Here is a 288,358-nt window from a genome sequence, read left to right as displayed (position 1 = left end):
AATATATTATTAGTATTTCTTCATTTATTTATATTACTAGTGCTAACATTTGTAATATAAAATATCACACAACTAAATACATTTGTGTTGTGTATTACTGAAATAAAACTAAAAAGGAAAAACAGGACTACCTAATTTTACTCTTTACTACTATTTCGAATCCTAATCAAATAAATTGCAAATTGTAATGTAATTTGTTAGCCGTCGTTGCTGTGAATACTACAATTTCACTTTCTCACTAGTTTTTACTGATAAAACTTAGAGATTAATTTTATAAGTAGAATCGTTTTATACCTAAAAATCTAATAAAACATTGTTTATCCTTCTACTGAAATTTTGAACATGTTAAACATATATACAAATCATTTAAAAATCCTAATAGTAAATGCAAAATCTTTCTCTATTTCCATGCGTGTATGTTCAATACAGTCATAGCGGCCTCTATAAACATTCACTGCAAATACGCTATTTTAAAAGTTTGGTTCTCAATAAATTATATGAAATAATTTTTTCTTCATACATTTTGAGCATAGTCGTTCTTAAACAGAAGTCCTCAAACTTCTATTTTTGCCTCTACTTCATTTTCTAAGTGTTAAATATATTCCTTTTTAAGATAAATACCCTAAAAATTTAAGCGTGACGATTCCGATCTTAAGTTAGCTGGTAAATTATAGTCATGTGGCATTGAGTATCATTTGTACCATTAGTGTTGATTGTTAAAAATGTATAACAACAAATTAATTCCAAATTATATTTCTTTGTTTGCTCATTTGTTTATTTGCAGTTAAACACAAAAGTACATTACAAGCTATCTGAGCTGTGTCTATCACAGGTATCAAAACCTAGATTTCACAGTATAGAATTATTACTGAGCCACTGCGGAGGGGGATGTGTTATTTTAATAATTAGTTTAATTTAAAACAACAGACTTCGAACAGCGTTAATTTTAAATATGTCAATAAAGAATATATAGTTCATTCCAGTAAACACTGTCATGCAGTCGCGATTCATATTAAAATTGTAGCCTAAACTCTTGAATAAGTTATGTATTTAGAAGTAAGTTTGTCGAGAATCAGTGAAGAATCAAAGTAAATACTGATTTGTTTTAATGTTTGATAACAATTGAAAACACTAGAGTTCCTATATAATTTATTAAGCCAAGTTACCTTCAGATACTCCCAACGATTGGAGTAAATTAATGATGAGATTGATGAACCAGAGGAAAATCAGGTCGGTTTCAATAGAAACATTCTTATAAATTTATAGAAAAACGTATTCGTATTAGCCAGATACTTAAGAATATGGTTGCTAGTATGTAACTATTACGAATATAAAATAATTAGCACATGTTTACAAACTTGTGACATTCGGTGAAATCGAATATGAGTAACTAAATGCATAAACTGGATTGGAGTTCAAAACATTAATTTGAACATACACAAATAAAGGTATGATCTGTACCACTTGTAGGAAAGTAAAATTAGTAACTATTAGCCACAACAAACGTAATATATATAAATGAAAAATTGACAATAAAGAAAGATAAGACGATAAAAAAGATAATTTACTTAAAAATTAATCAGATGTTGAAAATAAAATTTTATCGAATAAATACAAAATCTAACACAGTATATTAGGCTCTAAGACAACTATTAATCCAATTAAATCAGGGGTTTCCCTTGTGTAAAGTTGATCACAAGTTATGCACCTGTAAAAACATTTGTGCAGTTGAAAATTTATCTTTATAAATAAGTTGAAGTATATATATATATATATTAAAAACGATACTTGAGAGTATAACAATTCATTCCAAGAATGTTTTTCAACTGCACATTTGTATTTTAACCTCCATCATTTTAATATATATATATATATATACACACACTGCTGGCCAAAATCTTAAGGCCAATGAACATAAAGAAAAATATATGCATTTTGCGTTGTTAGAGTCAACCGCTTATTGGAGTAGAGCTTCGAAAGATGAAAATAAGAAAAGGGAAAATAAAAATAAAAAAAAATTTTAGCATTTAATAGAGAAAATGTGAACACTGTGAAATTAGCCTAAATACTAGATGGTCAAAAGTTTAAGACCATACTGAAACGAAGCGTTAATCGGTAAACACTCACGAAATTTAGTCATTTGTGTTCAAGCATTAGCGTTGTCAACATCTCCCACTGATATATCCTGTGTTACATTGGGTAAAAACATGGCAAAGGCTAAAAAGTTGACAGATTTTGAAAGTGGCAGAATTGACGAGCTGCAAAAGCAAGGTCTCTCTCAACGTGCCATCGCTGGTAAGATTGAGCGCAATAAGACTGTTGTTGCAAATTTCTTAAAAGACCCTGAGGGATATGGAACGAGAACTTGAAATGGTCGACCCAAGAAAATTTCTCCGGCGTTGAGCAGGAGGATTTGACGGGTTGTCCGTCAAGACACCAGCCAATCGTTGAACGAGATTAAGGCCCTTAGGGACACAGAATACAACTAAGGAACAAGAAGACGGCATCCACGAGAGAAAGGCTTCAAAACCGTAAACGTTTTTAAAGGCCACGCCTTCTTCCACACCACGAAACAGCTCGGTTAAACTTTGCTGAGAAGCACCAAACATAGGACATAGAAAAGTGGATGAAGGTTTTGTTCTCTGATGAGAAAAAATTTAACCTGAATGGTTCAGATGGCTTCCAATGTTACTGGCACGATAAGGATATCCCACCGGAAACATTTTCTACACGACACAGTGGAGGAGGTTCCATCATGATCTGGGTGCTTTCTTCTTCCATGAAACAATGGAGCTTCAGGTTATACAGGGGCGTCAAACAGCAGCTGGCTACATTGGCATGTTGGAGAAAGCATCCTTATGGACGGTAGGCCCTCGCTTGTGTTGAAATGTCTGGATCTTTCAGCAGGACAACGCTGCAATCCACAATGCCAGCAGGATAAAGGACTTTTTCATGGCGAATAACGTGATTCTTTTGGACCATCCAGCGTGTTTGCCAGAACTGAACCCCATTAAAAATGCTTGGGGTGGATGGCAAGGAAAGTCTATAGAAATGAACGTCAATTCCAAACAGTGCATGATCTTCGTGAAGCCATCTTCACCACTTGGAATAACATTCCAGCCAGCCTTCTGCAAACGCTTATATCGACCATGCCAAAGCGAATGTTTGAAGTTATTCGCAATGACGGCATGCAACTTACTACTGAGACCTCTTGTTGGGCATTTCCTACCCTGTTTAGGACTTCTTTTTGGTATGGTTTTAAACTTTTGACCAGCTAATATTTAGGCTAATTTCATAGTGTTCACATTTTCCTATTAAATGCTTTTTTTTCCCCTTTTCTTATTTTCATCTTTTGAAGCTCGACTCAAATAAGCGGTTGAGTCTAAAAACGCAGAAAAACATATCGGCTTTAAGATTTTGGCCAGCAGTGTATAGGCCTAATAACAAATGATCCAAAAATTGAAAAATATTCTAGTAAACATGTTTACTTATCAACTTTGTGATGGAATTTTATAATCTTAAGTATGTTGTTTTTTGTTTATTATCCACTAGAGCTTACTTATACAGATGAATTTACAACTGCATAAATACTTTTACTGATGCACAGTTTGAAATCAACTAGACACTATTGAAACCTCTGAAAAGAACGACAACATAATAACAAAATGTTAGTTTGTTTGTAGTTAACAGAAAAAGCTATACAACGGACTATCTGTGCTCTGCCACCCACGAGTATCGAAATCTAGTTTCTAGAGTTGTGAGTTCACAGACATACCTCTGTGCCATTGTTGAGTGTCATAAGATGTAATCATTAACTTTAAGCAGAATAATGGAACAACAAAGAAAAAATATTGTTAAATGTTTAAAAACTAATTAAGATATGATGCACTGTAAGATAACTGTTGCTCAACAGAATATATATAATTGCACTGGTAAAAGGAAATTTAAGGGATACAAAAAAATCTGACAATAAACATTTTTATGAACACGGTAGATACATATTATAGTAAAGTTGTTATTTTTTGAATTGAGCACAAAGCTACACAATGGGTTATCTGTGCTCTGCCCACCACGGGTATTGAAACCCGGATTTTAGCGTCGTAAGTCGGCGGAGATACTGCTGAGCCACTGGGGGGTTATACTAAAGGTATCAATATTACGACTATGAAACACTAATAAACATATGGAGTAGATTAATTACAAATGTTTAAATTATCACTTTTGCAGACAACCAGAAAAAATCCCTTCAGCTCTTTATAATCCTAATTAGTTTAAGAGTTGTCCTACAATGGTTCAGTGGTAAGTTTGCACCAGACTTCAACGTCTAAATCCGCTTTCTTGGAATCACCAGTGAAACTTTACTTTTAAAGTTAGCAAAACAAAACTATTGTTTTTGATTCAACATACCATATAATTTATGACCGCTTTCTGCTTTATATTCAAATTTAAAGCGTACCCATGTAAATATAGGTTTACTGAAGTGAATGAAAGACAACTGAAAATACTATAGACATAATGTATACTTTAGCACTATAAAAACTTATTGTTATTTCCATTTTAGATTTTCTTGCCCTAGTACAGCGGTAAGTCTACGGATTTACAACGCTAAAATCAGCTGTTCGATGCCCCTCGGTGTACTCAACAGATAACCCGAAGTGGCTTTGCTATAAGAAAACACACACACATTTTAGATTTGCCCTTGTCCATGGTTACTTATTAGGGACTGAATTCCTCTAATCAGAAATTACTAATCCATTGAAAATTTAAAATATGGTAAAAGGAGAAGAATTCTCAACTATTGAAAAGTTCTCGAGTTTCTGAATGTTTTGAAATACAGAATTCTATACACGTATTTGGACAAGATAACATTTTGTCATTCTTTCCATTTTATGAAGCTAATCCTTCCATGTCATTACAAAATGAAAATTTAAACACTGATTCGTGTTGATAACTGAATGAGCCAGGGTGAGTTGTTGTTGTTTTGAATTACGCACAAAGCTACACAATGAGCTATCTGTGCTCTGCCCACCACGGGTATTGAAACCCGGATTTTAGCGTCGTAAGTCGGCGGAGATACTGCTGAGCCACTGGGGGGTTATACCAAAGGTATCAATATTACGACTATGAAACACTAATAAACATATGGAGTAGATTAATTACAAATGTTTAAATTATCACTTTTGCAGACAACCAGAAAAAATCCCTTCAGCTCTTTATAATCCTAATTAGTTTAAGAGTTGTCCTACAATGGTTCAGTGGTAAGTTTGCACCAGACTTCAACGTCTAAATCCGCTTTCTTGGAATCACCAGTGAAACTTTACTTTTAAAGTTAGCAAAACAAAACTATTGTTTTGATTCAACATACCATATAATTTATGACCGCTTTCTGCTTTATATTCAAATTTAAAGCGTACCCATGTAAATATAGGTTTACTGAAGTGAATGAAAGACAACTGAAAATACTATAGACATAATGTATACTTTAGCACTATAAAAACTTATTGTTATTTCCATTTTAGATTTTCTTGCCCTAGTACAGCGGTAAGTCTACGGATTTACAACGCTAAAATCAGCGGTTCGATGCCCCTCGGTGTACTCAACAGATAACCCGAAGTGGCTTTGCTATAAGAAAACACACACACATTTTAGATTTGCCCCTTGTCCATGGTTACTTATTAGGGACTGAATTCCTCTAATCAGAAATTACTAATCCATTGAAAATTTAAAATATGGTAAAAGGAGAAGAATTCTCAACTATTGAAAAGTTCTCGAGTTTCTGAATGTTTTGAAATACAGAATTCTATACACGTATTTGGACAAGATAACATTTTGTCATTCTTTCCATTTTATGAAGCTAATCCTTCCATGTCATTACAAAATGAAAATTTAAACACTGATTCGTGTTGATAACTGAATGAGCCAGGGTGAGTTGTTGTTGTTTTGAATTAAGCACAAAGCTACACAATGAGCTATCTACTCACCACGGGGATCGAAACCCGGTTTTCAGTGTTGTAAGTTTGCAGACATGTCGCTGAGCCACTGAGGAGGCTCCAGACAGAGAATAATTATCATTCTTTAGGATTTCCCTATACTTATACAAAGTGCATGTTATAATGATTCTGCTTGAATGAATATACTAATCAAATTTAAGGTCTGAAATATCTGTCATTAAACCTCAAGCAGTGTGTTAACTATATAGAAAGAAGCTAAGAAGGAGTTTGCATACGGTAATGACATATGATAGAAGAAATCACTTTAATGGCACTCCACAAATAAACCTTGATTAAAATAGTATTTAACACTATATATTAAGTTTTGTTGTCATGCGACGATCCCAAAAGTGTAGAGAATTGTCAGTAGAACAGAGAGTTTACATAAAAGCTTTACGTGATATTGGTTGGACTATCTAACAAATTATTGCAGGCTTAATATGCTCCCTAAACACTGTCAAGTACACCCTAGATCGCAAAACTGAAACAGGCAAATTTGAAAATAGGAAAGAAAGAGGCAGAACACCTAAACGCAACAATAATGATGTTAAGTACCTTTGTTTATGCAGCTTTTGGACAGAAGACAGACTGTCGCAGAACTCAAGCATGTGATAAGCAACCATCTACCAAAAGTGTCCAGATGTGCTGTTTGAAGAAGATTTAATGGTAATGGAATAGTTGGTCGTATAACAATTAGAAAACCTTTATTTCGATTCCTAACTATTTTTAAGAGATTGAAATTTGCTGAAAAGTACAGAATCTGGACGGATGAATTTAAGTTTGAAATGTTTGGTTAAAAGCGTAGGTTCGTACGTCTGGCAAAAGCAAAGTGAAATATGCTTACATCAATGAACAGAGTTACCATAAAACATGAAGAAAACAGTGTTACGGTTTTGGTGGTGTTTATTTTCTGCTGAGGCGACAGAAGATATTTGTAAAATAGACGAACCAGTGAAAATACCATCAGATATTAATCCATTAAGGTATACCCAGTGGTTTGCCTATTATTAGTAGAGGATTCTACTACCAAGAAAATAATGACTACAAACACTAATCCAACCTATGCAGAAATTACTCAGCTAAGAAAGAAGCTGTTAAAGTCATTCAAATGATGAAATGGCCTCAATAGATCTCCAATCTCAACCCAAATGAGTAGATTTGGGATTTGATAAATATGTACTTGACAAATCAACAGTTGCTTCAAAAGAAACTTGATGCGAGTGTATTAGAGACATTTGAAGTAAAATTCAAATGAACACTTTAATTAAATATGTTGCAACAGTTACTGAAACTGTCCGTAGTTATTAAAGCAAAAAGGTTATACACAAAATATATACTGTTTGCTTAACTCGAGCACTTCCGCTGAGTTTCTGTTGTACTAAATATGAATATTAATAACATTTCGATGTTCCGCTAGTGATTTACTTTTCATTGTTCTTTGAAATTAGCCTGAAATCTAAATTTTGAGTTTGTCCTAACACTTTTACACAGTACTGTATTTTGAAATAGAAAGTAACTCAAATAAATAGTTAATTTTGCTTTATAATGTGCCTGAAACTAAATAAAAGTGAAATTGATTATTGAGTGACGAAATAAATGCTTGTAGTTTATTAAGTAGTCGTCTTCATGGCACCCAGTAAAGTACGTTCTTGTTTGTAGGTGGCAGAGTAATATCTTAAGTTTGGCGCCGGGAAATGCATAAGAACGTAAAAAAATGATGTTACAGGTGAAGTAACGTACAAGTGAGGTAGAAGTTTGTGGTACTAAGTATATACATCTTATTTTGATATTATATACTGATGCATATTGCCAACACAGTTTATAAAATAATTATATTTGCATGATATATATATACTATCGAGAAGATTAAAGAAATTTCAAGCAACATAAAATGTCTGGAGGTTCACAAACCAATCTTCCATGGTAATATTTTATTATTAATATATTCTAGTACTGTTTGTAATAGAAAGTGTCAAAATTTAACGATATATAGAGATTTGGTATTTCAAATAACGTTTTAAAACTAAGGATTTAGGTTTTTCTAAAAAGAATACCGGAGAGGTTTATATAATAGAGCAAGATTGATATGACACAGGTAAAAAGTATCCCTTAAAAAATATTTCAATTTCACGTTATGGTATTGATCAGTTGCATAGTGGATGATTTATAATTTTCACGAGTAAAAAAAGGCAATTTTAAAATTGAAAATCTATTCACTTTATCATTAAAAGTGAGACCTTGTGAAATTGAGAAGTGTTAATTAGTCTTATTGATTAGTTAATCAAAGTAAAACAAAAGGAGTAGAATGATAAAATGTGTCATAAATTAGATGAAATATACCTTTTCTTTGGAGACGGTTTTTAGGTTTTAATGCTGATACAACAAGTATTTCTACCATTTACAGTGGAATAACACAGTTCTCTTCTTTTTTTGCTCTGATTGATTAATTTCACACTTCATTATATTGGGTGTTAAAGTGTAATGAGTGTTAGAAAAGGCAGTAATTTGATTCTTTAAGGTTTATGATTAACTAATATAAGGTTTGCTGTACATTTTACAAAAGCTAATAAAAGTTTCATTTTGCTATCTGGTTATCATTTTTAATTAAAATAAGTAACTCGTTAAGATCAAAGTGAGGAAATGTGTGAACCATAGATAAATTATTAATTTCTAACAAACACTATTGTTCTAATCTGTACTTCATAAAGAATAGGAGATAATTACATGGGATTTATCCAGTTAATGCTACAGAAGACCTATGACCTTTAAGTACATTAACTAATGTTACACAAAATAATATATTAATTTCAAACTCTTTCAGTTTCACAGCTTTTACCACACCCAAAGACCAGCTATTCTATAGGTCAACCACTCTATTACAAAAGTAACACTATCTTAACTGGACACATGGCTGAGTTTTCTGTACCTTTAACTTGTATTTTCTGGTCTTACTGCCTGTAGATTTTTTTATGAAAACCTTGTCTGAATTTATGGATTAAATGGGCTAATATTTCTTCATATAAAACCTATCTCTTCTTTGAATGAACTGTTTCATTCACCTTATTAATATTTTCTGTAATAGTCTGATTCAACAGAAAATATTTTGAATGTAAAACAACTTGTATTTCAGTTTTTTTCATAGTTGACAAAATAAATTTCATTCTGTGATGAAACCTACTTTAAGAATGTTAACACAATTAACAATAGCCATTGTGGATCAGTACTTGTTGGAGTTATTTACTGAGACTTTTTTTGGTATCTTTCAGGAATGTTTAGGTGATGCCATGAGTAGTGAATAAGGTATATTAGATAAGTTAGTGTTTTTATGAAATCATTGAACTGTTTGTATTCAGCCCAATATTTTGTAGCATAGCAAGTAGACCTATAACAGAATTTCAAAGTTTAATACAACCTGTGTAGTTAAGATTAAATCTTTTATCATGTCTCTGCTTATTTCAGTAACTGTGAACTCTGTTTAATCAGCTGACATCTGACATTTTAAACTGTTATTCTTAATTTAGGGTTGAGAAGTACAGACCAAAAGAACTTGAAGAACTTGTTGCACATGAAGACATTCTATCCACCAGTAAGTCATTTTTTTTAAAATTAGATGTTACTAGAATAGATGTTTCTGGATCAAAATAGCTCAGTAAAGCACCTCCACATTTGTCAAAGAGTTTTTAAAAATTAAATGTCATATCATTAGAACATTAATCATAGATGGTTCCTTTTGTTTATTCTTTATATGACCTACTTTTTATTGCAAAAAATAAATTCAAAATTTCTTTATGATTTTTTTATGAAATTACCTTAGTGGTGTAAATAACATGCATAATACATATGGACAACAAGGGACCTGTTGGTCCATCTAGGCTATCTCTTCCCCTAAACCTATTAAAGACATAAACCTCAAAGCCAAATACTTTACTCCATTATTCATATAGTTATTATTCATTCTCTCAAACTTGTTTAAAAATTTACTACCTCCACAAAATCTGAGGGCACCTCATTCGAAAGGCCAACCACCCTCTTAGAAAAATAAAACTGTTTTAGCTGAAGATGATTCACATTAAAATATAAAATTAAATATCAAAAGGATGATACATCAATATTTTAAATTCCCTCTATAATTTTAAACACCTCAATTAGATCCCCTATAATTTTTATTTTTTCAAGAGAAAACACTTTGAGAGGTTTCAGCCTCTCCTCTTATGACAACCTCTCCATCCCAGACACCATTGTAGTGAACCTTCTCTGAACCCTATCCAACAATTCAATGTTTATTTTAAAGTAAGGAGCCCAAGACTGAACATAATATTCCAAATGTGGCTTAACCAGTGACTAGTATAATGAAATTATAACCTCTTTAGACTTGTATTCAGTTTTCTGTAGATATAACTTAAAATTCTATTTATCTTACCATCAGCAATAGTACGTGGCTTTAGAAACTGATCAACCATCACACAAAGATTCTTCTTTTTATAATGCTGATAAGGTGATTTTCATTCAAATTATGATAACCCACAGTAGTAACTTTCATTTGTTAAGCCATAGTATTAACTTACATTTGTTAACCCACAGTAGTAACTTACATTTGTTATAATTGTCATTTTTTCACTCACTAAATGATCTAAATCCTTTTTGTAAATCAACAACTTCTTCACAACTAGAAACATCATCTGTAAACATCCAGTTTTTTTTATGATGTGATACTTATGTTTCTCTTGTGGACAACTTCTTATTTGTACTTATCTACAAAACTTCCTCCAAATAAAGTGTATTATTTTATGTTGTTTGTTTAACTGGTGGTGGTAAGAGATAGTGTTGTCTGTTGTCTTGCATGTTATTACAGTCAAGTGATAAATACAGATGATAATTACCCATTATCCATAATTGATGTTTTCTTTCCCTCATTTTGCCTGAAGGATAATAGGTAGCATTTACAAACCAAACAAGATACAAAAGAAGGTACAGGGTTTTTACTATATGTGCAAAACATTTACTTGATATGTGTTGTTTAAGTTTTAATATAAAATGACTAGAAGTATGGGAACAGTAATTGTAGAAATGGTGATAAATTCCAGTCATGATTATTGGAACAACATTAGAGTTTTCTCAAACTATAGTAATACTTTGAAAATTTCATCTTTATCAGATATAATTTGTTTACACAAGTTGTTAAATATGTAAGTACATGTGTGTGTGTGAACATTATAGAGAATTTTACCAAGTGATGTCCCTGATTAACTTATCTTTGGTACTACGTTAACTACACACATTAGTCAATAATAAAGTAAGCTTGAAGATGACAAACATAAGTACCACTGCTATCATTCTGTGAGATACAATAGATGAGAAACTTAGGTACCACTGCTATCATTCTGTGAGATACAATAGATGAGACTCTTGAGTACCACTGCTATCATTCTGTGAGATACAATAGATGAGAAACTTAGGTACCACTGCTATCATTCTGTGAGATACAAGAGATGAGAAACTTAAGTACCACTGCTATCATTCTGTGAGATACAATAGATGAGAAACTTAGGTACCACTGCTATCATTCTGTAAGATACAATAGATGAGAAACTTAGGTACCACTGCTATCATTCTGTGAGATACAATAGCATTTAAGTTGAAAATTATACATATTTTGATACTTCTATTAGGTATCTCTGTAGTGCTTGAAAACAAAATTATTAAACAATGAGTTGATACAAGGATGATTTGTTTGTCAAAAAGGTTAGTTATTGCTAACACACATATATGCACATACACCAGGACCTGACAACATTTGCCATCTTCATATGATTTAATGTAAGTGGCTCATACAAATGAGGTTTGCCTGAAAGTTTAATTTCTTATATGTTCTTTGCACTGTTAACAGAAAACAAGGATGTAATATATAATTTGATGTTCACTTTGCATTCTATAGTCTGTATAAGCAAGACAACACAGAGATGTTGATTTCTAGTTAATGCTAATGTAATATGCCACTACATCTGGGATACAGTTTCAAGAAATTATGGTATCTATGCAGAAAATTACAATATTGGTGTCCAAACGTTCATTTTGTTTACATCTTATTAAGTTAAAATGTTGGAAATAGTTTCATTTATATTTGGTATGTTTTATAAAAAATGAAAATAATTTTACTTAGGATGTATAATTAACAGAAACTTTAGAACAGTCAATAACAGTGTTATGTGAGTCACTTTATGGTATATTTGTATGTTTACTGTTAACTGACATTGTATTGATATGACAGAATTTCAAATAAAAGCAGTGAAAACTGGTATAGCCCAAAGTAATAAAGATTGTCTAATCAAACTAATATATGTACATTCTGAAGAACAGAATTATTAAACATTAATGTTTTATGAGGTAGAACTATTTTGTAAGTTTTCCAACTAAAACAGGAAAATTTTAGTTCGTAGGTTTATTCAGGAAGATCGTCTGCCACATCTCCTATTGTATGGACCACCAGGTACAGGAAAAACCTCGACTATCTTAGCTTGTGCTCGTCAGATGTATTCACAGAAAGAACTTAACTCAATGGTGTTAGAGGTATGTTACTGATTTTATTGTTTTTTATGAATAGTTGTTACCATTTTAATGTTATATGCTAGCGTATACATATAGTTTAAAATTATATTTGTGAAATGTGTCCTAAGTTTGCCAAATTCCATAAAAAACTCTAATCTTTTAAATGAAAAAAATGTATTACATTAAGAGTCAGTGAAAGCCCTAACTTTTTATGTATAAATTAAATAATTTTGATACATGTAATTTTATTTTTGAAAGTTGTTTATACATGATTACAGTTGAATGCATCAGATGATCGTGGTATTGGAATAGTTCGAGGACAGATTCTCAGCTTTGCTAGTACAAAGACAATATTTAAGTAAGTACTTTATTTGCTATAATTACATATTTAGTAGGAAGTAATAAAATCTTTTTGTATGTGTGAAGAAGTTGTACAGTGTTATAAAACTTTCTCTTGTTTTTTGTTTCTTATACCACAAACAGATCACTATTCACTTAACCCCTCAGTGTGGATTCCTGTACGTGGTGAGGGGACCTCCCAGGGAAGGTTCTGTTCTATCTGGTTACCTTCTCTGGGATCTAAACATCCACCCACGTGTTTGCCGTGCGTGGCGACCCGTGAAGAGGAGGAGAGGATCCTGGTGGTTGAGGGGTCCAACCCTAACACACCACTTTGGCCTCGAATTCCTGTAGACGGGCGGCCTTTGGGTGGCCCCCCTAAGGTCAATCGGCTGGTCCACTTGGGCTAGAGTCAACCAAGTACCAGTGTTGGAAGTTCTCAACGGGTGTTGTGGACATTGTGCCTGATGCTGGTGTTTGGGTATAGTGCTCACGAAACCCTGGCGTTACAGCATTGTCCTTGTGTGACTTTGTAGTGCGTCCCCTTGTAGGGCTCCATGGTGGGTGGGGTCAGTGGGTACCGAAATTTTTCTTTTCCTATGGATCCTCCAAAAAATAAAATTGTAAAAAAACAAATGGGTAAACAACGTCTTCAATATCAGAACAGCAATCAATATCAGTAACACACGCACCTCATTTTCTTATATTACATTCTCTTTGGAAAAACCTTTATGGCAAATGTCCCCTTTTTTTATTCAAAAGGGACTAGAGGGACTTGCTGGCTCTTCAAAGTCAGTAAAGAAACTTCGATCTGGTGACATATTGGTTGAAACATCCACATCCCAACACAGTGAACTCCTCTTGAATTCAAAGGCAATTGGGGATATACCTATTGATGTTACACCCCATGCTATCTTGAATTCTTCACGAGGAGTTATTGTTGAAAGGGATTTGAAGAACGTTCCCGAGTCAGAGATTCTTGCTGGTCTCTCCACTCAAGGAGTTTCTGCAGTGAGGTGCATCTCCACTCGCAAAGATGGAGTTACACTGCCAACAAATACCCTCGTTTTAACATTTACTTCACCACGTGCACCTGCCACCATCAAGGCAGGTTATCTCATTTGCAGGGTTCGGCCATACATACCAAACCCTCTTCGATGTTTCCAATGTCAGAGATTCAGCCACTCAAAGACATCTTGTCGTGGTTCCCTGACATGTGCTCGTTGTGGAGGCAAGGACCACGATGCCTGTGACTGTGACATGAACCCACATTGTGTAAACTGCAATGGTTCTCACCCCTCTTACTTTCATTCTTGCCCAAAATGGTTGGAGGAAAAAGAGGTGCAGCGTTTGAAAACAACACATAACATTAGTTATCCTGAGGCTCAGAAATTGCTGTCCACAACACCATCTCGGACATATGCTGCTGCACTTCATTCCACAACTACAGTGGGAGTGCAGACAGATCTCTCTGTGCCTCCAAGAGAATCGTTTTCAAAACAAATGAAAACCCTTTTGACCTCCGTGGTTAAAAAAGATTGATGAATCGACTTCCACACCCACCTCTATTCCTCCCATACCTTCCAACAAACCTCAAGATCCACGTCCTTCAGTTTCAAATACAGGCATTTCTTCTGATACATTTTTTTCTCCCACCACGAGAGAAAAAACAATTATTCGTTCACGTCCTCAGTCACTGGATTCCCCTTTCAATAACAAAAACCTGCCCATCTGACCCAGAGCAGGATCCATGGAGGTTGATAGACCTCCTCCGACTAAAGACAGTAAAGAAAAAAGACGTGGTCGTAAACAGAAGGGTTCTCCAGCCACTTCACCTACCCGTTCTTAAAAATGGCCACCTTGATAGAATGGAACTGTCGAGGTTTATGTTCTAATCTGGATGATATCAAAATGCTGATTGCTCCTACCATCCTGTTTGTCTTTCTTTACAAGAAACATTTCTCAAAACTGCTGACACTGTCTCCATTCGGCAGTTTTCTCTGTACAGAAATGACAGGTTGTGTGATGGTCGAGTACATGGAGGGGTGGCACTGTTGGTTGATCAACACGTGCCCACCCTGTCTTTGTCACTCAACACACCCTTGGAGGCTGTAGCCATCCGTGTTTCCTTTGGTCATACCATCACTGTTTGTTCTCTGTACCTGTCCCCTGGAGAGACATATGATCAATCAGATCTTGATGCTCTCGTTGAACAGTTGCCATCTCCATTTCTAATCCTAGGGGATTTTAATGGACATCATCCCTCTGGGAAGTGCTATTATTGATGGGAGGGGCCGATCTGTAGAGCGGATGCTCTCTGATCACAATCTTTCTCTTTTCAATACTGGTTCTTCCACTTACTTTCATGCACCTAGTCAGTCCTTTACCGCTATTGATCTCTCAGTTTGCTCCCCTTCATTATTCTCCCATTTTTCATGGAGGGTTGACAGTAATCCACTAGGCAGTGATCATTTTCCGATCCTTTTGAGAGAGACTAGCCGTGGTCGATGCCACCCTACCCGCGTGCCCCTGTGGAAGCTGGATCAGGCAGACTGGTCCACTTTCACTGCTCTCGCAGAACTTGATCCTGCCATCGTAAATCAGCCATCAATAGACGACTGTGTAGCAGCGGTAACTGACTGTATTACACATGCAGCTGCTCTGTGTATTCCTAAAACCTCGACATGTTTTCCACGATATTCTCATCCGTGGTGGAATTCTGCTTGCCACTTAGCACAGAAGGCTCAAAAGTGGGCCTGGGATACTTTTCGTAGATATCCCACACTTTCAAACCGGGTTGCTTTCCAACGGGCCCGTGCACATGCTAGGTGGGTAAGACGTCAAAGCCAGAAGGAATCTTGGATTAAGTTCACAACCAGCATATCTTCTACCACCAGTTCCAAGATCATATGGAACAGGATTCGAAAGGTTAATGAGCACTACAATTCTGTCTCCCTCTCGATCTTACTCTTTGATGGTCAGAAGGTGACTGATTGTCGGAACATCGCTAACCCTCTAGGTGAAAGCTTTGGCCGGGTATCTAGCACTTCTGCTTGTTCCTCCACCTTCCTGGCCATCAAGACTCGGGCAGAGCGATCACCTCTTTCCTTTCGAACTGACTGTTTCTTTGACTATAATTGTCCCTTTACCCTGGTGGAACTAAAAATGGCCCTTCATCGGTCTGCCAGTACGTCTGTTGGACCTGATGATATTCATTATGACATGCTGCACCATCTATCTCCTGCTTCTCTTGATGTCCTTCTGATTGTTTTCAACTGGATCTGGCAGGAGAATGTTTTTCCTGATGCCTGGCACCAGGCTATTATTTTACCTTTCTCTAAGCCAGGGAGAGATCCCAAGATTCCTTCAAACTACCGTCCAATTGCTTTGACGAGCTGTCTCTGTAAGACATTAAAAAGGATGGTTTATGCTCGTCTTGTTTGGTTCCTTGAATCAAACAACCTCCTCTCGCCCACCCAGTGTGGGTTCCGTCGACAGCACTCCACCAGAGACCACCTAATTCGTCTTGAAACATCTATCAGAGAAGCCTTTCTCAACCTCCAACATCTTGTATCAATATTCTTTGACATAGAGAAGGCTTACGACACAACATGGAGGTATGGCGTTTTGTGAGACATCCATACATATGGGTTACGTGGCCATCTACCCATGTTTATTAAAAAATTTTTAATGGACAGGAGATTCCAAGTTCGTGTGGGTTTGACACTTTCCCGTTCTTTTGTACAGGAACTTGGAGTCCCTCAAGGCTGTGTATTGAGTGTTACATTCTTCAGTATAAAGATAAATGCCATCACTGAACAACTCCCTCTCACTGTTGCGAATGGGCTGTATGTTGACGACTTTCACATCTCATGTCAGTCGTCAAACATGAGATGTATTGAGCGGCAACTACAAACCGCCCCTCAATTGTGTACGGAAGTGGACTCTGGCGAACGGCTTTAATTTCTCTTTCTCCAAAACTGTATGCATGCACTTTTGCCGTCGACAGGGTATTCACCCTGATCCTGAACTTCATATCAGTGAAGTTTTGCTGCCAGTGGTCCCGGAGACCAAGTTCTTGGGGCTTATCTTTGATCCTAAACTGACCTTTATACCACACTTAAAGCAGCTTTGGGTCAAATGCACAAGAGCACTGAACATCCTCCGTGTTCTCTCTTCTACCAGTTGGGGGGCAGATCGCTGTTCAATGTTAAAGGTATATCGTGCTCTTATTAGATCGAAACTCGATTATGGATCAATGGTCTATGGCTCTGCCAGACTCTCGGCCTTAAAGATGCCGGACCCCATTCATCACCAAGGACTTCGACTCTGCACTGGGGCTTTCCGTACCTCTCCAGTTCAAAGTATATACATTGAATCTCGTAAACCTTCTCTACACCTTCGCCGTTTGCAACTATCTTTACAATATACTTCGAAACTTCATTCCTCACCAAAGCATCCCACCTGGAAATGTGTTTTCCTTCCTCGGTGGGCAGTACTTTTTCAGAACAGACGATCTGTCATTGCTCCGTTTGGCCTTCGCATCTGGGCGCGCAATTGGATGAATTGGGTCTGTCCTTGGATAACATTGCAGATTCCACAGGTCGGCCCATCCCACCATGGCTTATTACAGCCCCCAAATGTGACCTTTCTTTCAGTCACCTAAAAAAGGTAGACACTCCAGATTGGAAGTACCGTCTTTTATTCAATAAATATCTTTCAAACAATCATTCAGTTCCCATTTATACAGATGGTTCCAAATCAGGTAATTCAGTGGGCTCTACTATGGTTTGCTATGGGTCAGTAGTTGCGCGCAGAATCCCTTCTACAGCTTCTGTGTTCACTGCTGAACTGTATGCCATATCTCTTGCCCTAGATCATATTGCAGCTGAGCAGTACTCCAACTGCACTATTTATACTAATTCGCTTAGTTCTATACTTGTCTTGGAATTGCTACACGTTAGCTCACATCCTATTCTCGCTGATATTCGAAACCGACTTGCCCATTTCTCATTAGCAGCTACTTCAATCCAGTTTTTCTGGATACCAGGCCATGTTGGTATTCGCGGGAATGAGCTTGCAGACATGGCAGCTAAATGTCTGCTTCAGCACCATCACTCCTATGCCTATTCCACACATGGACTATGGTGTTGTCTTCAAGGCTCGGCTCCGTGCCAGCTGGCAGTCCACTTGGAGTGAGCAACACGACAAGAAACTTTTTCAAATCAAACCCAAAATTGGACTTTGGCCATCTAGTTTCCATAAAGTTCGGAAGGAGGAAGTTGTTCTCACTAGGCTACGCTTTGGTCACATTTTTTAACTCATCATTTTCTTTTATCTGGAACTGATGCACCAATGTGTAGTTTGTGTAACACTCAAATCACTATCAGCCACGTTTTACTTTCTTGCCATCATTACAATTCTCAACGACGGCAATATTTTAAACATATTTTTTCCCAGGGTCAGTCTGTAACATTGGACAGAGTTATTGGTGATGGTGACTCTGTCCACCTTGATAATGTTTTTAATTTTTTAATGGCCATTAATCTTTTTAATCTCATTTAAGTGTTGCATATTTATTCTTTACACCTTTTTAATTGTGGTTCCTTTTTTACAGTTTTAATCTTTCTCCTTCAATTTGACATTGGACAATAGCCAGAACATTAAATAACTCGACACCAGGACTGGAAAGGCCAACTTCAGGTGACTAACGCTACTGTTTGAACTATCCGTTTGAACTACTCGTTAGTCGTCCTGGCGTTGTTATTATACTTTGCTGCATATCATTTCACACTTTTACTACTTAACTTTTTAGTACTGGCCATATTGACTCATAACCCAGAACCAGGACTGGAAAGACCAACTTCAGGTGACTGATGGTGGTTTTTATACTTACCTGTTAGTCTTCCTGGCAGGTTATGATCATTACCATTCTGCTACAGGTAGTTCTTTACAACTTTGTTGACTGAATGTCAACATTGGTTTTTACGCCATTTTCTGTTTTAATTGCCATTTTGCTTTTATCTTCAATTACTTTTACAAATTTTACTCCATTTACTTGACTTTTATCTTTTTACTGGACATTTGGCTACTCATTATTACGATTTTGCGGAGTGTCTTTTAAAACTTTTATTCTTTTACATTTTGATAATAGCTGCTATTACACATAACCCGGAACCAGGACTGGAAAGATCAACTTCAGGTGATTGACGGTGGTTCTTGAACTTACCTGTTAGTCTTCCTGGCGGGTTATGATCATTACCATTTTGCTAGAGTAAATATTTTACAACTTTGTTGACTGGATGTCAACATTGGTTTTTACGCCATTTTCTGTTTTAATTGCTGTTTTGTTTTTACCTTCATTTACTTTTACAAATTTTACTCCATTTACTTGACTTTATCTTTTTACTGGACATTTGGCTACTCATTATTACAATTTTGCTATATGTCTTTTAAAACTTCTATTCTTTTACATTTTGATAATAGCTGCTATGACACATAACCCAGAACCAGGACTGGAAAGACCAACTTCAGGTGATTGAAGGTGGTTCTTGAACTTACCTGTTAATCTTCCTGGCGGGTTATAATCATTACCTTTTTGCTAGAGTAAATACCTTACAACTTCTTATACTCTGCCTTCTATCTTAACATTGTAGACTAGGTGTCAACATTGGTTTTATACTTTTTTGTTTTACCTTCATTTCCATTTATGTCTATTACTACATTTATTTATTTATTTTTTTACATTTTTACCGAATGTCTGGCGCAGATAGCCTCGCTGCTTTGTGCCATAAAACACTAAATCAAACAAACAAACAAACTATTCACTTAAGGATTAGATTATTGGTTAAGTTACTTGTTTCAATAATGATGGAACATTACTAACTTGTTTAAGTGTTATAGTCTGGGATATTCTTGGGGGTATTTAAAGCTATTCAAATGGTGAAAGCAGATACTGTGGAAAGTAATGGATCAATTTATTTTATTGTTAAAAGTAGTAGTAAATGAATAGGTGGTACCTAAGCTAAAGGTTAAACTAGCTGTGGTTAATAAAAAGGCACAATAAATAACTATATTAATATAATGCTTGTGTAACTCAACATAATGTAAATTATTTTAACTATGATCTTTAAGGCCTTACATTTCCAGTTTTTTCCAGCAAACTTATGATTGTGTTTTAAGATGTAAAGAAATGTAACAAAGAAATAAATGCCATTTTCGTAGATAAATCATAGATAACCTATAAAGATTTACATTTCTCTCCAAGTTCAAGGTTGTGTTGAGAAGAATTTTCTAGGTGTTTTTTTTATTAGGGTTTGGCTAACTATGCTACTAATTCATATTATAGTACAACTTATTTTAAGTGTTCTCTGTAATCTCTTAAAAAATCAATAAAAAATACATGGCTTCTCTTGTAACTTACAAACTTAATATTTAAATGGATTGAATAAGAAAATATATGTTATTAAGAAAATATATTAAATAATTAATTTTCTAAAACAACTAATGCTAGATAAATTCAAATTACATTAAAATTTGTTTTGAAAATTATCTTTATTTTCTCTTTTTGACTAAAACTAATAGCAGAAGTTTCTGTAAGTTATTATTAGGACAGTAATTGTTTCATTTGTTATTGGGCTAGTCTGGACTAATTGCTGGAATGATGGACTGTTGTTGGTCATAATGTCCAATGTATGTGCTGTCATACACCACTGAATACATTGCACTTTCAGCTACAGTAGTTGTAAACGTAACAATCTGTCTTGTTCTTCAGTTCAAAGTTGGCTTAGATGGTGAATGCTGCTTTTGATGTGGTTGTGTTTTTTACATGTATTGATATATATTTTCAAGTTGAAAATACAAAATACCATTTTCTGTTATAGAAAAACAGTTGTTTATTATTAAAACAACAATTTGTTTTGTTTATTAGAACAACATTTATTAGTTCATTTATTATTGAAACGTTATTTGTTTGAACAACATTTTGTTATTAGAACAACAATTGTTAGTTCATTTATTACTTCACTTATTACTTATGAACAACAGTTGTTTGTTCATTTATTATTGAAACAACAATGTTTTACTTATTAGAAGAATTGTTAATTCTCATAAATAAAACGTTTTTTTAACAATAAATGAACAAGTCTTTAGTTCATTTCATACTGAAACATGTTTTATTTATTACTAATGAACAACAGCTGTTTATTTCATACTAGAACAACATGTTTTATTTATTACTAATGAACGACAGTCGTTAGTTCATTTCATACTGAAAAATGTTTTATTTATTACTAATGAACAACAGCTGTTCATTTCATACTGAAACGTTTTATTTATTACTAATGAATGACGGTCGTTAGTTCATTTCATACTGAAACGTTTTATTTATTACTAATGAACAACAGTTGTTTATTTCATACTAGAACAACGTTTTATTTATTACTAATGAACAACAGTTGTTTATTTCATACTAGAACAACGTTTTATTTATTACTAATGAACAACAGTTGTTTATTTCATACTAGAACAACATGTTTTATTTATTACTAATGAACAACAGCTGTTTATTTCATACTAGAACAACATGTTTTATTTATTACTAATGAACAACAGCTGTTTATTTATTACTAATGAACAACAGCTGTTTTTTTCATACTAGAACATGTTTTATTTATTACTAATGAACGACAGTCGTTAGTTCATTTCATACTAGAACATGTTTTATTTATTACTAATGAATGACAGTCGTTAGTTCATTTCATACTGAAACATGTTTTATTTATTACTAATGAACAACAGCTGTATTTCATACTAGAACAACATGTTTTATTTATTACTAATGAATGACGGTCGTTAGTTCATTTCATACTGAAACATGTTTTATTTATTACTAATGAACGACAGTCGTTAGTTCATTTCATACTGAAACAACAATATGCTTCATTTACTACTAATGAACAATAGTTGTTAGTTCATTTGTTGCTAAATAACAATTTTTTGTTTATTAAGACAACAGTTGTATTTTGGTTAGTTATTAAAACAACAGTCATTGTTTCCTTTATTGTTATTATCATTCTTAGAAGAACAGTCTGAGTTATTTCTCAGACAAATTTGACAATCTGGCTTAACCAGTACAAAATTCAAGTTTTTTTCTTCATGGCTTTTTCTCTTTTAACACAGGTCAGGATTCAAACTAGTTATCTTAGATGAAGCAGATGCCATGACAAATGATGCGCAGAATGCTCTGAGACGAGGTAAGAATTTTGGCTAATAATGATATTTTCTGAACTGTTCCATGCTTAATTACAATAAGTCTTGTAGTTCCCCAGTGATATAGTGGTCAGTGGACATAGAATACTGAAATATGGGATTTTGATTCCATGTGCTGGACACACTGCTGCTCTTCTCTAAAATGCAAACAAATCTTGTGCACCATTAACATTGTTCCCTCTTGAGTGTCACTGTTGACAAGTGTATTCCATTTCATTTTTTTATTCTAAGACCCAATGCTTTAAAATTTCCATCAATTACAGATTTAGTATTCTTATCTTGGTAGTGGATATAGTGATACCGTACGACAGTTTTCTTTAGCATTTGAATAATAATCTTTATAACACTACTTATAATGGTAATGTGAAATGAAATATTAATACAAATATAAAAAATAGTGTATAAAAAATATTAACTTATTCTCTATTTTACTTATTCTTTCTAGTCATAGAGAAGTTTACAGAAAACACGAGGTTTTGTCTCATCTGTAATTATTTGTCAAAGATCATTCCTGCACTGCAATCTAGATGTACTCGGTTTCGGTTTGCTCCCTTGAGCTCCAAGCAAATGCTTCCTCGCCTTGAGCATGTTGTACAATGTGAAGGGTAAATATCAGTGTACTAAAGATTTGTAAATTTAAATTAACATTCTAATAAAAATAGTGGAAATTGACAGGAAAACCTCAACATGTTTACTTTAATTCAAACCTAACACTGGCATTTTCTGATATTGCTAGTGAATGTAATGTTTTAAAACTGAAGAAAATTTTTCATAAAATGAAAATATTAATTTCAATGAGATGTATGATATCATGTGTAATGTGTAACATGTTCTTACTTAAGTTGAAACATGATGGATAAAGGTGAACTGGTTTGTTAATAAGTTATAGTGATCTTTCACAGCCATTTTGAATCTTTATTTGATGCTTAAATTCTAAGATTTCTGTAAATCAATCTGCATATCTTGTTTATTGTACACCATGTTTTTAATTATTTGACAGTATTATTATTCAGTGAGTAAAATTATTAATTAGTTGAAAAATAATAATTATAGTTTATTTGATTTGCAACTGATAAAATATAATCATAAGTGGTTGTGTGTTAAAACTTTACATAATTAATATTTTAATATAGAAAAAGCAAAAAATAATATTTTAAACAAATAGCTTATGGAGACAGATATTCAAAGAAAAAGAGGAAAGCAGACAAAACTATGTGGGTTATTTCAATGTATTCTATTCGAGATGGCACTTTTTAAGGAATGTGTTTTATGTTTCTGTTTATTGTCAACAAAAATTATGATGTGTTTTAATGGATTATATTATTAGTGTGAAGGTCACTGAAGATGGGAAGAAGGCATTATTAGATTTGGCTCAAGGAGACATGAGAAAAGTCTTAAACATCCTGCAGGTATTTTATATACTGAATTTTTTTTGTTTAAAAGTATAACCAGAAACATACTTCTGTTAAACTATGTCACATTTGGCTAGTGTATAACCTGTGATAATCATCATAAACTACTGTGAAAAAGTGTTAGGACAAAGTCAAAAATTAGACTTTATTAATGTTCATGTTTAGTTCAACAGAAACTCAGTGGATGTATTGGAGTTTAGCAAATAATATTTTTTCCCTTTTTGCTTTAATAACTACAGACAGTGTTTCATACATTGTTGTAACGTATTTAATCAAAGTGTCCTTTGGGATTTTACTCTGCATGTCTCTAATACACTTCCATAAAACTTCTTTAGAATTAACTTTTTATGTTTTTGTTCTATCATATCCCAGATCTGCTCGGTGGGCTGAGAATGTTGGAAATGGTAAATCACCTTTAAGATTATCTAGTTTTCTATTTTTGTGGCGCCCTCTGGAGTAAATAGTTTTCTTTTAATCCAGAAACAAATTAATTTGAATGAAACCTTTTGCCAGTTATTGGAATGTTCAACATATTTGCAAATTAAATAAAGCAATCAATTTGCTTTCAAAACCATACTTATTGCTACAGAGATATTTTAACTTGTAATAAAATTATTATTGTGCTAATAATAGTCTGAAATGGGATAATAACAGAAACATTAGAATTGGTGAAAAACTTTCAATGGTAATCATTAATAAACCTTTGGTTTCTCAGAAATTAGGGCTCACACAACAATGAATAGTGGACTGTAAATATTTGTTTAAAACATTATATCTAATGGTAACATTATGTAAGTATTCACTTAAACCATTGCAACTAATGGTTACTTCTACTTACAGAGCACTGCTATGGCATTCGAGGAAGTTAACGAGAACACTGTGTACATGTGTGTTGGCCATCCTCTGAAGTCAGACATAGCAGATATTGTTGATTGGCTTTTGAATCATGATTTTGTGAACACATATACTCGTATCCTTGTTCTTGTTTCTTACTTTTAGGTTCATTAAACTTGATTCTTTCATACAAATATAAAATGACCTATTCAATAAGATAAAGTGTTTGCATTAAAATTTCAAAGAATGAATAATTTTGTATTCTTTATGGTTCCTGTTGTTGGTAAAACATTATCCATTTTCTTTTAAAACTGTGTTAGATTTTTTTCTTTGAATGTACAGAGCTTTACCTAAGAGGGCTTGGTTGTTTGTAAAATCAGAAAAGAAAATTAATGTTGTTTTTTTTTCAGATTCAAGTGATGAAAATAATATTCCTCAGTGACGATTTGGTTTATTTTACTGAAAATAAAAACGTGTTTTAAAGCATTTTGAACTTGAAAGTAATTTGGAATCACACAACTCATAAAGAAAATATTGCAAATTTTTTTTAGTCTGAGAAGTCATGGTTTTATTAAACAATTTAATTTTAAGAGTTATTGACTAGTGTAAGTTTTCCTCAGTCAATGAAAGATGTGAGTGACTTGAAAGTGACAAAAGGTCTTGCCCTTGAAGACATTCTTACACAAGTTCACCTCTACGTGCACAGGAGTAAGTATCTGATATTTTACTAGACAAAACAGCATACTGCAACAACACTGTATATAAAACATACTGGAACAATACTGTGCATAAAACTGCAACAAAATTGTACATAAAACATACCACAATAACATTATATATAAAATATACTGCAACCAACAGTTCTATAGACAAAACACACTACAAAAACATTGAACATAAAACACACTGCAGCAACACTGTACATTCCAAATTTCAAAAACAAAATTTGAAGGGATGCAACAAGAATTACTTGCTGTGAATTGAGCAGCTGAGTTATTTAAAGACACTGAGCAAATGTGGAAAATGGTTCAATATTTAAAACAAGTATATTCCTTGCAAAAAGAAAAGGGTAAAGAAACAGGTTAGCTTACAAAAGTTAGAAAGAAAAGCATCACAAATGTAAGAAGTTTAAATTGACTAATTATAAATTTAAATTATTTAAAAATTTAAAATATTATAAGAGATCAAGAAAGTTGGTCAAACAAGAAATAAGGACATCCAAAAGGATAAATATTTAACATAAAAACAAACAGAAATGAGTTTTTAAATACAAGGGTAAACAATGATAGGGTTACAATAGGACCCATGAAGGATGTTAAGTGAAGGCTTGTATCTAATGATTATGAAATGGCTAGGTTATTGAATTCTGCGATTGGACATGAAGGTTGGTAAGTGAAGGCTTGTATCTGATGATTATGAAATGGCTAGGTTATTGAATTCTGCGATAGGACATGAAGGTTGGTAAGTGAAGGCTTGTATCTGATGATTATGAAATGGCTAGGTTATTGAATTCTGCAATAAGACATGAAAGTTGGTAAGTGAAGGCTTGTATCTGATGATTATGAAATGGCTAGGTTATTGAATTCTGCGATAGGACATGAAGGTTGGTAAGTGAAGGCTTGTATCTGATGATTATGAAATGGCTAGGTTATTGAATTCTCGCGATAGGACATGAAGGTTGGTAAGTGAAGGCTTGTATCTGATGATTATGAAATGGCTAGGTTATTGAATTCTGCGATAGGACATGAAGGTTGGTAAGAGAAGGGTTGTATCTGATGGTTATGAAGCGACTAGGTTATTGAATTCTGCGATAGGACATGAAGGTTGGTAAGTGAAGGCTTGTATCTGATGATTATGAAATGGCTAGGTTATTGAATTCTGCGATAGGACATGAAGGTTGGTAAGTGAAGGCTTGTATCTGATGATTATGAAATGGCTAGGTTATTGAATTCTGCGATAGGACATGAAGGTTGGTAAGAGAAGGGTTGTATCTGATGGTTATGAAGCGACTAGGTTATTGAATTCTGCGATAGGACATGAAGGCTGGTAAGTGAAGGCTTGTATCTGATGATTATGAAATGGCTAGGTTATTGAATTCTGCATTTTTTTTCAATTTTTACTAATGAATATTTACGCAGTAATCATCATCTTGAACAACTGACAGATGAAAACAAAGTTGAACAAGACAGTTGTATAAATTCTGATCTTGTTTAAATAAAATTGGGAGATTTAAAGAATGATAAGGCTTTTAGGAGAGATAATATTTCCTCTAGGGTTTTAAAGGAGGTCAAGGATTGGATATGTGAGCCACTTTCTACAATTTAAGTTTTTTAACAGTGGACAAGTACCAATAAATTGGAAATTAGCTAAAATTACTTCTTATATTTGAGAGAGGTAATAGAAGTTGTCCCAGTAATTAGAAGTGTATTAGTCTTACATCAGTTTTGAAAAATCTTAAAATATACTTTTCAAAGTCATTTAACAAAGTTTAGAATTTTATTGGACAGTTAACATGGTTTCACTAAAGAGAAAATATTCCCCTATCAATTTTTTGACATGTTTGAAAATGTTACTGCATATGTAGGTTAGGGTAAGGGTGTAGATTTGGTGTATTTGGATTTTCAGAAAACCTATGACAAAGTGCCACATAAAAGGCTTATAAAGTAATTTATCTCTGTAGGTGTGTATTATAAGTTAACTAATTGGATAGAATGGTATGATGGAAGAAAACAGAGTTGTTATAAATATAATTCAGTGAAACTCTTACAAGTGATGTACCTCAAGGCTCAGTCTTAGGACCCTTGTAACCCTTTTGGGTTACAATAATGACATAGATGAAGGAATGATCAATAAGCTACTTAAATTTGATTGTGATGTTAAACTCATGGGTGTTGCTAGCTGTGAAAAGGATGCTACTGATGTACGAAAGAATTTTGATCATTTATTGAGTTGGGCAAATAAATGGGAGATGAGTTTTAGTTATATGGTGTAATGGTTGACCAGTCTCAAAGCCATCTAAACAATATGCAGTTGCTAGTGGTCAGGTAAATAGAAATTTAGGTTATATCTACAAAAATATTGAATACAAAGTCTGAAGAGGTTAAAATATCATTGTACAGGTTACCTTTTATGTCACATTTAGAATATTGTATAGGGTTTCTTACCTTAATGGAAAACATTGAATTATTGGAAAGAGTTACTAATGTGGTACTTGAGTTGGAGAGGTTAATCATATGAGCAGATTAATAACTCTGAAATTGTTTTCTCTAGAAAATGAAGAGTTAGATGGTGTTGCATTGGGATGTTTAAGTTGCAAAGAGAATTGATAATGTTGATGCAACATGTTTCATATGTAACAGTGAGGGTTATAGAACTAGGGGATATAAATACAGATTTAGGCAAGATAGAAGTTGTCTTCAGCTAAGACAGTTTTATTTTTCAAATAGGGTAGTTGGCCCCTTGAATGGGTTGCTTTTGGATGTTGTTGGGTTAGCCAAGATAGACCAACAGGTCCATTTTTGCCCTTTAACATTGTTATTTTATAAAACATCACAACAACACTGAACATGAAGCACATGAAAACAGTTCTAAAGACAAAGCATATTACAACAAGTACCCTGTATTACGCATGCAACAACAGTCCTACACGCCATGCATACCACGACAGTACTATAGATAAACCATATCACAACAACAGTGCTACAGATAAACATTTTTTGTAATGGTACTAGGTAACACCTCTGGAGAAAAATCAAGTGGTGGGTTTGAGCCATGATGGAGGTTTGGTAGTTTTAAATCTTGTATGTCTTGTACTTCTAGGTTCTTTTTCTGTAATCTTGAAAAACATTTTACTGTGCAAAAAGATGTATTTCATAAAGTAAAATTTGTAATAATTACTGTTATACTTGGCTCAGATACAAGATTAGTTTCATGGAGAAATTGACTGTGATTTGTTAGCAGTAGTTCTACAACTTGTAGCATCTAACTGTTCACATTGCTAAGCTTTAAACATAGAGCTTGAAAATATTTGTAAGGTAGAGGTTAGAGGTTTGATTTCATGGCATAATGTTCCAAGTATTAAAAGTTTGTGAATTTAGATGTACAAGTGATTCTGGACTCAAAATGTAATACTTCATGAAATGAAAATAGTGAAACTGAAAAATAAAAATATTGCGGAGAAGAAAACTTAAAGTATAAATCAGAAAGAAATTGTAGTTTGAGAAGGAATATCCAACTTGTATAACATGATGTTCAATATCCAACCTGTAAAACACGATGTTTAATATCAAACCCGTGTAACACAATGGTTAATATCCAACCTGTGTAACACAATGGTTAATATCCAACCTATGTAACACAATGCTTAATATCCAGCCCATGTAATAACACAATGGTTAATATCCAACCTGTATAACACGACGTTTGATATACAACCTGTATAACACAACGTTTGATATACAACCCGTATAACACGACGTTTGATATACAACCTGTATAACACGACGTTTGATATCCAACCTGTATAACACGACGTTTGATATCCAACCTGTATAAAACGACGTTTGATATCCAACCTGTATAACACGACGTTTGATATCCAACCTGTATAACACGACGTTTAATATCCAACCTGTATAACACGACGTTTAATATCCAACCTGTATAACACGACGTTTAATATCCAACCTGTATAACACGACGTTTAATATCCAACTTGTATAACACGACGTTTAATATCCAACTTGTATAACACGACGTTTAATATCCAACTTGTATAACACGACGTTTGATATCCAACTTGTATAACACGACGTTTAATATCCAACCCTTATAACACGACGTTTAATATCCAACTTGTATAACACGACGTTTAATATCCAACTTGTATAAGATGACGTTTAATATCCAACTTGTATAACATGACGTTTAATATCCAACTTGTATAACATGACGTTTAATATCCAACCCTTATAACATGACGTTTAATATCCAACTTGTATAACATGACGTTTAATATCCAACTTGTATAACATGACGTTTAATATCCAACTTGTATAACATGACGTTTTATATCCAACCCTTATAACATGACGTTTAATATCAACCCTTATAACATGACGTTTAATATCCAACTTGTATAACATGACGTTTAATATCCAACTTGTATAACATGACGTTTTATATCCAACCCTTATAACATGACATTTAATATCCAACCCTTATAACATGACATTTAATATCCAACTTGTATAACATGACGTTTAATATCCAACTTGTATAACATGACGTTTAATATCCAACTTGTATAACATGACGTTTAATATCCAACTTGTATAACATGACGTTTAATATCCAACTTGTATAACATGACGTTTAATATCCAACTTGTATAACATGACGTTTAATATCCAACTTGTATAACATGACGTTTAATATCCAACTTGTATAACATGACGTTTAATATCCAACTTGTATAACATGACGTTTAATATCCAACCCTTATAACATGACGTTTAATATCCAACCCTTATAACATGACGTTTAATATCCAACTTGTATAACATGACGTTTAATATCCAACTTGTATAACATGACGTTTAATATCCAACTTGTATAACATGACGTTTAATATCCAACTTGTATAACATGACGTTTAATATCCAACTTGTATAACATGACGCTTAATATCCAACTTGTATAACATGACGTTTAATATCCAACCTGTATAACATGACGTTTAATATCCAACCCTTATAACATGACCTTTAATATCCAACTTGTATAACATGACGTTTAATATCCAACTTGTATAACATGACGTTTAATATCCAACTTGTATAACATGACGTTTAATATCCAACTTGTATAACATGACGTTTAATATCCAACTTGTATAACATGACGTTTAATATCCAACTTGTATAACACGATGTTTAATATCCAACTTGTATAACACGATGTTTTATATCCAACTTGTATAACACGACGTTTAATATTCAACCCTTATAACACGACGTTTGATATCCAACTTGAATAACACGACGTTTGATATCCAACTTGTATAACACGACGTTTGATATCCAACTTGTATAACACGACGTTTGATATCCAACTTGTATAACACGACGTTTAATATTCAACCCTTATAACACGACGTTTGATATCCAACTTGAATAACACGACGTTTGATATCCAACTTGTATAACACGACGTTTGATATCCAACCTGTATAAAACGACGTTTGATATCCAACCTGTATAACACGACGTTTGATATACAACCCGTATAACACGACGTTTGATATACAACCTGTATAACACGACGTTTGATATCCAACCTGTATAACACGACGTTTGATATCCAACCTGTATAAAACGACGTTTGATATCCAACCTGTATAACACGACGTTTGATATCCAACCTGTATAACACGACGTTTAATATCCAACCTGTATAACACGACGTTTAATATCCAACCTGTATAACACGACGTTTAATATCCAACCTGTATAACACGACGTTTAATATCCAACCTGTATAACACGACGTTTAATATCCAACTTGTATAACACGACGTTTAATATCCAACTTGTATAACACGACGTTTAATATCCAACTTGTATAACACGACGTTTAATATCCAACCCTTATAACACGACGTTTAATATCCAACTTGTATAACACGACGTTTAATATCCAACTTGTATAAGATGACGTTTAATATCCAACTTGTATAACATGACGCTTAATATCCAACTTGTATAACATGACGCTTAATATCCAACCCTTATAACATGACGCTTAATATCCAACTTGTATAACATGACGTTTAATATCCAACTTGTATAACATGACGTTTAATATCCAACTTGTATAACATGACGTTTTATATCCAACCCTTATAACATGACGTTTAATATCCAACCCTTATAACATGACGTTTAATATCCAACTTGTATAACATGACGTTTAATATCCAACTTGTATAACATGACGTTTATATCCAACCCTTATAACATGACGCTTTTATATCCAACCCTTATAACATGACATTTAATATCCAACTTGTATAACATGACGCTTAATATCCAACTTGTATAACATGACGCTTAATATCCAACTTGTATAACATGACGTTTAATATCCAACTTGTATAACATGACGCTTAATATCCAACTTGTATAACATGACGTTTAATATCCAACTTGTATAACATGACGCTTAATATCCAACTTGTATAACATGACGTTTAATATCCAACTTGTATAACATGACGTTTAATATCCAACTTGTATAACATGACGTTTAATATCCAACTTGTATAACATGACGTTTAATATCCAACTTGTATAACATGACGTTTAATATCCAACCCTTATAACATGACGTTTAATATCCAACCCTTATAACATGACGCTTAATATCCAACTTGTATAACATGACGTTTAATATCCAACTTGTATAACATGACGTTTAATATCCAACTTGTATAACATGACGTTTAATATCCAACTTGTATAACATGACGCTTTAATATCCAACTTGTATAACATGACGCTTTAATATCCAACTTGTATAACATGACGCTTAATATCCAACCTGTATAACATGACGCTTAATATCCAACCCTTATAACATGACCTTTAATATCCAACTTGTATAACATGACGCTTAATATCCAACTTGTATAACATGACGTTTAATATCCAACTTGTATAACATGACGTTTAATATCCAACTTGTATAACATGACGCTTAATATCCAACTTGTATAACATGACGCTTAATATCCAACTTGTATAACATGACGCTTAATATCCAACTTGTATAACATGACGCTTAATATCCAACTTGTATAACATGACGTTTAATATCCAACTTGTATAACATGACGTTTAATATCCAACTTGTATAACATGACGTTTAATATCCAACTTGTATAACATGACGTTTAATATCCAACTTGTATAACATGACGTTTAATATCCAACTTGTATAACATGACGTTTAATATCCAACTTGTATAACACGATGTTTAATATCCAACTTGTATAACACGATGTTTTATATTCAACTTGTATAACACGATGTTTAATATCCAACTTGTATAACATGATGTTTTATATCCAACTTGTATAACACGACGTTTAATATTCAACCCTTATAACACGACGTTTGATATCCAACTTGAATAACACGACGTTTGATATCCAACTTGTATAACACGACGTTTGATATCCAACTTGTATAACACGACGTTTGATATCCAACTTGTATAACACGACGTTTGATATCCAACCTGTATAACACGACGTTTGATATCCAACCTGTATAACACGACGTTTGATATCCAACCTGTATAACACGACGTTTGATATCCAACCTGTATAACATGATGTTTAATATCCAACTTGTATAACAGGACGTTTAATATCCAACTTGTATAACACGATGTTTAATATCCAACTTGTATAACACGACGTTTAATATCCAACTTGTATAACACGACGTTTAATATCCAACTTGTATAACACGACGTTTAATATCCAACTTGTATAACACGACGTTTAATATCCAACTTGTATAACACGACGTTTAATATCCAACTTGTATAACATGACGTTTAATATCCAACTTGTATAACATGACGTTTTATATCCAACTTGTATAACATGACGTTTTATATCCAACTTGTATAACATGACGTTTTATATCAAACTTGTATAACATGACGTTTTATATCCAACTTGTATAACATGACGTTTTATATCCAACTTGTATAACATGACGTTTTATATCCAACTTGTATAACATGACGTTTAATATCCAACTTGTATAACATGACGTTTTATATCCAACTTGTATAACATGACGTTTTATATCCAACTTGTATAACATGACGTTTAATATCCAACTTGTATAACATGACGTTTAATATCCAACTTGTATAACATGACGTTTTATATCCAACTTGTATAACACGACGTTTTATATCCAACTTGTATAACACGACGTTGTATATCCAACTTGTATAACACGACGTTCTATATCCAACTTGTATAACACGACGTTCAATATCCAACTTGTATAACACGACGTTCAATATCCAACTTGTATAACACGACGTTCAATATCCAACTTGTATAACACGACGTTCAATATCCAACTTGTATAACACGACGTTCAATATCCAACTTGTATAACACGACGTTCAATATCCAACTTGTATAACACGACGCTCAATATCCAACTTGTATAACACGACGTTCAATATCCAACTTGTATAACACGACGTTCAATATCCAACTTGTATAACACGACGTTCAATATCCAACTTGTATAACACGACGTTCAATATCCAACTTGTATAACACGACGTTCAATATCCAACTTGTATAACACGATGTTTAATATCCAACTTTTATAACATGATGTTTATATTAGATGTAATTCTATGTTTCACGTACTGTCAGTGGATTTCTTTAGTTGTGATAAATTAATTATATAAATTTCTTGTTTTGTAGTTGAGTTCCCAGTTCAAGTAAAGTTACAGTTACTGGAAAAACTGGCAGATATTGAGTGAGTTTTTATTAGTGTTTTTCTTGTTTGCTTTCGCAGAAATTCTGTGATATCTTGTGTTAGAGATTTTATTAATACACCCATAAAGTAAGTATAGTGATTTAGTCATACAGGAATGAAAATTTGTTATCGCTCTATTTAAATTAATAATTAAAGCTACACAAAGAGCAAACCTGAATTCTTAAACTGTTATATTAGGTGCTATGTGTATCAGTATATGTGTGATATAAAACATTCCGTGCAAGTCCAGGTTATTCCATTTCTAACTTGCACATAGTGCCGATTGTTTCTGTATCCAAGATAGGTATCGTTCATCCCGTTCGATACAGTTAACCCAAAATGTTCCAGCTGTACACCACTATGGTAGAGTGTTTAATGTACAATTAGACTAGTTATTTCAGCATCTCACATCAGAAATTAAATCTTTGAACTGTAATATATCATTCTACAGTCCTTCACTTTATATCCTACACTGTTCTCAATTTTTTTACAATATCTTCTGGGCTTGACATTAAATAGAAGTAGAAATTTCTTAGTTTGAAATGTACATATAGACATATTGGATTCTTAATATTTTAACACTATTATAATGCACATTTTGAACTGTTATATATTTTATCTGATTGATTAACACATTTTTATCTGTTATTGTATTGTACATCGTTACAGCAAGATTATATATGTTCATAGATATTTCTGTACAAATAATAAGAAACAATAGTTGTACTTCAGAAATTTTGTAAAGATGAAATATTTCAATTAATGTTAAAATGTGTTTTCCAAGTTATCAACAAGCTACCTTTCACAACTGTTTTTTTAATATTTTCTCCCTATATATTCCAAGTGGGTCACTTGTAACTTTTGCAGTTCTTTAACAGTAGTAGGTCAAGCTAAGTGCCTCATCAGTAGACTTTTTTTAAATTACTTTGGTGAATGTTGGCATTATTTAAGCATTATGACTTTAACAGTAGTAACTGAGAGGAGATATGTTGGTTAAGTAAAATTTAGTTTTATTTTGACAACTGTACACATTATTAGGTCATTTTGTAAAGGATATTATTAAAATTTAAATTTTGTTTCCAAAATGGCTTTAATGGCTTTTGCCATTAAACCTGTACATTTAAACTTAATAAATTAATACTAGTTGTTTTAGTTAAGGTTGTGGACTCTTATGAGGATAAAAATGTCCAAATAAACCTCAGATGTTTGAAGATAAATTACTTCCCTTTAGAACTTATGAAGTTATGATGGTTAACTTACACAATCTTCATGTAAAGACACATTGAATGGACCTAATTTTTTAGTCTTATTAAATAACTGTTGTCATCATTTTAATGAAATCTTTTCTTCACCTTTTGTTTATTGACCTAAAGAAAGAATTTTGTGCCCACGATGATCATTTGGAAAATAACTTCTGTAATGTTGTAGTTGTTATCTAAGAAAGTAATGTTTGTTAACCTGAAGATGATTTAAGAAGGTTGAAATGTTGTTCTTGTGCTTCAATTAAAATTTTATTACCAACACCAGCCATCTTTACAATACAAAGGAAATGTTTCTTACAGCCATCCACAGCAAATTTTGTTAAGAGATTTAGTAGGCTAGACATACTTTAGTGATTAGTGTGCTGGATCATAGATTGAAAGGTTTAGTCATTAGTGTGTTGAGCTGAAGGTTGAAAGGCCAATTGATTAGTGTGTTGGGCCATAGATTGAAAGGTCTAGTCATTAGTGTGCTGAGTTGTAGGTTGAAAGGCCAAGTGATTAGTGTGCTGGGTCATAAATTGAAAAGTTAGTTATCAGTGTGGTCAGTAGTAGGTTGGAAGGCCTAATGATTAGTGTGTGGGTTGTAGGCCAAAAGGTCTAGTAATTAATGTGCTGGGTCATAGGTTGAAAGACTTAAGCTGCTTAAGACATCCTGCACTTTGAATCCCACTATTTATTTAATAGTCATGGGCTGAAGTTACTTTTATTCTTTTCAGAAGATCTAAATTAAACAGGTTTGTGTCTGAGCCTTATGGATCTCTGACCTGGATGTTTACCCCATGTGTCATTTAAGGTGCCATTTGGGTTGAAAATACCTTTGGAGATTATAAGGAACGACAGAACCTTCATGTTACTGCTGTTGATCTTTGGAGAAGCTTGTTCATGTTACAGAATTTTTCAAACCAGCTACATGGTATTATAACTGGAGTTTGAAAACCAAGTTTTTACGTTAAGCTGTATTATTAATAGCCATTTTTGAGATTATGTATTATTTAAAATTTAGTGCTTTATTTTCCTCTTGGAACTGTAAAATGTATTTATTATTTTTAATTATCAGATATCGGCTGGCTTCAGGGACAAGTGAAAAGATACAGCTAAGTTCACTGATTTCAGCCTTCCAGGTTGCAAGAGATCTTGTGACACAGGCAACGTAATAAAATCTGAATCATTGTAATTAAGATGAAGACAAGATAGCATTTACTGTATAAAAAAATAAATAAAGACATTTTGAATATATTTTGTGTAGAATAAATGATTTAAGACAAATGTTGATTGATGTTTTGACTCACTGTAATAAAAACGTTTTCATGTAGAAGCTAATTTTAGTATGGTAAGCTAGTTTTGTATGGTATAAATTACCCGATATGTTGTAGCTGTTAAATGTTTTGTCATTTTAAAGAGTTAATGATTCTTTATTTTAAAAAGTTCTGATAAACCTAGTGAAGTATCTAGGAAAATTATCCTTCTTTCAGTTTTTATACTGTTAATTGTTCATCCTCTCATGCCACACGCAAATTATTTTATTACTACTTCTAGTTTACATGGCTTGTTTTTAGTCCTTCAGAATAACTGGATGTTCTGACAACATTTTAGTTTTATCACATTAGTCTCTCTGGTTTAGCTAACACTACTTAAGGTACAATTGAAGATAAGAGTCAAGGAAGGATAACCTTGCATTTGTGTTTAACTTTTTTTACAGAAGAAATTTTAAAATAACAGTTACAAATATGTTTTACCAATACAGTACTTAACTCTACTCATAAGATCAGGTGTACTCATTCAGTGACCCCTATGTGCAAACTTTTTCTGTATGCATGCCACAAGCCTTGTGTGATTGGAAGATTCCAACGCGTCCCTCATGCGTAATCTCTTAACCAATAGGAGCATGACATATTCACGTGACTCCCTCTATACACCTCTACTAAACTATCACTTCAAATTTGGCAGCATTTGAGATTCCTACTGTAATTGCTGAGCCTTTGTTGGCTGACAAAGTCTTTGACTGGTTTTTTGTTTTGCCTCCAGGGATGGTAATCTTTTCCATTTCCTAGCTGGGGAGTCTCCTGGGTCAAATTCAGGTTTTATGTCTCAAATCTGTGGTTGTTTTTTGCTCTATTGCTTATTTCTTATTATATTAACAATCTTCCCAACCTTTGCTTTTCCTCACTTCCCAGGTTCTTGATGATACATCAATCTTACAGCTACGTGAGGGGATTGGTATGTTGTCCCCCAAGGATGTCTGATTGTGTCACTTTTCCTGACATTGTGGTATTCAGTTTTAGAATGACAAGTATTAGGTTACTTTATATTTGGAGGCTCACTCCCAAATTGTATTTCTATCTTCCACATGCCCAATATCCTTCTTTGTTTCTCACCCATACCATCTTACTCATCTCAAGTAAATTTTATCACCTTGCCAGTCTTCTCATTTATCTGGATCATTCCTTTCTCTCAAAGACCTCAGCAGCTTGAGAGCGCCATGCCTTCTACCATCCATTTCTCATCTTTGCCCTCAACTGGATCCAGGTTTACTTCTGTGTTTAATTAGGGATCTTCATTTTTCTATATAGCCTGTATTTCTCCCTTACAGGATATGGAAGGGTTTGAGGTGAAGACAGTATGATCCTCATCATATTTTTACGTGAATGTTGGTGCACTACAAGAAGGTTTTGGAAGTAGTTAACTTACCCATAAAGTTCAGTGTGTCCTAGCCACTCTACATCTAAGGGGTGAATACCTTCCCATCGTGGAAGTGAATTATGGTATGTTTCTATGGTTCTTACCACATTCTCTTCCATTTAGACATGCTTCCTCATTTAGGAAAAAGAGTACTCCTGGTCAGAAATGGTGTGGTTCTCCTCTTTTGATCTGAGTCTTCTTTTCAGGGGTATCCTTTGGATGCTTTTAAGGATCATGCTTTGATTCTTTCACACCTGTCCCTCTTTCTTCTCAGTGTTGTATTCTAGCTAATCTTGTGAATATATAGGTAAATGCTATATCAGAAGTTATTAATGATGTTCTAAAAACACACAGGTCCAGAAGTCTTGATAAAAATGAAATAATAACCCTATATCCACCTTCCGATTATAGAGTTTCTATTTCGTTTATATCAGAAGTTATAATATTCTTATATTGAATATGCATTTGCAATTTAGTCTTCCTATATTCATCTGGTGCTGGCATCTTTTGCTAAATTCAAAGTGATAGTTCAGTAGAGGGAGCCACATGTGTCACATGAGAATGCCATGCTCCTATTGATTAAGAGGTGATGCATAATAATTTGCATGAGTGACATGTTAGAATCTTCCAATTCAACAGGGTGAGCAGAAGGCTTGTGGTATGTGTAAACAAAATGTTCACATATGAAGGGCTCCACCAAATGAGAATAGCTAATCTTATGAGGGAGATAAACACTTGTCAGAAATATATTTTCACATTATGAAACTTATTACTTTCATAATAAGATAATTTGAATTTACAGTATGATCAGCCAGGTTATACACAATTATATACAGAAAGAGCCATTGCTAATTTTAGGTTATTGGCCAAAGCAAAAGCATGTACTAAGCAATAGGTATCACTACAAGGGCTTTGCAGATTTTTGTGTTTGTGTAAATTTCTCTGTAGTACTTTAAAACATGAATTCTTATCACATCTGACAGGCTTCTTTTAGATTTTGTAGAGTTAGTGTGTCAGGCATAGCACAAACAGCCGTAAAGTTTAAATCTACAGCTGCTGCGGTTATAGTGGCAGGTTATTTATCACAACTTGGTATAGCCCCAGTAACTTAACCACCCAAAAGAAAGCTTTTACTAGCTGAATAACTGACTTTTGTAACATTTATACACAATGACAGTAATAGACAACTAGAGATCCTTTAGATATAATTTATAAAAGTTGTGTTCTCCCCTCTTTTTAACATTTTGTTTAAATTTTCTCAGAAAAATGTATTACTTTAGCTAAATGCACTACAGAGCTAACTCATAAAAGAAATGTTAAATTTCATTAGCACTTGTGTAAAACTCACTTTTCAATAAAACAGTTTTAGCATAACTTCAAAATTTGTTAATATGAATTTAATGTGAATCCAAAATCAAATATGAAAGAATTAAGTTTAAAATAGTGACTAAGGATGATGGAAACAGCTGGCATGACAACATGTAAACTATAGTGTAATGGTTTTGTAAGGATATAAGTGATGATGCAGTAAATTTGTTAAAACGTGGTAAGTGAGTAAGACTGGAAACAGTCTTGTCAGTGTTCATCACATGTATTAAGTTTAGTATTTTACTGTAACTTTTAGAAATGTCTACAAAAAATTATTAATTTATTAAAAAGCAGGTTTTAAATCAGAAAGGAACTGAATCAGCTTCATCATATGATCAGTATGCTTAAATTTTGCTTTACTTTTAAGATGAGAAGACATGGTGAGAGATAATCTTTACTAATAATAATTTCTGTTTATCAGAATATTTTTTCTTCATGATCTGTATTGTATTTTATCTTTCTTCTTGCTAGTAGCTGAAAATGAGTGCAAATATCTGTTGTAAAGCTAGTGTGCACCAAAATATCATTGTGCAATTACATGCATTATTTCAAATAGAAAAGCTAGAATCTTTTAACAATCATATACATTGTAAATCTCAACAACAGTTGTTTTATGTAATTAATCAGTACAAGGACTAGTACACCCAACCATCAAATTAAACGCACGTTTTTAATTTGAAAAGTTTTATTTGCAATCTCTCAAACAGATTAGTAATGCATGGTAAGAAATAAATATTTTAATACTAGTACATGTTGAAAAACAAATTGCACACATTAAATCTTAAAGCACCTTAATATATAATGAACCATTTTGTCACATTTTACATACTAACTAAGCTATAAAAACGTTTTTATTTATTAAAACAAAAGCTTTTATGATTTTTGTCATACTCTTATCACACTAGTATACAAGTAAACTGATATATATATTTTTTTTGCTTCCATATATCAAACTATATATTTTCATTTAAACAGTTAGGCTTTCATACAGAAACTTTGGGAAGTCAAAAACAGTTAACAATTATATCAAATATTTTCATATACATGTATATTTTATCGAATTTCATATTTTTCAATTATTACCCAAATCACTTTTTTAACAAAAAAAATTTCCCTAAAACTAATTAATTTAATGAATGTCACCTTTTATTACCTGAAACGTTTTGTTTGACTTCTGTTGATATTCAGATTCTTAATTTAATTTTAGCATAGAAAACAGCTTTAAATTTGATCTCAAGTTAAGACTAGGTGTGTTCAGAAAATTTATCAACCAGTTACTAGGTAAATCTTTTGAGTAATAATCAATACATTTCAGTGTATCTGTGATAACTTTCAAATGTACTTATAATACTCAGATGATATTCTAAGTCAGATACGTTCTTGAATCACTAAGTTAGCCTTAGTTTATTAATTTTTCTATCCGTCCACTGTTTCCATCAAGCTGGACCATCTCTCCAGAAACAAAAAAACTTGTAGCTCCATGAAGTCCCACCACACAGGGAAGTCCATACTCTCGTGCAACAACAGCACCATGAGAAATCAGTCCACCCAGTTCAGTAGCCACTCCAGACAAAAGAGGGAAATATGGACTCCATCCAATGTCAGTACTATATGTAACCAGGATATCTCCTGGTTGTATTTCATCAGTTTTTTCTAAACAAGTCACCACTCTAACTGGACCTTGAGTAACTCCTCTGCTAACTGGGGTACCTACAATATAAGTATTTGAAGTGTTTTGTTTTTTTGTCTCTGTCTTATTTACTGGTTTAATTATTCCTCTGGTTATTTCAGGAAACTGTAGAGCATCCAACTGAGGGTGGATCCTCTGCCGACGAACTGCCTTACTTATGAGTTTTGCTGATCGGGTCTGAAGTAGCTGTCCAATTTCTTCATGACTCAAGAAGAAGAGGAGACGAGCATCCGGTAAATATCCTTCTTTCACCATCAGTGACGCAAGATGACTGTAAGCTCTGCGTACAGCATCGTACGTTTTAATTAAAAGAGATTTAGAGGATTCTCTGAACCGAACACCAGATCTTACTTGAGGTAAAAAAAACGATAACACCCATTTCTGCCACCAAGATAAAGATACCTGAAGGTTAGAAATTGTTTTTTCTATACTGTCTTCTTTCTTCTCTACAAAATCATCATTGATAGTTTCAATAAGAATTTGTAGAGACTTGATAACAGGTGTTGGATCAACCCCCCAGGGAATAGAGCATACGTCAAACTCCTTCACACAACGATGTCCATGATTCCGAAGGAATTCTCGAAAAGCCTCTCCAGCTCTAGATTGACTGATACGTAACCACCTCAAAGCACTTTCTGGTGTCATGTTTAGAAACTCGTCTTTGTCGATTTCTTTTCTAATATCTAGCACCAATTTCTCTAATGCTGATGGAACGTCAGCACTCTCTACATTCGTGCACGTGGATAGAAGGTACCCGAAATCCGAAAACACTTTGGTATTCCACTCTTTTTCTGCTGATACAAGTAAGTTTAAAACAAATGCATTCCATACCATAGAGTTCACACTGCAATACATGTGGCACAAAATTGGTTTATTGGTGATACTAAGAAGATTTTGACCAATGAACTTGTACATGACATCTGCCTCTTTGTGGTTCAGAGGAAGTTCACAACCAGCATATTGTTTTTGCAAAGTAGTAAGATTTTTCTTCCCTAATAGTAGATTTTTACCAATTATAAAGGCCTGTCTTAACTTCACTGGTTGACTCAGATCTGTCATGCTATGTCTGTCGTTAATACGATCTGTTAGTTCTTTATCACGTAATGGTGAACCAAACAATGCCACCTCATAACCAGCAGCCATATTACTTTCACCACCAAGGTATGGATCACTGACCATATCATAGAAGGTATGGTTGTATTTATATGAAACATTTAGGGCAGAATAGGGCGATACCATTTCAGGTGGGAATCCAAGTTCTAACAATGCCTGCTTAATAGCTGTTTCAAAACTATACATGTTAACTATAAGCCCAAGTGTACTCAAAGCTCCAGGCATAACCTCACCAACATTAGCTTTGCTGAAAAATTCGTCTTCACTTTTCAAAGGTAAATCCATTTCATGAGTAATCTCAAATTCTGTCTCTGTATTAGCTGAAGTCACAGGACGGGCTTGTAGTAGATAAATGCTTTGGTTAATAATAGCCCATTCAATGTCTCTGAGGCTAGTAAAATATTCTTCAACCAAGATGCCAACCTTTCCTAGTGCTAAAGCCATAGACTCTGCAAGACAGGGTTGTGAAGAATCACCAATATCTGCTACTTTTATTATTTCACCATCATGTTCTACAACAGTACAGGTTTTTTTTTGAACCGATACTGACTGACCGGTATGCTATTTTGTTGGTGTAATCCCTGTCTAAAAATATAGTGTCTGGTTCAACGGCAGCAGAAACAACAGTTTCTCCAAGCCCATAGTTTGCCGTAATAGTGATAACTGATGGGTTAGCAGTCACTGGATCACAGGTAAACATAACTCCTGCAACTTCAGCAGGAACCATCTCCTGAATAACTACTGCCATAGGAGAGTTTAGCAACTGACCATTGCGTCGCTTATACTCAACAGCAACATAAGAAAACTGAGAAGCCCAACATTTGGAAACAGTATCTATGACCTGTGACAATCCTCTTACCCCCAAGAAGGTTTCGTTCTGTCCAGCTGCTGACATTTCATCTAAGTCTTCTCCTGATGCTGAAGACCTGACAGCAAATCTGAGGTGATCCAGATTTCCCTCAAACATCAAGTGCATTTTATTCTTAATAGCTTCAGATACTTCTGCTGGAAGCTTAGTTTTACTAACATTCTTGACCACGTGTTCACAACTTTCCTTCAAGTTCCCCTGTAACGTGACACCATGCCACTTCTTCCAGGGTCATTATTACTTCATGTAGATTACCTTTTCTGATGAATTCATTATAAGCTGAAGTTGTCACGACAATACCTTTTGGGACAACAAAAGAATTTGTATAGCGAGAAATTTTGGTTAACTTGCTCAGAGAAGAACCTTTTCCTCCAGCAAGCCTTGTAAGCTGACAGTTAGGATGATCAAAATCTAACACAAGTTGGTTTATGATGGGTAATTCTTTACCATGAAAAATGTCTAATGGAGAGGGAGCAGATGTAATAGAAGGTTTAGTTATCCCATATACAAACACAGATATTCCAGATCCTTGATAGCCATTTAAATTAATGGAAGAATATTTGAAATGTTGTAAAGTACTTCTGTTGATAAAATCACACAAGTGTGTATCAAATTTTATGCTACAATGAAAGTCTTTGTGACCAGCTTTAAAGGTAAACCTTACAAAACGAGGTATTTGTTTATTTTCTGCTGCTAGATGAAGTTTGAAGTTACATGATCTTATATGGAAAATCATTGCATTAGAATGTATGTAATGCCCATATATTAAATTGGTTACAATTCCAGGAAATGACAGAGCACCCACATGGAAAAAATTACCATTCTTTGTAAAACCAAAAAAATCAACACACCTATGTAATTGAACTGTTGGTCTTAGAGAACGTTTCCGTGTTCCCCACAAGATAAACTCTTCTTCTGTTCCTTCCACAGTAACACTTCCAAGAAGTTGTCCTTGTTGTTCATACATATCTAAAACCTTTTGTAAACTGTTTACATCTGGCAAGTAACCAGACCATGGCTCTCTGGCTACTGCCTCAGCTAATTCGCTTAAGTTTATGTCATGAGCTAAGTCATAAACACATGACATTGCTTGCCAAATGAAACTGAACTTGATGTGTAACACTTTGGATTCACTGATGCCTGGACGAGTTTCTCTTAAAAGACCATTAAAAGAAATTCTCCATTTTCTCATAGCACTTGTACATTTCAATTCTAACCCTCCACCAACAAATTCTTTAATATCTCCAGTGTATATTTCTTTTACTGGTCCTTCAGGATAGCTGTAATGTCTACCATCAGCTGTCTTTATTAACACCATGACCTCTGCAAACTTATTTGGTAGTCTGGACATCTTAACCACCAGACATTCCCCTGTGGACTTGACACCATAAAAAAAGATCTCATCGCAGTTGGTTGCTACATGGTCTGCAGTCTGAGGTGCCTCTAATGCTGTCTCTTCTATTGTAGGTATACATCCACTCGTTACTAAATCTGTCATGTCATATAAGTCATATTGATTAAATCTTTTTTTGACAATCAATCCCCTGATTTTCAGGTAGAGAAGACTCACAAACTTCTTTAACCAGAAATATCTACCTGGTAGGTTATACACACCATGAAAAGGTGCCAATGGCTTCGTCGTTAGAAGATGGTAGAAGAAAAATCCAAAAATAACTGCAAGAATGGTCCACATTTCGAGAGAAAAGCTTGAAAAATTCAATGATTATTTACTTGTACACAAAGTTATTTTTAAAAAATAGTATCTACTTCCACAGATGTAACCACTGCCAACCAAACAAGTCAAACAATTGAAGTATTCGTTGATAAACGTCACAAGGTTTCTCGTTATCACAAGACGTACTTGGGGAGGAAACGTTTAATTATCACGAATTCTGCTTGATAAGGTCTTCCTTTTTACACACGAACTTGTAGCAAACTATTAGTGTTATGTATCACCGTGAAAACTTATCATAAATAACTCACGTTATACCAACTCGATGATGTTTTCATGTCATTTTTATCTTAGACTTAAGCTTCATCTTTGTACTTTGCCAATATCTCAAGATTCACTGTCCTTGACAAAAAAAAAAAAAAAAGAAACCTGCACAAATTGGAGAGCATACGTAAAAACAATTTGAAAAAAAGAAATATGAAAGTAAATCTCATGCTATTCGTTTGTCAGCAATGGCCATGACTTCGACATTAGTTTACATTTCCCGTCTGGTAAGAAGTTCCTAAGATGTATCACCATTTGTAATTTCAAGTATCACACACTGTTTATAGGTTTAGTTGAAGTTTACGTTAGCACGCTGCTTTGCGTATAAACATAATGTGTGATGGATGAAACCAAATATGGTTAATACTTTTGCTGTTGTTTTCATCGGAGAATCTCCAATTACGTAAAATTAAAAGAAATATAATATTAAATATTTTGATAAACACTTATTTGTTAGTTTTTCAGAATCATCGCCAACGGCCCTCTTGTTTTCTGTTGCAGAAGCCGGAAAAGAAAATATTTTTCTTACCATATCTGAACTTGTTCTCTTCTGTAACTCAAGGTTGTATCGTTTTCTAACCATAGGGCCTCATGATTTACGTCAGAAAGTTGTAAACTTGCAATTGGTTCAAAACAAAATTTTAAATTAGTTGCCAATTAGGTGACCTGTAGTGTTTTCCCTGTGAGAGCCATACACAAACAGTAGTAAAACATATTCATTCGTTTTGGTTTAGTTTCCTGCAAAGCTACACGAAGATTATACATGTTGGGTGCCCCAGATTTTGAACTGATAATTTAGAAGGAAGGCAGCTGGTCGATAATAACCCAATGTCAGCTTTTGTCACCCCAAATAGGGAGACTAGATCCTTTGTATTGTAACATCCTCATAACCCCAGATCTACAGTCTGGCTCCCTAACTAATGGGCCACGTTTGCTCCAGTAGTGAAACAAAAAATAGTTAAATCACAATTAATGGAAAATAAAAAGTAAAGAGTATACACAGTTTTGAAGTAGAAAATATTAAAATGACTAACTTTAATGAACTTTTTAAAAGAAACATGTTTGTATTAATTACTTTTGTGAGTTCCAACCACGAGGAGGACGTGATGGTAGGAACAAGATCCTGTTAGTATTTTGTGATTATTTCAACCAACACATCTGTCTGTTTGAGAGAATTAAATAAGAGACTATGTAAGTCAACTATAGAAATCAATAACTGAATTTTTTATACTGTTAATAAATATACAACTGCAACACAGAAGTTAATGGGCGCGATTCATCAATAGTTGCATCGTGGGATTTTGATTATTACCAGTTTATTTATAGAAAAGAAAATATTAATATTTATTACGCTAGAACTACAATAAAATATCGTGTTATTTAAATATTTTCATCACAAATGTTTATTCGTCGTTTAATATTCTTTGTGTTAAGAAGTATTGGGTGGATTAATCTTTGTCTCTTCCGGTAGGGGATCCCTCCCTGGTCTATGAAAATTTTATATAAATACATAACGGTTTTAATGGAATTTAGTTGGATGCAACATAGAATTATTTTTAATTTTGACTCTAAGGAGTACGACAAGGTTTATTCTCTTCAGTGAGCGAGTCCAGATTTTTCACGTAAAACGTTTATGATATAAAAAAATATTTCACTGATTCATAACTGTATATGAAATAATTATAGGAAAATAGATATAAACCTGTGTTAGGTTCGTATAATTAGGTTGGATGAGGATAAAACAGCCCGCTAGTCGTCTGACCACATCACTACAACTAGGGTTGTCAGTTAATAAAAATCGCGAAGTAGGATTTGTATCAGCTTATAATTTTGCTACAGTGTTTATTAAATTTTGTTCATTTTTTTAACTCTGGTCGCTTAAACCATGACATAAGTGCACGGTTAATTAAATATTACTTATTCAACAAAGCCAAAGCTTTATTTCCATTCCGTGGTTTCAATTTGATTAACAGATTAACTGTACTTTATAAGATAATGACTTTTTATTTTCACACTAGGACCAATTAGGTGGGAACGTGAGATGCGAGCCAGTTTGACCACTATTTAATTTGCAAATTTCGTCCAATCTGTTTATCAATAATTAATTGGTTGTGACGTGTGCAAACTCCAAGACAAAATTTGCTTTTCATTTTCGATGAGGGTACATATTCTGTGAAAACCTAAATATTTACTTAGAGCTAGCTGCCCCATAAACTTGACTTGATCGAATCACTAACCCAGAAACTAAAAAGTGTAAATAAGCCATAATAAAACATTCTCTTAGTAATAATTAGCTTTCAGGGAAATTTAGGCTTAAAATGTATTATAAGTATCGCTGTGAATTTATGGTTATACATTTCTAACTTTTAACGAGTTTTATTTCACAGTTTCATTATTTAATTATTCAAAATTTAATACGATGCAACTAAATTTCTGTCACGTGAAACATGGTGAAACTTGTACTTTTTTTCGTGGTGGAAACCTACAAACCTTGACCATAGAATAGTATGGTGACCTTGTTTTCACTCAGGACTGTATTATCCATTTATATACAATAAGTTTAGAAACAATACTGACTCTTATACGCGGTCTAAAAAGGAATATTTTGTTGACGAGCCACGCCGAGCAAATTAATTCTGAGTTGATATAGTTGCATCTCGTTTAAGCTAGCTAGTTCAGTCGTCCTTACATTGGTTACAACCTTACTTCTTACCGAGGAAGTCATTTAATGCCGACGTCAAAATAACTTTCGAAATAATTCACTGAGGTTGAACAGTTTGTAATCTTCGAAATCTACAAACGTTCCTAGTCTAGTTCTGTAATTTTCCGAACAATAGACGTTAATTATAGTTATAGCTTCCAAGACCTATACTTCTATGGTTGTAGCTGACCAACAATAGTAAGTTTCTCTCTTAGCGCATTGCTTTTATACAAATCGCGCGGAAGCTCACTTGCCAACAATACTTTAAACACTGGTATTACAAACCCACCTAGTACATTGTTGATTCGTACGAAAAAGGACGTTCTACAAAATGCGAGAACAGGCGAGACTTGCACAACGCACAGTCAAGAATATACGTCATATGCAAAAAAAACAAAAAACTATACAGCAACAAGCGTAGGCACCTGTATCTGTCTGTGTCTATATATATATTTATGTACGATAGGTTTCACTGCAAATAAATTTTCGAATACGAGTCCTGTGGTAACAAAAACATTGAGAACCCATGATTTATAGTTTTCGATAAAGCTGTGATATCCTATCGTGTAAATATTTTTGTACATATTTTTTACTTGTTTTTAATATATTATTTCAAAACATGTGTATTCTGTGCTGTTCATTTATTTTTCAAATTTATCGAAAATAAGTCACGGACAATTATTGCAAACGAGCTCACAACCCCCACACACAAAATCTCCACAGAATTATACAATGGTAAATAGCAGCAGGAGAACACGTGAACGACAGCAAAAGTACGTCTCTATACGCACAGCTATAGAGGCGACAAAAAAACTAATATTTACAACCACGCTATGTAAAATATTTTGATAAATGGATAGAAATAGGTAGGCATCTACGAGTTTCTTATACAGTAATAATATCAAGAGAGGAAAGAGCACAGAAGAAGAAAAGAAGAGACTGGAAACAGATAGAATAAATCAATTTATTATCAGACGACAAAAAGGTATACAAAGCAAAATTAATTTAGTATCAGATGACGAAAAAGGTACACTCATGCTAAATCAATTTAGTATCAGATGACAGGCAAGATACACCCATGCTAAATAAATTATCTGATGAGAGGCAAGGTACACTCACGCGAAATAAATTTAGTATCACATGACAGGAAAGGTACATTCATTATTGCGAGATAAAATCAAGAAACACACACGCTAACTCAATTTAGTATGAGATCACACGCAAGGAACACTCATGCTAATTCAATTTATTATCTGATGACAGACAAGGTACACACATGCTCAATCAAATTAGTTTCAGATGACATGCAAGGTACACTCATGATAAATCACTTTAGTATCAGATGACAGGCAAGGTACATCCATGCTGAATCAATTTATTATAAGATGACAGGAAAGGTACACTCATGCTAAATCAATTTAGTATCAGATGACAGGCAAGGTACACTCATGCTAAATCAATTTAGTATCAAGATGACAGGCAAGGTACACTCATGCTAAATCAATTTAGTATCAAATGACAGGCAAGGTACACCCATGCTAAATCAATTTATTGCAGATGACAGACAAGATACACCCATGCTAAATCAATTTAGTATCAAATGACAGAAAATACACCCATGCAAAATCAATTTATTATCAGATGACAGGCAGGGTACACCCATGCTAAATCAATTATATATTAGATGACAGGCAAGGTACACTCATACTCAATCAATTTATTATAAGATGACAGGAAAGGTACAACCATGCTAAATCAATTTAGTATCAGATGAGAGGAAAGGTAAACCCATGATAAATCAATTTAGTATCAGATGAGGGGATAGGTACACGCATGCTTAATCAATTTGGTATCAGATGACAGACAAGGTACCCCCCCATGCTAAATCAAATCATTATCAGATGACAGGAAAGGTACACTCATGCTAAATAAATTTATTATCAGATGACAGGCAAGGTACAATGATGCTAAATTAATTTATTATTAGATGACAGACAAGGTACCCCCCCCCATGCTAAATCAAATCATTATCAGATGACAGGAAAGGTACACTCATGCTAAATAAATTTATTATCAGATGACAGGCAAGGTACAATGATGCTAAATTAATTTATTATTAGATGACATGCAAGATACACTCATGCAAAATAAATTTAGTATCAGATGACAGGCAAGGTACACCCATGATAAATCAAATTATTATCTTATGACAAGCATGGTACACCGATGCAAAATCAATTTAGTATCACATGACAAGCAAGGAACAGTCATGCTAAATCAATTTAGTATCAGATGACAGAATGGTACACCCTTGCTAAATAAACACAGCATGAGATAACAGGCAAGGTACACTCATCCGAAATCAAGTTATTTTCTGATGACAGGCAACGTACATTCATGCTAAATCAATTTATTATAAGATGACAGGAAAAGTACACCCGTGCTAAATCAAGTTATTATCAAATGACAGGCAAGGTACAGTCATGCTCAATCAATTTATTATAATATGACAGGCAAGGTACATTCATACTAAATCAATTTACTATCAGATGAGAAGAAAGGAACACTCATGCTAAATCAATTTAGAATGACAGGAAAGGTACACTCATCCTAAATCAATTTATTTATTAAATGACAGAAGAAGTCCAGTCATGCAAAATCAATTGATTGTAAGACGACAGGCAAGGTACACCCATGCTAAATCAATTTATTATCAAATGACAGGAAAGGTACACACATGCTCAATCAAATTAGTTTCAGATGACATGCAAGGTACACTCATGCTAAATCAATTTAGTATCAGATGACAGACAAGGTACACCAATGCTAAATCAATGTATTATTAGAGGACAGGAAAGGTACACCCATGCTAAATCAATTTAGTATCAAATGAAGGGAAATGTACACCATAATTTATAGATGGTGGCTGTAGTTGTTGATAAGCAATTTTAATGGATTCAAGTTCTATAAAAAATTGGATAACTTCCCATAAAAAATATACACCTGCTTTGCTTTATATCCCCATCAGTTATGACATCTATAAACTGGTCAAGTGCAAATGAATTCATCACTTCACATGTGTTGAGTCAATCATTTCAAGTTTTCTGCAAGTGTGCATGAGGTCTCCTTTTCTCTTTGTTCTCCTAATTTGTAGGAGAAACATGTCTTTGGTAACTTTGACAATCCATCAGTGAAATGCCCATAGCTTTAAAATAATCAAATGAATTAAGTTAATATTTAGATTTTACCCAAAAATCAAAGAATAATTCAGTGATAGTTATTTACAGAGGGCAGTACAAATCAATATTGTTCATGATGGAACATTTTTTATCATCTAAACAACTGACTTGTGTATGTTTACCAAATTAACATCCTGTACATTTTAATATGTAAAATTATACTTTTTGTTTTCACATATTTGGAACAAGCTCCTAAATGACTATCTAAACTAGCCTTTTCTTATTTGAATTGCCAAATTAGAGGGAAGGCAACTTGAAAACAGTACCAACCACCTCCACCTTCTTTAGCCTGACCAAAGGAAGATTTGACTGGCACTGTTATAATAAACCTACAACCTAATAAACCTATCTAAACTAGCCTTTTCTTATTTGAATTGCCAAATTAGAGGGAAGGCAACTTGAAAACAGTACCAACCACCCCCACCTTCTTTAGCCTGACCAAAGGAAGATTTGACTGGCACTGTTATAATAAACCTACAACCTTGACGTGTAAAGTTTATTTTTTCTCTAAAAGAATATAAACCAGACCAACCAAGCAAGTTTGTAGCTAGGAGGGTGGGGTGAGGGTGCACAAACAAAACAACCTTCCTCCTGCTGGAGTTCTGTTCATCTATTAATATTCATTTTTTCCTTTCATTCTTAATTAGTTTTGTAACATTGTGGATATGTATACAATAGTATTTTCATACTTGGGTATGTATAGAATAGTATTTTCATACTTGTCACAGAAAAGTTTCTAAAAACGTTTATCATAATTAGTTTTGTAACACTTTGGGTATGTATAGAATAGTATTTTCATACTAATTAAATACTATAGAATAGTATTTTCATACTAATTAAATACTATAGAATAGTATTTTCATACTTGTCACAGAAAAGTTTCTAAAAACAGTTTATCATAATTAGTTTTGTAACACTCTGGATATGTATAGAATAGTATTTTCATACTAATTAAATACTATAGAATAGTATTTTCATACTTCTCAAGGAAAGTTTCTAGAAACATTTATCATGATTAGTTTTGTAACACTTTGAATAGTATTTTCATGTATAAATAGTATGTTTTGTAACACTTTGGATATGTATAGAATAGTATTTTCATACTAATTAAATACTATAGAATAGTATTTTCATACTTGTCACAGGAAAGTTTCTAGAAATGTTCATCATAATTAGTTTTGTAACACTTTGGATATGTATAAATAGTATTTTCATACTAATTAAATACTATAGAATAGTATTTTCATACTTCTCAAGGAAAGTTTCTAGAAACATTTATCATGATTAGTTTTGTAACACTTTGGATATGTATAAATAGTATGTTTTGTAACACTTTGGATATGTATAGAATAGTATTTTCATACTTGTCACAGGAAAGTTTCTAGAAACATTTATCATAATTAGTTTTGTAACACTTTGGATATGTATAGAATAGTATTTTCATACTTGTCACAGAAAAGTTTCTAGAAATGTTCATCATAATTAGTTTTGTAACACTTTGGATATGTATAGAATAGTATTTTCATACTTCTCAAGGAAAGTTTCTAGAAACATTTATCATAATTAGTTTTGTAACACTTTGGATATGTGTCTGTTTATTTGTAGTAATAATAAAGGAAACTTTTTTTTCATTTAATCCCTCGGCTACGAACAAAACAATTTCCACTTTGTACAAAAAAAAACAACCCACCCCACTTGCAGACCTGTCTACAGACTTGTGTCCAGCAGACCTACAGTGTATCACTGGGCAACACTTGACCTCAAATACAATGAATACTGTTATATGTTCTCCACTGTACTGTAGCTTTCACGACAGTTTCAGTAGAACAGTTAAACATGAAAATAACAGTCCTGTTATTTATATGTGTAGAATATTATTTCTTAACAATGGAGTTAAATATTCAAACATACTATATAATAGAACTTCAGTAGACTGTGTGCTCATAGTTGACTTGACTGTAATTAAATTTCCTAGATGTAACTCTTTCACAAATGGTATGAAGACTAAATATCTTCTTACATCATCCCTGTCATCAGCTATAACTCATTCAATAAAGTATAAAACTTTCACACACAGATGAAAATTAACACATTACACTGCTTTAATTCATATGACATAATTTTATCTTTCAAACATGTGGGTTCATTTTCTCGTTGTATGGGTGTAACTGATTTGATAAAGTTTATATATTTTACATACATATATAGCAATAAATTAGCTGCTAATTGCAGAAATTGCTAATAGCTCCCTTTCTTTAAATATAATTTATTTACTTTAAGTAGAACCCCATAACAACAAAAGAAAACAACACTAAAGACTTTCATATAAGACTTTTCCATCAGTTAATCTGATCAAAATGACTATTTTCTTCTGCATATTCCATCACATATTCTATATTTTATGGTTGAAACTTCAAGAGCTTTTTAACCATGCAATTTTATTCATGCTAAGAGAATCTCCAATGATAGATTTTTATCTTTATCTAAGAAGACTTGTAATGCTTTAAAGTATACATATGCACCAAGAATTCACACAATTATAAGTTTTACTCTATCAGTTGTCTAAACATGATATATCTGTTTTGTTGTTCCAGCTATGACACAAGAGTAGGATACAACAAAATGTTCAAACCTTATAAGAATGTATATAAAAATATTTTTTTATTAATTCAATTTTCTTTGACTTTTTCTTCAATCCTGTATATTACATAAATTATTATATATTAAGGCTTTTATTCAGTCTGCACATTAGAAGACAACTAGGGAATCGCGATCATGTTTCAGCAGTTGAGACTACGATAAAATGCAAGAATCTGTTCCACTTTTATAAAGCTACTTACAAAATCATCATTGGTAAGTCCGTATTGATTGTAATGATGAAGGTAGGCCTTAGCTGTGTACAAGGTCCAGGCTTTATTGACAGTAGCATCAAGAACAGGAATGCAGCCCATCCCATTACTGCACAATAAGGCTGACTTATCTCTATCTTGGATGGGTTTTTGGTTATACCACACCTTAAGATTAGCAGCTGAAGGAATCCATGAAGCATATTCCATCTGGGGCTCCTGGAATAAACTTATATCTGCAGAAACAGCTTCCTTTCCTCGAAGAACTAGCAGGTTGGACAAGAACTTAACTTTTCTATGACTTTCCTGACTAAATTGGTCAATACCTATGATAAAATTACAACAACAATTATTGGCAAAGAATGCTCAATCCATGACTACACGTTTTCTAAGAATGCTCTATCCATGACTGCATGTTTTCTAAGAGTGATTTTTTTTTTAAGTTCATAATCTAAAATTTAACAAGGGCTGGATAAAAATTCCTTGGGAAATTTTAATGATGGATTTCATTGTTTTAGCATAAAGCTACATATTGAGCTATTTATACTCTATATACAATACACAATATACACAATACATGTGTATTGTGTGATTAAAATGTATAAGAAACAAATACTATATGTAACATCAATAAACTCATATGAATGGCAGATAAGAAAAATAAGAAACAAGAAGTTTTAAATTTATGTACTTATGTGAAAAAAAATTCCAGGGTAAAAATTTTACTAAATATGGTTCTTTAAATAAGGTGTGAAACTGAAACAATGATAAATAAAACCAGCATGAAGCAAGTCCCGTTGATGTTTGTCATGTAATGCAACAACAAGCAGCTTTATTAAAGCATCACAGGGCCAGTAAATATTTATGAATGAAGACATATGATGGCTAACATCTCTTAGGTAAAATGTTTTGTTGAAAGTTGCTTGACAAAGGAAGAATGAAAACGTGTAAGTGGATGTAGCCAACTGTTGAACTTTAACCTTTTGAAAATGTCCTCCTCTAATAATGTACATACAAATGTGGGAATTTAAAGATTTTTGAAACTCCCACATGCAGAAGTAAAAACTGAAATCGCTCATGTACCAAAAGGTTATTCTACCAACTAATGTTAACCCTCTAAAAACTGGCAGTAATATGACTGTTATAAAATAAATAATGTGATTTATTGAGTTGATCAACTACGATCATGCGTAACTTAGTACTGTTATAGCTGTGTAGGCTACATGAGAAAACATACTTAAGATTTAAAAATTGCATCAAAACACACATACCTTCGTTAGTGGGGTCCTTAAAGACTACGGTCCGCCGCAAACTTCGAAACAATGCAGGCCACGTGTTACTACAGAAAGGTAAAGAAGGTATTGGCTCTTCAGGGACACTGCTGAGCTGACAAAGTTTGTACTGTGGATGTCCTGCTAAATGAGCCAGAAGATCTGCTGTGAATTGAAATGAAAGAAACAGGAATCTAAATCACAAAAAGTACTTCAAAAATGAAACTGTATTGCATAAAGAAACAATATAGTATACTTAATGGATTCTAAATTGGATCTTTTGAACTGATATGGTAACTCACAGACCTGTTGAGAAGAACAATATGGATCTTTGAAACTGATATGGTAACTCACAGACCTGTTGGAAAGAACAATATGGATCTTTGGAACTGATATGGTAACTCACAGACCTGTTGAGAAGAACAATATGGATCTTTGGAACTGATATGGTAACTCACAGACTTGTTGAGAAGAACAATATGGATCTTTGGAACTGATATGGTAACTCACAGACTTGTTGAGAAGAACAATATGGATCTTTGGAACTGATATGGTAACTCACAGACTTGTTGAGAAGAACAATATGGATCTTTGGAACTGATATGGTAACTCACAGACTTGTTGAGAAGAACAATATGGATCTTTGGAACTGATATGGTAACTCACAGACTTGTTGAGAAGAACAATATGGATCTTTGGAACTGATATGGTAACTCACAGACTTGTTGAGAAGAACAATATGGATCTTTGGAACTGATATGGTAACTCACAGACCTGTTGAGAAGAACAATATGGATCTTTGGAACTGATATGGTAACTCACAGACCTGTTGAGAAGAACAATATGGATCTTTGGAACTGATATGGTAACTCACAGACCTGTTGAGAAGAACAATATGGATCTTTGGAACTGATATGGTAACTCACAGACCTGTTTGAAAGAACAATATGGATCTTTGGAACTGATATGGTAACTCACAGACTTGTTGAGAAGAACAATATGGATCTTTGGAACTGATATGGTAACTCACAGACCTGTTGAGAAGAACAATATGGATCTTTGGAACTGATATGGTAACTCACAGACTTGTTTGAAAGAACAATATGGATCTTTGGAACTGATATGGTAACTCACAGACTTGTTGAGAAGAACAATATGGATCTTTGGAACTGATATGGTAACTCACAGACTTGTTGAGAAGAACAATATGGATCTTTGGAACTGATATGGTAACTCACAGACTTGTTGAGAAGAACAATATGACTTAAACATAATTTAACTGTAATGCAGCTCTTGTTATCTTTACATTGCAGAATATGTTTTATGTAACTTCACTGTTTATTGGGAACTAAGACAAGTAAGTTGTCTCAAAATAATTACAAGTATAGCTATACAAAATTTCATCAGCTACATTAATTTATATATCACGGTCAACCCTTATTGGTCTGTGTATAAACAATCCAGATGGTTTGTCTTGTAAACAAATCTTCAAAATGGCAAAATTAATTATTTATCCATATACATGCATTATGAATGTGAACACCTATTCTTTAAACAAATCCATATTTCCTGTCATTGTGTGATACTGTAATCTGTTCATATGCTACAAGTCATGTGAGCATTAATCAGAAGAGGAAATGATGTAATAACTACCAACATTGCAAAACACCTGCACTTGTAACTGGTACCAGGTTATGACACAAAACACCTGCACTTGTAACTGGTACCAGGTTATGACACAAAACACCTGCACTTGTAACTGGTACCAGGTTATGGCACAAAACACCTGCACTTGCAACTGGTACCAGGTTATGACACAAAACACCTGCACTTGCAACTGGTACCAGGTTATGACACAAAACACCTGCACTTGTAACTGGTACCAGGTTATGACACAAAACACCTGCACTTGTAACTGGTACCAGGTTATGGCACAAAACACCTGCACTTTATGTAACTGGTACCAGGTTATGGCACAAAACACCTGCACTTGCACCTGCACTGGTACCAGGTTATGACACAAAACACCTGCACTTGCAACTGGTACCAGGTTATGACACAAAACACCTGCACTTGTAACTGGTACCAGGTTATGGCACAAAACACCTGCACTTGCAACTGGTACCAGGTTATGGCACAAAACACCTGCACTTGCAACTGGTACCAGGTTATGGCACAAAAACCTGCACTTGTAACACCTGCACTTGCAACTGGTACCAGGTTATGGCACAAAACACCTGCACTTGCAACTGGTACCAGGTTATGGCACAAAACACCTGCACTTGCAACTGGTACCAGGTTATGGCACAAAACACCTGCACTTGCAACTGGTACCAGGTTATGACACAAAACACCTGCACTTGTAACTGGTACCAGGTTATTTCAAATTATTCCGAAAATGGCTTTCACAGTAGAACTCTAAACAGAAATTACAGCAGATAGAAGTTATTTATGTTATAGTCACTTCAAATTACAGGGCTCCAAAATGAAGACAGATTTTCCAGCATCATTAAATGCAAAGCTTGTTTATACAAGGAAACAATGCAATTATTAGTATTTTTATATTGTTTAAATCAGTAGTTTGAACAAAAGTATTTATGTGAAGATAATCACATAATATGTATAATAACTGATGACACATCAAACAATAAACTACCAAGTTTATTGTACATATGGTTCGTTTGTGTTTTCCAAGTACATTCTCAACGTTACAGAGTTGTGTCTTTAAACTTATAGATTGATATTATGTGGTATTAAAACAAAGTTCATCATATTCAAAGTGACTGGTTGGGCTATCCAGATGACTCGATAATCCAGAATTGCTTACCAGTCTGTTAAGATGAATAAGATATCACTTATTTGTACTTTTACTATAACAGGAACTAACTCAACGAACAACATACTGTATGAATGCTGGCACAATATTCAAGTTATTATAAACTGATCTGACGTGTTACTGCTAGCTAAGAAAGAAACATATGATTTAAAACTTCCTGGAACAGATCTTCTAGATCTAAAGAGAGTTAGTGGAAATATACCTCAAGTGACCATAGTTCTAATGAAAGGCAAAACATCCAGCATTAGAAATAAGTATATATACAGTGAATTTTGTGATTTTATAAAACATTATTTTCATCATGTGTTACAAATTGTATCTAGTCTGTTTTATTTCTTTGCTCAAAATCAATTATCTTTAGCTACATCAATTACCACTTCATAATTCATTCAGCTAGTCCCCTTCCATATTATCTGACCTATGTAATACTCTGAAAACCACATCTATTCTCTACATTTTAAGTATATTTGGTTACAATTCAGTTCAGCATGTTAATTTCAAAGTTGTTTGTTTATAATATCAGAACTAACACTATTCAGCTTACATTAAAATGTGTTTGTCTGAAATTTAGGAACAATTTCAGACCAAATGATTTCTTTCTGATAATGTAGTTGTTCATTAAAAATAAAAACACTGAAGTTCTAAACAGTGATTTATTACAGTTATGAGAATATGCACATTCTGATACTCAAGATTTATTAATATGCACATTCTGATACTCAAGATTTATTAAACTTCATGTAAAAGTATTAAGACAGTCAGTAGTGTAGAAACATACTACCAAAAAAAAAACTACTTACAAAAAGCTTTGTGAAGCAGAAATACTTAATTATTAACAAATAAACCTTGTTGGTATATTAAGACTTGTTAAAAATTTCACATGGTTTATTTGTGTCAATACATTTAAATAAAAGTTGCTTCTATTCCTGGTTTTTGTTTTATAGCAGTTTTAAAGTATAATTTAATTAAACCTGTATGAGTAAATATTATGTTACTAATATTACATTAGTAATTAACATTACATGATATACCACTGAAGAAGACATATCTGGTAATTTAGAATATTCCAATCAGAAAAATGCTGTTTTGAGATTACCTCCAATATGAAAAATGTAATTAAACTAACCTAAATTTGTTTCTGTTCCTTCGAATGTTTCGGATGATTGCATCAAGTACAGCATCTGACGAGCTGCAACAGCATTGATGTCACTGAAAGAAACATTCTTAATAGCCATTTGTCTGTTACAGATTCTGTGAAGTACGTCATTTTCAAAAGTAACAACAAGATCAGATGCATCAACAAGGTGTGAAAGACTGAGAATGGAGTTGTAGCTCTGTATTGTTACTTCTCCATCTGAGAAGGGCCACATGACCTATGTTTGACACAATAAGAGAGTAAATGAGAACCATTCTATTTGTGAACACATCAAGTTATAGAACGTCCATCAGATAACCTCAAACTCTTCAGTTTTACCTGAAAATTACTCTTATAATAGACAAAATAAAACAAACGTGAAGTGTTAATGAAATAAGAGGCTTTATTGTGAATTAACACCACACTTTAGGTACAAAGTTTAATGATATTTTATTTATTAATATTTCAGTGTTAAGTAGTCCTTGAAATTGTACCTTTCTTGATGTGACAAAGCTAAATTGTTAGACACAAAAAAAATATTTAAATAATTACTATGTAACATATGTTACTCTACATTGGGAAATGTGGATGCATTCAAGAAGTAAAGACTGAATTTTTTTTTCCCCACCAGGAAATTACCTGAGGTATTATGGGGGTACGGGGATACAAGTCACGAATTGCTACTACAACTCGAGTGCCCAGACCACTTCCTGTTCCACCAGCTAGGGACATTATTGGTACCAATCCTGTCAACCAGTCACACCTTTCCACTTCTTTTCTGATCAAACTGAGAATCATCTCTGTGGCTTCCTCTCCATGTTTTAAATAACCCTTTGCCCAATTATTGGCTGCTCCTTCTTGTCTCATAAATGTTGAACTGTCAGGGTACTTCCATGTCCCTCCTTTACTTGATCTCCTCTGAATTTCTCGAATAACCTAGAAGTCAATTCACTTTGTAAATAACACATAGTAACAGAAGATACATAATATACAATATTCTAGCTTAGTGACTTTGGGAAAGTTATTTTATAACCAGCTTCACAAGAAGCTAAACTGCACGTTGTTTTATATTAACAGTTATCCAATATAATCTAGAAAGACTCCAAATTTAGGTAACAAAAAAGTTCAGTAGGTAGACTATGAGACAAGTTATATATCTTATAACAACCAGCATTAATACCATAAATACATAAAACTAAATCACTGTTATGATAAAGTGAAATACTGAGGTAATTATTTTACAGTTAGTTTGCATTATAAACAGTATTTTAACATCTGTTTATCCTTATAGGACAAAGCAATCTGACTTTATTTATATACCTCATTATCCCTTAATCAAATAAATCTTTACATCAGCTGTGTTATAACATTTGAGTAACCATTAACCATGAAACTAATAATATCCTAGAAGTAACGTCTGTATATTATTAAAATTTGAATGTCAGCTTGCATATAATAAAGGTTGGATTCACAAAGAAATAAACAATTACACAACTTCATACTACTAAAATAATATCCTAGATGTAACGTCTGTATATTATTAAAATTTGAAAGCCAGCTTGCATATAATAAAGGTTGGATTCACAAAGAAATAAACAATTACACAACTTCATACTACTAAAATATATTAAAGACTAAAGATGTTTTACTATCCAATCAGAAACACGGACTATTTTTACAATATTCCAGGAAATATATTCCTTAACATCAGATTATTCATTATTTTTCTCTAATTTTTAAATTATTTTCAATAAACCAAACACTACAAATTGTATTGGGTTGAGGAATAATTCGTGAGCGTTTTTTCAAGTTAAAAAATATATTCATAAATGAAACGCTTTCTCAAAATATTTCATGTCATTTGGTAGATAATTTTTTGCTCTAATAGATGGTGTGTTTGATTTTCATGTCTTTCATTTTTGCTTTCATTTTCAGCTCATTAAATGGAATGTCAAGTGGACAAAATCAAGCATTTTCGACACCATCTGCTTTTCGCATTTAATTTCTTGCAATTTCGTTTCAAACAATGCATACTATATATCTAGGTATTACATGAAATAAAGTATCATAATAAATGTTTTGGGTGTAATGTGTTCATGCATTGAAGTATTGTATAGTCTTGCATGTAATGCTTGAATGAAATTATTTAAAACCGCTCACGAATTATTCCTCAACCTAATAGTTTCAAGGTTCAAACTGATGAAAAAATACTAGCATATGAAATATATGCATAACATCACCCTAAGTGCATGAAATAACATGTATGTATATATATATATATATATATATATTTATTTACTTTTGATTTCTATTTATTTCTTTTACAAATAAATAAATATTTAATAAAAGCTAGTGATAGCATACAAGTATTCTATAGGAAATAAATTTCAGTGTTTATACAGAGTGTTCAGAAAGTCATTGTGTCCTTTTATGTTTATATGATCACAAAACTGCACAATGACTTTCTGAACACCCTGTAGTTCAAGTCAGTATTTCGCTCTGGAACAGTCACACCAAACAAGATTTTAAAAGAGAAATGTTGGTTATAAAGCCAGCAGTGTATTTTGTATTAGTTTAGCTCTGGTCAGTGTTGTTTGGTTCTATTGGTCATAAAATATTTTTTATCAACACAATTACACATGCACACACAAAATTCTAAGGCCTGTTAAAACTATATTTTATGGTCTGGATCACTTATAATTATCCTTTTATTCTTATTTTAAGAAAATTTATATGTGCACTTTTGTATTGAAATAAAAAAAAACGAACAAACTTGACACAAGATCATGTTTTCTGTAGAGAGGAAATTTGTTTTAGTTTTCATTTCTAAGGGCTCACATGGAGTTCAAATCTTTCCAGCTAATGAATATTAACTTCTTAAGCTATTTATAAAATGAAATTATTCCAACTGATAATCCAGACTTAAGTAGAAATCTACTTTAATTCATGTGACAGACAGAACTGGGTGAAGCATGTAACAAGTTCACTGAAATCATCTCTACGGATTAAACAACCAGTGTTTCCTCCTAATTCCATCTTTCTGAACATTTCAATGTACATGACACTTACCTTTGGTTCCATATCTACCATTACTGCTCTGGCCACAGGTAACTTCCCTTCATTGTCATCATGAAAAAACCTTACCCAAAGATAAAATACACAAATTATATCATAATTCAATATTAGGAAAACTTTTGAATTAGTTTCAGTGATAAGTTCTCTTTTTCTTAAATAAGAATATTCTTTACAATTAAACAGGTGCAGGACCTAAGATTTAAAACAATATCCATTAATTCTTTTTGTAGAATAGAATAGCATCTGAGCTTTGAGGTAACTGAGAAATAACTTGTATAACTACTAGAAAACATCTACATTTACACTGAACCTTATCACTCTGTCATCTATGAAACTAAATGTATGTACGAATTTTGTATCTCAAGCCAAATTTTAACTAAGCACTTTAAAACTAAAATAATATACATATTCTCAAATAAATGAAAATTCAAATTTGATGACAAGTTTTTAGTTTTTTTGAAATAAAGTTTGTTGATGTCTTGAATAAGTCATGAAGAAAACTTTATGTAATCTTGTAAAAACGTAAATTTATATACATATATAACCCATTCAAGCAATCACCAAACTTTAAATAGTCATTCTATTGGCCATAATATGATTATTTACAGGTAAATATTTTAACACTAATAACACTAATATTAATAATAAAATTTAATTGCGAGTAAAACGTAACCCATATCATAATACTTACAAGTTACTGAAATATTAATAACTTACTCACCTGTAACTTGACTTGTAAAGGTTCCTTCTAATCCTACTACTGCAAATAGTTGGACTATTCTTATGGCTAATATCATAATAAATATTATTGAAAAATTCACACCCAAGCTGGTTGCCACATTGGCCAAACTGACAAACCACAACAGACATCTCTACACAATATCACTCCATATACTGTGGTGAGTATGTTGTTTTAAACAACAATTATACTTAGCAAGTTTCCTACTAGTAGTAGTACTACTTGACCAGTACAGAAAATGGTGCTGCGACGACTTAAAGAATTTACATTACTTGTCACTCAGTCAATATAGCTAACAATCATAAAATCAGTCTGCTGTGATTGTGTCGCCAAAGCATTTTTTTTTTTTTTTAATTTATAGTTCAGGACAAAACTAACTACACACTGAATTATAGATACTCTAACCACTATAGATAACAATCCCTTGACTTAGTATTCTAACTTATAAGCCTTCAGATTTGCCGCTGTGCTACTGGGGGCCGGTGCCAAAGCTACTTTGACATATGTACAAATAAAATCAAATTCGTGTCAGGAAAAACGTTTATAAATCTTTCAAGCCTCAAAGGAGAATTTGGCGCCTGAAAAATAATCTGAAGTAATAATAAACTTTGTTTTTCTTCGCGTATATATTTAGGGAAAATGTATGTGTTTTTCGTTTAGTATTGTTTGTTTTGAATTTCGCGCAAAACTACTCAAGGACTGGCTATCTGCACTAGTCGTCCTTAATTTAGCCGTGTAAGATTAGAGGGAAGGCAGTTAGTCATCACCACCCACCACCAACTCTTGAGCTACTCTTTTACCAACGAAGAGTGGGATTAACCGCACATTATAGCGCCTCCACGGCTAAAAGGGCAGGCATGTTTGGTGCGACAGGGAGTCGAAAGCCTTAATCCACCTGGCCATGCCGGGCTCGTATAGTAAAGCAACATTAGAGTATCTGCTACCTTCACCGAGGGTAATCGAACCTGTGGTTTTAGCATTGTAAATATGTAGACTTACCTCTATCTCAGCGGAAGGCATTTAATAAAAATTAGCTCATTTGTTAATTATATTAGATTTTGTTTTCTTTCCAAATTAACAAATTGAAAATTATTATCGTATAACTACTTCTACGTACGTTAATGTATGTAATTTGTTTTAGAACAAAACCACATTGGTCTATTTGCTGTGTCCACTACTGGGAATCAAGTCCCAAATTTTAGCGTTGAAAGTACGTAAACTTAATGCTGTTCAAATATTACATTTTAATGGGACACAAGTACCAGACCTATCATGGTTTCATTACTCCTTTCTTTATTAATTTCCTTAGGATTAAAAAAAGAGAGTATATAGTAGTATTTCAACCCCACAATGTCTGACATATCCATTGCAGACTGAATATAAGTCTGATGAGTTATATAATGATCGAAACGTGTCAACATCAATGAACATGACGGACATAATATGGTTGAAATATTTTTATATAATTCTTTTTTATACTTATGTTACTGGACTCACAAAAAAATAATAATTTCCAAATTTCTCAGAATATGTAACCCCACTCTTGTCTAACTAATTTGCAAATTAGTTTTCCTAATATATATTTTGAGCTTGTCTGTTTATATTAATTTCCAATTTTGGTTTTGTTTTGTTTGTTTTGGATTTCGCGCAAAAGTACATGAAGGCTACGTGCGCTCTCTTTCTAGGTGTTTGGGTATATAAATTTGTATACCCAGGAGGGTCAGGTACACTAGACCTTTTCCTCCTTCCTTTTCATTGTTAGAATGGACTTATTAATATATTTAAAGTAAATACACAAGAGCCAGAGTGATGAGTATAACTCAGGCCCTTTTCAGAGCAATGTTCATGCATATTGTTCTTTTAGATTTTCTTAAGTCTAGAACATAGGTGGCCTGTTTTATTTTAGCACTAGTATTTTTGATATTGCTTTTATTATTATTTTCATTGTTTTTATTACTTAATTTTAACTTAATGATCTAATGTACAAATTTATCCGGGAGAGGTGTTTAGGACTGACTCTCTTCATCATATATGCAATACCTGTCTCGTTCGCATGACAGCTCATTTTTTCTCTAATTTGTACTATGTAGAAGTCCATCTGGTATTGTTTGTGTATTAGGGAATTTGTGCATGATCTTTAAGGAAGTGGTTTTGGGTACTATGTATGCTGTTGGAATTAAAGTATTATGTAATGTTTGGAGTTTGGTTTGCAGTTGTTTTTTACTTATGTTAATCCATGCTGGAGCTGCATAGTCTACTACTGGTCTTGTATATGTTTTGTATATTTTAAGGATGTTTTCACGTGTTGTTCCATAGTTTTTACCAGTTAGACTCCTAGCATAGTTTATTCTTCGCCAAATTTTGGTTTTTATGTTATTTACATGTTTTATCCAGGTAAGTTTGGAATCATATGTTAGTCCTAAATATTTTGTAGATGTAGCAGTCTGGAGAAACGCTCCATTCATGTAAATCTGGGGTTGTACTTTTTGATGTTTCATTTATTTTGAAAATATTACTAATTGTGTCTTTGCTGTGTTTATTTTTGGCAGTATTCACTTATTGTGCGCTCCAATTTTGGTAGGTTTGTTTTGAATTTCGCGAAAAGCTACTCGAGGGCTATCTGCGCTAGCCATACCTAATTCAGTAGTGTCAGACTAGAAGGAAGGCAGTTAGTCATCACCACCCACCGCCAACTCTTGAGCTACTCTTTTACCAATGAATAGTGGGATTGACCATTATATTATAACGCCCCCACAGCTAGAAGGGCGAGCATGTTTGGTGTGACAGGGGTTTCGAACCCACGACCCTCGGATTGCGAGTCGAGTGCCTTAACTACCTGGCCATGCCGGGCCTAGTTTAGTAGAAGTAGCGACTTTTATACAACGCAGCAAAAGAAACATCTCTCGGGATATTCTGTCTTATCAATTTTGTAAATACAATGGAAACATCCAAGCAATGTTTCCATAGATGGTGCTTCGTGGCTTGAGCACTCTTAATGGTTTGATATATTAGGTATAAATGCCAGAAGCTTGAGAAGTTATTATAAACCAATAAGTCTAAACTTTTTGATAAAAATCGCGTAAGCTTTTGTTTTATGTGATTTATACAGCATAGTGTAGACCTGTTTAATTTATTGGTCTTATTCTAGTATTATTTGAGTTTTTGTTTATATATTTGCACACAGATAGTCCATTATGTAGCTAACGATTAACAACAACCTTACAATACTAACTTCAATAGCTCTTTATCGGCATAACGGTTTGAAATAACGATAGTATTATAATTAAAGTTAGGAAAATCATGTTCTTTTTATTATAAAAAGAGTAATCCAAGAGTTGATGTTGACTAGTTGTCTTCTCCCTAGTCGTACACTACTAAATTAGGGATGGCTAGTGCAGATAACCCTGGTGTACCTTTACGCGAAGCCCGGCATGGCCAGGTAAGTTAATTCGTTCGACTCGTATTCTGAGGGTCGCGGGTTCGAATCCCAGTCGCGTTATAATGTAATGGTCAATCCCACTATTCGTTGGTAAAAAAGTGGCCCAAGAGTTGGCGGTGGGTGGTGATGACTAGCTGTCTTCCCTCTAGTCTTACACTGCTAAATTAGGGACGGCTAGCGCAGATAGCCCTCGAGTAGCTTTGCGCGAAATTACAAAAACACACACCTTTACGCGAAATTAAAAACAAAAACAATAAAAACATTCATGCTCTTTTACGCTTTCCTTCCATTAAATATTAAGCTTTAACACAATTTGTTGAATTTGTACGAACAGCACCAATCAGAATTCAGGTGTCAACTGTCATTGGCAAAATATTTTCATGAAACATTGCTCCCCGCAGTGAATTTACAACACTGCAGTCATGTTTATATCACCCATGGTGAACGCAGCAGATAATCCTATGTGGCACTGTCCAAGAAACAAGCAAACGTGGAAAGTTGCAGTGGACTATTTGTGGCCTTCTCACCATGGGTATCGAAACCTAGTTTCTAGTGTTGTAAGTGAGCAGACATATTGCCGTGCCACGAGTGGGCAACTATTAAATTGCTTTGAATTTCGCACAAAGCTACTCGAGGGCTATCTGCGTTAGACATCCCTGATTTTCCAGTGTAAGACTAGATGGAAGACAGCTAGTCATCACCACTCACCGCCAACTCTTGGGCTACTCTTTTACCAACGAATAGTGGGATTGACCGTTACATTTTAACGCGAATGGGATTCGAACCCGCTACCCTCAGGTTACGAATCGAGTGCCTTAATCACCTAGCCATGCTGGGCCCAGTTGCAAGATAAATGTTTTATTTAGATACTATATTTCTATTCGAGATTATAAAATTAAACCTCATAAGTTTAATTTGGAACATAACAAACTAAATAATAAGAATTTACTTAGTTTTTCTCTGGTCTTGGACATACCATTACATTGATCAGGTACTAATAGTACCATGAACATACCATTACATTGATCAGGTACTAATAGTACCATAGATATACTATTACACTGATCAGGTACTAAGAGTACCATGGGTACACCATTACATTGATCAGGTACTAATAGTACCATGGATACACCATTACATTGATCAAGTACTAATAGTACCATGGATATACTGTTACACTGATCAGGTACTAATGGTACCATGGATACACCATTACATTGATCAGGTACTTATAGTACCATGGATATACTATTACACTGATCAGGTACTAAGAGTACCATGGATATACTATTACACTGATCAGGTACTAAGAGTACCATGGATATACTATTACACTGATCAGGTACTAAGAGTACCATGGATATACTATTACATTGATCATGTACTGTTAGTATTTGTTGTGGATCAGTTACCCTTTTCAAACATTACTTTTTAAATGAATATTACAAATTTTCAGTCTAATCAACATCATGATGCTAAGATAACCATTTCACAACTTTTATATAGCAACTCTTTCCATTTCTTCCAAATGCCTTGTATACAGCAGAACGTGTTTTATTTATTACTTATAACGTAGGAAATAAAAGCGAAGACCAATTAAAAATCGCCAACAGCATCTATGTCAAGCAACGATGTTCTTGTGGTTTGTAAGATTGTTGGTCTTCATAAACCAGTTTATACTGTATCTCGTACTTCTTACAGCAGAAAACAAAACTACTACAATGTTCTTCTGTCTCAATTAGAAACTTTTATTCAACTTTTTCACGTTCATATTTACTCACTTAACTCCTCTAGAATTCATATAAAACTAACTAGACATTCCAGTTTAAAGCACGTTGCTATGTTCATTTTTCAGTTTGTGTCAAGTTTGAACGTAAGACTCTTTTCACATGCAACGTTTCATGTTGATTATTTTCCTGCAAACAAACAGTTAATTCTGATACCAATTAATCTACAAATAACTTTTACACAAGTTCCATTTTCGTTTGTGGGTATGTTTCACAATTCTTTAAATAGCACTACCTTCTAGTAAAAATGTTTTTTTTGGGTATTTCTTTCTTAAACTTCAAATGTAGCTCAACACTTTAATATCCTTTGTAACACTAATTAATTTGTTTAAAAGTGAATTTTAATTTCATATATAAAGAATAATGTGTACTACTTTTTATCTATTTCATTCTTTTTTTTATTAAGTTTTAGCTTTGTTGGAAGATGGTGACACTTTAATTAGTGTTCATTCCTGGAATTATCTTTACTAAAATAAGATATATTGTAGTTGTCTGCCTTTCACAAACATTTATTAAATTTCTAAGTTAAAAGCCATTTACGTTAATGTATAAACCTTCTCCGATTTTCAATTACTTACCGGGCAAAAAGGAATCACTCAACAGCGCCTGCTATCGAAAATAATTTGGTACGTTTTTTTGACCGAATAATAAGATTGACTGTTTCTCTTAAAACGTAAATACAGCTGAAAATATAGCGTATGTTTAGCAACATTGTCTCTTAAGTCTTGGATTTTTAAGCCTAACACAATAACCAAATAGCACGTGCTTGGTCTTCAAACAAGTGTTGGTGCTTTAAAACAGGTATGAAAAATAATTCATTTTGAAAACATGTATCAAATATGTATTTTTCGAAGCCATTAGAATCGTAATGTGTACAACAGGCAAATTTTTAAAGGATTATTTATGTGTATCGCCGTGGTATACAATACATAACACAACAAGTAGTGGATCCAGGTTTGGTTTGGATTGTTTTGAATTTCGCGCAAAGCTACTCGAGGGTTATCTGCATTAGCCGTTCCTAATTTAGTAGTGTACCACCAGAGGGAAGGCAGCTAGTTATCACCACCCACCGCAAACTCTTTCTACCAACGAATAGTGAGACTGACAGACAATTATAACGCCACTACGGCTGAGAGGGCGAGCATGTTTGGTGTGACGGGAATTCGAACCCGCGACCCTCAGATTACGGGCCGCGGATTTAGGATTTTGAAAAATCCTACGTTCAACTAGATAGGCGCCATATAATTTCAGCAATTATCAATTAGCTGTTAGATGACAGATCTAACTTAAATATATTATAAGTTAATGGTTTGTAGCTAGGAAAGACAGTGAATAACATCTTTTATTAACATTATACATTGTCAAAAGGGTCACACTTTAGAGCGCAAGGGAGAAGAATTATGATAGGGGGCGCACCTCCTCCATAAGCCTGAAATAATCACAATTTTGAAGTCATTCTAATATCTGGCACCCATTTTCACCTTTTTCTCGACATGAACACATCACTTAAATCATTAATAAGAAAAATAATTCCTAATTATGAATTCTATTACCATAGTTTTGGGCATTCTTGTATTTTATAACACAAGGATGTGGAACCAACAAGTTCGATGGCCTTAAATATTTAAGTTCATTTAACGATGGTGATGAAAATTACGTGGAAACATGCTTTCTTTGGTGGTGTATAAAGTTTTCGTGATCGTTCAACTATTATTTGTGATATCAAAACGATTGTTTTTCGTTTGTTTGTTTTTCGAATTTCGCGCAAAGCTACTCGAGGGCTATCTGTGCTAGCCGTCCCTAATTTAGCAGTGTAAGACTAGAGGGAAGGCAGCTAGTCATCACCACCCACCGCCAACTCTTGGGCTACTCTTTTACCAACGAATAGTGGGATTGACCGTCACATTATACACCCCTCACGGCTGGGAGGGCGAGCACGTTTAGCGCGACGCGGGCGCGAACCCGCGACCCTCGGATTACGAGTCGCACGCCTTACGCGCTAGGCCATGCCGGGCCATCTGCGCTAGCAGTCCCTAATTTAGCAGTGTAAGACTAGAGGGAAGCTAGTCATCACCACCCACTGCCAATTGGCTACTCTTTTACGAATGAACAGTAGAATTGATAGAAATTTATAACGCTCTCACGGCTGAAAGGGCAAGCATGTTTTGGTGTGATAGAGATTCGAACCAGCGACCCTCAGAACACTATATTTTTTCAGACAATCGCTTATGAAACGTTCTTACCAAATATTCCTGATAAGAACATTTCATAAAGTGGTTGTCTGAAAAAAAAATGTTGTGTTACTGTTTACGTTGTAATTAAGATTTGCAATTTTTTCCTCTTCGAAGGTGTGCATAAGATCAATTTTATTCTATAAAAGTTCCTAACGAAAATAAATGATGTTTTCTTGGTTTTTGTCATGCTTAAGTGATGTTCAAAATTAGGAAATGCAGCAACGAGTTAGTTACTGAAATCATTCAGCCAAGTACATCGCAGACTCATAATGCACGTGAGGCCTCAAGTAGGTGAGAGCAATTTGATACGTAGTTACCTTAAAATGAAATGTTAAGCTTAAGGCTTAATGTTAAGCCTAAGGCTCATATTAAATGTTATTTGAAGGAATTAAATACATTTTATTGAAATTTAAAATTTTAATTTTAAATGTTATTTTTAATTCATCAGTGTAACTGAAATATGTCATACAAGTACGATCATAACTATATATATATATATATATTTGAAGCATGAGGCTTTACAAGCTGTCTCTTGTTTTGTTTGTACGTAAGACCAGCTCTGACCAGGAAGTCAAATGGTGGTGTCACTAATCAGGGTTGGCCATTTCGAAAATGGAACCGACATTGTTTTGGTTTGTTTTTTGAATTTCTCACAAAGCTACTCGAGGGCTACCTGTGCTAGCCGTCCCTAATTTAGCGGTGTAAGACTAGAGGGAAGGCAACTAGTCATCACCACCCACCGCCAACTTTTGGGCTACTCTTTTATTTACGAATAGTGGGATTGACCGTAATATTATAACGCCCCCACGGCTGAAAGGGCGAACATGTTTGGTGAGACCGGGATTCAAACCCGCGACCCTCAGATTACGAGTCGAACGCCTTAACCCACCTGGCCATGCTGGGCCGGGAACCGACATTCCTCAATCAGTCACGATACGCAGGGCATCTAGAACGTCACTATTTTATTTCACCGAGATTAAAAGTATAAATATCCCTATTTTAAAACAAGCACTAATTAATAATTTTATGTTAATCAACAGGTAATGGAAAAATATCTAACTAAACTACAACATTATCATGTTCATATTTTTTTCTTTTATATTAGTAGAGTATCATCGTTTGATAATGAAAATACCATTTACAACATTAAAAACGTTTAATTATTTAAATAAAAACACTTTTAAATAAGTTACCACTTAGGTTGGTTTATCAGTTTTACCTTGACAGAGGATAACTTAAGATATAAATTAACACCAGATTTACAAACAAGGTAATTTTAGATGCGATTGAAAAAACAATTTAATTACTTTCAGCAGTCATTATTTGTCTTTGTTCACTTGCAAAAAAACATCCTAAAGTGACAACAGCAAGTTCTTATATATTAAATTTATTTTAAAAGTAAAGGACTTAATTTTTGAAAATAAAAATATCTTGTGGTGAGAGCCACACTTACAATAACCACAGTCTTCACTGTCACTTGTTACAGACAGCCATACAGTTCAATACATTCTACAAAACCACGTAGTTGTGGTGGTAACTTGAAAGTGCTTTAAGTTAAAAGTAACAATATTATTTATTTAACTGAACAAACATTATCAAGTTTGAAGATCAATAAATTTGGCAAATATATAAAGGCTACATTAAAATATACTGTTAAAAAATAAAAAGCACACCCTTAAGTTTTTGAAGCAGCTTTTATGTGTATAAACAATTTACACAGTTTTTGCTGTAAGTTAATAGCAGTTAATATAGGAACAAATATTTATATTAAAATACAAAAAATTAAACTTTAAATTTTCCTACAAACAATGTATATTTATAATTAAACTAAAATGTTTATATGGATCAATGAACAGTCTATTAAAAGATAAGTTTTTAAATAACTGGTATCTGACAAATTTGTTTATAAGTTATTTTTACTGGATTTTGTATCTCTGAATGTTTTATTTATAACAGGGAAACTGACAAACTAAACTATATGCACTTTCTTCATGTTACTCTTATCTGCTGCTTTTAAAATATTGGAGAAAACATGAAACATTACAAAGAACCTTTTATAAGGAATTTATTCACAATCTGCCGTGTAAAAACTGAATATTAAAACAATATTTTAAGCACCTCCAAAGTTTGTATTATTTAGATATATAAATAACTTTTAAGGAACAAATGTAAGTTTTACAGACAAAGCATAAAAAACAAGGACTGTGAAAGTACCACAGAATTGAAACAAGATGAAATTATCAGAGAATTACATATTATCCACACACATTATAATTAACTTAAACATCAGTACAACAGAACAGTACATCAGTAAGGTTACTAACTCACTTATAAACATTATTACTGGTTTTTGATCACAAAGTATTGAAGAATACTTTTAAATTACAAAATAACAGTTGAAAATCTTCTCTATCCCTTGTTCAAGTTGCACTAATCATGCATGGTCTATGATGTTCTTATCTCATGTTTAATGGTATTTTGTTATTTGATTCTGTCATGGTTATTTGACACACACATAAACTGCCTGATTTTGTTTTAATGACTTGACCATTACTTGTTTGATTTACCAAATAAACCTTTCTTGTTTCCTTTCTCAGGTCCACCCTAAAAATAAATTTACAGATATTACAAAATATGGTACACTTTTAATGTGTAATACAGGCTCTTTACGTTTATAAACAATTCTTGTATTTAAAATAACTTTCTTAACCTGTTTATATATTTGTAAACTAGTAACATATGAAGTGCATGTCAGACTTTTAATAAAACATTAATGGTAGTTATGTTACAAGATATGGAAACTTTTTTATGGCAACACTAAGTGAAGGAAAAACACTAAACTTCCCAAAACAAATTGTATTTATATATACATATTCTTTATAATATTTGGAACATAAAACTTTAGAACCCAAATTGTTTAATGTCGATAAGGCTTAGAACGAAAGGGAAAAACCTAATTTTTTGACTAATGTATAAACTAATACTTACAGTAAGCTTCGAGCCAAGTAGTAGACGAGCCTTGTCTTCTTCTTGTGGCTGGCTACTTTCATCCAAGGAGGTCTTGCTGGATTTGATTTGTAGCTTTTGTTTGATGGCCTAGAAGAGATAAACAAATATTCAGATTTTCTTATTACTGAAGAAAATAGAAATATGATCCATGTTCAGTTGTTTCAGAGAATATGCTGTTAGAATTCCTAACAGAATATGCAGCAGGATCTAGCATTCAACCAGTAGATGAATAAAATTATTAGCAAGGTATGTGTTGTATTGAAAAAAAAAAAATTATATATTGGTAATGAAACAGAATTTTATGGTGAAAATGTAAAGCATAGTTTGTTATGGTAAATGTGCATCTTGGTTAAGTACATTAACGTACTCAAAATAACAATAATCGAAAGTTTACAAATCTAACTTCATTATAGCATCATAAATAATATTCTAGTATGTTTCTGAACCACACAATATTATGAGGAAAATTTTGCTTACAATGAATCAGATAATGGACTGTGCTATGTAAAAAGTTATTCAAATGAAAGTCTCATGAATGTAGCCCAATTAACGACAGAAATAAACAAACCTCATAATTCTAGGACTTTCAAAAAGTGGACCTTCATCAGTGGAACAGTGGAAATGTAACACAAAGAGTGAAAAAACAATAAGAACTGGCACTGTCTGTGTAAAGGCCATGAAAAGGTTTTCCTTCCAGTATACAACCCATTCATATGTACCTGTGTTTTGAGGTGTATTACCATGAGTTTCAGTTTTGTATGAGCATATCTATAGATAAGTAAGATAAGTAGGAATGTGTTGATGACAGTCACTTACTGAGAAATCACTTCTTAACAATACAAGTTGGGATAGACCCCATTATCTAGTTACTCAGGAGCTCAGAACAATAGGAGTTGGGATAGACCCATTATCTAGTTACTCAGGAGCTCAGAACAATAGGAGTTGGGATGGACCCATTATCTAGTTACTCAGGAGCTCAGAACAATAGGAGTTGGAATGAACCCATTATCTAGTTACTCAGGAGCTCAGAACAATAGGAGTTGGGATGGACCCATTATCTAGTTACTCAGGAGCTCAGAACAATAGGAGTTGGAATGAACCCATTATCTAGTTACTCAGGAGCTCAGAACAATAGGAGTTGGGATGGACCCCATTATCTAGTTACTCAAGAGCTCAGAACAATAGGAGTTGGGATGGACCCCATTATCTAGTTACTCAAGAGCTCAGAACAATAGGAGTTGGGATGTACCCATTATCTAGTTACTCAGGAGCTCAGAACAATAGGAGTTGGGATGAACCCATTATCTAGTTACTCAGGAGCTCAGAACAATAGGAGTTGGGATGAACCCATTATCTAGTTACTCAGGAGCTCAGAACAATAGGAGTTGGGATGGACCCATTATCTAGTTACTCAGGAGCTCAGAACAATAGGAGTTGGGATGGACCCATTATCTAGTTACTCAGGAGCTCAGAACAATAGGAGTTGGGATGGACCCATTATCTAGTTACTCAGGAGCTCAGAACAATAGGAGTTGGGATGGACCCATTATCTAGTTACTCAGGAGCTCAGAACAATAGGAGTTGGGATGGACCCATTATCTAGTTACTCAGGAGCTCAGAACAATAGGAGTTGGGATGGACCCATTATCTAGTTACTCAGGAGCTCAGAACAATAGGAGTTGGGATGGACCCATTATCTAGTTACTCAGGAGCTCAGAACAATAGGAGTTGGGATGGACCCATTATCTAGTTACTCAGGAGCTCAGAACAATAGGAGTTGGGATGGACCCATTATCTAGTTACTCAGGAGCTCAGAACAATAGGAGTTGGAATGGACCCATTATCTAGTTACTCAGGAGCTCAGAACAATAGGAGTTGGGATAAACCCATTATATAGTTACTCAGGAGCTCAGAACAATAGGAGTTGGGATGGATCCATTATCTAGTTACTCAGGAGCTCAGAACAATAGGAGTTGGGATGGATCCATTATCTAGTTACTCAGGAGCTCAGAACAATAGGAGTTGGGATGGATCCATTATCTAGTTACTCAGGAGCTCAGAACAATAGGAGTTGGGATGGACCCATTATCTAGTTACTCAGGAGTTCAGAACAATAGGAGTTGGGATGGACCCATTATCTAGTTACTCAGGAGCTCAGAACAATAGGAGTTGGGATGGACCCATTATCTAGTTACTCAGGAGCTCAGAACAATAGGAGTTGGGATAGACCCAGTAATTACTTACCCAGGAACTTAGTCCAAGCTGGGACAGACCAAGTAATTACTGTATCATTTTTTTTAAAAGAAAAACAAAATATTTTCAGTAATTAGATTAAAAAACTGCAAAAGTAATAGTAAACCACAAAACCTTGGACCTAAGCTGGTGTTAGGATGAAACTGAAAGTGGTTGACATAATTTTAAGTAAACTTGTTTTGGATTAAAATTTGTAAGTTTTTATGATAAATAAAAAAAATGCAACTGAATAAATTAGGGTTGAAGTACAGCTCCCACAGACAGGATTACTGGGGGGGGGATTATTATTCTTTATTTGTTTTTTTATAGTCACAAATCCAGTCCATGGGAAGTTCTTTTCTATTTAATAAAATACCATTATTTAGAGTTATCAGAGGAATTAATGACAACTAGGAATAACATTTTATTTCCCTGAAGATACAAAGAGCTGTAAACATCATGTTAGCAAGTTGGACTAGACCACACAATCTAAATTCAGCAAAATCTAAAATGTACAGCTCAAAATGTTTTACAAGATATCTTGAGGGATAGTTATGTTTCACTACAAGTATTTACAGGAAATTGAAAGAGAGTAGATTGTCACAACCATGAAAAACCACAATGTGACAACATATTAAAAAATATTAGGTATTGTACCTGGGACAGCAATACTCGTTTAGAGTCGTTCTTCATTTCCAACAAAAGGTCAAGCCAGGTCCAAGTCCGGTTATGGTATTCTAATGTTGGAAGCATCAAACTACAGTCATGGAGATCCTCAATGTTCTTTTCCTTTTCACCTTTGTAGCTCACGCGAATAGGAACCTCAGGAATTTTAATGTACAGGAAGGTGTGGTTTTGAGCTGCTCGTTCCTATTCACAGTGTAATAATCAAGTTTTAATTTTAGTTCATTATTGTGTAATTACTTTTACTTACTGGTAATATCTCAATTATAACAATGCTTGGTATACTTGGTTAAAGATGTTTATATCAATAATCATATATTTTATATATGTTTACATATAAGGTGTTTATATTAATAATCATAAACATATATTTTAGAAACAAATTTATTAATAGCAAGATTTCTTTTGTTTTATCAGTTTTTGTATTTTTCCACTGTTTGATTCTTCCACAAATTCTGGTACAACACAATATGGAAGTACTAATGCAAAGTTTTGAGAGAACCACAGAACTGGTTAAATGACCATACACCAGTAATAAGGAAGTACTAATACAAAGTTCTGAGAGAACCACAGAACTGGTTAAATGACCATATTCCAGTAATATGGAAGTACTAATGCAAAGTTTTGAGAGAACCACAGAACTGGTTAAATGACCATACACCAGTAATAAGGAAGTACTAATACAAAGTTCTGAGAGAACCACAGAACTGGTTAAATGACTATATTCCAGTAATAAGGAAGTACTAATACAAAGTTCTGAGAGAACCACAGAACTGGTTAAATGACCATATTCCAGTAATATGGAAGTACTAATGCAAAGTTTTGAGAGAACCACAGAACTGGTTAAATGACCATACACCAGTAATAAGGAAGTACTAATACAAAGTTCTGAGAGAACCACAGAACTGGTTAAATGACCATACACCAGTAATAAGGAAGTACTAATACAAAGTTCTGAGAGAACCACAGAACTGGTTAAATGACCATATTCCAGTAATATGGAAGTACTAATGCAAAGTTCTGAGAGAACCACAGAACTGGTTAAATGACCATATTCCAGTAATATGGAACTGGAAGTACTAATGCAAAGTTTTGAGAGAACCACAGAACTGGTTAAATGACCATACACCAGTAATAAGGAAGTACTAATACAAAGTTCTGAGAGAACCACAGAACTGGTTAAATGACCATACACCAGTAATAAGGAAGTACTAATACAAAGTTCTGAGAGAACCACAGAACTGGTTAAATGACCATACACCAGTAATAAGGAAGTACTAATACAAAGTTCTGAGAGAACCACAGAACTGGTTAAATGACCATACACCAGTAATAAGGAAGTACTAATACAAAGTTTTGAGAGAACCACAGAACTGGTTAAATGACCATATTCCAGTTATTTGTCAGTATAAACTACTATAGTCCACGAAAAACAGAAATGTATCCACAAAACTACTTGGTTGTATCTTGGAAATCACAAAATTTGTAAACTGAATCTTTAGTGGCTTAACTACATTCACAATATTTACTAAAATTCTTGTAGAACTTTTACTGCTTGGTTTCATATGCACAGCACCCTTACCTTCATCTTATCAATGTCATCTCTGTCTATACTAGTTGGAGTTGATCGATTACTTAGGGTTGTTCGTTTTTTCTGCCGACTTAACGTTCCTGTATTGTCTTGTTCTTCATAGCCGTGTTCTTCTGTCTTTTCTGAAATTGAAGGTAGTGTTTTAATATCAAAATTCAAACATCAGGTACAATGACTGACAAATCTCCATACTGATAGACTTCAAGAACTATACGTAGATAGAAACATTTTGTTAACTGGTACTAATTACATGCATTCATAAACAAAATGCAAATAACTATTTATTACTACTGACAATAATTTATTGAGGTAGAACATACAGTCAGAGGAATAGTTCATATCTGTCTTGTGTTTGCATTTTATGCAACGTATTGGATGACAAAGGGACAACTAGCTACTGTACTTGTGTATGATGACCCTGGATTATAAGTTTATTTATAGAACTAAAGGATGACAAGGGACAACTAACTACTGCACTTGTATAAGACCCTGAATTACAAGTTTGTTTACAGAACTAAAGGATAACAGAAGGATAGTTAACTACTGTATTTGCTTAAGACAGTCCTGAAATAAGTACTTAGTTTAAGGTAATGCACAAAATTTAAATTAGAAGAAATCCATTAGTTTATTGATAATAATTAATCCTTTCTTATCCTGAAAATCAGAATTTGTTACTGACAACATGTGTACCTGTAGCTCTTTCGGGAAAGAAGAACTTCAACATGGTTGTAAAGAAAGCATACTCGTGAGACCTATAGTAATAGGGATAACGTTCACTTCTAGGTGTTCTTTCACTGATATTCCTCCCACTGGAGCCCTATCTCGACAGAAAATCCTCAGAGCTTGCTGTCGATCCACTGGTATGTTAGGTTGGAGTTCAGTAGGTTGAAGAACATCCTACAAAAATAAATATGCAAGCCAGTGGTTTATCTAGGCTGATTTAGGAATGTTTTTATAAACCATTAAATTGTAAATTTTTCTGGGGAGAATTAGAATTACCTAAACAGGTATCATAAGTAGGAAAACACTGGAAACCTCAGTCTTCACTTTGTTTGCTTGTTAGGATGTACATTACTAAGTTCTTCCAGCTATGCCAATCAGTGTTTAAGGAGCAGAATTATTCCGAAGAAGTGAAGAATTCATTGTTGATAGTTTGAGAACAAACCTGTGAAGCGAGATGCTAGTTTGAATCCCACTCTATCCTTCAAAAGGATATATAACGATTTTAATATCCAACGTGAATGTGTAGCTGACATTTTGAGACATTCTAAAAATGTCACAAACACAATAGCAAACAGTTAGCTAAGGGAATATGAACAATTTAAAAGGAATAATCAGCCAACGAGATTTTACTAAATATGTTAATATGCTTATTAATAACAAACAACTGATAGAAGGATGGCATTATGAAAACTACTGAAAATGCATGTTAATATGCTTATTAATAACAAACAACTGATAGAAGGATGGCATTATGAAAACTACTGAGAATGCATGTTGATATACTTATTAATAACAAACAACTGATAGAAGGATGGCATTATGAAAACTACTGAGAATGAATGTTGATATGCTTATTAATAACAAACAACTGATAGAAGGATGGCATTATGAAAACTACTGAGAATGAATGTTGATATACTTATTAATAACAAACAACTGATAGCAGGATGGCATTATGAAAACTACTGAGAATGCATGTTGATATACTTATTAATAACAAACAACTGATAGAAGGATGGCATTATGAAAACTACTGAGAATGAATGTTAATATGTTTATTAATAACAAACAACTGATAGAAGGATGGCATTATGAAAACTACTGAGAATGCATGTTGATATACTTATTAATAACAAACAACTGATAGAAGGATGGCATTATGAAAACTACTGAGAATGAATGTTGATATGCTTATTAATAACAAACAACTGATAGCAGGATGCCATTATGAAAACTACTGAGAATGCATTGTCTATCATAGATAATAAGAATTTTTGAAGTTTAATTTCTCTAAAATAAAAATAAAATCCTAAAAATAACCTCACCTTATAAAGTTGGTTAGGTAACAGATTGGTCACCTTAAAATATCCTAACTCCAGCAAATGTTCAACAGAGTCATCATTCTTGGTTATTTTTGAGTACCTGAAGTCATCAAAACAACATTATTAATAAATATAAATAATTTGAAAAAAATGTACGATACAAATGATAATAATAATAGAACTTATAATGAAAAATCTCTCGGGAACTTGAAGTAAACAAACTTACAAAAAGTTGCTAAGTACAAGATCAGCAATCCCGAGCAATCCATCTGCATCCGTTAATCTCCACTGTGCATGTTTAAAGCACATCTCACTTCGTCTCACAACGTCTTCCCCACTTTCCCGAACGGTGGCAAGTTGACGCTGTTTAGTAGCACTGACGTGCAGTTCCTTGAAGCAACTTATCATCATAGCAAGTTCCTCACTGGCAAAGTTTATCTGTTCCTTACAGCTATATATCTGAGTAAAAGTCACAGGAAATAGGTCAAAAAATAAAGAGAAAATTATCTTATACAAATTAGAGATGCTGTCTAATTTTGTTATGGGAATACTATACTAATTGTATTATTTAACATCTGAAAAAACAATCAACTCTTCAGATAACAGACCTTCCACTGCAACAGTGCTTCCACAATAATTACTTTTTATTTTCTTTTATCAGAGTATTTATAGTTCTTTTATTAATTACTACTTTATGTTATGTCACAATTACTGTTTAATGTTTATTGTGGTGTACTTTGAATTTATAAATCACTTTGAACTGCAGTCAACTGTGTAGTTGACATAGTTAAGTATCAAAGAAAATTTGAGTTAAACCTAAAGATCTGTCCAGCACTGAACACTTCTAATCAATATTACTTATAAATCATAACTTGAAGATCAGCACAGGGTAAACATGTCTAAACACAAGGCTTGTCACTATATTCTACTGCCCTGGGAGCATTTACTGTCTTAAAATTCTCTTTACTGAAAAAATCCAAAATTATTCAACAACAACAAAAATTAATTAATTTCCTTTAAAGCAAAAATATGTGTGATCACACCTTCTACTGCTCATCTTGGTTGTTTTCACAGTTACTTTCACACCTTCTACTGCTCATCTCGGTTGTTTTCACAGTTACTTTCACACCTTCTACTGCTCATCTCGGTTGTTTTCACAGTTACTTTCACACCTTCTACTGCTCATCTCGGTTGTTTTCACAGTTACTTTCACACCTTCTACTGCTCATCTCGGTTGTTTTCACAGTTACTTTCACACCTTCTACTGCTCATCTCGGTTGTTTTCACAGTTACTTTCACACCTTCTACTGCTCATCTCGGTTGTTTTCACAGTTACTTTCACACCTTCTACTGCTCATCTCAATTGTTTCCACAGTTACTTTCACACCTTCTACTGCTCATCTCGGTTGTTTCCACAGTTACTTTCACACCTTCTACTGCTTGTTTCATCTCTTTCACACCTTCCACAGTTACTTTTACACACCTTCTACTGCTCATCTCAATTGTTTCCACAGTTACTTTCACACCTTCTACTGCTCATCTCGGTTGTTTCCACAGTTACTTTCACACCTTCTACTGCTCATCTCGGTTGTTTCCACAGTTACTTTCACACCTTCTACTGCTCATCTCGGTTGTTTCCACAGTTACTTTCACACCTTCTACTGCTCATCTCGGTTGTTTCCACAGTTACTTTCACACCTTCTACTGCTCATCTCGGTTGTTTCCACAGTTACTTTCACACCTTCTACTGCTCATCTCTATTGTTTCCACAGTTACTTTACTTTTCACCTTCTACTGTTGCTCATCTCTATTGATTCCACAGTTACTTTCACACCTTCTACTGCTCATCTCTCGTTTTCCACAGTTACTTTCACACCTTCTACTGCTCATCTCGGTTGTTTCCACAGTTACTTTCACACCTTCTACTGCTCATCTCAATTTTACAGTTACTTTTACACCCTTACTTTCATCACCTTCTCCACTTACTTTCATTCTACTGCTCATCTGATTCCACAGTTACTTTCACACCTTCTACTGCTCATCTCTATTGTTTCCACAGTTACTTTCACACCTTCTACTGCTCATCTCTATTGTTTCCACAGTTACTTTCACACCTTCTACTGCTCATCTCTATTGTTTCCACAGTTACTTTCACACCTTCTACTGCTCATCTCTATTGTTTTCACAGTTACTTTCACACCTTCTACTGCTCATCTCTATTGTTTCCACAGTTACTTTCACACCTTCTACTGCTCATCTCTATTGTTTCCAGTTATTTTCACACCTTCTACTGCTCATCTCTATTATTTCCACAGTTAGTTTCACACCTTCTACTGCTCATCTCTATTATTTCCACAGTTAGTTTCACACCTTCTACTGCTCATCTCTATTATTTCCACAGTTAGTTTCACACCTTCTACTGCTCATCTCAATTGTTTTCACAGTTACTTTCACACCTTCTACTGCTCCTCTCAATTGTTTTCACAGTTACTTTCACACATACTACTGCTCATCTCAATTGTTTTCACAGTTACTTTAAATGCATCTTCTACAACACACAAGAAGAGGTTTAAACTAAATATACCCTCTGATATGTGAAACTAAATTTTAAAATTTATCTTCTACAATGTGCGACTGAATTTTGAAACTAACTTTACTTGCACTCTCTACAGTGTGACACTAAGTTCTGAAACTATATTCACGATATCAAAACCGATAAAAATAATTTAAAACTATATAAAATTTTCAAGATAAATAACTGAAGGTTTACAACTGGATAAAAATGATGAAACCCACAGGTTTAAGACTATTCTGTCTGGAGGAGGGGAGAGAGAGATTTTGTTTTCTAAACTGTGATTGTGTATCCTCAAAACAGCTCTCCATTTAAGCTCTTTCACTGACAGGTTGTAGTACAGATGAACAGCTTTCTCAGTGCCATGTTTATTTTTAAATACATAAAAAACAAAAAAACATTTTAATATTCCAGTACTTATCCGAAACTTGTAATTGGTTAACTAAAAAGATTTTTGAAGGGAGTACCTTTTCTTTATGGTAATATAAAATTTCAAACACACGAGTCTAATTTCAGACTAAGAATAAATCATTGGATATATAATATGAGAGTGGTAGGGTTAACATATGGGGAAATAATTGTTATTTAAATGTTTATTATGGTTGCCTATTTATAGAGAAAGTCAGAGAATCAAAATTAAAATAACGAAAGTTATAACATATCAAGCTCTTAAGATCAAAATATGTATCACTTGAAAAGCCTATGAAAGTATTTGAGCATGCAGTTGATGTACAAGTTAAAACATGAAACATACTGAAAAGTAGGCTTAACAATTCAGACTGTTAGTACAAGTTTCAGCCTTACTCAAAATTCCAATTAAAAATGATCACTGGTATTGAGATTATATATAGTTTTGAAAGGTAGTAAGTGCTTTGATATTTTATAAGGAATTATGATTGTCAATATACCAACAAAAAGTTTCTCAGAAAATAACATTCTCTTTATAAAGTATAATGACATTTTCATTTATTTTTGTTAGTTTTTTATCTGAAATATGTTCACTTTCAGTTCTTTATATGTAGTTTCTACTTTTTCTCACAAGGGAAACGTACATTACCTCTTTTTCAAGCTGTTCTAAATCCTCAGCAAGGTCTTCCCTAGAAGGGTTCTCTTCTAAAGCTTTTTGTGCCAAATAAGCTTCCTTTTCTAGCCGTCTTAAGTTAAAGACAAGGGACCTGTAACGATACATATTATAAACAAAATACTAATGAAATTTTTGTAAAGAAAGAACAAAAAATCTAAAAATCTACAATTAATTAACTTTATTTTATTAAAATAAATTAGAGAACAATGTTTTGACCTTAGTAGATCATCTTCAGGTTAACAGAGAGTTTGCCATTGACCATTGCTCGGCATGACTTAGGGACAAGAGTGTAAATGGTCAGTGGCAAACTCTCTTTGTCAACCTGAAGATGACCTATGAAAGTCGAAACATTGTTCTCTACTTTATTTTAATAAAAGTTTTAATACCCATACTAGTCATCTTGAGATACATTTTTACTTCAAGTGAGTTTCTTGTCATCGTGCATCATCTCTGCTTTGTAAATTTGCTGCTTTCTAACCCCACAAATTTGTGTATATTTATTTATTAACCACCTTTTTGTTAAAATTATTTTTAACTACATACAAGCAACAACTTCATTGTATGCTTTAACTGAACAGCAAGCAAACCAAACTCTCACCTGACTTGGTTCTGAAGTTGTAAAATTGGACCTTTCTGGTCATCTACTGAGCACAGTTGTAACTGAAATCTAACCAAACTCTCACCTGACTTGGTTCTGAAGTTGCAAAATTGGACCTTTCTGGTCATCTACTGAGCACAGTTGTAACTGAAATCTCATTCGCTGGAGTTTTTCGCTAGCTTCCTTCTTTCGAGGTTCCACATAGAGGAGTAGGTTGTTGACTAAGTCTAGAATCATAGCATACTGGAGTGAATTTGTACATATATCGAGATCATGGTGAGTTAATGTAAACGAGTCAACGGCAACCTCTTGATCCCAGGGATCATCATGGGTAGGCTAGAGAAGAAGTCACATGATCACTATAGAAACACATTAAACAAATAATTCAACAAACAGTTATGTTTAACTGTAATTCTGCCAATAATACAATGATTTCTCCAGTAAATTTTTCTTTGTCATTAAAGTTTTGTTTATGATAATGATGTAAATAAATATGAAGTGAATAAAGGTAAAAACTTATTTTTCTTTTTTATGTTTGCATTAGTGCTGGTCATGAAGACAGTATAGACAGTTCTTGATCTTGTGAAGACAGTATAGACAGTTCTTGATCTTGTGAAGACAGTATTGACAGTTCTTGATCTTGTGAAGACAGTATTGACAGTTCTTGATCTTGTGAAGACAGTATTGACAGTTCTTGATCTTGTGAAGACAGTATTGACAGTTCTTGATCTTGTGAAGACAGTATTGACAGTTTTTGATCTTGTGAAGACAGTATTGACAGTTCTTGATCTTGGGTATGAATGATCATCAGATTATTCAATGATTCTGACACAGGCACTCACAGACCTGACACAGGGACACTTCAAACATGTAAGAGTAAACTTTGAAAGAATAACCTTTTGTGCAAAATACAATTATTGTAACTATAATGTAATGCCAAAAAGAATAAAACAAAGTCAGCTTCTGTGATAACATGACTGATTTATATTACATCATCTAATAGAGGTCCTAAATTCCAGTGATATTCTAAAAGTAATTGGAAACAAACTAATTAACACATCAGTGAATAAAGTTTTATTTAAGTAGAATAAAATAAGAGAAATTAAAATCAATCATACTTAAAAGTTGGATGAAAAATAACATTTGATGATGTAATCCATAAACATGTAACATACTTAATGAAATTCAGGTAACTGAATTCGTTTTTATTTAAAAGTAATTTGACCAACATGTATTCTAACAAATACAAGTAATTATAATGTGAGGCAACATTATTCAGTAAATATACTCTTGGTGTGAAAATGCTTTGTAGTTACTAAGAGAAAAAATCTATACACTAGATAGGTGAAATGAAAAAGTGTTACTGGACCCTATTCAGTTTTTCACATTGTATAGCCTTTTACATCAACCATATGTTTGACACTTTTCATTACAATTTGCAGTTACGACAGAAAGTGTTCGTACCCCTGTGTCATGAGTAGTTTATTCCTCATAACTTAAAAAGTATCAGGATTAGGATAATGAAAGTATGATATATTATAAATATTATACTAACACACATCTACAGAAATTTTTATGTAAATTGAAGGACAAATAAACTGTTTATGAAAAATAACCAAACATAGGAGGGGCAGAAAGTGTTTGTGCATCTACTTTAATGATCAGTTGTGTAGCCTTTCAGATGAATTACTTGGCACAATCTTTCCTTATAGCCATCCATGATCGTTTGACAGTATTCGACTGGTATTTTCTTCCATTCTACTTTACAGAAGGCCTCCAACTCTTGCTAGTTTTTCAGATGATGCTGATGAACACTGGTCTTTAACTTATGCCAAACGTTTTCAATTGGGTTAAGATCAGGTGACTGCGATGGCCCTTCCACAATGCTTATATGGTTCCTCTGCAACCAGGATTGCACATATTTCGATGTGTGTTTAGGGTCATTATCGTGCTGGAAGATCCAACGACACCCAAGCCACAAGTTCCAAGTATTCTTCTTGATTTAAGTACCTAATATATCAACATACTCTTGTTTTTTCATGATTCCATTGACGAGGTGAAGGCTGACTACACCAGAAGAGCTGAAGGAACCCCACAGCATGATCGAGCCACCTTCGTGTTTAACTGTAAGGACGATGTTCTTTGGAAGATTTCGTTCTCCCTTCTTACGGAAAATATAGCAAACATCATTGTGGCCAAAAAGATCGATTTTAGTCTCGTCTGACCAAAGAATAATCTTCCAATAGGTAAAGGATTTATCTACATGCTTTCTTGCATACCTCAATCGTGCTTCTAAATGAACAGGCTTTAAATATGGAGTTCTATGAGGACAGCATGTTTTGAACCCAGAAGAGCGTAACATGTTCATAACTGTAAAGGTGCTTATTTCAACCCCAGTTTCCCTTACCAGTTTCTGTATGTCATTACGTGTTAAACGAGGGTTCCTACTAACTTCTCTGAGAACCTACCTCTCGGTTCTCTCTGGAATTTTGGTGGGGCATCCAAAACAAGGGAGATTAGCAGTTGATCCTGTGAGCTTAAACTTGGCAATTATGCTTTAAACAGTAGATTTTGGCACATTAAGTTGGGTAGCAATACCAGAAAGAGACACACGAGACTTGTATTTTACAATAATTCGTTTTTTTTGAATCACTAAACAGTTGTTTCCTATTCACCATGATGACCAAGCAGATAATGACAGAGACAGCTCTAAATTGCCATAAGTACATTTTTTGCTGGCTAAATTCCAATAGTTATGAACCTAGTGTCTAGTTCTGAAATGGTATAATGTAGTTTATTCGCCAAACTAAACAAAATTTTTACGGGAGTATCACTTTCTGCTTCTCTTATTTTTGGTTATTTGTTTATAAACAGTTTATTTGTCATTCAATTTACATACAAATTTATGTAGATGTGTGTTAGTATAATATTTATGATATACTACACTATCATTATCATAATCATGATACTTTTTAAGTTATGAGGAAAAAACTAATCACGACACAGGGGTATGAACACTTTCTGCCGTAACTGTAGGTCCATCTTATCTCTTTTTGTTCAAGGTTACAGATGAGGAGTAGAAATTTCTGAAACTAGAATAACCCAATAAGACACATAGATCAAAGTGTAGATTGAACTGGACAGACCTTGAATTTAGACTTTGAAATTAAACATTTTTCAGAATACTAATTCTATTTATTTTTAATCAATAAGTTGGAGACATGTATATATTCAAATTTCCATATTTCAGTAAGAAAGACTATAATAAAACTTCCCACACTAGTCGCACTTGTAGCAATGATATTAGTACACCTAATTATTATGATTTTCTTAACAGAGCCAAACACATATATCCACCAGAACTCTGGATAAAATCTCTTTCACATAATGTCAGTTTAGACAAGTTTAATTCTAAAAAGTTTTCAATAAGGCAGACCTTTCAAAAGTGATAAACTTTCAATACATAAATAAAAACAACCCAAGTAAGGTTTGTTTACTACTCATAGCTTATTAGATACAACACTTTTCACATTTTTCACAAACAAAGTTTCTCATGCTGCACTTTGAACATGTTTGTTTTCTAAATCTTGATATTACTATCAGATTCCTCAACCTTATGTTGATTACTTTTTGGTTACAACATTGGGATTAATCTTACTTATTACTTACTGCTGTCTGTGTTTTGTTACAAGTGTTAATTAAACTTAAATTATTTTATTAGACAAAAATGTTTAGAATATCAATTTTATTACATTGAGGTTTTTTAATTAAATGGTTTTTAAGTAGATGGTCATTCAGTTGACCTCTGTGTTAGGTCTCAAAACAAATATGAAGATATTTCCATATGTCCTTCATCATTAAGGGACATAGGTTATGTTTGGCAAGACAATAGAGAATAATATTCTACAAAGGTCCACCAAACTCTGATCATTTTTCACTGAGTTATAAAAACTGATCCCCATGTTAACAGATAAGAATTTTTTTTGTATCTTTTCTTAACCTTCCAAGTTGAGTCATAGTCCAAATGTACACCAACTTTTATGAAAATTCATTCCGTCATTTTTGAGAAATCCTTCTGACCCATACAGGAGAGGTTGAAAACATACCCTTTATCCATCTAAGGTAGTTGAAGTATTTAGAGTACCAATTTTCAAGCTATTTATTATATAATTTTGTTATTCATTTACTGTTATTTATTATTATTTGCTTTCATTTTTACTAAACTTTCCTGCTGTCAAACTTAGAGAGATAAACTTTATGTGACATAATAATTAATCTTGCCTGCCAGGCTAATATACAGTTAAAAAGTCAAGGCTGCTTAATGGATTTTCATTGGTCACAAGATGTTCTTAGAGAGGATTTATACAGTTTTGTGTGTTCTGATGTCAAGTTCTTCAAGGAACAGTACATATCTATGATAGTATATGAAACAAATTACTAGTTTCTGTGTGTGTTCTGTGAGCATGTTCTATTCTTTCTTTAATGTTACTTTTGTTAACAGTATTGGTTAGAATGCTCAGTATGTCCATTTTTATTAATTCTAACTTATTATGTTTTCATTATAAAATTTATTTTGTATTGTTAGCTTAAAATTCAAGACCAGCCTAAATGTCTTAAGCTGGTATGAACTTTGAGACATATTACTGGAATTATAGTCGACAAAATCAGTAAGCGTACTGGATGAATGAAACAATAAATTACACTCGTAATAAATAAGTAAGAACACAGAGAAAATATATTTAGTTAGCTATGTTTGTTAGAAGGTTGATTTTTAGCTATGACCTACTGAGATAGCTTGCTTTGACAAGAAGTATAATCCTTTCTTATGGGCTCGGTACACATTTGCACATGCTAAGTATTTGCACTGTAACTTTTGGTACAACATGTGCAACTTCATAAACTTTGGTATCCTTTCAGTAAAAATTACAATATTTTTTAATAAAATATTTTTACTAAGATTTTGTTTGTAAATATAGAGTCTGTTTCATTACCAGTTTGAATACAAAGTGATTTCTATATTTATATATATTATATATTTCTATATTTAGATGTGTTCTTTTAATATTTACTTTTAAATTAAGAAATTATTTTATATATAATATTAAAGTTTAAATTATAATCTAAAATGTTATTCCAAACTTATTGATATAAGTTCATAAAATAGTATTTCAATAAAAGTTTTAATGCAAGTCAACAAACATTATGACATGGACTTTGATCCGTGAACCGCCATGAAAAGGTTAATATATATTTCCTTACAGGTGGATGGACTTCTTCCAAAGTACTTGGATCAACATTTTCACCATAGCTGGCATAGAAAAACTGACAACCACATCGAGATACTATGCGTTGAAGCTGTAGTGGGGCAGAAGTAGGATCCGAAGCTCCACCAACAGTGCTACTGACCACTCCACCAACACTGTGACCACTTCCAACAAGGTCGGCAAGATCACTAATAACCATGGAGTCCTTCTGTGCCTCAATGTTGTCCACTGTCAGCCACATGACGTTATCAAATGAAGGCGATGGATCTCCAGCATCTACTGTTGCATAGTACTGTTATGGGGGAGAAGAAAACCTCTCTGAGAAGAAGTTAAATATCAAAGTTTATACCATAACTAAAATTTATGGCTCAATTTATTTATGACCATCATATAATAAGATTCTAACCATGATAAATAATTATTTATAAATAATTTAACAGCTTCTAAAAGTTTCTTTCTCTTAAAGTAACCTAACTAGAGCCTCATTTAGTACAAGCATAACGATTTCTGTATTACAACAAACACGTTTTGTGTGAAATCATTTTACACCTATTGCCATTAGTTAAAATCTGATACCATAAATACTAGATAGAAGTGCAGTGCTTAAGCAATATACATAATTTTCAACAATTTTTTTGTTTCAGCCAGCATTATGTACACAACTTTTTTAAAAATTTAAATGCAGTGATAAATAATTAGAAGGTAGATACTTAAAGTGGCTACCTAAGAATATTGTGGCTACACTTAAATATAAAGTGAATAAAACATACTTCTTATTAACACAGTATTCTGTGTTATAACTACCTGCATGCATTCCAAGGAACCGACCCATGTGGTTTTGGACACAAGTGTTCTTTCCTTCCAAGTGTGTCGATGAATCCGTTGAAGGATCTGGGCCTTGGAAGCACTAACGATCACATAACCCGAAGTCTCGCAGCCTCTTAGCATCACTTGGCTGTTGACAAGTTCAACTATTACAAGGAAAAAGATGAAGCATTATAAAAATAACAAAGGTGGTATTATACTATATTACAACCTTTAATGGCTACCTATTTCTGTATACATTTTAATCAACAGAACTGATTAAAAGTAGCTGAACTGACATGTCTCATTAATACTGAGTTTTTGGTTAGAGTCAAGCCACTATCTGCTGTGTTCACTGTGGGGAACCAAAATTGAAGTTTTAGCATGGTGGGTTTGTAGACTTATTGCCAGACTTTTAATGTGTTACCCTGATCATGTAGGTTACTCATTCAGCAAAATTTAAAGTCAACTTTCAAACTTTTGTTGAAACATTATTAGCCCAGTTCACATGAAGGTCACTTGTCTATTACACTTTCTACATTCTCTAAAGCACTGAAAACAATCTTTCTAAAGTTTTCTGTGGAGTTATGTTGAGACAAACCATATTACTAATGCAATTACCATTTACTAACTTTAGCTTTGGAGAAGAAGCAGCCTTCACAGCTGAAATTTATAGCAGGGCATCTGTTGTATGAGATAATACATATATATACACTTTCTAGCAGGGCATCTGTTGTATGAGGTAATACATACATATACACTTTCTAGCAGGGCATCTGTTGTATGAGGTAATACATATATATACACTTTCTAGCAAGGCATCTGTTGTATGAGGTAATACATATATATACACTTTTGTGCCTCAAATTTGTATACCATCTATCTAATAATAAATATATGTACACACTATTTACATAATTTCAGACACTTACATAAGAAACAACCTCTTGTGTGGTGTTAAATAGGTATTTAGAGCTAAGCCTAATAACTAACTATTTATTCCTGAGCAGATCATCAAGTGAAATATAAATATTTTGTTAAATTAACACAGGATATAAACCAATATAGAATAATACATTTACTACTTTGATAAGACATTAGAAAATAACCCACTAACATAAACAACTCTTCAGCAGTTCATTCTCCGATATAGAAAAATAAAACCTACTTGCTTAATCAGATCATCTTGGACAGGACAAAGAACAATGTCACTTAATAACTTAGTTCTTCTTGGACAGGACAAAGAACAATGTCACTTAATAACTTAGTTCTTCTTGGACAAGACAAAGAACAATGTCACTTAATAACTCAGTTCTTCTTGGACAGGACAAAGAACAATGTCACTTAATAACTTAGTTCTTCTTGGACAGGACAAAGAACAATGTCACTTAATAACTTAGTTCTTCTTGGACAGGACAAAGAACAATGTCACTCAATAACTTAGTTCTTCTTGGACAGGACAAAGAACAATGTCACTTAATAACTTAGTTCTTCAAACTTAATAACTCAGACAGGACAAAGAACAATGTCACTTAATAACTCAGTTCTTCTTGGACAGGACAAAGAACAATGTCACTTAATAACTCAGTTCTTCTTGGACAGGACAAAGAACAATGTCACTTAATAACTCAGTTCTTCTTGGACAGGACAAAGAACAATGTCACTTAATAACTCAGTTCTTCTTGGACAGGACAAAGAACAATGTCACTTAATAACTCAGTTCTTCTTGGACAGGACAAAGAACAATGTCACTTAATAACTTAGTTCTTCTTGGACAGGACAAAGAACAATGTCACTTAATAACTTAGTTCTTCTTGGACAGGACAAAGAACAATGTCACTTAATAACTTAGTTCTTCTTGGACAGGACAAAGAACAATGTCACTTAATAACTTAGTTCTTCTTGGACAGGACAAAGAACAATGTCACTTAATAACTTAGTTCTTCTTGGACAGGACAAAGAACAATGTCACTTAATAACTTAGTTCTTCTTGGACAGGACAAAGAACAATGTCACTTAATAACTTAGTTCTTCTTGGACAGGACAAAGAACAATGTCACTTAATAACTTAGTTCTTCTTGGACAGGACAAAGAACAATGTCACTTAATAACTTAGTTCTTCTTGGACAGGACAAAGAACAATGTCACTTAATAACTTAGTTCTTCTTGGACAGGACAAAGAACAATGTCACTTAATAACTTAGTTCTTCTTGGACAGGACGAAGAACAATGTCACTTAATAACTTAGTTCTTCTTGGACAGAACATTTTCTGATGCTGAAGAACAAAATTTATAAAGTCAGCCAGTCTATACAAAGAACATTGCCAGATGTAATATTAAAACAACAACAACAAAAAAGTAACCAAGTTCTTCTGGAAAGGCCATCATCTGATGTACAATAACAAAATGTACTGATTTAATTAATGTTTAAATACATCTTTACCTAACCCAGTCTAAAGGATCAGCCAGTATGTGAAAATGGCATCATTCCTAAATACAATAAAACAGAACAATTAACTTAGCCATTTCTTCAGAAGTAAAATAACATAACTTTGTTTTGATGCAGATACAGAATAACAATTTACAAATTTACTCAGTGCTTCAACAGAATATCACATATGAAAAATTAACATAAAATAACGTCATCTACTAACTTAGCCAGTTTTTGTGCAATACATCATCTGTTTGACAGGCAGCAACACCATGTAGTTGTTGTTCATTTGTACCTCCTTCAATCTAAAGTGAAACCAAAAACTTCTGTTAAACTTTTTTTTATCTTTCATTTCATTATATTTTCCTAATATTGATCAAACGATTGTCTATTATACAAACCTACAAATTTAAACTTCACAAGTTTTTCTGGTTTTAACAATGCATTTTCCGTAATTCAGCTAAACTGATTTTCAAAATAATATTCATTTTTCTTTCTATCATGTAAAGATTTTCAACAAATCATAATGAAAAAATCTCTTATTTAGAATAAATTATTATTTTGTTTGTTTGTTTTTTTGAATTAAGCACAAACCTACACAATTGGCTATCTGTGCTCTGCCCACCACAGGTATCGAAACCTGGTTTTTAGCATTGTAAGTCTGCAGACATACCGCTGAGCTCTGCCCACCACAGGTATCGAAACCTGGTTTTTAGCATTGTAAGTCCGCAGACATACTGCTGAGCCACTGGGGGACAAATTATTATTTACCATAATGAATACATTTTATTATTATGTGTATTTCTAATGGGTTCTACACCAATCAATAAGGATCTCACATCAGGAATGGTCTACAGAAATATATGGAGAGTGATTGTCAACATTTTAGGCATAATAAAATGTGATCCAGTTTCAATAAAAATGGTTCGCTTATATAAAAGTACATACGATGTTTTGTGAAAAATCTGTAAGTGATTGAGATATATGGATATCATTTTTGGATTCTGCACAGAGGAATTACTGGATAACATATATATTATAATAATTTCAAGACAATAAAACCATTACTGGGCTATGTTATCAGCCTCTTCTGGACTGGTAGTTTGTCACAAATATCTCTTGAAGTTTTCCTTTTCATATTACAAATACTTAATCAAATCTTTCAGGGCAGAAAAGCAGAATTAGCTTGACATACAAAAGCCTAAACTAAAATTAAATTTCCTGTCTTGAAAGATGATATTAAAAAATAAAAAATAGTCATGAACTATCATATATAATTAGTATAGAAGAACAGAATGAAACTGATGAAAATGAAATCTGTAATGTATCATATATAATTTGTAAAGAAGAACAGAATGAAACTGATGAAAATGAAATCTGTAATGTAAATTATCAAATAAAAATTATATTTTTTGTAAATTATCACCAGTTGTTGCCAGCTTTTAATCATCATAGTTTGAATATACAAACAAATCAATCTCTAAAACACATATTGTTAGACATCAATATTTTTTGAAAACTTGGGGTTGTCTAATTAACTTAGAAAAATTAAACATCTTTAACATAACATTTAATCTTATAGTCCTAAACTAAACCTATCAGCATTACCTTCAGTCCTACAGACCAAAACAAAACACATTACCTTCAATTCCTTAGACCAAAACTAAATATATTACTATCATTTTTAATCATACAGACAAACACTAAGCATCTGTGAAAAGAATTATACAATCTATACAATACAATATATTAATCTATGAGTGTGATACGTGTATACATTTCAGCTCTATTTCATAATCAAGCAAAAATAAAGTTGTAATATTAACAGGTAAGTACGGAGGGCAAAACAAGTTTGTTTACCAAAAAAAAAAAATATTAGCAACAAACATTAATTAATTAAATTAATTAATTACTTACAGTTTAGTGTACAGTTTGTTACTTATGATTAAATGTTCAAAAACGATTTATTTAACTTACTCAGAATTTCTACATAGTCTACAAAATGCAAGTTTATCTATGGGAACACATTAAGTATTATTTCCTTACACGGTTCTAACTAAGGTATAAATAAACAATGAAACTAAAAAAACCTGAATATATGAATCTACTGAACTAATATGTTATACGTACGTCTTCAGTAAACACTACAGAACTGGCTTCAGCCTCAGCTATCAGTTTCTGCAACATGGAGGCAGCATGTCCAGACTGCAGTCGGGTCATTGGGCTGGGAGTAGCAGCTTGAGAGACGGAAGATGATCCAGGTATCATGTTTTTAGATTTCTGTTAAGAGATTGAGAAGACAAAAATGGAGTCAATTACCAGAGATCTGACATATTTCTGTGATAAAAAAAAACCCACTAAGTTCTGTCTAGCGACTGTTACTTGATAAAATAAACAAACAAAAGAGACCTGAAAAGTTATGGCATAACCTAATGAAAAATCACAACTGTTGCTTTAAAGAATAGAGAGACTAGAAATAGATGTTTTATTCTATTAACAAAACAAATCAATATATACAACTTTGGAGAAATATAACATTGTTTAAATTGTGCACAACAGAATTAATTCATCCTCAACCTTAAACAGTTCCTCACTTTATATGCAAAAACGGCTTGTTTGGGTTGAGAAAATATTTTACATAGAAGAGCGAACAACGTTTCGACCTTCTTCGGTCATCGTCAGGTTCATAGTTCCTCACTGTTACCCAATATTTATAAAGTTGGGTCTTTAACAACATAGGTAATAATCAACATACTTACAGGCTAAATATAATCCACAATTTGTATTAACCGAAGGTAATACCAAAATATGATATTTTAAAAGTAATTACAGCCTGCTAACATAAAAAAAAATTTCTGAGGAAAACATGAAGAAAGAATTATTAGAGATTGCTCAAACACAACATAAGGTTCTCAAACAGTTTGCAACTGAGAATTTCATTCCCATACATTTTGCTAGCAATAAACTCCTTATTGGTATATTTTCTACCAGGTAATTTCATTACCTGTTCCAGCTATGTATAAATGACTCATTATGGCTTGACAACTACTTGAAGAAATGACGTCATGGGGATACAATCTTTCCAACCATCAGTCACACTGTTGCTGTTTCTAAGAGTAATCAGAAATATAAGCTTGACAGTGGTTTGAAGTTTCTACTGTTTGAATGTGGAGATGGTGGTACCAAACAAGTTTTAATGTTTGCAACAGCCTTGGTTACATGAAGGACCCAAATATTAGCAATGAAAAGACCAGTAGTGAAATGTCCAGTAGCAAACTGTCTGACCACCACAAAACATATAGAAGTTTAATAAAACACATGAACACCAAGCAAGGTTACTGAGAAAGAGCAAAACAACTGCTCTTTCTCTTTTAACAAAAGTTTTTTGACATTTCTTCTAAATAAAGAATGAGATGGTTTTGAAAATTAAAACACTTAAATTAGTACATAAGTTTCCTTACCACTGGAGTTGCCTGTGATTCAAGTTTAAAGCACTTCAGTGCCTCAGTTGAAAGATTTCTTTTCAGAAGGGTAGCTTTGATGTACGAGTCAAACAGAAAGAACACCACATCACGATTATGCTTAGTCCACGCTCCTTTCAAACCATGAACTACAAGACGATGTGTCGGTGTGTCTTCCATGTCCTGGTATTGAAAACAATACAGGTCATCACCTACAGTTTATTCATCTTATAACACAAATATGAGAGAGAAATAAAAGTCGAGAAGTTTAGCTTTTGAGTGGATTACCTACTTAAAGTATCTGATGTACTTCCTCTTCTTACAACAAAAGATATTTTCTACCTCTTATATTTTTGTCTTCATAAAGAATGTAGGAATCATTTGTGTTCACTTATGTAATCATTATCCTAGTATTAGATGAAAAATGTCTTTCAACAATCTTTAAATAGAAAATTCATTGGAGGAAGTACTGGTGTACTACCTTTAACTTCACAAACATGTCTTTATATTAACATCATTCTAAACAAATACACCCCATTGTCAACTGGAAGTATATTGAGGTTTATAAATTTTATTGTAACTAAAACATGGTAGCAGGGAATAATCACCATGAGTGAATTATTACTGAAATATCCTTACAGTCAATAACACTTCAAAAGTTAATAATATTACATTAATGCTCATCATGGTTCTGATTTAAGCACAAAATATCTTCCCTTTTTCTTAAATCTACAAAATTTTCATTATTAGTGACCCAACAAGCAAATACAGTTTCTGAAATGCTTTATTTAGTAAAGGGTCACAGCTTCCATCAATTATTATGTTTCAAGAAACTTTAATCGAAAATGGTTCCCACCACTTTAACTATAATTCACTGGTACATAAACTTTAAATGAAAACAGCTTCCAATAATTTAAAAGGTTACAATATCACATTAAAACTACATTTTATCAGAAAACCTTTTACATAAAACAGCAGGAACAGAAACATCAAATAATCACATTAAACCAATTAATTTACTGGTATCACACATCTCATCCTGATACATCTTCCAGTAGATTACATTTATGCTACCAATGTTCAGGAAAAGAAATAAGCCCACTGACCTAATACCTTCTGTGAAACAAGAAGTTACCATCATTATTATTATAATTTTGAATTCAAATTAAAAGATGGAACTGATGCTTACTCAGATAATCATAAATTATTTTTACAATATTCTAAGTGAATGTATTTGTTTTAGAGAAAATCCATAATGGACTATTTGTTGTGTTCACTGCAGGGAATCAAACCCCAGGTTTTAGCATTGTAAATCTGTGGACATATCACTGTCCCACCAGAGGATTCTAAGTGGGTATTGTGCTAAAGATTTTTCTCCAAATTAGAAAAACAAAACTAGGGAACAAGTGACCACAGTACCAATGTCTTCCTGAAAGACAGTTGTTGGAAAAAGTCCAATCATTTATGTAGTGCCTTAGTGATAAAAAAAAATGATAAAAACTATTATTTGCAACAGTCAGTTGCAAACTCTCCCTTTGTTAACCTGTAGATGACCTAGGAGAGTTGAAACATTGTTCTCTGCTTTATTAATAAAAGTGTTAATACTGATACCAGCCATTCTGAGAAACATTTGTATTTCAAGTGGGTTTCTCATCATCAAGAAAATCTATCACAGGAAAGGTAAAATTGTCATGCTATAAAAGAACATCCCAAACAATCCTGATTCATAGTTGTAACTATAAGAAAACTAGCTTCAGCTCATAAATTAAATAAGAAATTTAATTTAATATTTGACATGAAATACAAAAACATTCAAACATTCCTAGGTGTGGTAAACCCAGTCTTTAAACATCCAAACATTCCTAGGTGTGGTAAACCCAATCTTTAAACATCCAAACATTCCTAGGTGTGGTAAACCCAATCTTTAAACATCCAAACATTCCTAGGTGTGGTAAACCCAATCTTTAAACATCCAAACATTCCTAGGTGTGGTAAACCCAATCTTTAAACATCCAAACATTCCTAGGTGTGGTAAAAACATCCAAACATTCCCAATCTTTAAACATCCAAACATTCCTAGGTGTGGTAAACTCAATCTTTAAACATCCAAACATTCCTAGGTGTGGTAAACTCAATCTTTAAACATCCAAACATTCCTAGGTGTGGTAAACCCAATCTTTAAACATCCAAACATTCCTAGGTGTGGTAAACTCAATCTTTAAACATCCAAACATTCCTAGGTGTGGTAAACTCAATCTTTAAACATCCAAACATTCCTAGGTGTGGTAAACTCAATCTTTAAACATCCAAACATTCCTAGGTGTGGTAAACTCAATCTTTAAACATCCAAACATTCCTAGGTGTGGTAAACTCAATCTTTAAACATCCAAACATTCCTAGGTGTGGTAAACTCAATCTTTAAACATCCAAACATTCCTAGGTGTGGTAAACTCAATCTTTAAACATCCAAACATTCCTAGGTGTGGTAAACTCAATCTTTAAACATCCAAACATTCCTAGGTGTGGTAAACTCAATCTTTAAACATCCAAACATTCCTAGGTGTGGTAAACTCAATCTTTAAACATCCAAACATTCCCAGGTGTGGTAAACTCAATCTTTAAACATCCAAACATTCCCAGGTGTGGTAAACTCAATCTTTAAACATCCAAACATTCCTAGGTGTGGTAAACCCAATCTTTAAACATCCAAACATTCCCAGGTGTGGTAAACCCAATCTTTAAACATCCAAACATTCCCAGGTGTGGTAAACCCAATCTTTAAACATCCAAACATTCCCAGGTGTGGTAAACCCAATCTTTAAACATCCAAACATTCCTAGGTGTGGTAAACCCAATCTTTAAACACCCAAACATTCCTAGGTGTGGTAAACCCAATCTTTAAACATCCAAACATTCCTAGGTGTGGTAAACCCAATCTTTAAACATCCAAACATTCCCAGGTGTGGTAAACCCAATCTTTAAACATCCAAACATTCCTAGGTGTGGTAAACCCAATCTTTAAACATCCAAACATTCCTAGGTGTGGTAAACCCAATCTTTAAACATCCAAACATTCCTAGGTGTGGTAAACCCAATCTTTAAACATCCAAACATTCCTAGGTGTGGTAAACCCAATCTTTAAACATCCAAACATTCCTAGGTGTGGTAAACCCAATCTTTAAACATCCAAACATTCCTAGGTGTGGTAAACCCAATCTTTAAACATCCAAACATTCCTAGGTGTGGTAAACCCAATCTTTAAACATCCAAACATTCCTTGTGGTAAACCCAATCTTTAAACATCCAAACATTCCTAGGTGTGGTGGTAATCTTTAAACATCCAAACATTCCTAGGTGTGGTAAACTTTAAACAAATCTTTAAACATCCAAACATTCCTAGGTGTGGTAAACCCAATCTTTAAACATCCAAACATTCCTAGGTGTGGTAAACTCAATCTTTAAACATCCAAACATTCCTAGGTGTGGTAAACAAACATCCAAACATTCCTAGGTGTGGTAAACCAAACATTCCTAGGTGTGGTAAACATCAATCTTTAAACATCCAAACATTCCTAGGTGTGGTAAACCCAATCTTTAAACATCCAAACATTCCTAGGTGTGGTAAACCCAATCTTTAAACATCCAAACATTCCTAGGTGTGGTAAACCCAATCTTTAAACATCCAAACATTCCTAGGTGTGGTAAACTCAATCTTTAAACTTCATTTAGAAGTTATTTGTCAATTTATGAGGAGATTTTTATTCAAATGATTTACAAACTCCCAATGAAGAGAAACCTAAGACGTTTATAATGTTAAAACAAACTGTTCTCTAGTTTCTGAAATTTTCACTAAAAACAATTACTTAATAAATGTAATATGGCTAACTTATGCTGTGACTTTCTCTTTGAAGTGTTTGTTTGGTTTTGAATTTCATGCAAAGCTAGAACCATTAGCTGTTCCTAATCCTGAAGTGACAGACTACAGCTATTTAACATCCACTGCCAACACTTGGATTACTCTTTTACCAATGAAAAATACAATTTACTGTCATTATAACTACTCTTATAGTTGAAAGGGAAGAGCATGTTCGGACACAAGATTCAAACTTGAAGTCCATCAATTACAAGTTGAGTGCCCTAACCATCAGGCCATACCAGAATTTACATTAAAGTACTAATCCTTCATATACAGACTATCTACTCACCTGTTCTGTTAATAGATCTTTAATCGATGCTTCTCTCCCGTAAGATACCCTTTAGATGAAATAGATATACAATTTAAAATTAATAAATGTTATTCAAAATGGTTCATATTACACCTTAAAGGTAGTGAATAATATTTACTAAAACAGTGACAAACAATATCTATTAAGCATACTTTAATAAAAAAAAAAGTAGTTCATATAAATAGCTTCAGAGTAATAAATAATATTTAATAAAAATATTTACTGTAAATAACTTTGTAGTGACAAACATTTAAATAGTTGTGTAGTAATAAAAAATATTTAACTAAAATACTGTAAGTGAAAAGTTCAAAGTATTAAAGCAGTTCAAATGTGAGTAATGAGAACAGCAAATATTACACAATCAAAACAACTGGTAATCTAATGAGAACAGCAAATATTACACAATCAATACAACTGGTAATCTAATGAGAACAGCAAATATTACACAATCAATACAACTGGTAATCTAATGAGAACAGCAAATATTACATAATCAAAACAACTGGTAATCTAATGAGAACAGCAAATATTACACGATCAAAACAACTGGTAATCTAATGAGAACAGCAAATATTACACAATCAAAACAACTGGTAATCTAATGAGAACAGCAAATATTACACGATCAAAACAACTGGTAATCTAATGAGAACAGCAAATGTTACAAATATTACAAATATTACACGATCAAAACAACTGGTAATCTAATGAGAACAGGAAATATTACACGATCAAAACAACTGGTAATCTAATGAGAACAGGAAATATTACACACAAAACAACTGATCAATACAACTGGTAATCTAATGAGAACAGCAAATATTACACAATCAAAACAACTGGTAATCTAATGAGAACAGCAAATATTACACAATCAAAACAACTGGTAATCTAATGAGAACAGGAAATATTACACGATCAAAACAACTGGTAATCTAATGAGAACAGGAAATATTACACATGATCAAAACAACTGGTAATCTAATGAGAACAGGAAATATTACACGATCAAAACAACTGGTAATCTAATGAGAACAGCAAATATTACACGATCAAAACAACTGGTAATCTAATGAGAACAGCAAATATTACACAATCAAAACAACTGGTAATCTAATGAGAACAGCAAATATTACACAATCAAAACAACTGGTAATCTAATGAGAACAGTAAATATTACAGAATCAAAACAACTGGTAATCTAATGAGAACAGAAAATATTACACGATCAAAACAACTGGTAATCTAATGAGAACAGCAAATATTACACGATCAAAACAACTGGTAATCTAATGAGAACAGCAAATATTACACGATCAAAACAACTGGTAATCTAATGAGAACAGCAAATATTACACGATCAAAACAACTGGTAATCTAATGAGAACAGCAAATATTACACGACAAAACAACTGGTAATCTAAAGAACAGCAAATATTACACGATCAAAACAACTGGTAATCTAATGAGAACAGCAAATATTACACGATCAAAACAACTGGTAATCTAATGAGAACAGCAAATATTATTACACAGATCAAAACAACTGGTAATCTAATGGAACAGCAAATATTACACGATCAAAACAACTGGTAATCTAATGGGAACAGCAAATATTACACAATCAAAACAACTGGTAATCTAATGGGAACAGCAAATATTACACAATCAAAACAACTGGTAATCTAATGAGAACAGCAAATATTACACAATGAAAACAACTGGTAATCTAATGAGAACAGCAAATATTACACAATGAAAACAACTGGTAATCTAATGAGAACAGCAAATATTACACAATGAAAACAACTGGTAATCTAATGAGAACAGCAAATATTACACAATGAAAACAACTGGTAATCTAATGAGAACAGCAAATATTACACAATCAATACAACTGGTAATCTAATGAGAACAGCAAATATTACACAATCAAAACAACTGGTAATCTAATGAGAACAGCAAATATTACACAATCAAAACAACTGGTAATCTAATGAGAACAGCAAATATTACACAATCAAAACAACTGGTAATCTAATGAGAACAGCAAATATTACACAATCAAAACAACTGGTAATCTAATGAGAACAGCAAATATTACACAATCAAAACAACTGGTAATCTAATGAGAACAGCAAATATTACACAATGAAAACAACTGGTAATCTAATGAGAACAGCAAATATTACACAATGAAAACAACTGGTAATCTAATGAGAACAGCAAATATTACACAATCAAAACAACTGGTAATCTAATGAGAACAGCAAATATTACACGATCAAAACAACTGGTAATCTAATGAGAACAGCAAATATTACACAATCAAAACAACTGGTAATCTAATGAGAACAGCAAATATTACACAATCAAAACAACTGGTAATCTAATGAGAACAGCAAATATTACACAATGAAAACAACTGGTAATCTAATGAGAACAGCAAATATTACACGATCAAAACAACTGGTAATCTAATGAGAACAGCAAATATTACACAATCAAAACAACTGGTAATCTAATGAGAACAGCAAATATTACACAATCAAAACAACTGGTAATCTAATGAGAACAGCAAATATTACACAATCAATACAACTGGTAATCTAATGAGAACAGCAAATATTACATGACCAAAACAACTGGTAATCTAATGAGAACAGCAAATATTACACAATGAAAACAACTGGAATTTTTCTAGTGGTTAACATCATTATCTTAAGATAATATAATTTTAACTTTAAAACAGAGAATGTATTTGTTTTTAACGGTATACAACCCTTTAGTGAATAATTACTGAAAATCAAGGATTTCAAAGTTTAAAAGTTGTTTGGACAGAAAATAATTAACATCATAACCAGTTCTTTTAAAAAATGGGAATATTTTATAAACATGATAGTTAATTTTAAAGAAATGTTAATAACCAACCTTGTCACACTCAGGAAATAATTCCTGTCCACAGGCCCTCTAAATGATTTGTTTGCCTACAGAACATAAAGATATATTTCATCCTTAAACAGCCACTGTCATAAAATAACAGCTAGTTTGGATATAATTTAAACATCCATCAGAAGTAACACATAATCTCATCAAATTATTCCAGAAATATATGAACACTTAAATTAGAAAAGTAAGAAAACAAACCTCAGAAACAAAAAATCAGCTGTGTTACAAAAGAAAGAACTACAAAAGAAAGAGTGAAATAGGATAAAAAAATTCCAGCTACAGAAAAATAATGATTAAAAAACATGTGGTGTACATATTTAAAATTTTGTTTTTTAAGATATAATTTGACAAAATTTATGTACTAAAATTAGAAACAAAAATTTCAAAAGAAAAGTGAGAGAAAATTTCCAACTTTGTAAGTTCTTCATTATAACAAATATGAGCTTCGTTAACATCTACTTACATCAATGTTCTTCATTATAACAAATATGAGCTTCGTTAACATCTACTTACATCAATGTTCTTCATTATAACAAATATGAGCTTCGTTAACATCTACTTACATCAATGTTCTTCATTATAACAAATATGAGCTTCGTTAACATCTACTTACATCAATGTTCTTCATTATAACAAATATGAGCTTCGTTAACATCTACTTACATCAATGTTCTTCATTATAACAAATATGAGCTTCGTTAATATCTACTTACATCAATTTCTTTATCATCCATTGAGCCACGATACAGCCAGATCTCACTGTCTCGTAATTCACAATTCATGTAAGCTATTCTCCAGTCAGCTCGTGCCCTTAAACACCAAGAGCTTATCTTACTTACAAACAATTTGAGTCTTGTATAAATTTAAGTTTGGGTGTGAATTATGTTATATCAGTTTCATTACTGTACTGTCCCATGTAGTTTGTATCATGACTTCTTAATAATAATAATACACCAGATACACACATATGAAGCACCTGGAAACCTACATATGATTGGACATAAGAAAAAAAAGTTTGTGCTGTTTGTTATCCAATAAAAAACTAGAAGTAAGTAGAGAACACTGGAGTACACAAAACAGTGAAAATAAATTTGCAATCGTTATTACAAAATTACCAAACAAACAGAAGAATCAAGACTAAAGAATTACAAATTAAGTTTTATCATAAAAAATGGTATGGACTTTTCTCCAAAGAGAATTTTTTTATTTCAAAATATCAAAATATAAAAAATAATAAACAAATGATGAGTTTTAAACTTACAAAATGTGTATTGATGATTAGTGTTGTCTAGTTGCACGGGCACCAACGAGAAGGGGCAAGAATGGGTGTATTTGCCCACTTACATCTCACAACAAATTGCACATATTCTGATGTTATTATAACATAGTTAAAGAAAATATATTTAGTAATTTTTATTAAAACTGTAAATTTGTGTTTAAGCAGACACAACATAATTCTTTTAGTTTGTTGATTTACAATAATAAAACACATACGTTTTGCCCCCTAAATCCCTGAAGGATGTGAAATACTTTCTGTATCTTACAAAAATTTCACTATATTTTACCTTATCTAGCCCTAACTATGCACGTAATAGTGAAATAGATACTAACCTGTGTATAAGGCCATCCATCAGGGGTGTTAGTGCTAGTGTGTGTTCAGAACTCAGTGACAAACGACCACCAAGAAGTTCAAAACCTCTCTGTTTTGTGAAGGACATCCAGTAACAAACTTGGAACTTGTGAAAATTGACAGACAATCGAACGTTCCGATAATGACGGCTCAGAGGCACTTTTCTCGATTTAACATTATTGAACAATATACCTCAAGGGTCAATTTTGGAACACCTGAAAGAATCACCTTCAAAAGAAGGAAGTAACATGAGAACTTGCTGTAAAAGAATTAAATATAGCACAATACAAACATCACAGAAATAGTCTAATAGAGCAAATGATATGATTTAGATAAAACAAGGTTTTTGAAGACATTAAAATGATAATATTCAATGTTAATTCTCACTTGTAAAACCAAAAAACATTTGTCTTTTCAACATTTGAAAACCCATCTTAAAAATTGTATAAAATTACCTAAATTTAACGATAACAAAAGAATCACAGATCATTCACCAGAAGACAAAAAAATCAAAAACATTCATTAAAACATCATAATTATATTTTTGAACAAATGATATGTAAAACATAAGGGAAAATTAATCAGTTTGTAATAAGATTAAATGTTTAAAATATTAAGCATCAGTAATGCAAAACATTCAAACAAAACAAAGGCTTTTGTCACTGAATCTACAGAAACAATGAGTTGGATGTAATTTTGTTCATTAGCTACAGTTTTCAATCTAAGTTTGTTCAAAGTGTATGATACATCACAACTTGTATCAAACACTAGCTACAGTTTTCAATCTAAGTTTGTTCAAAGTGTATGATACATCACAACTTGTATCAAACACTAGCTACAGTTTTCAATCTAAGTTTGTTCAAAGTGTATGATACATCACAACTTGTATCAAATACTAGCTACAGTTTTCAATCTAAGTTTGTTCAAAGTGTATGATACATCACAACTTGTATCAAACACTAGCTACAGATTTCAATCTAAGTTTGTTCAAAGTGTATGATACATCACAACTTGTATCAAACACTAGCTACAGATTTCAATCTAAGTTTGTTCAAAGTGTATGATACATCACAACTTGTATCAAACACTAGCTACAGTTTTCAATCTAAGTTTGTTCAAAGTGTATGATACATCACAACTTGTATCAAACACTAGCTACAGATTTCAATCTAAGTTTTTTCAAAGTGTATGATACATCACAACTTGTATCAAACACTAGCTACAGTTTTCAATCTAAGTTTGTTCAAAGTGTATGATACATCACAACTTGTATCAAACACTAGCTACAGTTTTCAATCTAAGTTTGTTCAAAGTGTATGATACATCACAACTTGTATCAAACACTAGCTACAGTTTTCAATCTAAGTTTGTTCAAAGTGTATGATACATCACAACTTGTATCAAACACTAGCTACAGTTTTCAATCTAAGTTTGTTCAAAGTGTATGATACATCACAACTTGTATCAAACACTAGCTACAGTTTTCAATCTAAGTTTGTTCAAAGTGTATGATATATCACAACTTGTATCAAAACATTTACCTCCTCTTTGAGCTACATTAAAAACCTCCATATAACAGAAACTGCTCAAATAGTTAAGGTATAAATTAAAAACAAACTAAATCTAGTTTGTTATTATTATAGCTTCTCAATATGGTTGTTTGTTTTAGAGCAAAACCAAATTGGGTTATCTGCTATGTCCACCACAAGGAATCAAACCCAGGATTTCAGCATTGTAAGCCTGCAAACTTACTGTTGTCCCATTGTGGGAATCCTCATTATGTGGAAACAATTTTAATAACAAGAAAGGTTTTGGGTATAATTTTAACAAATATTAACAAGAACAAATTGAGAAGAGTGGTTTCAAAATTATTATAAGGCAAGTACAAGAATAAATTATGCAATGAGTGAATGAGTTATAATTATTATTTGAATGTACTTAAAAAACACACACTAGATAATTCAGTTTTAAATAAATAGTTATTTAAGAAAAAGGTTTCACCTTAAGATTTTCTAACCAACGAAGGGTACTGCTGTACAGTAACATAGTCGGGATATCGGAAGATGTTTCCAAAGCTACGGGTTTTGTTTCTATTGAAAGTGACATGTTCAACTGCTGTGAACGAAAAGCTCTATAGGAATCATGAACCTGCAGGGACAATCAGGGACTTTACAATGGAGAAAACACACAACTAAGTTTATACACTTTACAATGGAGAAAACACACAACTAAGTTTATACACTTTACAATGGAGAAAACACACAACTAAGTTTATACACTTTACAATGGAGAAAACACACAACTAAGTTTATACACTTTACAATGGAGAAAACACACAACTAAGTTTATACACTTTACAATGGAGAAAACACACAACTAAGTTTATACACTTTACAATGGAGAAAACACACAACTAAGTTTATACACTTTACAATGGAGAAAACACACAACTAAGTTTATACACTTTACAATGGAGAAAACACACAACTAAGTTTATACACTTTACAATGGAGAAAACACACACAACTAAGTTTATACACTTTACAATGGAGAAAACACACAACTAAGTTTATACACTTTACAATGGAGAAAACACACAACTAAGTTTATACACTTTACAATGGAGAAAACACACAACTAAGTTTATACACTTTACAATGGAGAAAACACACAACTAAGTTTATACACTTTACAATGGAGAAAACACACAACTAAGTTTATACACTTTACAATGGAGAAAACACACAACTAAGTTTATACACTTTACAATGGAGAAAACACACAACTAAGTTTATACAAACAAATACCTGGAAGAAAATATTTATTTTACTTTGAAACTTTATATTACAGAACAAAGAATTATTTAAATTTTATGACTGAGAAAATATTTTCGTCTAACATACATTCAAGTATCTAGAAATCTATAACTTTCTCGTATCTACTTGTCTGACAATGAAGTAGTCTGATATTTAGAAATAAAAAACCTACCTTGTCTTACTAAAGTTATAAAGGCACATGTAAAGTTACGAACCTACCTGGTTACTAGAATATTCTGGAATTTTATCAGGAGCACAGGGCATCACCACATGATGGTCATTAGGATTAGCCAAACATGCCCAGTCCAACTTCACACTAGGTCATGAATAACAAATAAAACAGTTAATATTATAAAAGATTTAAAAACACCAATTATTAAAATCATTTAATGACTTCCAGACTGATGCTAAACTGCTTTGAGCCATCCAGTTGTAAATCTTCTTACCTGAATTTCAAGTTTGGAATGTGCAGCAATCTACAGTCATCATACTTGGAAGCTGTGTGAACATATATATCCAGGTCTCCTTGCATCATGATCTTTGCTGAAATATAATTGTTCATTTTTTAGTGATTAAACTTCTGTATCTAATTTAAGTACAATATAAATATTATTAAGTAGAACAATTCTGGGATTTTGTTCTCTGCCTATAACCAATTAGCATTAACTGGATCAAAAATTGTAAGTAAGAAAACAGTGTAGCTCAAACACTCAAAATACAAGATAGAAGTTAATATTTATAAATAATGCTCTCCACATAGGGTCAGTCAATTTGACCAACCATGTGACCTTTTTCTAGTTGTATAAGGTCTTTATAGATGCGACACTACTAACTTTTAATATAGCATATCTTCACACAATCTGACAGTCCTTTCAGTAAACATTACAAATCTTGCACATACAAGAAAAAAATATTTTAGTGAATTATTTTTAATAAAGCTTTGTCTGTGAATATATACTGATCATTTGTTTTGAACAGTCTGTGTGTAAAGTGATCTTCAAGTTAAAATTAAAAACTCTTTTATTCATTTCAAGAATCTCAAATTTCAATTGTGTAATCTCTAAAACCTCCTAAATATATTTCAAATGTTTGTTTTCAGTAAAACTTTATATTTTCTCTTATTTATCCACCCTAACTATATATAATGTCAGTCATTTTGAGTGACCTCATAACACCCCACCATAAAAATTGAAATACATATAAATTACTTTCCTTTTTCCAAATGCATAATGAAACAATATTTATCTTAGTAGCTTTAAATTCAAAACAGTATAGATCTATTTATAATTAAATATTATTGTTCTATTGCCTTTTAAACAACATATAACTCTTATAAGTTGTAAGCCACTTGGGAAACATGCAGCTCATATTGCACAATCAAATTACATCACCCATGAGTTACTTTGAGATGCTTGTGTGCATGCCTTGAGAATTTTTTTTATTATATTATTACTGCTTATTTCACCTAATATCACCTTAACTAACCAAAAGAGACCTCTATGTTTTTAAATTTTAGTTACTTTTATGATAACAAATAAAGAAAATATGAAAAACTAGAAATAAAGTACTTATCCAAGTGTTCATTTTTTCTTGTTCTTGATTAAAGATGACGGTTATCTCTAATTTTTTAACACTCATAGTTGTACTACAATAAATAATTTTTATTTAATAAAATAATGAAACAATTCTGTACTTTTTGTGTTATTAGTTCATAACTTTCTCTAACAACAATATTTTTTTCTGTTTTTTTTTAACTATGTGACAAAAGCTGTTACAAATTCATCCAAGCTAGCTGTTGTGATTCCTGTGGGAAACAAAGTTGTATTATAAGTGAATTAAAAGCTTATCTATTCAGAACACATGCCACTTGATAGATGAGAGCTTTGCCTCTCTGTTGGTTGTAAGTAATATATAATTAAACATAACAGAGAACTACTAACACATCCTGAGAGAGATCATGTAACAGGCAGGTGTGGCAGGAAAGATCTGATTTTCTATTTGCTATCTCTGTAATCAAATAAAATTGAATTGATTGATTGATTTAGTGTTTCATGGCACAAAGCAGTGAGGCTATCTGCACCAGACATTCGGTAAAAATGTAAAAAAAATAAATAAATAAATGTAGTAATAGACATAAATAGAAATGAAGGTAAAACAAAAAAGTATAAAACCAATGTTGACACCTAGCCTACAATGTTAAGATAAAAGCTAAAGTATAAGAAGTTGTAAGGTATTTACTCTAGCAAAAAGGTAATGATCATAACCCTCCAGGAAGACTAACAGGTAAGTTCAAGAACCACCGTCAGTCACCTGAAGTTGGTCTTTCCAGTCCTGGTTCCAGGATATGTGTCATAGCAACCAGTATCAAAATGTAAAAGAATAGAAGTTTTAAAAGATACATAGCAAAATTGTAACAATGAGTAGCCAAATGTCCAGTAAAAAGATAAAAGTCAAGTAAATGGAGTAAAATTTGTAAAAGTAATTGAAGATAAAAGCAAAACGGCAATAAAAACAGAAAATGGCGTAAAAACCAATGTTGACATCCAGTCAACAAAGTTGTAAAGAACTGCCTGTAGCAGAATGGTAATGATCATAACCCGCCAGGAAGACTAACAGGTAAGTATAAAAAACACCGACAGTCACCTGAAGTTGGTCTTTCCAGTCCTGGTTCCGGGTCATGAGTCAATATGGCCAGTACTAAAAAGTTAAGTAGTAAAAGTGTGAAATGATATGCAGCAAAAGTATAACAACTCGCCAGGACGACTAACGAGTAGTTCAAACAGTAGTATTAGTCACCTGAAGTTGGCCTTTCCAGTCCTGGTGTCGAGTTATTTAATGTTCTGGCCATTGTCCAATGTCAAATTGAAGGAGAGAGATTAAAACTGTAAAAAAGGAACCACAATTAAAAAGGTGTAATGAATAAATATGCAACACTTAAATGAGATTAAAAAGATTAATGGCCATTAAAAAATTAAAAACATTATCAAGGTGGGCAGAGTCACCATCACCAATAACTCTGTCCAATGTTACAGACTGACCCTGGGATAAAATATGTTTAAAATATTGCCATCGTTGAGAATTCTAACGATGCCAAGAAAGTAAAACGTGGATGATAGTGATTTGAGTGTTACACAAACTACACATTGGTGCATCAGTTCCAGATAAAAGAAAATGATGAGTTAAAAAATGTGACCAAAGCGTAGCCTAGTGAGAACAACTTCCTCCTTCTGAACTTTATGGAAGCTAGATGGCCAAAGTCCAATTTTGGGTTTGATTTGAAAAAGTTTGTTGTCGCGTTGCTCACTCCAAGTGGACTGCCAGCTGGCACAGAGCCGAGCCTTGAAGACAACACCATAGTCCATGTATGGAATAGGCATAGGAGTGATGATGCTGAAGCAGACATATTTAGCTGCCATGTCTGCAAGCTCGTTCCCGTGAATACCAACATGGCCTGGTATCCAGAAAAACTGGATTGAAGTAGCTGCTAATGAGAAATGGGCCAGTCAGTTTCGAATATCAGCGAGAATAGGATGTGAGCTAACTTGTAGCGATTCCAAGGCAAGTATAGAACTAAGCGAATCAGTATAAATAGTGCAGTTGGAGTACTGCTCAGCTGCAATATGATCCAGGGCAAGAGATATGGCATACAGTTCAGCAGTGAACACAGAAGCTGTAGAAGGGATTCTGCGTGCAACTACTGACCCATAGCAAACCATAGCAGAGCCCACTGAATTACCTGATTTGGAACCATCTGTATAAATGGGAACTGAATGATTGTTTGAAAGATATTTATTGAATAAAAGACGGTACTTCCAATCTGGAGTATCTACCTTTTTAGGTGACTGAAAGAAAGGTCACATTTGGGGGCTGTAATAAGCCATGGTGGATGGGCCAATCTGTGGAATCTGCAATGTTATCCAAGGACAGACCCAATTCATCCAATTGCGCCGGATGCTAAGGCCAAACGGAGCAATGACAGATCGTCTGTTCTGAAAAGTACTGCCCACCGAGGAAGGAAAACACATTTCCAGGTGGGATGCTTTGATAAGGAATGAAGTTTCAAGTATATTGTAAAGATAGTTGCAAATGGCGAAGGTGTAGAGAAGGTTCACGAGATTCAATGTATATACTTTGAACTGGAGAGGTACGGAAAGCCCCAGTGCAGAGTCGAAGTCCTTGGTGATGAATGGGGTCCAGCATCTTTAAGGCCGAGGGTCTGGCAGAGCCATAGACCATTGATCCATAATCAAGTTTCGATCTAATAAGAGCACGATATACCTTTAACATTGAACAGCAATCTGCCCCCAACTGGTAGAAGAGAGAACACAGAGAATATTCAGTGCTCTTGTGCATTTGACCCAAAGCTGCTTTAAGTGTGGTATAAAGGTCAGTTTATGATCAAGGATAAGCCCCAAGAACTTGGTCTCCGGAACCACTGGCAGCAAAACTTCACCGATATGAAGTTCAGGATCAGGGTGAATACCCTGTCGACGGCAAAAGTGCATGAATACAGTTTTGGAGAGAGAGAAATTAAAGCCATTCGCCAGAGTCCACTTCCGTACACAATTGAGGGCTGTTTGTAGTTGCCTCTCAATATATCTCATGTTTGACGACTCACATGAGATGTGAAAGTCGTCGACATACAGCCCATTCGCAACAGTGAGAGGGAGTTGTTCAGTGATGGCATTTATCTTTATACTAAAGAGTGTAACACTCAATACACAGCCTTGAGGGACTCCAAGTTCCTGTACAAAAGAACGGGAAAGTGTCGAACCCACACGAACTTGGAATCTCCTGTCCATTAAAAAATTTTTAATAAACATGGGTAGATGGCCACGTAACCCATATGTATGGAGGTCTCGCAAGATGCCATACCACCATGTTGTGTCATAAGCCTTCTCTATGTCAAAGAAAATTGATACAAGATGTTGGCAGTTGAGAAAGGCTTCTCTGATAGATGTTTCAAGACGAATTAGGTGGTCTGTGGTGGAGTGCTGTCGACGGAACCCACACTGGGTGGGCGCGAGAGGAGGTTGTTTGATTCAAGGAACCAAACAAAACGAGCATTAACCATCCTTTCTAATGTCTTACAGAGACAGCTCATCAAAGCAATTGGACGGTAGTTTGAAGGAATCTTGGGATCTTTCCCTGGCTTAGAGAAAGGTAAAATAATAGCCTGGTACCAGGCATCAGGAAAAACATTCTCCTGCCAGATCCAGTTGAAAACAATCAGAAGGACATCAAGAGAAGCAGGAGATAGATGGTGCAGCATGTCATAATGAATATCATCAGGTCCAACAGACGTACTGGCAGACCGAAGAAGGGCCATTTTTTAGTTCCACCAGGGTAAAGGGACAATTATAGTCAAAGAAACAGTCAGTTCGAAAGGAAAGAGGTGATCGCTCTGCCCGAGTCTTGATGGCCAGGAAGGTGGAGGAACAAGCAGAAGTGCTAGATACCGGCAAAAGCTTTCACCTCGAGTGTTAGCGATGTTCAAACATCAGTCACCTCCTGACCATCAAAGAGTAAGATTGAGAGGGAGACAGAATTGTAGTGCCCATTAACCTTTCGAATCCTGTCCCATATGATGTTGGAACTGGTGGTAGAAGATATGCTGGTTGTGAACTTAATCCAACATTCCTTCTGGCTTTGACGTCTTACCCACCTAGCATGTGCACGGGCCCGTTGGAAAGCAACCCTGTTTGAAAGTGTGGGATATCTACGAAAGTATCCCAGGCCCACTTTGAGCCTTCCGTGCTAAGTGGCCAGCAGGATTCCACCACGGACGAGGATATCGTGGAAAACGTGTTGAGGTTTTAGGAATACACCGAGCAGCTGCATGTGTAATACAGTCAGTTACCGCTGCTACACAGTCGTCTATTGATGGCTGATTTACGATGGCAGAATCAAGTTCTGCGAGAGCAGTGAAAGTGGACCAGTCTGCCTGATCCAGCTTCCACCGGGACGCGTGGGTAGGGTGGCATCGACCACGCCAGTCTCTCTCAAAAGGATCGGAAAATGATCACTGCCTAGTGGATTACTGTCAACCCTCCATGAAAATGGGAGAATAATGAAGGGGAGCAAACTGAGAGATCAATAGCGGTAAAGAACTGACTAGGTGCATGAAAGTAAGTGGAAGAACCAGTATTGAAAAGAGAAAGATTGTGATCAGAGAGCATCTGCTCTACAGATCGGCTCCTCCCATCAATAATAGCACTTCCCCAGAGGGGATGATGTCCATTAAAATCCCCTAGGATTAGAAATGGAGATGGCAATTGTTCAACAAGAGCATCAAGATCTGATTGATCATATGTCTCTCAGGGGACAGGTACAGAGAACAAACAGTGATGGTATGACCCAAGGAAACACGGATGGCTACAGCCTCCAAGGGTGTGTTGAGTGACAAAGACAGGGTGGGCACGTGTTGATCAACCAACAGTGCCACCCCTCCATGTACTTAACCATCACACAACCTGACATTTCTATACAGAGAAAACTGCCGAATGGAGATAGTATCAGCAGTTTTGAGAAATGTTTCTTGTAAAGAAAGACAAACAGGATGGTAGGAAGCAATCAGCGTTTTGATATCATCCAGATTAGAACATAAACCTCGACAGTTCCATTGTATCAAGGTGGCCATTTTTAAGTACGGGTAGGTGAAGTGGCTGGAGAACCCTTCGGTTTCGACCACGTCTTTTCTTTAATGTCTTTAGTGGGAGGAGGTCTATCAACCTCCATGGATCCTGTTCTGGGTCGGGTGGGCAGGTTTTGTTATTGGAAGGGGAATCCAGTGACTGAGGATGCAAACGAATAATTGTTTTGTCTCTTGTGGTGGGAGAAAAAGATGTATCAGATAAATGCCTGTATTTGAAACTGAAGGACGTGGATCTTGAGGTTTGTTGGAAGGTATGGGAGGAACAGAGATGGGTGTGGAAGTCGATTCATCAACCTTTTTAACCATGGAGGTCAAAAGGCTTTTCATTTGTTTTGAAAACGATTCCCTTGGAGGCACAGAGATCTGTCTGCACTCCCACTGTAGTTGTGGAATGAAGTGCAGCAGCATATGTCCAAGATGGAGTTGTGGACAGCAATTTCCGAGCCTCAGGATAACTAATGTTATGTGTCGTTTTCAAATTCTGCACCTCTTTTTCCTCCAACCATTTTGGGCAAGAATGAAAGTAAGAGGGGTGAGAACCATTGCAGTTTACGCAATGTGGGTTCATGTCACAGTCATAGGCATCGTGGTCCTTGCCTCCACAACTAGCACATGTCAGGGAACCACAACAAGATGTCTTTGAATGGCCGAATCTCTGACATTGGAAACATCGAAGAGGGTTTGGTATGTATGGCGAACCCTGCAAATGAGATAACCTGCCTTGATGGTGGCAGGTGCGTGCTGAAGTAAATGTTAAAACGAGGGTATTTGTTGGCAATGTAACTCCATCTTTGCGAGTGGAGATGCGCCTCACTGCAGAAACTCCTTGAGTGGAGAGACCAGTGAGAATCTCTGACTCGGGAACATTCTTCAAATCCCTTTCAACAATAACTCCTCGTGAAGAATTCAAGGTAGCATGGGGTGTAACCAAAATAGGTATATCCCCAATTGCCTTTGAATTCAAGAGAAGTTCATTGTGTTGGGATGTGGATGTTTCAACCAATATGTCACCAGATCGAAGTTTCTTTACTGACTTTGGAGAGCCAGCAAGTCCCTCTAGTCCCTTTTGAATAAAAAAAGGGGACATTTGCCCTAAAGGTTTTCCGAAGAGAATGTAATATAAGAAAATGAGGTGCGTGTGTTACTGATATTGATTGCTGTTCTGAGTATTCAAGACGTTGTCACTTACCCATTGACTGTTTTTTACAATTTTATTTAAATTTTTTAGAGGATCCATAGGAAAAGGAAAAAATTTCGGTACCCACTGACCCCACCCACCATGGAGCCCTACAAGGGGACGCACTACAAAGTCACGCAAGGACAATGTAGCAACGCCAGGGTTTCGTGAGCACTATACCCAAACACCACCATCAGGCACAATGTCCACAACACCCGTTGAGAACTTCCAACACTAGTACTTGTTTGACTCTAGCCCAAGTGGACTAGCCGATTGACCCAAGGGGGGCCACCCAAAGGCCGCCCTTCTACAGGAATTCGAGGCCAAAGTGGTGTGTTAGGGTTGGACCCCTCAACCATCAGGATCCTCTCCTCCCCTTCACGGGTCGCCACGCACGGCAAACACGTGGGTGGATGTTTAGATCCCAGAGAAGGTAACCAGATAGAACAGAACCTTACCTGGGAGGTCCCCTCACCACGTACAGGAATCCACACCGTGGGGAACAAAATTGAAGGCTATAAAAATTATGTTTTGCCTGAGCAACGACAATTTGATAAAGAGTAACGTACTTAGAGAGTAACGTACTTTTAATTTTGCAGTTTCTTGGTATTGGTGGATAAAACAGTGATAAGAAGATACCTTAAGAAAATGTCTCATGCAAGTCACAGCAGACGAATCTTTTAAATATTACCTTATAAAACTAAGTAATTAAAACTTGTACACTATAGAGATTATTGGCTAAGATTTTACACTATCCTAATTGATATAACATAAATAAAACATAGTCATATGCAGTAAAGGATATCTGTGGTGACAAGGTTAAACCAAAATCAACTTACTTGCTCAAAATTGTATAAAGCTTGATATGAAATAATAATCAGTGATGTCGAGAAACCAAATTGTTAAGAAATTTATATGCAAAAACGGCTCGTTTGGGTTGAGAAAATATTTTACATAGAAGGTCGAAACGTTGTTCGCTCTTTATGTAAAATATTTTCTCAACCCAAACGAGCCGCTTTTTCTAAAAGCTTGATATGGTTAAAACTATACTGGAACTTTACTCAAGACTTAAGTTTTTAGTTATGTTCTCTGAAATGGTTATGTAATGTGAGCAAATATGTTTCTTTTTTTCATGTTAAAAAGCAACTATTACTGCAGCTGCTCATTGAATCATAAGTTTAACACTTTTGTCTTTTGAATCAGTTCTGATAATGTTTGCCAGTGAAAAGTTTGCATTTTTATTTATCAAGCATGCTTTCAGTCTTTCTGGTGTTTAAGGTATTGTCACTGAAAGCAAAACTGGCATGATTCATACATTACTACGATTTCTGTAGTTGACAAGGTTACGGATCCAGAAGCAGTTTGGTGTTTAAATAATTTTGAAAAATGAAATTTGTGTAACGATCTTCCCTTATCTCAAAATATATAACATGAAAACAATGACACAGTTTCTACTACAGCTACATGTAGTTAATAAGTTTACTGGATACAGTCTATTCATATACAATATGAAAACAATGACAGTTTCTACTGCAGCTACACGTAGTTAAGAAGTTTACTGAATACAGTCTATTCATATTCAATATGAAAACAATGACAGTTTCTATTGTGGCTACATGTAGTTAAAAAGTTTACTAGATACAGTCTAATCATATTCAATATGAAAACAATGACACAGTTTCTATTGCGGCTACATGTAGTTAAGAAGTTTACTGGATACAGTCTATTCATATTCAATATGAAAACAATGACAGTTTCTATTGTGGCTACATGTAGTTAAGAAGTTTACTGGATACAGTCTATTCATATTCAATATGAAAACAATGACAGTTTCTATTGCGGCTACATGTAGTTAAAAAGTTTACTGGATACAGTCTAATCATATTCAATATGAAAACAATGACACAGTTTCTATTGCGGCTACATGTAGTTAAGAAGTTTACTGGATACAGTCTATTCATATTCAATATGAAAACAATGACACAGTTTCTATTGTGGCTACATGTAGTTAAGAAGTTTACTGGATTCAGTCTATTCATCTTAAACTTTACTAACTACAGCTGCTCTCACTTTTCACTATTCTTAACACTGTGGTAAATTCTTTAATATTTTATACACATGAAAACTTCAAAGATATTTGATTCATAAAGTTTGTACATGTAATATTTGTTTTAAGATTAAACAGTTGTACAGAAAGACAATTATTTTGGTAATAAGAGATTTAACTTGAAACAGATAAGAATACTATCTGCAGGTTACATTCACGGCAAACCTTTTATGAAACATGCAAGCCATAATTGGTTCATTCCTGAACTTCCAAGCTAATTAAATAAACAAGCTCACCATTCGTCCAATCAATAATAACATCAGACCAGGTCATTTCCATTTGTTCCATCATGTTGTATGGATCCAATGAGGCATGCATCAAGAAGGTAAGATGCTGAATAGACATAGTTAGACGTCCATGTAAAAGAAGTCTAGCTTTGTCCCACCAGGGAAGACTGAGGCTGGGGTCAGCTGAAGGTTTACTAATATTCTCCATAGATAAGTTGACTTGAGCCATGATAGGTTCCCAGCAAGGACCATATGCACTACAGAATGACTCAATGTCTAAAGACAGAAAATAAAGACAGCAAGTTACTTCACTTCAAGTTGAGGAATTTTGATTATTTGAGATTCATATTGTTGTGTTGATTAAGTGTGTAGACTTTGTTGTGTTCTATAGTTTTTTTGTGTGTTTTTTTTAAATTAAATCCAGAGAAGCATCTTTACACTATGCTTTTTGGATTAAAATATACTCAGATAGGTACAAAGATGTATTCTTGGATCAAAATATACTCAGATAGGTTCAAAGATGTATTCTTGGATTAAAATATACTCAGATAGGTACAAAGATGTATTCTTGGATCAAAATATACTCAGATAGGTTCAAAGATGTATTCTTGGATTAAAATATACTCAAATAGGTACAAAGATGTATTCTTGGATCAAAATATACTCAGATAGGTTCAAAGATGTATTCTTGGATTAAAATATACTCAGATAGGTACAAAGATGTATTCTTGCACATCATTACCACTATGGCTAATTTGTATTTAATAAAAAATAAATTAATACAAAATACATTTCTTAGGTTTCTGATAACCTCTACAAACATGGCCGAATGTTCCTGAAAATTGATTCAGACTTTAAGTGGATGTCAAGATAAAAAGTAATATTTTTTTGAGATTTAAATAGAGATGTCAAAAAATATTTTTCCATGAATAACATCGAAAAAAAAAGCTAATTTTGATACTAGTACAGTTCGTTATATATTTTATAAACACAGCAAAATTCTACATGGTGTACTTACCAACCTTGTTCTAGCTACACGTACACTGCACTCACCAACCTTGTTCTAGCTACACGTACACTGCACTCACCAACCTTGTTCTAGCTACACGTACACTGCACTCACCAACCTTGTTCTAGCTACACGTACACTGCACTCACCAACCTTGTTCTAGCTACACGTACACTGCACTCACCAACCTTGTTCTAGCTACACGTACACTGCACTCACCAACCTTGTTCTAGCTACATCGCGTGACACTGCACTCACCAACCTTGTTCTAGCTACACGCATACCCTGCACTCACCAACCTTGTTCTAGCTACACGTGACACTGCACTCACCAACCTTGTTTCTAGCTACAATGCACACTGCACTCACCAACCTTGTTCTAGCTACACGCATTAACTGCACTCACCAACCTTGTTCTAGCTACACGTGACACTGCACTCACCAACCTTGTTCTAGCTACATCGCATACACTGCACTCACCAACCTTGTTCTAGCTACACGCATACACTGCACTCACTAACCTTTGTTCTAGCTACACGCATTAATTGCACTCACCAACCTTGTTCTAGCTACACGTTTTACACTGCACTCACCAACCTTGTTCTAGCTACATCGCATACTGCACTCACCAACCTTGTTCTAGCTACACACGCATACTGCACTCACCAACCTTGTTCTAGCTACACGTACACTGCACTCACCAACCTTGTTCTAGCTACACGTACACTGCACTCACCAACCTTGTTCTAGCTACACGTACACTGCACTCACCAACCTTGTTCTAGCTACACGTACACTGCACTCACCAACCTTGTTCTAGCTACACGCACACTGCACACTCACCAACCTTGTTCTAGCTACACGCACACTGCACTCACCAACCTTGTTCTAGCTACATGCATACACTGCACTCACCAACCTTGTTCTAGCTACATCGCATACTGCACTCACCAACCTTGTTCTAGCTACACGACACTGCACTCACACAACCTTGTTCTAGCTACACGCATACACTGCACTCAATTAACAACCTTGTTCTAGCTACACGTATACTGCACTCACCACCAAACCTTGTTCTAGCTACACGCATTACTTGCACTCCACCAACCTTGTTCTAGCTACATGCACACTGCACTCACCAACCTTGTTCTAGCTACACGCACACTGCACTCACCAACCTTGTTCTAGCTACACGCATACTGCACTCTCACCAACCTTGTTCTAGCTACACGTATACATTGCACTTCACCAACCTTGTTCTAGCTACACGCACACTGCACTCACCAACCTTGTTCTAGCTACACGCATTACACTGCACTCACCAACCTTGTTCTAGCTACATCGCACACTGCACTCACTCAACCTTGTTCTAGCTACATCGCATACTGCACTCACCAACCTTGTTCTAGCTACACGCATACTGCACTCACCAACCTTGTTCTAGCTACACGCATTACTGCACTCACCAACCTTGTTCTAGCTACACGCACACTGCAATCACCAACCTTGTTCTAGCTACACGCGTGACACTGCACTTCACCAACCTTGTTCTAGCTACACGCACACTGCACCTCACCACCAACCTTGTTCTAGCTACACGTGACACTGCACCTCACCAACCTTGTTCTAGCTACACGCATTACATTGTACTCACCAACCTTGTTCTAGCTACACGCATTACTGTGTACTCACCAACCTTGTTCTAGCTACATCGCATACTTGTACTCACCAACCTTGTTCTAGCTACACGCATACATTGTAAATTTCACCAACCTTGTTCTAGCTACACGCATACACTGTACCTCACCAACCTTGTTCTAGCTACATTACACTGTACTCACCAACCTTGTTCTAGCTACACGCATTACTGTAAATTTCTCACCAACCTTGTTCTAGCTTACACGCATTAATTGTACTCACCAACCTTGTTCTAGCTTACATCGCACACTGTACTCACCAACCTTGTTCTAGCTTACACGATACTCACAACCTGTACTCACCAACCTTGTTCTAGCTACACGCATTAACTGTACTCACCAACCTTGTTCTAGCTACACGCACACTGTACTCACCAACCTTGTTCTAGCTACACGCACACTGTACTCACCAACCTTGTTCTAGCTAGACGCATTACACTGTACTCACCAACCTTGTTCTAGCTACACGCATTACAACTGTACTCACCAACCTTGTTCTAGCTACACGTACACTGTACTCACCAACCTTGTTCTAGCTACACGTACACTGTACTCACCAACCTTGTTCTAGCTACACATATACTGTACTTACCAACCTTGTTCTAGCTACACGTACACTGTACTTACCAACCTTGTTCTAGCTACACGTACACTGTACTTACCAACCTTGTTCTAGCTACACGTACACTGTACTTACCAACCTTGTTCTAGCTACATGTACACTGTACTCACCAACCTTGTTCTAGCTACACATACACTTTTACATTTTAATATTTATATATTAAATATTTAATATTTTAATATTTAAATATTTTAATATTTACATTTTAACTTCTAATTTTGCCCAAGATGTATATTATAAATCAATTATATAAACTGCAAAAAATACATTAATGCTATAATAATAAGAGAGTTTAAACTACAGAACGTAGACTGTGGTTAAGTCTTAGAATAGTAAACATTTGTATTATAATTAGTACGTGTCTGAAAACACTTACCGCAGTTTAATTCATGGTAAAATTTTAGAGAAGGCATATTTCTTTCTACTGTCATGTCTCCCCAGGGTTCTCCTACCTGTATTACAGTTGTTCTCTTAGCTGCAGAAAGACAAACATGGAATTATTACATTAATTCTAGCTACTAAAAATTATTCAGAAAAGTCACAGTTGTCTATATATTATAGACTAAACATTCTCGAGCCAAATTTATGTTAAATGACATAAATCAATGTTAAAATGTGGAAGACGATTTCACTTCTGGTTAAACAAGCTAAAGCAGTAATTTTTATTGAATACAACAGAATGTACTATCACCATTAGCTCTCAAAACACAGATTTACATTAACACATTGCCTTGTGACCAGGATGTTCAGTTCACTATCTGAAGGTTGCAGGTTCAAATTTTTGACACCAAACATACTCATTCTTTCAGCCTTGGGAGCACTGTAATGTGATGGATAATCACACAATTTATTAATAGCTAAAAAAGAAAAAAGTAGCCCAAGATTTGGTGGAGGGTGGTGTTGACTAGCTGCATTCCCTATAGTCTGTCACGGTTACATTCGAGATATCTAGTGCAGATAGCCCTAGTTTGCAACATTTAAAAAAGGAAAATTACTGAGTTAATCTTTATCATTAGAAACAAGATGTTCCAGTGATTTGTTTTTCTTTCTTAAATTCAGTTTTAATAAACTATCAATTATATTTTGAATACTAAAACTTGAAAGAATTTCTAAACAGCAACACACACTGGAATACATAATGAATCTGAGAACTCACATTTACTTAAAATCACTTTTAAATACAAAAGGAATTTAACAGCTAGAGTGTGATGTTTAAGCATCACCCCAACAGTACAACCTTCAGTATTTAACTAACTTTAACTATCAACTGAAGATCATAAGAAGGTATTTACTTCTCTAACTAAACACAAATGCTTATTACTTTATACACAGATGGGTTTTTCACACAGCACAGTGCACACTGGAACATAAACATGTTTAACAAAGAGAATCAACTTTTGGTTTTTGATTTTAAATAGTTTCTTTGTATTCTTTTTATTCATTTACTATTTCTTTTATTGTTGATAACTATACTGCATCTGAAACAGTACATCAGAACACATTGTTAGTATTACAAATTAAATAAGTTGTTTCTTATTTGTTAAGGTTAAGCTTGGGTATGTTAGGGTGTCGACCTCTTAATAAAGCCATAAGGTGATATGTCTTGGAAATAAAGAATTTTCACTGAATACAAGATGTTGCAGGAGTAAATGTGTTTCTTATAAAAATGAAGTACACAAAGCAAGTTTGTATATAGCTATTGTTTAAATAAATAGTAAATGACTACAAGTTGTTTGAAATAAACAACACCAACTTCAGTATAAATTCACAGAATTTGACAAACTTTTAGTAAAGATAAGTATTTTGGACATAAAAAAAATCAGAATTTTTTAAAATGTTTTATTAAAAACATGTTTATCAAGTCTGTTTCATTACTAGTCTGAGTGCATAGTTATTTCTTGTTATGATTGTCATGCCCCCCAAATCTCAAATATTATTTGCGTAATTTCAAAGACTTCCTACATTCATTTCAAACATTTGTTTTCAGTAAGAATATATTTTGTTATTTCCTATGTGGGTCTGTCACTTCACCAGCCTCTTAACCATATGATAAAAAATTTGGAAATATAAATAATGTTTTTTTATGCTAGAATGACTACATGTTATAACATGAAAATACACATGTTTAGTCTAAGTTGCTTATGTTTCAAAACACTATATATTTATTATTTTTTATTATACTGACCTTCCACTCATGCCTAGTTTACATTACATAACTTGCATTGATGTGGTGCGTGTGCACTCAGGTCATGTACATAGTAATATAAAACTACACTTTAGACTTCCCTGTCTTGGCTGTATTTAAGTGGACTAGTATTTTGTAATATACAGCCACATTTCAATTATTATATATTATATATATGTAGATAGATTATTACTATTTAAAAACAAATTATTAAACTTATTTTTCTTAAAATATAGAACAATAAATCAGCAGGTAAAGCAAACAATTATTTCTTCTTGCTACAGCCCTTGTGCTCAGTTGCTGCTGGACATAGGTTACTAAGCCTTTTAAAATTTCACACATGGACAATATCAAACAAAGATTTTTTGTAGGTTTTACATACATAATTGAATAAACAAAAAAATCATAAATAACTACAAGGATGCCATAGAATCCCATTATAATTTATTAAGCTTAGAGCAGACTAAAGACACAACTTACTTTCTTGAAATCTTGGTTTGAAAGAACATGGTAGCCTTTTACACATTAAAAACTGGCTAAGAAATCCACTAGGGAGACATTCTAAGCTGTTGATTGGTTATTCACACATAAATTGAAGAGTACATAAGGGAACATTTCCAAAAATAAAAAGAGGTGAAAGTGGCCACTATGTTTCATTCAGTAAATAAGCCATTTCTCAGCAAAGAAAAAAGATATGAAGTTATTATATATTACAATCTGTTAACATTAGTAATTTGAGTTCCTAATTTGTATGAAACTACAGACAGTATTTTGAAACATCCAATTTTAAATACTGCTGCATTCAGCATACTATGTGACTCACTAAAATCTATATTTAGATTGTTATTTTAATATTTACTTTTAAATTAAGAAATAAATGCATATATAATATTAAAGTTTGAATTATAACTTACAATTTGATTCCAAACTTATTGACAAAAATTCATAAAATAGTACTTCAATACAATTTTGAATGCAAATCAACATGATGACATGGCCTTTTACACAAGCTACCTGTCACAAAAGGGTTAATGTAAAGTGTGACTTTCAACTGTTGGGAACAGCATAAATGACACTTCACTTGCCTGATACAGTGACATCATTAGTCATGAACAGCAAGGGGTGTGATATTCTAGTCTTTGCTATGTTGAATATTAGACTTTTAGGCTTAGAATGAATTGGTATGTCATCACAGTTAACTGTGTTCCAGTTTGACAACATAACATTTCTGATCGTCTTGTATATTTGTTTAGTTTGTTTATATCTTAAAGACCGTATGTGGTTTAATTTACTTATACTTCAAAGAATCTATGAGAGGTTTAGTTATATCTTGTGGACTGTACGATATTTCATTTGTTTATGTTTTAGGAACTGTATGAGGCTTAACTTCTTGTCAACTTAAAAAAAACAACACACAATCAGAGCAACTTTATTTAGGTGCACCAATATCATGAAAGCAATTAAAGCAACTATTTTCTGGCTCTTTTACAGTCTTTTAACAATCTTAATATAAAACTCACAGGTAATATAACAAGATAAAATTTAATTAACAATTTTAGGGTTGCATCAACAATTATGTAAACTAAAATCATGACAAATGGCTTTTGATCATTTGCAAAACAATTTTATAAAAGGGTATTCTCAAAAGCAAGGAAGCATGGCCTTTTAGTTTGAGTATTTGACTCACAACCTACAGGACTTAGCTTTGAATGTTTGCTCTTTCTATAGTGAGGGCTTTCTTGAGTGGATAGGTGAAGTTTCTCTTAAAAAAAGAAAAGGCTATTTTATGTAAGTCTACAAAATTATCCAGAAGATAAATAGGTTAATGGCCTTTAATTTCTGTGCTGAATTATGAAGAGAATATGACAAGGAGGCAAAAGTATTGGATTTTGAAAGAAAAGAAAGCAGCTGGACCATAGTTAAAACAGATTTATTTTTGTGAAAGGGTGACTGGGTTATGGAATGAATTGCTATTGGTTATAACGGAGGACGGTACCTTATAACAGGTTACGTTTTTCATTCTTCTTGGGGAATGGAAATGACTGGCTGGACAGCTTTGAAAAACGAAATGATCCGTTGTTGTTAATACATTAACTGTCTTTTAGTCTCTTAATAGTTACTAACACAGCAATTGGTATAAACTTTTAATAATAACCTGGACACAGTATTTTGGAAGCCTACCTCGAGGTGCTGCTTCTTGTTCAGCCCCAACAAGGCGACCCCACACGTGGAATTCTTTGATTTCTAATAACGTCTGAGGATAATTTCGTAGCTGGCAAATAACAGCCTGCATGCTACCCCGTACTCTACGACACCACAGTGTCGTGAAATCTACACCTTCTTCAGGAAAAGGGCTGATAGGTGAAGAAAACCCTCAGTAAAACTACAGTTTGTTATACTATATTATTTAAAATCAAAACAGCATTTCTTTTAGTTGTTTTGGTAAAATTAAGACTTTTAAAACTGTAACTAAATAGTTAAATGTCTTTACATAAAAAAACAAGTTGAAAAAACAAGTAGAAATATAAAAATGAATTAATTTTGTTTGCAATCTCTTCACTAGTACTGTTCCAAAAATATCAGACACTAAAATGGATGATCCAATGAGAGATACTCCAGTGATCCCTTAGTGACACGAACATATCTCACTGAAATAGAACACCTGGTTTGTAACAGCACTAGTTACAACACCTAGCTTATAACAATGTTAATATTAAGCTTCCAACAGCACTAGTTACAACACCTAGCTTATAACAATGTTAATATTAAGCTTCCAACAGCACTAGTTACAACACCTAGCTTATAACAATGTTAATATTAAGCTTCCAACAGCACTAGTTACAACACCTAGCTTATAACAATGTTAATATTAAGCTTCCAACAGCACTAGTTACAACACCTAGCTTATAACAATGTTAATATTAAGCTTCCAACAGCACTAGTTACAACACCTAGCTTATAACAATGTTAATATTAAGCTTCCAACAGCACTAGTTACAACACCTAGCTTATAACAATGTTAATATTAAGTTTCCAACAGCACTAGTTACAACACCTAGCTTATAACAATGTTAATATTAAGCTTCCAACAGCACTAGTTACAACACCTAGCTTATAACAATGTTAATATTAAGCTTCCAACAACACTAGTTACAACACCTAGCTTATAACTGTTAATATTAAGCTTCAAACAACACTAGTTACAACACCTAGCTTATAACAATGTTAATATTAAGCTTCCAACAGCACTAGTTACAACACCTAGCTTATAACAATGTTAATATTAAGCTCCCAACAGCACTAGTTACAACACCTAGCTTATAACAATGTTAATATTAAGCTCCCAACAGCACTAGTTACAACACCTAGCTTATAACAATATTAATATTAAGCTTCCAACAGCACTAGTTCCAACACCTAGCTTATAACAATATTAATATTAAGCTTCCAACAGCACTAGTTCCAACACCTAGCTTATAACAATATTAATATTAAGCTTCCAACAGCACTAGTTCCAACACCTAGCTTATAACAATATTAATATTAAGCTTCCAACAGCACTAGTTCCAACACCTAGCTTATAACAATATTAATATTAAGCTTCCAACAGCACTAGTTCCAACACCTAGCTTATAACAATATTAATATTAAGCTTCCAACAGCACTAGTTCCAACACCTAGCTTATAACAATATTAATATTAAGCTTCCAACAGCACTAGTTCCAACACCTAGCTTATAACAATATTAATATTAAGCTTCCAACAGCACTAGTTCCAACACCTAGCTTATAACAATATTAATATTAAGCTTCCAACAGCACTAGTTCCAACACCTAGCTTATAACAATATTAATATTAAGCTTCCAACAGCACTAGTTCCAACACCTAGCTTATAACAATATTAATATTAAGCTTCCAACAGCACTAGTTCCAACACCTAGCTTATAACTGTTAATATTAAGCTTCCACATGACTTCCAGCAACTATGAAATATTGTTATAATAAAACTTCATTGTTTTGTATTCTATTCTTCACATACAAAGTGAGTGAGGTATCTTTCACTGGATTACTCCATAGTTCAGAATTCTTACAAAAACGTTGAGAGTGAAATAAACAGATACAGTTAATTTGTATTTCAAATGCAAAAGCTGATTGTTTTGTAAAGTCAATATTACAATTTTATTTACCCTTAAGTCTGGCAAAACAACAGTAAGGCAGATATATACCTTTTAATAACGTGATTACACCATCAGATGACATAGAAATATCTTTATTAAATGTACTCGGGTATATTTAATAGCAACATCAACATCAGGACTTGCCTTTCTTCGTCAATCTCCTTCATGACTTGGACGACTCTGTCCGTGCCATGGTACGAAGTGTCAGCAACCACCACAAAGTCCACACCTTCAAATGTCCAGGTGATCAAAGGAGTTTTTAAGTCAGCATTGTGATACAGCAGTCGAGATCTCTGAACATAGATGTCTGCATTTTTTTTGGCCAATGAATTATACAGCTCCTCAACTTTTTCCACTGCATAAAGTTATGCGATTAGTCTCACATAAAAATGCCAATTAAAAACAAATCAACATCTACTGTATTTCAAAAACATTTTTTTATTTATTCTCATCAGAAAATTTCTTGATATTGAGAAACACATGAACTGAACAGGAACAAGAAACATTAATGTAACTACTTGATCAATCTGTACTTTACAATCAAAGTACAAAATCATTCATTTAATGGTAGTAAAATGTCCGACAGATTTTGAGGTCTTCTATAGTCGCACCTGACAAATTTTACACTCTTTGATATATTGTTTAGGCAGAGTATTCATGATGAAACTTTGTAGAATAGACGGCAACTGCCTGTTGTGGAGACACAAGTGTAGAGGGGCTGACGTTTTGAATGTCTTCCACCTTTCATCTATTACATTCTTGCAAACCTACTTATATATCACATAGTTACTAATTTCATTTTTTATGATAAATATAATCAAATAGAATCTTATTTCTTGATAAACTATCAATTTCAGCTAACAACTCGCTAGCCAATAAAAAAAAATAATGTTAACATTTTCTTACTCTGGAAATGTATTTCTGAGAGGTTCTTACTTCCTTTGACCAAAAGTTCTCTTGATCCTTGATCCAATAAAAAAAAATAATGTTAACATTTTCTTACTCTGGAAATGTATTTCTGAGAGGTTCTTACTTCCTTTGACCAAAAGTTCTCTTGATCCTGGTTTACCCTTTATGTATCATTAAAGTAATTCCATTGAAGAGCAACAGTCCACCATTTCATGTGACTGCTCTCCACCAATTGTATTGTACCACCCATATTGTGTGTAGATAGCTCACTCTACCATTTTAGAACAATCCTCGTAAAAACCATAAACACTGGAATATAGTGGAGAGGAAAGGTGGGAAGTGGATAAGTTGAAGCAAGTACCTATCAAACATACATTTTGAAAATAAAAAATAGTTAACTTCCAAATCAGTACTACCTCAACTCATCAAAATCTAGAAGTTCACATTGACAAGGTAGAGAGGCCAGCGATGGCACATCAACCTCAAATGAACCAGAAAGAAATTGCACTGAAAATGGGTGTGCAAGAATATGAAAATAAAGCACACATACTGGGTATAATACTACTTCTGGAACAGGTATGCTCTTTGCCCAGAAACTAACAGAGTAACACAACTGGGGTAGAATTGAATTTACAGGCACAAGTGATGTCAACAAACAGAAGTATAGAAATAAATCAGTGTAGGAAGTGCTGGATAACTGTGATATGGATCAGTATGGTATTTAAAAACATAGAAGAGTTCGTGTGTATGCAAATAATTCCCCTTAATTGTACATGCCAAGGAAAGTGCCTCAAGTTAAACAAGATTACAACAAGTGTGGTCCATCCAGACAAAACTATTCTAATTGCTCTCATGAGGGTTATCATAATTATCCCTCTGTCCATATACATGTTATGATGAGCTATCGTTAGAAACAAGATGCAGTAACAATAGTACTGATGATAAGTATGGTGTCAGTAAATGAGCTGAAGAGAAATATTAAATGACAATACATGGCTCGGTCTTAAGGACCACGAAATGTAGTTTAATATTCCAAGTGTGATACATGTGGGTAAAATAATCCAGTAGAAGTGCCTTGTATACAAATTTGTGATCAACAAGTGCAGTCCACCCAGGCAAAAAAACAACATCTGGAGTAAGTGTCTTAGATACATAGAATTAGGCCAAGTGTGGTCCATTGGCAAAAACATTCAGGGAAAGCACCTTAGATACATAGGAAATGGCCAAGTGTGGCCTGCCCAGGCAAATTATCTTGGATACACAGGATTAGGTCAAATGTAGTCAATCTGGGAAAAAACATCAAGGAGAAATGCCTTGCATACAACTTTGAGATCAACAAGTATGGTCCATCCAGGCAAAAACATCCATGGGAAACAGACTGGATATTGAATATTATTGTATGATTCATTGTTCAGTACTGTAATGATTATAACAACTAATGCCCTTTTCTTACCAAGTAAAAACACGTAAGTTTGAAAGATTTATTTTATTTTCCAAAACCCACTCAGGAAAAAATCTCACTGGTCAACCCTTCCATTGACTGAGAACTGGAAGTGGTAAGGACTCCAATGCTCAACTAGAAGAGAAGAGGTGTGGGGGGGGGGGGACATTTGTGAGAAACAGTGCAATAGACAGTGCAATGGGTGTCTGCACTTCCCTATTTCAAAAAGCAGATAGGCCCTGATTGTAGGAATCATAGGTGAAAAGAAATGGGCAGAAATCTCTGTTGTATTTACTCATGAAGGCCATGAAGGATGGTTCTTTATATGCAAAACTATACATACCCCAGAAACACCCCATCTCAACAGTGGGCTATACAGAATTATTCATATCCAGTGCAAATATACTATGAAGCATACCTGACCAGGCAACACCCTCTACCTATGGAATCCTGAAATATAATATATATCAATTAAAAATATATATACGAAAAATATGTTAACTTACCTCAGCCAAAGACATACCAATGTATGTAGAATTGCCACAGGATGAAGACAATACATGCCTGAGAAAGACACAGTTAGGTTATTCAAATAATATAAAATTGTATTGTGAGTTATTCAAATATTAGCCTGAACAATCTCTTCTAAAGGCTGGTGAAGGTAAGCAGCTAATGACAAAATTAGATAATGAACTGGGTGTGAAGAAATATTGTGTAGATGACAATCTTCCATGGACAAGTGAGAATACGCCAACTGTAATGAGCTGATGAACCTAACCAATGAGTGGGATAGAAATCAGAGGGAATCCTTGGAACAAATAGATTGGAATGATAAAATGAAAAGAGGCAGTATCAGCCACATAAAATCTTTAGGACACAGAAGTCTATTTGAAATCAAATAGAAGTATAAATAGGAAATGGAAGGTAAAAAGGCCAAGCCAACTGCCACAGTAGCAGATGTCTAGGGATGGAAGACCTGATCAGGATAGAGGATAACATAAGAGTAATGGTAAACTACGCAGGAAACATCAATAGCATAAGTATCAAAATAACAAGCAAGGAGAAGGAAACAATGGTACAAGAAATGTGTAACAACAGATTTAAAATGGAGAATTGAATGGGGCATGTAGGAGATCCACTATGGTCAAACAAAGGGGCATGGAGAATGGTGATATGGTCAACAACAGTGGAACTGTAAGAATGAACTATAACCACTTGACCAAACACACAGAGCTGTAAAGAGACTGAATGGAAGTACCTGAAACTGGAAAACATGACACTTATGAGCAAACCATAGAAATAACATAACAATGGAGCAGCTGGAATATGGAGCTAGGCATGTAAGGAAAGTTGTTCAAGCTGTATAAACTCATTAAATATATGAGTATATTTACTGGGAATGAGGAATACATACTGAAAAACTTAGCACAGTACTCTTGCAAAAAATAATACCTAATCCAGGAATTACACGAAGGATTGATAATAGGTGGAAAGGTGCCCTGGAAAGAAATTTCCACTCAGTAGTTATCTCCTTTCTTAAAAAAACATCAGAATGAGAAAGGAGAAAATTGTCATTCAATTGCAAGACAAAAAATCTCTTAAATTAAGGCCTGAAAACTGAGGACTTGTGTCAGAACCATTGTCTACCCTCACTAGAATTTCACCATCTTCCATATTAGAACTTTAATTCATACAAATTGGAATTCAGAAAACATAAATATTTTTTTAAACAAAGTAGAAACAATGGAAATCAAGCACAAGAAGTTGAAACTGATATAAATTTATGATAAAATACAAGCAAAAATTTGTAGTGACGTGTAGAGCAATCTAAAACCCATCCTGACTAGAATGCCAATCAAGAAAGTGAGGATTGTTCTAGAATTGAAGAGGGAGCTAGATGCACCATTATAGATGGAACAGTATGATTTGTGGAGAGTAGTCACATGTTCTGAAATGGCACAAAACTGATGGGGCATAAAGACTGGTTTGCTATAACAAAATTTTTTTTAGCACTACTTAGAGAGCAGAGCAGGATCAAGGTATTTTTGGGAGAAAGTAGGTGTTACCATTTCACAACAATCACAAACCACTACAGCTGACCAATGATTGATTGTTGGTAATTAAGCACAAGCCTAAATAACTGGCTATCTGTGCTGTGACCACCACTGTTATCAAAACCCAATTTTTAGTGTTATAAGTTTGAAGTCTTTCCACTGGGGAGCACTGACCAATGATAGTTTAACAGATGTTCATATCTAAAAATTTAATTACAACTAACCAGTATCACAACTGACCTCTCTTTTATTCAAATTAATGCTGTAACTTAAGCTTTTTATCAATGGCTGCTTTCCTAATAAAAAGAGAACTGAGCCTCATCTGGTGAAGACTTATGTGTAACAAGTTTGTTGATTAGTAAAATATTCAGTCTGTGTGATCACCATTAAGATACTGATGGCTCAAAACTTTTCCAAAAAAATTCTTTTTGTGACATCACTTTTTTCTTTTAATTTAACGTAAACCATTCAAAAATTATAATTGGAGTGTCAGTGCAATGCTTACTGAATTTTTCAATTTTAGAAGAAGATAAGCTTACAGGGAAGAAGAAGAAGATAAGCTTACACGGAAGAAGAAGATTAGTAAGCTTACACGGAAGAAGAAGAAGATAAGCTTACACGGAAGAAGAAGAAGATAAGCTTACAGGGAAGAAGAAGAAGATAAGCTTACACGGAAGAAGAAGAAGATAAGTTTACACGGAAGAAGAAGAAGATAAGCACAGGGAAGAAGAAGAAGATAATGCTTTCACAGGGAAGAAGAAGATTAGTAAGCTTCCAAACGGAAGAAGAAGAAGATAAGCTTACAGGGAAGAAGAAGAAGATGATGTTCACAGGGAAGAAGAAGAAGATAAGTTTCAATAACGGAAGAAGAAAGAAGATAAGCTTCACATGGAAGAAAAGAGAAGATCAGTGCTCACAGGAAATAGAAGAAGATAAGCAGGGAAGAAGAAAGAAGATAAGCTTCACACCTGAAAAGAAGAAGAAGATAAACATTGCAGGGAAGAAGAAGAAGATAAGTTTCACAGGAAAGAAAAAGAAGATAAAGCTCATAAACGGAAGAAGAAGAAGATTGCTTCACAGGGAAGAAGAAGATCAGTGTTTCATTAACTGAAGAAGAAGAAGAAGATATTGCTCACAGGAAATAGAAGAAGATAAGCTTCACAACTGAAGAAGAAGAATATGCTCTTACAGGGAAGAAGAAGAAGATAAGCCTTCACAGGAAGAAGAAGAAGATATTGCTTCACAGGAAGAAGAAGAAAATAAGCTTACAGGGAAGAAGAAGAAGATAAGCTTACAGGGAAGAAGAAGAAGATGTTTACAGAAGATGATTTCAAGAGAAAGAAGAAGATTAGTAAGCTTCATTAACGAAGAAGAAGAAGATAAGCTTACATGGAAGAAGAAGAAGATAAGCTTACACAGAAGAAGAAGATTAGTAAGCTTACACGGAAGAAGAAGATTAGTAAGCTTACACGGAAGAAGAGGAAGATAAGTTTACATGGAAGAAGAAGAAGATAAGCTTACATGGAAGAAGAAGAAGATAAGCTTACATGGAAGAAGAAGAAGATAAGCTTACATGGAAGAAGAAGAAGATAAGCTTACACGGAAGAAGAAGAAGATAAGCTTACACGGAAGAAGAAGATTAGTTTTCCTCAAATTTTCAAGCTTCTCATCTAGCATCTTCTTCCTCTTCAAACTTTCATTGTATTCATCTTCAAGAAGCTAAATGTACAAAAAAAATGAAGTGATAAATCAAACCACACTGAAACAAATTGGAAAACAAGACACTTTCAGGAAACAGAAGAAATACTAGCAAACCTGCTGCAATATAGAATTGAACTCGGGACACACCTTAATATATGCTACTAAAAATTAAATTAAATGATTACAGTCACTTAACAAGGTATATATTAATTAAAAGTTGTTTAACATGGTTAAAACATTAGATGTTACAGATGAATAAACTGTAAATCTCATGCATTAATAATCAGTGATGACAAGAAAACCCACTTGTAGAAAAAAATATACATGTAAAAACAGCTGGTTTGGGTTGAGAAAATCTTTATGTAAAGGAGCTTAACAACGTTTCGACCTTCTTCAGCCATTGTCAGGTTCACAAAGAAAGAAAGAGGTAAGTGACCGATAGCTGACCACATGTTTGAAGGGGGTTGTGTAACTGAGTGTAGGAGTATAGAGTGCATGCTTAGGTGTTTGATTATATTCATTAATATAAGTATAAAGGTGTTCCTTTGTGTTAGTTTATTTTGGGCTTGAGTTGTTGTATAAGTAAGCCTTCTTTAATTTTGCATTTGTTTATGTTTGTTTCTTTATTTAGTATTTGGGTGTTTCCTATGGTTATGTTGTGTTTATTTGATATTCATTGTTCAAAAACATGTGAAGGTGACTTTTTATGTTCTTTGAATCTGGTTTCCATTTTTCTACTTGTTTCTCCAATATAGAAGTCGTGGCAGTTATCACATTGTATTTTATAAACCTATTATTTTCTTTCTTTATAAACCTGACGATGACCAAAGAAGGTTGAAACGTTGTTCGCTCCTCTACATAAAATATTTCAACCCAAATCAGCCATTTTTACATATATACTTTTCATGTATTAATGTCATAAAAAGCGTTAACTAGAAATTTTGTGGTATACTGTACATCATGTGTTAACAGTATGTTTACTTAGTTGTGGTCATGTTTCCACATAACACTAGTATTTTATGATAGTTATATTTATACACACCATTTTCATAGGTACAATGTTATTATGGCGTTTAACTGCTAAAAGCGCTACTGATATATAAGCTGGTATTTCACCAATTTATCTGAGATTAGAGTGAATTATTTTAAAATAAAATTGTTAATAACATGACCATTACTTCTTTTTTGCATTTAATCAAAATTGTTTATTTAACACTTATTAATAAGTGTACCAACTGACACAAGTTACTTATTCAGTGTACCTACTGATACAAGTTACTTATTTAATATCCAGTAAAACAATCTATGCTTTGATCACTTATGGCCTAAAGTGACAACTTGAATGCCAACCTTAACTTTTATAAAATACCTATGTAAACGTATTAGTAGCCATTCGAAATGTTAAATCTTTATTTCTTGTTTCTTTAACAAGGACATTGTCTTACATGTATATTTAATATCAATTTTTTTAATAATAAATAAACAATGTTCATAAGATTTTATGAAACAGAAATATTCCGTTTATATTGTTTAGTTTTAGTAAAAAAGCTACACAATGGTGTATTTGCACTTTGTTCAATACCAGAAATCAAACCCTTAATTTTTAGCATCTTAAGTCTGTGAACTTGCTAGGAGACTCATTCTTATTTGATAAATTACGAATGCTAAATAAGCTATTCAGTGTTGTTGCAACATTTGCTTTGCAAAACACAGTAAGTGAGTTTTATTCAATTGGTTCAAATGATGAATTGTGATAAACAGTATTTGACTAAAATTACCACTGATGCTAGGTTAATTATAAATATTTTGTTTGTTCTTCATAAATTACAATGAGATAAGGACACAATATTTGTATAATACTCTAAACTACTTACTGCATAGTTATCTTTATAAATTACAATGAGATAAAGACACAATATTTGTATAATACTCTAAACAACTTACTGCATAATTATCTTTATAAATTACAATGAGACAAGGACACAATATTTGTATAATAATCTTTATAAATTACAATGAGATAAGGACACAATATTTGTATAATACTCTAAACTACTTACTGCATAGTTATCTTTATAAATTACAATGAGATAAAGACGCAATATTTGTATAATACTCTAAACTACTTACTGCATAATTATCTTTATAAATTACAATGAGACAAGGACACAATATTTGTATAATACTCTAAACTACTTACTGCATAATTATCTTTATAAATTACAATGAGATAAGGACACAATATTTGTATAATACTCTAAACTACTTACTGCATAGTTATTTTTAAAAATTACAATGAGATAAGGACACAATATTTGTATAATACTCTAAACTACTTACTGCATAGTTATCTTTATAAATTACAATGAGATAAGGACACAATATTTGTATAATACTCTAAACTACTTACTGCATAGTTATTTTTAAAATTACAATGAGATAAGGACACAATATTTGTATAATACTCTAAACTACTTACTGCATAGTTATCTTTATAAATTACAATGAGATAAGGACACAATATTTGTATAATACTCTAAACTACTTACTGCATAGTTATCTTTATAAATTACAATGAGATAAGGACACAATATTTGTATAATACTCTAAACTACTTACTGCATAGTTATCTTTATAAATTACAATGAGATAAGGACACAATATTTGTATAATACTCTAAACTACTTACTGCATAGTTATCTTTATAAATTACAATGAGATAAGGACACAATATTTGTATAATACTCTAAACTACTTACTGCATAGTTATCTTTATAAATTACAATGAGACAAGGACACAATATTTGTATAATAATCTTTATAAATTACAATGAGATAAGGACACAATATTTGTATAATAATCTTTATAAATTACAATGAGATAAGGACACAATATTTGTATAATACTCTAAACTACTTACTGCATAGTTATCTTTATAAATTACAATGAGACAAGGACACAATATTTGTATAATACTCTAAACTACTTACTGCATAGTTATCTTTATAAATTACAATGAGACAAGGACACAATATTTGTATAATACTCTAAACTACTTACTGCATAGTTATCTTTATAAATTACAATGAGATAAGAACACAATATTTGTATAATAATCTTTATAAATTACAATGAGATAAGGACACAATATTTGTAAATACTCTAAACTACTTACTGCATAGTTATCTTTGAGCTTCACTTCAAATATGTCATCAGAAATCTCCACAGAAAAAAACTATAAATACAACAAAACAGCTGACAGCTAGAAAAGACAGCAATTTACTAACCACATTACTTTCAATATTTACTAAAGTCACCTGTGTTTTCATATCACCATTTATTATTTCTAATTTCATCTAGAAATGTTTCACTTCACACTAAGCAACAAGGCAACAAGAAATTTATATTCAGCATTTTAAGTAATATTTTAAGACTTCACACAACAGGGAAATATCAACATGTATACTGTTTAGTAACTACCATGAAGTGATGTAACTACAGGAATAGTGTGTAAACCAAAACAAGTATATTTTCACACTTCTTTTCAAACAACCATGCCAAGCACATGACATTATTTCAAACAAAATGTTTTAGATATAAAGACTCATTTCTTTATTTTCTCGCAGCTAACTGACCTTAACCTTAACAACTAAGTCTGGTGGAAGGGGACTTTCCAGAGTGAAAGATTTCTTCTGTTTCTTGTGAATTAGTTTAAGCCACTTCACTATTCCAATAGCCTGTAACACAAAACATTTCTTCATTATCTCTAATATTCACCTCTCTGGTAACTTATTTCAACTAGAGTAATACATTAGTTAGAATTCCTTGACTTTTCACTTTTAGTTTTTAATAACGTTTTAAACTATAAATACTGATCTTGTATGTCAACTATATGAATGTTTTTTTTTAAAAAGAAGTAAATATGAAACTATTTCTAAGAAAATAGTTGCACAAGTTATTTCCTTGACACACAGATCCACAATGGGATATTTGCCTAGACTTTAGTATTTAATCCTGGAAACTTTCCACTTAGCCACCAGGGGATAACTAGTTAGAAAAATGGGAAAATGTCATCAGGGAATAGCAAATATTTTTACCTGTTCATTGAAGATTTCGGCAAAGTTGTACTGGTAAGGGAAAACAACTTTTACTTCTTTTGTGTTAATTATCCTGAAACAAAAATATTGTAAAAAATATGTAAAACAAATTTACTATTCAATAAGGGATAATAAATAAATAACTTTAAACAGTAATAATCTTTACAAGAAAGAAATATTTTATACACTACAGTGGAACAACCAACAAAAATAAACATTTTTTTAAAGTAATGAAACATCTACTGGCTGAAAATTTATCAAAACACATCTTACAATGTGACTAGAGACAAAAAATTAACCATAAACCATTTGTTAGTTTGAATTTTCTTTCTTTCTTTCTTTTTTTATAAACACGCAGTTATATGTTATAGTACAAAAACTGAGGGTTCTAAAATCACAACTTAAACTACCTTGATATAAAACTGCCTAGCTGTGAATCATTCAAATTGTTTCATTCATCATGAAATATACAAACTTTTTCTGTTAAAAATGTTTATTAAACCAAAAAAGAAACAAAATGAATAAACATGAACTGTGCCTAACATTTTATCATAATGAATAAACATGAACTGTGACTAACATTTTATCATAATGAATAAACATGAACTGTGCCTAACATTTTACCATATTTCCAGGAAACATTTAAAGTTACATACTTTAATAAGAAATTTTTGTTTGCTGCTATCAGCCTTTTTAACTTAAAACGTTTTAATTTTTGTTGTGAAGCATTCAATTACCCTCATGTATTCCAATACAATATGTGATGAAGAGAACTGAACAGATCTATACAATAAATACAAAAAGAACAAGAAGTATATAAGAAAAAATTAAAGATTACTCATTAATTCATTATAAAGGTACATTCCTTAGCTGGAAAATGTGCATATTTTTTCTTATGTTCATTAGCCTTAAGATTTTGGCCAACAGTGTATATATTTAAATTATTATCTGTTTAGGTTTGGTTTCAATTTGTTAATTGTTAAGAAAAACTGCTCAATGGTTTATCTGTTCTGTACCCACTCCAGGTCTTGAAATCTGGTTTTCAACTATATATGCTTTCCACCTCAGTACCAAGCCACTACAGGAGGGGTTAGAGTTATTGCAGAATTTAGAAAATTGAAATAAATAATGTGAATGATACAAGTCCTTTCCAGCAATTGCTCTCATGCCAGAATAACCATTCATTATCATGAGAAATAATGTACAATATGTAGTAGTTATTAACAGATTAATAGATATATTTTGTCCCAAAATATGGAACCAAAAATTTTACTTTACTTATTAAAACAGACTTACATGGCTTTGTTCTGTTTCTTTTCTAATCCTTCAAAACTCTGACGGTTCACTAGATGGCGCTCTCTTTCACTGGTCATTGATACATTAAGTTCCTATTTATTATAAATAGAAAGTTTTTTAAAATAAAAATAAAGTAAAATGAACTAAAATGATTTTAATTCCCGTCCAATCATAGAGAGTTAATAAATATTTGTCTTAATATAACACTACACAGTTCTATAAAACCACTATAAAAATACAAAAGAACTTTTTAGTGTCATACTAACAAAGGTAACTTCCAAAATGAAACCAAAAATTATGAAAGTGGTGAGAAATAGAGAGATAATATTTAAAATAGAAAAATAAACAAAATAGATCAGAAGCCAATAAAAAAATACTTCACATTAAGCTGGAATATCTTATAAGAATAGATTAACAGCAGTTGAATAATATGTATTAATCCTTGTTGAAACATATATCACAAAAACATTATGGGTTTAAATTGAAAATAATAAGGAAAAATCCACATACAAAATGAAGCTAGTCAACAGCCCCATGACTAGATGTTAAGCTATTTTAATAGAATGGTAGGACTGGATCGTCATTCTTATAATTTATCCTTGGGCAGATCTACAGTTTGTCACTTTAGAAGGAATAGACAAAAGTTACAAAGAATAAAAATGCTATATAGTTAAGAACAGTTTATGTCCAACATCGGATGAGAAAAGTAACATCAAGTATCTCCCACACGTTATTATAAACACAAACACACAACCAATACCATATAATATTGTCCATAGATATCAAAATATATGCAGAATGAGAAGATAATTTACAGGGTAGAGAAAACAAACAACCTTTTTCTTCAGTGGTATGCCAAACACCATTATCATGAGGGTTATACTTTCTTACTGATTCTTCTAAACATCTTTTTCCTCAGTGGTATGCCAAACACCATTATCATGAGGGTTATACTTTCTTACTGATTCTTCTAAACATCTTTTTCCTCAGTGGTATGCCAAACACCATTATCATGAGGGTTATACTTTCTTACTGCTTCTTCTAAACATCTTTTCCTCAGTGGTATGCCAAACACCATTATCATGAGGGTTATACTTTCTTACTGCTTCTTCTAAACATCTTTTTCCTCAGTGGTATGCCAAACACCATTATCATGAGGGTTATACTTTCTTACTGATTCTTCTAAACATCTTTTATTCAGTGGTATGCCAAACACCATTATCATGAGGGTTATACTTTCTTACTGATTCTTCTAAACATCTTTTCTTCAGTGGTATGCCAAACACCATTATCATGAGGGTTATACTTTCTTACTGATTCTTCTAAACATCTTTTCTTCAGTGGTATGCCAAACACCATTATCATGAGGGTTATACTTTCTTACTGATTCTTCTAAACATCTTTTTCTTCAGTGGTATGCCAAACACCATTATCATGTGGGTTATATTTTCTTACTGATTCTTCTAAACATCTTTTTCTTCAGTGGTATGCCAAACACCATTATCATGAGGGTTATACTTTCTTACTGATTCTTCTAAACATCTTTTTCTTCAGTGGTATGCCAAACACCATTATCATGAGGGTTATACTTTCTTACTGATTCTTCTAAACATCTTTATTTCTGTACTGGGTTTCTCTGACACACACTACACGTAGAAGTGTAGCCAGGTTTTCCAACACTACACATAGAAGTGTAGCCAGGTTTTCCACTCATGGGGACAATAAATTAAAAAGCTGATACTGATCTAAATTTATAATAAAAGGATTATTAAAATAAATGAAATCTAATGTAATAGCATTTACATAAGTTTTATTTAATTTTTATTATTAAATGATACATAATGAGTTTATTACATATAAAAACTGAAAAATAATATGTGGTCAATAATATGCTTCAAAATTTTAGGGGGCCAGGTCCCCTTGGCTATGCTCCTGACTATTCAAATAGGAAGCATTGTGAAAATAGTCAATAATGAATCAGTTGTATGATACTTATGAAATCTAGTGAAGAACCTAAATTTTCAGTAGATAATGCAATTTTAAATCTAAGGAGAGAAAATGCCTTGTCTCATATCTTTATAACAACAACATATATAAATTAAATGTCAGGAGGAGCAAAACAACTTATCTAGCAATCAGTAGTAATATACATGTAATATTACATCACAAAAAGATTTAGTATTATACTCTAAACAATTTACAGCCAGAAGAACTTATAATAGCATCTTAACTATACTTGTCTGTGGTATGATGCTGTTGATAGTCTTGCATTAAATATCAGACTGGCTGGATTATAACCCACACAGTAGTAATAAGTGTCCAGCAGTTTCATGCCGCAATATACTAGGATTTGTTAATCATTGTTTAGTAGACACAAAACATTTAGACAATTTGTTTTTTTTATAAAAAAGAACAAATAATTTTATTAAGTCAAAGATAACTTACAGTCAGAGAGAATATAGGACATTCATCAAATAAAATAACAAGATGGTCAGTCTGTGCTGAAGTCCACTGGGGATGAAAGTTGGCAGTGAAATCTAATGTTTGGACTGACATTCTACAAAAAAGAATGTCACAATGGAACTTGAAACATAACTGTTTTCTTTAATTAATCTAAATGTTTTCTGTATAAACCAAATAATGACAGTCTGGTAAGATAAAGTATAGATCTAGATCAAAATTATTCATCATATAAGAACACTTACAATCTTAAAAACTTAGTCTTACAATTTATGATTTTATTTAAAATTTGATGTTAGTATGAGGTTTCTGCTCTAAGCTGCAAGTAATATATCTATTACTGAAAACCAAACATAATTAGTTTGAAAAACTTTCCAAAGAACAGATATAATTAACGAAGAAATGAAAACAAATTATTTTTTTATTAAAAACTGCATCATGTTACTGAATTGACAGTAAAACAAAACATAAGGGACTCATTTCTGTAGTTATAATAAAACACTTTTTATTTGTTCCTCATAATTTTCTAAATAATGAAGTAGAAAATAGTTAAAAAAAATAAATAAATATAGAGTTGTAACAGGGAAGTCCAGCCTGCACCATACCTATGTGTAGAAGACAAGACAGCACCAAAATGTACATTTCCTCTCAACCTCACATGAATAACAAATGGGCTTCTTTCTTGGCTATTTATTTTTGGTTCACTGGATTTCCTCTCAGCTAAAGAAACAAATATCCAAATAGTTATGTAATACAACTAACAGTTGTTAAATATTTTACAGTGTAAGAGAGAAAGTGAGAGAGTTGTTTGTAACATTAGACTAGCAGGATACCACTCATAATATGTAAATATGCACATTAGTGTTTCACAGACTTTACAGTGGAATATTCTTTTTCATAACTTTACAACACTGAATATCAAAACTATTCAAGGTACTTTAAACAACATACTTGATTTTACAACCACTCGTAACATCACGGCTACTTACTAAGAACATCTAATCTTTTCTTTGAAAACCTATCCCAATAACACACAGTTTCAAAATGAATATGTCTATCAACCAACCTTTAAAGAAAGTCTTTAATGCTAACAGTTCTTTAGCTAAAGTGAAAGCCATCATATGAAGGTCAGTGCTCCACAGACCAGTAATCTCGTCTAGTAACTGTAAGTTCACTTCCTTCTAGTCGGAAAGGTTTTAATGTTTTATTACATTATTAACAAGAACATATATAATATGAATATTTATTACATCGATAATTTGAAAGCACAAATTAAAAAACAAATTGGAACCTAAACTAAATATTAGAACCTTTTCTTGAAGGATCCAAAAAGTACTGTCTCTGAGTTTGAGTGTGTTAAAATGCACAAGTCAAAAATATTTTTAGAGAGTTGCAATCATAACTTAATTAAACTACCTCATCACTAAATTATATTATAAACTAAGTTTATAATTCAAATCTTTAAACAAGTTTTAGTTTTTGTTTTCAGTATATTCTACATCTTTGTTTAGTCACATGACCTTCTCATTTATAGAATTTTTTTATCTTCCCTTAAAAGATCTTTGAGAATCCAACTAATTAAAAACGCGTACTATACATATTGACAAGACAGAATATACAATTTCAACCTCTTATGTTCTTTCTCTACTGAGATATCACTGTATTTGTTCAACTCATATCATATCATCCTTCCATCTTTTTCTCTATTTCAAGATATGTATATAATTTTCTCAGACATTGCCATTAGATATGTTTATAATCTAGAGAATGATCTGAACTATGAAAGTTAGAAAATTGTTCAATTTGTTTTTAGAGCCAAACCTCATAACTATTTATAGCTTGATTAGAAAGCCAAGTAAATTATAATAGGCTTAAGATATTATAATGCCTAATATAATTTATGTTCTAAAATGCATACCTTAAGGCTAGATGATTTAAATTTTGGACAACCAACACATTAAGAAACGGGTTTATTAAACCACAAATTTCAGTGTTAAAGGCCTCAAGGTTAAAGTAAGTGTTAAATTTCTTGTTTTTACACATTTTTGTACTTGTTTAGTAACGGAAGTAAAGTAATAGAAAAAAGTAAATAAACACAGATGAAGTTCTAATATGAAAAACTTTTTATTTTTATTTACAAGGAACTAGAGGTTTTATACAATATGAAAACTAAGGGTTATAAGTTTTTTCTTAGCATTAAAATCACCTTTCACTCCAAGTAACTCAACAACTTTAAGTTCAGACAAATCTTTAACAAAAATACTTTACTAAGTATGTAAAAAATAATTCAGGTTTCTATGTACAAAAGAATTCATAAACTTAATGCTATAAAAATAACAAAATCCAAAAATTACACTCTAATATTATAAACAAGAACATAACCACCCATCATCCATTCTAAAGGATTGACTGTCATTCTTATAACTCACTGTCAAACTGAGAGCCAATCCATGCCCCACACAAATAAGATGTTTTTGTTTAAAAACAAACAAACTTGGTCACAGCAGTGATTTACAGACCATGATGAAAGTTGCAACTACATATTAATTTCAACCGTTTCAAACTTCACATTACACGTTTCTTATACTTGAAGAATAAAGCAGTAACACTTATTTTCTTACTTTATAATATGTCCAAACAATAACATTACCTTAGAGTGGTTTTTGTAGGTCAGGTGTACAGTTTTCAAGTGCAATACACTGTTCTTTATATCTGGTGATTTCTGACAAAATACAGGCTGTAAAAACGAATACAATAATTTAACACTCAAATAAAAATAATCAAATATTTTTGATTACTTCATTATGAAAGAAAAGGCAAAATTGATAATGGAAAAGAAATTAATATATTTTAAACTTACTTTCTAAAAGTGAATTAAACTATGTTCATAGAATATTAAAATGTGTTTAGTACAGTAATTAACAGTTTTTCAACCCTATTGAAATGAATAAAACCCTATAACCTGAGTATTTTCAAAAGTTGGAAGAAAGAGTTACCTTTCAAAAGCACTCAGGTTAAGGGTTTTATTCATTTCCTGTCAAGACTTTTTGAACCTGTTTGTTTTTCTAACATCAGAAATCTTGAATTCTATTGTTATACATAATATTGTTAATTTAAACGAACCATTTCAGCCAGTAACCTTAACTTAATTAAGTCACGTATATATAGTATAAATATAAAAATATGACTTAAGTTATTTACAGTAATTTAACTAATTAAATATACAATCATAAAATGAATAACAGAGTGAAGAATACTTCCTACTATTATTCTTTCTTTGACCACTAAAAAACAAAAAATCAAATCAAGATTATTATTAAATTTTTATTATTAAATATTTAATTTTCAATATTTTAAAACTTTATATATAATCATACAATATTAAATTTTATATATAATCATACAATAAATACGTGTATTCCATCCACACTCAGCTTCTTCACTACATCCAAGAAAAGTACTTTTGTTTGCAAAAATAATACACACACACATTTAAATATAAACATGTTGAAAGACAACAAGGGACTTGTTGGTTCATCAAAACCACCCATGTACTAAACTGAAATTTTAAACTAAAACCACTTAAAGCCAACTCTTTTTATTTAAATATTTATCATGCCTTTCATTAAAATACCTTAGATTTACTGTATCAAATCACATCTGAAGGCAGAATTCTATACACCATTCCCAAAGCCAGTCATCCTCCCTATCACAATTCACATTTTTGTACCCTAGTCTTACCATTCAAACACAAACACATTCATCTTTATGTCTTAATAAATTTTACATATCAATGTGATCTATTTAATATTAATTCAAAAAGTAAATCAAGCAAGCTAAAGAACCACTACATATCATATTTTTAAAACAAAATACAGTGAAAAGGCTTTTAAATAACAAGTTTTGTGTCTACACAGAAAATAGTTTAATCCCTATAAAAAAAAAACTTTCTGGATTTTATAGTTTACTTCTGAATCATTTTTCACTAAAATGAGTAAGTATTGTATGCCTGGAACATATAATCCTATACTTTGTAATTATTGTCTTCAACTGATAAGCATATTTTAACATCAAGTCACAAGCCTACTCTTACGCTAATTGATAAGCCTATTTTAACATGAAGTCACAAGCCTACTCTTATGCTCGTTGATAAGCCTATTTTAACATCAAGTCACAAGCCTACTCTTACGCTAATTGATAAGCCTATTTTAACATGAAGTCACAAGCCTACTCTTATGCTAATTGATAAGCCTATTTTAACATGAAGTCACAAGCCTACTCTTATGCTCATTGATAAGCCTATTTTAACATGAAGTCACAAGCCTACTCTTATGCTCATTGATATGCTTATTTTTACATCAAGTCACAAGCCTACTCTTACGGTAATTGATAAGCCTATTTTAACATCAAGTCACAACCTACTCTTATGGAAATTGATAAGCCTATTTTAACATGAAGTCACAAGCCTACTCTTATGCTCATTGATAAACCTATTTTAACATGAAGTCACAAGCCTACTCTTATGCTCATTGATATGCTTATTTTTACATCAAGTCACAAGCCTATTCTTACGCTCATTGATATGCCTATTTTAACATCACGTCACAAGCCTATTCTTACGCTCATTGATATGCTTATTTTAACATCAAGTCACAAGCCTACTCTTACAGTAATTGATATGCCTATTTTAACATCAAGTCACAAGCCTACTCTTACAGTAATTGATATGCCTATTTTAACATCAAGTCACAAGCCTACTCTTACAGTAATTGATATGCCTATTTTAACATCAAGTCACAAGCCTACTCTTACAGTAATTGATATGCCTATTTTAACATCAAGTCACAAGCCTACTCGTACGGTAATTGATATGCCTATTTTAACATCAAGTCACAAGCCTACTCGTACGGTAATTGATATGCCTATTTTAACATCAAGTCACAAGCCTACTCGTACGGTAATTGATATGCCTATTTTAACATCAAGTCACAAGCCTACTCTTATGCTCATTGATATGCCTATTTTAACATCAAGTCACAAGCCTATTCTTACGCTCATTGATATGCCTATTTTAACATCACGTCACAAGCCTATTCTTACGCTCATTGATATGCTTATTTTAACATCAAGTCACAAGCCTACTCTTACAGTAATTGATATGCCTATTTTAACATCAAGTCACAAGCCTACTCTTACAGTAATTGATATGCCTATTTTAACATCAAGTCACAAGCCTACTCTTACAGTAATTGATATGCCTATTTTAACATCAAGTCACAAGCCTACTCTTACAGTAATTGATATGCCTATTTTAACATCAAGTCACAAGCCTACTCGTACGGTAATTGATATGCCTATTTTAACATCAAGTCACAAGCCTACTCGTACGGTAATTGATATGCCTATTTTAACATCAAGTCACAAGCCTACTCGTACGGTAATTGATATGCCTATTTTAACATCAAGTCACAAGCCTACTCTTACGCTAATTGATAAGCCTATTTTAACATCAAGTCACAAGCCTACTCTTACGCTAATTGATATGCCTATTTTAACATCAAGTCACAAGCCTACTCTTACGCTAATTGATATGCCTATTTTAACATCAAGTCACAAGCCGACTCTTATGCTCATTGATATGCCTATTTTAACATCAAGTCACAAGCCTACTTTTACATTAATTGATAAACCTATTTATACATTAAATTACAAGCTTACTTATGTGAATACTATGCAAAACTGTCATCTAGTCCCATTTTTTGAAAGTTTTATTTTCACAGCAGTTAGTATCAACTAAACTGTTCACTGTGAACTTATTACCAGGCTATTATGACAGAATATACTGTAAAATAGTTGAGCTCACTAGACTCAAATGACTTTTCATTGTGAATATTAAAGCTAACCTGGTCAGCACTAGCTATAGTAATCATCTTGACTCCTTCTAATGATACAAAGAGTTTTTCAGATGCTGTATCTAATGTAACAGAGTCAAACTGCACTATCAATCCTGGTCCATCTTCTGTGACAGCATACAAACTGGTGTTTTTGAAGCTTAATTGTAGTGTGTGGAATAAAAACGATTTGTCTGTGATCCTTGAAGAATGGTTAATCCTTACATTTGTTTCCACAGCACTACTGGAGACATTTGACAAATTAGAAACTGTGTTTAAATCAGTTTTAAAGAAAGGTGTCAGTTTTGTGATCAGGTTTGCAAGATCAGGATTCCATTCTGCTTGCAGGTTTTCAACCATACACTGGATCTTAAAGTCTGTTGGATAATCTCTCACCTACAGTTAACAGTAATCAAAACATACATGTCAAAAATTACCACTGGAAGTTGAAGCCATTTATTAAAATTCAGATTCTAAATTTGATGCAGAAAAAGAACCATAAAAAATTAAATAGATGTTCATAATGAATTATTTTTCTCTTAAATAATAACCAAAAAAAAATTAAAAAAATGAATTTCTAATAGCTTATATACAAAATAGTATATCTAAAAATTTAGGATGATTTGTATACTTTTCGTGAATGAGCCCCAATATAAAAAAAAACTAATTTTTGACTTATAAACAAATTTAAAGTTAGTGAACATTGTAACAGTAACTGACACATTATGAATAATATTTAAAAACCTTTGAAAATTCCAAAAACAAACTTAAATTAACCGTTTTCTCTTGTTGTGTACTTAATATTACACAAAATCAAAATATTTCATGTGTGATATACGATTTTGACATTTAATGTGAATCATCAAATATATATTTATGAGATGTTTATAGTACCTTTAAAGGCATGACAGATACCCAAAATGTTTGAACAAATGATTTGTGTAAAATCTGTAATGATGTAAACACTAAGTTATTGAGCCTCGTAAAATGTGCACCATGCTCAAAGACAACTGTAAAAACAACCGTTTCATGAAATAAATTTTTACACTAATAACCCAAGCAATTCATGCATAAAGTAAATGTTCTTTTCAGCACAGAATAAATTTTACAAGTATGACTAATGAAGGTGCACCCAGAATAGGATGTGTTGATTATGGCACTACATCCACTTGTGATTGGTGTGTTACTGAAAATTGAATTTTTTCTCCTGTTTTTGCTTTTTTTAAATTTAGACTGAACAAATTTATACATTTTAGATTGATAACAACACTACATGTGGTGTAACAGTGATGACATTACTTAAAAACATACTTTGAAGAGTATCATTCCCAAACCAATAGGTGTGTTCCATTGATGGCATTTCTTCTGAAATGTTATGTCAAAGATATTCTTGTCTTTCACTCTACACCAAGCCATTTCAAACAACAGTTCGACACTGAAAGATACAGTAGCTTTTATATACGTTTTCTGCCCTATCATACAAGTTCAAAGTAAACAGATTAAAACCACTAGAAGTAGTTAAAAAATTGAGACTTCAAATAAAAGAAGGTCACATCATACACCCTGTGATTACATGTATCAAACTGTTTTTAACTGCTTTTCTTTCCTCATATTTTTAGGTTAGATGGTTGGAATGTAATATTCCACTTACAAGATTCCTTCTGTTTGTGGTTCAGCAAAATGAATAACATCGTGAAACCATAAAAAACAAAACAGGACAAAAGGTTTTACATACATTTATTCTAAGATATGAATATGACTTTACAAATTTATCTATTAATAAACAATCATGTTTAATCTAAGAAAGATATTAATTCTAAATAACTGATGATTATGCTTCACTTTTGAATACTGAAGCTTACAGGAGCAAGTTAGCATGTTTCCAACCCATCTAAATATTTTATACAAACAAAAATCATAAATACACAATGTCCAATTTAATACAATATTCCACTCAGATAGTAATTAAACAAACTGTACCAACTGCAATGTGAATTAATTTATTACATGTACAGTATATATAATACAGTTAAATTCAAATCATTTACCATGAAGTTAAAAGGTAACTTCAAGATTTACAGTGACTTTAATGTACCATCGTTCCCAATTACTTCTACAGTTAACCCATAAAGGGTGCATTCACAAAAACAAGCCTTTTTAGCCCCCCCAGGAACTAATCTGTAGGGTAGGCAGAAACACGACATGGGGTTCACCTTCAGTGGCTTTGAAATCCTACTTCTAGACCCCCCCATCACACTAAGGTGGCCTTCTTTACATCTTTTGGCTCTATATAGTTAAAGGCCTCACCACATGCCAACACAAATCCATGTGCCAAATTTGATCTTGCTAGCTCTAAAAAAAATTGGAGGAGTTCACACACAAGGAAATATGAATTAAGATACAAATATCAATACTGGTGGGTCGTTAACAACTTTGGTAAAAATACTGTTGAAGTCAACATTACACATACCTTAGTTCCCTTACTGAAGAACTGTTGTGAATTTGGTCTGAAAAATTATTGAAAATATATCATCAACTCTAAAAAAAACATCTGGTTTACACTTTTGACACTGGTTTAATATTATAGCCAGTTCTTGCTTGCAAATATAAAAACTAATAACTTCAAAAAAAAAGAACTACATGTGAAATTTCACATTAAATTTAAATTGATACTAAATGATGTACCTTCCAACAGACATTTAAACTTATTTTGCATGTATATCAACACCTGAAAACTACAATGCAAATGTTCCACAAACTGGTAAAATCTTTTATTATAAGTGAAACAAAAAATTCAATTTTATCAAAACTGAACAAGTTAGACGCCTTATAGGTGGTACAAAAACACTGGCACAGAAATAAGTTACAAGACAACAAATAAAATTGTGATGATTTTCTAATAAAAGTATGATGCCAATGTAAATTCATTATCCAAAATGAAAACTTTAATAAGCTAGTATTCAAACAGTTCATGTATTACTTATGTTATTACTTAAAATACATGTAGAAATAACAAAATAATAGTTTTATGTTAAAGGCACAATCTCCACACTCTCTTAAATCTCTCTCATAAATAAATCACAATATGTTACAAGTTATGATGCAAAATGATATATACAGTTGTGGTGTATACTTTCATAACTTTTATTTTAAATAAATCAAATTTACAAGGTCACAATAATGCAGCTCATAATTTCAAATAACATTACTTCTTAAGTTCGAAGGATAACTTTGAAAGAAAATGGTAAAGACATGTGTATAATGGAAATACCATGGGTGCATAGTTTTGATAAAATTTAAGTTTATTTAGACTTTCTGGGTTATTACTTGATGGGTCTTCTCTGATTTTGAGGTTTCTATAGCTTCTCTCTTTTCTATACTTAGTATTTTTGAAAACTCTAATGTTAATATATTTCTACACACAATACTCACCAGAAACATCAACAAAGCAATTTGTGGTAACCCTGCTGTGTGTTAATCCTGCACCAAAAGGACAACAGCCAGGAAAATTAGCTAATACTAAAATGTCTTCTAATTCTATACTGAGATGAAGTTGAAGAGATTCATTTATGAAATGTTGTGGTAAAAATCTGAAATAAAAAATATAAACTATTTATTATCAAAGTTTAATTTGAAAGAAAATTAAATTATTTATCTCCACAGTATATTTAATAATCTTTTTATTTATTTTTAACATCCTGCATAAACACCATACAAAACACTAGCATCAAAGTAGCTCTTTCCAATTAGTATATTTTTTGGTGTAAAAGATGCACTTTTGTGTTTTTTTTAAAAAGGTGGGGGGTCTCCAAACCCTTGTGTGTATTATACACCGAAGGTCAAAACTTTTATACCTCTACTACTTTTGAAGTATTCTAAAGAATAGTAAAATATTATGCTCATGTTGAACAAATAAAATGATAACTGTGAAAAATATTTTTTTCCTGAAAATAGGGGTGTGTCTTATACACCGAAATATATGGTATTTACTCACCTACTAACTTAAGTATATATAGAGTACATAACAGCAGAAATAAGATCACTCCTATGTTCAGTATAAGTTGCCTAAAGTGTATACACTTAGTGGCTTCTCTCATGGCAGATGCTCATTAAATTGATTGTCACATCTGGTTGGGCCAACAGTTTTATAAGTTTTTAACAAAGAATCTGCTTTGTGAAGCAGAGGACCATATTAGGAGCAGTTTACTTACGTGAAGCAGAGGACCATTCTTGGAGCGGTTTACTTACGTGAAGCAGAGGACCATTCTTGGAGCGGTTTACTTACGTGAAGCAGAGGACCATTCTTGGAGCGGTTTACTTACGTGAAGCAGAGGACCATTCTTGGAGCAGTTTACTTACGTGAAGCAGAGGACCATTCTTGGAGCAGTTTACTTACGTGAAGCAGAGGACCATTCTTGGAGCGATTTACTTACGTGAAGCAGAGGACCATTCTTGGAGCGATTTACTTACGTGAAGCAGAGGGCCATTCTTGGAGTGGTTTACTCACATGAAGGACCATTTTTGATGTGGTTTACTCACATGAAGGACCATTTTTGGCATGGTTTACTTACCAGAAGTGGAGGATTATTTTTGATACTCTTTATGCAAGTCACTTACACATAAATTTTGCAAAACAGCTAAAAAGAAATGTATTGTTACCTTAGCAAAACATCTGCTTATTTAAGAAAACATGTTAGTTTAAATTATTTCTTCATATACTCAAGATGTGTGAGCTAATTTACATTTTATAATATTTTTAAATGCATAACCTATAGTTATTGACTTGACCACATGTATATATTCATAAGGAAAGATGTTACTGACAGAAACATACACTTTTCAAAACACTTGATTTTGTTTTACACATTCTAAAAAACAAAAAAACAAACTACTCAAGGGGTATTTGGAGCTGATATGTTGCAGGGAAAGCAGCTAGTCAACATAACCATTTATGAACTACTCTAATTGCTATCATAATGCACCTTTAACCCCAAAGGCAGACATGACTTTATGGCAACCAGACACTGACCATCAGATTTACAGTCTAACAATGCCCAACATATTTGAATCATACACAAGTAAACACATTAAATGAAGGTTTAAAGTTAGTAGTGGCTATCTGGTGTAAAAAAAGTGGGTTCTGTTGTTTATCTAGAAATGATCAAAAGACACTGAAAATTGTGTCATTTATTAAAATAGACATGATTATGAATATGAATACCAGTTAGAATTATTAAAAAACAAACAAATGTGGTTTCAAGTAAAAAATTTTGAGAAAAAAAATATATTATGATTACACAGGCCTGTAAATTTAAACCTCATAAAATATATTTTGGTTTTATTAATGGACTTTAAATAATTCAGCTATGCAGGTTTTGAAAATAATATTCACCCCCCCCCCATCACCTAAGTAATTTGTTATATAAGGACTTAAAAACTAACTTAAATTATTATTTCATTTACCACAATGAACATTTTTTATTACTATGTTTGTTATATTTGGGCTCTGGAATGATCAATAAGATTCTCATGTTGCGATTGGTCTAGAGGTAAGATTCTCATGTTGTGATTGGTCTAAAGGTAAGATTCTCATGTTGCAATTGGTCTAGAGGAATCTTTAGCCAGTGGTTGTCAGGCATAACAAAATATGATTTAATTGTAACAAAAATGATTCACTTATATAAAAGTACATACGATGTTTTGTGAAAATTCCATACATGATTGGATATTTTTGTGATTCAGTGTACAGGAATTATTGTAGAACATGTAAAAGTTTCAAGACAACAAGACCATCCCAGGCCTCTGTTTTTAATCAATTAGCCTTTTCTTGTCTGTTATTATTGTGAATCATTCAAAGTTGTTATCCTAGTTTTAAAATTGCAAGGAAAAAACAGTGAATCCAAGTTGTGTGCAAGTTTTTTTATCATTTTATATTCAAAATTATTGCAATTAAGAAAGTGGAAAATTCTGACAAAAAAAACCTATTAACAATGAATAATAAAAATGCATGACAGCAAGTGACACTGAGTAGTTTTATGTGAAAAAATGTATGTCTGGTAAACAAAACACAGCAAAAACTACTGCAGGGTTTAATTCATTTTATGATTTAGCTATACCTATAACAAGAATAACATTTTATGATTTAGCTATACCTATAACAAGAATAACATTTTATGATTTAGCTATACCTATAACAAGAATAACATTTTATGATTTAGCTATACCTATAACAAGAATAACATTTTATGATTTAGCTATACCTATAACAAGAATAACATTTTATGACTTAGCTATACCTATAACAAGAATAACATTTTATGATTTAGCTATACCTATAACAAGAATAACAGAAAACTTGATTGTTTCATATCAATTATGGTAAACACCAGAGGCTATTAACTGAAGTACTTTACTATAATGTAGAAACTGTGTGGCCATCTGTATATCTATGTATGTGAGTGAAATCATAAATACAAGATCTCAATGCCAGATGCCATGATTGGGGTTGATGAAATGTAGCACCACCTATTGAGTGGTACTACAAACAAAAATCCATAAAAACATTACAATATTTGGGTATTCAAGATCAGATAATTAAAAGAATAACCACAGTGTGTGAAACAACCATTTTTTTAAAATCAGAGAACACACTTCAAATAAAAGCACTCTCCTCACAACAAGAACACAACTTTCATTAGAACTGTATGTGAGGATTTGATTATATCTTTACTTATGTTGTACTGAGAAACTGGAGTTCTTAAAATAATTATATTTTTAAATAAAAGGTACCATTTTTAATACATAAACACATTACAGTTTATATCATTAAAATTTATGAAAAGTACGAGATATGCTCATTGAATTATTTTGATGCAATAAGTTCCGTATGACTAAAAGAGTACAATTGAAACACTTTTCCTGTGTATTATTTGAGAAACAAAGAAGGAAGTACTCCCAACCCATTTCTTTTAAACAAGATATCAATACTACAGTTACTAACTACTAACATAAAGAGATGCCTGTATGAAACACATAGGTTTGTGTTAGTAAAAACTGAGGTTGAGTAATAATTGTTTTTAAATATATATTTGTCTTCATTCAGAAAGTGATAAAATGTATATGTAAAATACCCAAAACACTAATATTTATAATCTATTTAAAGACTGAGGTCAAACTTTTAATCATGATACATTTACAAGTTTACCTTTATTAACTCCTGTTATTTCTACTCATACCATAGGTACTTCCCACACGTCTTTACAAAGTCCTGTTATTACTGATAACATTTCTACTGCTGCCATAAATAATTTAAATATCTTTACTGTTCCCATTATTTTTAAAGATATTTCTATTCATGCCGGAGCTATTTCCCACAGATATCTTTATCAGCTCCTATTATTACTGATAATTTTACTGATACCATAAATATTTGTTATATTTTAGTAAGCAGCTGAAACCACAAACATTTCACAATGAAATAAACATGTGGCTTGTGCATGTGTGTTTTGAAGATGTGGTAATCTAAAATCATTGTACAAAATAACTGAAATATAACTTGTAAATTAGCATACGAACATTGTGACCTATCCTTTAAAGTAGACTGTACAGCAAATCACATCAATGTATTCAATTATTGTTACTGTTTTACTTCCTTAACACATCCATTTCATCAACTGTAAACCATGTAAATCAGACCTTGTTTTACTTCCTTAACACATCAAAATTCCATTTGATCAACTGTCAACCATGTAAATCAGTCCTTGTTTTACTTCCTTAACACATCAAAATTCCATTTCATTACCCATGTAAATCACTCCTTGTTTTACTTCTTCAACATATCAGAACTTACTTGATCAACATCATCACTATTTAAAAGTCCAGGTTCACTCCCAATTTTCACACATTTCACACATTGTACATTTCTGAACACATCATTCCATTCATTGAACAATTTGGAAGATACATTATCTTGAACAGTTACCTCAACAAATAAGTGTTAGTTTCTTATTTGATGAACTCTCAGTCTGTCACACAAGATCTTGATATATTTCTGATCACTTTGTAAATTAACTATTCTTTCTACTCATTTACAAGAAGCTGAATCAACGCTACTTCATCATCAATACTCATCAGAAAGTTCATCCTCTGGTGGACCATACTACCACTTACTATCTTCTTCTTCTGGTCTCCAACACTAGCACATCTCTTCTTTGATATTCCATTCAAGGTATACATAAAATACAATGTCAATCCTATATTTTGGAAGGATCTTCCCAAAGAGCATGTGATAGGATTTCAGTTGCAACCTTCCCACATAATGTTTGAGCTTATGGATCAATACCATGTCATAATTTATAATATTGAAAATTTCAGTGATGACTGAAACCAGTTTCTGTATTTCCTTTGGTAAGGCAACATTGTTGGTTTTTCTTGGCTGATCTTCAGGGATTACTTGAGACTGCAGAAGAGGCCTTTATGGATAGTACAACATTGTTTGTGCAACGAGGATCAGTTGCTCAGAGTTCCCTGTCCGCTTCCAGGACTTAGATTTCTCTCCTCCAACAATTCCAAATCTAATAGTTCTTGTTACAGAATTGTGTGTGTGTGTGTGTGCATGTGCATGCTTTCTTCAATCTCCTCCTGTTCTCAATTGCAATCAATGATTTAAGACATTTAAGGTCCCTGGTAAGAATTCATGGCTCTGATAGTAAAACCCAACGAAACTTTGCGAAATTTCAGAGGCTACGACTATGGCATACTCAAAGCCCTAAAGTACAAAGTACCTTTTTCAGTAGCTGGTAGTAAACTGTAAATCCTCGGGTCCACAGTCCAAGTACATTAATAGCTAAGCCACACCTAGCCTAAGTTTTCAAGCTCACTCTAACATTACTGAACCTCTTCAGATTCAAGTTAAGAAATGTGCATTCAGTATGAACACACCTGACTTGTTTGTTGGTCACTAACATAAAACCAGACTAGATACTGGTCATTTTTCAATACACACTTTACAAATCTTTAACCCTTTGGTGCATTAGCAACTTCAAAATTATTGAGTCAGGCGAGTAGAAGAAAACGATTTAAAATAATGGAAGCTTGTTGATGATGGGACAAAAACCTGCTTTGAATAGCCAAGTGTCAGGTATGCCATGGGTATTAAAATTGTAAATCCATTCATATTAACCATAAGAAAACTTGTACCACAAGTAATTACCTCCACATAAACAATGAGACTTAAAAAAAGCAGAATTTCATATTTTAACTAATAAAAAGTTATTCAGTCTAAATGTTTAAGCACATAAATTTTTTTTAATTTCAATAATAAAACTCTCTACCAACTTGGATTTTTTTCCAGCTGTATTTTTACTGGCCGATGCTGGTAATAAGTCTAGCCAATAGTAAAGTTCATCATGATGGTGGTCAACATGAAGTGAAGAAAGCTGAATGGAACTATCTAGAGCTCTCTTTCCTTCCACCTAGAAGGTAAATAAACAGTTAACTACAGTAACAAATATATTTTAGGCTAAAAAACAGCATAAAATTCAAGATATTTAATAATGTGGAAACATAAATGCAGCACCTGCAAATGTGAGTGAAACTTTTAATGAATAAATAATTGTAATTTATGATGTCCCAGTTTACCCTAAAAGATTAAAAGTCCATCTTTTGAAAGTAAGATTTTGGAGTTTTTAGTTTATATTTAGACTGGTGTCAGTCATGCTGTAATATCTAAATATAATGCTTGCAACCCTTTCACAGCTTAGAATGTGAATATATCTTTAGATACATTCAGGTAAATATTTTCAAAATTCCAGTACACTTGTTATTGTCTATGCTTAGTAATATGTTACAAACAGGCAGAATGTGCCAGCTGCAAACTATGGTAAGCCCTGACATCAAGCAGTCACAAATAGTCAGGAATAGTTTGATATGACTGCTTATGTGCAGACAATACACTAGATAAGTTTATAATTACTTTTTAATGACAATTGACATACCGGATACAGCTAGAGATAGAGATGTTGAAAACTCTGATTTCCCCTTTTAAAATAACAAGACTGATCACCTAATGAGAGTGAAATGACATTCTTAAAATTCATGGTAAGAATTTTAACTTGAATATAAATTTTAAAGCTATTAATTATTCATCAAAAAATTGCATTGTCACTGAAGTACTTCAAAAGATAGAGTAATAAAAACTTGAGTGTCCTAATATTATTATTACACAACATTGTTAATAAAGTGTTTTTGCCTAAATTTTCATTGTCAAATGTTATTTACTAGCATATTTTACAACCTCCTGTTTTGAGGACTTAATATTTACCTGTTGTTATCAGTTTTATCAGAAAATACTATAATATCATAACTACTGTAAACACAACAAAATATGTTACACAAGAATCATGAAAGTTCCTTAAGTTGTGCAAAAATACAATACAATATAATGTATGAAAGATTTTTAAGACAAATAATTATCTTGAACTTAATGTTAAAAGAACAGTATCAAAACAAACAAGTCAGTAAATAGCTGCACGATTTAGTGACGTGTTTAAAACATAAAACTAACTCTTTCACAACTTGTTCGTGTATTTTATATGACCTTACAACCACCATGTAAATGACTTGTAAATCATGGTGGCATACGTACTATAATTCTATATGTTCACAAAATTTAGCAAGTTTCTGACAGACAAAAAAAAAACTATAATTCTTAATTATTTTCGAAAATTATGTTTATAAATATATGAAGTCAGAGTATGAACTATTTGTTCCAAGAGCACAGTGATTTTCATATTAAGATTAAAAATACTCATCTTCATCTGAAAAATTTCAAATTTCATTTGTATAATCTCTGAAACCTCCTAAATAAACAAACTTTTCTCTTTCAGAAAACCTTTACACATTATTTGTTACTTTCAGGGTAGAACTCCACACCCTTTTGGTCAGTTTGACTGACCCCAAAACAAAATTAGGGAATAACATTTAAATTACCCACCCACCTTTTTTTTTTCTAGTATGACTGCAAATTGTAACAGGAAACCACAAGTGTTTATTCTAAATAGCTTAAACAGTATACACTTATTTCTACTTAATTTTTATCATTTTACTTCCTTTTGGACAATGTCTAACTAATAATTATGACTCAGTGAAGCACATTATTCAGTTGAATTACACAAAGCATGAGCTACTTGAAGACGTACTTCATTATTTTTATTTTTTTTTTATAGTAACTAACGTAACCTGTTTCTAATTTTTACCTTTTAGTTACTTTGATTTTTGTTTGTTTGTTTGTTTTGGAATTTCGCACAAAGCTACTCGAGGGCTATCTGTGCTAGCCGTCCCTAATTTAGCAGTGTAAGACTAGAGGGAAGGCAGCTAGTCATCACCACCCACCGCCAATTCTTGGGCTACTCTTTTACCAACGAATAGTGGGATTGACCGTAACATTATACACCCCCACGGCTGTGAGGGCGAGCATGTTTAGCGCAACGCGGGTGTGAACCCGCAACCCTCGGATTAGGAGTCGCACGCCTTACGAGCTTGGCCATGCCAGGCCAAGTTACTTTGATAATTTCACAATTCTTATACCAGGGAAACTGAAGATTTAAAAAAAAAATCCTTATAAAGTGAAGAACATAAAACATATATAATATTAAACTTTAATTTATTAAGAACATTTAATACCAATTGTATTCACATATTATGATATTAAAGTTTGAATGTAAATCTGTAAAAAGGTTGCAACATGCACTTTGACCAACCCATTACAACAAGGTTAACTAAGGCAGAAACAGAACTACAAATATAAAAACAATAATACACTCTTTGTGACTAAAGTAACAGTGGTTTAAAGCATATCAAAATTACCTCAAAATTAATATCAAATTATATTTAATACAAATCCCATTTCATGAAATCATGGGAAGTGCTAAATCATAGTAATAAATCCCTAAGTAGCAAAAGTTGGGAAACAATAGAAAGAATGGATTAAGAAATGTACCACTCATGGCAAGAGATAAAACAAAAGTACGACCAAATATCCTTACATCAGTTTATCAGGATTTCTTGTATAATAAATTAATATATTTCTTACATAAAAACTGCACCAATGATGAATAGAATTTATTCTACTTTCAGCTTATAAAACAGAAAATACATCAGAATCAAGTCGTGGAGAAAATTACAAACCTGACTATGATGTACATTGATCTTAACAGCAGATTTAGCAAGGGAAGTAAACTTTGTGTGTCCACTGGTGACAACTAAATCTTGAAGTGACAAAGATGAAGTCACCAAAGATGAAAATTCTGCATCTGATGAGAAATCTTGTTTCAACTCTGCTTGAATGAGCTGTAGAGTTACTGTAAGTGTACTGGAAAACAGGAGTTACTGTAAGTGTACTGGAAAACAGGAGTTACTGTAAGTGTACTGGAAAACACACAAAACCTTTAAGTACTACTTTCACTTAGTTTTCAACATTAAAAAATAATAAAAATTAAATAAATCTCAACCTACAAAGTAATATAAAACTGTTACAAGATGAAGAACTCATCACACAAAACCAAACTCCAGTATCTTAAATTTCTATATACACTCCACAGAAGAGGGGGTCTACTTTCTCAGAAACCATGTAACAGAAATATATCATTCAACTTAAAACTGTTGAAAGTGGAAATACACAATTATACTAGCCAATTTCTGGCAAGAATTAACTGTAGAAATGTAGTACATGACCTAACCAAGTTGATTATAATCGTTTTCTTGCTATGAATGGTGATTGTGGATATTTCAGGTTACATAAAAACCATATACAGCAAGTATCACTCCACTGAAAATGAAAGTTTCTATATAAACACCATATAAAGACTTTCTACTACAATAACAGTATTTATAAGTTCCTCTACATAAAAACTGATGAAAGCTTGTTCTTGTAACATTCAACTCTAGGTGGGAGGCATTTTACTTGTTAGCTTTGAAAGAGAGAATATACAATTCAAATAAAATATTATTTTCTTTACTAAATCCAAAAATGAAACTACAATAGAATATTAAAGTATGCTTGCTAAATATAACCATTTCAAAACTTTATTATTGTTATTTTAAAGAATTGTTTGAATAAACTTACAAATTTCTGCAAGGAATGCAATAGATCCATTTTATTAAAAATTAATTTAAACATTTTAATATCTTAAGGAAGCTTACCATTATAGTCTTTTGAATTTTGTCATAAAAAAACTTACCGTTGACCAGCTTCTCTCATTAACTTGACCGATGAGGACAAAAACTTAATTTCCACTACCTGAAACAAATAACCAGCATCAAGGCTCTCTACTATATGTAAAATACTTTATCAACTTCAGAGCAGTTAAGCTTCCTCCACCAGCATTTTGGGTGTGGTTAAAATCCAAATAACCAATTATATGTTTCAAAAATCAGCATATGAAATTTCAAAAGCACAAAAGTTTGGAAAGTTATGACAGAATTTGTTGGTGGACTTTTGATCTTTAAAACATATTTGTGCTGAAGGTTAGTAAAAATATAATGAAAAGCATTTTAGGCACAAACAGTTTACTATATAAAACCATAAATCATATATATATATATATATATATATATATATATACACGTCATTAAAATTAATTTGAACTTGGGTGTATATAAAATGTTCAACAACATTTGACACAAGGACGCCATATTCATCGGTAACGCTAATGAAATATTTGGTATGTAAAAACTAGTTGGGCATTTTATATATAGTGTATTAATTACAACAATGCCTAGTAATTAAAGGCTTTATCCAAAAATTATTAATGATTCTTTAATATGCGATATTCAAATAAGATAAAATTGTTTTTTTCTCTTGCAGAGATTAAAATTTAACATATACACATTGTGCCTTTTATTTATATTTACTTTTTCAATTGTTATTAATGACAAGAAAAATAAAAAAATATTTAACATTCTGATAAACAAATATTACTGATGGAGTTTAAGTATCAGATTTTGTTTATATTGACAAGTCGTTTATATATTTTAACAAGTTGCATTTTCAGTACTATTTACCAACCAAATTATCAGATCCAAGCATCATTAAAAATATTGGTAACAAATGAACAGCTAAACTTGCATGATTATACAGGTTACTAACCAGAACAATGAATAAAGTCTGTTCAAATAAAGCACCTGTATAATTTTAACCATTCTAGACATTGTTTCCAAGAGTTAATGAAGTATGTTCATTACATTAAATTCTTTTGACTTTATTATACAAAATTAAATTTTTTTAAAGGAATGAACTTATGTGCAAGATAAGTAATACTTCAAGACTAAATCAATTCTTCCAGTTTAATTAGAGAACATGAAAATATTTCTTTTTTTTTTAACAACCTTTAGCATTTATTAACCTAAATTATTATTTTGTATCATATTTTATTAAAATTTTAAAAAGTACACAAGTGTTAAAACAAATATATCAGAAAATACTGAATACTGCAATTTAATGAATAAGGTTTAATATCTAATATATTTTCACTCTTTACATATTTGGTCCTCAGAGCCATGAATGAAAACCACATTACTACTGGGAACAGTATGACTGCTAGTTCATTTATAAGCTTTATACTGGATGACAACCAAATACAGGGTAAACTATGAAAACATCACTGTACTCTGGTGCACTTTACCTTCTTATTAAAGATAGATGGAGCAGTCCCATACTATTTGAATTTACATTTACTATTTGTTTCCATGAATATTTCCAAAACTGTAAAGAATTTTTGGTAGTGGTGTAGTGATACAATCTTTAAAACCTTTGCATTTATAAATTACCTCTGGAATTTTTTGGAACATTTCATTTAAGGTTGACTGTTTTCCAACTAATTCTTGGCTAGTTTCTGTTGTTTGAAATGTATTACTTTCAGTTTCTCTATCTTGATCTCTGATATCAGATGTATTGGTTAACTTTGCTTCAGTAAGAACTGCCTTCAATTTGTTGATTGGAACACCTATCAGAAAGCAACAACTACTTTTAATATAAATAAAAAAATATATTATTTGCCTTTATAAAGGCTGCAATTGGAAACTAATTTCTGTTGAACCTCAAAAGACAAAAAATCCAGCTAAAATTTACATTTAAATTGCAAGAATGGTATTCTACTGAATGTGGTACATTACTACCAAAGATAATGGTACTTGATCCTAGAAGTTCTTAAAAATGTATCATGACACAGTAAAATGGTTAAAATGTAAATTATAACTATAATGGCACATAGATTGTAAAAAAAAAAATCGTTTCACCCCTTAAAAACTCTTTTTTAAATATACAGTACTTTTACCATTTTTTAAAGTATTTACAAAAAATGCTTTAAACATTTTACTGTAGGGTTTTAATTTATTAGTTAACTATATTTTAAATGTATGTAGTATGATAAATCCATTTGATATAAAAATCAACCACTGACATTCAGGCAAAAAGAACAAGTTTGAAAACTAAAAAAATTAATAAAATAAAAAGTTGTTTTTTTTGTTCAGTTTTTAATTTTTCACACACAAACACTTACATAGATGATTTAAACTGATTTGATGTACATGCTTTTCCTTTCATATTTAGCTCTGCCCATTGGAGCAGTCACAATGCTGCTAAATTAGTACCATTTTATCAGAAAGCATACTTGTTCTAAGGTCAGGATTTGTTTGTTGTTGTGTGTACAGCTGCAGGATGGAACATCTGTGTGGTAACCACCATATCCCAGTATTACGAGTCCCAAAACTTACTACTAATCCTCCAGATAGATCAACATAAGACTAAAAGTATTCCTCATATTTATGTACAATTTATTTCTCAATTTCAGACAGAGAAAATAAAGATGTAGTTAGATAAATAAATTCTAATAAACTTAACTTATGGATAATATATAATGTCCACCGACTTTTATCTGCTTAAAAATACATTTGTTCATGAAAATGATTCTAAGGTCGTCTACAAAAAAAAGAATTTTTTTTTATTTGTATTGTGTTTACAAAAGGTGTCAAAGAAGCTTCACAAAATATTTTCAATGATGAAAATAAAAAGCACAAAATGAGTATATCAATTATTGAATTATGTAAAGTTTAATGATTGCTGCATATTCCTTGGTATTCTACGAGATTAACTTAAATGTTAGACTCTTTAGTGTATGTAATATTGTTAATTAATTTTTTGTTTGTAATTCATTGATGTTGAAGCTACAGAGATTTCTAGAAGGCCAAAGTGATAGATGTACAAGTAACTGAGAAAGATAGTAAAATTCATGGTGAGATAAAAGAAAATACAAAGTTAACTGTCCTAGGAATGAAAGGCCTAATGGTTGATATGTTAAGAGATTATTTTGAAGCATCAAGAAAAGCAGGTAATTATTAAAAGTTCATGTTGTAACTCACAGCATAAGTGAGTTATACAACAGAAGCAAACAAAAACAGTGCAACCCATCAACAGAATTCTGAAACAAGTAAATTAGCCTAAATGGACTTTTTACCAAGAGAAGTGATCATCTACAGTTCCCAAAATAATGTAAAAACAAAACAAAATCAAGCATGTTGATCAACATAAAAAATATGCAGGACTATAATTAATCAAATCTCAAAAAACATAAGTCATGTCACCTTGTGCAATAATATTTTGTCAGACAATAATTAAACACAAGTATTTCAATTTACATTTAAGTGTTTCAATTTCATGTTTTTGAACTGCAGAAAATTACTAAAAAATGGATTGAGTGGATACATAAAAATATGTTTAATTCTTACACGGCTATTATTATGCAACCTCAACCTTTCTTATTTGGTACCACTTACAAGATTTAGACCTCAAGCTTAGAACTTAAATTAACTATTTAAAATAATAAGAAAGACTTCTGGTCACTTGAGAAAGCAAACTAGTCTATAACTTGTACAAATTACAATTAAATTACAGAGATTCTGATCTTCTGAAAATAATATTGTTTTAATCAGTACCTAACTTTGAAAAACTTACACTTAATGGTTTTTAGTGTTACAAATAGTGCTTACTTGTTTCATTTGTAGAATTTTTTGTAAAGCTACTTGAGGGTTTTTTCCTACTCAACCCTAACTTTGAACTGATAAACTAGATGGAAGGCAGCTAGTCAACATCATCCACTGTCAACTCACAGGCTACATGGAAGGCAGACAGTCAACATCATCCACTGCTACCTCACAGGCTACATGGAAGGCAGACAGTCAACACCATCCACTGCCAACTCACAGACTACTCTTCATCAAAAAATAGTGGAACTGACTGTCACATTATAACACCCTTGTGGTTAAAATGGGAAGTATATTTGGCAATAGGAGTTGAACCCATGACCTGCAGGTTGCAAATCAAGTGCCCCAACCACCAGGCTATTCCAGGCCTTACAAGTCGTGAACTACATGACGGACTTACTCATGTACTTGTTTAATTTTACCAACTTTGTTTTATAATGAAATATGTACATAAATTAGAAAGTTGGTCCAACCATAGTTGGAGTTCTTGTTTGGAAATAGTAATAAAGTATGAGAAGGGAGTTGACATAGGTTGTAAACTTTGAATGTGATTATAAGAACAAAGAACTTGCAAGTTTAAAAAAAAAAAAAGACAATGAACAATATCCTCTAACTTTAACTTACACAAATGCTTATTCAAATTTGTAAAAAATAATACGTGTGTATATATCCTAATTTTCAATAATCTGAAGTTTATATTAATTATACAGAATTTTATGTATATCCACAAATATATACTAAAAGGACACAACAGTTAAATATAGTTTTAAATGCATCAAAGTGGCATACAAAATAGTTAACAAAAACTTACCTTCATAAAACATAACTTCTGGTTTTAAAACAGCAACAGCTAGGCTCTGAAAGATTTATTGAGTAATTAGATTACTAAACATTTCATAAACATACTGTGCCTGAGCATGCAAGCCAAACATTTCCACAAAATCTCAAATATGTTATAAATCACAAGTTGAACACTAATTAATTAATAAATAATTAGATTTCAATTAGTCCAGTGGGAGAATATTTAAGTATATTTCCTTGGTCAAATTAGTATTAAATTTGGAAAATAAGATACAATGTAATTACACTTATATTTCTCAGCTTATTAAACAAATTGTGAAAAATTAAACAGAGGGTCAATTGCCATTACTGAAATGTAAGCATGTTAGCTACCATTTCCCCGAAAATATCAGAATGGTTATAAAAGTGAAATCACTTGATATCCATTCTGCAAATAAAAGAATGTTGTTGTCCATACTTGCAAAAACATGGTTGCTGGTTGGATAAATGTATGAAAATTCTTTCCAAAGAGAAATATCCAATCAGTGAGATTGTTACATAATGTACAGCCAAAGAAAGGGCACATCTCAAACATTTTTCACAAACATGGAAGAACACAAGGAATTTTGGGCAGTAAAATTCTGTAAACCTAATCAGGAGCAATCTCATCTTCTGCTACGTGAAAGATTAAGAAAAAGAACACTGCAACTCAAATATCACAGAGACAGCATATTTCCCAATACTATTAGTGAGACAGTAAGAAAATTGTAGGCTTTTATTTACACCTCAAACCCAGTGGTGGTTTACAGAAGAAATGCTGAAAAAAAATGAACTAGAGACAATCTTTTTGAATCATACTTCTGCAAAATCTTTGATACATCTCCAAAAGACATTGTCTTATGTATATGCATGAAAGCTATATATCTATAACATTAATTATTTAATGATATGAAAGCCATTGTTAACAAGTATAAAAGGACTGATGAGTCATACATGATTGTCCTCTCTGATTGGTGAAAGTAATTTTCTGTAATTGTTCCTTGTAATTGTTTCTTCTTTGATGAATAAACCATTTCATTATAATTACATTTTCCCTAAAATGTTTTTTTCTGTGCAAAATACTTACTTTTATCTTGAAGGATTCTTCAGGCTTAGCAACCAGGTTACACATCAAGCTTAGTGACAGCTGAGCCAAGCATGGGTCTCCTCCAACTCCACTCTTTTAAAGTTATAAATCAACAAAATTATGTTATCCAAAGCAACCCTTAAGTCACTGGTCTTTATATACAGTGTTCTGCTCAACACTATGTCATTATTAGGATATTTTTATAACTTATGAACACAATAAATATTAAAAATGACAAATGAATTTAATATACGAATACTAACCACCAAAAAAATGAAAAGATATAGAACTAATACAAGCTTAGTGTGAAAACTATGTAACTTTACAATGTAATTAATACAAAGGGTAAAACATTTATTGTATTTTTTATCATCGTTAATTCTAATATAAAATTCTTACACCAAAGTATGCCCATTATCAATACTAATGATGTAACCTGTAGCTACTGTACAAACTAATAAAATGAGTCCAGCTCCCTATTTATTTTAAAAAGCTACAAAATCCTGTGGAAATGTACTTTTGTACCCAGGACAGTACAAGGTAGGGTCACTGGTGTTAAAAGTATGTAGGCCTAAAGTTTTGAAGAGTTAATATTAGAGGAATATTATAATACTTGCCAATTTCTAAGAGTACTTTTAAAGATCTTTTTTTCTTTTGAACATTTTACTGTCTTTACTAAAATTGATACAAACCTTTATTCATAAAGTGAAAAGGAAAACTGTTCTCCAAGACTTGTATATATAGAAGGGGTTGTGAGATACTAAGTGTAAACTTTCATCTTGTACTAGATTTAATTTAAAAAAGAAAATTGTGTACATCCAATTTTTACCATTTTCTATACAAATATTAACAATAAAATATGATTGAAACTAAATATTTTCACCGAGCTTTCTTAGTTATTAATATTCTTGTTGTTAATGACTATCTTTCTGGATAATACAACCAAAGTTTAGATAAAGTAGCAAAATAAATAGTACAAGAAGTACAAATATTAATGAAGCTGAACTATTGTCCAGTTTATTACTCCATGTTTAATTTTTTCTTCACTTACAAATAATAATTCAATCATGTAGTATGGATTATCAGATTGCATTATGTTACCATGGATAATACTAATGTACATGGGCTAATTTTTAAGCATGTAATATTAAAGTGCCTGTGCCTCACACAGCAGTGATGGCTAGCAACAGTTTTTCTAGGCCTGAAAACCAATTCAAATTGATTAGAATGTTTTTATCCCACTTATTCAACAAACATGTGTTGCAGTTAAGTAAAACACATTACAAATTATTTTGAAGCACAAAAACAGAAAACATATTTGTTGAACAAATGGAAGCGATTTAATAAATACTATAAATAATTTTATATCTTTCTATGAATCCAAAGTTTCAGTAGCCAGAATATGCAAGTCTTGCATCAAAGTAACTAAATTTGGTAAAAATTAGAACTGTCATCTGTTTCATGTTAACCAGCAGGAGCAGGTGGGTAATGGAACTATATACAAGGAAACTGGTTTACTGAATTTTTTAAATACAATAATTGGAGAATAAATGGGTATTTTTTGTTTTTTAGAAATTAACTGCATATTCAATAAATGTTTTACTTAACCCGACTTAACACTTACTTCACGATGCTTAAAACTACCATGGATTATGACAAAGGTATTTAACTATATGGTGTTTTACATACTGTAAAGACATAAAACAATTAAAAGGGGTTAAACAATTTGTAATAAAAATTTAGAAAATTTACTGAATGCCATTATTTCATTTACATTTAAAAGTAATGAAATGTTATCTGAAAAAAGTTACGATGTCAAGAAAAGTTTCACACACATCCACGATGTGTAACCGTTTCCATATGCTAAAATACAGTACACATTAATCTCTCTGCCAATATGTGCTCACAACAAGGAAATGTTAACAGGCTTTTGACTAGGCAAAAAAACTTAACCAGGGATTTAAGGAAAGTGAGTTACAGGGAGGTAATGAATATATTTTAATAAGGTATGACTTTGTGACAACTTTAATGAACTGCATCTGTCAGGCCTATTGAATAAAAAATGAAAGACATTTCAGCTTGTATACTGAGGCTTTCTTTAGGCTATTGTAAGTACTTGCATTGTGTCTTATAAAGGTACTCTCAGCCATGTACGATGAGTGGACATAGTGACTAACAGGTGTTGTCAGTGACATCATATTCAGTTTGTTCAGTGTGGTTGTCCACACAATGCTGATGTACAAGATGTTGTTTCTGTTTAGTTCAGTCTGGTGTAATTTGTGGTAGATAGCTTGACTTTCTTTCTTTCAAGTGGTAAGTTTATAATATATATATAATAGCTCTGTTTTGTAGTTATGTTCAGCCAAAGCCTGTTAGTCGAGTTACATCTTTTCTTTCTTTAATTTTTGTTCTATGGTTCAACCAGCTTCTCCAACATAAACATACATGGTACTTCACAGTACAAAGAAGCTCTTTATTCAAATACTGATACTTTAGACATGTTAAAATACAATGAATTTTTACCCTTTAACATTCATATACATTATTACCAAACTCCTTACAAAAGAAGAAAACAAATCCACAATTTTTCCAAGATTCATTACTGATTTTTCGTAATTAAGTCTAATTACGGCTTTGGGACCACTGAACTGGTCACGTGAGTTTGAAGAATATACTTTTAAATAATATTATTAGAAATTTGGTTTTATAATACACACAGCTATTGAATAACTTTACCACTAGTAAAACAAAGTATAGTTTATCTATGACTAAGTTATTAATGTGTACAAAAATATGGATATTAATATACAAGAACTGTTACTAACCTCATAATAAGATCAGTTATTACAAACGTCTTTTTGTAACCATTTCTAAATATACTTTAACAGTAGTGTTTGGTAATAAAAGCTTGAAGTTATTGGTAAGTTAGGGTAGATCACTATGTTAAGTTCAAAGATATAGTGATGAGGTATTCAAATAAACATAAATCGTGTCTACAAAACAAAATATTTTAAAATTATGTTCTAAATAGACAAAATTATTTTATTGGTTTAATTGGGGAGTGAATGTAAGAACAAGATTAACTAACATTCATGGAAACTATTAACAAAGAGATAATTTCACCACACCTGAGGATCATGCTTGAAAACTTTAATCGATGCAGAATTAACTTGAAGACCAAATTCTTCACTGAAAATTTATCAACAACAAAGTGCAGGATCAGCCAGACACATAAGACATGGTTCATAAATCTCAAAGCAATAACACTATTTTGTAAATATGCCTAATACAATTGTAAAGAAAACCTGATTTATATATTAAAGTATTCTAAAATGTTATTTTTGACATTGTTACAAAATATGCAAAAACTACAAAACAACTAGGCATTTCCAAAGTATTTATAAAATTATGTTTTTGATATATGATCCCATAATGATAATAAATAAAGAATCCAAATTATCTGTAAAATTATGTTTTTGATACATGATCTGATAATGATAATAAATAATGATGTATGGAAAGCACTTGCATACTGACATGGAAAAACATAGTTTAAAAGGACATTTTATGCCAATAAAAGATAATCTGACTTAAAAGCCTCTTGATATCAGTAAATAACCAATCTCAGTTATTTTTGATATATGTTATACTTTGTTTTTCACATCAAAGAGAGAAATTTCTGGTGTTTTCTAAGTTATTAACTTAGCTTTGTTTGTGGACACAAAGGGACAATAACTACTATTAATCTTGTGAAGAAAATAATTACTAGTAACACTTGTTATTCGTGACACGTGAGAGTATGTTACTTTTTCCAATATTCAAGTTAACCGTAATACTTTGTGTGTTTTATAACCTCAAAGGAACTTAATTTCTGGAATTTTCAACAAAAATATTAATATTATAAAGAAAAAAGAAAGAAAAAAAAAATTCTGTACCCTGCATTTTGGTTTCTTCCACAAACAACTGTTACTTCTGCAATACTACTGTGCAGCAAGCACTCGTGAGATGGAGATCCTAGCTGACTGATCACACTGGCATTATAAACATGCAATGACACTTTCTAAAGAGAATATTCAGAACTTTATCAAAAAAACGATAAACAGATCCTGTTCCCAATAAAAAACATACATCAATTTATATAACATTTACTGCTACCTTTACAGAAAATTTAAACAACTGATGCTTCTATATAGTATACATTGTAAGGTTTCTTTAAATATATGATATAATTTTGTGAAAACATAATTTATTGACCACCTCTCTGTTCTTGTAATCACTACTACTTTGTTTTAAAATTATTTTATCAGATAAGATTATCATTTATGTGACCCACATTACTGGTCCAAAATGTTGAACAATAAACTTTTGAAAGGTTAAGAAAATACCAATATAAACTGGTTGACTTTTAATATTAAATAGTAGCACAACATATACTGATGCCAAAAACAATCACAAAGCAGCAGTTAGCACCAATAGTAACACAACATACACTGATGCCAAGAACAATCACGGAGCAGCAGTTAGCACCAATAGTAGCACAACATACACTGATGCCAAGAACAATCACGGAGCAGCAGTTAACACCAATAGTAACACAACATACACTGATGCCAAGAACAATCACAGAGCAGCAGTTAGGACCAATAGTAACACAACATACACTGATGCCAAGAACAATCACGGAGCAGCAGTTAACACCAATAGTAACACAACATACACTGATGCCAAGAACAATCATGGAGCAGCAGTTAGCACCAATAGTAACACAACATACACTGATGCCAAGAACAATCACGGAGCAGCAGTTAACACCAATAGTAACACAACATACACTGATGCCAAGAACAATCACGGAGCAGCAGTTAACACCAATAGTAACACAACATACACTGATGCCAAGAACAATCACGGAGCAGCAGTTAACACCAATAGTAACACAACATACACTGATGCCAAGTACAATCACGGAGCAGCAGTTAACACCAATAGTAACACAACATACACTGATGCCAAGTACAATCACAGAGCAGCAGTTAGCATCAATAGTAACACAACATACACTGATGCCAAGAACAATCACGGAGCAGCAGTTAGCACCAATAGTAACACAACATACACTGATGCCAAGAACAATCAAGGAGCAGCAGTTAGCACCAATAGTAACACAACATACACTGATGCCAAGCCAAGCATCAATAGTATACACTGATGCAGCAGTTAGCACCAATAGTAACACAACATACACTGATGCCAAGAACAATCACGGAGCAGCAGTTAGCACCAATAGTAACACAACATACACTGATGCCAAGAACAATCAAGGAGCAGCAGTTAGCACCAATAGTAACACAACATACACTGATGCCAAGAACAATCACAGAGCAGCAGTTAACACCAATAGTAACACAACATACACTGATGCCAAGAACAATCACGGAGCAGCAGTTAACACCAATAGTAACACAACATACTTTGACATCAAAACAAACTCGAAACAAAGTTTGCACCAACAGCAACACAACATATTTTTACACCATAATAAACTCAAACTGACAATTAGCACCAATAGTAACATAACATATAATGAAACCAAATATATTTTCAATTATTAAAGGCCTAACAGTGATATCACAGTTAAATACAATATAAAACTTTTTTTTTTGGGGGGGGACATGACAAATCTTTAACTTCAATGTGTAAGAATGCAAAATCTAATTATAGAAACTACAAACAAACTATCAAACAGAGGGTTCTACTTTCAGGAACTATTTTCAGTTACATAAATGTAATAAAAATATCATTTTGGACTCTGAGTGACTTGTATTTTATCGGGGCTATCTCTGGTGGCTGGTAACTAAGCATCAGCACAATATATAATAAAACCCTTTCTTTTTCTTAGATCTAAACAGAAAGCAGCCAGTCAACTGTACACACCACACAATGGTTTTGTCTGGCTTCAGACCATATAATGCCATTGACCATCACTCTTGCATTGAAATTGCAAAACATGCTCGGTAACGTGGACTTGGGACTTTACAATCCACAGCCAGCATACTAGTCAACTTAATGAATTTGTTACATAGTGAATGAATGAAGAATATTCTACAGTACAGTGAATATGCTTTGCTGTGTTCTCTACAATCCACTACTAACTAGTGAATCAAATGTTGAATGCTCAACCTATATTTAACTTATGCACATTTGTTTGCATGAGCAAAGATGGAAACCCTGTCAGTCAGTTGACAGCTATAAGTGTCAGCAGAGTTAAGTATGTTTTGGAAGGGCGTGTGCATTAATAATATGTAATTTGAAGCAATACACAAGTAACAGAAAAATAAAAGTTACGGTATTCTCAAATATTTAATTACCAATAAAATTCAATTTTATGAGAGTTTAATATTTATAATTTTAATATGATTCCATCTAATTCATCATACAAACCTTTAGAACAGATAAAATTTGAGAAGTTTTGCTTTCAGTGTTAGTGATACTTATGTGATTTTCACTTTTAATGGTTTTCTTCAGCTGTATCAACTGCAACACATTTCCTTGAAGACGAACATCTCCAATACAAATAGCAAAGAGGCTTCTGAAAAGAACAAAAAATACCACTGTTTTGGCATCCTAAAATTTTTTTTAACAACACATGTAAGAGGTTGAATTACGGACCCCTAAACTGCTCATATGTGCATCCAACATATTCATAGAGAACAAGAATTTTTATTATAGAAAATGTTAAAGTGCAATTTTGTATCAAATGCAATTTCAAGAATGTTTATATGTAGTAAATTTAAATTAATTATTTCTAATTTCTTAACAGTTCAACATTCATATACAGTTACACTGTAAATTAACAAAGATTTCAATCCATTAAAAGTTAGTGGAGTTCACCAGAGTAAGAGATTTATATCTTGATGTTGGAATATGGAATGCGTTTGGATATAAAGAGCAGCACTGAATGAGCTAATCTTGTGAGGGAGATAAGGACCATATTGGAAGTGGAATTTATGCTCAGGTTTTTAATAGTAAATATATCTTTCCAAGTTATAACCAAAGCTAGCATTCAGCAGCTGCACTTTTTGTACCAAAAGGATTACAACGTGTACCGCAGCCTCAAAACTGAGAATTTACTTGTACTTACTTGTATTTTGAGTGAAACAACCTGCTTGAAATCCAACATACTTCACATTCCTAGATTAAAAGGTTGAAATATTTTAGTGGACTGGTTTAAAACAGAAACATAACAATAGAACTTAAATTAACACTTTTTCTGTATGAAACATTCTGATATCTGTTTGTAGACTTCATTTTGATAATTAAGTATAATACAATTATAAGTACCACTTCCTACATGAATCCTGAAGAAATTATATTAGTACTTAATAAAGATATACACACGTAGTTTAAAATAACATGAAAATAAATTTGCAATTAGAATTTGTTTTTCACAATGGTAAATGAAGTAAGAAATTTTCAGTACACATTTTTAACTTGTGACTTATCATAGCAGCTTATGAGTTACCTTTCCGGTTAGTATAGCAGCTTATGAGTTACCTTTCCGGTTAGTATAGCAGCTTATGAGTTACCTTTCAGGTTAGTATAGCAGTTTATGAGTTACCTTTCAGGTTAGTATAGCAGCTTATGAGTTACCTTTCTGGTTAGTATAGCAGCTTATGAGTTACCTTTCTGGTTAGTATAGCAGCTTATGAGTTACCTTTCTGGTTAGTATAGCAGCTTATGAGTTACCTTTCTGGTTAGTATAGCAGCTTATGAGTTACCTTTCTGGTTAGTATAGCAGCTTATGAGTTACCTTTCTGGAAAAACAAGATACATTGAGTTTAAAATATTATGGTACAAATATATCATCAAAGATTAATCTGAGACTTTATTAGTTACACATTTTTCCAAAAGGTAAACTCGATTTTTGGGAACCTCTGAACAACTAGCTAATCGCAACTATCATTGGTATCTCTACGATAGCAGTATTAAACTTCAAAAAATTACAACAGTTATATTAAAATCAAAAGAGAATATAGTTACAAATACCCTTAGTGTAAATATGTGTAGTAATCTGACTGAAGCAGTTTTCAATAATAACATTACATTCATCTACACCCAACTGAAGAAAATGTTGTTTAAGGCAAGGAAGACATTTTGATTTCACTGTAGAATCTTACTTCGTTAAATATGCATCATAATACAGTTTATACTGTTAACATCAATTTTCCGTATACTTAAGAAACTTGAAAGTGCTTCTGAGCTTTATTGCAATAAAAACGTTTATGTTAGTCTCTCTACAAAGTGCCCACTTTTAATGCAATAATCTTCATTTACATTAACTACCAGACAATCAGATTGATTAAATCATTGTAACAATAATTACTCGGGTTATTCTAATTTCAAAAACCACAATAGATGACTGTGTTACAAGCCACAAACAGCAGGGAAATGGCACACTGTGAAAGTTCAATACATATTTTATAGTAACAATGTATTACCTAAACAGAAAATAACCTGCTTAGGGTGTGTGTTTTCCTTATAACAAAACCACATAGGGCTATCTGCTGAGCCTACAGAGGGGAATCGAGCCCCCGATTTTAGTGTTGCAAATCAGTAGACTTGACGCTGTACTAGTGGGGTGCAACTTGCTTAAAGATGTTTACAAACTATAAACAATGAAGAATAACCTCATTATGAGGTAGTGATAAGAGGAATAATTAAAGTTTGATACCCAGTGCGAACTAAGGATAAGCCTAAAGAAAAGCATTTCTTCCAATTAGGAGAATGTGAACCTCATAATGAGGTAGTGATAAGAGGAATAATTAAAGTCTGATACCCAATGTGAACTAAGGATAAGCCTAAAAAAAAGCATTTCTTACAATTAGGAGAATGTGAACCTCATAATGAGTTAGTGATAAGAGGAATAATTAAAGTTTGATACCCAGTGCGAACTAAGGATAAGCCTAAAGAAAAGCATTTCTTACAATTAGGAGAATGTGAACCTCATAATGAGTTAGTGATAAGAGGAATAATTAAAGTGTGCTATCCAGTGTGAACTAAGGATAAGCCTAAAGAAAAGCATTTCTTACAATTAGGAGAATGTGAACCTCATAATTTCTTTCTTTTGTTATTCACAATATGTTAGTTATTTAATTGGCTTCTCAGATAAAAATTTATTAAATTTCTCTAATGATGCTATGATGCTAGAAAGAGCTATCATATTGAAAATGTTTGTTTTATTTAAAAGGATATAGCATGCTAGTGAAGTGATATTTAGTTTAGAAAATTAAGTCATGAGAAGAGACAAATAAATCTGGGCTCATGGTTACAGGAGAAGCAGCAGAGTAATGTAGAATTTAACATTAAAATTAAAGTTACAGGCTTCAACTTTGGAGGAACAGATGATTTGGTTTGTTTTGAATTTCGTGCAAAGCTACATGACAGCTATCTGTGGTAGCCATTCTTAATTTAGCAGTGTAAAACTAGAGGAAAGGCAGCTAGTCATCACCACCTACTACTAACATTATAACACTCCCATGGCTGAAAGGGCAAGCATGTTTGGTGTGATAGGGATTCATATTACAAGTCAAATGCCTTAACCACTTCCTTGGCCCAGCATGGGCCAAGGAACAGGTGATAACTCATAAAAACAAATTGCTCTGTTATGAGCTCATAGAATGGTACCATCATTGTGTTATGAGTGCAGTTAGCTTGAACATTTGGAAACTTTGAATAGACACACTGATCTGAATGACTGTATTCTATTTAGTTTCTATGTTTTGGTTGTCTAATATTATGAACAAGGAATGACCTTGGTAGGTCAATATTATGTTCCCAAGAAGGAAGAAGTTCACATACAGACAAATGTTAAGAAAGCTAAGCAGCCTTCAGCCACTTTGTTTACATTTTAGAATATTCTAAGCCTATGTGTGCGTGCTTTCATATAGCAAAGCCACATTGGGCAATCTGCTATGCCCACCAAGGGGAACTGTAAATGTGAGGGCTTACCACCATCTCAGCAGGGGAGGCTTCCAAGTCTGTGTTAGTTAGGATTTTATATAAAAAAGATGTTTAACAATGCAGCTATTTAGAAAAGAAAAACATACCTCAAAAACATTAAGATACTACTAACAGAAAGTTATCACATTTAAGTCAAATTTACTTACAACAGATATATTGCCATCCAACTGTAGACATATTTGTCTGATGGAGAAGAAACCCACACTTCCAACTTTGAGTTTTATTTTTTGTTTTTTTGCCAAGATCCAGGAAAGATACCATGTTGAAAGCCTTAATGCAAAACATTCAAAGAAATAAATACATTACAAGCATTTTGTTAGAGCTTTGATATACATTGATTACCATTGATCAAAGTTAAGGCTGGGATGGTTAAACCATAAGATAATCACATTAAATATTTCAGTGAAAAAGTTATTTCTATAATAATACTAATAAGTTTGTATCTAATGGATTACCAAGTAAAAATATTTGTGTAATAGTTCATCTTCATAAAGAAGAGAGGATATAATTATTGCTTTAATTTAGATAGTCTAACTGGACTCCTAGATCCAAAAAAAAAATAATGCATTTCACTCCAGAAAACAATGTGCATTGTAATACATTTGTACTGCATAATAATATCCTTAACCAATTCACCGTATTGTGCCAGAGGACAAACATCATAAAATCTATGGACTACACAAAACTTGCTCTGTATGTCCACACCTTAGCTAACCATATAAAGTTTTTTTTAGCGGTTACATTATATATTGTGTAGATCAGATGACAAAGTTCCTGTTATTATCAATTTTTTCTTCAATATGATAATGTGCTTTCACACAACTGTTAGGATATATCCTGTGGTTCTTCCATGTTAGGGTATATCCTGTGGCTCCTCCAGAATTCATTGCTTTATTTCTGCAGACATTTAGCTGCGATAAACTTGAAAAAGCAACCAAAAATAAAACAGCATAAAATATGTTACATCTCGAACAATAGATTTTACCTATCTCAACAAAAAATATGAAAATCGAATGCTGGAAAAACCCTAAAATTCCCTCCAAATACATTTTGAACACTGGATTCCAATAAAGTGTGTGTTACATACGTGTGTAAACATAAGTAAATTATGTTACTCATAGAAGTAGGTTTAAAACTAATTTTGGGTATCACTGAAAGGTAAATATGACATGAAAACAAAGGATTCTACAATTAAATCTTATTGAACCCATTTTAATGTTTTTGAAACTATAAAGGAAAAACTACAACATTAAGAAATAAATTCTTAAGATTTGTAATTTGTGGCTTTGTGCAGTATATTGTGAGTTACTTGTCTTTCTGGAAGGACAAACATGGATAAAATACATATTGAAGAAATGAGATAGATTTTCCAGTATCCTTAAATACATTTTGGGTATATTTCACTTATTAACTAGTATATTTCATAAATATACTTTTATATTTTTAGTCATTGGTCTTATTATGTAAGAATGCATACAGTTGAAACAAACCAAATTTTTATATTTTCCACATGTACCCAATGTACTTTATCTCCAAGTATTTTCTTATAGCTATAACACATATATTCAACCTATGAAAAAATATTTATAAGAATAACATTTCCTGTTAAACACATACTTCAAATTACAATCACAATGAAACTTTTCACGTCTTTAAGACTCTACTGTTCCACACACATATTCAAACAAATAATTAGTGCATCATTTTGAATCATGAAAACATTTATATCATTTAATATTCTGACTACCATCAACTTACATTACACATATGTATCCGAGGCATTCAATTTACAATCTGGAGAACTGCCCAAATATGACAATATTAAAAACTGTTCAAATCCACAACATTTACAACTGGTATAAGACTTCTTATACACTTCTGAATAGTTAAAATGTAAAGAGCTCTTGCTTTCTCAGCTTAATAGCTTACTTAAAAATACTATCTACTCCAAGTACACAGTTAATATTTGAGACCGTGAAATACTAACAGTGTGAAGATTGCTAGATCATTTGAAATCACCCATTTCACCACCAGCAATAAAAGTTCACTGTTTCAGAATGGCTTAAAGATGCACTTTACTGATTTCTTTTTGCAGTGTTGGGTCAAAAGATATTCCTATGACAATTTTGCACAAGAATGTATTTTAGTAGACAGAGAATAAAAATATTATAATTAAATAAGACTAGTTAAACCTCAACAAAGAAAAGTCATGATACAAAATATGAAAATGTACTAATTTTATCAAATTATTTGGAAAAATAACTGTGGTATGAATATTGTTTTACAACAGGATCTAGTGGAAGTTTGAAAACTATATCTAATATTTTAAATTTTTATATGAAGAAATAATTTAGTTTTTTTCCAATATGAGAAACCTTTTAATGAAGGATGTTTACCAACCAAAGTTTTTGCTAATGTAATGTTCAAGTACTTCCAGACCTTAAGACCAGCATCACAAATATCACAATTTACTACTCAAGTTAACCAAGTTTTAGTTTAATAAAAAAAAAAATCTTTTATGCCTATGAACATGATTTGATTCCCAAGTTCATCATGGTCAAACAAAGAAAACATAAGATGGCAGTAACAGCTATAAGTAGATTAGGTTTGCATAACAGAAACAATTGAAAACAACTGTTAGGAAAAAAACTTTCCACTTATGTTTGAAAAAAGAATAACTGGTTTTTAAAAAAGAAAGATTACTTTCTAGAGATGTAACTGTAACAGTAGTGTTTATGCTGTGGTACATTATATAATAACTACTTACTTAACTTCAAAAGAAAAGGTTTTGTATATTTTTTCAATCAGACCTTTAATTTTAGAAGTTTTGTAATGAAATTTTAAAAGTACAAGAGCAACATACATCACATAAAAATTGCTCCAAAAATTAATCAGTAATAACAGAACTAAGTAGTCTGAAGAAAATCCAAGTAATTTCCTTTATATATATATATATATACACCCATTAATTTTACAATTTTAAAGCTCACACAGTACAATATATAAATTATAAAACTAATACAAATTATGTTGCCCACTCTTAAATCGTTTCAATACAACAAGTTTTACGTATATATATATATATAATTGTCAAATCATCAGGTGACTTGCCGCTTACGAGTTTGAATCACACTTACAAGTTATGTTATACAGTTCCGTCTACTCTATAAGTTAAATTTTAAACTGAGTAAATTATCAGTGCATTTTTCTTATTAAGATCAAGACGAAGAATTTAAGAATCATACCTAATTACTGTCAACGTAAGTATGTATATAAAAATTGTAGTAGACAGGAAAACGACAAATCCAGCACCAAAAATAGTAAAAATCGTCATTTTTTGTGTATTTTGAAGATTATATCATACGCCCCATGTGAGTCGCCATGTTCTGCTAAAATAATAATTCAGCACGTGATGTAAAACACCAATCACAAGCACTGTCATGTTACATCTTTTGTATATGTTGAGTTAATTTACTACCAATATAATCTATCTTCACGACTTACTTTTATTAATAGTAAATGTTCAATATATATATATATATGCGTATACATATATGTTTAAAATATGATGCTTGATGTTCTTTAATAAATTTCAAATACTTTTTCACTGGGATGGAGTGATCCTCGTGCCTCAGACTTCTGTTTCAAATCGAGGGGGGCCAAGTAGGAAGACTATATTAAAAATTTATTTGAAGTCATTATACTCTTCATAAATTATGACATTAACGATAGTAATTCTAGGCATAAGACTGACAATATGTACTTTTGCAGATTCCCGAAAGTGTTCTGTTTCAAGATTAAATAAAACCAAAAGAAATATTTCTACTTCTTACTTTTGAAGTTCATATGTCACGCTGTGTTGTATCCTACAAAATGAATAATTATTCTCGTGATTCACGGATGGCGTATGTTTTACTGATATTACGACAGAAGAAATTTCAACGTTAAACGTTCCATACGTGTCGTCATTTTAGTGATTACTGACTGCCCGACAGAAAACACACATTACTGTATAGAGATGCGATTAAAACAGATGAACATATACTCATCATTATATGTAATTGCTACTTGAAAACAATTTTACATTCTCAAATTATAACCATATCCACTACCAGTATGAAATTTACGTGAAAGAATAATTACGGTCCTGTAACAACCAATTCACTTTAACCCACAAAACAGGGTTAATATAAATTTTTAATTTAATGTTAAAGTGTCCGAAAAGTTGATGCTATAGACAAAATGTCTATAGAATTAGTCTATAATATTACAGACATTTACAGAATACTAGTGAAATGTTTGTCATATTGCTGTCAATACTAAGTAACTCTTCTTTTGAAAAGTATAACTGAATAAATGTTTTATGGACATGTTTTGTAAAAATAAACAACTAATTATATTATAGTAAAAATATGAATATAAAGAATGTTTATCTCTTTTATAGTATTTCACAAAAATAAACGTTTTGTGTGTATTTGGTCATCTTGTGAATATGGTATTGATTAGAATGTTTTATATTATGTTCGAATCTCTTCTTGATAAAGCTTTAAAGACTGAACCATGCAAAAATGCTGACGTGTGTATGTTTTCTTATAGCAACGCCTCATCGAGCTATCTGTTGAGCCCACCGAGGGGAATCGGACCCCTGATTTTAGCGTTGTAAATCCATAGACTTACCGCTGTACCAGCGGGTAACGACTGCCTATTTAATAATTATTCCTGGCCCTGTGTTTTATTAATTGCGACGGAAAAGCCAAAGAATTTGAGGGTGATAAAATAAAAGAACGTAGACAAGTATAACTGTTAATAAAAAATGCCTAAAAATGTTTTGACAAAATTTTAAAAAGTATCTTATGTGAATAAATATCAACAATAATAAATTGTAGCGTTATCTATTGAGTAGAAAAGATATTTAAGTTGTATTTGACAGACAGATACTGGTATTTATATGCAATGTGATATGGTCCCTGATTTAATCTATAATATTCAAAAGAACAACATAAAACCCTGATGCACCTGGGATTTGAATACGAGGCCTTCACTTGATTATCGAACACTAAAATACTTCTGACATCCGCTTTTTTATAATCGAATGTTAACGAATGATTAAAATCCTGATTTAAGCTGCATTGTTATTCTGTTTTTACTAACATTTATGATTTCCTCTAAGCATGATAAGTTAATAATGAAAGTTGTGAAAAATCCCCCACTAAACTGAGATTTAAACATAAAACTTTCACTTAAGACTAACCACTAATATAACCTGAATATTACAAACAAGGATATCATTCGGAACAGGTAGAAGCTTTTTTATGTATAGGTTGTCGGAAACTACATTTTATTATTGGTATATATATATATAATGTAAATATATGGAAGTATTGAGCTAATGATTCTTCTAATATGAGTTGTTCACATAAATTCGACAATAACCGAACAGCACGCACTCCATTTGTTTTAAAAATAATGTATATATATTCCAAATAAGTTAAATGTATGTACAAAAAATGTTTATACTAGAGAGTTTAGTTTTTGAATTTCTCGCAAAGCTACACGAGGGCTATCTGCGCTACCCGTCCCTAATTTAGCAGTGTAAGACTAGAGGGAAGGCAGCTAGTCATCACCACCCACTGCCAACTCTTGGGCTACCTTTTTACCAAAATCGAATAGTGGGATTGACCGTAACGTTATAACGCCCCCTCGGCTGAAAGGGTGAGCATGTTTGGCGTGGTGAAGGATTCGCACCCGCGACCATCAGATTACAAGTCTAACGCCTTAACTCACCTGGCCATGCCAGGCCAATATAGTAGAGAGATCATAGTTGTATCTTAAACACTATATAGTCCTATATTTCTTGTCAAAAGTTCACCTAGGCTAATTTACTTGCTTCAGAATTCAGTCGACAAGCTGAAACATTTTTCTCTATTTTTATCACAATGGTATTCATGTATAATTCGTTTACTTTGTCGCGTGAGTCACTGCGGTTGTATCCCGAACTTTTAGTAATCACTTACTTTTCGTATTTTCAATAATTGCCTGCCTTTTCTCAAGGTCCACACAGGCGGGTTCAATCAGTTTAGAACACTCTTTGACAAGACAGTTTATTCTCTTTATCTCTTTCAAACTATTAATCTCAGTTTAACATATCAACCATTAGGCCATTCATTCCTACAACAGTTAACTACGTTTTCTAACACTTCTATAACCGAACTTTTCTTACACATATTTTTACTTTTACTATGTTTCCACTTGATTGGTTGCAGTCATTTTATACAACTGTCACTTAGGCCTTACATCTGTCTCTATAACTTCTAATCAATGGATTGCAAACACAACGTACATTAATCTAGGCACCAGTGAATTAGAAATACAAAATAAATGAATTAGTAATACCATGTCTGATATTGATCTTAAAAGTGCAAATTTATCTAAGAATATGATTAAAGGAATATTGAAAGATTTGAAAATTTAATTATTATATGCTATTTCCTGAATTATAATAGAGACATCAGTTAAGTTGAGAGATATGAAGACAAGTAGGAGAGATATTGTTAAAAATGTCTGCATTAACTAATAATTACGTTTACTTAAAGCTGGATCCAAAAACGTATACGAGGTTTGTTAAAAAAATACGCGGACTGACGTCATAAAACAAAATGTACTTTATTTAGAAGTTACAGGTCTGGGACCCCTTTAAAGTACTCTTCTCCCCAACGCACACACTTATCCCAACGGTGTTTCCACTTGTTGAAACAGTCCTGGTACGCTTCTTTTGTAATGTCCTCCAGCTCCTTCGTCGCATTTGCCTTAATCTCGGGAATCGTCTCAAATCTTTTTCCTTTCAAGGGTCTTTTGAGTTTGGGGAACAAGAAAAAATCGCAAGGAGCAAGATCAGGAGAGTAGGGGGGTGGGGAAGAACAGTGATCGAGTGTTTGGCCAAAAACTCACGAGTTCTGAAGACTGAATTTCGCAGCAACATGGTGCATCTTCAATTTTTCGGTCAAAATCTCGTAACAAGATCCAACTGATATCCCACACTCTTCAGCAAGCTCCCTGACAGTCAGACGTCGATTTGCCCGCACCAGGGTGTTGATTTTGTCGACGTGTGGGTCGTCAGTTGACGTGGAAGGACGTCCAGGACGCTCATCATCTTCAATGGACTGTCGACCATCCTTAAAACGTTCATGCCACTTGAAACATGCCGTACGCTTCATAGCAACATCACTGTAAGCCGTGTTAAGCATAGCAAAAGTTTCAGTCGCAGACTTTCCAAGTTTAACACAAAATTTCACAGCAAGTCGTTGCTCCTTCAGGTCACTCATTCTGAAATCCACCAAACGAAAAAATCGCATTTCACTTAAAACCGCGTAGCTAATACACAAATGAAGATATCTGCAATCGGGAAATGGCGTCGTAATCAGCTGATCTGTGCGAACCTAGCGACACCAAGCGGATTCCCCTGGAGCCAACTGGAGCCGCACAATTCAAACAATCCGCGTATTTTTTGAACAGCCCTCGTATATTAAAAAGTAATATCAGGCATATATTTCAATATAACCATCACTAAATTTTACTTTCATACGAGTAGTTTTGAAATTGGACCTGACTTAAATAGTAATCACTTACTTGTAAATATTCATATTGAGAAAATTATAGATACGATAAATAATAGTAAAATAGAAGATAAATATAATTTTAGAAAAGCCAATTGCCCGAAACTTAATGAAAGTCATAAAAGAAGTTTAGAGAAATATGATTTTAAGTTAGCAGTAAATTAAGAGAAATAAGAAGCATATAGAAATGTTATTTCTAATGGTTTTAAAATGACTGTTAATCCCAGTATGCCACCCTAAAAACCAAAGTGGAATATTAACAGATAAAATTGAACTGGCAATTAAGGAAAACAGAAGAATTAGACCAATTATAGTAAAATACATGTGTCATAATTCAGGAAAGTTTTGAAATTCAACCCTGAAAAGATGCATTCTGATAACACTTTTCTAGTGTGTATAATATATGTAAACATAACCTTGCAGTATTGAAGAAATATATGTTTGTTTTGAAATTCGCACACAACTACACGAAGACTATTATGTGCTACATGATTGTTATGTGTTTACTCTATTTTACATACTTCTCCAAATAGGGCAAATCAACAATAAGCACGTTGTACAGAGTTGAGCTCATCATTAGGTGGCTCCTTGTCGAGTTTCGTCATCATTTGATTTGTACTAATGCTTTCAGTCTCATAAGCAGCAAGCTGTTAACGTGTTCTACATAATATTCGTATGATAAAATCATAATAGGTGGTACGCAATAATTGATTATTTGTCTTCATGTGCTGCGTTCTGAAGGACAGTTAAAGTTAGATTGACACACCATACAAGACACTATCATCTCAAGCAATCCATTGTTATTGTCTTTCATTCTGTCTAACATAAAAGGAACATTGCTGTGACTTTGTATAGTTTCAGTAGATTGTGAAGATATATCGATGGATATATTTCCAAGAAACTTCAGGCTAGACCATAAGGTACCACCTTAGTCTGATGGGCGTACTCATTCTATCCAAGGTAGTCGTTATGATCAAGTATGAAATGATAATTTTGAAATTATTTTTGTAGAGGAAGAGGCCTGCAGTGACAGTTTATGTGGCTATACTTCGGATAGATCACCCTACTAAGGTACTTACATCATGCTAAACTTTAGCTTGTTTATGGTTGGGCCCGGCATGGCCAGATGGTTAAGGCACTCGACTCGTAATCCGAAGATCACGAGTTCGAATCCCTGTCACACCATACATGCTTGCCCTTTCAGCAGTGGGGGCATTATAATGTGACGGTCAACCCCACTAGTCGTTGGTAAAAGAGTAGCCCAAGAGTTGGCGGTGGATGGTGATGACTAGCTGTCTTCCCTCTAGTTACACAATGCTAAATTAGGGACGGCTAGCGCAGATAGTCCTCGAGTAACTTTGCATGAAATTCAAAACAAACAAACAAGCTTATGGTTGAGCTGTCACCCGCGCATCCTGGTGCTGTAATACAATCACATTGATTTCCAGTAAACAGGTAGAGCTATCTGCTCATAGTTTACATGCCACAGCCTGTGCAAATGAATTTTGCAAATTTTTCTGAGGAGAAAAACAGGCGAAGTTATCGATTTCAACTGATAGTTCAACAGGTTTATGTTAATTAACTACACATGGTAAATACTATCGCAACATAGCTCCAGAAAACTAATGAAACTCAAGTCGGACCTGACCTCCAATTTGAGGGAACACAGCTGATAACTTGCACTTCTCTTAGGCAGACTGGAACTTGTTATTTACCTGTGAAGGTACAAAAACGAAAGGTTGAGTTCCTGTTTGACGCAAGATAAACTAAAACACTGATAGATTCTGTTTATATTAGGCCTTCCAAATGAGATCATCACTCTGATCAGTGGATACTGACTTTGTTCTAGTGAATGACAATGGATTAAGTGTAAGTGGGATCTCAGGTTGTGTCTAGGAAATGTTTTTCACAGAATGAAGGTAGTCATTAGTATTCTTGGTATTGGCTTACTACAGAAATTATCCATCAATTTCTTCTGCGCAACTGGTAAATTGATATTTCACGTGCGAATTATTTAAATACCACTCGGCTTGTAGGGAATAACAGAATCTCTGCATACACAAAATGTTATTGGAGCTTACAATGAAGAGGTGGCAGTGGAATATACACCTGTTATATGTTAATGGTACCCTTCGGTTTCACGCTCAGATGTGTGGCTGAGAACTTGAGAATGGTTTTCCAGCGAATAAATAAAGCAGGAGTGTTGGTTGTTGGTCACATTTTGGGTAGAGACACCGTTTCTAAAGACCCTGCCAAGATAGCAGTGGCAAAAGACAAGTCTCAACTTGTGACCAAATAAGATATCTGCAGCTTCCTTGGCTCTGCTCTGTATTAATGATGGTTTGTGGTAAACTTATCAAAGGTAGTAGCATCACTGTTTTCTCTCACAGAGCTGAGATGTACATTGGATGGATGAAGAGATGTAATCAGGCATTACAATAACTTAAGCCTACTTTAGTAAACGCTACAGTGGTGACATATTCAGAACAAGACAGCAAGTTGATGGTGGTGATAATAGTATTAGTGTTGTTATTATAGTTGCAACACAAGGTAGAACATGCAATAATGCACACTAACTGTTCACTCATAACGTCTAAATGCATATAATATACAGTGATAAAAGAATTGTTTGCAGCTAGTGTGTTCATAAAACAGAGTCATCACTATTTATATGTTGGAAAATTGTGATCTTGGTATACCATGCTTCACTGAAACCATTAATGAACTTTAAAGATTTGGAATAAATTCCAACATATTGGGTAACAATGTTGAAATAATATGACTTTGTCATAGTGCATTGCACAAGTATACAATATGGAAATGTAGGCATATTATCTCAATATACAGTGAGACCCTTCCTTTTAAGGAATGACCTAATACCAGATATTGTTTGAGAACTAAAACAATTTCCATCATAGTAACACCAAACCATGCAGTAGGAGATTATGCTAGTGGATGAATGTCACAATTAACATATTTGGAGTTCCAGAAAGAGTGTTTGAAGGAACCAGATCTACAATAAATGCACTTTGCTGTAAAGTGTTAACATTAATAGAGAATTGTTGTGTCTTCTCTAGAGAGGATAAATTGGTCCACTCCCACAGACTAAGAGAAAGATTGCTGATATATACACATTGCCAAAAGCTACTTCAAGAAGTGGAATGAAAATTATACATTGGTTAATACATCAGCACAGACCATAATGGATGTGATGAAGAGATTCACATGGATCATGGAGCTAATATGTGCCAAGGTTTGGCTATGACTGTATCCATAAAGGATTTTAGAGCAGATTATGATTGTAACGTAGCAATTATGACATTTTCAACCTACACATCTGGATGGAACTTTGACTTATTGGAATTGAATTGAAAGTGCATTTTAAATCTGTATTTTTGCGACTTAAGATCAAATCATTGGTAGTTTTTGTTATATCTTTCTTTAACTTACCAATGATACAGCTATGTCGGTTTGTTTGTCGAAGTATCTTAAATAATTTAATAGCTTCATGGTGAATTGCCTCTTTTTATGATGACCAATTTGTTCATTATTTCTTACATTGTAAAGAAATGGACTATGCTGCCAAGCCGCAGACTTTAGTGGTAGGTCCAGCAGTAACCAAGCTTCCAGTTGATGCATTGACCACAGAGGAATCAGATGGTAACAACCACCTCCTTTACACCAGAGGAGCTTATGGGTAGATGCACTTTGTCAAAGAAAATTTCAATGTGTGTGCACTTGTCCCCTTCATTAAGGGAATTATTTTAGTAGAATGTATATTCATATGTAAAATGGTTTCTTTTTTTGCATTATGTTTCACGTGTCCTATTTTTGGTATATTATTCTAATCATTACAGACTCTTCGTTTTGTTATCAGTTTATTATTTAATTATGAATCTTATTACATTTTAAATCATTGTTAAAGGATTATTGATTTGTAAGCATTAATTCATTGTTTAATCATTATGCCACCCATGTTGCATATAAACATTTAAAAGGATAAGAGAAAGCTAATGCGTTTCTTTATCATTCCGCCAATGCAAAGTTAAGTTTAACTGTTGACTTGAGGACACGCCTGAAACAGAAGGGAAAGATAAAATATGGTAACCAAAAACGTTATCGACCCACCCCTCACAGGGTATTCGAAAGTCGCTACAAAGCAATACTACTCACTAATCACTCAAATCGGCCAGTAGAGCAAATCAAACTAATAAAACGTAACATTACAATTCCTCCAACACTGTTGGCTTTGACCCAAATAAAGGTACTACTAAGTTTGTTATAAATAATATGTTCTTTAATTCTATTAACTAAATAATTATTATTTTTACTTGATTTAAGTGCCATTAATGATGACCCTGAATCAGAATATATCGCTGCTTCGTAAATATTATTAACCATGAAATCAATAGTCTTAAATATTGAAACAATTCAGCCATAAATACTGTAGTATTATCATTTAATCTAAACAAACTTTCCTTTTTAATTTCATCATTATAAATATATACATAAGCACATCCAACTTTATTATTAATTTTTGAGCCGTCTGTATAAAATTTATTACTAAATTGTTTTAAATCTTCATCATAATACCAGTTAAAACTACGGTTGATCCAAGGAGCGAAATTTAGCTCCGTTAGAACTTCAATATTTTCTACTTTAGTTACTTCCTCTTCTATTTTAATATTTTGATTAAGAAAAAAAAAATATATAGTTTAACAACAACTTCTAGTTTTATATCTAACGGTGGAATACCTGTTAATGTGTTAAGTGTTAAACTAGCTACAGTTTTATAAGTTTTTGCGATTGGTAATATTGCTATTCTTTGAATTTGTAAGATTTTACTTTTAATTCTTTCTGAATTTTCAAACCCAATTTCATATCCATATTTTATCATTTTTTCTATACTTAATATGTAAATATCTTTCATAACTTTTGGTTTCAAACCCCGAGTGGCTCTTGAAATCCTCTTTAATTTTTGAATGACATTAACTATTTTACTTTTAACAAAATTTAGATGCGATAACCAGTTTAATTTCATGTCAATTATAATACTTAGGTATTTCAACTCTTTAGTAAATTTAATTCTTTTATTACTAATAGTAATTGTAGGTATATGCATGATATTTTTACCTTTATAAATTAAAATAAAATTTGATTTATCTATATTAAGTTCTAATTTATTTTCTAAAATTCAGTTGTTAACCTTGTTTAATATATCCTCAGACAAAGACGTAAATTGGTATGAAGCTTTTGCTCTCATTAATATAATAGTGTCATCAGCAAATGCTTGTATATTTGCATTGTTTGTACTCTTGAATTTTAACATCCCATCAATATATAGATTCCACAAACTAGATCCTTGTGGAATCTCTTTATTATATTTCTTAGTTATACTTTCTATAAAACTTCTCTATTTTGAATGAAATCAATAAGCACTTTTTCAACTTCAAGGGTATTCTTAGATTATTTAAATGTTTTATTAAAATCATGTTATCCACCGAGTTAAAAGCATTTTTAAAATCCAAGGAAATTAATAATGTAATGCACATATTGTTTATACTTTCATAAACATAATCTTTAACTTTCTGTAATGCATGTATAGTAGATCTCTTACATATTGTACATCATCAATTAATTTATATTTCTCTATAAAATAAGTCAATCTATATTTCAATATTTTATTGAATATTTTACCCCAAAAGACATACTGGTCTATAACAAAAGACATATTGGTCTATAACTACTCGGAATCATTTTATCTTTTCCTTTTTTATGGATAAGGATCACCATAGCCTTTTTCCAAACTAACTGAAAAATACCATTATTATAACAAAAATTTAATATTTTGATAAACCAATTTTTATTAGCGAAATATATTTCTTTTAGTATAGGCAATTTTAAATTATCGTATCCAGAAGCTTTATTATCCTCCATCTCCCCCATGACTCTATTAATTTCATACTCTGTAATATTATCTTCATTTATATTCACATCAATATCATTATTATTCTGTAATTCATCACACAAACCTATTCCAGAGACCACTTGATCATAATTCACCCATGGAAAGTGATAATTAAGAATTTCATTTGTCGCTTCATTTCTATTTTTGGTGATATTCCCATATTTATCTTTTATTTCATTAAAATATGGTATGTGAGTAAACCATGAATTTTGTACTTTCTCATTCAATATAAAAATTTTCGTCCGTTCTAAATCTATGCAGTTCTTGCGTAACGTACAACACAGAAAAACGTTAACTTTTTCTGGTTCTTTTGTTGGTCGCTAGAGGTATTTTCTGCCCTTCTCATGGAAAATATTGTTGTAAACTTTGACATCATTCAAGAAGATCCATGGCATCAGTGATCCTTACTGGTATGGCAAATGATATATAGATATTACTGCCTCTTTCATGTTGAATGGAAAGGACCTGTTAGTTGGTAGCATTAGTTACTATAGGTAAGTCCAACGTTTCTCGTTAACTTAGAAATGTTAGATTTGAACAGAAGAGGTTCTCACGTGAGTTAATAAATAAACTTAGCATTACAAAAATTATTTATTCTTGAACTTTAAGTTCATGGGAGGTCCAGTTCAATCTGTACTTTGATCAACGTGCGTTATTGGGTTATACTGGTTTCGGTTTGTTTGATCTTATGTGAGTTGTTTGACGAGAAAACATTTTGAGGAAAAAACTAATCAATTATTTCATGAATCTCGTGCCAGACGACCGTCAAGTGTCCTAACAGAAGTACACACTTTGTGTTTTATCTACTGAATAAATAAAGATTATTATAATTTCCTTTTTAACATCGTGTTCAATCTTTATTTTACTGCTTACCAGTTAATAGTTAAATCCAGTCGTACTTCACAATTTATCCTGCTAATTTTCCCGTTAAAACAAACAAAACATTTATTCTGCAAGACTTTAGTAATGTTAATTACAGCCAACGACGGTAATTTTGTATAATTACCACAGAGAAATTCGACTGAATAACAATAAGACAGTTTATGGATATGATTATGAAGGTAAATGGATAACTCGGGCAGACCACGATTATAATTGACTTTAAGCCTAACGAACCATGTGCAACTCATCATGGTGAACGTCAACGACGTTTTTCAACATGACAACCCCCGTCCTTACACAGCCCGACTCACCACTGTCTTCTTGAGACACCACAACATCAACGTTCTTCCCTGGCCCTCCAGATCACCAGATTTAAACCCCATCAAACATCTTTGGGACGAGTTGGACCGACGTCTGCGACGGCGGCAACCTCAACCGCAGACTCTACCTCAGCTTGCAGCAGCTTTGCAAGCTGAGTGGACCGCCATTCCACAGGATGTGATTCGTCATTTCATCGCTTCCATGGGCAGGAGATTGCAAGCAGTTATTGATGCTTACGGGGGGCATACTCGTTATTGACGTTGAGTGACGTTAAACTTCACCTAGTGAGCGTGGACTTTGCCTTTGCAGACTTTGGATGTTCAGCAGTGAATGTGCAAAGTTTCACACATGTCATACAGAACTACCCGGAATAAACTTGTTAACAATTTGTCTCATATTTTGCCTTTTGCGTTTCTTTTTTTGAAGAGTATATAAGAAATTTTGAAATTTACCAAAATTACATAGTAAAGCACATAGGTACACAAACAGAAGTTATACTAAAACAAACGAAACCAATATATAAGTGGTACAAAAACACTTACCGTACTGTCACTAGCACCATGTTATATATATTTATGAACAATGGAATTTTAATTTTTTTTATTATTTATATGTGGAGACATTATTAAATCCTAGGTGACTCCACTTTAAGAGGTAAAATCCTGTGGCAGATCATGTTTATTTTATACTACTTAAAAATAAAACAAACAATTCTGAGTTATGTTATAAACGTATGAGCTGGTGTTGGGATATTTTATTCCAACATACAGTAACATACATATGATACGTTACTGTATAATCCGTCTGAGGTCTTAAAAGAATTAAGATTAGTATACGGCCTCAAACAAATAACGTTTTTGAAGACATAACGAGTTGAATATAAAATAATGAATATACAAGGTCAAGCAACAATGACAAACCCTTGCCCTTCAGAAATGATCCAAAATAACATTAGTTAAGCTGGTAGAATGAATCAGGTTTTATGTACAACCTCAAATAACTGATATATGTTTTAAATATATTCCACGTGGCACGTGGAACATTAACAGAAAAAAATGAAAAAGAATTGAAAACTTTTATTCTCAAATGCTTCAAATTGAAGTAAAGTGTAGAACACATGGACAAAGTTATACACATTAGTGTAGGATACATGGACCAAGTTATACACATTAGTGTAGGATACATGGACCAAGTTATACACATTAGTGTAGGATACATGGACCAAGTTATACACATTAGTGTAGGATACATGGACCAAGTTATACACATTAGTGTAGAACACATGGACCAAGTTATGCACATTAGTGTAGGATACATGGACCAAGTTATTCACATTAGTGTAGAACACATGGACCAAGTTATTCACATTAGTGTAGAACACATGGACCAAGTTATACACATTAGTGTAGGATACATGGACCAAGTTATTTACATTAGTGTAGAACACATGGACCAAGTTATACACATTAGTGTAGGATACATGGACCAAGTTATTCACATTAGTGTAGAACACATGGACCAAGTTATACACATTAGTGTAGGATACATGGACCAAGTTATACACATTAGTGTAGAACACATGGACCAAGTTATTCACATTAGTGTAGAACACATGGACCAAGTTATACACATTAGTGTAGGATACATGGACCAAGTTATTCACATTAGTGTAGAACACATGGACCAAGTTATTCACATTAGTGTAGAACACATGGACCAAGTTATTCACATTAGTGTAGAACACATGGACCAAGTTATTCACATTAGTGTAGGATACATGGACCAAGTTAAACACATTAGTGTAGGATACATGGACCAAGTTATTCACATTAGTGTAGGATACATGGACCAAGTTAAACACATTAGTGTAGGATACATGGACCAAGTTAAACACATTAGTGTAGGATACATGGACCAAGTTAAACACATTAGCGTAGGATACATGTACCAAGTTATGTACATTAGTACAGGATACATGGATTAAGTTATACACATTAACGTAGGATACATGTACCAAGTTATACACATTAGCGTAGGATACATGTACCAAGTTATACACATTAGCGTAGGATACATGTACCAAGTTATAAACATTAGCCTCAGTAAGTGATATTACCAAACATACCATGAGACATTCAGAACACAAGGTACCAAGAATAGTAACTGTAGTTTTATCCATTTGTAGACAGTTAATTATTCACATAGATCATACAGGTGTCACAATTTATGGACCTATATACAATGGTTTAATGATAAATTGTATATAGTGTAGGATACATGGACCAAGTTATACACATTAGTGTAGAACACATGGACCAAGTTATTCACATTAGTGTAGGATACATGGACCAAGTTAAACACATTAGTGTAGGATACATGGACCAAGTTATTCACATTAGTGTAGGATACATGGACCAAGTTAAACACATTAGTGTAGGATACATGGACCAAGTTATACACATTAGTGTAGAACACATGGACCAAGTTATGCACATTAGTGTAGGATACATGGACCAAGTTATTCACATTAGTGTAGAACACATGGACCAAGTTATTCACATTAGTGTAGAACACATGGACCAAGTTATTCACATTAGTGTAGAACACATGGACCAAGTTATTCACATTAGTGTAGGATACATGGACCAAGTTAAACACATTAGTGTAGGATACATGGACCAAGTTATTCACATTAGTGTAGGATACATGGACCAAGTTAAACACATTAGTGTAGGATACATGGACCAAGTTAAACACATTAGTGTAGGATACATGGACCAAGTTAAACACATTAGCGTAGGATACATGTACCAAGTTATGTACATTAGTACAGGATACATGGATTAAGTTATACACATTAACGTAGGATACATGTACCAAGTTATACACATTAGCGTAGGATACATGTACCAAGTTATACACATTAGCGTAGGATACATGTACCAAGTTATAAACATTAGCCTCAGTAAGTGATATTACCAAACATACCATGAGACATTCAGAACACAAGGTACCAAGAATAGTAACTGTAGTTTTTATCCATTTGTAGACAGTTAATAAGCTTGTAGATCATACAGGTGTCACAATTTATGGACCTATATACAATGGTTTAATGATAAATTGTATTGTGGTTCAAACTGTTGAACATACCATTAAAAAAAAAAAAAAGAACTAAACTCAGTTTCAATATAAAAACAATAACAGAATGAACTAGAACTGTTCGTGAAAATAAGATAAAGTTGAGTTTTATACTTTATTCATCTGATTTAGAAGTGTTGGTTTCTTCACACTGAGCGAGATACTTTGTTCTGGAACATGTCTACAGAGATCCTGTGGGCTATATGTTATGTCTACCGAGAGGAATCGACCACTGATTTTAGAGATGTACATCTGAAGATGCACCATTGTATTATCAGAGGACATCACGAATATTAATATTAGAACCACAAAAGCTTCAAAAACAGAGACATTTTTTGATACAGACCCAATTAAGCCCATTTAAAACAATACTCCATCTCAGCCCACTGTTTTGATTATATATATGGGCTAGCATGTGGAACACAGCCTTAATATAAAAACTTTTGTTACTATGTGAACTACTGGTAATTTAATAACCATGTTGGTCCTAATATATTTACTATTTTATTGTCAAACAGGATCAGTATTTCACTAGTATGAAAATATAACTTTTGTTATAACTTGTCAGTGTTGAGTCATTTTAACAAATTAATTACACATATATCATCAACACATTATATTATCTCAGAAACTGTAAGTATATTTAGCAGCCTGCAGGTGGTGCTTGTTTTACGCGAAATGTGAATATTTGGATAGAATCATACATTAAAAACTTTACTAGTATATGGTCTGTAAATTAAAAATGTACATGTAACGTATCGTTAGAATACAAGCGTTGTGTAGATAAACAAATAGATCTAGATTCCCGGTCTAACGTACCGCCACAACCAGGTGGTTAGGGTACTTGACTTGTAATCTGAAGGAAACGGGTCGAATCCCTGTCACAACAAGCATGCTCATCGCGTTTTTAGTCGTGTGTGTGTGTGTGTGTGTGAGGGACGTTATAATGTGACGGTCAATCCCAGTACTCGTCGGTAAAATAGTAGCCCAAAAGTTGGCGGTGGGTGATCATGATTGGCTGCCTTCCCTCTATTCTTAAACTACTAAATTAGGGACGGCTAGCTCAGATAGTCTTTGTGTAGTTTTGTGCGAAATTTCACAAACAAACAATATAGGTCTAACACTAATAGATGTAGTAAACGTTATCGAAGAACTTGACAAACAATTTGACTCTCTTTAGGTAAAGAAAGACATCAACCAACAGCACACATGAAATAAGTAAGTAAAGGTGACAACAAAGTTTTTGTTTCTTGAACATTGTTGGGTGTTCCTTATAGCTTTTTGGCTGCTGATCACGAAAACCACATCCAAATTTGCCCATCACGTACCGTTTCATTGAAATCTTCAGTTTTACAGGGACATTGCTACAATGGAAAAACGATATCAGGGCAACTGGAATCCGTCAATGCTTGCTGATTACTGTTGGACACTGCGACGTGATGCACCGGACATTGAATACAAACAAAAATCAGGAGCAAAACACCTTTAATTATGTTGAACTTAATAGAGTATTAGAAACATAAACGCAATTAAATACGTTATTGCCGGTAAACAGTTAACTGTATATTTCTCAGAGTTCCTATGTGATGAAGCAAAACCAAAACTATATTTGTGCATACCCACCAGGTACCTGTCACAATCAGCAAAACTTTTCAGGAAGCAAAACTTTTCACAAAATTGTTGTGCAGTGTGATTATATAGAACACATCTGGGTCCAGTTTAACAATTTTTGTACCAGTTCTTTACTTTCGACTACATTACCAAAATGAACGAGTCTGATACTGTACACCCAGCCTATTACAAAACATCTAAACTTTTTACACCTTCAATATGGGGCACTGAACCCTAGGTAACTGAAAATATCTCGGTATTCTGTATCTGGAATGTCCATAACTGTCTCTCTGAACAAGTGAACAAAACTAATGTATCGGCAGCTAAGTCTGTGGTTATTGTTACAAAGTTGGAACAGGAGTTCGTCATAGACATTCCAAATTACTAACATTTTACTTTATCTAAATCATCAGTCAAAACTGTAAACAGTTTAAACGCCACAAAAACTCGTCATATTTACACACAAAATGTCAGATAGTAAAACTAGCTCCGCTTTCAGTCACGTCACGTCTACAAGTGTCACTGTGACTTCTGAGACATCAACATGGGTGTCACTGTGACTGAATTGAAGCTGTTATTGGTGTGAATTTCGTAAAAAAACGGTATTATTACAGTAGCTTATAGTAAACACCCACTTCAACGAAACTATATCGAAATAAAAGTCGAATATGTCCCTTACAGAATAAGGTGATATTGTCTTATTTGGTTTGGTGTAGCTTGAACTTTGCTCAAAGTCACATGAGAGGTATCTCCGCTAGCCGTTCCTAATTTAGCAGTGAAAGACTGCGAACTCTTCAGCTAGTCTTTTAGTCATGAATAGTGGGATTCACCGTCACTTTATAAGGCCTGAATGTCTTAGTGACATCAAAATACCAAATAATGTTGTTACTGAACCACTGGAACCTTATATTCAAGATGTTGATTTGGTTATTCAAACTTATTTTAATATAACATTCTGAACCCTGTGCATACTACTAAATATATAAAATGTATTAAATCATTATACATGAACAATTTTAATATTTCAGTAAATATAGAAATGTTTTCTTGATCAGTTTCTGTTAAATAATAATTTAGTATTGAATGAATCAGGTAGGATCGAACATGTTATGAAGATTTAAAAACTTGTTTGTTAGAATCTTTTAAACAAGCCTATCTAATAATAGTAGAACTATACAAAGATACGATAAAATGTAAATTAGTTAATACTTTGTATTTTCAGTACGTAGTTGTATTAAAATTAACAAATGTAAAGACATTCCTCATGTTGGTCAAGAACCAATGTAATGAAAATATATCACACAAACTGTCTGTTCACTGTTTAAATAATTCAGTCTTTAGTTGTTGTTTTTTATAATTATATTTATACAGCATACCTGCAGTTTTGATAAAATCTTATTGAAAAACATATACATGATTTCAATTATTCGTATCAATAAATAATCTGAGCATGTGAATATAATATATTTTAATCTCTTCTGAGTAATATGTTTCAACAATATCCTTATCATAATTGATGTTTTGGACTACATGGAATCAGATATTATTGTTATATCATTTAAATGTCATTATATCTGTGATCTGCCTTTACAGATTAAACATACAGATAAGTTATGATGGCAAATATTTTGCATAAAGAAAGCCAAATAATCCTACTTTTGAACTTACAAACAGAAAGTTATTTATATGTAAACTAGATTACACACATAAAATTTGAATACAATTTTGGTAATGTCGATTTTCAGCTTTGCTTGACATCTGTAGTGTTTATATCTTTTAAAGAAAAAGTTATAGTATGTTGATTGTGAATTTATGAAAATTTAATATTCTCATACACCGTAAATATATTTCCGTTGGATACAACTTCTCATAAGATGGCTTTACCGTTCAGTTTCTGCCGCCACTAGTTCCACCTACCCAAGGTTTCAACAGGAACGTGACTACTTCTACTGTCGCTGCCGCTTCCAAGAAAAGAAGTACCAGAAGTGTGAGTCGATATCTTACCTAAACTCACACTGACTTGGTTGAGGAAACAGTGATGAGCACCCTTCGGAAAGTGTCCAAATACATCTCTATTGGAGTGCAACATCTCAACTTAGAGGAAAACACATGTGGGACAACGCTCATAACCAGATACAGTCTTCGTTCACTATACAGTATGTTTCACTAAACTGGGTGTCAAAAAAGAGGATGATATCCTTGATTGTAGATATGATGGTTGGTCCACCTTTCCCATGGTAGTGTGTGATATTCTAGCCAACACAGTACATCTAGACCTGTCTGTCTCCTTTCTATACCAGACCACCTGGGAATCAACCTTTTGAAGAAGATATGACAGGGGTTTCTTAACCAACTAATACTATTTGGTTGGTCCAGTACTTTTCTAAAACCAGTTTTACCACAAACTAACAAGCAGGAGATTGTACCCGGCAGATATAACGTTCTCTCGTATACCACAAAGGAAAAATGATATATAGAAATGAAAAGTAAATAAGCTACATGTACAGTTAATCCAAAAGCCACGTTTGGAACCGGAGAGTGGTGATAGTGGAATGATAATTTGACACCGAGTCTGATGAATGAGTGATATTTAAGGGGAAGTACTTAGAGGGGGTATTTTGTGAAGGATAAGGACTGGAAATTAAGTTTGAGCTGAACATAAATGTGTTATCAAAAGGACAGATGCAGGTGTGGACTGAGTGACGTATAAAACCTTGAGAAGGAAACATATATAAGTAACTTGGTCTAACTAAATAGAATTAATTTACTATCTAAGCAAAACGATGTGGTATTGGAGACCAAAAAAGTTATGACTGCTCTTTCTGAGATGGGTGTTAAATGTGTACAGAGGTTGAGTATTTCACTGATTAGATAAATATCAGAACACTTGGGTATTGAAAGAACACACTGTAGGATCTTATAGGTATTGAGTAATGGATACCAGGTTCCATTGATTCTGTTATACTCAGTAACAGATGTGAAAGTGAGTGTGACTCAAAGGTATAAGGACTTCCATTACAGCTATTACCTCCAGTAAAGAAATTACTTCACTAGTAGACAGATTAAGACTGCATCAATCTAAACGAAAAGAAAGAAAATTCAGACCGATTGAGAAATGTGTTGAAAAATATCCCAGGTGAAAAGTGTATGAACAGTAACACGAAATTTAAGATTCGTGTTTAAATGGAGTGAATTTTGAAACTAGTTACTTAATAACTGTACAAAATAAAAAGTAATAAACAGCATGAAAAACGTTAAAGTAAAAACAAGAAGGAAAAATTTTAACACATCATGAAACTATTGTGTCAAATGTAGAGATGAATATTGGAACCCCATTCTACAGGGTAGCCCGTAAGTCCCTATACATCCATATGTTATTATGTTATATTCAATTATGCATGTATTATAAATTTGTTTCTTTTTTCCAGAGAAATAGAGCCCATGTAAGCCCATTTATACTTGAAGAGCGTATTGTGACAAGTACGTGGGTACAAGAGCGCAAGAATACTGGTAACACCCTGGATACAATAACTGGCAAATTTAGAGAAAGATTCAATAAGGATCCACCAACACGAAAAACGATGTCAAACTGGGAGAGCAAATTGTTTGAAACTGGCAATATTAAGGATGCACATCGTTCAGGAAAACCAGTTAAACGTAGAGTCATGTGCTGCTGTAGAAGAGTCAGTAATTTACTCACCATTAAAGTCGATAACGAAAAGATCAGCTGAACTTGGTGTCCCGCGAGCAACCATACAGACCTTTATGAAAAAGAACATGGGAGTTAAAGCATGGCGACCCACATTTGTGAATGAACTAAGTGATGCTGATAGAGAAAACAGGAAACTGGCGTGTGATGAGTTACTGCGAATCTTCAATATGATCCATTCTTGAGGAAAGGTGATGTTTACGGACGAGTGCGCAATTTACCGTTCGAGTCGAGCACGAAATGTTCACTTTTGGGCAAAGGAGAATCCTCATTATTATGAAGAAATTGAATACAACACTCCGCATGTCATGATGTGGTCAGCACTTAATGCGCGTCATGTTATTGGACCATACGTCTTTGACGGGCCAGTAAACCATACCTCACATCTAAACATGTTACAACAATGGTTTATACCGAAAGTCGATGAACTTGGAATCAGAGAGGAGGTTTCATTTCAACAAGATAGAGCTCTGGCTCATTATGCCCTCACTGCACGAGATTATCTTAATGACACTTTTCCAGACAAATGGATAGGTCGTGGTTCTGTGACATCCTCGGCACCCATGAAATGGCCCGCAAGAAGTTCGGACTTGACAACATGTGATAACTCTCTTTTGGAATTCATAAAGGACATTGTGTCTAAACAACGTTATAATACTAATGATGAGTTGAAGGCAGCTGTTACCACGGCAATTGGAACAATACTCCCTGCTATGTTGAGGAAAATGTCTCACAGAACATGTCGTCGTATAATATTATGCAGCGAGAATGAGGGACAGCACACAGATACACTGGATACATAGGATACATGGAGGGGTAGAGACTTACGGGCCACCCTGTATTATCTCCTACTGGTTAGCTCAGAAGACATCTGGTTTTGAAAAAAGTTAACATTTTCTTACATGAAAATGTGTTTCCATTAGACGCTTACCATTTCACACAGAGATTATATCTTCTGTGAACATCTGCCTTGAGTATCTGCATGCCATTAGGTTTTAGGCAACTTCAACCTAAACTCACGTGATTCTTATTAATGGATAATGATGTTATTGTTTACTAGCTCCCTCTATACTTCTCCACTCATGAAATTTCATTATTGAAGATAAAATAAATCGTAATTACCCAAATGAACACATACGCATCAGAAAACTTGTGGGTGAAGCGGCTGTTTGATAGGCAAATCATGATACAGATAATCTGTTTTCAAGTTCATTGCTTCAAATATATGAGAATCTATACAGCAAATCCATTGTATAGATGCCGAATCATGACGGTTGAGTGTTTTAAAAAAGAATTAAAGATGTGATACCTGCTCTAAGATTGATGTAAAACATCACCATGAAATTATCAGAATGAATCATAATCAAACAGTTCACTAGCAGTGATAAGGAATACAAGCATGTCTAATGAACAGAACAGAGGTTGAGCACATTGATGTGGAGGAACTCCTTATGCTGATACATATGTTTAACATGAGATTGCTGTTCAATGATGTATCCGAACCAGTAAACATTAACATTTCTGAAGAGGTGTGTGTTTGGTACGATTCAAAGTGAAGGAACCAAAACAGTGGTAATAGATTATCTAGCCACAACACAAGTTTCTCGAGCACAGTAGGAAACAGTGAAAATGGTTTGGTGAAAAGGATAAAGTATTGGGTGGGAGTGAGTAAGGATTTGAACATTTTGTCAATTCACCCAAGATGGGTTTCCATCATCAGAAGTATGAAGATATGACTGGAGGACTCTTTCCATAAGTATGAAAACAGAAGGCTATCTTGCATGTAATAACGAAACCACAGACCAAGTCAACGGAGATGTACAGCAAACGCTCTGACCACGTGACTGACATTATAGGAGGCAATGTAGTGTTTGAAGCAATAACATATAGCACCAATGGATGAAGAAAAGAAAGCATCTAGAGAACTCTGTAATGGGAATAGGAAGAAAGGCATTTGTAATATAGACCTGAATATGGAATAATGATCCAACGAAGTGAAGAAAACTTTTCTAAATGAAAACTTTGCACAGATTAATAACTAAATACCTTCGTGTCTTTTTAAGGACATCAAGTAAAACCTTGTAAGAGGGTTGGTAAATTTCTTCATACCCAAAGAGAACAGAATAAATTCTAAAGAGAATGAAATTTAACAGGTTCAAAACCGATAGTTAGGGGGGGAAAAGAACTGGAGAGAAATCCTATGTGTAAGAATGGTTGTAATCCATCCGTTCTTTGACATGTGGGATCAGAGGAAGAAACATTGTATAGAACAAGCCACAGCAGAAAATATGATGGAACAAGAATCATTCCAAAGGAAGCAGCATCTCTATGAAGTACTTCTGACATGAAATGAAGACGTAAAGTGCAAGGAGGCAAACAAAGAGGGTTCAGAAACAGACAGGGTAATTGTGTACTGGATTGTTAATCTGAACTAAACGGGTCAGCTTTCCAAAAATTCAAAATTTATACCATAGTCTATGAATCTAGATAGTGCATGTAAAAATAACTATAATTCTTAATGTAGGAATCAGTAAAACTACGAGGACCAGACATGTGGTCCTGGAAATGTAGTTGGTCTAAAAAGAAATCAGTATGTATGCAAATATAAGTAACTGAGGAAAAACAAGTAATACATCAGGATTAGATTTATACAAACAGGATTGTGAAAGAAGGAAAAAGACCTAGAATGGAATATACATGAGAAATTAAGCCCACATAATGAGAGGATGGTCGAATACTGTCCTCAGTGGGAAGTTCACATAGCCTTAGAAGTAGATGAACGTAAACAAACAAGCTGACCTTCTGCTGAATTTCCTATTGAAATCGAAGAGATGAAAGAGAGTCAAACAGATGTGAATGAAGTTACAGACTACATAATGGTGTTCACTAATATATGAAAAGTGGCTGTCACGTCAAATAGATGTGAATAAAGTTGCAGACTACATAATGGTGTTCACTAATATATGAAAAGTGGCTGTCATGTCAAATAGATGTGAATGAAGTTAGAGACTACATAATGGTGTTCACTAATATATGGAAAGTGGCTGTCACGTCATCAACACGTAACTTTCCTATCATCTCCGCTGTTGAAATTTCACTTATATGAAGAAATTCTTCTTACACAAATGATAGAGAAATAGTAATATGGACTTCTAAGTTACTAAATGAAAAAATTGTAATTCGAAAATCAAAGCAAATCTTTGTTATTAAAAACTAGTAAATTTACAAAACAATTTTTAAATACTATAAAGAGAACTAGAAAATAGGAAGGTGGTGTTTCTAAGATTGTTGGAAGACACATGCTGAACTATGAGAAATCTCATGAGCCAAGATGGCAATTGTCTAAAGAGAAAAATCTCTAAGGCAAACGAACAGAGAAGACATCTTAACTGTGTTAAAAGGTTTATCTTGTTTCAGAAGGAGCTGTAGCAGCCAATGAATATACCAGTCGGCCGAGAAACTCCATTCATACCATCTCCTGCAGGCTGGTTCTTTGGAGATCTGGTATGGAAAGGAGGTAGACCAGTTTAGATGTATTGTGTTGGCTTGGATGCCCCCCACCCAATCATGGGAAAGAGGGTGGACAACTTTATATGTAATGTTTTAGCTCGGATGTTTCCAACCCTATCATAGGAAAAGAGGTGAACCCGTTTAGATGTATTGCGTTGAGAAGAATGCTCCCCACCCTATCATAGGAAAAGAGGTGAACCCGTTTAGATGTATTGCGTTGAGAAGAATGCTCCCCACCCAATCATGGGAAAGAAGGTGGATTAATTTATATATATTGTGTTTACTAAGATGCTCCCCACTCTCTCATTGGAAAGAAGGTGGACTAATTTATATGTATTGTGTTTACTAAGATGCTCTCCACTCTACCATGGGAAGGAAGGTGGACTAATTTATATGTATTGTGTTTACTAAGATGCTCCCCACTCTCTCATTGGAAAGAAGGTGGACTAATTTATATGTATTGTGTTTACTAAGATGCTCTCCACTCTACCATGGGAAAGAAGGTGGACTAATTTATATGAATTGTGTTTACTATGATGCTCCCCACTCTACCATGGGAAAGAAGGTGGACTAATTTATATGTATTGTGTTTACTAAGATGCTCCCCACTCTACCATGGGAAAGAAGGTGGACTAATTTATATGTATTGTGTTTACTAAGATGCTCCCCACTCTACCATGGGAAAGAAGGTGGACTAATTTATATGTATTGTGTTTACTAAGATGCTCCCCACTCTACCATGGGAAACAAGGTGGACTAATTTATATGTATTATGTTTACTGAGATGTTCCCCACTCTACCATGGGAAGGAAGGTGGACTAATTTATATGTATTGTGTTTACTAAGAATGCTCCCCACTCTACCATGGGAAAGAAGGTGGACTAATTTATATGTATTGTGTTTACTGTGATGTTCCCCACTCTACCATGGGAAGGAAGGTGGACTAATTTATATGTATTGTGTTTACTAAGATGCTCCCCACTCTCTCATTGGAAAGAAGGTGGACTAATTTATATGTATTGTGTTTACTAAGATGCTCCCCACTCTACCATGGGAAAGAAGGTGGACTAATTTATATGTATTGTGTTTACTAAGAATGTTCCCCACTCTACCATGGGAAAGAAGGTGGACTAATTTACTCTACCATGGGAAAGAAGGTGGACTAATTTATATGTATTGTGTTTACTAAGATGTTCCCCACTCTACCATGGGAAGGAAGGTGGACTAATTTATATGTATTGTGTTTACTAAGATGCTCCCCACTCTACCATGGGAAAGAAGGTGGACTAATTTATATGTATTGTGTTTACTAAGATGCTCCCCACTCTACCATGGGAAGGAAGGTGGACTAATTTATATGTATTGTGTTTACTAAGATGCTCCCCACTCTACCATGGGAAAGAAGGTGGACTAATGTATATGTATTGTGTTTACTAAGATGCTCCCCACTCTACCATGGGAAAGAAGGTGGACTAATTTATATGTATTGTGTTTACTAAGATGCTCCCCACTCTACCATGGGAAAGAAGGTGGACTAATTTATATGTATTGTGTTTGCTAAGATGCTCCCCACTCTACCATGGGAAAGAAGGTGGACTAATGTATATGTATTGTGTTTGCTAAGATGTTCCCCTCTCTACCATGGGAAAGAAGGTGGACTAATTTATATGTATTGTGTTTACTAAGATGCTCCCCACTCTACCATGGGAAAGAAGGTGGACTAATTTATATGTATTGTGTTTACTAAGATACTCCCCACTCTACCATGGGAAAGAAGGTGGACTAATTTATATCTATTGTGTTTACTAAGATGCTCCCCACTCTACCATGGGAAAGAAGGTGGACTAATTTATATGTATTGTGTTTGCTAAGATGCTCCCCACTCTACCATGGGAAAGAAGGTGGACTAATTTATATGTATTGTGTTTGCTAAGATGCTCCCCACTCTACCATGGGAAAGAAGGTGGACTAATTTATATGTATTGTGTTTACTAAGATGCTCCCCACTCTACCATGGGAAAGAAGGTGGACTAATTTATATGTATTGTGTTTACTAAGATGTTCCCCACTCTACCATGGGAAGGAAGGTGGACTAATTTATATGTATTGTGTTTACTAAGATGCTCCCCACTCTCTCATTGGAAAGAAGGTGGACTAATTTATATGTATTGTGTTTACTAAGATGCTCCCCACTCTACCATGGGAAAGAAGGTGGACTAATTTATATGTATTGTGTTTACTAAGAATGTTCCCCACTCTACCATGGGAAAGAAGGTGGACTAATTTATATGTATTGTGTTTACTAAGAATGTTCCCCACTCTACCATGGGAAAGAAGGTGGACTAATTTATATGTATTGTGTTTACTAAGATGCTCCCCACTCTACCATGGGAAGGAAGGTGGACTAATTTATATGTATTGTGTTTACTAAGATGCTCCCCACTCTACCATGGGAAAGAAGGTGGACTAATTTATATGTATTGTGTTTACTAAGATGCTCCCCACTCTACCATGGGAAAGAAGGTGGACTAATTTATATGTATTGTGTTTACTAAGATGCTCCCCACTCTACCATGGGAAAGAAGGTGGACTAATTTATATGTATTGTGTTTACTAAGATGCTCCCCACTCTACCATGGGAAGAAAGAAGGTGGACTAATTTATATGTATTGTGTTTACTAATATGCTCCCCACCTACCATGGGAAAAAAGGTGGACTAATTTAGATGTATTGTGTTTACTAAGATGCTCCCCACTCTATCATGGGAAAGAAGGTGGACCAGCCAGGATATCTACAGTTAAAAATGTCATTTTACATCCAACGTAATGACCTGTACTTTCAAGATGGGAAAAAGAGTGTACCTAGTTATTCACACGTTATCCCACAAGTGCGTTCCTCCAAGAAGAGAAGTCACACTCCGAGGGCATCTTGTGGACACTTTTCGAGGACTGCTCATCTAGGTTCCTCCACCAAGTCAATGTGAGATTCTCAATGTGATTCCTGTTATTTTTAGGTAAGATATCGTGTCAAAGTTGATGTTTTCTTACACTGAAAATATATTTCCCATTGATACTTTACTCTCCTCACACTTCTGGTAATTCTTTTCTGTCAACTTTGAAGATTGTGTTCTACAGTAAATAGGAAGCCAGCTTCCAGCTTTGATAGTAGGGTATGTTTCAGTGAAGCGTTGTGCTTGTTTATTTACATGCTACAACGCAGATGAACCATTGTTGAAACGTGTTGGCTGGTGGGAAAAAAATATTTTCGCATATTGAAGACTACACTGAACAGTAATAGTTGTTATGTGAGAACAAAAAGATATTCTGTCGAAAATAGTATGAAACTAGAAAGTTTCAAGGCTGGTGGGACCAAAAATATTTTCGCATATTGAAGACTACACTGAACAGTAATAGTTGTTATGTGAGAACAAAAAGATATTCTGTCGAAAATAGTATGAAACTAGATATTTTAGACTATGTACAATAATCTGGTATAATCTTCTACGTGTGTATAGTTTTAAATATTTTTTAAAACGATGCCTAAAAAAACATTTTGCGAATCTTATTACATTGTCCTTCCAAAATAAAGTTTGTGTCTGTCAATCAAACATTTCTAATACTCTGAATTCAACCAATTAATGTGGCAGACAAACAGAAATATCTTTTCTCCTTCGTTTCTTCTTATAGTTTCCATTATCACTTGAACCAGTAATTTCAAGTTATCTCAGATAATTATGCTGCAGTATATTTGGTTTGTTTGTTTGTTTTCGAATTTCGCACAAAGCTACTCGAGGGCTATCTGTGCTAGCCGTCCCTAATTTAGCAGTGTAAGATTAGAGAAAAGGCAACTAGTCATCACCACCCACCACCAACTCTTGGGCTACTCTTTTACCAACGAATAGTGGGATTGACCGTCACAATATAACGCCCCTACGGCTGAAAGGGCGAGCATGTTTGGCGCGACCGGGATACAAACCCGCGACCCTCAGATTACGAGTCGCACGCCTTAGCACGCCTTAACACGCTTGGCCATGCCGGGCCTTATATTTGGTAGAATTCTGTAAATCAAAACAAACCATTAACTATGAATACAACTATGTAAACAAAACTCAACATTTTACATGACAAATAATAATGTAATAATATCTAAAATCAATATTTAAATAAAATCAGGACTAGTAACTTTATATCAAGTACAAAATATCTGAATAAAAATATTAATAAATAATTTGTTGAAAAATATATTGTGAAATAAACATTTTTTCAAGTATAACATTAAATAAAATTAAGTTGTATTATGTGTGTGTTATTTCTGTAGTAAAGCCATATCTGGCTATCTGTTAACTGAGAATAATTTAAACCATGATTTTAACGTTGTAACTCTGTACAATAAGTGCTGTACCATATGGGGACTGAATCATATTAAAATATATATAACATTGTACTTGTTATATGATGGTAACCAAATGCTAGGATTAAATATGTTCAAATTATTTGTATGTAACTGGAACCTAAAGTTGGTAAACATCTCAGATAGAATACCAAACAGAATTTTCAAACAATCCGTTTTAAAGTTCTCTTTATCTCTTTGTGTGTAGTGTTTCAACAAATGACTTTAATGTCCTTAAACATAAAATTAATTGTTCATTAGACAAAATTCTATATTAATTTGAATGATTGGTATATTTTGTTGTTATTAATCAAACTTTCTGAACCTATATTCCTTATACCAACAACTACAAGAAGTAATGATTGAGTATTTCAGTCATGTTAAGAACCACTCAACAATAACATACCGTTACGTCACATGTTGATGTGTGAATCAGTGTTATTAATTCATAACAAGTTGGTGTAGCTTTTCACTCTCAACATAAACAGGAGACAGATGAACGGACACCACGGTTCACAGTATGTTGTATAAACGTAGTAGATAACGTTCTCTGTCCAATCTGGATTGGATTTCTTTTTTTCTTTGTGACTGAATGGGTGACACAAAATTATAAATTACAAAGTATTTCTGAGTAAAACAGTTCGTACAGACTTAGAATTATTTCTTGCTTACAGTTTAATATTTAATATAAAGTGCACTCTACATCTAAAAGTTACTCACAAGTCGTGGTCGTTGTTCAGATTAAATTCTGTAATATCATAAAAAGGTAAGATAAAAAGATTGCAATAAGTAAACCAATAAGAAAATTGTACAAAAAACAAGACATGAGTAATTAGTATGTGAAGAAATGATAATTAGTTAACAACTACAATCATAGGATTTGGGATTAGGAGTCAAAAATCAATAGGTAGATTGTCTACTGGAGAAACTCGTCAGAGTTCACATATAAACAAACATGAAAGTATGGATTGGTTTTCACTCTTATTTGTGGCATACACTGAATGTATAAAGTATTTCTGAGTAAAACTGTTCGTATATATTTAGAATTATGATTTACTTAAAGTTTAAAATATGATATGTGGGCGTGCACTCAGCATGTGAAAGGTGCTCACAAATTGTGGTAGGATAAAAAAAACAGTTAAGTTAAAAAGATAGGATAAAAAACACAGAGCAATACGGTTATAGATAATTACTTTTTATAACTCACAAATTATGTTATAGTTCCAGATTAGTTTTAACACCATATTACGTATGGGATTTTTCCTGACTAACAACATCCGAATTTATCTTTATTCAAGACTTGTCCATATTTCACGAGTGAAGACGGTAAAGCCTGTTGTATTAAAAAACCGAACGCCATCTAGTAGTAAGAACTAATAAAATATGGGATTGTTCATGAAAACACACAAAAATGTTCGGTGACACATGGTTTTCGTTTATACGCTAACATAGTGAAGAAACAGGACACGAACGATAAAATATAAATATTCTTTGTAGGGATGACACTAATCTGGAATTAGTACTTAAAGAAACCATCTACATCAAACAACTTTAACCAACACCAAATATCATGTAACCTTCATTAAAATTATACCATTTAAAATATGTACAGCATGCTTTATTGTCAGTAATTTACTTTCTATATATTTTAGTTTTGTTTAAATTATTGTTATTTCAGAAATGTATTTTAGTTATTTAGTTAGAAATTATGTATTATTTTATTTTGCTTTAAACACTGAAGATGGAATCTGTAAAATACTGAAAACTTTATCTCTGTTCCCTTCTGTTATATGAATCTATTTCTTCATCTTTAACCAATGGAATGAAGAAAAATTGTTCAGTGTGAATATGTCCAAAATGTGAGGCTGAGTTGACTGACTAACAGCATTCATTCCTATTTTCATCCTAGTGAACAGATTATTAATCAATATAATTATAACATAAATAACACTACACAACAATGATTTTGAAAAGTTTTGCTTCCTGAAAAGTGTTTGCTGATTGTGACAGGTACCTGGTGGGTATGCACAAATATAGTTTTAGTTTTGCTTCATCACATAGGAACTCTTGAGTAATAAACAATCAACTGTTTACCGGCAATAACGTATTTAATTGCGTTTATGTTTCTAATACGCTATTAAGTTCAACATAATTAAAAGTGTTTTGCTCCTGATTTTCGTTTGTATTCAATGTCCGGTGCATTACGTTGCAGTATCCAACAGTAGTCAGCAAGCACTGACGGATTCCAGTTGCCCTGATATCGTTTTTCCATTGAATAATGTGACTCTTTGGCACAACTGTCCCATTCACAGATGAAACAACAGTACTTTGTATAGCGCATGGCCAAGCGCGTAAGGCGTGCGACTCGTAATCCAAGGGTCGCGGGTTCGCGCCCGCGTCGCGCTAAACATGGTCGCCCTCCCAGCCGTGGGGGTGTATAATGTGACGGTCAATCCCACTTTCGTTGGCAAAAGAGTAGCCCAAGAGTTGGCGGTGGGTGGTGATGACTAGCTGCCTTCCCTCTAGTCGTACGCTGCTAAATTAGGGACGGCTAGCACAGATAGCCCTCGAGTAGCTTTGTGCGAAATTCCAAAACAAACAAACAATCCAGCACGGCGTTATCTAAAACAGCCCAATATTTGATAATTCTAATTACTGAACCTCTCACAGGTTGTAGAGTAACATGAATGTCACTTACTAATTGTTTAACTTTTGTTTCTCATTCAAGAATTTAATTCAGATTTATATAATGATCTCATGTGAATATACATTTAAATTATTTATACAATACTTTATACCTGCAAATTGTACTGGCCGAAATTTTCATGAAATGCAAGGTACGTTCGAATACAAAATTGTGCTTTTTCTTCGCACAGTACGGTTCCTACTTTAATATGTTGTCACCTTAATTCCTATACGCACATATTCAATAATATTATGGTTCCATTTTATTGTTGTCTTTCTCTGTTTATATTGGTTAGAAATCAAGCAATATTTGTCAATCAATTGTTATAAATATATGACGTACGGATAAGAGAAGGAAAATAAAGACAGAAATATAAAACAGATAAGTGTGGGATAACAGTGGGAAAAACAGATGCTCAAAGTTTAGTTATAAAAAAGACAATTTCTCCTTTAAACTTAATTAACAAATTTTACCTGGAGTATGAATAAAAGGTCGTTATTCGCGATTACGTGTATAACATTTTGTTGGTGTATATCTCAGATAAAAAAGTTTGAGATGTGACAAGTCATACATGTCGTCTCTAGATTTATATATGTGTGTGTGTGTGTGTGTATATATGTTCTATGACTGTCCACAAATTCAAAATATTGGCTTCTGTAGTAATCTCTAGCTGTTGCAGAATGGTGTGCTGAGCCATCACCTGTGATTCTTCTGGGGGGTCTGTGAATGCGTGGTAGTTCAATAGGCACCAGATCTAGGAAGTTACTTTTTCTCAGCTTCATCAAATATCTTGTTGTAATTTCCTCTGTTTGCAATATCCGCAACTGCTCAAGTGTCATTTCAGATGCTTCAATCTTGCCAGATACTGTCGCTGATTGTGCTTGGAATGCATGGTTTAGTTCCTCTAATGCAGCTAATCGATGCTGAACCATCAACAATCCTAAAACTGTCTTTCTTTTGTCAAATATGTCTAGCAGACCTCGTGCTTTCACTGCTACACCTGATTTTTCATTTGCTAATTCAGACAAAGAATCAACAATGTCACTGTAGTGATCATTAGCACATGTAACTGTAGATAGGCGGCACAACCAGCGTGTTGAACACAATGGCCGGATGTATTTAACTGGACCATTGTGACTGTCTGACGATACAATATTTTCAAAGATTGTCTTGTATTTGCTTGACCTCTGAAGCAAGACACCAAGTTCATGTACCCACTGGATATAATCTCGAACACATTCACAAGCTTCAACTGCATGTTACATTATTAAATTAGTCTTGTGTGCTCCGCAGTGAAAAGACAAAGCTGATGGTTGCTTATCTTATGTTTTTACCTGTCATCCACTGTACGTACCACTCATGTTAGCGGCTCCATCATAAGTTTGTGCTCTTAATCCTGACAATGGTAAATTGAGTCTAGTCAGTACATCAAGTATAGTCGAGGATATTGTTTTACCAGTTGTATTGGAAACACTGTACAAACCAAGAAATATCTCATGGACGTCAAGGTTCTCATCTACGTATCGTAAACATATTGCTTCCTGTTCGGCACCTGTAACATGTTGAGTGCCATCAACCATTAATACAAAGATTTTACTTTGCTGCACTTCATGTGCTATGTTCCTCAGTATTTGATAGCTGAACATCTTCATTATTTCATTCTGAGCCTGGGGTGATGTGAATGTGGTTTTTTCTTTGACAAGTAGACCATCAACTCAGGATCTTCCTCTTCCAGGAGCTTCATTAACTGCAGGAAGTTCCTCTCCGTATCAGTATGTCCATGTAATGCTAAATCTTGACGCAGTAAGAAACGTAAACTTCTGAATATTTTGGCTAGACTTCTTTTGCATTCTTCCTGCTGCTTCTTTTTTCCATCATGTAGCTGGACAGTCACTGGAGTTACATCAAGTGAACCTTCTGGAGATATAGCGAATCTGTGCTGAGAGGAGGATTGAATTTCTGTTTTGCCTTTTTCCAGTTGCGAAAACCGGTGGATATAAAGGTATACTCCACTGGCCTTTCCAATTTCCCTGTAAAAAGGCCTCTCTGACTCTTTGAGTCTGATTGTCAAAGTGTAGCCATGGAAAATCATCAAACCACTTGCCCTGGAAGTTGATATTTTGAGAATTTGCTTTCTGTTGTGGTATTAGTTGTGCGTCAGGATGATATGGTTTTCCACTCTGTATCTGTGGAGTGTCAGATTTTTCATTATTAAACAAACTTGTTTCATAACTATTTATTTGGTGATTCAAGATGTGCAATAGTTGCACAAGCATTTTCAGACTCGTCCTCTGATGAACATGGTATTTCCTCTTTATAACAAGTTTCTATTCCTTTGCTTGAGGTTGTTTGTAATTGCAAGTTTCTCGAAAATACTTAAACAATCACAAATGTGTTATATTCCTGTTAAAGCTCATCAAACACGTTGTGATATAATATCTATAAGCACGTCTATTAAATAAAAACACCTAAACAACAACTAACAATACAATTCGTGTAGAGGCTTCAGGCCGTTGAAATCGCTCCTTTTGTGTTCTAATTATACAAGAAAATACAATAATTTTACTATCTATGATAAGAGAATATATTGTTTTTTTACCATAAAGCACCAGTACTTTATTAGAGGGCGGTGATAATCTGAAAGTTCATGGATTAATGAGGGCCATAAACACAGGTCTAATGAGCCCTGTTGTAAAATCGAGGCTCAGACTAAAGGGAGCGGAGGGGGGTGATGTAGGACGCGTCTGGATCCGAGCGGCCCGAATCTGTACACTAAATGTACACTATGGTCAGCGGCTTCGACAGCTAAGGAGAGTAAGGCGTTCGGCAGTAAAACCGGCTAGACATGCATAAGAACAAATGGCGTAGGAAAACCGCACAATATACACATAAGATTGATGCGGCTACAAGCTACAAATAGCCTGCCAGATGTAGATCACAGGAGTTTACGCTTGGAAGTAATATTTTCGAATTTCATGCTCTGTTCAATCTGTTGTGATGAAAATTGTATTTAATCTTACACTGGGTACAAGACGTAGGGAGATTCTGTGATAGTGCTTGCAAGCCTTGCATGTATACTTAGGCCTACTGACTGATACTTACGAATTATCGCTTAGATAGAAAAGCTGAGAAGCACGCCTATATTAAAGATGTACATTTCGACATCTAGACCTAATTATGTAATTCGAATGGTAAGAACACGAAATCACAAGAACAAACACACAATTTGTAGGCCTGTAATACAATAAAACAATTCAACTGACAAAACTGTTGGGGGGGGGGATGATGGTATGCACCATACCCCCCACCTAAAATGAAGGGGGGATGTATACCCTCCATCCCCCCAGGATGTACGCCCCTGTTGTTTAGTTTTTCTTTGTTAGAAAAGAAAACCTAATGTGTCGTCTTTTTTTTTAATGTTTTACCACTAAAAGTATTGTTAATAAAGTAAACTAAGAAATTTAGCACTTCGTCAAAATTTACAGGGGACAACTTTCGACTTCATACACACATACACGTACATATGCATATAAACCTTATTGTATTTGTGTATGTATATATATTAAGTAAAGAAAAACTTAAAAAAAAAAGTAAATATAGGAACGGTACTTACATCATGTTTACATAATAGCACAGAGTGTAGTAGAATGTTAACAGACATAAATAGAATAAACTAAACTTAGTTGTGGTTGAATAGTTTTAAATATATATTGCTGTATGTTGATTCTTGCCTTTGCTGTTATGATACAAATGCCACTCCTAACATTTTGTTTGTATTGTTATTTAGGGATGATACAAGTGCCACTCCTAACATTTTGTTTGTATTGTTATTTAGGGATGATACAAGTGCCACTCCTAACATTTTGTTTGTATTGTTATCTAGGGATGATACAAATGCCACTCCTAACATTTTGTTTGTATTGTTATCTAGGGATGATACAAATGCCACTCCTAACATTTTGTTTGTATTGTTATCTAGGGATGATACAAATGCCACTCCTAACATTTTGTTTGTATTGTTATCTAGGGATGATACAAATGTCACTCCTAACATTTTGTTTGTATTGTTATCTAGGGATGATACAAATGCCACTCCTAACATTTTGTTTGTATTGTTATCTAGGGATGATACAAATGCCACTCCTAACATTTTGTTTGTATTGTTATCTAGGGATGATACAAATGTCACTCCTAACATTTTGTTTGTATTGTTATCTAGGGATGATACAAATGTCACTCCTAACATTTTGTTTGTATTGTTATCTAGGGATGATACAAATGCCACTCCTAACATTTTGTTTGTATTGTTATCTAGGGATGATACAAATGCCACTCCTAACATTTTGTTTGTATTGTGATTGTTATCTAGGGATGATACAAATGTCACTCTAACATTTTGTTTGTATTGTTATCTAGGGATGATACAAATGTCACTCCTAACATTTTGTTTGTATTGTTATCTAGGGATGATACAAATGCCACTCCTAACAGTTTGTTTGTATTGTTATCTAGGGATGATACAAATGTCACTCCTAACAGTTTGTTTGTATTGTTATCTAGGGATGATACAAATGTCACTCCTAACAGTTTGTTTGTATTGTTATCTAGGGATGATACAAATGTCACTCCTAACATTTTGTTTGTATTGTTATCTAGGGATGATACAAATGCCACTCCTAACATTTTGTTTGTATTGTTATCTAGGGATGATACAAATGCCACTCCTAACATTTTGTTTGTATTGTTATCTAGGGATGATACAAATGTCACTCCTAACAGTTTGTTTGTATTGTTATCTAGGGATGATACAAATGTCACTCCTAACAGTTTGTTTGTATTGTTATCTAGGGATGATACAAATGTCACTCCTAACATTTTGTTTGTATTGTTATCTAGGGATGATACAAATGTCACTCCTAACATTTTGTTTGTATTGTTATCTAGGGATGATACAAATGTCACTCCTAACATTTTGTTTGTATTGTTATCTAGGGATGATACAAATGCCACTCCTAACATTTTGTTTGTATTGTTATCTAGGGATGATACAAATGCCACTCCTAACATTTTGTTTGTATTGTTATCTAGGGATGATACAAATGTCACTCCTAACATTTTGTTTGTATTGTTATCTAGGGATGATACAAATGCCACTCTAACATTTTGTTTGTATTGTTATCTAGGGATGATACAAATGTCACTCCTAACATTTTGTTTGTATTGTTATCTAGGGATGATACAAATGTCACTCCTAACATTTTGTTTGTATTGTTATCTAGGGATGATACAAATGCCACTCCTAACATTTTGTTTGTATTGTTATCTAGGGATGATACAAATGCCACTCCTAACATTTTGTTTGTATTGTTATCTAGGGATGATACAAATGTCACTCCTAACAGTTTGTTTGTATTGTTATCTAGGGATGATACAAATGTCACTCCTAACATTTTGTTTGTATTGTTATCTAGGGATGATACAAATGTCACTCCTAACATTTTGTTTGTATTGTTATCTAGGGATGATACAAATGTCACTCCTAACATTTTGTTTGTATTGTTATCTAGGGATGATACAAATGTCACTCCTAACATTTTGTTTGTATTGTTATCTAGGGATGATACAAATGCCACTCCTAACATTTTGTTTGTATTGTTATCTAGGGATGATACAAATGCCACTCCTAACATTTTGTTTGTATTGTTATCTAGGGATGATACAAATGTCACTCCTAACATTTTGTTTGTATTGTTATCTAGGGATGATACAAATGCCACTCCTAACATTTTGTTTGTATTGTTATCTAGGGATGATACAAATGTCACTCCTAACAGTTTGTTTGTATTGTTATCTAGGGATGATACAAATGCCACTCTAACATTTTGTTTGTATTGTTATCTAGGGATGATACAAATGCCACTCCTAACATTTTGTTTGTATTGTTATCTAGGGATGATACAAATGTCACTCTAACATTTTGTTTGTATTGTTATCTAGGGATGATACAAATGCCATTTTGTTTGTATTGTTATCTAGGGATGATACAAATGCCACTCCTAACATTTTGTTTGTATTGTTATCTAGGGATGATACAAATGTCACTCCTAACAGTTTGTTTGTATTGTTATCTAGGGATGATACAAATGTCACTCCTAACATTTTGTTTGTATTGTTATCTAGGGATGATACAAATGTCACTCCTAACATTTTGTTTGTATTGTTATTGTTATCTAGGGATGATACAAATGTCACTCCTAACAGTTTGTTTGTATTGTTATCTAGGGATGATACAAATGTCACTCCTAACATTTTGTTTGTATTGTTATCTAGGGATGATACAAATGCCACTCCTAACAGTTTGTTTGTATTGTTATCTAGGGATGATACAAATGTCACTCCTAACAGTTTGTTTGTATTGTTATCTAGGGATGATACAAATGTCACTCCTAACAGTTTGTTTGTATTGTTATCTAGGGATGATACAAATGTCACTCCTAACAGTTTGTTTGTATTGTTATCTAGGGATGATACAAATGTCACTCCTAACAGTTTGTTTGAATTGTTATCTAGGGATGATACAAATGTCACTCCTAACAGTTTGTTTGTATTGTTATCTAGGGATGATACAAATGCCACTCCTAACATTTTGTTTTGTTTTTGATATCAGCCATCCATACACTTATTTCCTTTTTTTTGAACAATTTTTGTCTTTACTTGTTTGCTTATAGTTTTTTTTGGACAATTTTTGTCTTTACTTATTTGCTTATTGCTTTTTTTTTGGACAATTTTTGTCTTTACTTGTTTGCTTATTGTTTTTTTGGACAATTTTTGTCTTTACTTATTTGCTTATTGTTTTTTTTTGGACAATTTTTGTCTTTACTTGTTTGCTTATTGTTTTTTTAATGCAGTGCTTTAATAGACATAGGAAGATATATAATGATGTTCCAACTGTAATATTTATTGTTTTTGTGTTATTGGTTGGTAATTCCTGTTTCACTCTGTGCGTGAGCTTTTTGAAGGAAGATCAAATTTCTGCACAAAAGCTAACTTCAAGGGGTAATGATAACACTGATTACATTAGAAATATGATTTAAATATCTTACTTATAAAAACTGGTACTTATTTCAAACTGTCATCTCAACGAAATAAATCTATTGTTTTAGTTTTTGAGTTATCATGTAACAAAGGAAAGAACAAACAAACAAGAAATTCAAACTTTTTATGATATTTACTGACTTTCCCAGAACTTGTGAGTCACTCATTACGTATATATTGTTATAAAAATAAACACTGTGTTGTATTGTCAAGTTATGATAACATATTTAAAACACTATTTCAATGAACAATCCGAACATCCTTGAATAACAGTGCTACCTCTTGCCTAATACACGTGTCTTCAAGTGTTTGTTTGTTTGAAATTTCGCAAAAGAGCTACACGTAGGTTATCTGCATGAGCCGTCACTATTTTAGCAGCAAAAGACTAGAGGGAAGGTAACTAACCATCACCGCTCACCGCCAACTCTTGCCATCGACTGAAGGGGTGAGCAGGTTTGGTGAAACCTGGATTCGAACCCGCGACGCTCAGATTGCGAATGAAATGCCCTTAACCATCTTGAAGAACAAGTATTTATACAAAATTACATTATATTGTTTTTACCATATGCAAAGTTTAAAGTAAGAATGATAGAGGTAGTTGTAATAGTTAAAACAACTCATTTCTTTTACAGTTGATTATGAATGAAACATAAACATGTTCTGATCACACTTATATTATTATTATATTATGTTATGAATGAAACATGAACATGTTCTGATCACACTTATATTATTATTATATTATGTTATGAATGAAACATAAACATGTTCTGATCACACTTATATTATTATTATATTGTGTTATGAATGAAACATAAACATGTTCTGATCACACTTATATTATTATTATATTATGTTATGAATGAAACATGAATATGTTCTGATCACACTTATATTATTATTATATTATGTTACTTATATTATTATTATATTGAATGAAACATAAACATGTTCTGATCACACTTATATTATTATTATATTATCTTATGTGTAAACATGTTCTGATGAATGAAACATAAACATGTTCTGATCACACTTATATTATTATTATATTATCTTATGAATGAAACATAAACATGTTCTGATCACACTTATATTATTATTATATTATGTTATGAATGAAACATAAACATGTTCTGATCACACTTATATTATATAAAGAAATATCAACGTAGTTCCATGGGATTAAATACAAAATACAAGCTGGAGTTTCCTGGATGTAAATACAAAATACAAGCTGGGGTTTCCTGGATGTAAATACAAAATACAAGCTGGAGTTTTCAGGATGTAAATACAAAATACAAGCTGGAGTTTTCTGGATGTAAATACAAAATACAAGCTGGAGTTTCCTGGATGAAAATACAAAATACAAGCTGGAGTTTCCTGGATGTAAATACAAAATACAAGCTGGAGTTTCCTGGATGTAAATACAAAATACAAGCTGGAGTTTCCTGGATGAAAATACAAAATACAAGCTGGAGTTTCCTGGATGTAAATACAAAATACAAGCTGGAGTTTCCTGGATGTAAATACAAAATACAAGCTGGAGTTTCTTGGATGTAAATACAAAATACAAGCTGGAGTTTCCTGGATGTAAATACAAAATACAAGCTGGAGTTTTCTGGATGTAAATACAAAATACAAGCTGGAGTTTCTTGGATGTAAATACAAAATACAAGCTGGAGTTTCCTGGATGTAAATACAAAATACAAGCTGGAGTTTCCTGGATGTAAAGATAGAATTAATGAAATGTTATCTCAGGACATGAAAAGTTGTTTCCCTTATGTGTAATTGTAAAAATCGCAAAAAAACACTCATAAAATTATAAAACGCAAAATATAAAACTTTAAATCTGCATGTATCTCACCATGGGCTTAATGAACCTTCACGCCAAATGTGATGTACATCCATCAACAGGGTTGAAGTAGTGATAAAAACTTCCATGAAAAACTGCAACTCTGAAACTTTGTATGTATCTTTGCATGATAAACCTGCGTACCAATTTTGGTGAAGATCCATATACATCCTGCGAAGTAGTTCCATACGACAGACAGGAGAATTATATTTATATAGAATTGGTTGTACTAACTGTTTCAGGCTACATTTAGTTTCACCTGATTCTGATTACCTAATGGCAGAACCAGTGTGGAGAAATACACTACCACTGTCTTATCCTACCAGTTATTTTACTCGGTTTTTATGAGGATTATAGTTAAAAATATGTAAGTACGTAAAATTAAGAAATAACACCATTAGTAAACGAACTTGACTTTTAAATATTTTGTCCTGTTTGACGATATCTGAACAGTCAATATATCAATTTTATCTGTATAAAACCTACTATATTAATAAATGAACACTCCCCTAGTAGCTCAAGTGTAAGTCTGCTGGCTTACGAAACTAAAAACTGGATTTCGATACTCATGGTAGGCAGAGCATAGATGGTTCTTTGGGTAGGTTTGTATTTTAGATCAAACGTATAACAGAAACGATATTGAAACAGAATAATTTTAACAAACACCTGTTTTCAAACTTATATCTATAAGAAATACTCGTATAAAGAAAAAATGGTGAAGAAGTTTTGTATTCAAACAAAACTGTCGTGATTTGGAAAACTTTCGGGTAGTTGTGTACACTATTTGAAAGATTTGGAATAAAACCTCTTGTTCGGAGCCATAAAAATGATTAGTAGTTGAGCCGAAAGTAAGGAATTCAAGCTTGAAGGCAGTGAAGATTGAAGCCAATGATGTCAACTGCCAACAGTTACTGAAGTATTGGCCCACAAGCAATTAGAAGAAACCATGTCTACAATCATGATTAGCTCGTCCAACGTTTCTCTTGTGAAGTCTCTGTAAGTAAACTATTGCTAGTTTTATATCATAGTTAGGAATGAGTATACAACGTTAATATACGACTGATTCAGCATCAGTTAATGTGTTAATAGTGTTAGATTATTTAATGAACGTTGTCGAAAGTACAGTTGAAGGACATTTGCCAGTTAAAGTTGAAGAGGTTGTTAGATCTAAGATTGTTTTATTCCAATGTATTTAAGTAGTTTGAAAGTGATAGAACATTTTGATATGATATATTGAAAAGTATTTTAGTGTTTGAATCGTAGTCTCTGAATCAGACTTTCTGCTTTAACCGTAAACTTCCTCGAGTTAGTGACTTATGTGCTCCACTTGGCACTGCATTCCTCAACTTAATATAAATAAATTGTGACTGGTAGTAATAGTCGAAGCTTCTTGCCCTTCGCACAACATGATTTTCATGATTTAGAAAATACGGTATTAAACTTTTCACTCACCAATAGATAAAGTCAGTTTAGAAACTTCAAGACTCAAAGTTAAATGAATAATGAAAAATAAAAACGCGATTGGTGTTCATTTAAACAGATTTACTCTAAAGCAGCAACTAACGAAAAAATAATTATCATACTCTGAGTTACATTGCTTTTAACCTGTTCAGTGCCGTAGACGAGATAACTCGATCGGTAACACAGTGCCACGGACAATTTAATTCGTTAATACCTAACTTCAACACTAGATGTCAGCACCATACATGCATTTGACCTACTTACAAATTGTTTCGCTTTCGATCCAAAATGGCAGTCAACAATCAAATGTAGTTATATAGAAATTGTTATAATTACTTAACTTATTCATTAGAAATGGAATAAGAATTAACAGGAGAATAATATAATATAATATAATACACCACAATAGGACAGATAATAATTCATAATTAAAATATTAAGTAAATATATTTACTGTAAAGTTGTGATGACTCAGCATTAATAGTTGTTATGAATACTGACCTAAACTATCACCTAACCCTAATTACTAACTTTATATTTATGATTAGATAACAATTAGTTTTTGTTCGGTGTTTCGTTTGTCATCTTTAAGGAAGTTCTTAGAGCGATTACTTTCATGTTGGTTCCATCCCGGGTATTTACGAAAGATAGTCCAGTCAATAAACATATCTTAAACCAACCAAGAATGGTTTTAAGAGGGATATCAATCTTTATCTGATTAATTATCAGTTAGCTGGGAGCAGACTTCTCTTATCTATTTCTTCTTCATGTGTTATTGATAAGATATTGTTTCGGAATGATGGACTTTTTCAGGTATATCAGTATAACATGTTATAACCAGTTATGGTCCAGAGTTCTAACTTTTGTTGATCTTTTGCTTGGCATCCACGTAAATGATGTTTTCCTTCTTCATTGTGTATTTAAGAAGTTTAGTGTGTATTAACTGCAGTTATAATGAGTTGTGGTTTCTGAGTTCTGTTCTGATTTTATTTTAGTTACGTATTCTGTGTATGCTGCTAGAGAGCCATAAGAAAGTATATATGTAATTTTTCATCCTTGATACTAAGCGTTTCGGACATCTATTGTTTAGGAGTTTTTTTTTTTTTTTTGAAGTATTTTACTTCCATCTTCTCAGATTGTTTTGTAGTACAAATCTTGTTCGTTCTAGACACTAGGCAGTTTTTGAACTATAAATTAAACCATCTAATCTCTATAAAGATAAGCGTCATTAGATTGATAACTCAGGTTCGTATCCCGACCGCTACTAATTTTGAAAAAGTCCTTCTTAGTATTTTCTTGAAGACGGTTTCACATAGATTTTCCCCAGCTTAGCCGCTAGAAAGTAAGATGTTTGTATGCTTTACCAGAAAGCTACGCATTAAATTATACGCATTCAGTCCATAGCGAGGAATCAAACCTCAGACAAACAAGACAAAAATAATAAACCCTATAACCCGAGCACTTTCTTTATCAGGGACAAACTGATAGCTAGAAAGACAGACAAACAAGACAAAAATAATAAACTCTATAACCCGAGCACTTTCTTTATCAGGGACAAACTGATAGTTAGAAAGACAGACAAACAAGACAAGAATAATTAACCCTATAACCCGAGCACTTTCTTCATCAGGGACAAACTGATAGTTAGAAAGACAGACAAACAAGACAAAAATAATAAACCCTATAACCCGAGCACTTTATTTATCAGGGACAAACTGATAGTTAGAAAGACAGACAAACAAGACAAAAATAATAAACCCTATAACCCAGACAAACTGATAGTTAGAAAAACAGACAAACAAGACAAAAATTTCCCTATAATCCGAGCACTTTCATCAGGGACAAACTGATAGTTAGAAAGACAGACAAACAAGACAAAAATAATTAACCCTATAACCCGAGCACTTTTTTCATCAGGGACAAACTGATAGCTAGAAAGACAGACAAACAAGACAAGAATAATAAATCCTATAACCCGAGCACTATTTATCAGGGACAAACTGGTAGTTAGAAAGACAGACAAACAAGACAAAAATAATAAACCCTATAACCCGAGCACTTTATTTATCAGGGACAAACTGATAGTTAGAAAAACAGACAAACAAGACAAAAATAATTAACCCTATAACCCGAGCACTTTCTTCATCAGGGACAAACTGATAGCTAGAAAGACAGACAAACAAGACAAAAATAATTAACCCTATAACCCGAGCACTTTCTTCATCAGGGACAAACTGATAGCTAGAAAGACAGACAAACAAGACAAGAATAATAAATATAACCCTTTCTTTATGAGGGACAAACTGATAGTTAGAAAGACAGACAAACAAGAAAAATAATTATAACTTTTCTTCATCAGGGACAAACAGATAGCTAGAAAGACAGACAAACAAGACAAGAATAATAAACCCTATAACCCGAGCACTTTCTTCATCAGGGACAAACTGATAGTTAGAAAGACAGACAAACAAGACAAAAATAATTAACCCTATAACCCGAGCACTTTCTTCATCAGGGACAAACTGATAGTTAGAAAGACAGACAAACAAGAAAAACTGTACCTTTAGTGAAATCTGTTTTTGGAACAACTCCGTTCATTATAGACAGTAGTTAATGTTTTTGCACACGTGGAAACTCTATGGGCGCCCTCAGTAAAGTTTTGAAATTCAACCCTGAAAAGATGCATTCTGACGACACTTTTCTAGTGTGTATAATATATGGAAACATAACCATGCAGTTCTGAATAAAAATGTGTTTTGAATTTCGCGCACAACTTTTAGCAGTGTAAGACTAGAGGGAAGGCAGCTAGTCATCGCCACCTACTTCCAACTCTTGGGCTACTCTTTTACCAACAAATAGCGGGATCGATCGTGATATAATAACGCCCTCACTGCTGAAAGGGCGAGCATTTTTAGTGTGACAGGGATTCGAACCCACAACTCTCAGATTAAGAGTCCGGTACCCTAACCACTTGGCCGTTGAAGAAAGAATCCACTTTTTGATTTCAGACATTTTTTTAATTTCTTGGAAGAAAATAATCAATTTAAAATTTTGTATCAAAGAAAATTCTAATCTTGAGTTTTCAATGTTTTTCATAGATGGTTAGCTGCACCCCTGCAATAAGTCTTCAGGGAAAAAAAAACACAAGAAATTGCAAAGCGTAAAGTCGTGTAAATATAGTATTATTTTTCCTGAAACTTGGTTGTCATTTTTATAATGTTTATTATGTTGTTTTTTTACTTCAGTTAGCGTTACACAACCCCCAACCCGAAGTAGCACAACGGTATGTCTGTTACACAAACTCCCAACCCCAAGTAGCACAACGGTATGTCTGTTACACAAACCCCCAACCCCAAGTAGCACAACGGTATGTCTGTTACACAACCCCCAACCCCAAGTAGCACAACGGTATGTCTGTTACACAAACCCCAGCCCCAAGTATCACAACGGTATGTCTGTTACACAACCCCAACCCCAAGTAGCACAACGGTATGTCTGTTACACAAACCCCCAACCCCAAGTAGCACAACGGTATGTCTGTTACACAAACCCCCAACCCCAAGTAGTACAACGGTATGTGTTAAAAACCAGATTTCGTTATTCGTGGTGGGTAGAGCACAAACATCTCACTATGTAGGTTTGTACTTAATTACAAACAAACAGAAGCTCTACACAGTACCTTGTCGATCGTGAGCATGCGTACTGTGCTGTTGTTATTTTAAAAGTACCAGTTATGTTTCAAATTTTACTGTTATGGTCAATCCCACTATTCGTTGGTAAAAGAGTAGCCCAAGAGTTGGCGGTGGGTGGTGATGACTAGCTGCCTTCCTCTAGCTTTACACTGCTAAATTAGGGACGGCTAGCACAGATAGCCCTCGAGTAGCTTTGTGCGAAATTCCAAAAACAAACAAACAAACTTTACTGTAAATTAGTTGTCTTCTATCGACCGAATGTCGAGAAACAAAAATAATAGTAAAAACGTCACATAGTGACTTCTGCCTCGAAGTTGTTAGTAAAAACGTCACCTTTAAGTCACATAGTGACTTCTGCCTCGAAGTTGTTAGTAAAAACGTCGCCTTTAAGTCACATAGTGACTTCTGCCTCGAAGTTGTTAGTAAAAACGTCACCTTTAAGTCACATAGTGACTTCTGCCTTAAAGTTGTTAGTAAAAACGTCGTCTTTAAGTCACATAGTGACTTCTGCCTTAAAGTTGTTAGTAAAAACGTCGTCTTTAAGTCACATAGTGACTTCTGCCTCGAAGTTGTTAAATATTAATATCACAGTTTTGCAATCAGTTAAATTTTCGAACGTCTAAATAATTCACTGAAACTGGACTCACAGTAGGTGTTTAATTATTTGTCTCAGGCTTAGGTACTTCATATTTAAACCACCTGTAAACACCTATATCATATTCAAATATGTATATTACACAGATAAAGTTTTATGACATATTTACTAATGCATATATATGGTGGAAGCTTGAGGTAATTATTGGTGGTGGAATTTTCCCGAATAAATAAATCAATGTGCAAAGAAAATCTGTTTAAATGAAAGTGTTAGACTGAAAAGAATCTTGATTCTTGTTTCAACTATTTGGGCAAATTTTATGTTTTGAATCATTAATAATTTCAGTTGGCTTTCACTAAAGTTTTTCTTAACAAATGTTTCTGTGTTTGTGAAAGGTCCGGCATAGCCAGGTGGTTAAGGCGCTGACTCGTAACGGTCGCGGGTTCGAATCTCAGTCTAACCAAACATACTCGCCCTTTCAGCCGTGAGGGCGTTATAATATGACGGTCAAAGTGAACTTGTGCAAATAACGGAGACTAATGAAGTGATTAAGATGAGAAAATGAGAATAGATTTATTGAACTGTTGTCAAAGTTACTTACACCTAAAACTTGTTTCAAATAGATGTTATGTAACGCAGTATAGCCAACACATACCGACATTAATAGATGTTATGTAACGCAGTATAGCCAACACATACCGACATTTTGAGCTCATTTTATTTTGAGCCAAATCAAAATACATAAATATCTCATTTATCAGAACATGATTAGATACATATATATATATCACTAATTTCTACCTATCTGTTTCACTTGTAATTAATGTACACATATGTCACTGGCTGTCATCTTGTAAATGATGGCATAGTGTGTATTGTGGTATGCATACCTATTATTTCGTACCTCCTTTAGTTAGTAAGTTAAATATTTTAAGTTTACCACGAAAGTTTAAATATGTTCACACATAAACATATATAACTGTGCAATTTTAATAGTATAATGCTGGTCAAGGAATTTTGTTCAGTTCCTTTTTCTCTACTTATTTATTGTTCTGGACCATTTCCTTATGATAATATGTGAATATTCTTGTGTAATGAATTACTGTAAGTTTGTTTGTTTGTTTGTTTTAATTTTACGTAAAGCTACACAAGGGCTGTCTGCGCTAGCCGTCCCTAATTTCGCAGTGTAAGACTAGAGGGAAAGTAGTTAGTTATCACCACCTACCACTAACTCTCGGGCTATTCCTTTACCAACAAATAGTTGGATTGACCATCATATTATAAGGCTTACACAGCTGAAAGGGCAAGCATGTTTAATGTGAAGGGGATTCGAACCCGCGACCCTCAGATTAAGAGTCGAATGTCTTAACCACCAGGCCATTTCCTGTAAAATAGTATACACTACTGAAAGGTGAGTAGTGATCGTTTCCAGTGACATGTCAATGTATCTAGAGAATATATCATCCATTATTCTTTTATTGAAATGACCTTTATTCGTTTGATAGTGCATGTTTTCTAATAAGTATACAAATATATATTTGATTAATAGATACGCTCTTTTATCCTGGAACAGATGTTAAGAGATTTTTCAACAGGCACACATATCTAAATTAGTAGATGATGTTGTCTTTCGTCCTGTTTACTGGTCTATTTTTATTTACCTCAGTAAATAAAGATTAAATATCACTTTTGTTCGTTTAGTTTAATCTCTTTTTGCAAATCCATTCAAAGTTGACAATTCAGTTTTACTACATAATACATTTCTTGATCAAGCCTCCTGTGATCTGAATATACTACTTAAAATATAACTCACTCTCCCTGAGAACAATGGACCACCCAGTCTGAAACATTATGTTTGTTCCAGTTATCATCCAGATCTGATGTCAGTCATTAATTTATTACCTTCAGTTTCTATTATGTAATAATTTTCAATTAAGTTCAAAATATGCTTAAGCTACAAATATCACAGTATAATGTATTGTTAATTTATTCTCTTCTCAGACATATGTAGATGTTCACAGTTATAAAATGTATAGATAATTTATTGTTTTCTCAGACATATGTAGATGTTCACAGTTATAAAATGTATAGATAATTTATTGTTTTCTCAGACATATGTAGATGTTCTCACAGTTATAAAATGTATAGATAATTTATTGTTTTCTCAGACATATGTAGATGTTCACAGTTATAAAATGTATAGATAATTTATTGTTTTCTCATGTATAGATAATTTATTGTTTTCTCAGACATATGTAGATGTTCGCAACTCTAAAATGTATAGATAATTTATTGTTTTCTCAGACATATGTAGATGTTCACAGTTATAAAATGTATAGATAATTTATTGTTTTCTCAGACATATGTAGATGTTCGCAACTCTAAAATGTATAGATAATTTATTGTTTTCTCAGACATATGTCAGACATATGTAGATGTTCACAGTTATAAAATGTATAGATAATTTATTGTTTTCTCAGACATATGTAGATGTTCACAGTTATAAAATGTATAGATAATTTATTGTTTTCTCAGACATATGTAGATGTTCACAGTTATAAAATGTATAGATAATTTATTGTTTTCTCAGACATATGTAGATGTTCGCAACTCTAAAATGTATAGATAATTTATTGTTTTCTCAGACATATGTAGATGTTCACAGTTATAAAATGTATAGATAATTTATTGTTTTCTCAGACATATGTAGATGTTCGCAACTCTAAAATGTATAGATAATTTATTGTTTTCTCAGACATATGTAGATGTTCGCAACTCTAAAATGTATAGATAATTTTTTTTCTCAGACATATGTAGATGTTCACAGTTATAAAATGTATAGATAATTTATTGTTTTCTCAGACATATGTAGATGTTCGCAACTCTAAAATGTATAGATAATTTATTGTTTTCTCAGACATATGTAGATGTTCACAGTTATAAAATGTATAGATAATTTATTGTTTTCTCAGACATATGTAGATGTTCGCAACTCTAAAATGTATAGATAATTTATTGTTTTCTCAGACATATGTAGATGTTCACAGTTATAAAATGTATAGATAATTTATTGTTTTCTCAGACATATGTAGATGTTCGCAACTCTAAAATGTATAGATAATTTATTGTTTTCTCAGACATATGTAGATGTTCACAGTTATAAAATGTATAGATAATTTATTGTTTTCTCAGACATATGTAGATGTTCACAGTTATAAAATGTATAGATAATTTATTGTTTTCTCAGACATATGTAGATGTTCGCAACTCTAAAATGTATAGATAATTTATTGTTTTCTCAGACATATGTAGATGTTCACAGTTATAAAATGTATAGATAATTTATTGTTTTCTCAGACATATGTAGATGTTCGCAACTCTAAAATGTATAGATAATTTATTGTTTTTTCAGACATATGTAGATGTTCACAGTTATAAAATGTATAGATAATTTATTGTTTTCTCAGACATATGTAGATGTTCACAGTTATAAAATGTATAGATAATTAATTGTTTTCTCAGACATATGTAGATGTTCACAGTTATAAAATGTATAGATAATTAATTGTTTTCTCAGACATATGTAGATGTTCACAGTTATAAAATGTATAGATAATTAATTGTTTTCTCAGACATATGTAGATGTTCACAACTCTAAAATGTATAGATAATTTATTGTTTTCTCAGACACATGTAGATGTTCATAAGTATAAAATGTATTTTTATGTTATTGTTTTCTCAGACACTTGTGGATATTGAGAACTGTAAAATGTTTCGTTAATTAGTTGTTTTCTCAGACACATGTAGATGTTTACAATTATAAAGTGTATAATTTATTTTTTTTTCTCAGCCATATATTGATTGAACTTATGTAAACTGTATTATTTATATATCCACTTTAATTTAGTTGTATATTCTATTACCTGGTCGTAAATGTTGTTGACAGATTGTGTATTATTAGTTTTTAAACTTGTCTCTCTTTGTGGCAATGTTGTGGAAGGTAAATACTTTGTGGAGTTTATTACACTGTTGCATGCTTTATGAGATCAGGAAATATTTACCACTGTAAACAATGTTCGGTACGACTCGCGTCACATTCAGTTGTCAATAATTAAACAATTATGTGAGAGTGCAGTTTGAGCTTCTTTTAAAATTAATTTATGCTTAAGATGAGTAATTATTTAACATTTAAGGATTTTATTTTAGGATTACACATTAAAAGTGTTGTTGTTGTTTGTTTTAAAGTTCAACTATTTCCCGTACCCACCGCTGGAAATCCATCGCCGGATCCTAGCGTTTTAAGTCCTTAAAGTTGGCACTGGTCCACAGGGTGATTTGTCAAAATTGAAGCAACATAAAGTTGACATTGGTAATGGTAAAATTACAAAAACGAGACAAGGTTGTGATGAAAGTCACTAACAAAATCATATATTTTATTTCCCATTAAAGCGGACAGAAATAAGAATTTCAAAGCGACTTACAACAGTTTTTGTATTTATCCAATGTTTAACAGGCATAAGTGTTACGTCACAAATATCTGGTTAGTTTGTTGGGTTTTTTTACTTCAAGTTCTGTCAGCTAAGAAACGGCTTAGGTTACTTTCATACACTTCTGTGGAGGTTTTAAGTATACTATTAATCAAGCTACAGTTTTGGAAAATAATATTACCAAACACGGCACCATACCAAAAACTTACTCACGATACGGTTCTAATGAGTTATTATAATTTTAAATTCGAGCAAACAGCTAAGCCTAAATAAGCAGAACTACATTTTAATTTCCAAGTTTTAATATTTTACAAATCGCGTAAACGATTTTTTTAGTATAGCTGAGCTGCGGATAGTTTGTTTATTTTCGTCCAAAGCAAGAAACAGCATTGAAGGCACACTGCTTCCAGTACGATCGTTTCCGCTGGAGGTCGCTGGTATCCATATTGTTATTCAATCGTCTCATCATCTGACGAGCGAACAGATAGTTGATAAGAGCTGCGTCCATGGTTCCGTCATCTTCAACCAGCTTTCCAAATCAAGATAAAAATGTACATGTAACTGTTCCTTAGTTAAATAACTTACAACATATTACATCTACATATAACTGTTGCTTAGTTAAATAACTTACAAAATATTACATCTACATGTAACTGTTCCTTAGTTAAATAACTTACAAAATATTACTACCTCTTAAATTCCATCCAATCCTGCTAGTTTTTAATTTCTAAAACACATAAAATCCGAGATTGCTCGTAACGCAAGCCGTTGCTAAGATACCGTTCAATAAGAGTAATTGGTACTTTTGTTGATAGAAACATGAAGGTCAGTCAGTCCCACAGCTTTGTCTCTCACATACAATATTTTCGAATAAACCTAGGTATTCAGTCGGTATAGTTTGGTTGCCTCTATAGCACTACGTTGAAAGTTTCATGTTTATAACATGTGACTATTGATTACATGATCAACCGGGTTTATATAGACGTACTTATAGTGGAGATAAGACTTCAACCTTTCCTCTCCCACAATAAACGACAACTTTACGACATGTTCAAACATGACAACGACTACAGATATCACAACTGTCTTATCTCCATTTCCAGGCCACGAAGTGAACACAGATGACAGTGGTCTACAAGTAACCGGTAGCGATCGTAATTAAATATTGTATACATTTATACGTGCAGGCCGCAAAAACAACAACAAGAAGAAGTACAGCTTAATGATATATTAAGTATTGAAAACCCCTAACAACACCTTTACTAAGTTTGTAAGTGAAAACTAACAATGTTAGTTGTAAAAGAAGACTTAGACCGATACCTGTATTTAACTATAAAATGTAAACACAAGATATAATACAACACTTAGACCGCCACCTGTATTTAACTATAAAATGTTCACACATGTTGTAATACAACACTTAGACCGATACCTGTATTTAACTATAAAATATTTACACAAGTAGTAATAGAGGACTTAGACCGATACCTGTATTTAACTACAATATGTTAACACAAGTTGTAATAGAAAACTTAGACCGATACCTGTATTTAACTATAAAATGTTAACAAAAGCTGTAATACAAGACTTAGACCGAAACCTGTATTTAACTAAAAAATGTTAACACAAGCTGTAATAGAAGACTTAAACCGATAACTTTCTTTAACTATAAAATGTTCACACAAGTTGTAATACAACACTTAGACCGATACCTGTATTTAACTATAAAATATTTACACAAGTAGTAATAGAGGACTTAGACCGATACCTGTATTTAACTACAAAATGTTACACAAGATGAAATAGAGGACATAGACTTATAACTGTATTTAACTATAAAATGTTAACAGAAGTAGTAATAGGACACTTAGACCGATACCTGTATTTAACAATAAATTGTTAACATAAGATGTAAAAGAACACTTAGACCGATACCTGTTTATAACAACAAAATGTTAACACAACTTGTAATAGAGCACTTAGAGCGATACCTGTATTTAACTACAAAACGTTAACATAAGATGTAATAGAATATTTCGACCGATACCTGTAATTAACTACAACATGTTAACACAAGCTGTAATAGAAGACTTATACCGACACCAGTATTTCACTATAAGATTTTTAAACAAGTAGTAATAGAGGACTCAGACTGATACTTGTTTTTAACTACCAGATGTCAACACAAGTACAATAGGAAACATTGACCGATACCTGTATTTAACTATAAATTGTTAACACAAGCTGTAATAGAATACTTAGACCGATACCTGTATTTAAGTACAAAATTTTAGCAGAAACTGTAATAGAACACTTTGACCGATACCAGAATTTATTTGCAAAATTTTAACAGAAGTTGCAATAGAACACTTATACCGACACCAGTATTTCATTATAAAATTTTAACACAAGTAGTAATACAGTACTTTGACTGATACCTGTTTTTAACTACAAAATGTTAACACAAGTAGTAATAGAGAACTTGGACCGAAACCTGTAGTTATCTATAAAATGTTAACACAAACTGTGATAGAACACTTAGACCGACACCAATGTTTAACTATAAAATGTTAACACAAGTTGTAATAAAAGATTTAAACCGATACCTTTATTTAACTACAAAATGTTAACACAAGTAGTAATAGAAAAATTAAAGCGATACCTGTATTTAACTACAAAATGTTAACACAAGCTGTAATAGAGGACTTAACCCGATATTTGTATTTAACTAATAAATATTAACACATGTTGTAATAGAAAACTTGCACCGATAAGTGTATTTAACTATAAAATGTTAACAGAAGATGTAATAGATGACTTAAACTGATACCTGTATTGAACTATAAAATGTTAACACAAGCTGTAATAGAACAAATATACCGACACCAGTATTTCACAATAAATTTGTTTGTTTGTTTTTGAATTTCGCACAAAGCTACTCGAGGGCTATCTGTTCTAGTCCTCTCTAATTTAGCAGTGTAAGACTACAGGGAAGGCAGCTAGTCATCACCACCCACCGCAAACTCTTGGGCTACTCTTGTACCAACTAATAGTGGGATTGACCGTCACATTATAACGCCCCCACGGCTGAAACGGCGAGCATGTTTGGCGCGACGGGGATGCGAACCCACGACCCTCAGATTACGAGTCGCACGCCTTAACGTGCTTGACCATGCCGGGCCCATTTTACAATAACATTTTAACACAAGTAGTAATAGAGAACTTGGACCGATACCTGTGGTTAACTACACAATGTTAACCAAAGGTGTAATAGAACACTTAGACCGACGCCAGTATTTAACTATAAAATGTTAACACATGTTGTAATAGAAGATTTAGACCGACACCAGTAATTCACTATACAATTTTTTAAAGAAGTTGTAATAGAGGACTTAGGTCGATACTTGTTTTCAACTACCAAATGTTAACACATAGTACAATAGGAAACATTGACCGATACCTGAATTGATCTACAAAATGTTAACACAAGCTGTAATAGAGGACATAGACTGATAATTGTATTTAACTATAAAATGTTAACACAAGTTGTAATAGAAGATTTAAACCGATACCTTTATTTAACTACAAAATGTTAACACGAGTAGTTATAGAGGACTTTAACCGATACCTGTATTTAACTATAAAATGTTAACAGAAGATGAAATAGAACACTTACACCGATACTTGTATTTAATTACAAAATGTTAACAGAAGATGTGATAGAGGACTTAGATCGATACCTGTATTTAACAATAAAATGTTAATACAAGTTCTAATAGAAGATTTAGACCGATACCTGTATTTATCTACAATATTTTATCGCAAGATATAATAGAGGACTGAGACCGATACCTGTATTTAACTATAATATGTTAACACAAGCTGTAATAGAGGGCTTAGACCGATACTTGTATTTAACTATAAAATGTAAACAGAAGATGTAATAGAATACTTCGACCGATACGTGTATTTAACTATAATATGTTAACACAAGCTGTAATAGAATACTTCGACCGATACGTGTATTTAACTATAATATGTTAACACAAGCTGTAATAGAGGGCTTAGACCGATACCTGTATTTAACTATAATATGTTAACACAAGCTGTAATAGAGGGCTTAGACCGATACCTGTATTTAACTATAAAATGTTAACAGAGATGTAATATAACACTTAGTTCGATACCTGTGTTTAACTACTAAAATGTTAGCACAAGTTGTAATAGATGACTTCAACCGATACCTGTATTTAACTGTAAAATGTTAACACAAGCTGTAATAGAACACTTATACTGATACCTGTATTTAACTACAAAGTATTAACATAAGTTGTAATAGAGAACTTAGACCGATACCTGTATTTAACTATAAAATATTAACACAAGTGTTAATGGAAGACTTAGACCGATACCTGTATTTAACTATGAAATGTGAAAATCATGTACGGTATTTTAGTTATGAGTTGTCTGTTAATGTGTGTTTTATCGCTCCCTACTGAGATGCCACTGGTGAGTTATAAGTGTAACGATCAAAGCCCTTGTATTTTAAACAAGTGTAGCCTAGTATCTGTCAGTAGATGATACTGGCTATCTCTTCACTAGCCCATAACTTCGATATTATTATGAAAGCTATGTCCAAGTTTTGTTTGTGGAGGTTTGTACAAGAACATGTATATAACATCGATGATGTAACACCTTCTTCTGTAGAAACCGGTAACAATAATCTGTTTATGTAAATAGTTTCCTAGAACTCAGGATTTGATTAAAAAAAGACAAACAAATTGAACCATATGTGAAACTGTAATACTATGATTGTAGAATACAGGGTGGAAATACCTTAAAATATTCGAAAAACAAATATGTTATATGTTTACTTTGAAATAAGAATAATAAACAGTTTGTTTATACAAATAATTATATTGTTTTGTTTTTATGTTAATAATTTTGTCAAACATCAGGGAGGCCTCACCCGCTGTTCTGTTGATACTTACGTCCAAGTCTGAAGGATATAACTGCTCTTCGGTCTTTCCGATGCTTTTGGTATCTGTGGTTATTAGAATTACTGAGATAACCAAGAAAATGTAGGCTTTCATCAAGGTAGCCATTGTTTCAGAGAGAAAACTAAGCGCTGCGTAAAGAAGGACAACATATGTATATATAGATAACTAGGTTTATAAACGTATAACTAGTAAACATCATACTACGTGTTACAGTGCTGTTGATATTACATTAACCGGTTAAATAAAGAAAATATATTCTTTTTATAGGGTTAACTGAACAGAAGATATCATTATACAGGGTTAACTAAACGGAAGATATCACTTTAACCGGTTAAATAAACAGAATAGGGTACTTTAACACAGTCACTTTAAAATAATATGTAAGTGAACCAATTCGTGCTTTTATCCAAGAATCTGTATATTAATTAATTAATCAATTGGTAATTTAACCAGTCTTCTGAGTACATAAACAATTAATTAATCTATTGGTAATTTAACCAGTCTTCTGAGTACATAAACAAGTGTCTCCCGGTTGGACAGTTGTGAGTTAACAGATTCATAACGCTAAAATCAGGGGTTCAAACCAACTCAGTTGACAGAGCAGATAGCCCAATACGGCTTTGCTCTAAGTAAAACATCAAACAAATATAAACAATTATTCTGTAAAGTCCACTTCAAAAATGTGTTTCTGTAAGATGTTGACGGGATTCATACGTATATTATTACTATGTTTTATTTGTTTCTAGGAAGCCACAGATATAGGCTTCATTGTTAACAGAGTTTAGAAGCTACAACGAAGTCATACGAAATGAATCTTTCTTGGAACTAACTCTAATAACTTATTATTTCAGCTACGATAAAGAAAATATAACCCGTTCAGAGAAGGGGGGGACTTAGAATATAATAACCTTAGAATCACCCGCCGCCAACACATGAAATTGAATTATTTAGAACGGATTAAAATCCTATCGTTAGGACAAAAGTTTTCTCTGTATAATAGAAAAATAACGAAAGTAAACTGTCAAACAAACACGAAGTACATACTCTTACTTTGCTTTCTTTCTTCAACAAGTAGCGCTTCGATCACTTTAGGAAACCACTGACAGTTTGATCTGAGCTTTCTTCTCTTTAAATACTCATGTTCGATTCAAATAGAACTTCAGAACGCATGCTCAATTCGTATTAAAGTATCACGTGGCTTGGATGAAAAACGCAAGAGTCAAAGTAGCGTTGTCATTTGTCAGAAAAGTAGGAAGGACAGTGAAATTATTGGCTGTTCTGTTCATTCGTTCAATGTTTTCTGAAGAATCTTCCGGAATTTTTTTACAGCGTAGGCAAGGGCAGGCGCCATCTATGTGTCTAATGCTCTATCTCTCCACCCACCATAAAATAAATAAAATAACTTTAAGGCAAGGTAAAAAAATGGTGCGTTTGAATTGTTACAGATTTCTTTATGTTGTTTTAACTAATTTCGTGCTTTATTAGTTTCAGATTTAACAAGAGAATAGGCACGCCCACGCCTTTGTGAAGAAGTTTGATTGACAGCTCAGAAAACTTCCTCTAAAGACATCAGTTATTCTGATTATGTTGGTTAGTACAACATCTCAACTGACATTCCGTTAAGCCCATGTGGAACTCCGTTATTATATAGAAACATAGAATAATAAACGTACAGATCTTTGCCGTAAAATTAGAACAAGTTCTAAGTGCAAACTTGTCGATATACATGTAAATTTTGTAGCTTCACTGTGATATAAAGACGTCTGTGGGTCGACCTATAAGATGAGGTCACGTAAAGTTCAGTCTACTCTATGTGCGTGAAACACGTGAACCAAAAATTAATACACAAGAGAAAAAATAATTATTCAGCCTCTCACGAACTGGTATAAAATTAACAAAATTACAAGTTATAAGATAGTGAAGTATATGCATAGCTGAAAATAATTAAACTGGTATTTTCTCATGACGGCTCAGCTTGGGACTGTGTTAGCGTTTTACATTTCGAAGCTGACGAGCCGGGGTTCGAATCTGTGCGAATTCATAGAACATTATTCGCACTTTAAAAAACAAACTATGGATGCGTTATAAGAGTAACAGTCGATCACTTATCGTAGATGATGAGTGGTAGGGTGCTACCGACTGCCATTTACCCTGATCAGTAGCTCAAAACGAGAGACTGTGGCAAACAGCCTTCGAAGCATTGCCATCAGCCACAAATACGAGTACTTTCCAATGTACCTTCGTAATGTACTTTCCAATGTACCTTCAAAATGTACTTTCCAATGTACCTTCATAATGTATTTTCTAATGTACCTTCATAATGTACTTTCCAATGTACCTTCATAATGTACTTTCCAATGTACCTTCATAATGTACTTTCCAATGTACCTTCAAAATGTACTTTTCAATGTACCTTCATAATGTACTTTCCAATCTACCTTCAAAATATACTTTCTAATGTACCTTCACAATGTACTTTTCAATGTACCTTCATAATGTACTTTCCAATGTATTTTCATAATGTACTTTCCAATGTACCTTCATAATGTACATTCCAATGTATTTTCATAATGTACTTTCCAATGTACCTTCATAATGTACATTCCATTGTATTTTCATAATGTACTTTCCAATGTACCTTCATAATGTACATTCCAATGTATTTTCATAATGTACATTCCAATGTATTTTCACAATGTACTTTCCAATGTACCTTCATAATGTACATTCCAATGTATTTTCATAATGTACATTCCAATGTATTTTCATAATGTACTTTCCAATGTACCTTCATAATGTACTTTCCAATGTACCTTCATATCAGGATTACTACCATTAAGATGACTCTCAACTGACTTTCATTCAATATCCACACTTTATAATCTTTCAGGAATTAAAACAAAGTGTGTTTTTTCTTGAATTTTTCCAACTAACTTCCGGTTTCCAGGCTTATAAAATGATAAAACCAAAATATGACATCCACTGTCTAACTGACACTGAAGTGATTATGTACTCTTATTTCAATGTAGTCAGAGCCCTGGAGAACTTTCTGTACATTCTGTAGATATTATTATCATTGATATTGTATTTAGTGATACCGTCGTTTTCGTTATGTGTAAGTGACACGAGAATCATATTATTAAAAGTAACGTGTTGAATTGTGGGAAATGTTTATTTGTTGTACTTAATTTATTGTTAAACTTGACATGTTGATTTGTTACTTAGTTTCAATGTTACACGTACCATGCTGTTAAACGTAGCACGTTGATCTGATAGTATACGTAATATTTATTTTAATATTTTATTTTAGGTTGTTCTAGTTACAGACCCACGAATGAAAGAAGCAGCTGGTGCTTGGGTGACACTAAAAGGTGGATCAGCTGTAACGGAAACGGAACTTCGGGAATATTGTGAAGGAAAAGTTAGCATTGTGTTAATGTAATACCAGCTGAGTTCGGATTTTATAATCACTTTAGCAGAGTTTGTGTTAATATATCATCAGTTGAGTAAAGTGTTATTACGACATCAGCTGCATAAAGTGTTAATATGAAATCAGTTGGGTATTGTGTTAGTATCACATCAATTACATACGGTATTAATATCACATCAATTACATACGGTATTAATATCACATCAATTACATACGGTATTAATATCACATCAATTACATACGGTATTAATATCACATCAATTACATACAGTATTAATATCACATCAATTACATACGGTATTAATATCACATCAATTACATACGGTATTAATATCACATCGATTACTTACGGTATTAATATCACATCAATTACATACGGTATTAATATCACATCAATTACATACGGTATTAATATCACATCAATTACATACGGTATTAATATCACATCAATTGACTAGTGTGTTTTAAATCACATCAGTTGAACACGATGTTGATATGGCATTAGGTGAGTACGGTGTTAATAGCACATTACTTGGGTAAAGTGTTAATATGAGTGATAATAACACAGATATGTACAGTTGCTAAGTATTCGTTAGGTGAGTCACAGCAACAGATATTTTACTGGTATAAAAATGGATTACATTGTGGTTGTTAAAGTTCCTGGTTCAGCTTTGACTTCGACAGTGCTCGTCATGATTTTTTGACAATAATTCCAAGATGAACAAGATAGTCCTAATATGAAACTGATAAGAAGGGTATCTATACTTGATATTCCAACAGTTGTTAGCTGTCACCTCTGAAGTGTTACTCAACAGAGTAGCAGATTGTGACACTTTAGTTAACAGGTTCCCTTTATTAGGCTGTTCTAACTAGGTGTTGATGAAGTTAATTGATTAAGAATGGAAACAACAAACCTTCATACGATATTCATATACCATGTGTATTTATATACAGACAGAATTACACTTTAAAAGTTATGGTCTAAATACCTAAAGCATTGGAAACCAGTAGGCTTAAAATTGATGACTTTGGAATTGAACGAAAAGCTTCTTGGGCAGCGATTTTGAGGAGAAAAAAAATGGACATGAATGTTTTTCTCACAGATCTCTAATTTAATTCTGAGCTGCAGTGGACAAATTAAAAATAGAGTCGAGAAGAGATACGTGTTTTTAATTTCATTTTTATAGCATTTTTAGGACTAATTTATTCATATATATATATTTTCGACATAATTAATTTCTGCTGGGATAACGGATCTTAGTAAGCATGTTTCTGATGAAAAAGCTTTGTCTTTTAAATCACTAAACTTCTTGTTTAATGGAAATATTTGTGGTAAAAATTCCACTCAGGTCTTACTTGGAACGTGAGAGGCAAAACCATGGGAACTGAAATGAGATATTAATTCAATACATCTTACGGATAGTGATCACAGCTGTTCCTCTAACGATATCAGATGTCCCCAAGTCTTTGTGTGTACTGATTCAATACATATCCAATAAACGTTAACAAAACAACAGTCTTCCAAACACTGAAACCGTTCTATATTTGATGCGATGGCTTAGAAAACACATGAATCCAATGATTTCAGACAATCTAACAGTTACAGTACACAAGGAAAGAACAAAGTACATCGGTCTGAACGGACAGAACTATGCTATCATTAATCAGATTAACTTCAGAAAAGGAGTTATAAATAATTACAACGTATCACACCATACAAATACTTGCGCATGCGCAGTAACAATTTCCAATATTTTCAATTTAAATATGACTCCCAGTGACTCAACGAGAACTCTGCAAGCTCACCACGAGTATAGAACCTCAATTTTTAGTGTCAATTACCACCCACCACCAACTCTTGGGCTACTCTTTTACCAACGAATAGTGGGATTTACCGTACCATTATAACGCCCCCACAGCTGAAAGGGTGAGTTAATTTTGTAGCTAGGTGCCTAAAACAGTCAAAGGTGTTTAAATATGAAGTATTCTGTTGATTCCACAGTTGTTAACACTGGAAGAATAAAACAAAAACGAAAAGAAACGTTTAAACATTTGTTTTAAAATTAATATACAATGACATTCAAAGAGTGTGATGGTATCGTAATTACACTAATTTTCGACTGTGTTCATAATACATAATTCATTCAACAGAAAGATTTATCCACAAATTAACACATGAACTTAAATATATAAGTTATGCTGTGTACATAACACAGATGTTTATCATACAACGTCAACTGAAAGAAATTCCTACGTAAGATGGCCCAAACGCGGCTTAGTGGTTAGAGTGCTGGGCTGCGTACCTAAAGTTCCGTCGTTCGCGAGAAAAATTGCTCTGCTCATTTTGGAGCTGTGGGTACATTACAACAGTGGCAATCAAATCCTAATATTCCGACAGACGTTTGGATCCACCTACGTGTAGTATTAGTCTACAAGATTTCCAAGTAGGAAATATTTGGTTGTATTTTTTTGTTTGAATAAACTTTTTCCAAACATTTTTATTAGTGTTGTAACGTGAACGTGCTATCAGTTTTTGTATGTGTATAAAGATCAAAATCACTACCTATTACTGTAACAAAACATCGTATACATTTCAATTTCTTAATAACATTTTTCACCTGTGAATAAATAGAAGTTTCTATTGTAAATCAGTCAGAAGCTGTGTATTAAAACATTGCATGTTAAATCTATCTTCATCCAGCTACGTTATTTGTGAACACAGGAAAAGCCTTTTCAACTATAAACAAACTTTTTAATAACTTTTATCAATGTTTCACGAACTTCTGGACCAAAAGTGGATTTAAAATAATTTGTCTTTACTTTACAGTTTCACATTTTCATGTAACCAGTAGTTTTGTCTTTACTTTACAGTTTCACATTTTCATGTAACCAGTAAGTTTGTCTTTACTTTACAGTTTCACATTTTCATGTAGCCAGTAAGTTTGTCTTTACTTTACAGTTTCACGTTTTCATGTAACCAGTAAGTTTGTCTTTACTTTACAGTTTCACTTTTTCATGTAGCCAGTAAGTTTGTCTTTACTTTACAGTTTCACATTTTCATGTAGCCAGTAAGTTTGTCTTTATTTTACAGTTTCACATTTTCATGTAGCCAGTAAATTTGTCTTTACTTTACAGTTTCACATTTTCATGTAGCCAGTAAGTTTGTCTTTACATTACGGTTTCACATTTTCATGTAGCCAGTAAGTTTGTCTTTATTTTACAGTTTCACATTTTCATGTAGCCAGTAAGTTTGTCTTTACTTTACAGTTTCACATTTTCATGTAGCCAGTAAGTTTGTCTTTATTTTACAGTTTCACATTTTCATGTAGCCAGTAAGTTTGTCTTTACTTTACAGTTTCACATTTTCATGTAGCCAGTAAGTTTGTCTTTATTTTACAGTTTCACATTTTCATGTAGCCAGTAAGTTTGTCTTTACTTTAGAGTTTCACATTTTCATGTAGCCAGTAAGTTTGTCTTTACTTTACGGTTTCACATTTTCATGTAGCCAGTAAGTTTGTCTTTATTTTACAGTTTCACATTTTCATGTAGCCAGTAAGTTTGTCTTTACTTTACAGTTTCACATTTTCATGTAGCCAGTAAGTTTGTCTTTATTTTACAGTTTCACATTTTCATGTAGCCAGTAAGTTTGTCTTTACTTTACAGTTTCACATTGTCATGTAGCCAGTAAGTTAGTCTTTACTTTACAGTTTCACATTTTCATGTAGCCAGTGAGTTTGTCTATTTTACAGTTTCACATTTTCATGCAGCCAGTAAGTTTGTCTTTAATTTACAGTTTCACATTTTCATGTAGCCAGTAAGTTTGTCTTTACTTTACAGTTTCACATTTTCATGTAGCCAGTAAGTTTGTCTTTACTTTACAGTTTCACATTTTCATGCAGCCAGTAAGTTTGTCTTTACTTTACAGTTTCACATTTTCATGCAGCCAGTAAGTTAGTCTTTACTTTACAGTTTCACATTTTCATGCAGCCAGTAAGTTTGTCACTTTATAAAAGTGGGTTATATTTAAAAGTAAATGCAACCAGATAAAAACTTAACGAGTTTCATTATTCACACGTTGTCTACTTTGACTCCATCGATAATCTAATCACAATTATAATTATCAAAACAATGGATACTGCTTCCGGATAATATACTATCTAATATACTATAAAATATTACTGTGAACAAAGTGATATTTTGATCAAATTGAGCCGTGATGTGTCACACTATCTAATACATTATAAAATATTACAGTGAACAAAGTAATATTCGGATACAACTGAGCCGTGATGTGTCACACTATCTAATACAGTATAAAATATTACTGTGAAGAAAGTGATATTTTGATCAAATTGAGCCGTGATGTGTCACACTATCTAATACATTATAAAATATTACTGTGAACAAAGTAATATTCGGATACAACTGAGCCGTGATGTGTCACACTATCTAATACAGTATAAAATATTACTGTGAAGAAAGTGATATTCGGACAAAACCGAGCCAGATGTGTCACACTATCTAATACACAATAAAATATTACTGTGAAGAAAGTAATTTTTGGATCAAACCGAGCCGTGATGTGTCACACTATCTAATACATTATAAATATTACTGTGAAGAAAGTGATATTCGGATAAAACTGAGCCGTGATGTGTCACACTACCTAATACAGTATAAAATACTACTGTGAAAAAAGTGATATTCGAATAAAACCAAGCCGAGATGTGTCACAATATCTAGTACAGTATAAAATATTTCTGTGAACAAAGTGATATTCGGATAAAACTGAGCCGTGATGTGTCACACTATCTAATACATTATAAAATATTACTGTGAACAAAGTAATATTCGGATACAACTGAGCCGTGATGTGTCACACTATCTAATACAGTATAAAATATTACTGTAAAAAAAGTGATATTCGGATCAAACCAAGCCGTGATGTGTCACACTATCTAATACACTATAAAATATTACTGTGAACAAAGTGATATTCGGATCAAACCGAGCCGTGATGTGACAAAGTATCTAATACAGTATAAAATATTACTGTGAAGAAAGTGATATTCGGATAAAACTGAGCCGTGATGTGTCACACCATCTGAACAGGATAAAATATTACTGTGAAGAAAGTGATATTCGGAAAAAATTGAGCCGAGATGTGTCACACTATCTAATACAGTATAAAATATTACTGTGAAGAAAGTGATATTCGGATAAAACTGAGCCGAGATGTGTCACACTATCTAATACAGTATAAAATATTACTGTGAAGAAAGTGATATTCGGATAAAACTGAGCCGTGATGTGTCACACTATCTAATACATTATAAAATATTACTGTGAAGAAAGTGATATTCGGATAAAACTGAGCCGTGATGTGTCACACTATCTAATACAGTATAAAATATTACTGTGAAGAAAGTGGTATTCGGATCAAACCGAGCCGTGATGTGTCACACTATTTAGTACACTATAAAATATTACTGTGAAGAAAGTGCTATTCGGATCAAACCGAGCCGTGATGTGTCACACTATCTAATACACTATAAAATATTACTGTGAACAAAGTGGTATTCGGATCAAACCGAGCCGTGATGTGTCACACTATCTAATACAGTATAAAATATTACTGTGAACAAAGTGATATTCGGATCAAACCGAGCATAGATGTGTCACACTATCTAATACACTATAAAATATTACTGTGAAGAAAGTGGTATTCGGATCAAACCGAGCCGTGATGTGTCACACTATCCAATACACTATAAAATATTACTGTGAAGAAAGTGGTATTCGGATCAAACCGAGCCCTGATGTGTCACACTATCTAATACAGTATAAAATATTACTGTGAACAAAGTGATATTCGGATCAAACCGAGCTGTGATGTGTCACACTATCTAATACACTATAAAATATTACTGTAAACAAAGTGATATTCGGATAAAACCGAGCCGTGATGTGTCACACTATCTAATACACTATAAAATATTACTGTGAAGAAAGTGATATTTGGATAAAACTGAACCGTGATGTGTCACACTATCTAATACACTATAAAATATTACTGTGAAGAAAGTGATATTCGGATAAAACCGAGCCTCATGTGTCACACTATCTAATACAGTATAAAATATTACTGTGAACAAAGTGATATTCGGATCAAACCGAGCCGTGATGTGTCACACTATCTAATACAATATAAAATATTACTGTGAACAAAGTGATATTCGGATAAAACCGAGCCGTGATGTGTCACACTATCTAATACACTATAAAATATTACTGTGAAGAAAGTGATATTTGGATAAAACTGAACCGTGATGTGTCACACTATCTAATACACAATAAAATATTACTGTGAAGAAAGTAATTTTTGGATCAAACCGAGCCGTGATGTGTCACACTATCTAATACATTATAAATATTACTGTGAAGAAAGTGATATTCGGATAAAACTGAGCCGTGATGTGTCACACTACCTAATATAGTATAAAATACTACTGTGAAAAAAGTGATATTCGAATAAAACCAAGCCGAGATGTGTCACAATATCTAGTACAGTATAAAATATTTCTGTGAACAAAGTGACATTCGGATCAAACTGAGCCGTGATGTGTCACACTATCTAATACATTATAAAATATTACTGTGAACAAAGTAATATTCGGATACAACTGAGCCGTGATGTGTCACACTATCTAATACAGTATAAAATATTACTGTAAAGAAAGTGATATTCGGATCAAACCGAGCCGTGTTGTGTCACACTATCTAATACACTATAAAATATTACTGTGAACAAAGTGATATTCGGATCAAACCGAGCCGTGATGTGTCAAAATATCTAATACAGTATAAAATATTACTGTGAAGAAAGTGATATTCGGATAAAACTGAGCCGTGATGTGTCACACCATCTGAAGAGGATAAAATATTACTGTGAAGAAAGTGATATTCGGAAAAAATTGAGCCGAGATGTGTCACACTATCTAATACAGTATAAAATATTACTGTGAAGAAAGTGATATTCGGATAAAACTGAGCCGAGATGTGTCACACTATCTAATACAGTATAAAATATTACTGTGAAGAAAGTGATATTCGGATAAAACTGAGCCGTGATGTGTCACACTATCTAATACATTATAAAATATTACTGTGAAGAAAGTGATATTCGGATAAAACTGAGCCGTGATGTGTCACACTATCTAATACAGTATAAAATATTACTGTGAAGAAAGTGGTATTCGGATCAAACCGAGCCGTGATGTGTCACACTATTTAGTACACTATAAAATATTACTGTGAAGAAAGTGCTATTCGGATCAAACCGAGCCGTGATGTGTCACACTATCTAATACACTATAAAATATTACTGTGAACAAAGTGGTATTCGGATCAAACCGAGCCGTGATGTGTCACACTATCTAATACAGTATAAAATATTACTGTGAACAAAGTGATATTCGGATCAAACCGAGCATAGATGTGTCACACTATCTAATACACTATAAAATATTACTGTGAAGAAAGTGGTATTCGGATCAAACCGAGCCGTGATGTGTCACACTATCCAATACACTATAAAATATTACTGTGAACAAAGTGGTATTCGGATCAAACCGAGCCCTGATGTGTCACACTATCTAATACAGTATAAAATATTACTGTAAACAAAGTGATATTCGGATAAAACCGAGCCGTGATGTGTCACACTATCTAATACACTATAAAATATTACTGTGAAGAAAGTGATATTTGGATAAAACTGAACCGTGATGTGTCACACTATCTAATACACTATAAAATATTACTGTGAAGAAAGTAATATTCGGATAAAACCGAGCCTGATGTGTCACACTATCTAATACACTATAAAATATTACTGTGAAGAATGTGATATTCGGATAAAACTGAACCGTGATGTGTCACACTATCTAATACACTATAAAATATTACTGTGAAGAAAGTGATATTCGGATAAAACCGAGCCTCATGTGTCACACTATCTAATACACTATAAAATATTACTGTGAACAAAGTGATATTCGGATCAAACTGAGCCGTGATGTGTCACACTATCTAATACAGTATAAAATATTACTGTGAACAAAGTGATATTCGGATCAAACCGAGCCGTGATGTGTCACACTATCTAATACAATATAAAATATTACTGTGAAAAAAGTGATATTCGGATAAAACCGAGCCGTGATGTGTCACACTATCTAATACACTATAAAATATTACTGTGAAGAAAGTGATATTTGGATAAAACTGAACCGTGATGTGTCACACTATCTAATACACTATAAAATATTACTGTGAAGAAAGTGATATTCGGATAAAACCGAGCCTGATGTGTCACACTATCTAATACACTATAAAATATTACTGTGAAGAAAGTGATATTCGGATAAAACCGAGCCTGATGTGTCACACTATCTAATACACTATAAAATATTGCTGTGAACAAAGTGATATTCGGATAAAACCGAGCCGTGATGTGTCACACTATCTAATACACTATAAAATATTACTGTGAAGAAAGTGATATTTGGATAAAACTGAACCGTGATGTGTCACACTATCTAATACACTCTAAAATATTACTGTGAACAAAGTGATATTCGGATCAAACTGAGCCGTGATGTGTCACACTATCTAATACATTATAAAATATTACTGTGAACAAAGTAATATTCGGATACAACTGAGCCGTGATGTGTCACACTATCTAATACAGTATAAAATATTACTGTAAAGAAAGTGATATTCGGATCAAACCGAGCCGTGATGTGTCACACTATCTAATACACTATAAAATATTACTGTGAACAAAGTGATATTCGGATCAAACCGAGCCGTGATGTGTCAAAGTATCTAATACAGTATAAAATATTACTGTGAAGAAAGTGATATTCGGATAAAACTGAGCCGTGATGTGTCACACCATCTGATACAGTATAAAATATTACTGTGAAGAAAGTGATATTCGGATAAAACTGAGCCGTGATGTGTCACACTATCTAATACATTATAAAATATTACTGTGAAGAAATTTATATTCGGATAAAACTGAGCCGTGATGTGTCACACTATCTAATACAGTATAAAATATTACTGTGAAGAAAGTGGTATTCGGATGAAACCAAGCCGTGATGTGTCACACTATTTAGTACACTATAAAATATTACTGTGAAGAAAGTGCTATTCGGATCAAACAGAGCCGTGATGTGTCACACTATCTAATACACTATAAAATATTACTGTGAACAAAGTGGTATTCGGATCAAACCGAGCCGTGATGTGTCACACTATATAATTCAGTATAAAATATTACTGTGAACAAAGTGATATTCGGATCAAACCGAGGCGAGATGTGTCACACTATCTAATACACTATAAAATATTACTGTGAAGAATGTGATATTCGGATAAAACTGAGCCGTGATGTGTCACTCTATTTAATACAGTATAAAATATTACTGTGAAGAAAGTGATATTCGGATAAAACCGAGCCGTGATGTGTCACACTATCTAATACACAATAAAATATTACTGTGAAGAAAGTACTTTTTGGATTAAACCGAGCCGTGATGTGTCAAAGTATCGAATACACTATAAAATATTACTGTGAAGAAAGTGATATTCGGAAAAACTGAGCCGTGATGTGTCACACCATCTGATACAGTATAAAATATTACTGTGAAGAAAGTGATATTCGGATAAAACTGAGCCGAGATGTGTCACACTATCTAATACAGTATAAATAATTACTGTGAAGAAAGTGATATTCGGATAAAACTGAGCCGTGATGTGTCACACTACCTAATACAGTATAAAATACTACTGTGAAGAAAGTGATATTCGAATAAAACCAAGCCGAGATGTGTCACACTATCTAGTACAGTATAAAATATTACTGTGAACAAAGTGATATTCGGATCAAACCGAGCCGTGATGTGTCACACTATCTAATACAGTATAAAATATTACTGTGAAGAAAGTGATATTCGGATAAAACTGAGCCGAGATGTGTCAGACCATCTGATACAGTATAAAATATTACTGTGAAGAAAGTGGTATTCGGATCAAACCGAGCCGTGATGTGTCACACTATCTAATACAGTATAAAATATTACTGTGAAGAAAGTGATATTCGGATAAAACTGAGCCGAGATGTGTCACACTATCTAATACATTATAAAATATTACTGTAAAGAAAGTGATATTCGGATCAAACCGAGCCGTGATGTGTCACACTATCTAATACACTATAAAATATTACTGTGAACAAAGTGATATTCGGATAAAACCGAGCCTGATGTGTCACACTATCTAATACACTATAAAATATTACTGTGAACAAAGTGATATTCGGATCAAACTGAGCCGTGATGTGTCACACTATCTAATACACTATAAAATATTACTGCGAACAAAGTGATATTCGGATCAAACCGAGCCGTGATGTGTCACACCATCTGATACAGTATAAAATATTACTGTGAAGAAAGTGGTATTCGGATCAAACCGAGCCGTGATGTGTCACACTATCTAATACAGTATAAAATATTACTGTGAAGAAAGTGGTATTCGGATCAAACCGAGCCTGATGTGTCACACTATCTAATACACTATAAAATATTACTGTGAACAAAGTGATATTCGGATAAAACCGAGCCGTGATGTGTCACACTATCTAATACACTATAAAATATTACTGTGAAGAAAGTGATATTTGGATAAAACTGAACCGTGATGTGTCACACTATCTAATACACTCTAAAATATTACTGTGAACAAAGTGATATTCGGATCAAACTGAGCCGTGATGTGTCACACTATCTAATACATTATAAAATATTACTGTAAAGAAAGTGATATTCGGATCAAACCGAGCAGTGATGTGTCACACTATCTAATACAGTATAAAATATTACTGTGAAGAAAGTGATATTCGGATAAAACCGAGCCGTGATGTGTCACACTATCTAATACACTATAAAATATTACTGTGAACAAAGGGATATTCGGATAAAACCGAGCCGTGATGTGTCACACTATCTAATACACTATAAAATATTACTATGAAGAAAGTGATATTTGGATAAAACTGAACCGTGATGTGTCACACTATCTAATACACTCTAAAATATTACTGTGAACAAAGTGATATTCGGATCAAACTGAGCCGTGATGTGTCACACTATCTAATACATTATAAAATATTACTGTGAACAAAGTAATATTCGGATACAACTGAGCCGTGATGTGTCACACTATCTAATACAGTATAAAATATTACTGTAAAGAAAGTGATATTCGGATCAAACCGAGCCGTGATGTGTCACACTATCTAATACACTATAAAATATTACTGTGAACAAAGTGATATTCGGATCAAACCGAGCCGTGATGTGTCAAAGTATCTAATACAGTATAAAATATTACTGTGAACAAAGTGATATTCGGATCAAACTGAGCCGTGATGTGTCACACTATCTAATACATTATAAAATATTACTGTGAACAAAGTAATATTCGGATACAACTGAGCCGTGATGTGTCACACTATCTAATACAGTATAAAATATTACTGTAAAGAAAGTGATATTCGGATCAAACCGAGCCGTGATGTGTCACACTATCTAATACACTATAAAATATTACTGTGAACAAAGTGATATTCGGATAAAACTGAGCCGTGATGTGTCACACCATCTGATACAGTATGAAATATTACTGTGAAGAAAGTGATATTCGGATAAAACTGAGCCGAGATGTGTCACACTATCTAATACAGTATAAAATATTACTGTGAAGAAAGTGATATTCGGATTAAACTGAGCCGTTATGTGTCACACTATCTAATACATTATAAAATATTACTGTGAAGAAAGTGATATTCGGATAAAACTGAGCCGTGATGTGTCACACTATCTAATACAGTATAAAATATTACTGTGAAGAAAGTGGTATTCGGATCAAACCAAGCCGTGATGTGTCACACTATTTAGTACACTATAAAATATTACTGTGAAGAAAGTGCTATTCGGATCAAACCGAGGCGTGATGTGTCACACTATCTAAAACACTATAAAATATTACTGTGAACAAAGTGGTATTCGGATCAAACCGAGCCGTGATGTGTCACACTATCTAATTCAGTATAAAATATTACTGTGAACAAAGTGATATTCGGATCAAACCGAGGCGAGATGTGTCACACTATCTAATACATTATAAAATATTACTGTGAAGAATGTGATATTCGGATAAAACTGAGCCGTGATGTGTCACTCTATTTAATACAGTATAAAATATTACTGTGAAGAAAGTGATATTCGGATAAAACCGAGCCGTGATGTGTCACACTATCTAATACACAATAAAATATTACTGTGAAGAAAGTACTTTTGGATTAAACCGAGCCGTTATGTGTCAAAGTATCTAATACACTATAAAATATTACTGTGAAGAAAGTGATATTCGGATAAAACTGAGCCGTGATGTGTCACACCATCTGATACAGTATAAAATATTACTGTGAAAAAAGTGATATTCGGATAAAACTGAGCCGAGATGTGTCTAACTATCTAATACAGTATAAAATATTACTGTAAAGAAAGTGATATTCGGATCAAACCGAGCCGTGATGTGTCACACTATCTAATACACTATAAAATATTACAGTGAACAAAGTGATATTCGGATCAAACCGAGCCGTGATGTGTCAAAGTATCTAATACAGTATAAAATATTACTGTGAACAAAGTGATATTCGGATCAAACCGAGCCGTGATGTGTCAAAGTATCTAATACAGTATAAAATATTACTGTGAAGAAAGTGATATTCGGATAAAACTGAGCCGTGATGTGTCACACCATCTGATACAGTATGAAATATTACTGTGAAGAAAGTGATATTCGGATAAAACTGAGCCGAGATGTGTCACACTATCTAACACAGTATAAAATATTACTGTGAAGAAAGTGATATTCGGATTAAACTGAGCCGTGATGTGTCACACAATCTAATACATTATAAAATATTACTGTGAAGAAAGTGATACTCGGATAAAACTGAGCCGTGATGTGTCACACTATCTAATACAGTATAAAATATTACTGTGAAGAAAGTGGTATTCGGATTAAACCAAGCCGTGATGTGTCACACTATTTAGTACACTATAAAATATTACTGTGAAGAAAGTGCTATTCGGATCAAACCGAGCCGTGATGTGTCACACTATCTAATACACTATAAAATATTACTGTGAACAAAGTGGTTTTCGGATCAAACCGAGCCGTGATGTGTCACACTATCTAATTCAGTATAAAATATTACTGTGAACAAAGTGATATTCGGACAAACCGAGGCGAGATGTGTCACACTATCTAATACATTATAAAATATTACTGTGAAGAATGTGATATTCGGATAAAACTGAGCCGTGATGTGTCACTCTATTTAATACAGTATAAAATATTACTGTGAAGAAAGTGATATTCGGATAAAACCGAGCCGTGATGTGTCACACTATCTAATACACAATAAAATATTACTGTGAAGAAAGTACTTTTGGATTAAACCGAGCCGTTATGTGTCAAAGTATCTAATACACTATAAAATATTACTGTGAAGAAAGTGATATTCGGATAAAACTGAGCCGTGATGTGTCACACCATCTGATACAGTATAAAATATTACTGTAAAGAAAGTGATATTCGGATCAAACCGAGCCGTGATGTGTCACACTATCTAATACACTATAAAATATTACAGTGAACAAAGTGATATTCGGATCAAACCGAGCCGTGATGTGTCAAAGTATCTAATACAGTATAAAATATTACTGTGAACAAAGTGATATTCGGATCAAACCGAGCCGTGATGTGTCAAAGTATCTAATACAGTATAAAATATTACTGTGAAGAAAGTGATATTCGGATAAAACTGAGCCGTGATGTGTCACACCATCTGATACAGTATGAAATATTACTGTGAAGAAAGTGATATTCGGATAAAACTGAGCCGAGATGTGTCACACTATCTAATACAGTATAAAATATTACTGTGAAGAAAGTGATATTCGGATTAAACTGAGCCGTGATGTGTCACACTATCTAATACATTATAAAATATTACTGTGAAGAAAGTGATACTCGGATAAAACTGAGCCGTGATGTGTCACACTATCTAATACAGTATAAAATATTACTGTGAAGAAAGTGGTATTCGGATCAAACCAAGCCGTGATGTGTCACACTATTTAGTACACTATAAAATATTACTGTGAAGAAAGTGCTATTCGGATCAAACCGAGCCGTGATGTGTCACACTATCTAATACACTATAAAATATTACTGTGAACAAAGTGGTTTTCGGATCAAACCGAGCCGTGATGTGTCACACTATCTAATTCAGTATAAAATATTACTGTGAACAAAGTGATATTCGGACAAACCGAGGCGAGATGTGTCACACTATCTAATACATTATAGAATATTACTGTGAAGAATGTGATATTCGGATAAAACTGAGCCGTGATGTGTCACTCTATTTAATACAGTATAAAATATTACTGTGAAGAAAGTGATATTCGGATAAAACCGAGCCGTGATGTGTCACACTATCTAATACACAATAAAATATTACTGTGAAGAAAGTACTTTTTGGATTAAACCGAGCCGTTATGTGTCAAAGTATCTAATACACTATAAAATATTACTGTGAAGAAAGTGATATTCGGATAAAACTGAGCCGTGATGTGTCACACTATCTAATACATTATAAATATTACTGTGAAGAAAGTGATATTCGGATAAAACTGAGCCGTGATGTGTCACACTACCTAATACAGTATAAAATACTACTGTGAAGTAAGTGATATTCGAATAAAACCAAGCCGAGATGTGTCACACTATCTAGTACAGTTTAAAATATTACTGTGAACAAAGTGATATTCGGATCAAACCGAGCCGTGATGTGTCACACCATCTGATACAGTATAAAATATTACTGTGAAGAAAGTGGTATTCGGATCAAACCGAGCCGTGATGTGTCACACTATCTAATACAGTATAAAATATTACTGTGAAGAAAGTGATATTCGGATAAAACTGAGCCGAGATGTGTCACACTATCTAATACATTATAAAATATTACTGTGAAGAAAGTGATATTTGGATAAAACTGAGCCGTGATGTGTCACACTATCTAATACACTATAAAATATTACTGTGAAGAAAGTGATATTCGGATAAAACCGAGCCTGATGTGTCACACTATCTAATACACTATAAAATATTACTGTGAACAAAGTGATATTCGGATCAAACTGAGCCGTGATGTGTCACACTATCTAATACACTATAAAATATTACTGTGAAGAAAGTGATATTCGGATCAAACCGAGCCGTGATGTGCCACACTATCTAATACACTATAAAATATTACTGTGAACAAAGTGATATTCGGATCAAACCGAGCCGTGATGTGTCACACCATCTGATACAGTATAAAATATTACTGTGAAGAAAGTGGTATTCGGATCAAACCGAGCCGAGATGTTTCAGACTATCTAATACCCTATAAAATATTACTGTGAAGAAAGTGATATTCGGATAAAACTGAGCCGTGATGTGTCACACCATCTGATACAGTATAAAATATTACTGTGAAGAAAGTGATATTCGGATAAAACTGAGCCGAGATGTGTCACACTATCTAATACAGTATAAAATATTACTGTGAAGAAAGTGATATTCGGGTAAAACTGAGCCAGATGTGTCACACTATCTAATACACAATAAAATATTACTGTGAACAAAGTGATATTCGGATAAAACTGAGCCGTGATGTGTCACACTATCTAATACATTATAAATATTACTGTGAACAAAGTGATATTCGGATCAAACCGAGCCGTGATGTGTCACACCATCTGATACAGTATAAAATATTACTGTGAAGAAAGTGGTATTCGGATCAAACCGAGCCGAGATGTTTCAGACTATCTAATACCCTATAAAATATTACTGTGAAGAAAGTGATATTCGGATAAAACTGAGCCGTGATGTGTCACACCATCTGATACAGTATAAAATATTACTGTGAAGAAAGTGGTATTCGGATCAAACCGAGCCGTGATGTGTCACACTATCTAATACAGTATAAAATATTACTGTGAAGAAAGTGATATTCGGATAAAACTGAGCCGTGATGTGTCACACTATCTAATACATTATAAAATATTACTGTGAAGAAAGTGATATTCGGATAAAACTGAGCCGAGATGTGTCACACTATCTAATACAGTATAAAATATTACTGTGAAGAAAGTGATATTCGGGTAAAACTGAGCCAGATGTTTCACACTATCTAATACACTATAAAATATTACTGTGAACAAAGTGATATTCGGATAAAACTGAGCCGTGATGTGTCACACTATCTAATACACTATAAAATATTACTGTGAAGAAAGTGATATTCGGATCAAACCGAGCCGTGATGTGCCACACTATCTAATACACTATAAAATATTACTGTGAAGAAAGTGATATTCGGATCAAATCGAGCCGTGATGTGTCACTGGGGTTTATCCTCATTATAGACCTTAATGCTAAGAGAAGAAGCGTTTTGTGTCCACGTAGGACTGAGTTTCATATTGTAGTACATGTTATTATTAGATCATTATGGATAAAAATTGTCCTGTTGGTCTTAAGTGAAGTACAGATCAGATTGAACAAAAAACATTATTGATGTCACAACATGTTTCGCTTTAATTAAACTTAAAATATGCTAATTAGTCTTAACAGGTTTAATTTGTTAAACTTACTATAGATTTTATGTAGTACGTATACATATACAAAGAATTGAATAAGCTATTTTGATACGATTTTGTATCTGTAAATTACTTATCAAACCAGGTAACAACCACAGTCATGTTTTGTGTCGGGACCGAATTCTTTACAGTACGTATCAGTGACTTCTCGGTAAAAAATCGATAATAAACGCACACCACACGATCTACTTGTTTTAAAGTAATATATGTTTGAAACAAGCCAAACATATTTACAAAAAAAAATCGTTATGCTATTGGTTGACACAGTTGAATCTATAGCCTTAAATAATTATCTTTACATCAAACGTCCACACAGGTTGGTTCAGTTACTTGGAAACACCCTTTGACAAGACAAATCCTTCTTCTCTACCTCTGTTGTTTCAATACAAGCTGTGAAACTGTTATTTTATAAACTGCCTGTTACGGCTGAACTGATCATCATGCAGTCTCACTTAGCTTACTTCCTTTTTGTATCTGCCCGTATTTATAACACGCGACAGAAAGATCTAGAAATATCAGTCTTCTAACAACAAAGATATAAAAAAGTATAGAAACGACACACTGAAGTCCAACTAAAACAAGTAAACATCGTTGTTCTCAATTATAACCTTTTGTGACACATTTGTTAGTTACAGGGACATCTATGCTTTTAATGGATAGTTAGTGAAGCCAAATTCATATATATCCATCTATTCGAATTACCACTCCACACCCAGTGGTACAGCAGTGTATCTGCAGACTTACAATGCTAGAAACCGGGTTTCGATACTGTAGAGGGCATGGCATAGATAGCTTCAAACAAACAAACAAACTATTCGAACTGAAAAAACTTAATAAGTAACCATAATATAGAAAGTTAAATACGTTATATTAAAACGATTTTGAATAAATAAATTGATCAATCACGTGACGTTCATTCTGATATGCGTAACGAAGTGTTTCAGAACTATATTGTTTGGCAGGCATTGTGGTCCTAATGAAAATTTATCACTTTTCTGACACAAAATATTCAGATCGCAAAGATGTCTTTAGATTGGGATTTAAAGTTTCCAAGAAGGGGATATCTCTTGAATTATTGGGAAACAAAGGAATATGGATTAAGTCGAGGTGCCAGATCCCTCTGAAAAGAGACTTTCAAAAGGTCATACTTCAGCCATGTAACCAAGTGCGAAAATTTGTAACAGATGTGAATCCACGAACAGAAAAATCAGTGGAACAAATCATCCATGTGGACCAGGCAACAGCATGCAACATAATTGAAAAGTAGCCTTATCTGGAAAAGCGACAAAAGTCACACATAAGCAAGTTGCTTCCACGACAAATATGTTTAACCTTAATACACCTCAAGTAGTTAGGGATGAGAAAAGAAAACCATGCTACTCTATACGAGGACATGCCAGTCAAGCCAACCAGATGCAGCATTTATGGATTGCTGTGTGATCAGACTGTTGGAATGGGCACTTAGAAACCGTCGTTTTCTTGCAGTAGATGGTTCATTTAAAGCATCAGGAAGTAGAGGTGTGCTTTGAGCATGACAGATTTACACCAGAGTCTTTGTATTAAAAACTATGCTGCAGCACTATTGTCAAGATGCACAATCGTTAGATAAAACAGGACCAGACATGGTGAAATGGTCTACAAAACCGTTATAATACAATGCACTAAATCTATGTATATGAATCATAATTTTGTTTGTTTGTTTTTAAGCAAAAACCTACACAATGGACTAGATGTCTCTGTTGTGTCTACTAGAAGTATTAAACCCTGACTTTTTAACCTTATTTTTAACCAAAAACTTACTATTGAGCAATTGGATGAAATGAAATATAAATATCACATTTAATCTTTGTATTAGAAAAAACAAAGATATTTAAAATTTGACCTGATCGTTTAAAAAACAGACAAAAACAAATTATAATTATTTGCTAAAAAACATGTATTTACGTTCAGACTTTTAGTCATGTCTTACATCATTTGTTCAACTTCTTATTACTTGAATTAGCACGTAAGTGAAACTGGTAGTGAAAGGAGTGTAGTCATCACCGCCATCTTTAGGAATATTCTGTTACCAAAAATAGTGATAGTGACCGTCACAGCAGATTGCAAATCGAGTGCCAGGTCTACCAAAAACAAAGGGAAAAAAGACTTCTTTACTTTACGTTCTACAGAGGTATCACATGATTTTGAAACTATAGACTTTAGAGACAGAGAATATACATAGAAATATGTGTTGTGACAAGAAATCTACTGTTTCAGTGTTGTGACAAGAAATCTACTGTTTCAGTGTTGTGACAAAAAATCTACTGTTTCAGTGTTGTGACAAGAAATCTACTGTTTCACTCAATGAATAATGTTAATGTAATAATAATGATGCGTTAGCTAAAAATAGTTTAATTGTTGGCTCGACAAATTAGTTGCTTATTTGTTAAGAACAAAGATACACAATAAGTTATCTGTACGCTGATAATCGCGAGTATCGAAACCCTATTTTTAGCTTTACAAGCCCTTAGACTTACTGGTAAGCCACTGGGGTTGTTGAATTATTTCATACAAACCAGATATAAACAAAACTTATACAAAAGTAAATGTCAACTGATAATTTCGGTTCTAATTTTGTTTGTTGTTTGGAACTAATCAGAAAGGGCACAATGGACTCTTTATGCTCTGCCCACCACTGGTATAGAAACGCAGTTTCTAGCTGTGCGAATCCGCAGACATGCCACTGTGTCACTTAGGGCTACGATTTTATTTCGGAGAAAGTTTGTTGAGATACATAACACAATTTTTCAAAAGATGATGTCATGATGTCACACTTTTGTTTTTGCAATTCGGACAGTAGGTAGACATTTTCAAATTAAAATTCATTCAAGTGGTTAGTGGGGTAGTACTTGTATTGCATAGAAAATGTTCAAACTTTTTTTGACTTGGCTGCTCCCTCTCTTCACTTTATATGTTGCAGCGTGAGCTTAGATAACCCTTTGTGTAGCTTTGCGTTTGAGAAGAACAGCAAATATATTATTAATTAAATATTATAAAGAACTACATGTTTTGTTTTAATTCACATAAGTTTGTAAAACTTTCGTTTATATTTCCTCACAACTTTTGTATCGTCACAATTCTCAGCTGTTCCTTTTCTGATTCATTTTTGTTAGTCTCAGTTTTTGTATCCCATCAGATAAACCTGTTGAAATATTATGAACAAAACAAACAAAAGATGTAGTCTGTACAACCGATAAAAACTTGTGTGAAATATAACACTATAATTTACCTGAATTGATAAATCTAGCTTCTTATATTAATGCAAGGGAGCCATGGGAGAGAAATGATTTTAATTATACGCGTCCAGAGAAAACATTTCGAACTTGTCTGGTATGGCCAGGTTATTAAGGCACTCGACTCGTAAGCTGAAGGTCACGGGTTCGGATCTCCGTGACACCAAACATGCTCGCCCTTTCAGTCGTAGGGTGTTATAATGTGACAGACAATCCCACTATTGAGTGGTAAAAAAGTAGTCAAAGAGTTGGCGGTGGGTGGTGATGACTTGCTGCCTTCTCTCTAGTCTTGCAATGCTAAATTAGGGACGGCTACCGCAGATAGCTCTCGTGTAGCTTTGGGCGAAATTCAAAAACAAACCAGTTCGAACTAACGTTTTCAGTTTGATTTTTTTAATACAGATACAGAACAAGTCAAGATCTCTGGCGTGTGCTTGGATCAAACAATCAATAAAACTGTCTTGTCACCATCTGTTTGTTCCATACCGAGAAGCTAACATAAAAGTTCAGAAAAGCAATTATGTTACGTAGCACTGAGTAGGGAGAAAACGAACACAACTCAGAGAACTGTGATATGTGGTGAATTTAACTAATGTTCAGGGTGCCCTTTTAAAGTATTTTATTATGTCTGGAATGACTTAACTAAAACATGACGGCGCATGTTGAGTTAAATTCGTATGGTATCATCACCATGTTATCTAGAACACAAAGGCGCATCCATAGTTTTCATCGCAAGATGGCGATGGGTATGCTTTGACCCTAAATCAAGACTATCGAGGTATATTTTATAAATATAACTCAGTGGGGGGAAACTTGTCAAGACAATTTTAATTTAATGCAAATAACTAAATATGATCCACGATATAAAGTAATGTTAGTGAGGTTCTGCTGCTTCAGAAGCATTACAGCATTGTTGCGCCTCCTAGTGGTAAATTAGTTTGCGACTTTTAGCTCAATTTGCATCAACCAGTCTGAGCTACCTCTCTCTGAGTTTGTTGCAGGACTTTATAACCAATTTAAATAATCTTGCTTAGGTATTTATGGATGGTCCATGTTCACATGTAAATGTACATATGTAGTAATAGAACTATTTCCATATTCGCAAAAAGTTTAGTGCAGAAAGTCTCTAAAAATTACATAATCACTCATAGAAATCATTAACATACTTTTGTTTTTACGATCAAAAGTTCAGTCATATTCAGTTTTGGGGGAAAATTATTTCCGAAAATGAATGAGTCGATATGGATGGTGTCGCAGATTTGACATGATTTACTTTTTCTAAAAGAACTTTCTTGTTCAGACTGTAGTGCACGTGTAGGAGCCATCTCTTGTTTTGCTCAGTTTCACACTTTTCTCTCCTTAATGAATTCATTTCATTAGTCTGGAGTCATAAAGAAATTACTTCCCTTTCATCTTATTTTACCTTACGTTTCCAACATTGGGTTAAAGTTGTTTACAAACGTAAAGACCCCGCACTCGTTTCTTTATATTTTATTTTACTCTTTATTTCTTTTAATGAACTTGCTTCTGTTGTATTGTACGTATCGTATTATTATTCAAGAGTTGTAACCAACGTACTCGTACAGAATACGTACGTTACAAGATTTATTAGCACGAATAAGATGTGTAGCTTTTTAAGCCTTTCGAAAGTAGTTTCGCTAAAACAAGAAAAAACAGAAAGGAAAATATTTTAGGGCAAAGAAATGGAAATGTAAGGCTTGTTTAAGAAATGTCTCTTATCTAGTTAATTAATTATTTGTTTGTTTCAGAATTTCTAGCAAAGTTATATAAGAGGCCGCTATCTGTACATCATTCATCCCTGATTCAGAACTGATAGTCAAGAGGAAAGTTAGGCTAGTTAATATAACCAACCCATAGGTATTGTTTTTCTAACTGAACTGCGTGGTTTGACCATGACTTTTCCACCATACCCACAGCCAAACTACGAAGAGTGTTTTGGTAGCAACGGATTCTGAACTATAAATTTCCACAATCACAGGTCAGGTATTCTAACCACCAGACCACACCATGCCCTAATAAGGGAATTAATTATATTCCCATTACTTCTATCCACTAATTAGTGTAATCACAAAAAAAAAACAATATACCGAAAAATCATTTGTATACTTGTTTACAAAAACGAAACAGCTTTTTGTTTATTTGTATTGGTTGAAATAAAGGAAACATGAAACTGTTTCTGACTCACTGCGTAACAAGTTTTTATTTGATTACATCCATTTAGTTCCATCACTTTTAAATATTTTAATATGATAAAATAACAACAGAAGAATACTGAATACATTCAGGACATTTACTTTAAAATATGCTATGTAACACAATTTCAAAGCAGCAGAAGAGAAACAGAAATTGTTTCAGATTTTTAAATCGAACCATCACCAGAATCATATCTAAGTGTAATTACGAAGTTCATTACTCTTTCTTTTCACCAGAATCATATCTAAGTATAATTACGAAGTTCATTACTCTTTCACTACACCAGAATCCTATCTGAGTATAATTACAAAGTTCATTACTCTATCTTTTCACCAGAATCATATCTGAGTATAATTACGAAGTTCATTACTCTTTCTTTTCACCAGAATCATATCTAAGTATAATTACGAAGTTCATTACTCTTTCTTTTCCCCAGAATCCTATCTCAGTATAATTACGAAATTCATTACTCTTTCTCTTCACCAGAATTCTATCTGAGTATAATTACGAAGTTCATTACTCTTTCTTTTCACCAGAATCCTATCTAAGTATAATTACGAAGTTCATTACTCTTTTTTCTTCACCAGAATCATATCTAAGTATAATTACGAAGTTCATTACTCTTTTTCTTCACCATAATCATATCTAAGTATAATTACGAAGTTCATTACTCTTTCTCTTCACCAGAATCCTATCTAAGTATAATTACGAAGTTTATTACTCTTTCTCTTCACCAGAATCCTATCTGAGTATAATTACGAAATTCATTACTCTTTCTTTTCACCAGAATCCTATCTAAGTATAAGTACGAAGTTCATTTCTCTTTCTCTTCACCAGAATCCTATCTAAGTGTAATTACGAAATTCATTACTTTTTCTCTTCACCAGAATCCTATCTAAGTATAATTACGGAGTTCATTACTCTTTCTCTTCACCAGAATTCTAACTAAATGTAATTACGAAGTTCATTAGTCTTTCTCTTCACCAGAATAATATCTAAGTATAATTACGAAGTTCATTACTCTTTCTTTTCACCAGAATCCTATCTGAGTATAATTACGAAGTTCATTACTCTTTCTCTTCACCAGAATTATATCTAAGTGTAATTACGAAGTTCATTACTCTTTCTCTTCACGAGAATCCTATCTAAGTATAATTACGAAGTTCATTACTCTTTCTCTTCACCAGAATTATATCTAAGTGTAATTACGAAGTTCATTACTCTTTCTCTTCACCAGAATCCTATCTAAGTATAATTACGAAGTTCGTTATTTTTTCTCTTCACCAGAATCCTATCTAAGTATAAGTACGAAGTTCATTTCTCTTTCTCTTCACCAGAATCCTATCTAAGTGTAATTACGAAATTCATTACTCTTTTTCTTCACCAGAATCCTATCTAAGTGTAATTACGAAATTCATTACTCTTTTTCTTCACCAGAATCATATCTAAGTGTAATTACGAAGTTCAGTACTCCTTCTCTTCACCAGAATCATATCTGGGTATAATTACGAAGTTCATTACTCTTTCTCTTCACCAGAATCCTATCTGAGTATAATTACGAAATTCATTACTCTTTTTTTCTTCACAAGAATCCTATCTAAGTATAATTACGAAGTTCGTTACTCTTTCTCTTCACCAGAATCATATCTATGTATAATTACGAAGTTCGTTACTCTTTCTCTTCACCAGAATCCTATCTAAGTATAATTACTAAGTTCATTACTCTTTCTCTTTTTGTTTCTCTCTCTTTTTTTTATCTCTATTTCGAAATTCATGAAAAAGTCAATAATTGTATTCTCGAGCAGAGTGAGCTATGTACACACAGCGATTACTGCTAAAGATTGACAGTCTTTTACATAGCCCTAAGAAAAGTCGTTTTCGTAGGCTTGTGTGTACAATTAGAACTATAAATATTGTATAAAAGGCAACACTTCAAATGAGTAAGTAAAACTTATTAAAAGTCATGTATTCATACGAATGTTAATTCACAATATTTTAGTTTTATGTTCTTCGAAATTAAAATATGATTTATATACCTTTTTCAGCTCTCATAAGGCTACCGTAGTACCAAGTATAATTTATTTGGAAAAGACCAAAAACTAAACAAATAAAAAACTGATAGTTTAGTTTAACGTGTTAAAATATCAATGGTTGTTCTTATCATGATTACTTACCAAATTAATAAACACATAAATAACTTAGAACTTTTGGCAGCACTAATAAACAGTGAATGATCTATCAGTGCTTTACACGATAATACATTTAGGGTTAGATATCAACTTTTCAAAGTGGAATATACGGTATAACTCTAGTATAAATATTTTACTTTGCGACTTAAGTTAAACTAAAGCTGAGCGTTTTATTTAAGCAAATGTGACTTTCTGCTTAAAAAATCGTGTCTGATTAAATTAAAATCTTAGCGTACGAAATATATACGTCTTCCATCATGTGTGTATAGAAGGAAGGTGATTTTCAAAATATTCACGTGACACTTTTCTAATTTTAAGCAGAAAACTGTTAGCATTACATTCTTTATCTGACCCCTTAGTGATTTTCTAAAATCAGAAAAATGTGTAATAATAGTATTTCAGCTACACTATATTGACCATATTTATTATATAAAACGACTATAAAACTTAGCCACTACAACACTCGGAAAGGCGGTATATATTGTTGGTTTGCTACAGTCAGTATTCTATACACCTTGAAATCTATATCTGTGATTAACGCTTATTTATCAGAAAACAACAAATACTTCACCAGGAACGTTTATAGACTTCGAACATTACAAACCGTTTAAGTTCAGTGAATTAACTTCGGGTGCTAGTATTTGTACGAGGACGTTAGATATTTTCGTTGGTGAAAAGTCAGCTTATGAACAGCGTGAAATTAGCAAAGAACAAAAGTTAGCTAGCTACCTGTTAAGTGAACTGTACCGATATCAACTTGAAATTCATTCGTTTATCATAAACCGTCAATAAAGTATTCAGTTTTAGACCAAATAGAATACTCAATATTGTTTGTTAGTTTGTAAAATTTTTTACATATAAATCACTGTTTGTCATAATCGATAATATAAATTGTATTGTTATTTGTATATTGAAATACACTTGGTTAAGAAAGAAAATTGTCTTTATCAGTCTTGTTGACAAATAACATAAATGTGATACATATCGAAATGCAGTTCACTTCTAAATTAAAATTTTTGGCTATGTGAAATCGTAATACGTAAGATAAATTGGAGATTCATTCCGGATAAATTATAATACGTAATGCATTATATAGAGTACTGAGTAATAGTGTTAGGTCATTATTTAAAATTAGATTTCAGGTTACTTTTAGAGAACAATGGAATGTAAATCACTAGCGAAGCATAGAAATTTTATTAATGTTTATATTTAGTACAACAGAAACTGAGTGGAAGTGCTTGAGTTCAGCAAACAGTTAATATTTTCTGTGTTCCATTTTTGATTTAATAACTACAGACTGTGTTTCAGACATTGTTTCAACATATTTAATCAAAGTGTTCTTTGGGATTTTAATTCACATGTCTCTGAAACACTTCCATAAAGTTTCTTTGGAAGTAACTTTTGATTTGTCAAGTTTGTCATCTATAAAATCCTAGATCAGCTCAATTGGTTTGAGATAGGGACTCTGTGGGGACCATTTCATCATTTGAATGACTCCAGCAGCTTCTTTCTTAGCTAAATAAGTCCTGCATGGGTTGGATTAGTGTTTGGGGTCTTTATCTTCTTGGTAGTAAAATTCTTTACCAATAATAAGCAAACCACTGGGTATACCGTGATGGATTATTATCTGATGTTACTTGCATTGGTCTATCTATTGTCGCCTCGTCAGAAAAACATCCCCAAAACTCAACAATGTCTACCCCATTATTCATGGTAGGAGGTGTGTATTGTGGATAGAATCTTTTACCTTTCTTCCGACAGACTTACAATCTACGCTTTGAACTATATATTTCAAACTTGGACTCATCCGTCCATAACATCCTTTTCCAATCATCATCAGTACAGTTTTTGTACTTTTTAGTAAATTTCAGTCTCTTGACAATATTTGGAGATCGAAGTGGATGTTTATCAACTGTTACACGACCAACTGTTCCATTCTTGTTGAGTCTTCTTTATAATGTAGATCTGAACACTTCTATCATTTGGTACATGGTCGCGTGTCTCATGCTTTAGAACAGTGGCAGTGTTCCTTTTGTCCAGAAGGATGCATAAACGAAAATACTTAACGTTGGAGTCATTGAAGTTAGTTGTTTTATCTTTTTCTTTCAAATGTATCTGTCTGAGTCCCACGATCTAAGGTGTACTTGACAGTGTTTGGGAAGCATCTGGAGTAATTTGTTGGAGAGTCTAACCAGCATCACGTAAAGTTTTTATGTAAGCTCTCTGCTCTACTGACAATTGTCTAAACTTGTGGGGCCATGGCATGAGAACAAAACTTGGCATATAGTGTAAAACATTGGTTTTATCAAGGATTATTTATGGAGTGTCATTAAATAGACTACTTCTAACCTGTGCTAGTTTCTTTCTATATAGTTAACACATTGCATGGGATACCTTGACGGTTATTTCAGACCCTAAATTTGATCAGTGTGTTCATTCAACAAGAAGCTATACGATATGCCCTTGGTACAAGTATATAGGAATTCTAAAAAAGTGATAGGTATTCTGACCCTGGCTCATTCAGTTATCAACAGGAATCAGCGAAGCATTACCATAATGTTGAAAGTTAGATCCTTCAACGGTGTGGAAGAAATAGCTACATAACTCTTTCAACACGGAATCGGTTTGTATGAAAAGGGAAAGAATGGGAATATATCCTCTTTTCGAAACGTTTTCTTTTTCTGTCGTATATTTGGTATTCTTCAGTGAGGTATAATAAAGCAGATGAAAACAAGGCATAAAAGTATTTAGAGTCTGTTTGTTTCTAGTTACGAATAAAACTACACATTAAACTATAAGGGTGGTCTGGTGGTTAAGCCTATCGACTCGCAAGCACGAATCCCTATCACAGAACACACTCACCCTTCCAGCCGTAGGGACATCATCGTGTGGTAACCAATCCATTGGTAAAATAGTAGATCAACACCTGGCGGGAGATTATGTTCACAACCTAACTAGGCCCAGCATAGCCAAGTGGTTAAGGCACTCGACTCGTAATCCGAGGGTCACGGATTCGAATTCCTGTTACATCAAACATGCTCGCCCTTTCGGTTGAGTGAGCGTTATACTGTTCGGTCAGTCCCAGTATTCAGTGGTAAAAGAGTAGTCCAAGAGTTGGTAGTAGGTGATGATGACTAGCTGCCTTCCCTCTAGTCTTACACTGCTAAATTAGCAACGGCTAGCGCAGATAGCCCTCGTGAAGCTTTGCACGAAATTCAAAACAAACCATTACCTGTATAGCGCTTCTAAATTAGGTACGGCTGAGGCAGAAAAGCCTCGTGTAGCTTTGTATGTTATTAGTCTGTACACGTGCCACTGATGAGTGCTATTTGAAGAATTATAAAATGCGCGTAGTTATTTTGTCGTCTATTACTCAGTACGTTACGTTATATTATAATAATTAAATTTTACTTTTACGAATAAGTAACACCCTTTGTTATTAAAAAAACTGTCATTTAATGTTCAGCGAAATTAACTTTGCAATTAAATAATTTATATAAAACTGACTATCTCTGAATGATATTCCTAGAGAAGTGGCTGGGTGGGGCTCAAGCCTAGACTCTGTTCCCCAAAGCAGTCATTTTTTTCTGTCTATAAAAAAATTCAACAAGCACGAAAAAGTACATCTGATTCCACACCTTGCTTGCTGTAAGTTTTATGAAAGGTAAAAGATTTCAGGTATTTATAGTATAAAATAACTGTGATATCAGGTATTTATAGTATAAAATAACTGTGATATCAGGTATTTATAGTATAAAATAACTGTGATATCAGGTATTTATAGTATAAAATAACTGTGATATCAGATATTTATAGTATAAAATAACTGTGATATCAGGTATTTATAGTATAAAATAACTGTGATATACTTTTAAGTTAATAAAAATAATTCACTAATCAGTTTGAGATCAGAAAAATGTTACAAGATGAACTGAATAGCAATAATAGAAGATTTATTTATTTATATGGTTTTACTCCATATGTACGAGAGTCCCATAGTCTCTTCTAACCCTATGAAGAAAACAAGCTTGACTTATGACGCTTGAAAAGTGCTTCTTTGTAACCCCTGCTTGACCTTTCAAAGTTTTTTGAATATTACTCCCTCTGATTAGTGTTGTTTATTTTAATAAATTATACTCAAGTGAACAATTTTAAGAAATAAAGTTAATTTACAAAACAATTAATGAAGAAAATTAAACGCTTCTTTGTAAATGTGCTAAACAAAAACTTAGAACTGAAATAAAATTATTAAACAACACTAAAGTTAACCGCTTGTTCTCATTCTCCAAATAAAGATGGCGCAAATAGTCTAGTTGCTCTGAGCCATAAAACACCAAACCAACCAACTTACGTACAAGCCGTTCTAAATAAGCTGAGTGTATCTGTAGTTTTTTAACTTTGATAACTCATGTAGCGCCACATAGTAAATAATAAATGTACTATATTTAGCTCGTCACGTAAATTCCAGTGACATCTTCTAGCCATAAGACTGCAGCGGCAAGCTTATTACTAGATATTTGAATAAATCATTACATGTGTAATTTAGAATAATTACTCATTTTTATTCCTCATTAAACCAAATATTAAACATTAAGATAGACCTTATAATAACTCTTCAAAAAATTCGGTTTCCGTCTCTGTTGACATAACGAAAGAGTATTTCCAATTCAATGTGTTAGGTCTTCAATAAAACCAATATAATTTTAAAATAAATTCCCACTATATACCTTAGACAAAATAAACTCTAATTTAAATATATGTATGTATATATATATATCCATTTATTACAAATAATCTAAAATATGCCTATCAGGCCATAGTTCTGTGATACACTTTCATCTACCTCTGACAAGTTTACTGTTCACTGAAGTTAAATGAACTAAGATTTTTAAATACACATATACTGAAGTCCTTATATAGACTTTGATTTACCAACTATTCAATAGATGACAATAACTACACCGAAAAGCAATTCTTAAGATCGCTTGCAATTCGGATACCATGGTAACCATAAATATATATATTATGTACTAAACTATAAAAAACAATGTACTAACTTACGATTTCTCTTTTAAAAAGCTACTGATTTTGAAATCGATATCGTAGATTTCCTTACAGCATTTTTCTAGTTATATTCACAAATATATTTTGCTATAAACAAAACTTTAGAACTTCTGACCAAGAGTAAGTTAATTGTATAAACTATAACTAAACATCAGTACGGAAAATGACTTTAACAACGATTCGCCAAGTTATAAGTTTCAGCTTTAATTCTACGCATCACCCACAATACTCCTAGTTTATGACAGATGACTTAGCATGGCCAGCTGTTTAAGGTGCTCGACTCGTACGATGAGGGTCGCGGGTTCGAATCTCCACCATCCCGAAATGCTCGCCCTTTCAGCCGTGAGGTGTTATATGCGACGGTCAATTCCACTATTTGTTAGGAAAAAAGTAGTCCAAAAGTTGGCGTTGGGTGGTGATGACTAGGGACCTTCCCTCTAGTCTTACACTGCTAAATTAGGGTCGGCTAGCGCTGATAGCCCCGGTGTAACTTTGCGCGAAATTCACAGATAAGTATACTTATCTGAAGGCTCACACATCAGCTACGATTTATTAATTAAAATTAATACTGCCTGTTAAAAACCAACGTTATTATATAAATTAAACAACACATGTACGCTGGTAAAATCTTAAAAACGAACATATAGCGTAGACTTTTTACACAACAAATTAGCTTTATTAAAAAGAGGGCACAGTTCTAGAAAGAACTGTACATGTATTGTGTACTTTTTACACAACAAATTAGCTTTATTAAAAACAGGGTACAGTTCTAGAAAGAACTGTATATGTATTGTGTACTTTTTACACAACAAATTAGCTTTATTAAAAACAGGGTGCAGTTCTAGAAAGGACTGTACATGTATTGTGTACTTTTTACACAATGAATTAGCTTTATTAAAAACAGGGCACAGTTCTAGAAAAAACTGTATATGTATTGTGTACTTTTTACACAACAAATTAGCTTTATTAAAAACAGGGTACAGTTCTAGAAAGGACTGTACATGTATTGTGTACTTCTTACACAACAAATTAGCTTTATTAAAAACAGGGTACAGTTCTAGAAAGGACTGTACATGTATTGTGTACTTTTTACACAATAAATTAGCTTTATTAAAAACAGGGCACAGTTCTAGAAAGAACTGTATATGTATTGTGTACTTTTTACACAATTAATTAGCTTTATTAAAAACAGGGCACAGTTCTAGAAAGAACTGTATATGTATTGTGTACTTTTTATACAATAAATTAGCTTTATTAAAAACAGGGTACAGATCTAGAAAGGACTGTACATGTATTGTGTACTTATTACACAATAACTTAGCTTTATTAAAAATAGAGCACAGTTCTAGAAAGGACTTACATTACTGAGTACTTTTTACACAATAAATTAGCTTTATTAAAACAGGGCACAGTTCTAGAAAGAACTGTATATGTATTGTGTACTTTTTACACAATAACTTAGCTTTATTAAAAACAGAGCACAGTTCTAGAAAGGACTGCACATGTTTCAGTGATGCTTCCTTTCGTCGTAATTAGGAGTAAATTAAAATCTGATACTGACGAATATACATCTATCACATGCTGACTAATATACATCTATCACATACTGACTAATATACATCTATCACATGCTGACTAATATACATCTATCACATACTGACTAATATACATCTATCACATGTTGACTAATATACATCTATCACATGCTGACTAATATACATCTATTACATACTGACTAATATACATCTATCACAAACTGACTAATATACATCTATCACATGCTGACTAATATACAATATACATCTATCACATCCTGACTAATATACATCTATCACATACTGACTAATATACATCTATCATCATGCTGATTAATATACATCTATCACATGCTGATTAATATACATCTATCACATGCTTTGACTAATATACATCTATCACATACTGATAATATACATCTATCACATGCTGACTAATATACATCTATCACATACTGACTAATATACATCTGTCACATACTGACTAATATACATCTGTCACATACTGACTAATATACATCTATCACATACTGACTAATATACATCTATCACAGTGAATGGTGATGACTGGCTGCCTTCCCTCTAGTCTTACACTCCTAAATTAGGGACTGCTAACGCAGATAGCCCTTGTGTAGCTTTGAGCGACATTCAAACAGTTTAGTTCCTACTGAAACTTAATCTAATTCATCAGTTTAACATTATTACAATCCATATCATGAGATTTGTTTAACATTATTATTACAATCCATATCATGAGATTTGTTTAACATTATTACAATCCATATCATGAGATTTGTTTAACATTATTACAATCCATATCATGAGATTTGTTTAACATTACTACAATCCATATCATGAGATTTGTTTAACATGACTACAATCCATATCATGAGATTTGTTTAACATTACTACAATCCATATCATGAGATTTGTTTAACATTATTACAATCCATATCATGAGATTTGTTTAACATTACTACAATACATATCATGAGATTTGTTTAACATTATTACAACCCATATCATGAGATTTTTTTAACATTATTACAATCCATATCATGAGATTTGTTTAACATTACTACAATCCATATCATGAGATTTATTTAACATTACTACAATCCATATCATGAGATTTGTTTAACATTATTACAATCCATATCATGAGATTTGTTTAACATTATTACAATCCATATCATGAGATTTGTTAAACATTATTACAACCCATATCATGAGATTTGTTTAACAATATTACAATCCATATCATGAGATTTGTTTAACATTACTACAATCCATATCATAAGATTTGTTTAACATTATTACAATCCATATCATGAGATTTGTTTAACATTATTACAATCCATATCATGAGATTTGTTTAACATTACTACAATCCATATCATGAGATTTGTTTAACATTATTACAATCCATATCATGAGATTTGTTTAACATTATTAAAATCCATATCATGAGATTTGTTTAACATTATTACAATCCATATCATGAGATTTGTTTAACATTACTACAATCCATATCATGAGATTTGTTTAACATTATTACAACCCATATCATGAGATTTGTTTAACATTATTACAATCCATATCATGAGATTTGTTTAACAATATTACAATCCATATCATGAGATTTGTTTAACATTACTACAATCCATATCATAAGATTTCTTTAACATTATTACAATCCATATCATGAGATTTGTTTAACATTACTACAATCCATATCATGAGATTTGTTTAACATTACTACAATCCATATCATGAGATTTGTTTAACATTATTACAATCCATATCATGAGATTTATTTAACATTATTACAATCCATATCATGAGATTTGTTTAACATTATTACAATCCATATCATAAGATTTGTTTAACATTACTACAATCCATATCATAAGATTTGTTTAACATTAGTACAATCCATATCATGAGATTTGTTTAACATTACTACAATCCATATCATGAGATTTGTTTAACATTACTACAATCCATATCATGAGATTTGTTTAACATTACTACAATCCATATCATGAGATTTGTTTAACATTATTACAATCCATATCATGAGATTTGTTTAACATTACTGCAATCCATATCATGAGATTTGTTTAACATTATTACAATCCATATCATGAGATTTGTTTAACATTATTAAAATCCATATCATGAGATTTGTTTAACCTTATTACAATCCATATCATGAGATTTGTTTAACATTACTACAATCCATATCATAAGATTTGTTTAACATTATTACAATCCATATCATAAGATTTTTTAAACATTATTACAATCCATATCATGAGATTTGTTTAACATTACTACAATCCATATCATGAGATTTGTTTAACATTATTACAACCCCTATCATGAGATCTGTTTAACAATATTACAATCCATATCATGAGATTTGTTTAACAATATTACAATCCATATCATGAGATTTGTTTAACATTACTACAATCCATATCATAAGATTTCTTTAACATTATTACAATCCATATCATGAGATTTGTTTAACATTATTACAATCCATATCATGAGATTTGTTTAACATTACTACAATCCATATCAAGAGATTTGTTTAACATTATTACAATCCATATTATGAGCTTTGTTTAACATTACTACAATCCATATCATGAGATTTGTTTAACATTATTACAATCCATATCATGAGATTTATTTAACATTATTACAATCCATATCATGAGATTTGTTTAACATTATTACAATCCATATCATAAGATTTGTTTAACATTACTACAATCCATATCATAAGATTTGTTTAACATTAGTACAATCCATATCATGAGATTTGTTTAACATTACTACAATCCATATCATGAGATTTGTTTAACATTACTACAATCCATATCATGAGATTTGTTTAACATTATTACAATCCATATCATGAGATTTGTTTAACATTATTACAATCCATATCATAAGATTTGTTTAACATTATTACAATCCATATCATGAGATTTGTTTAACATTACTACAATCTATATCATGAGGTTTGTTTAACATGTTCTGTTAAATTTGATTCATTTACTTCATGTTTATCTGAGTTGTTATTTAATTCTGACTTTGTTTCTACGTATTTCACATAAACTTGACACAGACAGAAGGAATTTTTAAATATCACATTTGTGACCTTGTTCTATTTTATCTTTTCCACCAGTAAGAGATATAACAAGGAGAGACTTTATATTACAATTTAAGTATATATTTTATTGTGTCGTTTATTGTTGTTGACATTATGTTATGAACTTTGACCTTACCTTGTAATTTTCAGGATTCCTCTGCTGATTACACAACATAATCTTAGAATCATAGCTTCTGTCATAACTCTATTTGTTTAAATAAAACTAACTTCGGTCTTAAGTTACAATCGTAATTATAGGTTTTCACTTCTCTTAATACAAACGTGAAAAAGACAGACAGTGTTTGAGAACAAGAGCTGATAATCTGTCGTGTGGCAGCTGAATGCATTGAGGAAAACTCTTTGTATCAGTTAACTGTCATATCCAAGAAATTTGATAGACCCTTGTCTTCAATTTGTAGCATAAACAAATGTTAGCACTAAACGAATTGAAATGTACAACAAACTGCACTAACGTGTCACTGACACCTGTAACTTTATTCATACATGATGCCTCTTCCCTTGATTGTATGTTTGCTAAGAGATCTTTTTGGCTTTATAAGGATTAGGCATATGCTGTGTTGCCAGAGGGTGCAGATTACTGGGATCCTCGTGTGGTGCCTTCCTCCTCATATGTGTAGTTTGATACAGACAACTGGGATCCTCGTGTTGGCCTTCCTCCTCACATGTGTAGTTTGATACAGACAACTGGGATCCTCGTGTGGTGTCCTCCTCCTCACATGTGTAGTTTGATACAGACAACTGGGATCCTCGTGTGGTGCCTTCCTCCTCACATGTGTAGTTTGATACAGACAACTGGGATCCTCGTGTGGTGCCTTCCTCCTCACATGTGTAGTTTGATACAGACAACTGGGATCCTCGTGTGGTGCCTTCCACCTCACATGTGTAGTTTGATACAGACAACTGGGATCCTCGTGTGGTGCCTTCCTCCTCACATGTGTAGTTTGATACAGACAACTGGGATCCTCGTGTGGTGCTTCCTCCTCACATGTGTAGTTTGATACAGACAACTGGGATCCTCGTATGGTGCCTTCCTCCTCACATGTGTAGTTTGATACAGACAACTGGGATCCTCGTGTGGTGCCTTCCTCCTCACATGTGTAGTTTGATACAGACAACTGGGATCCTCGTGTGGTGCTTCCTCCTCACATGTGTAGTTTGATACAGACAACTGGGATCCTCGTGTGGTGCCTTCCTCCTCACATGTGCAGTTTGATACAGACAACTGGGATCCTCGTGTGGTGCCTTCCTCCTCACATGTGTAGTTTGATACAGACAACTGGGATCCTCGTGTGGTGCCTTCCTCCTCATATGTGTAGTTTGATACAGACAACTGGGATCCTCGTGTTGTGCCTTCCTCCTCACATGTGTAGTTTGATACAGACAACTGGGATCCTCGTGTGGTGTCCTCCTCCTCACATGTGTAGTTTGATACAGACAACTGGGATCCTCGTGTGGTGTCCTCCTCCTCACTTGTGGGGTGTGATACAGACAACTAGGATGCACTTGTGGCACCTTCCTCCGCACTTTTGGGGTATAATACAGATCACTGGGATCCACTTGTGGTGCCTTCCTTCTCACTTGTGGGGTGTAATACATATCATTGAGATACACTTGTGGTGTTTACTTCCTCACTTGTGTAGTGGCTGAGTACCATTCTTATCATAGTGATTCCTGCCTGACTCATCTACTAACATTCTGGAAATTGTAGATAGTCTTTATTAACCAATGGTCTCTCACCTTTGACAGGATTGACGATTGATTTCGTCGCTTCTTAATAATGGTCTGTTCCTTCACCTTATCGTGTTTACCCTCAACGTGGTTGACACTTGCTAGAATCATTCATCTGTTGACTGACTGGTGAAATAACTTCTTTTGGCAGCTTACATCCACAACAAGTTCCGGTAGTCACGCATGGCTATCAGAACCTCATTTCAGAATAGTTCACTACGTTGGGAATTTTTACCTTCCAGCAAAACAACGTATGGTGAGATAACTTGTTTACCACTGAGGAAAGCAGCAACCAGGTGGGGTTCTGATCCTTTGGCTGTCGTTGGTCGAAGGGTTATAAAGAAAGACCCAAGCTGGGTCTCAGAATCCCTGGTTTATGCGCATTTCTCTGTTGTAACGGCTCTATTAGCAAGGCTTAGCTTCAGTAGAAGAATCTTTTAAGGCATTCTGGTTGCTGTAGATGACAATTGTTTCTCAGACTTCTATAGTCTGGCCTCTACAAACCTCCACAGCATTTGTGAAGTTCCCGCTTCAGAAGATGACCTCTCCCAGCTTGTTCTACCCAATGACCCAATCGTCCTTGACCAGCAGCTCGTCCTTCTCCAGATTATACACCACTTGCCCAATGTATTTCCTGAGTTCTTATTCGCCTATGATTTTATCACCTTTCCGAAGGTGTTTTACACCGGAAAAGTGCTCTACACCGGTAATCACGAGGTCCTCTGGTCAGATATTTTTATCTTTCTTAACGATTCCGTAATATATCTTGGATAACCAACAGAACAAAGAAATGAGGCCAGCTAACAACCGAAGGTTCTCGGGTTTTCATAAATGTTTTCTTCCAGTTGGAACAGTTAAATGTATTTCACAGTTATAGATTTTTTAAAATTTCAAACATACATAAATCAGCTGCGAAATGGGACGCGCGAAATATCACCCAAGACTGAGTGAGTATTTTGATATGTCTATCACTGTCTGGTGGAGAGCTTCGTGTTTTAAACTCATATGACGTGAATATAGTTCTTGCATACTCATTTGACTCAGAATTTGACTTCACACAGCATTTTAATAATCACTACGTACATGCATCGGTCTGTTTTGTTTTTGTTTCCAAAATAGGCGAGTTGCTGTTTCAGACTTATCTTAGAAACGAAGAAATTAAACATCAAAATGTATCATGAAATGAGCCGTGTAAAAAGTTAATGGTAAATTTACTAAATTATTCATCTATTTGATGTAATATACGAAACACTAGTTAGTTTGTTTGTTTTGAATTTTATACAATACTACTTTTACAACGTGTCTTCTTGATTGGATACTTACATGATATTTACAGTTTCAATACCTCATGATGTTTACAGTTTTAATACTTACATGATATTTACAGTTTCAATACTTACATGATATTTACAGTTTCAATACTTCATGATGTTTACAGTTTCAATACACACATGATATTTACAGTTTCAATACTTACATGATATTTACAGTTTAACACTTACATGATGTTTACAGTTTCAATAGTTACATGATATTTACAGTTTCAATAGTTACATGATGTTTACAGTTTCAATAGTTACATGATGTTTACAGTTTCAATACTTACATGATATTTACAGTTTCAATACTTACATGATATTTACAGTTTCAATACTTACATATTTACAGTTTCAATACACTCATGATATTTACTGTTTCAATACACACATGATATTTACAGTTTCAATACACACATGATATTTACAGTTTCAATACTTACATGATATTTACAGTTTCAATACTTACATCATGTTTACAGTTTCAATACTTACATCATGTTTACAGTTTCAATACTTCATGATGTTTACAGTTTCAATACTTCATGATGTTTACAGTTTCAATACACACATGATATTTACAGTTTCAATACTTACATCATGTTTACAGTTTCAATACTTACATGATGTTTACAGTTTCGATACACACATGATATTTACAGTTTCAATACTTACATCATGTTTACAGTTTCAATACTTACATGATGTTTACAGTTTCAATACTTACATGATATTTACAGTTTCAATACTCACATGACGTTTACAGTTTCAATACTTACATGATGTTTATCGTTTCAATACGTACATGATGTTTACAGTTTCAATACCTACATGATATTTACAGTTTTAATACTTACATGATATTTACAGTTTCAATAGTTACATGATATTTACAGTTTCAATACTTACATGATGTTTACCGTTTCAATACGTACATGATGTTTACAGTTTCAATACTTACATGATGTTTACAGTTTCAATACTTACATGATATTTACAGTTTCAATACTCACATGACGTTTACATTTTCAATACTTGCATGATGTTTACAGTTTCAATACTTACATGATGTTTACAGTTTCAATACTTACATGATATTTACAGTTTCAATACTCACATGACGTTTACAGTTTCAATACTTGCATGATGTTTACAGTTTCAATACTCACATGACGTTTACAGTTTCAATACTTGCATGATGTTTACAGTTTTAATACACACATGATATTTACAGTTTTTTTGTCTAATATTCTTTGTTTGGTGAAACAATAGTAATTTTCATTCGGCGGTATCTAATCATTGTAAATTCACATTTTACATAAAACAAATACTTTAAGTTACGTAGGCTATCTGTGCTATACGGAGGTTGACACTTTCAGCAATCAGGTGAGGTGAATATTTCATATATATGTTGAAGGAACAGCACAATTCAACTTTATTGTTTGTATTCTGACATAAAGTTCAAGAAAGTTGTGCTAATGTGGTCATTAAATAAGCGACGGATTATATCAGAACTATATTTCGATGTTCTTTCTTAAGTAATATGATGCAACTGAAAACTGTGGGACAGGAATTTAACAACCCTTTCTGACACTCATACACTCAGATCATAAATAATTGTTCTGGTCCTGATTCCATAATTTCCAAGATACGGATATCCCTTGTTCTCAGGGGATATTGTTTAAATCTTGGAATCAAATTACTCAGAAATTTGAAACACTTTATATCAAAGTTATGATAAACAAACTGTGGCACCAAAACACATGTGAAAATAAAAAAAATAACATTCAATGACAAAACAATGTACTGAACTGTACACAACATAATCACAGTAGATCTCTGTTTGTACACAAAACAATGTACCGAACTGTACACAACATAATCACAGAGGATCTCTGTTTGTACTCAAAACAATGTTTTAAACTGTACACAACATTATCACAGTAGATTTCTGTTTGTACACAAAACAATGTCCCGAACTGTACACAACATAATCACAGTAGATCTCTGTTTGTACACACAACAATGTACCGAACTGTACACAACATATTCACAGTAGATCTCTGTTTGTACACAAAAAAATGTACCGAACTGTACACAACATAATCAGAGTAGATCTCTGTTTGTACACAAAACAATGTACCGAACTGTACACAACATAATCACAGTAGATCTCTGTTTGTACACAGAACAATGTACCGAACTGTACACAACATAATCAGAGTAGATCTCTGTTTGTACACAAAACAATGTTTTAAACTGTACACAACATAATCAGAGTAGATCTCTGTTTCTACACAAAACAATGTACCGAACTGTACACAACATAATCACAGTAGATCTTTGTTTGTACACAAAACAATGTTTTAAACTGTACACAACATAATCACAGTAGATCTCTGTTTGTAAACAAAACAATGTACCAAACTGTACACAACATAATCAGAGTAGATCTCTGTTTCTACACAAAACAATGTACCGAACTGTACACAACATAATCACAGTAGATCTTTGTTTGTACACAAAACAATGTTTTAAACTGTACACAACATAATCACAGTAGATCTCTGTTTGTACACAAAACAATGTCCCGAACTGTACCCAACATATTCACAGTAGATCTCTGTTTGTACACAAAAAATGTACCGAACTGTACACAACATAATCACAGTTGATCTCTGTTTGTACACAAAACAATGTACCGAACTGTACACAACATAATCAGAGTAGATCTCTGTTTGTAAACAAAACAATGTACCAAACTGTGCACAACATAATCACAGTAGATATTTGTTTGTACACAACATAATCAGAGTAGAATCTCTGTTTGTACAAAACAATGTAGCGAACTGTACACAACATAATCACAGTAGATCTCTGTTTGTAAACAAAACAATGTACCAAACTGTGCACAACATAATCACAGTAGATCAGTGTTTGTAAACAAAACAATGTACCGAACTGTACACAACATAATCACAGTAGATATCTGTTTGTACACAACATAATCACAGTAAATTTCTGTTTGTACAAAAAGAATGTACCGAACTGTACACAACATAATCACAGTAGATCTCTGTTTGTACACAGAACAATGTACCGAACTGTACACAAGATAATTAGTAGAGCTGTGTTTGTACACAAAACAATGTACCGAACCGTACACAACATAATCAGAGTAGATATCTGTTTCTACACAAAACAATGTACCGAACTGTACACAACATACTCACAGTAGATCTCTATTTCTACACAAAACAATGTACCAAACTGTACACAACATAATTACAGTAGATCTCTGTTTGTTCACAAAACAATGTTTTAAACTGTACACAACATACTCACAGTAGATCTCTGTTTGTACACAACATAATGTACGGAACTGTACACAACATAATCACAGTAGATCTCTGTTTGTACACAAAACAATGTATCGAACTGTACACAACATATTCACAGTTGATCTCCGTTTGTACACAAAACAATGTACCGAACTGTATACAACATAATCACAGTAGATATCTCTTTGTACAAAACAATGTACCGAACTGTACACAACATAATCACAGTAGATCTCTTTTTGTAGACAAAACAATGTACCGAACTGTACACAACATAATAACAGTAGATCTGTGTTTGCAAACAAAACAATGTACCGAACTGTACACAACATAATCACAGTAGATATTTGTTTGTACACAACATTATCACAGTAGATTTCTGTTTGTACACAAAACAATGTACCGAACTGTACACAACATTATCACAGTAGATTTCTGTTTGTACACAAAACAATGTACCGAACTGTACACAACATTATCACAGTAGATCTCTGTTTGTACACAAAACAATGTACCGAACTGTACACAACATAATCACAGTAGATCTCTTTTGTAGACAAAACAATGTACCGAACTGTACACAACATAATCACAGTAGATCTCTTTTTGTAGACAAAACAATGTACCGAACTGTACACAACATAATCACAGTAGATCTCTGTTTGAACACAAAACAATGTACCGAACTGTACACAACATATTCACAGTAGATCTCTGTTTGTGCACAAAGAATGTGCCGACCTGTACACAACATAATCACAGTAAATCTCTGTTTGTACACAGAACAATGTACCGATCTATACACAACATAATAACAGTAGATCTCTGTTTGTATAGAAAACAATGTACCGAACTATACGCAACATAATCACAGAAAATCTCTGTTTGTGCACAAAGAATGTGCCGAACTGTACACAACATAATCACAGTAAATCTCTGTTTGTACATAAAACAATGTACCGAACTGTACACAAGATAATCACAGTAGATTTCTGTTTGTACACAAAGAATGTACCGAACTGTACACAACATAATCACAGTAGATCTCTGTTTGTACACAACACAATGTACGGAACTGTACACAACATTATCACAGTAGATCTCTGTTTGTACACAAAACAATGTACCGAACAGTATACAACATAATCACAGTAGATTTCTGTTTGTACATAAACAATGTACCGAACTGTACACAACATTATCACAGTAGATTTCTGTTTGTACACAAAACAATGTCCCGAACTGTACACAACATAATCACAGTAGATCTCTGTTTGTACACAACAATGTCCCGAACTGTACACAACATATTCACAGTAGATCTCTGTTTGTACACAAAAAAAAATGTACCGAACTGTACACAACATAATCAGAGTAGATCTCTGTTTGTACACAAAACAATGTACCGAACTGTACACAACATAATCACAGTAGATCTCTGTTTGTACACAGAACAATGTACCGAACTGTACACAACATAATCAGAGTAGATCTCTGTTTGTACACAAAACAATGTTTTAAACTGTACACAACATAATCAGAGTAGATCTCTGTTTCTACACAAAACAATGTACCGAACTGTACACAACATAATCACAGTAGATCTTTGTTTGTACACAAAACAATGTTTTAAACTGTACACAACATAATCACAGTAGATCTCTGTTTGTAAACAAAACAATGTACCGAACTGTACACAACATAATCAGAGTAGATCTCTGTTTCTACACAAAACAATGTACCGAACTGTACACAACATAATCACAGTAGATCTTTGTTTGTACACAAAACAATGTTTTAAACTGTACACAACATAATCACAGTAGATCTCTGTTTGTACACAAAACAATGTCCCGAACTGTACACAACATATTCACAGTAGATCTCTGTTTGTACACAAAAAATGTACCGAACTGTACACAACATAATCACAGTTGATCTCTGTTTGTACACAAAACAATGTACCGAACTGTACACAACATAATCACAGTAGATCTCTGTTTGTACACAGAACAATGTACCGAACTGTACACAACATAATCACAGTAGATCTCTGTTTGTACACAAAACAATGTACCGAACTGTACACAACATAATCAGAGTAGATCTCTGTTTGTAAACAAAACAATGTACCAAACTGTGCACAACATAATCACAGTAGATATTTGTTTTGTACACAACATAATCAGAGTAGAATCTCTGTTTGTACAAAAAACAATGTACCGAACTGTACACAACATAATCACAGTAGAATCTCTGTTTGTACAAAACAATGTACCGAACTGTACACAACATAATCACAGTAGATCTCTGTTTGTAAACAAAACAATGTACCAAACTGTACACAACATAATCACAGTAGATATTTGTTTGTACACAACATAATCAGAGTAGAATCTCTGTTTGTACAAAAAACAATGTACCGAACTGTACACAACATAATCACAGTAGATCTCTGTTTGTACAAAACAATGTACCGAACTGTACACAACATAATCACAGTAGATCTCTGTTTGTAAACAAAACAATGTACCAAACTGTACACAACATAATCACAGTAGATCTCTGTTTGTAAACAAAACAATGTACCGAACTGTACACAACATAATCACAGTAGATATCTGTTTGTACACAACATAATCACAGTAGATTTCTGTTTGTACAAAAAGAATGTACCGAACTGTACACAACATAATCACAGTAGATCTCTGTTTGTACACAAAAAAATGTACCGAACTGTACACAACATAATCACAGTTGATCTCTGTTTGTACACAAGAACAATGTACCGAACTGTACACAACATAATCACAGTAGATCTCTGTTTGTACACAAAACAATGTACCGAACTGTACACAACATAATCAGAGTAGATCTCTGTTTGTAAACAAAACAATGTACCAAACTGTGCACAACATAATCACAGTAGATATTTGTTTGTACACAACATAATCAGAGTAGAATCTCTGTTTGTACAAAATAATGTAGCGAACTGTACACAACATAATCACAGTAGAATCTCTGTTTGTACAAAACAATGTAGCGAACTGTACACAACATAATCACAGTAGATCTCTGTTTGTAAACAAAACAATGTACCAAACTGTGCACAACATAATCACAGTAGATCAGTGTTTGTAAACAAAACAATGTTCCGAACTGTACACAACATAATCACAGTAGATATCTGTTTGTACACAACATAATCACAGTAGATTTCTGTTTGTACAAAAAGAATGTACCGAACTGTACACAACATAATCACAGTAGATCTCTGTTTGTACACAGAACAATGTACCGAACTGTACACAAGATAATTAGTAGAGCTGTGTTTGAACACAAAACAATGTACCGAACCGTACACAACATAATCAGAGTAGATATCTGTTTCTACACAAAACAATGTACCGAACTGTACACAACATACTCACAGTAGATCTCTATTTCTACACAAAACAATGTACCAAATTGTACACAACATAATTACAGTAGATCTCTGTTTGTTCACAAAACAATGTTTTAAACTGTACACAACATACTCACACTAGATCTCTGTTTGTACACAACATAATGTACGGAACTGTACACAACATAATCACAGTAGATCTCTGTTTGTACACAAAACAATGTATCGAACTGTACACAACATATTCACAGTTGATCTCCGTTTGTACACAAAACAATGTACCGAACTGTATACAACATAATCACAGTAGATATCTCTTTGTAGAAAACAATGTACCGAACTGTACACAACATAATCACAGTAGATCTCTTTTTGTAGACAAAACAATGTACCGAACTGTACACAACATAATAACAGTAGATCTGTGTTTGCAAACAAAACAATGTACCGAACTGTACACAACATAATCACAGTAGATATTTGTTTGTACACAACATTATCACAGTAGATTTCTGTTTGTACACAAAACAATGTACCGAACTGTACACAACATTATCACAGTAGATTTCTGTTTGTACACAAAACAATGTACCGAACTGTACACAACATTATCACAGTAGATCTCTGTTTGTACACAAAACAATGTACCGAACTGTACACAACATAATCACAGTAGATCTCTTTTTGTAGACAAAACAATGTACCGAACTGTACACAACATAATCACAGTAGATCTCTTTTTGTAGACAAAACAATGTACCGAACTGTACACAACATAATCACAGTAGATCTCTGTTTGAACACAAAACAATGTACCGAACTGTACACAACATATTCACAGTAGATCTCTGTTTGTGCACAAAGAATGTGCCGACCTGTACACAACATAATCACAGTAGATCTCTGTTTGTACACAGAACAATGTACCGATCTATACACAACATAATAACAGTAGATCTCTGTTTGTATAGAAAACAATGTACCGAACTGTACGCAACATAATCACAGAAAATCTCTGTTTGTGCACAAAGAATGTGCCGAACTGTACACAACATAATCACAGTAAATCTCTGTTTGTACATAAAACAATGTACCGAACTGTACACAAGATAATCACAGTAGATTTCTGTTTGTACACAAAGAATGTACCGAACTGTACACAACATAATCACAGTAGATCTCTGTTTGTACACAACACAATGTACGGAACTGTACACAACATTATCACAGTAGATCTCTGTTTGTACACAAAACAATGTACCGAACAGTATACAACATAATCACAGTAGATTTCTGTTTGTACATAAACAATGTACCGAACTGTACACAACATTATCACAGTAGATTTCTGTTTGTACACAAAACAATGTCCCGAACTGTACACAACATAATCACAGTAGATCTCTGTTTGTACACACAACAATGTCCCGAACTGTACACAACATATTCACAGTAGATCTCTGTTTGTACACAAAAAAATGTACCGAACTGTACACAACATAATCAGAGTAGATCTCTGTTTGTACACAAAACAATGTACCGAACTGTACACAACATAATCACAGTAGATCTCTGTTTGTACACAGAACAATGTACCGAACTGTACACAACATAATCAGAGTAGATCTCTGTTTGTACACAAAACAATGTTTTAAACTGTACACAACATAATCAGAGTAGATCTCTGTTTCTACACAAAACAATGTACCGAACTGTACACAACATAATCACAGTAGATCTTTGTTTGTACACAAAACAATGTTTTAAACTGTACACAACATAATCACAGTAGATCTCTGTTTGTAAACAAAACAATGTACCAAACTGTACACAACATAATCAGAGTAGATCTCTGTTTCTACACAAAACAATGTACCGAACTGTACACAACATAATCACAGTAGATCTTTGTTTGTACACAAAACAATGTTTTAAACTGTACACAACATAATTACAGTAGATCTCTGTTTGTACACAAACAATGTCCCGAACTGTACACAACATATTCACAGTAGATCTCTGTTTGTACACAAAAAAATGTACCGAACTGTACACAACATAATCACAGTTGATCTCTGTTTGTACACAAAACAATGTACCGAACTGTACACAACATAATCACAGTAGATCTCTGTTTGTACACAAAACAATGTACCGAACTGTACACAACATAATCACAGTATATCTCTGTTTGTACACAAAACAATGTACCGAACTGTACACAACATAATCAGAGTAGATCTCTGTTTGTAAACAAAACAATGTACCAAACTGTGCACAACATAATCACAGTAGATATTTGTTTGTACACAACATAATCAGAGTAGAATCTCTGTTTGTACAAAACAATGTAGCGAACTGTACACAACATAATCACAGTAGAATCTCTGTTTGTACAAAACAATGTAGCGAACTGTACACAACATAATCACAGTAGATCTCTGTTTGTAAACAAAACAATGTACCAAACTGTGCACAACATAATCACAGTAGATCAGTGTTTGTAAACAAAACAATGTACCGAACTGTACACAACATAATCACAGTAGATATCTGTTTGTACACAACATAATCACAGTAGATCTCTGTTTGTACACAGAACAATGTACCGAACTGTACACAAGATAATTAGTAGAGCTGTGTTTGTACACAAAACAATGTACCGAACCGTACACAACATAATCAGAGTAGATATCTGTTTCTACACAAAACAATGTACCGAACTGTACACAACATACTCACAGTAGATCTCTATTTCTACACAAAACAATGTACCAAACTGTACACAACATAATTACAGTAGATCTCTGTTTGTTTACAAAACAATGTTTTAAACTGTACACAACATACTCACAGTAGATCTCTGTTTGTACACAACATAATGTACGGAACTGTACACAACATAATCACAGTAGATCTCTGTTTGTACACAAAACAATGTATCGAACTGTACACAACACATTCACAGTTGATCTTCGTTTGTACACAAAACAATGTACCGAACTGTATACAACATAATCACAGTAGATATCTCTTTGTACAAAACAATGTACCGAACTGTACACAACATAATCACAGTAGATCTCTTTTTGTAGACAAAACAATGTACCGAACTGTACACAACATAATAACAGTAGATCTGTGTTTGCAAACAAAACAATGTACCGAACTGTACACAACATAATCACAGTAGATATTTGTTTGTACACAACATTATCACAGTAGATTTCTGTTTGTACACAAAACAATGTACCGAACTGTACACAACATTATCACAGTAGATCTCTGTTTGTACACAAAACAATGTACCGAACTGTACACAACATAATCACAGTAGATCTCTTTTTTGTAGACAAAACAATGTACCGAACTGTACACAACATAATCACAGTAGATCTCTTTTTGTAGACAAAACAATGTACCGAACTGTACACAACATAATCACAGTAGATCTCTGTTTGAACACAAAACAATGTACCGAACTGTACACAACATATTCACAGTAGATCTCTGTTTGTGCACAAAGAATGTGCCGACCTGTACACAACATAATCACAGTAGATCTCTGTTTGTACACAGAACAATGTACCGATCTATACACAACATAATAACAGTAGATCTCTGTTTGTATAGAAAACAATGTACCGAACTGTACGCAACATAATCACAGAAAATCTCTGTTTGTGCACAAAGAATGTGCCGAACTGTACACAACATAATCACAGTAAATCTCTGTTTGTACATAAAACAATGTACCGAACTGTACACAAGATAATCACAGTAGATTTCTGTTTGTACACAAAGAATGTACCGAACTGTACACAACATAATCACAGTAGATCTCTGTTTGTACACAACACAATGTACGGAACTGTACACAACATTATCACAGTAGATCTCTGTTTGTACACAAAACAATGTACCGAACAGTATACAACATAATCACAGTAGATTTCTGTTTGTACATAAACAATGTACCGAACTGTACACAACATTATCACAGTAGATCTCTGTTTGTACACAAAACAATGTACCGAACTGTACACAACATAATAACAGTAGATCTCTTTTTGTACACAAAACAATGTACCGAACTGTACACAACATAATCACAGTAAATCTCTTTTTGTGGACAAAACAATGTACCGAACTGTACACAACATAATCACAGTAGATCTCTTTTTGTAGACAAAACAATGTACCGAACTGTACACAACATAATCACAGTAGATCGCTGTTTGTACACAAAACAATGTACCGAACTGTACTCAACATATTCACAGTTGATCTCAGTTTGTACACAAAACAATGTACCGAACTGTATACAACATAATCACAGTAGATCTCTGTTTGTAAACAAAACAATGTACCAAACTGTGCACAACATAATCACAGTAGATCTCTGTTTGTAAACAAAACAATGTACCGAACTGTACACAACATAATCACAGTAGATATCTGTTTGTACACAACATAATCACAGTAGATTTCTGTTTGTACAAAAAGAATGTACCGAACTGTACACAAGATAATTAGTAGAGCTGTGTTTGTACACAAAACAATGTACCGAACCGTACACAACATAATCAGAGTAGATATCTGTTTCTACACAAAACAATGTACCGAACTGTACACAACATACTCACAGTAGATCTCTATTTCTACACAAAACAATGTACCAAACTGTACACAACATAATTACAGTAGATCTCTGTTTGTTCACAAAACAATGTTTTAAACTGTACACAACATACTCACAGTAGATCTCTGTTTGTACACAACATAATGTACGGAACTGTACACAACATAATCACAGTAGATCTCTGTTTGTACACAAAACAATGTATCGAACTGTACACAACATATTCACAGTTGATCTCCGTTTGTACACAAAACAATGTACCGAACTGTATACAACATAATCACAGTAGATATCTCTTTGTACAAAACAATGTACCGAACTGTACACAACATAATCACAGTAGATCTCTTTTTGTAGACAAAACAATGTACCGAACTGTACACAACATAATAACAGTAGATCTGTGTTTGTAAACAAAACAATGTACCGAACTGTACACAACATAATCACAGTAGATATTTGTTTGTACACAACATTATCACAGTAGATTTCTGTTTGTACACAAAACAATGTACCGAACTGTACACAACATTATCACAGTAGATTTCTGTTTGTACACAAAACAATGTACCGAACTGTACACAACATTATCACAGTAGATCTCTGTTTGTACACAAAACAATGTACCGAACTGTACACAACATAATCACAGTAGATCTCTTTTGTAGACAAAACAATGTACCGAACTGTACACAACATAATCACAGTAGATCTCTTTTGTAGACAAAACAATGTACCGAACTGTACACAACATAATCACAGTAGATCTCTGTTTGAACACAAAACAATGTACCGAACTGTACACAACATATTCACAGTAGATCTCTGTTTGTGCACAAAGAATGCCGACCTGTACACAACATAATCACAGTAGATCTCTGTTTGTACACAAAACAATGTACCGATCTATACACAACATAATAACAGTAGATCTCTGTTTGTATAGAAAACAATGTACCGAACTGTACGCAACATAATCACAGAAAATCTCTGTTTGTGCACAAAGAATGAGCCGAACTGTACACAACATAATCACAGTAAATCTCTGTTTGTACATAAAACAATGTACCGAACTGTACACAAGATAATCACAGTAGATTTCTGTTTGTACACAAAGAATGTAACGAACTGTACACAACATAATCACAGTAGATCTCTGTTTGTACACAACACAATGTACGGAACTGTACACAACACAATGTACGGAACTGTACACAACATTATCACAGTAGATCTCTGTTTGTACACAAAACAATGTACCGAACAGTATACAACATTATCACAGTAGATTTCTGTTTGTACATAAACAATGTACCGAACTGTACACAACATTATCAGAGTAGATCTCTGTTTGTACACAAAACAATGTACCGAACTGTACACAACATAATAACAGTAGATCTCTTTTTGTACACAAAACAATGTACCGAACTGTACAGAACATAATCACAGTAGATCTCTGTTTGTACACAAAACAATCTTTTAAACTGTACACAACATAATCGCAGTAGATCTCTGTTTGTAAACAAAACAATGTACCATACTGTACACAACATAATAACAGTAGATCTGTGTTTGCAAACAAAACAATGTACCCAACTGTACACAACATAATCACAGTAGATCTCTGTTTGTACAAAACAATGTACGTAACTGTACACATCATAATCACAGTAGATATTTGTTTGCACACAACATAATCACAGTAGATTTCTGTTTGTACATAAAGAATGTAGCGAACTGTACACAACATAATCACAGTAGATCTCTGTTTGTACACAACATAATGTACGGAACTGTACACAACATAATCACAGTAGATCTCTGTTTGTACACAAAACAAT

General features: G+C 33.1%; 5 protein-coding genes and 1 pseudogene across 8 annotated transcripts in view; 1 reads left to right on the top strand and 5 right to left on the bottom strand.

The window, feature by feature from the left end:
* LOC143257740 (RWD domain-containing protein 4-like) overlaps positions 1–438 on the bottom strand; it is a 10,512-nt gene extending 10,074 nt beyond the window's left edge. The window contains exon 1 of the mRNA XM_076516773.1: positions 132–438. The gene's annotated coding sequence lies outside the window, so the exon portion shown is untranslated. The remainder of the gene's footprint in view (positions 1–131) is intronic.
* A 7,179-nt stretch (positions 439–7,617) lies between these two features.
* RfC3 (replication factor C subunit RfC3) lies at positions 7,618–39,961 on the top strand. Of its 3 annotated transcripts, none has more exons than XM_076513339.1 (11): positions 7,618–7,737; positions 9,512–9,576; positions 12,421–12,557; positions 12,815–12,894; positions 22,056–22,129; positions 22,591–22,750; positions 23,473–23,554; positions 24,398–24,527; positions 25,022–25,099; positions 33,916–33,970; positions 36,290–39,961. In XM_076513339.1, exons 3-11 carry the CDS (start codon positions 12,519–12,521, stop codon positions 36,384–36,386), a joined length of 795 nt encoding a protein of 264 aa, XP_076369454.1. In that variant the 5' UTR covers positions 7,618–7,737; positions 9,512–9,576; positions 12,421–12,518; the 3' UTR covers positions 36,387–39,961. The 3 variants fall into 3 exon arrangements, with proteins under 3 accessions (XP_076369454.1, XP_076369455.1, XP_076369453.1); XM_076513340.1 differs by having other exon boundaries at positions 7,664–7,750; XM_076513338.1 differs by having other exon boundaries at positions 7,711–7,913.
* Positions 39,962–40,480: 519 nt separating this feature from the next.
* LOC143256290 (rifampicin phosphotransferase-like) lies at positions 40,481–44,788 on the bottom strand (annotated as a pseudogene).
* Positions 44,789–53,304: 8,516 nt separating this feature from the next.
* On the bottom strand, positions 53,305–63,219 carry LOC143256289 (tubulin delta chain-like). The gene is made up of 6 exons (XM_076513337.1): positions 62,771–63,219; positions 62,044–62,113; positions 59,614–59,910; positions 58,966–59,212; positions 55,004–55,168; positions 53,305–54,058 (listed from the first exon to the last, which is right to left on the bottom strand). The coding sequence occupies exons 1-6, from the start codon at positions 62,917–62,919 to the stop codon at positions 53,667–53,669; spliced, it is 1,320 nt and encodes a 439-aa protein (XP_076369452.1). The 5' UTR covers positions 62,920–63,219; the 3' UTR covers positions 53,305–53,666.
* A 7,976-nt stretch (positions 63,220–71,195) lies between these two features.
* Positions 71,196–179,729, bottom strand: LOC143256285 (protein hobbit-like). Its single transcript, XM_076513328.1, is given in 52 exon segments — positions 71,196–72,852; positions 73,237–73,344; positions 76,147–76,359; positions 77,756–77,886; positions 78,455–78,506; positions 78,509–78,661; positions 79,813–79,909; positions 80,036–80,268; positions 83,439–83,556; positions 84,149–84,399; positions 89,323–89,619; positions 90,132–90,298; positions 92,786–92,867; positions 94,693–94,842; positions 96,024–96,206; positions 100,229–100,277; positions 103,181–103,236; positions 103,912–104,008; positions 104,810–105,023; positions 105,026–105,056; positions 106,830–106,976; positions 107,864–107,960; positions 108,091–108,187; positions 117,820–118,086; positions 121,514–121,612; positions 125,504–125,676; positions 127,645–127,855; positions 133,530–133,623; positions 136,782–136,841; positions 137,242–137,343; positions 137,704–137,776; positions 139,000–139,091; positions 141,445–141,556; positions 142,065–142,179; positions 142,526–142,640; positions 144,110–144,196; positions 147,363–147,746; positions 148,662–148,785; positions 149,821–149,857; positions 150,783–150,940; positions 156,687–156,823; positions 159,537–159,720; positions 160,589–160,647; positions 162,177–162,352; positions 165,199–165,244; positions 166,294–166,386; positions 169,422–169,482; positions 170,229–170,353; positions 172,735–172,882; positions 173,435–173,484; positions 176,460–176,583; positions 179,559–179,729. Coding segments are annotated over 52 exon segments (6,672 nt in total). The 5' UTR covers positions 179,648–179,729; the 3' UTR covers positions 71,196–72,798.
* Positions 179,730–229,595: 49,866 nt separating this feature from the next.
* On the bottom strand, positions 229,596–235,507 carry LOC143256288 (prohormone-1-like). Of its 2 annotated transcripts, none has more exons than XM_076513334.1 (3): positions 235,370–235,507; positions 234,317–234,453; positions 229,596–229,854 (listed from the first exon to the last, which is right to left on the bottom strand). In XM_076513334.1, exons 2-3 carry the CDS (start codon positions 234,428–234,430, stop codon positions 229,687–229,689), a joined length of 282 nt encoding a protein of 93 aa, XP_076369449.1. In that variant the 5' UTR covers positions 234,431–234,453; positions 235,370–235,507; the 3' UTR covers positions 229,596–229,686. The 2 variants fall into 2 exon arrangements, with proteins under 2 accessions (XP_076369449.1, XP_076369451.1); XM_076513336.1 differs by having other exon boundaries at positions 235,376–235,483.
* Between the last annotated feature and the right edge of the window lie 52,851 nt (positions 235,508–288,358).

This window comes from Tachypleus tridentatus, chromosome 7, assembly GCF_004210375.1.
Source record: "Tachypleus tridentatus isolate NWPU-2018 chromosome 7, ASM421037v1, whole genome shotgun sequence".
Lineage (NCBI taxonomy): Eukaryota > Metazoa > Arthropoda > Merostomata > Xiphosura > Limulidae > Tachypleus > Tachypleus tridentatus.
This window is presented reverse-complemented; position numbering and strand designations above follow the sequence as displayed.

Bases quoted from the DNA above. Each gene is read 5' to 3' on its own strand.
- RfC3 (XM_076513338.1), top strand. From the start codon at position 7,882: ATGTCTGGAGGTTCACAAACCAATCTTCCATG. The intron at 22,130-22,590 runs GTAAGAATTTTG...TATTCTTTCTAG, and splicing joins GCAGAATGCTCTGAGACGAG to TCATAGAGAAGTTTACAGAA. The intron at 24,528-25,021 runs GTATCCTTGTTC...AGTCAATGAAAG, and splicing joins TTTTGTGAACACATATACTC to ATGTGAGTGACTTGAAAGTG.
- LOC143256288 (XM_076513334.1), bottom strand. From the start codon at position 234,430: ATGGCTACCTTGATGAAAGCCTACATTTTCTTGGTTATCTCAGTAATT. The intron at 229,855-234,316 runs GTAAGTATCAAC...TGATTTGGAAAG, and splicing joins TATATCCTTCAGACTTGGAC to CTGGTTGAAGATGACGGAAC.
- LOC143256289 (XM_076513337.1), bottom strand. From the start codon at position 62,919: ATGTCTGTTGTGGTTTGTCAGTTTGGCCAATGTGGCAACCAGCTTGGG. The intron at 62,114-62,770 runs GTGAGTAAGTTA...TCTTTGGGTAAG, and splicing joins CTTTACAAGTCAAGTTACAG to GTTTTTTCATGATGACAATG. The intron at 59,911-62,043 runs GTAAGTGTCATG...ATTGACTTCTAG, and splicing joins TGGTAGATATGGAACCAAAG to GTTATTCGAGAAATTCAGAG.